General features: G+C 39.4%; 2 protein-coding genes and 1 long non-coding RNA gene across 8 annotated transcripts; 1 reads left to right on the top strand and 2 right to left on the bottom strand.

The window, feature by feature from the left end:
- Positions 1–23,405: 23,405 nt before the first annotated feature.
- Positions 23,406–162,575, bottom strand: RGS22 (regulator of G protein signaling 22). 6 transcript variants are annotated; one of them, XM_055546524.1, is made up of 27 exons: positions 162,443–162,568; positions 161,918–161,946; positions 144,308–144,370; positions 132,416–132,637; positions 125,261–125,346; positions 124,464–124,632; positions 121,149–121,278; positions 118,011–118,611; positions 116,438–116,599; positions 110,455–110,629; positions 100,294–100,427; positions 97,730–97,844; positions 96,102–96,224; positions 95,203–95,304; positions 70,200–70,394; positions 68,178–68,270; positions 66,230–66,402; positions 65,155–65,317; positions 59,697–59,855; positions 56,790–56,858; positions 53,883–54,044; positions 48,537–48,716; positions 43,833–43,991; positions 29,386–29,484; positions 24,830–24,923; positions 24,641–24,721; positions 23,406–23,506 (listed from the first exon to the last, which is right to left on the bottom strand). In XM_055546524.1, the coding sequence occupies exons 1-27, from the start codon at positions 162,465–162,467 to the stop codon at positions 23,496–23,498; spliced, it is 3,774 nt and encodes a 1,257-aa protein (XP_055402499.1). In that variant the 5' UTR covers positions 162,468–162,568; the 3' UTR covers positions 23,406–23,495. The 6 variants fall into 6 exon arrangements, with proteins under 6 accessions (XP_055402499.1, XP_055402501.1, XP_055402502.1 ...); XM_055546526.1 differs by lacking the exon at positions 43,833–43,991 and having other exon boundaries at positions 162,443–162,572; XM_055546527.1 differs by lacking the exon at positions 53,883–54,044 and having other exon boundaries at positions 162,443–162,569.
- Positions 84,724–87,865, top strand: LOC129627024 (uncharacterized). Its single transcript, XR_008702387.1, has 3 exons — positions 84,724–85,037; positions 87,244–87,301; positions 87,637–87,865. It is a non-coding gene; the product is annotated as an uncharacterized LOC129627024 (long non-coding RNA).
- Positions 162,576–181,649: 19,074 nt separating the features above from the next.
- On the bottom strand, positions 181,650–194,714 carry FBXO43 (F-box protein 43). Its single transcript, XM_055546530.1, has 5 exons — positions 194,506–194,714; positions 190,266–191,748; positions 187,501–187,603; positions 182,450–182,653; positions 181,650–182,344 (listed from the first exon to the last, which is right to left on the bottom strand). Exons 2-5 carry the CDS (start codon positions 191,729–191,731, stop codon positions 182,096–182,098), a joined length of 2,022 nt encoding a protein of 673 aa, XP_055402505.1. The 5' UTR covers positions 191,732–191,748; positions 194,506–194,714; the 3' UTR covers positions 181,650–182,095.
- Positions 194,715–203,968: the final 9,254 nt, after the last annotated feature.

Raw genomic sequence — 203,968 nt, 5'->3', positions numbered from 1 at the left:
ACACGCCCTTGGCAACCGTAAGTCTGTTCTGTGAATCTGTTTCTGTTTTGTAGATAGGTTCATTTGTGCCATATTTTCGATTCCACATAATATCATATGGTATTTGGCTTTCTCTTTCTGACATAGCCTGAAAGACTTTCTCTTTCTCTTTCTGACTATAGCCATATGGTATGGCTTTCTCATTCTGACTTACTTCACTTAGTATGATAATCTCTAGGTTCATCCATGTTGCTGCAAATGGCATTATTTCTTTCTTTCATATGGCTGAGTAGTATTCCACTGTGGGCTTCCCAGATGGCTCAGAGGTAAAGAATCCGCCTGCCAATACAGGAACCACAGGGAATGCAGGTTTGCTCTGAGTTGGGAAGATCCCCACAGGAGGAAATAGCAACCCACTCCACTATTCTTGCTGGGGTAGTCCCACAGACAGAGGAACCTGGTAGGCTACAGTCCATCGGGTCACAGAGTTGGACACAACTGAGCATGCAATGCATGCAGTGTTCTATTGTATTCATGCAGCACATTCTTTGAGGAGGACACAGGAACCCACTCCAGTATTCCTGCCTGGAGAATCCCATGGACAGAGGAGCAGGCTGCCATCCAGAGGTTGCAAAGAGTTGGACAAGACTGAAGTGACTTAGCACACACCTCATTTTCCATTCATCTGTTGATGGGCATTTAGGTTGTCTCCATGCTTTGGCTATTATGAACCGTGCTGCTGAGAACACAGGGGTGCATGTGTCTCTTTGAATTCTAGTTTTGTTTCAGTATATGCTCAGGAGTGGGATTGCTGGATCATATGGTAATTCTGTTTTTAGTTTTCTGAGGATCCTCCAACACTGTTTTTCTATAGTGGCTGCACCCACCTACATTCCCACAACCAGTATAGGAGGGTTCTCTTTTCTCCACAGCCTCTGTAGCATTTGTTCTTTGTAGACCTTTTATTGACAGCCATTCTGACTGGTATGAGGGCAGTACCTCACTGTAGTTTGGATTTGCATTTCTCTAATAATTAGCGATGTTGAGCATCTTTTCATGTGCCTGTATTTTTCATGGCTATCTGTATTCTTCGGAGAAATGTTTACTTAGATCTTCTGCCCACTTTTAGAATGTTGTTGTTGTTTTTTTTCTGTTGTTGTTGAGTTGTATGAATTGTTTGTATATTTTGCGAATTAATCCCTTGTCAGTCACTTCTTTTGCACATATTTTCTCCCATTCCAAAGGCTGTCTTTTTGTTTTATGGTTTCCTTTGGTATACAAAAGCTTTTCAGTTTGATTAGGCCCCATTTATTCTTGTTTTTATTTCTGTTGCTTTGGGAGAAAAACCGAAGAAAACATTGGTGAGATTTATATCAGAGAATGTTTTGCCCTTGATCTCTTCTAGGAGTTTGATGATGTCATGTCTTAGTTAAGTCTTTAAGCCATTTTGAGTTTATTTATGTGTATGGTATGAGGGCGTGTTCTAATGTCATTGATTTACATGTGACTGTCCAACTTTCCCAACTTCACTTTCTGAAGACATTCTTTTTTTCCTTGTATATTCTTGCCTCCTTTGTCAAAAAATAATTGACCATAGGTGTGGGTGTTTATTTCTGGGCTCTCTATACCACACCACTTTATTATTGTAGCTTTATAGCACTGTCTGAAGTCTGGGAAGGTTATGCCTCCTGCTTTGTTTTCTTCAGGATTGCTTTGGAAATTCTATTTGTTTGTTTATTGTTTCATATAAATTTTAGGTTTGCTCTAGTTCTGTGAAAAGTGTAATCTGATATGGATTGTATTAAATCTGTATATTGCTTTGGGTAATATGGCCATTATGATATTCATTTTTACAGTCCAAGAGAATAGGATATCTTTCCATTTCTTTGAATCATCTTCAGTTTCCTTTATTAATGTTTTATACTTTTCACTGTTTCACCTCTTTGGAGAGGTTTATTCCTAAGTATTTTATTTTGGGGGTTGTGATTTTAAAAGCTATTGCTTTTTAAAATTTCTGATATTTTCATTGTTGGTGTAAAGAAATGCAACAGATTTCTATAGGTTAATTTTGTAACCTGCTATCTTGCTGAATTCACTTATCAGTTCTAAGGGTTTTTGTGTGGGGTCTTTGGGGGTTTTTATATATCATTTATATATATGTATCGTATATATATCATGTTACCTGCATATAAGGATTTTACCTCTTCTCTTCCAATTTGGATACCTTTTTATTTCTTTCTCTTGTAGTATTGCTGTGGCTAGGACTTCTAATACTATGTTGAATAGAAGTGGTAAGAGTAGGCCTCTTAGCCATGTTTCAGGTTTTAGCAGGAAGCCTTTCATCTTTTCACAATTGATTATTATATTGGCTGAGGGTTTGTCATAAATAGTTTTTATTATTTTGAGATATGTTCCCTCAATACCCATTTTTATACTGAATGGATTTTTATAATGAATGAATGTTGTCAAATGCTTTTTCTGCATCTATTGAGATGATCATGTGATTTTTGTCTTTTATTGATGTGGTATATCACATTGATTTGCATATGTTGAATCATCCTTGTGAACTTGGAATGAATCCCACTTGGTCATGGTGTATCATCTTTTTATGTGCTGTTGGCTTCAGTTTGCTAATATTTTAGTTGAGAATTTTTATACTTATATTAATCAAAGATATTGGCCTGTAATTTTCTCTTTGGTTATATCTTTGGTTTTGGGAGCAGGATAATGATGGCTTCATAGCATTTGATCGTAAGTATTCTTGCTTGTAGACATTTTGGCGTCAAAAGTGTCACCACATACATAATTGGGCAATTTTGTTGTGAAAGATAAAATAATGAAAAATAAGAGAATCGTTAAAAAGGATATACTGAAATATGAGAAATGAATAACAGAATTAAAAAGTACTGTGAAGTACAAAATATTTGAATACCTTTAAAATGTATGTAGATTCATGGCAATACTGCTCAATTAACTGATTTTATTTTGTGAATTGTACCTAAGCACTTACCTTCCAGTTTTTCATAGTACTACACATTTTGCTTGTTTGTTGATTTGTCTCCTCTTTGGGCATCACACTTTTTCTTTTTCACTAAAGTTTCTTCCTTTGTCAAAAGAGGTATCAGTTTCCAAATCCTAGGATGCAAATCTGCAACTGAGCTTTGCATTGTGTTTTGAAAGCCTCCTACGCCATTATTTGTTGTTGGTGTATTGTCACATGTCTGTTAATAGACCTTCCAAAGTTTTATGAGAAATGCGGGTTCCATGATACATCTTCAAATCACTGAAGGACTTTCAAACTGATGTTATCATTGTCTAGTATAGATATATGCAGTCTGGCTTTACACTGTCTTACTTCACACTTCCAGGAGGTTTTATCACCATGTTATCTATTAAGTTGATATATGTCGTTATCATTCACTATTTTAAGACCACCACATCTACTCATCATTTTATAGACCATTACCAGGGCTAAGATTTATGTAATATAAAAATGGGAGTACTGCATCAATAGAGAAATTAAACTAAACTGCCACACCAAACTGTCAACCAGTTATTTTTTTATGTCAAAAGTGCCTTAAGGACAATTAGTTATATGGTAAAAACGTTTGTGGTGAAAATGCTTGCAGCCAAGATGCTTACAGCATCTGATAAGGATATGAATAAAACATATGTTGTAAACAAAAATGCAACACAATTGGTAGGTACTATAGCAAGAGATCATGGGTTTCCTCAGTAGCTCAGTGGTAAAGAATCCACCTGTAGTGCAGGAGACACAGGAGACGCAGGTTTGATCCCTGGATCAGGAAGATCCCCTGGAGAAGGAAATGACAATCCACTCCAGTATTCTTGCCTGGAGAATCCCCATGGACAGAGGAGCCTGGCAGGCTATAGTCCATAGGGTTGGACACCACTGAAGTGACTTAGCATGCATGTAGCAGATATGTGTAAGACAAAAGAGGTAAAGAGCAACTCAGATGGGGTAGAAAAGGATCAGGGAAAGCTCTGAGGAGAGAATGTTTGAATTGGGCATGTGAAATATGAATTGGGGCACTGCAGGTAGAAGAGAAAAGGGATTCCCAGGCAGAGGGAACAAATATGAAACAGTTACAACTTATATGTCAGCTGTAAGTAATTTGTTCAGTGGTCTCTTTCAGGAGGTCTGTGAGGTAAAGGCAATTTTCATAATAATGCTAAGATGTTATGTGCCTTTTCCACTGTGTTGATGTTTGTGCTGATAATGCTAATGTGATCGTAGGTAAAACTGTTGGCACCTTTATATGTATCAAGGCGGCGTGCTCAGTCACTTCAGTGAGTCAACTCTTTGCAACCCCATGGACTGCACCCCTCCAGGCTCCTCTGTCCATGGAATTTTCCTGGCAAGAATACTGGAATAGGTTGCCACACCCTCCTCCAGGGAATCTTCCTGACCCAGGGATCGAACCCATGTCTCCTGCACTGCAGGCAGATTCTTTACTGCTGAGACAGCAGGGAAGCCCTCAGTGGCACTGAAACAATTGAATTCATTTATAGGAAAAAAAGAAAGAGTTTTGCTTAAGAATGCCTAAAAGTATTAGCTTTATTAATGTTGATTGCTGAGCATACACCATTATAATATTCTAATTGATGAAATGGGAAGTAAACAGAACGCATGCCTGTCACATACCAAAGTATAATGGTTATCTCCAGAAAAAGCACTTGTGTAATTGTGTGAGTTGCTAGCTGACCCAGTCACTCTTCTCATAGAGCACCATTTCACTTGGTAAGACTGGCATACAAATTATAGTTATTCAGACTTGGGATTTAGAAAATGTATATTCAAAAATGTACAAAGTCTGTTACATCAAGGAAAACAACAGTATTTTTTCCATTGATGCTATTTCATCATATGCAAGTTCAACATTTTGTTATACACTCACCAGTCAATTGGTATTTGTATAGTATTCACACTTTGGCTACTACGAATAATGCTGCTATGAATGTTAGCACACAAATGTTTGTGTGGAAATGTCTTCATTTCTCTCGGGTAGATTCCTAGGAGTGGAATTGCTGAGTAGTATAGTAACCATTTGGCAGTTTTTCAGGAATTGCCAAATTTCTCCAAAGTGTCAGTTACATTCCCACCATCAATCTATATGTTTTGAGTTTCTCCACATCCTTGTAAACATTTGCTTGTTATTGTTCAGTCGCTAAGTTGTGTCCGACTCTTTGTGATCCCATGGACTGCAACATTCCAGGCTTCCCTTGTTCTTCACTATTTCCCAGAGTTTGCTCAATGTCATGTCCATTGAATCAGTGATGCCATCCAAGCATCTCATCCTCTGTCGTCTCCTTCTCCTCCCACTCTCAATCTTTCCCAGCATCAGGGTCTTTTCCCGTGTGTTAGCTCTTCACATCAGGTGGCCAAAGTACTGGAGCTTCAGCTTCAGCATCTGTCCTTCCAATGAATATTCAGGATTGATTGGTTTGATCTCCTTGCTGTCCAAAGGACTCTTAAAAGTCTTCTCTAGCACCACAACTCAAAAGCATCAATCCTTCAGCCCTCAGTCTTCTTTATGGTCCAACTCTTTGTCATTGTCTGTATTTCTGATAACAGACATTCTAGAGAGTATGAGTTGGTATCTTATTGTGGTTTTCATTTATTTCCCTAATGACTAATGATGTTAAACAACTTTCCATGTGTTTATTGGCTATTCATATATTTTTCTTTGCTGAACAGTTTATTCTAATATTTTGCTCATTTTAAAATTGGGTTATTACTGAAGTTTAGGAGTTCTTCATATGCTCTAAATATAAGTCCTTTGGCAGATATATAATTTGCAAATATTTTCTTCCAGTCCTTTGTTATCTTTCATTTTTTAATGGGATATTTTAAAAACTTTTATTTATTATTATTGATAATTTTATTTTATTTTTTGGTTGCCCTGGGTCTTGGTTGCTGCACATGGGCTCTCTCTAGTTGTGGCGAGAGAGAACTACTCTGCATTGTGTGGTATGGGCACCTCACTGTGGTGGCCTGTCTTGTTGCAGAGCACTGTCTCTAGGGCACATGGGCTTCAACAGTTGCTGAACATGGCTCAGTAGTTGCGGCTCACAGACTTAGGTTCCCTGTGGCATGTAGAATCTTCCCAGACCAAGGAGCAAATTCGTGTCCCCTGCACTGGCAGGCGAATTCTTTAAGCAATGGACCACCAGGTAAGTCCTGATGGCATCTTCTGAAGCACAAAGTTTTAAAATTTTATACACTGCCATTTATCTACTTTTTCTTTTATATAGCTATGCGGAAAAGTCTTTGACTAACTCAAGGTCATAAGGATATTTCTCCTGCCTCCTTTCAAGGGTTTCTGTTTTGTTGCTTAATACAGATCTATTATCAATTTTGAGGAAGATTTTGCATACAGTGTGAGATAATTTCTCACTGAATTGCCTTGACACCTTCACTGAAAATTAACTGATGATAAATATATGGATTTATTTCTGGATTCTCAATTCTATCACATTGATCTCTGTCTCAGTCAAACTGTGAGACTGACTTTCCTGGATGTTTTGCTCTTGTTCTTGGATTGTCCCATCATATTGACAAAACTCCTGGGAATGAGTTTTTTTCCCACATTCTAATTGAAATCAAATCAGCCCCCTTTGGCAGCAAGGTTACTGGTCCTTAGGGCTGTCTTACTTTGGTAGAACTACTCCACTATGGAACAGGATTGGGGGAATGGAAGCAGGCCTAGACCAAGATTCCATAAACTCCCAACTATTTCTATTAAGGTTCAGTAGTTTTTCCTGAATAAATGTTTCTCAATTTATTATATGTCTTTTTTCAATCTCTGGAATTCTAAAGTAGTTGTTTTGAGAATTCTGTCTAGTTTTATTGTTCCTTTTTGGTGATATGATTTGCTAAACTTCTCAGTCACTCTACAAGTCCCACCCTACTTAGCAATTTAGTATTTTTTTTAAGTTGCTAAAGGCACCACATTTGATATGTCAAAACTAAGCATATGCGTTCTAACACTTCTTTCTGAAAAACCTACAGATGTGATAGTAAAGAAGCTCAAAGAGAATAAATATATAACAGTATTGAAGATTGGTAAGGAATTCATCAGAGGATCAGAGGTTTTAACGATATTTGTAAGGGAGAAAGCTACTGGATCATATTGACATATAAACCAGGGTGGAGAAAAGAAACAATTATGATGGTTTGAAAGGACAAAACATAGTAGTCACATTTCATCTTCTTGGTTAGAACTGTGAAGATACCTTTTTACAATGGACTGGGTATTTCTGTCCCCCCAGAATTCATACTCTGAAATCCTAATTCCCAGTGTGATGTTACGGGATGTAGGGTCTTTAGGAGGTTATTAGGTCATGAGGGTAGAGTCCTAATGAATGGAATTAGTGCCTTTATCATATAGACCCCCAAGTTCCCTTCTCCTTTCTGCTATATGCACACTCACAGCAAGAAGACTGTCATCTATAAACCAAGAGGCTCCTCACCAGATACTGAAACTACAGACAACATGATCTTGGACTCTCAGCCTCCAGAACTGGGAGAAATAAGTTTGTTGTTTATAAGCTATCCAGTCAATAGTATTCTCTTATAGAACCTTGAACTAAGATACTTTGTTAGATTCTGGTGCTACTGTATGGGAGAAACTCCATTGTCCCTCATGCTCTGGGGCTCCTGACTTTACCTTCTGAGATGAGCTTCCTTATCTATTATCCTCTAAGCCACTTCTGAAGTTGGAATTGGAAAGTGGGCCTCTTTGGAGGTTGAATAATTTCACAGCCTGCTTTCTGATGATGATGTAAGTTTGGTAGCTGGTGGTTGTTTTATAGACTGAAAAATTACAGGCATTTTCAGGCCAGGTTTGTGGTTCGGTTGTGAATGTAACTGCATCAAAATTTAGTAAGTTTTCAATCTATTTCAATCTATTTATTGGTTCCATGTCAAAATTTCTTCTTGTCATGATTCTTAAGCCTGCCAACTCTTATGTATTCACTTCTGTGCTTGGCACATTTCACTCTCTGTTATTTTAATGGTGGCTATTTTATGGTCATCTAAAACAGTAGGCTGGATTTTGACCTTTGTAATAGGGAATAGGGCCACCACTGTCCACATGAAAACTCTTAATGAGCAAGTTTTGAAAAGGGCACTGAACAAAGGCTTTGTTTTATGAGGCATAGTTGCAGTTGACATTCCCAGCTTTACAGGCCCAAACTATTAGATTTTACCTCAGTTTTAATTGCAAGCCATGCTCACAGAATGTGACTCCCTTAGCTTTCCTTTTTAATTGAAAATGGGGGTAATTCTTGCCTGATATATCTCTCATGATACCTTGATAAAACTGTAACACATAAACAGCCACCAACACATAAACAAACACCAGTATTCTTTTGTGGGGAGACTACTTCCTTAAAAAGCTATGAGCAGATACCTCCCTGGCAGTCCAGTCGTTAAGAATCTGCATGCTAATGCTGGGGACGTGGGTTCAGTCCCTGGTCTGGGAAGATCTCACAATGCCTCAGAGAAACTAAGCCTGTGGGCCACAACTACTGAGCCCATGTTCTAGAGCCCTCGAGCCACAACTATTGGGCCCACATGTCACAACTACTGAAGCCCACGTGCCTAGAGCCCATGCTCTGCAACAAGAGAAACCACCACAGTGAGAAGCCCACATACTAGAGAGTAGACCCCACTCACCACAGCTAAAGAAAGCCATGTGCAGCAATGAAGACCCAGCACAGCCAAAAATAAAGAAATAAAATTTAAATTTTAAAAATTCATTTGATGAAAAAAAGAAAAGTATGGGCACAGCAAGCACTGTTCTGTCTTCTAAGTTGTCAGAACTAACAGGTTCACCAAATATTTTTCCATGACATTGCAAAGGTAACCACCTTTCTAACCTTCAAATACATGTTTCCTTGCTGCCCAATGACTGACTGATGAATGAATGTCACGTTTTCAGTTTTTGTTATGGCAAGTTTTTTTTTTATCAGTTAAGGTCAAGTATAAACTACAATAACAAAAAAGCACAGAAATAAAGTGACTCAAATAAGACTGAGATTTTTCTCTCACCTAAAAGTCCAGAGCAAGGCCTCGCTTCTTCATGAGGTCATCCCGAGACCAGGTTATGTAACTCCTTAGGAAAGTGCCCGTCTATCTGGTGGGACCTTGTCAGCCAGCACTACAACTGTGATTGTAGGAAGAGGGAAGAGAAAATAACTGGCAGCGTTTTCATTCTAAAAAGACTTGAATGGATATTTTACACTTTTGCTTCCATACCCTTGGCCTGACATTGGACATAACATATGCCCATATCTAGCTACAAGGAAGATTGGGAAATGATAGTTTATTTTAGTTATGTAGTCATGTGTGAGCTGTGTGTGTGCTAAGTCGCTTCAGTCATGTCTGACTCTTTGTGATCCCATGGACTGTAGCCCTCCAGGCTCCTCTGTCCATGGGATTCTCCAGGCAGGAATACTGGAATGGGCTACCATTTCCTTCTCCAAGGGCTCTTTCTGACCCAGGGATCGAACCCACGTCTCTTATGTCTCTTGGATTGGCAGGTGGGTTCTTTACCACTAGTGCTACCTGGGACGCTCAAGTAGTCATGGGCACAGCTAAACTTGGAGATTTCATTACTAAAAGGAATGCGTTGGATAGATGCTGGGAAACAGCAACCTCTATTGCAATAGGTTTGAGAAGGCTGATTATCTCTTAAAAGCAACATACTGTTGAATTGTTAAAAAACTAGTTTTATAATAATTACATTAAACAAGAAGTCTCTAAAATAACAACTATTTCAGGACAGGCCTATACACTAAGTATTTGACTCTGGAAAACAAAACTGTAGAATTTTTTAATCTTTTAAAAACTATATAAGAGTCAGATGTACAGAATTATAATTCAGAACTGATATATACTACAAAGTGATCACCATCACAAATCTAGTTGCCATCCATCACAATGCAGTTGATCCCCTCCACCCATGTTGCCCACCTCCCAATCCCCTTCCCATCTGGTAACTGCTAATTTGTTCTCTATATCTATGAGGGTTCTTTTGTTTGTTCATTGCTTTTAGATTCCACTTATGAGTGAAATCATATTGTATCTGTCTTTGCCTGACTTATTTCACTTAATATCTTCAAGGTCCTTTATGTTGTCTCAAATGGCAGGATTTCATTCATTTATGGTTGAACAGTATTGTTATCCCATTGTATGTCTCATATATATGTGTCAACATCTTATATACAGACCTATATATACGTGTGTGTGTGTGTGTGTGTGAGCATCTTTATCCATCCATTCCATTGATCGACACATAGGTTGTTTCCATATCTTGGCTATTGCAAATAATGCTGCAATGAACATAGGGAATGTATTTTTTCAAATTAGTGTGTTCATTTTCTTCAGATATATACCTGGAAGTGGAATAGTGGGATCACCCCACACCAGTACTCTTGCCTGGAAAATCCAATGGATGGAGGAGCCTGGTAGGCTGTAGTCCATGGGGTCGTTAAGAGTTGGACACAACTGAGCAACTTCCCTTTCACTTTTCACTTTCATGCACTGGAGAAGGAAATGGCAACCCACTCCAGTGTTCTTGCCTGGAGAATCCCAGGGACAGGGGAGCCTGGTGGGCTTCCGTCTATGGGGTCGCACAGAGTCGGACACGACTGAAGCGACTTAGCAGCAGCAGCATGGGAGTTATAGTCATAATCTTTTAAGGAATCTCCATGCTGTTTTCCATAAGCTGTACCAATTTACAGTCCCACCAACAGTGTATGAGAATTCCCTTTTCTGCACATTCTCACCAACATTTGCTATTTCTTGTCTTTTTAATATAGTTATTCTACTGGTATGGGGTGATATTTTATTACAGGTTTGATTTGCATTTCCCTAATAATTAGTAATGAACACTTTTCCATGTATCTGTTGGTCATCTGTATGTCTTCACTGGAAAAATGTCTATTCAGGTCCTCTGCCTATTTTAAAATCAGGATTTTTTTTTAATTGTATGAATTCTTTGTATATTTTTAATATTAACCTCTTGTCAAATATATGATTTGCAAATATTTTCTCTCATTAAGTTGGAAAAGGACATGGCAACCTACTCCACAATTCTTGCCTGGAGAATCCTATGGACAGAGGAGCCTTGCAGGCTACAGTCCATGGGGTCACAAAGAGTCACACATGCCTAAGTGACACACATGCTTTCTCTCGTTAAGTATCCACAAAAACATTGCTAAGACTGGTGTCAATGAAGATATTGCTTGTTTTCTTCCAGGAATTTTATGGTTTCAGGTCTTACATCAAGACTTTAATTCATTTTGAGTTAATTCTTGTATGTGGTGTAAGACAGTGATCTAGTTTTTCAACACCATTTATTGGAAGGCTGTCTTTTCTCCATTGTATATTTTTACTTTCTTGTTGTAAATTAATTGTTCATAGATGTGTGGGTTTATATCTGGATTTTCTATTCTGTTCCACTGATCTGTGTGTTTGTATTTGTGCCAGTACCATACTGTTTTGATTATTGTAGCTTTGTAGTATAGCTTGAAATTAGGGAGCATGATGCCTCCTGTTTTGTTCTTCATTCTTGGTTGTTTTGATTCTTTGGGTCTTTTTTGATTCCACACAAGTTTTAGAATTATTTGTTCTACTTCTGTGAAATATGCCATTGAAAGTTTGATACGGATTTCACTGAATCTGTAGATTGCTGTAGATACTGTTAGGACATTTCAACAATATTAATTCTTCCAATGCATGAACACAGAATACTTTTCCACTTATTCATGTCTTCTTCCATTCCTTTCATCAGTGTCTTTTAAGTTTTTAATGAACATGTTTTTACCTCCTTGATTAAATTTATTCCTGGTATTTTATTATTATTGATGCAATTTTAAGAGGAATTGTTTTCTTAATTTCTCTTTCTGAAAGTTCTTTATTAGTTTATAGAAAAGTCACAGATTTCTGTGTATTGATATTGTATCCTGTTACTAAATTCATTAGTTACAAAACTTTTTTTAGTGGACTGTTTAGGGTTTTCTGTATATAGATAGTATCATGCCATCAGCAAACAGTGATAATTTTACTTCTTTCTTCCCACTCTGATTCCTTTATTTCCTTCTCTTACCTAGCTGTTATCGCTAGAGGTTCCAATACCATGTTGAATAAAACTGGTGATAGTGGATATCCTTGTCTTGGTCCTGATCTTTGAGGAAATGCTTTCAGCTTTTCACAGTTGAGTATATTGGCTGTGGATTTGTCAGATATGGTCTTTATTATGCCAAGGAATGTTCCCTTTATACTCCCTTTGTTGAGTGTTTTTATTATAGATGACTGAACTCTTTTATTAGGTTTTGGGTTTTTGGTTTTTTGTGGGGTTTTTTTGGTCACACTGTGCAGCTTGTGGGATGCTAGTTTCCCAACCAGTTCCACAGTGGAAGCATGGAGTCCTAACCACTGGACCTCCAGGGAAGCCCCACTTTTAAGTTTTGATTGTAGAATTCTTTCTCTCTCTTTTAAATCTAAATGAAAACTTTGCTAGATATACTTTGCTATAGATTTTTTGCCTTTCACCACTTTAAATATCATGCATCTCCCTTATTGCCAGCAAACTTCTTGCTGAAAAGTCAGCTAAGAGTCTTGTGGGAGTTCCTTATTCATAACTAATTACATCTTTCCTTATTGTTAAAAAATTTTTTTTTCATTTTTGCCATTTTGACTACAATTTATCTTGGTTTGGATCTTTTTGGCCTCACTTTGAAACTTTTGGTGCTTCCTGAACCTAGATGTCTGTTTCCTTCCCCAGGTTAAGGAAGTTTTCCATTATTCTATCTTCATAAAAGTTCTCTACCCTTTTCTCTCTCTATTCTTTTTCTCTACCCTTATAATGCAAATGTTATTACTCTTGATTTTATCCCTGAGGTCTTTTAAACTATCCTCATTTTTAAAAATTCTTTTTTCCTTTCTTCTGTTCAGCTTGGTGATCTCCACTACTCTGTCTTCCAGCTTGATGATTCATTGTTCTGTATCATCTAATAGACCATTGATTTCTTCTACTGTATCTTTTCAGTTAGTGTATTTTTTGGTTTTGTCAGATTCTTCTCATTTCTGAAAAATCTCACTGTATTTCCCATTCTTTTTTTCAAGTTTGGTGGGCATATTTATGATTTTTACCTTGAACTCTATATTGGGTGGATTGCTTAGCATCACCTCATTTAGTTCTTCCTCTGAAGTTATATCTTCTTCCTTCTTTTAGAAGAGATTCCTCTGTCTCCTCACTTTGCCCAGTACTGTTTATTTCTAGACAGAGGTCAATCGGTTGTACTTACTGATGTTAGAGAATTATCTTATATGGGTGATGCCATATGAGGCTCAGCAGAATGCTCCCCTCTGGTCATCAGAGGTATTTGCTCTGGAGGTGCCCCTTATGCGGGCTGTGTATATTTCCTTAGGTTGTGGCAGGGCTGACTACACAGGGTGCCCTGACAGGCAGGTCTGGACCCTGAATTGGTTAAGCATATTCAAAAGCAGAGACATTACTTTGCCAACAAAGGTTCGTCTAGTCAAGGCTATGGTTTTTCCTGTGGTCATGTATGGATGTGAGAGTTGGACTGTGAAGAAGGCTGAGCGCCCAAGAATTGATGCTTTTGAACTGTGGTGTTGGAGAAGACTCTTGAGAGTCCTTTGGACTGCAAGGAGATCCAACCAGTCCATTCTGAAGGAGATCAGCCCTGGGATTTCTTTGGAAGGAATGATGCTAAAGCTGAAACTCCAGTACTTTGGCCACCTCATGCGAAGAGTTGACTCATTGGAAAAGACTCTGATGCTGGGAGGGATTGGGGACAGGAGAAGGGGACGACAGAGGATGAGATGGCTGGATGGCATCACTGACTCGATGGACGTGAGTCTCAGTGAACTCCGGGAGTTGGTGATGGACAGGGAGGCCTGGCGTGCTGCGATTCATGGGGTCGCAAAGAGTCAGACACGACGGGGCGACTGATCTGATCTGATCTGATCTGATGTCTTCTTCAGAGGCTGTCGCCTACAGAAGTCAGAACCTGGTCTTCATGCAGCTGCCTATATGACCTGAGGGAACTGGAGGCTGGCACTAGCCTACTGGTGGGTAGTGCTGGGTCCCTGTACGGCTGACTGCTTGACCTGGGGGGACCTGATGCTGGAGCCATCCTGCTGGTGGGCATATCAGCACCCAGTGCTAGTAGACTAGAGGGATTATTCCAAAGTGGCAGTTGCCATCACCATTTTTATTGCAGTAAAATGACTTCCCCAAATGGCTGCTGCCATGTCTTCATCCCTAAGGGAAGTCCCAGCTGACTCCTGCATCTCCAGGATGTTCTCCAAGATCAATAAACAGGTTGGACACTGGCTCCTTTCAAACTACTGCCTCTGTGGTGGAACTCAGACCATGTGAAATTTTGTGTGTACCATTAAGACTAGAGATCTCTTCAAGAAAATTAGAGATACCAAGGGAACACTTCATACAAAGATGGGCACAATAAAGGACAGAAACAGTATGGACCTAACAGAAGCAGAGGTTATTAAGAAAAGATGGCAAGAACACACAGAAGAACTGTACAAAAAAGATCTTCACGACCCAGATAACCACAATGGTGTGATCACTCACCTAGAGCCAGACATCCTGGAATGCAAAGTCAAGTGGGCCTTAGGAAGCATCACTATGAACAAAGCTAGTGGAGGTGATGGAATTCCAGTTGAGCTATTTCAAATCCTGAAAGATGATGCTGTGAAAGTGCTGCACTCAATATGCCAGCAAATTTGGAAAACTCAGCAGTGGCCACAGGACTGGAAAAGGTCCGTTTTCATTCCAATCCCAAAGAAAGGCAATGCCAAAGAATGCTCAAACTACTGCATAACTGCACTCATCTCACACGCTAGCAAAGTAATGCTCAAAATTGTCCAAGTGAGGCTTCAATAGTACATGAACTGAGAACTTTCAGATATTCAAGCTGGATTTAGAAAAGACAGAAAAACCAGAGGTCAAATTGCCAACATCTGTTGGATCATCGAAAAAGCAAAGAGAGTTCCAGAAAAACATCTACTTCTGCTTTATTGACTATGCCAAAGCTTTGACTGTGTGGATCACAACAAACTGTGGAAATCTTCAAGAGATGGGAATACCAGACCACCTGACCTGCCTCCTGAGAAATCTGTGTGCAGGTCAAGAAGCAACAGTTAGAACCGGACATGGAACAACAGACTGGTTCCAATTTGGGAAAGGAGTATGGCAAGGCTGTATATTGTCACCCTGCTTATTTAACTTATATGCAGAGCATATCATGAGAAACGCTGGGCTGGGTGAAGCACAAGCTGGAATCAGGATTCCCAGGAGAAATATCAATAACCTCAGATATGAAGATGACACCACCCTTATGGTATAAAGTGAAGAGGAACTAAAGAGCCCCTTGATAAAAGTGAAAGAGGAGAGTGAAAAAGCTGGTGTAAAACATTCAAAAAATGAAGATCATAGCATCCAGTCCCATCATTTCATGGCAAATAGATGGGGAAACAATGTGAACAGTGACAGACTTTATTTTTTTGGGCTCCAAAATCACTGCAGATGGTGACCGCAGCCATGAAATTAAAAGACGCTTGCTCCTAGGAAAAAAAACTATGACCAACCTAGACAGCATACTAAAAAGCAGACATTACTTTGCCAACAAAGGTCCATCTAGTCAAAGCTATGGTTTTTCCAATAGTCATGTATGGATGTAAAAGTTGGACCATAAAGAAAGCTGAGTGCCGAAGAATTGATGCTTTTGAAGTGTGGTGTTGGAGAAGACTCTTGAGAGTCCCTTGTACTGCAAGGAGACCCAACCAGTCAATCCTAAAGGAAATCAGTCCTGAATATTCAAAGGAAGGACTGATGCTGAAGCTGAAACTCTAATACTCTGGCCACCTAATGTGAAGAACTGACTCTTTGGAAAAGACCCTGATGCTGGGAAAGATTGAAGGCAGGAAGAGAAGGGGACAACAGAGAATAAGATGGTTGGATGACATCACTGACTCGATGGACATGAGTTTGAGCAAGCTCCAAGAGTTGGTGATGGACAGGGAAGCCTGGCGTGCTGCAGTCCATGGGGTCGCAAAGAGTTGGGACACAACTAAGCAATGAACTGAACTTAAGAATACAGTCCCTTCCTGAGAAAGAAAAATGGAGCTGGAGGAATCAGGCTCCCTGATTTCAGACTGCTGCTAAGTCACTTCAGTCGTGTCCGACTCTGTGCGACCCCATAGACATCAGCCCACCAAGCTGCCCCGTCCCTGGGATTCTCCAGGCAAGAACACTGGAGTGGGTTGCCATTTCCTTCTCCAGTGCATGAAAGTGAAAAAGTGAAAGTGAAAGTGAAGTCGTGTATGACTCTTAGCGACCCCATGGACTGCAGCCTACCAGGCTCCTCCATCCATGGGATTTTCCAGGCAAGAGTACTGCAGTGGGGTGCCATTGCCTTCTCCGTGATTTCAGACTATACTACAATAAATCGCAGCAGTATCTTTTTGGATCCACTTTCTAGAGGTGGTGCCCACCAGTACTGCCATTAGCCTCAGATTGCATGAGAGGTTCCTGCCTGTGACAGTCCTCAAGGAGTAACCCAACTGATTTTTGCCTCTCTAAAAAGATGCTTCAAGATTAGTACATGGGTCCCTTTTCCTATGGTTCATGAACTCTTCCAACTGGTGTTTTTGTGATGGTTTTCAGGTCAAGTGAGTCTATGCACAAGCTCTTTAAGAACAGGTTTCCCATTTCTTGGTTCTGTAATTCTCCTGTGCATATTCCCAATTGGGTTTTCAAAGCCAGGTATTTGGGTGCTTATCTCTCTTTTACAGTATCTAGAAGCTTGTGTACCTGATGTGGAGTTTGAATCCCTCATTCATCTAGAAGAAAGATCTGTGCCTTTGAGATCCCTCTCAATTGTGAATTACTACATCTGGAGTGTGGGTTTTTCCTTGGTGAGCCCGTATCACCACCTTTCCTACTGGTCTTGCTGGTGTTCTTTTAACCTTTTTTGTGGAAGCTTTATTCATCCAGTTTTCAGATTCCTTTCTCAGGGAATTATTTCATATGCAGTTGTAGATCTGTTGAGTGTCTGTGTGAGGAGCTGAGTTCAGGATCTTCCTGCACTGTCATCTTGAACCCTCCCTCACTTCATCTTTTGACCTAAATCTCTAATTTAAAATACAGAAATAACTGCTCATGGAGGAGTACGCCAAGACTCTATATACAGTTATAGATTAAAAAATCTCCAATATCATAAACTCACAGAATTACATATTAGTGCTAAAAAAGGACGCTTTGTTTCTTATACATAAGTAAATTGAGACCCAAAAAGGCAAAAATAAATGGCTCTATATCAGAAAGACAGTAACAGATCCAAGATTAGAACAAATTTCTACTGAATCTTTGGATATACACCAACTGAGATACTTTTTGAAGTAAAAAGTTTACTATAATTTTTAAAAAGGGTATGTCAATTAAGAAACAAATTATTCACAGATTCAGTTCAGTTCAGTTCAGTCACTCAGTTGTGTCTGACTCTGCAACCCCATGAACTGCAGCATGCCAGGCCTCCCTGTCCATCACCAACTCCTGGAGTTTACCCAAACTCATGTCCATTGAGTCAGTGATGCCATCGCTAAATACTATAATTTTCAATTATGTAATAAATGATAAACATACCCATTTAAAAAATGTAACATGAATTAGGTTATACCTTTAAAACTAAATTTTTTATGAAAAAAATAATATCCACAATCTGAATCTGACTCAACTGACCACATTACTGATAGATTACTGCACTATTGTATTTATTTCAAAATAGTTATTCACTGCAAACAATAATATAAAGAAAGTATAAGCTCAATTTTCTCATGTGTTGAAGGGTGTAAAGCTGACATAGTTTACAGAGTAATTTGTGTGTTTTTAAAATGTAAGACTTCTAAAAGTAAGTTGTTTTTTCTTTATGAGGACTTATAAAATCAAGAAGCATATCAGATGTAAACATGTAGCTCAGTTAGAATTTATTTATTTATGTGTACAAATCCAATGCAGATTTAAGGGCACTTTTAAGATTACCTAAAATATAGTGTATGTCACTGACATTATATCTAAGTAAGGAATTTATTTTATGTTCTATTAATTCAATAAACATTGGTTGAGCATCTCCTTTAGGCATTATACTTTCAAAGATGATATAAAAAAAGAAATAATTCAAGTGGATGTAAAACAGATACCACTAAAACAAATAAGCTGTCATTAGTTAGAAGGCACTCTTGGCAGTGTTACAGAGCTAGCAGGTGCGATACTTTAAAAAAAATCATATGCTAGATAAGTATAATTTGAAGATTCCATTGTAATTAGGGATTTCAAAAAGTAAAACATAAAAATGCTCCAAAGTCTAAAGTAATAGTTCTCAATTAGGGATGATTTGGCAATGTCTGGAGATATTCTGGGTCGTGATAACCGAGGAGGCGCTACGAGCGCACAGTGTGGAAGCCAGGTATATTTTTAAACATTCAACAGTGCATAGGAGAGTCCTTCACAACAGAGAGCTAGCTGGCCAAAAATGTCAACAGTGCCAAGACTGAGAAATCCAAGCCTAAAGTGATTTAAGTGATTCAATGTGATTTAATAAGTATTAATTTATTCTCTGAAAGACACAATGACACATAGATCTATTCTCATAAATATGAAAAAATGATGTAGTTACAACAAAGATTATTAAATATACTTTATATAAACAAGCCACTTTGCTGTGCATTTCTAATTACAAAAATACCAATGAAAACATTGTTTGAATAGCATTATACTGACTTTCTTCAATGAGCAGTGACTTTTTACTTTCCCGAGATTTTACAGTGCAGATATTTCTTTCATTTCAGCAAATCCTTAAAGAACATCTATATTACAGATGTTCTATGTAAGATACTGAAATTCAAACGACAGCTTTAACCAGGAAATTAAATTACAATCAATGTAACTAGTGCTATTATAGAGTAATGAACAAGCTACAGTGTTAGGACAGAAGAGTGAGTGATAACTCATGCAGCTGTTTAGAAATCTGCAGTGAGATAAGAATATCAAAGATAGAATCCCAGAGGAACAAATGTCTGATCTGAGGCACTGTTTACATCAGAAGACAGGAGGGCCTTACATGTCATGCTAAATAAAAAACTTCTATTTTATAGATACTAATTAAAACTCACATCCAAGGTGGTAAGAATCTGAAATAAGGCAGTCATCCACTGGGGGATGAGAGAAGGAGAAAACACACTGAAGGCATGTTAAGGGATCAGTAGAGCTAATGAGAAGCAATGGCACCCACTCCAGTACTCTTGCCTGGAAAATCCCATGGACGGAAGAGCCTGGTAGGCTGCAGTCCATGGGGTCGCTAAGAGTCGGACACGACTGAGCGACTTCACTTTCACTTTTCACTTTCATGCATTGGAGAAGGAAATGGCAACCCACTCCAGTGTTCTTGCCTGGAGAATCCCAGGGATGGGGGAGCCTGGTGGGCTGCCGTCTATGGGGTCGCACAGAGTCGGACACGACTGAAGCAACTTAGCAGCAGCAGCAGCAGAGCTAATGAGAAGATTCTTCCTGAGCACTAATGTAAGGAAACCGACTCTAGTGGCAAAAGTTGAGACTAATTCATGCTGTGAGATGCTTTCAGGGTAGCCCAAAAATGAACATGCAAATATTTATAATATAAAAATTTCCATCAGAGAAAACTCCCCTCCTGCTTCTCTTAGGGGGAAGGACAGAGTGACAATTTTGGAATATATCCATTTTTCCTAACAATGCCTGCCCTCAACAGAAACTATTCTGCCACAGCCTAACAGACTGTGGTTTTCACCAGAGTCTAACTGACATGGGAGGGGGGAAATACCCAACTCAGGCTCACTAAAGGAAAGAGATCTAATCAAGGGACTATATAACACCTCCTCCTCCCACATTCTATCACCACATCAACAGCACTCCTGTATAATGTCAGGGATTACAGATAAAAGAACTGCAAGCCTCAGACCCTATTAAGAGATCTCTAAGAAAACCCAAAAGCACAGGAAGAAAATAACAAGGACATGGAGGAAATTTCAGTCACTGACACCACAGATACAGCAAACATTAAATACAGCCTAACTCCTAGTCAGATAAATACAAAATCTCACACACTAAAGGTCCATAAACCTCAGTTCCTTTTACCTGATGCCTCATATCTTACTTTCAAAAAATACTACAAAGCATGTTAAAAGGCATAAAAACATATCTGAAGAGACAAAAAGCAAGCATCAAATCATAATCAGTATGACAGAGACTTCAGAATGATCAGACCAAAAACTTAAAATGACTATGATTCATGTGTTAAGAGATTTAATAGAAAGAAGTGTACAACATGCAAGAACATCTGAGTAACATAAGCAGAGAGACAGAAATCCAAACAAAGAATCAAAAGAAAATGCTAGTAACTGAAAGCACTGAAACAAAAATGAAGAATGTCTTGGATGAGTTTATCAATAGACTAAATACAGCTGAGGAAAGAATCAGTGGGCTTAAAGAGAAGGCAACAGAAAATTCCAAAACTGAAATGCAAAGAGGAAAAAAACAATGAAAAAGAAATGAATATCCAAGAACTATGGGACTATTACAAAAGGTGTGACATGTACATAATGAAATAGCAGGGAAAAAAGGAACAGAACACTTGAAGTAATAATGACGGAATTTTCAAAAATTAATGAAAGACACAAAACTACTGATCCAAAAAGCTCAGCAATCACAGCAGGACATATATACAAAAATCTACACCTATCATGTTTGAACTGCAGGAAGTCAAAGATGAAGAAAAAATCTTGAAGGATCTGAGAGTCAAGAAAAGAACTGCATTTGCCTTCTCTTCAGAAACCATGCAAAAAGAGAGTGAAGCATTTGAACTGTTGAAAGAGAAAAAGAAATACTTAGAATTTTATATCCAGTGAAATTACCCTTCAAAAGCAAAGGAGAAATAAAGATGTTTTAAGGCAAACAATAGACCTTCCTTAAGAGAAATATTAAAAGAAGTTCTTCAGAGAGAAGGGAAATGGTATAGGTCAGAAACTCAGATCTACACAAAGAATGAAAGAGCATTAGGGGAATAAATGGAAGTAAAATAATACCTTTTATTTCCTTATTCTGAGTTGACCTAGGAGAAAACAGTTGTTAAAAATAATAACATCAACAATGCATTCAGCAATTATAGCTTATGGATAAGTAAAATTAACTGACAGCAATATGATAAGAGATAGGAGGGAGGGAATTGGAAAATTCTGTTAAAAGGTATTATACTTGCATTACCCATGAAGCAGTCATGAAGCAGCAGAGTATTATTTGAATGTAGACTTTTATTAGCTGTAAATGTATATTGCAAATTCTAGGGCAACTAACTAGACAACTTTAAAAAGAAGTATAACTGATACACTAAGAGAGAAAAAAGAATCACAGAAAATGCTTGCTGCTGCTGCTAAGTCGCTTCAGTCGTGTCCAACTCTGTGCAACCCATAGATGGTAGCCCACCAGGCTCCCCCGTCCCTGGGATTCTCCAGGCAAGAACACTGGAGTGGGTTGCCATTTCCTTTTCCAATGCATGAAAGTGAAAAGTGAAAGCGAAGTTGCTCAGTCGTGTCCGACTCTTGGCGACCCCATGAACTGCAGCCTACCAGGCTCCTCCATCCATAGGATTTTCCAGGCAAGAGTACTGGAGTGGCTTAGTTAAAATCAAAAGGCAGAAAATGAATGGAATTTAAAAAAGGCAATGAATGGAAAACAGATACAAACTTCTTGACTAATATAGGGTATAGGGGAGTATGGGAACAGAGGAAACTATAGGGTTCTGATGCTTAAAAAAAAAAAAAAAGGTGTCCAAACCTACTGCTTTAGAAAACAAGTGGGATCTCTGAAGTCTTTCTCCTGATGCTCTCCCCTCTATACAATGCTTAACTCTTTAAAGAATGAGGAATGGTAGTTTCTACTTTGAATATACTTTCTGGGATGGTAGTAAAGTGGACGTCTAATGCTTCCAATCTGCTAACCCAGGTCACAGTCCTTGGAGTTTCTGAGTCCCAAGGCAAAAAGATGATGAAGGTTCATCCTCCCAGATAATTTCTTACAGATTCTCCTTTCCCTCTAGGAAAGAAGATACGTAGATGTATGTCTGGGTTTCCTCTGCTGCAAGCGTGTGTGTCAGTCACTCAGTCGTGTCCGACTCTTTGCAACCCCATGGTCTGTAGCCCACCAGGCTCCTCTGTCCATGGACTTCTCCAGGCAAGAACACTGGAGTGGGTTGCCATGCCCTTCTCCAGAGGATCTTCCCAACCCAGGGATTGAACTCAGGTCTCCCCTGTTGCAGGCAGGTTTGTTACTGTCTCTAGTTAATAAGGGGCCTTTTGCCTTTTAAAACTCTTCTCTTGCTACCCTAACAGTTTATCACACGGACAACTAGGATGTCCATTAAAGAGGGTGATTCCTGGGTTCTGTCCAAGAACTACTGAATCAAACTCTCAGAGAGTGAGCCCAGGAATCTGCATTGCTAGCAAATGTTACAGTGAGTCTCATGCACACTGAAGTCTGAGAGCCACACAGATTTAAAATACAGCTTCTTTAGAGTTGGGAATAGAGATAGGGACAAGATGAGGAAGGCTCTTCCCTCTATATTTTGGGTCAATTTATTGCTAGGAATATCCCTAACCACTTGCTGAATGTATCTGCCATCCAAATACAGCTGACCCTTGAACAACACAGAGGTTAGGGGCACCATAAAGTTGAAATTCTCTGTATAACTTATAGCAGGTCCCTGTATCCATGGCTCCTCCATATACGCAGTTCTGCATCTGTGGATTCAACCAGCCACAGATCCGGGAGTACTGTAACATTTACTATTGAAAAATATCTACATATAAGTGGAACTGTATAGTTCAAATCCATGTTGTGCAAGGGTCAACTGTATACTGAATGCTCAAGGAACATTTTTGTTAAAAGACTATTTAAGGAGCAAAACATGGTTACTTCAGGTCTGTGATAAAATATTTTGATTCTTCTGAGATAGAATTTGTTTTATTCTGAATGAGTTAAAGTTTTTTCTTAATAGTCTTATATGTTATGTGTCCCCTCCTAGCTCAGTAGGTAAAGAATCTGCCTGCAATGCAGGAGATCTGGGTTCGATTCCTGGGTCGGGAAGATCCCCTGGAGAAGGAAATGGCAACCCACTCCAGTTTTCTTGCCTGGAAAATCCCATGGACAAAGGAGCCTGGCGGGCTACAGTCCATGGAGTCGCAAGAGTTGGACACGACTTAGCAACTAAACCACCACCACCATGTTATGTGTACAGAAGAACTGTAATTTTTAAACTATAGAAGTGAAGCCAAACTTTATTTAGATGACAGGCTTGCTCTAAAGCAGACCATCAAAAAATCACTTGTGCTTCCATGTTAGTTACAACTTGGTTTAAAGAATTCCTGCAAAGAAAAAAGAAGAAATGACTGAAACATAATCAATGAGAGAAAATTTAAATCCAAAATAACAACAAAAGCTTAAGAGTTGTAAGAAGGATCAAAAAGTTAACAAATGAGTCAGCACACCCTAATGTTGGAGGCACTGCAATCTTGATCTAGGGGGTAAGGAAACTGACAGGAGCATAGTGGTTAAGGATAAATCTGAAAAGAAGAGAGATGAGCAGGCTAAGAGCATAAAGGCCTGATCATCATATGCTCCCAAGAACCAGAAAACTAAAGATTTTGAGAAACAAAAATCTAAGCTACAAAATAGAAGAGAAATGGGACTTTTACTGGGTCCTTTGAGTTTTAGTTCAATGGGTTGCACATATATTACATTACACTAGTAATACTACTTTCTAAGGGCATTGTTAAAAAGTCTAACATTAATATCTGATCAAAACTGTATAATCACATCAGTATCTATATGAGAGAAGGACCCCAGCTTGATTTTCAGTTATTAATTATCAGTTCCTTCTTGTATTCCTATCTTGGGAAAATGGAACTTAGAAAAACTCAGCTTGCAAAACCTTGGAAAACTGAGCCCATTCTTCTATAAATGTTCTTTGTGGAAGAGAAAACTAGATAAGGAGTAGATAGAAGCAATAAATGATCATTCCCCAGAGGCCTTCCTATGCAGGAGACTGTGCCGTTCAAAAGGGAGGCAAGTTACTCCTGCCTATTAATTTGTTAATGGAGAGCGTAAGTAGGGGTGTGTGTGTGTGCGCGCGCGCGCGCATTGTGCAGATGTCCACGTGCATTAGTGTGTGAGTCAGAGGGACATGGATGGGACTGATCAATTCAGTCTATGAACTCCGTTGTACCTAGCAGCAGGATATACACTCCCATGAGTGCTGTCTAGAAATGGTATGCAGTGCTGGGTATATGTCATAGTCTTTCCTCCTCAGCAAAAGAGAAGAAAACAGAGACAAAGAGATGGAACACCTACACTTTGAAATTCTCCTAACTTGGGGGTCAGAGCAGTTGGGAGGGAGTCAGTCCTCATCCCTTTCTGCCCTCTCCAGATGGCCAGGTGAGAGGTAGAGTTCTAACAATAAGGAAGAAAGAACTGAAATCAGGCTGTCACTTGACACTCACTCTGGATGTTGTGGGAGGACACAGTCTTTTTCAAAGACAGAGTGGAAGTAGTAGACTTGAAATTTGTAAAAGATGGTGTGGCTGCACGGAAACAAGAGAAACCGTGAAGGAATCATTAGCAAAACCCTCTAGAATTAACCTGTGATACAAGACAACAAAGCAGCCCTGAAAACAAAGAGCAAAACTTACCTGCAAACAACTTTCTTTCTAGTTCCTCTTGAATTTTAAGAAGAATCCTTTCCTGTTCTAAGGCTTCTATGTACTTTGAGTAGCACCAGGTTGGCTACAAAAACAATTTTGCAAAATTAATTTTAGAGATATTTGCCCCAGGAAATAAACTGAAGGTAAGACAGCTTATATCAGCCCCTTCATTTAAAGGCCTTTTAATGTCAAAGAACAGAATATAGAAAACATGCACATTTCATAAATTTATAATTATAGGAATTTTCACAGAGCTTACCGATTTAACCTGGGTACAACTAACTGTCATTGATCTACATTTATATAGATATATTTATTATAAAGTAAAGGTATTTCTCTTTAGCCTTGATCTAAATTTTAATAATTTCATTTTTCTTCTAGTTTTATTCAGATATAATCAACATATAGCACTGTTTAAGCTAAAGGTGTATAATAATAATGATTTGATATATACACATCATGAAAGGATCACAAGAAATTTAAAAAACACCTTTCATCACATATAGATGGAACATTAAAGAAATAGAAAAAATTATTCCTTATGATGAGAAGTCTCAGACTTACTCTCTTAACAGTTTTCAGTTGTAACATATTATTTATATTTATATATAATATATATTAAAAATTAACAAAATGATAAATGAAATATAAAGATCAGATCAGATCAGATCAGTCGCTCAGTCGTGTCCGACTCTTTGCGACCCCATGAATCACAGCATGCCAGGCCTCCCTGTCCATCACCAACTCCCGGAGTTCACCCAGACTCACGTCCATCGAGTCAGTGATGCCATCCAGCCATCTCATCCTCTGTCGTCCCCTTCTCCTCTTGCCCCCAATCCCTCCCAGCATCAGAGTCTTTTCCAATGAGTCAACTCTTCGCATGAGGTGGCCAAAGTACTGGAGTTTCACCTTTAGCATCATTCCTTCCAAAGAAATCCCAGGGCTGATCTCCTTCAGAATGGACTGGTTGGATCTCCTTGCAGTCCAAGGGACTCTCAAGAGTCTTCTCCAACACCGCAGTTCATATTTAAATATATATTAAAATGTTTATATTTTAATATATATTTAAAATATACATTTATCTGTCCCTTCTCCCCAACCTTCCCCCTAGCCACCATAAGCTCATTCTTGGAGTCTATAAGTCTGCTTCTGTTTTGCACATAAGTTCATTCGTATCATATCTTTTTAGATCCCACATATAAGGGGTGTCATATGGTATTTCACCTTCTCTGTCTGACTTCACTCAGTATGACACTCTCCAGTCCATCCATGTTGCTGCAAATGGCATTATTTCAATCTTTTTAATGGCTGAGTGATACTCCATTGTAAATATATACCACATCTTCTTTATCCATTCCTCTGCTGGTGGACATTTGGATTGCTTCCATGTCTTACTTATTGTAAACAGTGCTACAATGCACATTCAGATGCATGAATCATTTCAGACCATGTTTTTCTCCAGATATATGTCCAGCAGTGGGACTGTAGGACCATATGGCAGCTCTATTTTTAGTTTTTTAAGGAACCTTCCTACTTTTCTCCACAGTGGCTGTATCAATTTACATTCCCACAAACAGCGCAGGAAGGTTCACTTCTCTCCACACCCTCTCCAGCATTTATTGTTTGTGGACTTTTTGGTAATAGCTACTCTCACAGGTATGAGGTGATATCTTATTGTACTTTTGATTTGCATTTCATTATAATTAGCAATGTTGAACATCTTTTCATGTGCCTAATGGCCATCTGCATATCTTCTTTGGAGAAATGTCTACTTAGTTCTTCTGCCCATTTTTTTGAGTGGGCTGTTTGTTTTGATGCTGTTAAGCATCACGTGTTGTTGTTGTTCAGTCACTAAGTCATGTCTGACTCCTTCAACCCCGTGAACTGCAGCATGCCAGGCTTCCCTGTTCTTTACTATCTCCTGGAGTTTGCTCAAACTTATGTCCATTGAGCCGGTGATGCCATCCAACCATCTCATCCTCCATTGCCCCCTTCTCCTCCTGCCCTCAATCTTGCCCGGCAGCAGGGTCTTTTCCATGAGTCAGCTCTTCACATCAGGAGGCCAGAATACTGGAGCTTCAGCTTCAGCATCAGTCCTTCCAATGAACATTGAGAGTTGATTTCCTTTAGGATTGACTGGTTTGATCTCCTTGCAGTCCAAAGGACTCTCAAGAGTCTTCTCCAGCACAATTCAAAAGCGTCAGTTCTTCATCACTCAGGCTTTTTTGTATAGTTCTGTGTATTCTTGCCACCTCTTCTTAATCGCTTGTGCTTCTGTTTGGTTCTTGCCATTGCTGTCCTTTATCATGCCCATCCTCACATGAAATGTCCCCTTGATATCTCCAATTTTCTTGAAGAGATATCTAGTCTTTCCCATTCTATTATTTTTCCTCTATTTCTTTGCATTGTTCACTTAAGAAGGCTTTCTTATCTCTCCTTGCTATTCTCTTCTGCATTCAGTTGGGTATATCTGTCCCTTTCTCCTTTGCCTTTTGCTTCTCTTCTTTTCGCAGTTATTTGTAAGGCCTCCTCAGACAACCCTTTGTCTTCCTGCATTTCTTTTCTTGGGGATGGTTTTGGTCACCACCTCCTGTACAATGTTACAAACTTCTGCCCATAATTCTTCAGGCATTCGGTCTACCAGATCTAATCTCCTGAATCTATTTGTCACCTCCACTGTATAATCATAAGGGATTTGATATAGGTCACACCTGAATGATCTAGTGGTTTTCCTACTTTCTTCAACTTAAACTGGAATTTTGCATTAAGAAGCTCATGATCTAAGCCACAGTCAGCTCCAGATCTTGTTTTTCCTGACTGTATAGAGCTTCTCCATCTTCATCTGCAAAGAAAATAATTAATCTGATTTCTGTATTGACCATCTGGTGATGTCCATGTGTAGAGTCTTATCTTATGTTCTTGAAAAAGGGTGTTTGCTATGACCAAGGCGTTCTCTTGGCAAAACTCCGTTAGCCTTTCCCCTGCTTCATCTTGTACTCCAAGGCCAAACTTACCTGTTACTTCAGGTACCTCTTGACTTCCTATTTTGCATTCCAATTCCCTATGATGAAAAGGACATCTTTGGTGTGAGTTCTAGAAGGTCTTGTAGGTCTTCCTAGAACCGTTCAGCTTCTTTGGCATTTAGTGGTTGGGACATAGACTTGGATTACTGTGATACTGAGTGGTTCACAAGCTGTTTGTAAAATTTGGAGACTAATCCCTTATTGGGAGAAGGCGATGGCACCCCACTCCAGTACTCTTGCCTGGAGAATCCCAGGGATGGGGGAGCCTGGTGGGCTGCCGTCTATGGGGTCACACAGAGTCAGACACGACTGAAGCGACTTAGCAGCAGCAGCAGCAATCCCTTATCAGTCACATCATTTGCGCATATTTTCTCCCAATCTGTGGGTTGTCTTTTCATTTTGTTTACTGTTCCCTTTACTCTGCAAAAGCTTTGGAGTTTAAGCAGGTCCCATTTGTTTATTTTTGTTTTTATTTCCCTTATTCTGGGAGATAGACCAAAAAAGATATTGCTATGATTTATGCCAAGAGTTTTCTGCTTATGTTTTCCTCTAAGAATCCTATAGTGTCTGGTCTCACATTTAGGTCTTTAATCCATTTTGAGCTTATTTTTGTGTGTGGAGTTAAAGAATGATCTAATTTCTTTTTTTTTTTTTACTTGTAGCTATCCAGTTTGCGCAGCAACATTTGTGGAAGAGACTTCCTCTCTCCTTATTTTTACACTGTGTTTCTGAAACTTAATGCTAATCATTTGCTAATAAATGTTCTTCTAAATGGCATTAGGTATCACACACTTTCAAATATATATTTTTCAATATATGGCTTTACAAAATTGGACATTTATCTCAATAATAGCTTCATAATCTATCAGTTATCTTAGCTGGGAGGCTGAACACATTTGACATTTCAAGTACCAGAAACATTGTTTCTTAAGCTAGTATTAGCCTATGATATAAACACTTTTAATATCAGTCTTTAAAAATGTACATAAGTTAAACTTATAAAATTTCCGGGACACTAATGTATGTTATAAATATAAACATAAAAATTGTACATATATTAGTTGCTGATCATGTATTATCAAAAAGATATATTAGCTATTGATCATATATGTACATATATTAGTTTTTGATCAATTTTATGACCACTTCAAATAATTTTAAAAATTGATACTAGCATTTGACATTCTTCTTTCTTCTCTTGACCTAAGAATATATCAACCTACATATATTCTTATATATATGATTATCTCTTTTCCAATAAGAGAGTTATCTCAACTTCTGCCACTAAAATCTTCTTCATATGTATCCAGAAATTATTTTCTCTGATTATGTTGTTCAGGATCAGCCGAAATTGTAATGTTCTCTGAAGACTCAAGGAAACTCTATTCCAGTCTCTCCTCATGGAATTTTAGCCTCATTTTCAAACAAACATATATCTATTACTTTAAAAATAACTCAGCTACTGCATGACAGCATCCAATGCTCTAGAGAAGTGATATCTCTGGTACCTTCCCTGCTTACCTGTCGGCCATACGCTTGCATGCCTAACCCTGGGTCACTAGTTAGAGCAGCTGCTTTGATAACAGGTCCTGAAGTACTCGAATATTGTTTGATTCCATCCTGTAATTATATTAAATTAAATTATTCTAAAAAGGGGGTTATTAAGGACACTTACTACTACAATAAGATAATGATATCTTTATGACATGTAGTATGCTTCACATACTATATTTAATTCTACTCTATTATATAAGTTCTCTTACTATTTCCATCTCATAGGAAAAAAATGAGGTTTTGGGAAGTGTAGTGGTTTCCCTGAGGTATTAGAACTGATCAATGGTAAGGCCAGGATTCAAAACTAGGTAGGCTCACTCTAGAAACTGCACTCCTATCTACTATACTATACTGTCTTGGATCAATAATACCTTACAATTGTATAGTTGAATACCCTACAAGTTCTTTTATTCATATCATTTCAATTAATCCATTTCACATCATATGAGGTTAATATTATCACTATCAGTTGATAGATAAAATTGAGGTTAAGAGGGTTAAGAGTCATGCCTATGGTTACCTAGATAAACCCAATGCTTTTCATAGTAAGTGATTTTTTTCAGAAGATATCTTTTCATGTTACAAAAAAATCATGAGTTTCCCATATTCACTTTTTCCAACATTTTCTCATATGTCTTCATTGACAATAGCATCTTGGAACAAACTTATACTCTATTGGTCTTCTTTACCTTATACTTTCTGTGTTAAAATAAATGCATGTGAGAAATCTGTTGTTACTAGTTCAGTTCAGTCACTGAGTCGTGTCCAACTCTTTGTGACCCCATGAACCACAGCACACCAGGCCTCCCCTTCCATCACCAACTCCCGGAGTCCACCCAAACCCATGTCCATTGAGTCGGTGATGCCATCCAACCATCTCATCCTCTGTCGTCCCCTTCTCCTCCCACCTTCAATCTTTCCCAACATCAGGGCCTTTTCAAATGAGTCAACTCTTCACATCAGGTGGCCAAAGTATTGGAGTTTCAGCTTCAACATCAGTCCTCCCAATGAACACCCAGGACTGATCTCCTTTAGGATGGACTGGTTGGATTTCCTTGCAGTCCATGGGACTCTCAAGAGTCTTCTCCAACACCACAGTTCAAAAGCATCAATTCTTCGGCGCTCAGCTTTCTTTATAGTCCAACTCTCACATCCATACATGACCACTGGAAAAACCATAGCCTTGACTAGATGGACCTTTGCTGACAAAGTAATGTCTCTGCTTTTTAATATGCTGTCTAGGTTGGTCATAACTTTCCTTCCAAGGAGTCTTTTAATTTCATGGCTGCAATCACTAGTAAGTGATGGCAATACATTTACTGTATATAGTACAAATATTTAAATTAAAATTCCTATGTTTTCTTTAGGATTATTTACCCTACAAAATGATTGTCAATATTTATACCTAACCATGTTAGCAGAAGGTGAAGAGGAACTCAAAAGCCTCTTGATGAAAGTGAAAGAGGAGAGTGAAAAAGTTGGCTTAAAGCTCAACATTCAGAAAACGAAGATCATGGCATCCGGTCCCATCACTTCATGGGAAATAGATGGGGAAACAGTGGAAACAGTGTCAGACTTTATTTTTCTGGGCTCCAAAATCACTGCAGATGGTGACTGCAGCCATGAAATTAAAAGACGCTTACTCCTTGGAAGGAAAGTTATGACCAACCTAGATAGCATATTCAAAGGCAGAGACATTACTTTGCCAACAAAGGTTCATCTAGCCAAGGCTATGGTTTTTCCTGTGGTCATGTATGGATGTGTGAGGGTTGGACCGTGAAGAAGGCTGAGCGCTGAAGAATTGATGCCTTTGAACTGTGGTGTTGGAGAAGACTCTTGAGAGTCCCCTGGCCTGCAAGGAGATCCAACCAGTCCATTCTGAAGGAGATCAGCCCTGGGATTTCTTTGGAAGGAATGATGCTAAAGCTGAAACTCCAGTACTTTGGCCACCTCATGCGAAGAGTTGACTCATTGGAAAAGACTCTGATGCTGGGAGGGATTGGGGGCAGGAGGAGAAGGGGACGACAGAGGATGAGATGGCTGGATGGCATCACTGACTCGATGGACGTGAGTCTGGGTGAACTCCGGGAGTTGGTGATGGACAGGGAGGCCTGGCGTGCTGCGATTTATGGGGTCACAAAGAGTTGGACACGACAGAGACTGATCTGATCTGATGTTAGCATTTACTAGTTGACAGATATAGACAGATCAGAATATCACTTATGGACACTTGCATTTCCATAAATGAAATATAATATGGATGATACAAACACATTCTGGATTTTCTGGAGAGATAGTAATTTAAGATTTTCTCTACTCTCATTCATACTATATGTTCCAACTTTTGTTTCAGACAATATATTTACTAAAGCAAACTTTGGTAAAGAAAATACTTGGGATGACAGAGGGCTGTGACGTTCTTCCTAAGAATTTGAGATACCGTAAGAGATCTTCTTTATATCCTCCTTACTTCTATAACCTTTATTCAATAAGTGTACACTGAGATAACTTCCCAAGTGGTACGGTGGTAAAGAGTCTCCCTGCCAGCCAATGTAGCAAACACAGGAGATGTGGGTGCAGTCCCTGGGTGGGGAAAATTCCCTGGAAGAGGAAATGGCAACCCACTCCAGAATTCTTGCCTGGGAAATTCCATGGACAGAGGAGCTTGGTGGGCTACAGTCCTTAGGGTCGCAACAAGTCAGACACGACTGAGTAGGCATACATGCATACATTTAGAACTATTTGTTGAATAGTTGGTAAAGAATCCGCCTGTAATGCAGGAGACCCTGGTTCGATTCCTGGGTTGGGAAGATCTGCTGGAGAAGGGATAGGCTACCCACTCCAGTATTATTGGCCTTCCCTTGTGGCTCAGCTGGTAAAGAATCTGCCTTCAATGTGGGAGACCTGAATAGAGCTTACTATTTAAAACCAACTCAAATTAACCTTTTCTTTGAGATCCTTTACTTTCCCCCCACAAATAATTAATTACTAAATTTCTGGGATTTCAGTTTTTTTGTTTATATTCTTTTCAGTTAAGTATATGTGTGTGTTTTTCAATCCTTACACTATATGTAAATTTTATATTCATGTTCCTAGCATACATAAAAGGGATAAATAGATCATCAATAAAATTCTATGTAGTAGATAATCAATAAAAGTCTGGTGAAAGAAGGAAGAAAGGGATTAGGATAGGGAGCTCTTTTTGAGAGACTATTTAGGCCACATTAGTAAAAAATGCAGCAGGCCCACATAGGACTCATCTGATTGGTGAAGTTATTCACATGCCACAGACGTAATCAGAAAAAAGCTCCAAACGTACTTAAGTTAGACAACATTCTATTTTTTCCTCCCTAAATGAACCCTTCAAATATATTTTCTTCCTGAGCCTACCAAATTAGTATCACATTCATGTGGTTCAGTCAGACACGTACTTGCCTCAAGGGTCTGAAGACGGTAAATATGAGGGTTTTTATTTAGTGAACTCTGTTTCTTGTCAGATTATATAGATTGGGCTAGATGCATAGTTGGTTTGAGGGAGAAATCAGCTTTTGTATTATATGATCTATCACTTATTACCCAAACTACTGGAAGGGAAATAACTGCAGAAATTTTTAAAATAACTAATCCAAAACTAGTTATATTTAAGTGTAATAACATTTCATTTCCATACATGAGCTCTGTGCTCAGTCATTCAGTCGTGTCTGACTCTTTGTGACCCCATGGACTGTAGCCCACCAGGCTCCTCTGTCCATGGGATTTTCGAGGCAAGAATCCTGGAGTGGGGTGCCATTTCCTCTTCCAGGAGATCTTCCCGACACAGGGATTGAACCCGTGTCTCTTGAGTCTCCTGCATCGGCAGGCGGGTTCTTTACCACCAGTACCACCTGGGAAGACACAAGTCGCTCATAAGCTGTATATGAGTAAATATTTGCCCTATGATTAAAGAGCTTTTAATACATCGACAAAAATATGTGAAGTCATATTGTGAAGAACTGATTCAGTGGAAGCAAGATTTTACAGACACCTCTTCCTATTTTCTTGCTCTTAGGCCTTTCCCCATTCCCACTCTATACTGGAAATACCCTCGACCTCCTGATGATAGAAAACATCAACCAAAGAGAAGCCTTTGAAAATCTGGTAACTTTTTGCAGTATCATTCATATAAAAATGTTGTTATATATTGAATACTTATTAAAATATTTCTAACAATAGGATATGAATAATAACAATACCACCAAAGCTTAAGAGACGCCACGTTACCAGCACCTCTGCTCCCTTTCGTGTTGCCTGCCCAATCACATCATCTGTCTCCACCCAACCTACAAAGGTAACCACTGTACTGGACTTTGTGTTTATCATTCCTTTTTTTTTTTTATATTTTATCGCATTTGTATTGATTCGTTTTATGGGAATTTTAACTTTATATAAGCAGAGTTGACTGGTTATATTTTTGCAACTTTTCCAGTCAGCAGTATATTCCTGATGTATGTCTATGTTTATTATTGTAGTATAGTTTATTTGTTTTCCATCACAGCAGTGTTCTACTACATGAATTTATTTTTAACAATCTCCTGTTAATAGATATTTGGATAGCTTCTGACTTTTTGCTTTTGAAAACATGGGTGCTATAAACCATGTGCATATGACCTGATATCTGTGTCCATAAATTACTCTAGGATATATGTATTTACAAGTAGATTGGATAAATTGAAGGCTAAGTGCATCTTTTAATTTACCAGATAAAGTAAAATTGTTTTCTAAAGTTCAATCTATACTCTCATCCATAGTGTATTAGAATTCTGACTACTCCCTATTATTGGTGATTGAGAAAAATATAAGACATTTCAAAATGAGCAGAAAATAACAGGTGATATCCCATAAAACCATTGCAAGAATAAAACAAAGTGAGAAGTCCAATATTTTAGTTGATAACAGCACTCTCCAAGAAATCCAATCATGAATCATAAAACTCTAACATAGGAGCCCAAAATAGATAAAATATTCCTATACAAACATTTGCATATATGACATAAAACTCCAAATCCTAAATGCAGAAACTCAGAACAGAAACAGATCAAAACATTTTAAAAGGAAAATGTAAAATGACTGTTTACTGAGCTTAAAAAAGATTGAAAAAACCAAAAATCTCTCAGAAATGAAGTACCCAAGGTATCATGAATATGGATCCTAAAGAAAGTGTATCAGTTCAGTTCAGTTCAGTCGCTCAGTCGTGTCCGACTCTTTGTGACCCATATACACAAATATATGTAGCATTAATATAAATCCCCCTCTTCCAAACTTGGCAAAAGATATAAATATACAGAATCAAGAACCTGAGCAATCCTCAAACAGAAACAACCCAAAGAAATCTGCATAAGACATATCATATTCAAAATTCTGAAAACTAAACACAAAGAAAAGAATCTTGAAAGCAGTGAGAAATAATACCTTACATAAAGGAAAAAGAAAGAACAAAACAAATCTTGGAACATCAAAAAAGAAGAAAAATAGAGCAAAAGTAAGGGTAAATACAATAGACTTTTCACTTTGAGTTTCCTGATTTATGTTTAACAGTTGAAGCAAAAATTATAAAACTGTCTGATGGGATTCTCAATATATGTTGAGGAGTATTTAAGATAATTGTAAACAGGTGAGGGGAAAGAGACTTAAAGGGAGGTAGTTTTGAGACCCAAACTGGTAAAATGTCAACACCAATAAATTGAGAAGTTATGCTTGTATAAGGTGATATCTAAAGTAACTGCTGAAACATCTAAACAGAGAGACACCAAAACGAAATTCTAAGAGATGTTCAAGTAATACACAGGAGTGTAAGACAAGGAAATAGAAAAAAGAAGAGAGGGAATAAGCAAAACAGAAAGTACAATGACATTTAAAAACTAACATATCAATAATTATATTAAAGATGCATAGATTAAATATACCAATTAAAAGAAAGAGACTGGTAGATTAAAAACCAAACACTACCATGACCCAACTATATGCTATCTATAGGAAACTTAATTCAAATATAATGATATAGGTAGTAATGTAAGCAGATGGAAAAAGATACCACGTGAAAATCAAAATACCAAGATGATACTATAGCTTTAGAGATGTTTGACAATTCCTCAAAAGGAGCCAATAATTCAACTTCTAGGTCCCAAGAAAAATTAAAACATGTCTATCTATATAAGGCTGCATAAGAATGTTCATAGCAGCATTATTAATAAAAGCCAAAAAGTGGAAACAACCCAATACATCAACTGATGAACGGATAAGCAAAATGCATTTCAACCATACAGTGTAATACCAGTTAGTCATGAGAAGAATAAAGTACTGACACATGCTGCAAAATAGATGAACCTTGAGAATACCATGTTAAGTGAAAGGAGCCAGGCATAAGAACCACATACTGTATTATTTCTTTTATATGAAATGTCCAGATACAGAAAGTAGATTAGTGGTTTCCAGAGGCTAGGGAGGAAGGAGGAAAGGGGAGTGATTGCTAATGGGTATACAGTTTCTTTTTGGGGTGATGAAAATGTTCTACAGTTAGGTAGTGGTGGTAGTCACACAGCTCTGCAAATATACTAAAACCATAAAATTGTGCACTTTAACAGTGTAAATTTTATGGTATGAGAATTAAATTTCAATAAAGCTGTTATAAAATAAAAGCATTCATAATAACCCTGTGTACGAGACAGCAAAAGAGACACTGATGTATAGATCAGTCTTATGGACTCTGTGGGAGAGGGAGAGGGTGGGGAGATTTGGGAGAATGGCACTGAAACATGTATAATATCATGTATGAAACAAGTCGCCAGTCCAGGTTCGATGCACGATACTGGATGCTTGGGGCTGGTGCACTGGGATGACCCAGAGGGAGGGTATGGGGAGGGAGGAGGGAAGAGGGTTCAGGATGGGGAACACAGGTATACCTGTGGCGGATTCATTTCGATATTTGGCAAAACTAATACAATATTGTAAAGTTTAAAAATAAAATAAAATTTAAAAAATAAATAAAAGCATCCAAATGAGGAGGAGGAGGAGACAGCGGTGGGAGTGACTACATAACATTTTATTGTAATAGCCCCAAACAGGAACTAACCAAATGTCCTTTAATGAGTGAATGGCTGCACTGTGGTACAATGTACTACAGAACACTGCTGCTGCTGCTGCTGCTAAGTCGCCCAGTCGTGTCCGACTCTGTGTGACCCCACAGACGGCAGCCCACCAGGCTCCTCCGTCCCTGGGATTTTCCAGGCAAGAGTGCTACAGTGGTGTGCCATTGCCTTCTCCCTACAGAACACTGCTCAACAACAAAGAGGATGAACTGCAGATACACATGACAATGTGGATTCATCTCCAGGGTATTTATGTTGAGTGAAAAAATGCCAGTCTCAAGAAGTCACATATTGTTATGATTCCATTTATAAAACATTCTCAAAAATGACAAAATTATATAAATGGGGGAAAGATTCATGGCTAAAATATTAGGATAATTGGTTGGAGATGACTTACAGTCACAAGGAACATCTTTGTGGTGCATCTTGGATAGAGTGTTGGTTACTCGAATATACACATGTGACAAAATGGCATGACCTATACACACACCTTGTATCAATATCAGTTTCCTGATTTTACTATTGTAATAGCAAGGTGTAGCCACTGGGGGAAACTGGGGGAAGGTACATGAGACCTCTTTACTATTTTTGCTATTTCCTAATTGGAGAAGGCAATGGCACCCCACTCCAGTACTCTTGCCTGGAGAATCCCATGGATGGAGGAGCCTGGTGGGCTGCAGTCCATGGGGTCGCAAGAGTCAGACACGACTGAGCGACTTCACTTTTCACTTTCATGCATTGGAGAAGGAAATGGCAACCCACTCCAGTGTTCTTGGCTGGAGAATCCCAGGGACGGTGGAGCCTGATGGGCTGCCGTCTATGGGGTCATACAGAGTCAGACATGACTGAAGCGACTTAGCAGCATGAATGTTAATTATCTCAAGATAAAAATTTTTTCTAAAAAAATTAGAATTTGAAATTTAAAAAAATACCAATAACATTATCTTGAATATGAAATACTTTGGAATAAATTTCACAAAATATATTCAAGATGTCACAGAAAATGCAAAATCATTGATGAAAGAAATTAAAGAAGAACTAAACAGAAATAAACTGTGTTCATGGATTAGAAAACAAAATGTTTTCTAATTTATGACATAAATTCTCAAATTGAATTATAGGCTTACTACAATCCTGATACAATATCTCAATAGTTAACATGTGAAAAATTGTTCCATCTTATTAATAATTATGTCCAACTCTTTATGATCCCATCGACTGTAGCCCACCAGGTTCCTCTGTCCATGGGATTATCCCAGCAAGAATCCTGGAGAGGGTTGCCATTTTTTCCTTCAGGGGATCTTCCTGACCCAGGGATCCAACCCGAGTCTCCAGTGGCTCCGGTATTGGCAGGCAGATTCTTTACCACTGAGCCACCTGGGAAGCCCTTACTAATAATTAGGTGGATAGAAATGAATGCATTAGTATGATGACATACCATTTGTCATCAACAGATGGACAAAAATTTGCAAGTCTGAACATACCAGATGAGGAGAAATAGGAACATAAACTGACACACACTCATACTCTATTACTTAACCATTCCAAAAACATTTTAATCACGTGAATATGGAGGCATTTACAGCACTGTTGTTTGCAGTGCTATTTATAAATGTATAAATTGAAAAAATACAATAAAGAAAGTTAAATAAAATAGTATATTTATGCTTATGATGGGAATGCAGCAATTAAGCTGAATAAATGAGATCTATCTAAGAGCAGTGTGGGTAGAATTAAAAACAACACTAAATTTAAAATGCAAGATGTAGAAAGCACAATATGTGCTATAGAATGAACTATGTCTCTCCCAAATTTGTATGTTGATGTCCTAACTTTCACTGTGACTGTATCATGAGATAGGGTCTTTAAGAGGTGGCTGTTGTTGATTTCCTAAGTCAGGTCTGACTCTTTGTGACCCCATGGACTGCAGCTTGCCAGGCTCCCCTGTCCTGCACTATCTCCTGGAGTTCATTCAAATTCATGTCTGTTGAATCAGTAATCCTATCTAACCATCTTGTCCTCTGCAGCCCCCTTTTCCTTTTGCCTTCAATCTTTCCTAGCATCAGCAGGGTCTTTTCCATTGAATCAGCTCTTTGCATCAGGTGGCCAAAGTACTGGAGCTTCAGCCTCAGCATCAATCCTTCCAATAAATATTCAGGGTTGATTTCCTTTAGGATTAACTGGTTTGATCTTCTTGCAGCCCAAGGGACTCTCACGAGTCTTCTCTAAGCATCATAATTTGAAAGCATCAATTCTTTGGCACTCAGCCTTCTTTATGGACCAACTCTCACACGTGTACATGACTACTGGAAAAACCATAGTTTTGACTATCTGGACATTTGTTGGCAAGTAATGTCTGCTTTTTAATATGCTGTTTAGGTTTGTTGTAGCTTTTCTTCCAAGGAGCAAGCATCTTTTAATTTCATGACTGCAGTCACTGTCCTTAGTTACTCTGGAACCCAAGAAAATCTGTCACTGCTTCTACTTTTTCCCCTTCTATTTGCCATTAAGTGATGGGACCAGATGCCATGATCTAGTTTTTTGAATGTTGAGTTTCAAGCCAGTTTTTTCACTCTCCTCTTTCACTCTCCTCAAGAGGCTCTTTAGTTCCTCTTCACTTTCTGCCATTAAAGTGGTATCATTTGGGTATCTGAGGCTGTTGATATTTTTCCTGGAAATCTTGATTCCAGCTTGTGATCCATTCAGCCTGGCATTTTGCAGGATGTATTCTGCATATTTGGAGATGGAAATGGCAACCCACTCCAGTATTCTTGCCTGGGAAATCCTGTGATGAAGGAGCATGGCAGGCAATATAGTCCATAGGGTAGTAGAGTCAGACACAACTGAGCAACTAGACTTTTCATTCTGCATATAAATTAGATAAACAGGGTGACAATATACAGCGTTGTCATACTCCTTTCCCAATCTGGAACCAGTCTGTTGTTCCATGTCTGGTTCTAACTGTTGCTAAATACAAGTTTCTCAGGAGACAGGTAAGGTAGTCTGGTATTCCCATCTCTTTAAGAATTTTCCAGTTTGTTGTGGTCCACATAGGCTTCCTCATAGTCAGTGACGCAAAGTAGATATTTTTCTGGAATTCCCTTGCTTCTCTATGACCCACTGGATGTTGGCAATTTGATCTCTGGTTCCCCTGCCTTTCTAAACCCAGCTTATACCTCTGGAAGTTCTAGGTTCAAATACTGTTGAAGCCTAGTTTGAAGGATTTTGAGCATAACCTTACTAGCATGCAAAATAAGTGCAAATGTATGGTAGTTTGAACATTCTTTGGCATTGCCTTTCTTTGGGATTGGAATGAAAATTGACCTTTCCAGTCCTGTGGCCACTGCTGAGTTTTCCAAATTTGCTGACATATTGAGTGCAGCACTTTAACAGCATAACCTTTTAGGATTTTAAATAGCTCAGCTGGAATCCCATCACTTCTACTAGCTTTGTTCGTAGTAATGCTTCCTAAGGTTCACTTGCCTTCACACTCTAGGATGTCTGGCTCTAGGTGAGTGATCGCACCATCGTGGTTATCTGGGTCATTAAGACCTTTTTTACATAGTTCTTCTGTGTATTCTTGCCACCTCTTCTTAATCTCTTCTGCTCCTCTTAGGTCCTCACCGTTGCTGTCCTTTATTGTGCCCATATTTGCATGAAATATTCCTTTAATATCTCTAATTTTCTTGAAGAGATCGCTAGTCTTTCCCATTCTATTGTTTTCTCTATTTCTTTGCATTGGTCCTTTAAGAAGGCTTTCTTGTCTCTCCTTGCTATTTATTCTCTGGAACTCTGCATTCAATTGGGTATATTTTTCCCTTTCTCCCTTGCCTTTTGCTTCTCTTCTTTCCTCAGCTATTTGTAAAGCCTCCTGAGATAACCACTTTGTCTTCTTGCATTTCGTTTTCTTTGGGATGGTTTTGGTCACTGCCTCCTGTACAGTGTTACAAACTCTGTCCATAGTTCTTCAGGCACTCTGTCTACCAGATCTAATCTCTTGAATCTATTTGTCACCTCCACTGTATAATCATAAGGGATTTGATTCAGGTAATACCTGAATGGCCTTCTGGGGCTTCCCTGGTGGCTCAGATGTGGGAGATCTGGTTTCAATCCCTGTGTTGGTGAGAACCCCAGGTTTAATCCCTAGGTTGGGAAGATCACCTGGAGAAGAGAATGGTTATCCACTCCAATATTCTGCCTTGGAGAATTCTATGGACAGAGGAGTCTAGCAGGCCTCAGTCCATGGGGTCACAAAGAGTCAGACACGACTGAGCAACTTTCACTTTCACTCTGAATGGCCTATTGGTTTTTCCCTACTTTCTTCAATTTAAGTCTGAAATTTGCAATAAATAAGGAGCTGATGATCTGAGTCACAGTCAGCACCAGGTCTTGTTTTTTTCTGGCTGTATAGAGCTTCTCTCTGTCTTTGGCTCCTCTCCTTCCCTTTCATAGATCATAGTCTTGTCATGATGAAGGGGCTTGCATAACTCAGTGAAGCTATCAGCAAGGCCATGCAGGGTCACCCAAGACAGACCAGTCATAATGAAGAGTTCTGACAAAACACGGCCCACTGGAGGAGGAAACAGCAATACACTCCAGTATTCTTGCTGTAAGAACTTCATAAACAGTTTGAAAAGGCAAAAAGATATGACACCAGAAGATGAGCATCCCCAAGGGCAGAAGGTGTCCAGTACACTACTTGGGAAGAGCAGAAGGCAATTACTAATAGCTCCAGAAAGAATGAAGAGGTTGGGCCAAAGTGGAAAAGATGCTGAGTTGTGGATGTGTTTGGTGGTGAAAGTAAAGTCTGATGCTGTAAAGAACGATATTGCATAGGAACCTGGAATGTTAGGTCCATGAATCAGGGCAAATTGGATGTGATCAAGCAGGAGATGCAAGACTGAACATCGATATCTTAGGAATCAGTGAACTAAAATGGATAAGAATGGGAGACTTTAATTCAGATGACCATTATACCCACTACTGTGGGCAAGAATCCCTTATAAGAAATGGAGTAGCCCTCATAGTCAACAAGAGAGTCCGAAATACAGTACTTGGGTGCAACCTCAAAAATGACAAAATGATCTTGGTTCATTTCCAAGGCAAACCATTCAACATCACAGTAATCCAAGTCTGTGCCCCAACCACTGATGCCGAAGAAGCTGACATTGACCGATTCTATGAAGATCTACAAGACCTTCTAGAGCTAACACCAAATAAAGGTGTCCTTTAAGAGGTATTTAGGGTTAAATGGGAGAAGGAAATGGCAACCTACTCCAGTGTTCTTGCCTGGAGAATCCCAGGGACGGGGGAGCCTAGTGGGCTGCCGTCTATGGGGTCGCACAGAGTCGGACACAACTCAAGCAACTTAGCAGCAGCAGCAGTAGGGTTAAATGAGGTCATAAGGGTAGGGTCATAATCCAAAGGAATTGTGGCTTTACGAGAAGAGAAAGGATGAGAGCTCTCTTTCTCTCCCCAACTTGTGAGGACACAAATAGAAGGTGGCCTTGTACATGCCAGGAGAGGTCTCACCAAGAATCTTATTAGTTGGCACCTTGAGCTGGGACTTCTAGTCTCCTGAACTATGAGAAAGTTAATTTCTGTTGTTTAAGCCATCTAGTCTGTAATATTTTGGTATGGTAGCCTGAGCAGGCTAATAAAATATGGCACTATTTATGTAAGTTAAAGTACATACAAAATAGTCCTCTGTATCATTTATGAATCCATATACCCATATAAAACATTATCTTAAAAAGGAGTTGTTGAGAACATATCCAAAACTTAATGGTTGCTCTTGGAAGTGGGGAGGGTAATAGAACTCAGGGTTGGGGGCTTTCCTGGTGGCTCAGTGGTAAAGAATCCACCTGCCGTGCAGGTGACATGGGTTTGATTCCTGATCCAGGAAGGTCTGACATACTGCAGAGCAACGGAGCCCGTGCACCACAACTACTGAGCCTGTGCTCTAGAACCTGGGAGCCACAACGAGAGGAGCCGCCGCACCAGGACTAGAGGGAAGTCCATGCAGCAGCGAAGACCCAGCACGGCCAAATAAGTAAATAAATAAAATCAGGCATTAAAAATAAAAAAGAACTCAGGCCTGGGGTTAAGAGGGTACAGTGTTCTGCACTATTTCACTTACAAAGGAAAAATGAAAAACTAATGTAAAATATGTTAACAGTGTTTATGTTGACCTGGGGAAGCATGGGGGTTATAATTATATTACTTTTATATCTTTAGATATATTTTAAATTTCTTTTAAAAAAGAGAATGGGGTAAAGCTTATAAATAAGATGAAATATGTTATTTGTTACCCCTTCTCAAGTAAAAAAATAGATAAAGAGATAGATAAATTGATAATGGACAGACAAAGAGGCAGCCTGGGCAACTTACGACTCATAAGTTTCACAGTCAGTGTATCATTCTCTAATTTTAATATTGAAAATGCTGTCCCAAGTACGTAATACTATCTCATTCATTCCCAGATTTATTTGGTAAATAATGATTAATAATTGAACATGTGCTGGATAGTGGTGGAAGTATTTAATAAGACAGATGGTATCTTTGAGGATCTCAGTTCAGTGAGAAAGACAGATGCAAAAACTTACTCGTAAGACAAATATAAAGTGCTCTCCAGGAGAGGTACATAGATGAGATGATTTTTGAGAAAACTTTTTTAACTTCAAAACAAGTCTGAAACTTCTGACTGAAGGCTTAAAAGTCACTAAAATCCATACTTTATAACTTCTCTGTATTTTTGCTCATCCCAAATTCTACAAATGTACACACAGCATTTGCAGAGAAGAAACCAATTCTGAGTCCACATTGGAACCACTTCTTTGACTTGCTTTTCGTTGCTTTTGTTATTATAATCATACAGAATGGACTGCCTCAGAGAATCCTGCCCCTCTGCCTGACTGTTAAAGTGCTTTGGGTTCAGAACCCTGTCCACCTGTACGTGGCAGGAAAGAAGAAATTAACACATCCCCTGCCCGAGGCTTGCCACTGTAGGAGATGTTTGCAAGATTAATGGCCTTTTTTACTTTGCTTCCTCGTCTCCCCTCAGTCTCTGATCTATAAAAATCTGGCATCCAGACCTCAATAAGATGGTTATTTTGAGGCACTAGTCTGCCATCTTCTGGGTCAGCTGGCTCCCTGATTAATGTCTCTTCCTTGCCTCAACCCCTCAGATTCATTGGCCTTTCATGTGGCGAGCAGAGAGAGCTTGGACTCAATAACAATATCACATACCTTTTAAAAGTCTGATTAAACCCCAAATGATTCTTGTCTCACCTTTACAAATTTTTCATCTTCTATGACTGCCATTTTCTTTTTCTGCTTACTATATTCTTGTCTTCTCTCCAAAACACTCATAATTTTTTCATCAGTTAAGTTCTTCCTAAACTCACAGAACTGAGGCCAAAATTTAAACAGAACTCCAAAAATTGTCATCTGTATAAAAAACAAAGTATGTCTCAGATTACAATTTTATACAATTTAAACTCTAATTCACCATAATAATGGATTAACTATTCTATCTTTAATATACAGCATGTTTCCTCCAACTTATTGTCTCCAGACATCTTGGTATAGTTTAGCTTGGCACATGCTTATCATCAATGTTTTTTTACTACCAACGAGAAGTCTTTCTTTAAAAAAAACATACACTTAAATACAGTTAAAAGTCACTTTATACTTTATGTTTCCCTAACCAATTGATTGTATTAATAAAGAATCCATTAGGTCTTTTTAAATAAGAAATACATGTTTTCTTTTAAAACTTCTACCAGTTGATCTGCCACACACTCGGCTGTTTTATGCAAGTATTTCAAATATTCAGTTCATCAAGGGGGACTCCTCTCCACCCCTCCTTTCCCTTCTTTTAGAGAAAGGAAATACCATTTTGCCTCTGGAAAAGCTCTTAAACAAAGCTGCAGATCTAAGAATAAATCTTGAGTAACTTTTAAATGATACAATCTCTCTTTTATGTGAGAGCAAGAAAAGTAACATTTAAAAAGCAGAGTGGTATCCTGGACAAATGCTTTCTATGAGGATACTCTACATTAAGTGATTAATTGTGATATTTATAGAGATAAGAATTGTTGCTCAAATTTTCATGCCAAGTTTTTCCATTAGTTCCAGAGGCATACGTTACTTCCAAGAAGGTAGGACTTGCCACATCAGATCAAGTCCAACATCTTGTTGCTGGGAATGGACTTTACCTAATGCCCTGGAGAAAAATGAACCATCCCATTAGGCTCTAAGCCAACTTTTCAGCAGGAAAGTGGAGTTTTTAGAAAGTAAATGCTGCAGTGATCAACAGAGTCCTGAACATCATGATACATTTCATCACTCCTCCTTTCTGTACATGAATATCATTAGTAATTCTATAATTATTTACTCCCTTTACGATACCATCTTGTCACTGAATTCTATAGCCTCTGGGGATTGTGAACACAAAAGCTAAAGATACTTTATTTGACGAAGTGTAGGCTTTAAAAAAGTTTTCATTTCCATTTATCTACCATGGATTTTGGGGCTTTCCAGGTAGCATTAATGGTAAAGAACCCTCCTGCTAAAACAGGAGACGTAAGAGCCTCAGGTTCGATCCCTGGGTCTGGAAGATCCCCTAGAAGAGGAAATGGCAATCCATTCCAGTATTCTTGCCTGGAGAATTCCTTGGCAGGCTACGGTCCATAGGGTCACAAAGACTCGGATATGACTGAAGCAACATAGCATGCACGCCATGCTTTTAAGTAATCCCCTGCTCCAATGTTAAAGGATCACAGTAGTTTTTATATGAATTTCTTAAACTTAAACACTCCTCTTCCACCTCCATTTACCAACTATTGACCCTACTTCTCAGTTCTCTCTCCAAAACCTGAGTCATTTCCAGCTCTCAAATGTATTTGTCACCTAGAAGGCTTCCCAGTAAAAGTTACCCTATTAGGGCACAATATTTCGAGGCAGACATAAAATCTCTCTATTTCTGGGAATCCCTTGGAAGTTCAGTGGTTAGGGGTCCACACTTCCAGTGCAGGGGGTATGGGTTTGATCCCTGGTCGGGAAACTAAGATCCTGTGTGCAGAACAGGGTGGCTGAAAAACAAATGCTCTATTTCTAAAAGTTGCAGTTAATAACATTCATGTTATTCATGAAAATTGCCCTGTACCTCCAGAACCTTAAAAGACAACCAGACTGTTAGAAAATTTTTTAATAAATATGGAGCTATTTCCCACATTGCCAGTGGATGGGCAATGGCTGCAGCATGAGTGAAGAGTGTCAGTGAAAATATGGCTGAGTGACGAAAACTTCTAAGCTATTAGGAATGCAGGTGGGGGAAAGGCAGATGTTACAAGTGAAAGCAATACTAAAAGAGGCAACAGCTTTTTATTTACTCTTCAGTCCTTTTACGCAACGTTGCTCTATTGCCAATTTGAGCTATTTCTCTCATGTTTGATCTCACATCATTCATTCATGTTTTCAAAAATGATAGTGTCTAGTCTGTGCTAGGCATGCAGGCCACAGCAGCAAATAAGAAACAGTCCCTATTCTCAAAGACCTTACAGTCCAGTGGGAAAGTCAGGCATGAGAACAGCTATTTTCAAATTTGTATGATAAGTGTTCCGACAGGGACAAACACAGGATATCACAGAAGCATAAAGGAGAGAAGATGAGACTGTGAAAAGCTCTGGAGGGAAGAAAGTAAGGCTTCTCTGCTGCTGCTGCTGCTAAGTTGTGTCAGTCATGTCCAACTCTTAGCGACCCCATGGACTGTAGCCTACCAGGCTTCTCCGTCCACGGGATTCTCCTGGCAAGAGTACTGGAGTGGGGTGCCATTGCCTTCTCCGGTGAAATGCCTGCTGTTGCTACTGCTAAGTCGCTTCAGTCATGTTTGACTCTGTGCGACCCCATAGATGGCAGCCCATCAAGCTCCCCCATCCCTGGGATTCTCCAGGCAAGAACACTGGAGTGGGTTGCCATTTCCTTCTCCAGTGCATCAAAGTGAAAAGTGAAAGTGAAGTCGCTCAATCATGTCCCACCCTTAGCGACCCCATGGAATGCAGCCTACCAGGCTCCGTCATCCATGGGATTTTCCAGGCAAGAGTACTGGCGTGGGGTGCCATTGCCTTTCTATGGAAGTACAAGTATTTCAGTGGGCCTTCCCTGGTGTTCCATGATTAAGACACCACACTTCCACTGTAGGGGGCATGAATTTGATTGCTGACTGGGGAACTAAGATCCTGAATGCTGTGTGGCCAAAATAAAGCAAAAAAAAAAACAAAAAAAATTTAAAATCAATGCAGGGGTGCAAGTTCAATCCCTGGTCAGGGAATGAAGATCCCACATGCTGTGCAGCCAAAATAAACAAACAAATAAAAGTAAAAAATCTAATATTTCAGTAAGACAGAGATAGATGGCAGTGAGTGGAAAGGTATCTGCTTAGAGAGATATCGATGAAGGAATATGGTCTCCAGTCTGAGGACAATGGGAGTAGTCAAAATTGAGAGCAGAGAAGTGACATGATCAAATACACATTTTGAAAAAGATGGCTCCATCTGCAGTAAGTTAAACGGTTTCGAGAGAGTCTAGGGGCAGGGAATTTTGGTAATCAATGTGAGACACTGCAGACGTAAACTGAGGTAGTGGCATGGAGTTGGAGAAAAGTAGATAGAATAACAGATAAGGAGACAAATGGATACATGTTAGTGACTGAAGATCACCGAAGGTCAGGGAACAAAGGAGAGAGAAGACATGAAGGTGGCAACCAGATCTCTGGCTTGCACACCTGGGTCGGAGGTATGGCCTCCTCTAAGCTTCCTTAGGGAACACGGAAACAATAGATCTGGTGAGGTGAGGCCCCTAAATATTCTCTTATTCTCTGATACCCTTAAGATTATATTTAAGATATATCTGGGACTTTGTTTTGGGAAATGAGACAGAGGCATAAACTAAAGGACTCCAGTAAAGTTCCCTGGCTGCACTCCCTGGACAGTGTGGCGGAACCAACCAACATAAGCAGCTCGAGACGTTCACCATCAGCCTCGAGGCTGTGATCTGGATGGTTAAGCCTTGGCCTGGCTATCAGGAGACCCGGGCTAGGCTAAGTGATCTTTTCATTAACAGATGCTACAATTCTGACACCATGTTTTCTATTTCTCCCTAGCAGATCGTCAATCATTTGTCTATATTTTTCCCTATTTTAATGCATAATTTGGATGGTGAGTCTGCTTTCGGTTCCTTTTAGGACTTAGAACACAGCTGGCTTGCAAATGAAAATGTTCAGGAATAATGGTCTTTTTCCATGCTCAAGGGCATTCATACCCTAAATCTCTGTTTCATATCACTTAAATCATGACAGGGCCTTCCCTATTACCCCTATTATAATTTATTTTTCTTAATCATTTTTCGGGAACAACATCACTAAAAGGCTTTTCAAAATGCAAATAAACTATGTTCAGCAAATCACTGTTTTCTATTATTTATCTTAAAGAGAAGTAACTTGAGCAGGTTAACAGGCATGATTTTCCTTTCATGAGCTTGTGTACTTTATGTTGGTTGGGTACTTAAATCTCCTCTCACTTACTTTATGAGCTATGTGAATATTCCAACTTTTAAAAATACACAAATCTTGGGACACACATAATTTACACATTTTTTGTGGTAGCAGATATTTTAAAAGGAAATATGAATGGTGGGAAAGGAAGGAGAAATTAGTTGGGGATTTATAAATTAGAAATAAAATGATAACCATGCAAAGTCAAAGTATATAGAATTTTAAAAATTGTATTTGCTGTATATTACCATCAACAAAATAGCAAGTTACTAGTTTCTATGTTATATGGCATTGGCAACGTTTTTCTAATTAAATAGAATAAATCCCAGGATTAGGAGGATTCAAACCTTGCCAAATATGAATAATACAAAAACTTTAAAAGAATATCTAGACTACTAATCTATTTTAAAGTACGCTTACTACATGCCCTGATTTCTTACCTGTGCCTCTCTGAATACATATGGTCCCAACTCCTTCCTGTGTTCAATAATCTTCTGGGCTTGCTCTACTGGAATGTCAATTTGTAAAGCTGGGGGGATGCTGGAATTAATAAAGCAGTTGATAATAGTCATAATCTTCTTGTGTATGATAGACTCATCACAATGAGAATGGCACAAGTCCTAAACAAGGAGGAAAGATAGATCAATACATGATTAATGCATTAATAGAACACTTTATAGAATACATCAATATGTCTTTCAGTTAATATAATTGTAACTTCAGGTCAAGAGAGTACTGGGACATGTCAAGACTATCTTAAAAATCAGAGATTTTATTTTTCTTGGATTTGAAGAACCTAAGACTGTTTTTCTTTTTTGCTCCTAGCCTGTGTCTTCATGTCTGTGTGTGTCATGTTCTGCCACCCGTTCAGTCAAACTTTGCCTTTTAAAGGAACCTAAGACTTTGACACATATACCTTAAGTAAACAGAGATTTCATTTTAATCCTGGTTGCTTCTTCTCCTGGCAAAGAAGCAGCTTTAGTGTCTGCTTTGACTCATTTAACAAATTCGTATTAAGTACCTGCAGTATGCCAGACCTTGAGGTGAGCCCCAAGACACAGTACCTGTCCTTTAAAGGCTCAATATCTACAGGATGAGAAGCACGAAAACACATGATTCCAATCTGAGATAGCTAGTAAGTGGCACAATGGAGAACAAGCACCTAACTCAAGTTACAAGTGGATGCAAAAGCTTTTTCCACCATAACTGCTTCTATGCCAAGGTGATTTAGACTCAAAAATGCTAGCATATAAATGGGAATGCTGTATTTAATAGGTGTATTATTATGCATCTCAGTATCTATATTTTTTCAGATAACCTATTATATTATTATCTTTATAGCTAAAGAATTTAAATATAGTAATGATATATGTAATGATTAAAGACCCAGTTTTATGTCAGAGATGTAAGGCTATCACTTTTTAAGACAAAGAGGTAGCTGAGCTTGAATTATGACGTTTCTTTGCTAAAGATATTGTTCTCTAAATCAATAGAAAACACAAAAGTTTGGAAACTTGTAATTCTAGGCCAGAAATTAGCCAGCATTTATTAAGTGCTCACTGTATGACAGGCATTATAATAACGGTCTTAAGGACAGTTAAAGAAAATTTCTGGTGTTTGCCATATAAAACATTACATAAATAAGTTATAAGTTTGGCATAAATTATATGTGAAAAATCTTGATATAAATGTTACACTGAGACAACAGTTAGCATTTTTATGCAATTTAGGACTCCCTCAGAAAATGCCTATTTATAACACATGCTTGCTATGTTACCCCAAATTAAATTTTTTGCTGTTACTAGTGAAATTATCATATATTTGGTGAGCTGAGTTAGTTATTATTTTTGAAATTAATTTTTATTGGAGTATAGTTGCTTTACAATGATCCTGGTTTTTTATTATTATGGAAATATAAGGATTGTGAAATCAAAACAAATTTGTGAAATTATACAATGTTAATTTTGAGAGTGTAGAGTCAGAATTTAGACAGAATCCAACCTGGTATTTTTTATGGTTTTTATGCCCTACTCTACCATTAGTTGAGTTCACTTTTACTTATTGTTATCTCAGTTTAAGCACACAGTCGACCCTTGAACATGGGCGGGGCGCGGCGGGTGGTTAGGGGCACCAACCCCGCCCTTGCAATTGAAAATCCACGCATAACTTTACAGTTGGCCGTCTGTACCTGTGTTTCCACACCTGTGGATTCAAACAACAGTGGACTGTGAAGTACTGTAGTCTGAATTTGTTGAAAAAAACTCAGATATAAGTGGACCTTGCAGTTCAAACCCTTGCTGTTCAAGGGTCACCTGTACTGTCCTGTAATAAACGTTCTGTGTCTGCCTCGGTCTAGGTGATGGCCAGCTCAGGTACTTCACTGCACCCCGTGCGTCTCCCAGCCGTTGCACTGCTCACACTCGCATAACCACCCGCTCCGTCACTTGTCTGTCCCCCCTCTAACACTGCAAGCCCTGAGCGGAAAGGCTGGATCACAGCTGTAGCCTCAGGTTTTAGCCTGGCCCTTGGTAGATGCTCAACAAGTGTTTGCTGGATGTATATATCCTTCCAGTCTTTTCTCTTTGGGGACACACACACACACACACATACTTTATAAATCATACTGCTTTCTAGTAGCTAGGCTTTAAAAAATCAGTAAGATGAAGATATTTTTCCCATCACTGATTAATCTTCCAACAGCAAATTTGTAATGCCTTCAGAGTATTCTAATGCATAGATGTATTATAATTAAAGTAAGCAATGTTCTGCTGTTGAACATCATAGTTCTTTCCAGCTTTTCACAATTCAGAACTATCTCTGATTAAGATCATAGGAGCCACCCCTTTGCATATTATTACAATCATCCCTGGGAGGGAGTATAACTTAGTGGTTAAGGCCACAAGCTTTAGCAATAGAACGTCTTGGCTCAAATTCCAGCTCTACTACTTAGTTAGCTGTATGAGGCGCAGAAGTTTAACTTTTCTGTGCCTTAGTTTCTTCATCTGTAGAATGGTGAGAATTAACAGCTTTGACCTAGGATTCTTATAAAGGATAAGGTAGTTATCACGTGAAAAGCATTAAGATAATCTCTGACAGACATAAACACTTAGTATGAGTAAGTCATATAAAAATGAGCTCAGTTAAGACTTGCTAGGTTTCTTTCTGGCAAACTTCCTCAAGACCTAATTCAAGTATCATCACTTCTTTTTCTGAAAAACTTTTCTTGGGAGTAGAGTGATTTACAATGTTATGTTAGTTTCAGGAGTACAGCAAAGTGAATCAGTTATACATATACATATAACCACTTTTTTTTAAGATTCTTTTCCTACATAAGTCATTACAGAGGACTGAGTAGAGTTCTCTGTAAGAATCATCACTTCTGCTGAGACCTCCCTGACCTACCACCCTCCCTGAATCATCCCCTCCACTGTATCAAAATTATAACCAGTTAGAATATGGATTATAATCAACGTTATTTCATCATATTTTGTTTTCATGGATGACTCCCCTCCTCGAGGGAAGACAATATATTATATCCATTTTTTTTTTATTTCTGCAATCTAGCATTTAGTAAATACTTACTGAATAAACACACTTCAATAGCATGATTTTTAATAGCTATATAGGATTACATGTCCCCCATTCTACAGCACAGAAAAGATATTTAAATGAAGACCAAGGGCAGCTCTGGAGGAGTGACAGTCACAAAGGGTTAACTATGTATGAGTCTCTGTTTTTTTTTAAATGCTTATTTTGCACAGCTTATCTCCTTACCTTTTGTCGTAACAGGGTTGGACCTACTCGTATTCATTTTACCTTAAAGACCATAATAATTTCCTGTTGTGGAAAACAGATTCTACCCCCTTTTTAATTTTCAAAAAATTATTTTAATATTATTTATCTTGTGATAGATTTTGAAAGAACTTATATCTCAAAATACTTTTTTTTTTCCCTTGGAGAAATTTTTGTGTTGAGAAAGGTACAAAAACTGTGGATAACAGAAAAGAGTAGAAAACAGTTTCATGGAATGCTGGGGAAAGTCTGGAAGCAAAATGGTATTGAGCAACTAGTAACTGTATAGAATAAACATGATGCAGAATATTAGTTGGAGAAGGCAATGGCACCCCACTCCAGTACTCTTGCCTGGAAAATCCCATGGATGGAGGAGTCTGGCGGGCTGCAGACCATGGGGTTGTGAAGAGTCAGACACGACTGAGCGACTTCACTTTCGCTTTTCATTTTCATGCATTGGAGAAAGAAATGGCAACCCACTCCAGTGTTCTTGCCTGGAGAATCCCAGGGACGGGGGAGCCTGGTGGGCTGCCGTCTATGGGGTCACACAAAGTCGGACACGACTGAAGCGACTTAGCAGTAGCCGCAGAGTATTAGTGCCGCATAATCCCTGCCTGGAGAAGGGAATGGCAACCCACTCCAGTATTCTTGCCTGGAGAATCCCACGGCCAGAGGAGCCTGGTGGGCTACAGTCCACAGGGTTGCACAGAATCGGACACAACTAAAGCGACTTACCACACGCTGCAATCCGTGCTTAGATCATAGTTCAATTGAAAGCCTTATCCTCTTGAATTCCAGTTTTATTTTTACTCCCTACTTTTATAAAAATGGGATTAAACAGGCTGATTGCAAGGTAATGAGCCTGCTTACCTTGGGAGCAGGGATGTCTACTCTTATGTATTTTGAGACAACATTCCTGTTTTCAAGTCTAGGTTATATAACCTAGAGAGTCCTTTCCTCCTCTTCAATGCAGAGATTCCATCAAATAATTAAACCTGATAATAAACTGCTTTGATAGCTAACAGCTTGCTCTTTCACTTATTTTGTTAAGAATTTGGCCATTCTGATAGAGAAGCCTCTTTCATTTCTGATGGTTTATTCCTCTGTAATCCATTATCTTTGAACACTATTGCTGCAAATATGGTTAGGAGGAATTTTTGTAAAGAAGCCTTGGTTAAAGTGCTGAATATGAGTATCTTCAGGAAAAAAATGTACATTTATAGATAAGTAATATGCAAAAATATAGTTAAAACTTCTCAGGAAGATTCTCATTAGAACATAATATATGTGAAACCCTGAAAAATCTAATACCATCATTTCAAGGCTAACTCTTACTCTTCACTATACAATAATAAATATATCTAATACAGACAATAAATACCTCAGTATTTACATATTGAGACATTACTTTGTCAACAAAGGTTCATCTAGTCAAGGCTATGGTTTTTCCTGTGGTCATGTATGGATGTGTGAGGGTTGGACTGTGAAGAAGGCTGAGTGCTGAAGAATTGATGCTTTTGAACTGTGGTGTTGGAGAAGACTCTTGAGAGTCCCTTGGACTACAAGGGGATCCAACCAGTCCATTCTGAAGGAGATCAGCCCTGGGATTTCTTTGGAAGGAATGATGCTAAAGCTGAAACTCCAGTACTTTGGCCACCTCATGCGAAGAGTTGACTCACTGGAAAAGACTCTGATGCTGGGAGGGATTGGGGACAGGAGGAGAAGGGGACGACAGAGGATGAGATGGCTGGATGGTATCACTGACTCGATGGACGTGAGTCTGAGTGAACTCTGGGAGTTGGTGATGGACAGCGAGGCCTGGCGTGCTGCGATTCACGGGGTCACAAAGAGTCGGACACGACTGAACTGAACTGAACTGACTGATGAAGACATCAAGTCAGGATACAAATCTTGTCCATATAGTTAGGAATCTGATATGTTAATGCACTTCCTCCTTTAAAAGAGGTGGTTTTCTCCAGCTTCTAATACAATACCTTATATTTTTGTACTTCTTGCCAAAAGAGCACCCCATTTTCCAATAAATCTCCTTTTAGAGCCACAAAGCGTTGAAATTGTCTTGCAGTAACTGGATTCAATAAAGCTTTACGGAAAGCAATGATTTCACAAGACGAAGATATCCACTTACTCTCCACAGGCTGTCCAAATCAGAGAATACATAAAATTAACTGTGTTCTAAAAATTAATAATAAAGTCATTTATTAGGCTAAAAATTACCAACTTCTATCTCCTTTGTTTTGGGCTGTTGAAATTTATAGCATGGATAAAGAGAATTTGGCAACTTCCCCTCTCTTTTCTTCTCCCTTTTGTCTCCTTTATATTTTATGGCATCATTTTTTTAAGAGATGGGGAGAAAATGAAATGATTGGATGACTTAGAACATATGATTATATTACAGAGGACTGAGAATGTTAATAATCATTAGAGTTTGAGAGATGGTGAAAAACTACATTTGGGTATATAGTATGAATTCTGTGCTTAAACACAACAAAGTAATCACGATGTTATGATTATATATTATTTTATAATTATGTATACCAGATGTTATATATTAATATATATTTTTCTTGACTTTCAAAAAGTAAAAGCAGTTTAACATTTAAGATATTTTTTAAAAAACTGTAGGAAAAATTACCAATTAATCCTATTATAATTTAAATAGGAAATTTATTGTGGAGCTTCACTATAATTCTATCCTAGAAAGATAATGGGTTTTTTTTTGTCTTTGTTTTTGGCTTTGGATTCTGGCTGTGGGCTTGTGGGATCTTAGTTTCCTAACTAGGGATCGAACCTGGGGCAGAGCCATGAAAGCCCTGAGTCCTCACCACTGGACTACCAGGGAATTCCCAAAAGACCAAGTTTTTAGGTGGGGCATCTTTATATTATTTTAATAATAAATTACTATTAATAATTAATAACAAGAAGAAATGAAACTATTAATGCATATTTTTGATGATAAACTTTGTCTGACCCAGGATTCACTTTACACAACAGAAAAGACATACTATTTTACTATAAAGGCATTACTTTTATAAAGGCATTACTTATTTTATATCTTCTCAGTTTTGAAGTATATGATGTCTACTCTTCTTGATATACTTTTCTTTCTTTATTCCTTTCTGGCTGTGCTGGGTCTCAGTTGCTGTGAGCGGGGCTCCTCTCCAGTTACGGTGCGATGGCGTCTAACTGCGGTGGTTTCTCTTGTTGTGGAGCATGGGCTCCAGAGTGTGCAGGCTCAGCAGTCCTGGCACAGGGGGTTAGTCGCCCACAACATGTGTAATCTCTCCGGACCAGCGATCAAACCTGAGCCCTCTGTGTTGGCAGGTGGATACTTAACTGCTAGACCACCAGGGAACTCCTATTATGTCTACTTTTTTTACCTTGACCATTTTAGGTCACATATTCACCCCCCTTTAGCCTCTCAGATTAAAAAACATAATATATTTTATTCAATTTACTGAATAGATTTTTTTTTTACATTTGATAAATTTATTGACGTTCCCAAAATCTGAGGTTAGCCTACAACCATGCCAGGAAGCATCATTCTAAAGGCAATTTTTTGGATGAACTTAGGAATTATAGTAAAATCAATGACAAATATCCATTATACATAATAAATATCCGTTACTGACAATGTGTAAGCTAAGTTTCTTGAAACAAATCATATGTGACCAACGATAAAAGTGTTTAAGAGACCTATGTAAAAAGTCTATGGGAACACAAAGGAAGGAGTAACTAATTTTGCCTGGGGGAGTAGGGACTTTACAGAGAAAGACTTTGAGGGTGACTGCTGAGGTGGAAACTGCAAAGTGAACGCAGCTCCAGGGAGCCGAGATGAATGGTGGTGCCTTCATTGCAGATAAAGTGAGTAGACGTCTATCACAATTTTAGTGAGCCACATGTGGAGTTTCAAGGACAAAAAGTTAAGACCCTCACCAGATGGTCCATATTAAAATTATAGCCCTATAAGTAGGAACAACTATGTATTAGACTGGGATGTTTATTTAAAACCCACTCAACAAATAATGTTTTAAGACCTGCTTCTTAAGATACTAAAACTTAGTCATTTAACGAAAACCCATAATTTAACTAAATAGAAAATAACATAATATATAATGCACAATAATATGAAATATAAGCCCATTCTATTTAGCATTTTGAAAAATATATAAAAGGGACAAATATAAGACTATTTCCTTTTGAGAAGAAAACACAGAAAAAAAGCATCCTAACTGATACATATACTCCTCTAATAGTCTAACAGATTTTTATCTTTGCTAGATTGTAGAAGGTCTCTAGTTTGACATTTTATCAAGACCTACAGAAGGATGAATACAAATAAATCTGTAGGCTCAAAAAGAAGACTGTGTTTATCGTTCCTGTTAAGAAGAAAAATAGGCAATTTCTAAGAAGGTATCATATTATAGTGGTTTAAATAATCACCAAAATGACAGTTATCTTAATTCTTTTCAAGTTAAAATGTACTTCTAAATAAAGAGGATAATGTAAGATAATTTAAGTTACTGATTCCACGGCATACTCCTCGTTCTTTTTGTGTAATCTACTCCCAGTAATAAATAAGCTACCACATGCTGGAAAAACAGCCTGTCTCAATAAATCCATCACAAGCAAAATAACTAAAAATATATATTCAAAATCCAATCACACACTTCCAGAGTTGAACAGGTCAAGGAAATCTTTAAGAAGAGGGCTCCAGTAGAATTACACTTTCCCTGAGAGTCCTTCAGCCAGTTAAGAATAGTGTCAGCATCTGCTGGCTTAGAAAGCATTATCTACAATGAAGATCTTTGTATAGGAAGGGGAAGAAAAATACTTTGACAGTTGGAACTTAAAAAAGGAAGAATATAACCAATACTACTTGCCTTCCAGACTCCAATTTTCCTTTCACGCTTTTGTAGTAAAAGCTCTTCAGCTATGTCTTTTATCTGTACCTAGAAGCAAAACCAATGATTTTATCCAGTTATTCAGAATGTCCACAGTGTTGAAATCACTTACTGATTCAACAGCTTTAAAAAATGCAGTAAAGGTCAGTGTGGGGGACTTCTCTGGTGGTCCAATGGTTAAGAATCCGCCTTTGAATGCAGGGGACATGGCTTTGGTCCTTGGCTGGGGGACTAGGAGCCCACATGCCATGGGGCGATTAACCCCGCATGCTACTGTAACTAATGAGCCCATGCTACAACAAAAGGTTCTGCATGTCACAACTAAGACCTGATGCAGTCAAAAATATATGTTTTTTCAAAGGTCAGTGTGGATAAGAGAGAAAACAGGAGAAAGAGGATTAAGACTTAGAAATGGAAGCCCTGCCCAGGTCCTTGGGCAAGTCACTCAAATTCTCTGAAGTTTCCTCATCTGCAAAATGGAGATAATATACCTGAGTGTACTGCCCCAAAGGTAGACAACTTTGAGTCACATGGAAACTGAAGCTGGAAAGATAATTAAGACTTCCCAGATTTTTGTGCTATTCTCCAGCCACAACTAATGGATAGCTGGTGAGAATCTGGGGCTCTGTGATGACTGGGAGGGACAGGATGGCAGGAGGGGAGGGAGGCTAGGAAGGGAGGGCAGGTATGCATAATTCTGGCTGATCTGTGTTGTTGTATGGCAAAAATCAACACAACACTGTAAAAACTGTAATAGAAAGAATCAAGCTGGACTAAAAAAAAAAAAAAAGTACAAAAGTTACTCAATACAGGGAGGGAACACAGTAGACATTTCTTAAGGTTATTGCCGGTTCACAGTATTTTCCATTTGGGGGAACCACCCTTGCCAATCTGTGCCCGGCAACTCTCCTCAATAGCAGGTAGATCCAGGAGCTGACATAGAAAGACAGGGACTGGAATCACTGCTGCTGAGTCTCTTGGTAGCCACATGGTGGAGAAAAGATGTGAGAAGTCTTTTTGCTGAGTTCCCAGGGCTGTCCTGGCCCCTGGCCAGCTTTAGAAATAAAGCTTGGGTGTCAACTCTTCCCCTGAGCGTGTGAGATGCTCCAGCATAATTTTATTACAAATTCTTGATCTCCCTTCCCCTTTGTCTTTGCTTAAGGCTGCCAGAATCAGTGTATGCTGTTGGCCACCCAAAGAATTGCTAAATCAGGAAGGAGCTGTAAATTAGAATAAATATTACTCTGGTAATCATAGTGGGAAAACATGGTAAACAGGATTAGTAAGCCAAATATCTTTTTACTTGGCTTTGGATAGACAATTAGAGTTTGCTGAAGAAAGAAAATGAGGAAATCTGAATTGTCCCAAAGCTTATTTCCATGAACTTTCTGCTTAAAACAAGTCAGGTCTTCTCCCCCATACTGTCAGTTCAGTTCAGTGGCTCAGTTATGTCTGACTCTTTGTGATCCCATGAACCCCAGCACGCCAGGCCTCCCTGTCCATCACCAACTCCCAGAGTCCACACAAACCCATGTCCATTGAGTCATTGATGCCATCCAGCCATCTCATCCTCTGTCGTCCCCTTCTCCTCCTGCCCTCAATCTTTCCCAGCAGCGGGGTCTTTTCAAATGAGTCAGCTCTTCGCATCAGGTGGCCCAAGTATTGGAGTTTCAGCTTCAACATCAGTCCTTCCAATGAATACCCAGGACCCACTTCCCTTAAGATGGACTGGCTGGATCTCCTTGCAGTCCAAGGGACTCTCAAGAATCTTCTCCAACACCACAGTTCAAAAGCATCAATTCTTTGGCTCAGCTTTCTTCACAGTCCAACTCTCACATCCATCCATGACCACTGGAAAACCCATAGCCTTGACTAGACTGTAAGTTCCATGTTTCCAGCTGTACTGTGTTTTCCATAACTTAAAGTGCTCAGAAGACTAAGGATCTTTCCAGATAAGTAAGACTCAAAGTGTTTGATAAATTAAATATGGAAGGCAGGTTTTTAACATCCTTCCTGGTCAATACTAATAGCATGTACTTTGCACATTAAACTCCAGAATTACATGTTCTTTACTCCTTGTATTCATTTTGTAAAGATCAGGTTTGCCTGATTTTGGATGTGATAATGACATCTAAAATTATCAAAGCAATACCTGCTTTTTATAAAACACAAACTAAACAAAGTAAAGCAACAACAACAAAAACCCTACTTTCTCACTCCCCATACCCATTCCCAGGAGGTAGATCCTTTTTTGATCTTTGTTCATAAACATAAATAGAGATAGAGAGGAGAGAGAAATGCATAGACATATATAGAGATATAAGCATATATAATGGGACTGTCTTCTATGTTTGATTGCTCTGATCCTGCTTGTTTCACTCAGTAAATAACATGTTTCATCATCAATATTTGTAGAAATCTCATTTTTGTAATCTCATTTTATATGGAAATCTGCATAGTTTTCCACAGTATGGAATTATCATTATTCATTTGATTATTCCCATTTGTATACCCTTGTCCATTTATATGAAGATTCAATAATAATATAAAAAATAGCAACTATAGTAAGACAATGTGTGAGTGTTTGCTGTGTGCCAGGCACCATTCTAAGAAACTATACATATATCATTTCCTCTTCATAACAATCTTATGAAGCTATTACTCTTATTAACTCCATTTTTTCCCAAATGAGAAAACTGAGGTTTATAAAACGTAGTATTGTACAATTAATATGTGACAGTGTTGAGATTAAATCTTGAGAAGTGTGACTCTCAGCTCTTAACCACTATGCCACAGTAGTACAATAGCTGAGTCAACAGGGACGCACATTTAATGTTGTGAGAGGTGCTGTCAGTTGCTATCCCAAGTTTATATTAACTTATATACCTTTATCTTTTGACGCGCCGCAAACTGTTCACTTGCAAGAAACAACGGCAACCAAACATTTTCTAGTCTATTTAGGACATGCTTCTGAATTTCGATTAGAACGGCTGCATCAAGTTGCTCGTGGAGAATCTTTCCCCAGCCACCACTTAAATTCATTATCTAAGAAAGAAAAAATGAAACAAACTTCTGTATAAGCAAAGAAATACTAATGGTCATTCATTTATTCATGCACCCCAAAACCATATGCTGAGCCCATGATTTTCATTTTCTATAAAATAGCTCCTGGCTTTATTGTGTATAGTAAAGACAGATAACTCCCCTAATATCAAACAGAGAATTGTGGTGTATGTGATGGTTGTTTTAGAAGTATGATTTTGCTAATTTAGTCTTGTATCAAAGCACACAGGGCTCTGTATCCTCTGTGACAACTGCAGGGCCACTTTTTTCTCTATGGCTTCAATTTCCTCAACTGTGAAGCAAGGCCATTAGTCTTTTAGTTTTCTAAGTTCTCTTCTAGGTCAAATATTCTGTGAAGCTCTGATTCTACTCAAATGGACTTCTTTGAGAAGGCATTTTCTTTTGTTTGAGAAAAATAACGCATTACTTCATTAAGAGACGAACGACTCAGGTATTATAAATGTGCATATTACCAATAAACACTGGGTTGGAGGCAGTGGAATGATGGTGGTAGCAAGGTAGGGCTGTTCCAACAACTTCAAAGAAGAAAACAGAGATGATAGGAAGCAGAAAAAGGCCAGGTTGAACTGACAATAGTCGCTGACGTGCATCAGTAGCCCTTTCATAAGACACAATTTCTCTGTAGCCAAAATCATCTTCTACAAAATTACTGATTTCAGTAATACTAATGGCCATAAAATTAATAAATTAAAAAATACTAATGGCCATTTCCTACTAGAAATCATTGTGGTTTTTACCTGTTTCTGTGTACATATCACTCAAAATTGGTGAGTTGTTTGCACAGAGGAAGAAAAATTGGACTCCTCATTGGAAAAATTATCTCTTCTTAGCTCTCCTTTTATTAATAAGATTAAATCCTAGTAATAATATTATTTTATATAAAAACAAAAAAGAGAAACTCTCTTCACCATCTTTTAATAATATTTATCAAATACTATAAACAATAATATGGTTTCTGTATAAAAATAAGAAGAAAAGAGAATAAAAGACTACTTTGCTAATCAAACTGCACACTGGCCACACAACTAAAATTAGAACTAGCATGGTCTATATAAAACATAAAGTGATACAGGTATCCTTAAGTATAAAATAGGCAAATAAAATGAAAGACAAAGGTGAGGAAGAAGGCTCATTTGGAAAACTCTTCTGTAATAAGCCCAACCATTTGCTATGACAGCAATGGTGACTTTTTCCATTGCATTTTTAATTCTCAGCAAGTTTTACTATGGAAGGTTCACACAGTAGCATCAGATACCATGAAACCTCATGCAATGCAGCACAAGCCAAATAGAAAACAAACACTTTCCATGTGTTTATTTCATACTTATGCTTATTGAGATACTCCCAGCCATTTTTGCTAATACATCCCAGATTTGTATCTCAGGGAACCAAAGGCAAGACATTCTTCTTAAGGTTGCTTAATTCTAGAATTTCTTCTCTCACTTACTCCCAAGAACTTTTGTTTATTTTCCCCTCAAAGATCTAGATTTTAAACTTGGTATGCCCTACTTGTGAATACCTCTGAATTTTTCTTTAATTTACTGAATTAATCTGAGATTCTTTTTTTTTTTTTTTCCTTAACAAATGTATGCCATTAGGGTTGTGATCCACACAGTCAAAGGCTTTGGCATAGTCAGTAAAGCCAGAAGTAGATGTTTTTCTGGAACTCTCTTGCTTTTTCTGTGATCCAGTGGATGTTGGCAATTTGATCTCTGGTTCCTCAGCCTTTTCTAAATCCAGCTTGAACATCTGGAAGTTCACGGTTCACGTACTGTTGAAGCCTGGCTTAGAGAATTTTGAGCATAACTTTACTAGCGTGTGAGATGAGTGCAATTGTGCGGTAGTTTGAGCATTCTTTGGCACTGCCTTTTTTTGGGATTGGAATGAAAATGGACCTTTTCCAGTCCTGTGGCCACTGCTGAGTTTTCCAAATTTGCTGGCATATTGAGTGCAGCACTTTCACAGCATCATCTTTCAGGATTTGAAATAGCTCAACTGGACTTCCATCACCTCCACTAACTTTGTTCGTAGTGATGCTTTCTAAGGCCCACTTGACTTCACATTCCGGGATGTTTGGCTCTAGGTGAGTGATCACAGCATCATGATTATCTGGATCATGAAGATCTTTTTTGTATAGCTCTTTTGTGTATTCTTGCCACCTCTTCTTAGTATCTTCTGCTTCTGTTAGGTCCATACCATTTCTGTCCTTTATTGTGCACATTTTTGCATGAAATGTTCCCTTGGTATCTCTAATTTTCTTGAAGAGATCTCTAGTCTTTCCCATTCTATTGTTTTCCTCTATTTCTTTGCATTGATCACTGAGGAAGGCTTTCTTATCTCTCCTTGCTTTTCTTTGGAACTCTGCATTCAAATGGGTATATCTTTCCTTTTCTCCTTTACTTTTTGCTTCTCTTCTTTTCACAGCTATTTGTAAGGCCTCCTCAGACAACCATTTTGCCTTTTGGCATTTTTTTTCTTGAGGATGGTCTTGATCCCTGCCTCCTGTACAGTGTCACAAACCTCTGTCCATAGTTCTTTAGGCACTCTGTCTAACAGATTTAATCCCTTGAATCTATTTCTTACTTCTACTGTAAGGAATTTGATTTAGGTCATACCTGAATGGTCCAATGGTTTTCCCTACCTTCTTCAATTTAAGTCTGTATTTGGAAATAAGGAGTTCATGATCTGAGCCACAGTCAGCTCCCAGTCTTGTTTTTGCTGACTGTATAGAGCTTCTCCGTCTTTGGCTGCAAAGAATATAATCAATCTGATTTCGGTATTGACCATCTGATGCTGTCCATGTGTAGAGTCTTCTCTTGTGTTGTTGGAAAAGGGTGTTTGCTATGACCAGTGTGTTCTCTTGGCAAAATTCTATTAGCCTTTGCCCTGCTTCATTCTGTACTCCAAGGCCAAATTTGCCTGTTACTGCAGGTATTAACTTCCTACTTTTGCATTCCAGTCCCCTATAATGAAAAGGACATCTTTTTTGGGTGTTAGTTCTATAAGATCTTGTAGGTATTCATAGAACCATTCAATTTCAGTTTTTTCAGCATTACTGGTTGGGGCATAGACTTGGATTACTGTGATATTGAATGGTTTGCCTTGGAAACAAAGAGATCATTCTGTGGTTTTTGAGATTGCATCCAAGTACTGCATTTTTGACTACTTTGACTGTGTGGATCACAACAAACTGTGGAAAATTCTGAAAGAGATGGGAATACCAAACCACCTGACCTGCCTCTTGAGAAATCTGTATGCAGGTCAAGAAGCAACAGTTAGAACTGGACATGGAATAACAGACTGGTTCCAAAGTGGGAAAGGAGTACATCAAGGCTGTATATCATCACCCTGCTTATTTAACTTATATGCAGAATACACCATGAGAAACCCTGGGCTGGATGAAGCACAAGCTGGAATCAAGATTTCTGGGAGAAATATCAATAACCTCAGATAATGCAGATGATACCACCCTTATGGCAGAAATTGAAGAGGAACTAAAAAGCCTCTTGATGAAAATGAAAGAGGAGAGTGAAAGAATTGGCTTAAAACTCAACATTCAGAAAACTAAGATCATGGCATCTGGTCCCATAACTTCATGGCAAATAGAGGGGGAAACAGTGTAAACAGTGGCTGACTTTATTTTTGGGGGCTCCAAAATCACTGCAGATGGTGATTGCAGCCATGAAATAAAAAGACGCTTGCTCCTTGGAAGAAAAGTTATGACCAAACTAGACAGCATATTAAAAAGCAGAGACATTACTTTGCCAACAAAGGTCCGTCTAGTCAAAGCTATGGTTTTTCCAGTGGTCATGTATGGATGTAAGAATTGGACTATAAAGAAAGCTGAGCGCCGAAGAACTGATGCTTTTAATTGTGGTGTCGGAGAAGACTCTTGAGAGTCTCTTGGACTGCAAGGAGATCCAACCAGTCAATCCTAAAGGAAATCAGTCCTGAATATTCATTGGAAGGACTGATGCTGAAGCTGAAATTCCAATATTTTGGCCACCTGATGTGAAGAACTGACTCATGGGAAAAGACCCTGATGCTGGGAAACATTGAAGGCGTGAGGAAAAGGGGATTGACAGAGGATGAGATTGTTGGATAGCATCTCTGACTCAATGGACATGAGTTTGAGTAAACTTTGGGAGTTGGTGATAGACAGGGAAGCGTGGAGTACTACAGTCCATGGCATCACAAACAGTCCAACACAACTGAGCAACTGAACTGAACTGATGCCGTTATGATATAGGGCTTCCCTGATAGCTCAGTTGGTAAAGAATCCACCTGCAATGCAGGAGACCCTGGGTTATTCCTGGGTCAGGAAGTTCCGCTGGAGAAGGGATAGGCTACCCACTCCAGTATTCTTGGGCTTCCCTGGTGGCTCAGCTGGTAAAGAATCTGCCTGCAATACGGGAGACCTGGGTTGGATCCCTGGGAAGCCAGGATCTTAATTAATTATGAACAATGCATATGGTATGCATTGTTTTAAACTATGAAAATAAAGAAATCAAATGCTATACATTTGATCTAGCAAACTTCTAGTACTAGCAAACTTCAAGTTAAATAAATTATAACACTTAATTTTATATTTCAAAGTCATTAAAATTGAGCCATATCTCATGTATCAATTACATGAACACTCAAACCCACTGCTGAATCCCATTACATTTGTACACTTATTAATAAGTTGTGATTAAGGCCTTATGATTTTGGCTCAACAAAATGGCAAATCTATGTTCCTGGTCAATAGAAATAGTTTTGGAAGACAATTCAATGGCAAACAGGATTTTTCAAAGATTGATTATGTTTTGAGCAATATCAGTTAAGAGAAGAACAGAAAAGAGGTAGAGATGAGGCTTAACAGCTAATAATGGCTGTTTTTCTACCTACTGAAAGATGCAAGGACTTTGTTCATCTTGTTTGCCATTTGTTCTGGCACCTAGAACAGTGTCTGGCATTTTACAGGCACCCATATTTGCTGAATGAATGGGTGAGTAATGAATGATAGTTAATTTTATTCAATAAATCACCTTAATAAATAACAAAGTTTTAATAATATATAATACTTTAGTTTTAAAGTATCTCCCACATTGCAGACTTTTGTAGATTATTATGAATACCTAAAAAAAGATATCAGAAGTATCTAACTGATAAGTCATAAAAGCAAAAGAAAAAAGATGACTTTCAGGTTGTTAGCAAAAAGAAATAAATTACTAGTTTTCATACTTAAAATGTAGAAAATATGCTTCCATGTTAATACCTGGTCCTGTTGATACACAGAAGCTGGACTGTTGGGCCCCAAAAAATATTTTTTATTGAGGTATTTGTTTTTTATATATATAGATTTTGCCTCCCTTTGCTTTCGATCTCTGTAAGTTATTCTTCGGAACTGTTCAATGTCTGTCCAGCACATAAGGTCCATGCTAAAATGAAAACAAAGTACAGCCCATCTTATTTCTTTCTTTCAAACACCAAACAAGTAATTGATCTGACAGAACTTAGAAAGTGCTGTGTTGAGTAGTTAACACAACTGATTAGACCATGGAACTAATGAGTACAATACTGTGTCCCGTCTTGGCTAAATATATATATGAATACAAGGAAGAACCTACCACCATACTGGTAGGGTCTCAGAGTTCTTCCATTAATGATGGACTAGTATTATCAATTTCAAAGATGGAAAAATTCCCACCTATTGCATGTCTATTTGGCAACATGTTAAATTTAGAATAATTATCATCACAAAAAAGGGAAACTATATACGTGAAATTTGGCTCCCAGGTCTAGCCAGTTTTTCCTAACTTGGGAGAAAATTATTAGAGAAAAATATGATGACTACTTCACTTTATATTAGATAAATGTGTCATAAGGTACCAAGATTCTATGCAGAACTACAATGCTTCATGTGTGTATTAACTAACAAAAGCCACAAAACAGTACAGTAATTTTAACAGCTTAGTGAAATACAAAAGAGAAGCTTCTCAGAACTAGTAATCAGAGCACTTGTCTAGAAAAACACAAAAGAAAGAAAAATCAAAATAGGGAAAAATGAAATATACTGGTGTTTTAATTTAGCCAACGCTAAAAGTATCAACAAATACTGTTTGACCACTCAAAATAACATTCTGGAGGCTGCTATTATCAAAATGCAATTCCCAACAAAATGTTAACCATATAGGTTTCAGATAACTATGCTCATTAATTTTTACAGAAATGGGTAAAACCAAGAATCAAAACATTTTTATCATATGTTAAATCAAAACAAGCAGCTTAAAAAATAAGTAGCTTAGAAAATTGTTTTAAGCGAGAAATTTTAAAATGATTACGTTTCTCACCTTGAAGAATGAGCCTCAAGAAACTGACGGAAATGTTCAAACTCCAGTTTGTTGTTAAGCAGTTCATTAAAATTAAAATGCCTATATTCTTCAGGAACCATATTCCAGTATTCTGTTTTTTTAGAGACATGAGCAAGTGGTGAAATACCAGTTCCAATTTCACAAGTAGTGTCCTAGTGAAATAATACTTTTCATAAAAATCTCTTAAATACAACAAATTACTTTCCAAAGTTAAACAAATAAAAATTAATTATCAGGCCAATGGCATTTATCAATTCAATGGTAGAACTGGGTAAAGAATCTAGAATGTGATTCTAACACGTCAAATTCTGTTCTGGTCCTTTCCATTCCATTCCCTTCTTTTCAGGAACATTAGTAAACATTTAGTATATACTTGGTTATAAAATATTAATCTTACTATTTTTGTTGGTATAGAAGTCGTATGCCTTTTGTAATAAAAAGAAAACAAACAGCATACATAGTACCACCATTCGGAGATAACCACCACATTTTCATGTGTATCCATCTGGTCTTTTTTTACACATAACATAGTTTATTAAATATGGAAATAGGGCTATACAACTATGTGTGGTTTTGTAACTTGGTTCTTTTCCTTAATAACAGATCATGAATATAAAACATTATTTTACCTATAAAATTCTTTAAGTTATAGAGTAATACAAGATACTTTAGATGTAATCACCCTCATAGAACAGTCAATTGTAAGTTATTTTTAAGACCTCTGATGCTTCATGAACAGTTTATAAGCCCTTCATGGCAAAAAGCTAGCGAGGCTTATTCTTTAGAAATCCTTCCTATGTAACTTGCTGAATAATTAATTCACTTTCCTACTTGTTTTTGAAAAACATCAGACCATGAGATAAACTCCTATATTTAAAAAATTTTAATAGGTAGACGTATTATGAATAATATAAGTTAAAAAAAATTTTAAGATATAACTTTATAATATACTATCTTCATGAATTTTTATGTATCCTTTCCAGATATTAATTAGTGGAATTTCAAATAAAGAATTTCTATATGTATAAGGCAAAATCATGAATATACCTAAAAAATAACTTTACTATCTGTGTAAAAGTTTAAAAGAATAAAGATTTCAGATAGGTAGAAAGTAGAAAGTAAAAAATCATCTGAAATCTTGTCACTCAGAGCTAACTATCTTTAACATTTTGATGAACATTTTTCCAAATAGCTCTCTTTGCATATATGTATACAAGTAGAAATGCATGTATAATTTTATATGAATAGGATTACATCATACCAGTGTTTGTTCCCCACGTATTTATATAATAACATGTCCTCGGCATTTTCCATGTTAATAAATATGAATCTAAACTGTCATTTTTATGTAGCTACACACATTTAACCTTACAGCCTTATGGATCTATCATGGCTTACTTAGATAATCACAGATTTGTAAATTTATATATCAAAATAACACCTGACTATCATAGTCAATCCTATGATCTTTTTGTTGACTCCGTTAAAGCCTTTCCATATTTTTCTTTCTTGTTTTGCTTATTGCTGTCACACAACACTTCCTTTTCTGTTTGGAAAACTCAAGTTAATTCTTTTTGTAACTTGACAACAAGTAGAGTTGCTTCCATACAGAAAATAGCTAGTAACATCCAAAGGAATATAACGTGGCTTGAAGACTCTAAGGCAAATGAGTATCTTGGCTCCCCACACGACTTCATCTGCTTTCTTTTTCTGGCTTTGTTGTTAAATAACGTGTCAGTAAAATGTGATACCTGTCATACGCAGCATGTTAGGCAAAGCAGCAGCAGAAAATGGAACTGCCTGCCCCCTACTTTATCATACATGAGCTCCTCAGTCAATGATCCCTATTCCCACACACCACCAATACATGCAGTGAAAATCCTCTCCAGGTTGAAATGTTTGTTTTTCTAAGTAGAGAGTTTCTTACCTCAGCTTTCTTGAAAACTGTCTCTTTATGCAAAGCCTGTAGCTTTCTCAAGTATGTGGAATCTAGTTGTCGAGTTTCTTCCACCAGCTCCACCTATAATAAAACAATAACAAAGTTTGTAACATCAAAAGAATGTGCATTATGAAAAAGTGGGGAAAGAATGCACAATTTGCCAATAACAGTGGGCTAAAGAACAAATACACTTGCCAATAAAGTAAGTTAGTTTGGAGGCAAAAGCAGGAAGACCTACATAGTGAAAAACATTAGTTACAGCAAAGTCAGACTACAAATGCACATGATAAAACAAAAGATGCATACATTTCTATGTAATGATTCAATGCATACATTTCTGTGTAATGATATAATGCATACATGTCTGTGTAATGATATAATGCCACCAAAGACCATTCCTCCTTTCTGGATACCCCATGTGAAATAACAGACAATGCAAACACATTGGGTGGGTCACATTCCCAGCTTCTATTCATTATAATGGGATAACAGTCATGAAGTTTGGAGAAGGCAATGGCAGCCCACTCCAGTACTCTTGCCTGGAAAATCTCATGGACGGAGAAGCCTGGTGGGCTGCAGTCCATGGGGTCGCTAAAAGGCAGACACGACTGAGCGACCTGACATGAAGATAGGCACAGCTAGCTTTAGGGGACCAAATAATCCACAGTCAAAAAAATGATGGGACTGTACTCAATCATGAAATTAAACCTCACAGTAGGACCCAGCCTTCAGCCTGTGTGCTGCACTGCTTTACACCGTCAGGAGAACAAGATCATTTTCCATTTCTCTACTGCCGGCAAGAATCAGTTTGGCTGACGGAGAACTTCCTGTATTTAATATTTAATTTTGGTTAAATCTCGTTGCTCATCCTTTTTGGGAAAGGGTCCACATAATCCAGTCAGCCGAACTTTTACAGAGGTCCTTTGGGCTGAATTTAAGAAGCTTGTAGAATTAAGAGAAATTTACTTTTCCTTTAAAAAAAGAGCATATAATTTGTCCCAGGCATTTCATAAGAATCACGGCTAATGCCGAAACTTCTTGGTGTTAGGGAAGTTAGCTATAATTCTAAATTACTTTTAGTCATCGTGGGACCATATCTCAGATTCATTTTGCTCTATACCATATACTGTATTTAAATCATGACTGGAGAGAATTTTTCAAAAATTTCATATGATATCCCAATATTCCTAGTGTAAAACATGCACGTCTGTGGTAGAAAGGATGTGAATATTAATTTTTCAGGACAAAAAGAAATCAGGAATGAAATTTTCATTATTTTGGTCAATGAATTTAATAAGTCATTGTGTTGTATTGGTTATAATTCAATAAGGTAAGGGTACATGCAGTAACTTAATATCAAAAATACCCACAAATGGCTTTCATTTGTGATTCAAATTAATCTTCCACCCATCAATAAGAATAGTGAAAATACTCAAGCACCTAGACTTAAAATCAGCTCTTTTGGAATGAAAAAAGGTGTGTTGGCACTTTTCTCAAATCAAGCAGTCTGACCTGATGAACATCTGAGAGTGCTTTAAGTCACAGAATGTGTTTTCCACAATACATATGGAATATTTACATTTTCCATGGGTGTAGTATTTACTGTAACTCATCCAGAATAAAAATACACAGGCTCCATTAATCAAAATTATTTAAAGCCACTGCTGAGAAATGACAAGAAATGACAAAACTAGTATATTATCATGCCACATTTTACTGGTTCACAAGAATCCAAAACTCAGATTTTTCTCTGCTGACATATTTGTAGACAGAATTAAAAATGACATCAATTTTCGCCTTTTGTTAGGAGACAACAGGGAAATGGGGAAAAACTAAGTGAATCAGTACTTTCCCTGCCCCAAATTTGTGTCTGCCCAAATCTTAACTCTGAGTTCCTGGCCCATGTGAGACCTTTTCAGCTTTTCTCTCCTGCAAGTTAACAATGTTGCCTATCATCAATTTTGCAGTAAACCTGAATGGTTTACACACAGCTGATCAGTGCCACGATACCTTTCTGTAAGCAACTTGGTCTGATTTTATCATCTTTGTCCAAGGCTCAAGAAGGAGGAGGAGGATATATTCTTCTGCTGCATCAAAAAGGTCTTCAAATGGTGGTTGTATTTTCATATAAATTTCTCTTTTCTTTTCCTGTTGAAGTCCAATGTCAAGAGTGGCTGAAGGAGCAATGTATGTAGCAAAAAGATACTAAGGGAGAAGGGGGAGAAAGGAGAGAATATTGGAAGAAACCATATGGTTAGTAGATTCCTCAGCAAGGGCATTTTCAAAAGGTAAGAGAAGGCAAACTAGCTCAAGTAATTTCTTTCTTGAAAGGATGTGTAAAACTACTTAAGACAAAGCAAAGACTTTGCTTTTCATTTTCTTTTCCTATTTCTTTTTTGGCAAATAGTCAACCAGTCAGTGGATCTTGTGTAAGAGTACATGACTTGAATATTCCTTTTTTTTTCTCAGGTTACTACTATGTGTTATTATGATTGATTTCGGGTTACGCATCTCCTTTTCCCCTATGTTCATGACATTTCTAACACATTTGTGCTTACTTTACAAAGTAGTTTGAAATACCGTTTTGGAAAAAAGAGTCAAGAATACACCAGGGCTGAAAACTGGCTATCAGTGTTCTAGCTCTGGAGACTCAACAGACTACCTGCCTCACCAACCGAGCTGCACTCTCCATTAGGAGTCCAGTGCTGACGGACATATTGCTCTTTAAGTCTTATATATTTGCCCTAACCCATGCACCTTTTCTGCTTGATAAACTCTGAATTATTCTTTAAAAACTGATATGGATTTATCCTCTGCTAGGAACACATCACTCATATCCTTCTCTCAAGATCATACTTTCTACTAGGACACCTATCACACTACAATGTAATTATATATTTATGTGTCTTCTCTTCTAGAACAAGGTCCTTGAGCGCAAATATTGTAGCTTAGTTTTCTGTGATTCTCCAACTCCTAAAACTGTTCTTGGTAGAGAGTAGATGCTATAAATGTATTGATTCCACAGAAAAGACTAATCATTTTTGTCTTGGAATAGGGAAGGAAAAGGTTCAGAAACCCTTCCAAAAAAAAAAATAAGCTTCTTCCTTAATCTTTAATATGAATCTTTATGATGAGTTGGAGTAAGTCAGACAAGAGAAGGGAGTTGATGATGGATAATTCTAGAAGAAGAAAAACATGGCCCAAGGCATGGAGACCTGAGGAAGTTTTATAACCTATGGAGAGAATCTAGGCTTCAAGTAGATAACTGGCTAAAGGAAAGAGGAGGAGAAGGGGGCAACAGAGGATGAGATGGTTGGATGACATCACCGACTCAATGGACATGAGTTTGAACAAACTGTGAGAGTTAGTGAAGGACAGGGAAGGCTGGTGTGCTGCGGTCCATGGGGTCGCAAAGAGTTGGACATGACTTAGTGAATGAACTACAACAAAAAAAGAGGTAGAATAAGAGAGGATGCTATAAAGGGAGATAAGCTCCAGAGCATGGATATGATCTGTTATCTTTTGGTACTTTGAATTTTTACCTGAAGATATAAAATGAGGAATCTCTGAGGAGTGACATTATTAGGTATGAATTGTAGAAACAAATCATGGTGATATCATATGGATGAAATGGTTTGAGTAGATCAAACTTTAAGGCAGCTTGGAAGTTAAAAATTTTAATAGCCAGACAAAAAATTATAGGCCACCTTCATCTCTTACTTGCTTTTTTGCAAGAGCCTCCTAACTGGTCCTCTCAGGTTCTGCTTTGCTTCCTTATGGTCTTTTCTGACCACAGCAAACAGAGAAATTCTTTTGTGTATCACTCCTCCATTCAAACTCTCTAGTGACTGCCCATCTCACAAGTACAGCAGCCGAAGTCCTTATCAGTACCTATAATTAGAGTTTGGGGACGTTTCTCAGTGCTGAGAAGACAGGGATTATAGTTCAGGACCTGCCAGTGGAGAAGCCCCTGTAAATACCACAGGCTCTCAAAACATCCTAAGAGCAGGGGTGGGCCAGATACACACTCTGGCCTAGAGTCTTTAAAGTGCCAAGTGAAAATAACTGCTAACCTGTAATTCTATACCTAGGAAAAAGTTCCCCTCTAAAATGAAAAGAAAATAAAGATGTCATAAATCAGTAAACAAAACCAGAATTCATCACCAGCAGACACGCACTAAATAAATACAATAAATTAATTAAAGGAAGGCCCTGGACAAAAGCAGGATGGAACAGAGAACAGCAGAAAATATAAATATTTAGGGAAATACCAATGCATATTGATTGTAAAATATAATAATAATGAATAAGGTCAGAAGAAACAGTAAAAGAGCCTAAGAAAAAGAAGTCAGAATTGAAGGTTCAGAATTCAAGTGCAATTGAAATGACCAACCATGAAGCTCGCTATAGGCAGAAAAGCAAATGAGGTTAGAGTCTGGGTAGTAATACAGTAACAAGCAGGCAGGATATCAAAGAACTAGAAGCAAAAATAAAGGAAAAGCACATGTAAATGGTTAAAAGGGAGGACCACAAAGTTCAGTATATAATAGGCATTCAATAAATACTTGCCAAATAAATGAATGGAAGATAGTGGTCTCAACTGAAATTATAATCTGAAAGGGAAATTTCAGAGTTCAAAAATTTTAAGCTGGAGTACTTCCAAATTATCATGAATTTTGGTATATGGCAATCCCTATTGTAAGCTTAGAAGAAATGGAGATAAAAGACATTAATATTGGGTAAGTTAAGGGAACACTCTAGCATATACATTATAAGGATTATTTGTATGGATGTTGAAAAAGCTTCAAAATGAGAAAAGAGAAAAAGTAGGGAGAAATTTCATGAGTCATGTATTGAAATTTTCTAGGAAGATAAAGAGAACTTAAAAGATCTTTAGATAACATTAATGAGGTTAAGGAGAGGGGAAATGAGAAGACAATAGACTTCAAAATTCTTGGAAGTTATTAAAAGATGAGACCAGAACCATAGCAGAGAACATCTTTTTCTTCCTAAGTGTTGTGAAAGACAAGAGAAGAGGCATACTTAAGAGTCATGCTGGATATTCTATTTAGTTAGAAATAGTAAATTAAATCTGCAATCTGGAAAATCCCTTCCCTAAAACATAGGTTCCTAGCCTGCTGGATTTAATAGTTCAAAGTGAACCATACTCTTCCAAATGATTCTAAAATATTCAAAATGAAAATTTCTTCATACATACACGACAATTTTTTTCTAACCTTGGGAATTGTTTAGAAGAATGACCTAAATCTAACTTGTTTAATAAGCTAAGACTGTATCAGATTCAAATCTACTCTTAAACTTTTCTAAATTAGAAGTTTTAAAAAGTGTACTAATTAAAATAATGTCTATACTAAGGTTGGAGAAGGAAATGGCAACCCACTCCAGTATTCTTGCCTGGGAAATTCTATGGACAGAGGAGCCTGACAGGCTGTGTCCATGGGATCACAGTGAGACAGGACTGAGCAACTGAGCACATACTAAGGCAAGTTAAGAAACTAAGACTAACTTGATCAAATTAACAACATTGAAAATATCTCCAGAATTTGTTTCAGTAATTTCAGATTTACCCAAAGGAAAGTAACCTTGACTCCCCAAATTACATAAGTTAAAATCAGTTCTTGGGGACGTCCCTGGGCGGTCTAGTGGTTGAGAATCCACCTTCCAATGCAGGAGACACGGGTTCATCCCTGGTCAGGGAACCTGGGGACTGAGATCCCACATGCCCTGGGGCAGATAAGCCTGTGCACTGCATCTACTGACCCACGCACCTTGGAGCCCAAGCGCCGCGGCTAGAAATGCCTGTGCATCACAACTAAGATCTGATGCAGCCAAATAAATAAATATTAAAATAAAATAAAATCACTCCCTATTTAGCAAAAAAAGAAAAAAAAAGTTTTTATTATTGGCACAGGAATATCTTCTAATGACAAAATAAAGCAACTTCTTTGTCACTGGGTCAGCTACATTCAAAACTGTAGTTTAAGAAGACTGACATGCCACATACCAAACTCTTTGTATAGGCATCAGAGCGATCCCTTTGATTTAAAAGCATTAACGGTGAAGGGGATAAAGTACAAAAGCAGCTGAAATGGTGACTCCAGTAACAGTGATAGAAGTGGCTGTCAGCTTCTGGAAGACATCCAAATCACTTCCTTCCATTCCCAGTCTTGCCTTCACTCCTAGTGTCTTTTAAGATCTACTACTACCCACAGTCCTATAAGAGACTCTATATGCCGTTTATATACTCTATCATACCTTCTGGAATTTTGCCTTATGATTTTCTTCAGAATGACCTTCACTTCTCCTTGTTGTTCAGTTGTTAAGTCATGTCCATCCGACTCTTCATTACTCCATGGATGCTGGGCTCCTCTGTCTTCCACTATCTCCCAGAATTTACTCAAATTCATTTCCATTGAGTCAGTGATGCTATCTAATCATCTTATCTTCTGCCGCCCTCTTCTCCTTTTGCCTTCAGTCTTTCCCAGCATCAGGGTCTTTTCCAATAAATCAGCTCTTTGCATCAGGTGGCCAAAATACTGGAGCTTCAGCTTCAGTTTCAGTCCTGCCAATGAATATTCACGGTTGATTTCCTTTAGGATTGACTGGTTTGATCTCCTTTCTGTCCAAGGGACTCTAAAGAGTCTTCTCCAGCAACACAAAACAAAAGCATCAATTCTTAGGTGCTCAGCCTTCTTTATGGACCAGCACTCACATTCATACGTGACTAGGGGAAAAACCATAGTTTTGACTATATGGACTTTGTTGACAAAGTGATGTCTCTGCTTTTTAATATGCTGTCTAGGTTTGTCATAGCTTTCCTTACAATGAGCAAGTGTCTTTTAATATCATGGCTGCAGTCACTGTCTGCAGTGATTTTGGAGCCCAAGGAAATAAAATCTGTCACTGCTTTCACTTTTTCCCCTTCTATTTGCCATGAAGTGATGGGACTAGATGCCATGACCTTAGTTTTTTGAATGTTATGTTTCAAGCCAGTTTTTTCACTCTCCTCTTTCATCAAGAGACTCTTTAGTTCCTCTTCACTTTCTTCCATTAGAGTGGTATCACCTGCATATCTAAGGTTGTTGATATTTCTTTTCTCCTGGAAATCTTGATTCCAGGGCTTCCCTGGTGGCTCAACAGTAAAGAATCTGTCTGCAATGCCAGAGACATGGCAGGAGACGTGGCAGGAGCTGCAGGTTCAATCCCTGGGTTGGGAAGATCCCCTGGAGAAGGAATTGACAACCCATTCCAGTATTCCTGCCTGGAAAATCCCATGGACAGAGGAACCTGGCAGGCTACAGTCCACGGGTCGCAGAAGAATCAGACATGAGTCAGACACAACTTAACAACAATAACAAATAACACAAGATGTTATTTGTTATTGATTCCAGCTTGGGATTCATCCAGCCCAGCATTTCCCATGATGTACTCTGCATATAAGTTAAATAAGCAGAGTGACAATATATAGTCTTATTATACTCCTTTCCCAATTTGGACCCAGTCAGTTATTCCATGTCCAGTTCTAACTGCTGCTTCTTGATCCACATACAGGTTTCTCAGGAGACAGGTAAGGTGGTCTGGTACTTCTACCTCTTTAAGAATTTTCCACAGACTTGTGATCCACACAGTCAAAGGCTTTAGCATAGTCCATGAAACAGAAGTAGATATTTTTCTGGAATTCCCTTGCTTTTTCCATGATCCAATGAATGTTGGCAATTTGATCTCTGGTTCCTTTGCCTCTTCAAAACCCAGCTTGTACATCTGGAAGTTCTCTGTTCACATACTGCTGAAGCCTAGCTTGAAGAATTTTTAGCATAACCTTGCTAGCATGTGAAATGAGTGCAATCGTATGGTAGTCTGAACATTATTTGGCACTGTCCTTCTTTGGGATTGGAATGAAAACTGACCTTTTCCAGTTCTGAGGCCACTGCTGAGTTTTTCACTTGACCATTTACTATATCAACAGCACAGCTTCCCCTCTGACCATTATTCACCAAGCTTTGCTTTGCTCTTGCACAGTCTGCAGCTTCTTCTTGCCTCTAAACAAATTGTGCACCACTACTCTCTTACGTAGCTGGAACTGAAGGCTGGCCAGCATTTCACCCACACTCTTAAAATACCCTCAATTCCTCCCACCTCAATCTTCTGCTTTGCCAAGGCTCAATTCTGGGTCAGCCTAATAATTTATTCATTTTTCCAATTCTATCCTCAAGAACCCAATAAAATCTGTGATAATTGGTTCCATTATAAATAGACTTTAAAAAACAAAAGCAACAACAAAACCTCAACTGGGACTGCAGAGCTTGGCAGAATTTTGTTTATTTCTCAACTCTGCCATGCTCTTTAAAGCTCTCAACTGTACCCTTATGCTTCTCCATGTTCAGTGGACTTTATCTTCCACTTAACTGGGAAAACCACTGGTATGAATGTCCTCAACTTTCCTCTCAAGAGCTTTCTTCAAAATCTTTATCTTTCCTCTGATGTTTCAACAGACTTCTTTCCAAGGCTAAATTACTCATTTGTGCTCTTGACTCCACTTTCACAGAACACTGCAACACCAATTACACCCTTAACCTACCTTTTTATTGATATCATCTCTTTTCAAATGCTTCAAAGGTGTTCAAGCAAAGCATCGCTCCCCTTCTAAAATATTTTCCCTATTTTGTCCACCAATATCACCCCCTTTCTCTCTTTCCCTTTCCTACAAAACTTCATCCTTCCTTTTCTCTCATTCCTCCATCTATTGCAATCTGGTTCTCATGCCAATGAAACTGATGCCCAAGTCCTCAAAGAACTACATAACTGCCAGTTCAATAGTTTCCCTCCTTAATCTTCACCCTACTTGACTCCTTACACAGCTTTAACACTGTTGAATCTCCCCTGCCTTCAACACTTTCTCCAAATTCTCTGCCAATTTCCATTCTTAGGCTCCTGTGTTGATTCCTCTTTATCCATATCTCTGCCTCCTGCAAAGAAGTCATTCTTTAAAGTCCTATGTTCAACTTTTAATATATTTTCTTCTTAATTCACATTCTCTCAGTTTCTGACACCTGCCAGGCACTCTCTCAAAGGACTTGGGTGCTCGATGACTTCTCTGTACTCCACCCTCATCTTCTCTTCCCCTTTGCTGAGCTTCTATTAAAAATTTATCCTGAGGGACTGAGTCTTCCTTGACTCCTGAAGTCTGGCTTAGGTATGATTCTTATGTGTGCCCGTAGGACCTCTATCTGTATGTTTCTCCCACTGCACCATAAACTCTGTGAAGACATATTTGATCTCCTTTATTACTGTATCCCTACCAGCTACCATAATGCTAAATTTAGAATGAATGAATGAATGAAAGACTTCATCCATTCTCATAGACTTAACAATCAACTCTATGTGGAAGAGACCCAAATATATACAACTTTAGACCTGATTTCCTTCCTGAACTGAAAACCTTGGCTAAGAGCTGTCTACTTGTTATAACTACATGGATAGCCTATGGACCCTCAAACTCAATGACTGAGTAATAGAACTCACTATCTATTCTCCCAAGCCTCTCTGGGTTTCAAGTATTCATTACTTAACATATCATTACAGAACAGTCTTTGACCTTTTCCCACTTTCCTCTCCTCCCTCTCAAATGCCAATCCTATACATTTAATTCTCTACACTAAAACAATGAGAAACTGAGAAGTATAAAAATATAAGGAGGAAATAAGGGGCAGCAGTTCCATCCCACCGAAAACAATAAAATGCTGTCTTCTGGTCAAGCTCAATCAGACCGTTTTCAGGTCACTTCCTGCTTCCTGACCTCACACTCATACTGTGCTCTATAAAGCCACAGGCGTCCATGTACACTTGCTATTATTGTCTTTCGTCTGTTTTGTTCCAGTTTTACTGGGATATAATTGACCCATAGCACTGTAAAAATTTAAGCTGTACAGCATAATGATTTGAGTTACATATATCATGAAATAATTACTACAGTAACTATTAACAGTAAGTTAATATCCATCATCTCAGATAGAAACAAAAAGAAAATAAAAAGAATTTTTTCCTTGTGATGAGAACTATTAGTGTCTACTCTCTTAATTTTCATATATATTATATAGCAACATTAACTAGAGTCACCACGGTGCATATTACATCCCTAGAATTTATTTATCTCACAACTGGAAGTTTGTCCTTTTTGTCCACCCTCATCCAGTTTTCCCTCCCCATACCACCCACTTCCGATGACCACAGATCTGATCTTTCTGTGAGTCTCTTTTTTTCACAAATGATTTAACTGCATATCTTAGTGTCTCAAGGAGCTACAGTTAGGGTGCCATGTGACTTCATTCTAGTTTAAGCCTACTGTCCTGGTATAATTATTACTAGTTTCCTTTTTATTTTCAAAAGAATCCTGGTTTAGATGATAAATTATATGGTCTCTCCATATTTAACTGTCACCAGTTTTATAAAATTAAAGTTTCTCTGAAACAAGATTCCCAGAAGTGCTGAGCACTTATTTAAAGCTAAAAATAAAGAAAGGCAGAATATTCCTTTCTATGAAACATGCATCTGTCTAATTTACAATCATATGAACTGAATAGCTGAAGCTACTGAAGCTATGAATTGACTATCAAAAGCCAAAATCCCAAAACTGGAATATTTTATGTGAAAGTTGGATTGAAGCTTTACAGACTTCCCCCTATTAAGAATAAATGCTCTAAATGAAAATCTTAAAAGGAATTTTAAAACATTGCCCCTCTCTGATCATACCTAAACCTAGGTATTTGCCCTCCCACTTTTTGTTTTGTTTTCTTGCAGCTAGTTTATCAGAACATTGTTCATTATCACCTAAATAACTTTTCTTTGATAAAGTATCAACCCCTGCTATGATAATCCTAGCTAGCATAATGATATCTTCTAGCATATGATAATCCCCTGCTAGCATAATCCTGACGAGTAATACACTCCCCTCGCCTTCCAGATTCTTTACCAGTTTTATTATAAAATCACAGAACTCTAAGCCTTAGAAAGGGGTTGGAAGTCTACACTGTGCACTTTTATTGGCTTCCTTTGAGGCTTGGTCTCTGGTCTCTCCCTCTTCCTCACCTCCCAAGGTGGGTGGGGACAAAGATGGTTAAGGGGGTAAAGAGAAGAAAAGTGATCTGTCAATCCTTAATAAGGCCAAACAATAAGTCTATAGTACATTCAACTTAATTTTGCCATTAAAATCTGAGAATGTCTTTCTGTGTTTCTAATAATCCAGAGATAATCTTTAGGTGGATAACTGACCAACTGATAATATATAACAAACACAAGGGATACAATCATATATATGAAACAAAATTAAAAAGTTAACACCTTTTGTTGTTTAGTTGCAAAGTTGCTCCTCTGCCCATGGGATTCTCCAGACAAGGACACTGGAGTGGGTAGCCATTTCCTTCTCCAGGGGATCTTCCCCAACCAGGGATCGAACCTGTGTCTCCTGCATTCACAGGCAAAGTCTTTTCTGCTGAGCCACCAGGGAAGCCAACAACACCTTTAAAATCTCTATAAAGATGGTGCAAATCATTTTTAAGTTGATGTAAACTGACTTTAAAATGGAATATAAAGATTATGGTTTATTATACCTAATAAACAATATAGTCTAATTATGGGTTAGAAGCGGCTTCCCTGGTGGCTCAGATGGTAAGGAATCTTGCCTGCAATGCAAGAGACCTGGGTTTGATTGCTGCGTCAGGAAGATGCCCTGGAGAAAGGAACAGCAACCCACTCCAGTATTCTTGCCTAAAGGATTCCATGGACAGAGGAGCCTGGTGGGCTATAGCCCACGGGGTCGCAAAGAGTCCACCACAACTGAGTGACTAACACACACATATGGGTTAGAAACTCACTGTTTAAGAATCCTGGATCACTTGCTTTTTTATTGGCCACCCAGTTTGTCCTTTCTAGCCACTGAGGAAATAACAATGTAGCTAATGTTGGAGGAGAAAAAGCTCCCTTCATATCAGAGTCAGCTACTCTGACTCACATTAAAGCTGAGATTCACTCAAGGCACAGCTGTGGCCTACATGATTCCAATTTAAACACTAACCTGTGATGCTTTAACAACCCAGCAGGGAAGTTTTTGAGAAGGGATACAAGCACTGCCTGTCTGTGATCAGACTGCCTGGCACTGCACTCAGCATGGCTCTCTCTAGACCTCATCTCTCCTGGAGACACTCAAAGGTTATGTAATCAGGAAATGCACCACGGGCGGCTTGCCCGGCCCTGCTCTACACCTGTGTCTGTGACTCACTCTCTTGGCATCTGTATCGGATATGGGGGAAAAAAATCAACGCCTCCCCCTGAAACATGTCTTAGGATCTTGAAATTCTGGAAGTTAATTTTCTTGTTTAGCTAAACTCTCAAGCCTATGATGAAAAAAATAGATGGAGGATAGATACCTTGGAGACAGGAGGAAGAATGGAATTGGAGAGTGGAATGGTGAAACAAACTGGGAGAAAAGAAGAGAGAAAGAGAAAGGGAGGAAGGGGAGGGAGGGAAACGTTTTGATAAATGTTTGTCTTCTAAAGGATAGTGAGATGACAAACAGATTTACTCTGAATACACATTAGCTTGTTGGAATTATAGGGGAAAATACAAAAATGTTTCTGTTTGCCTCTTCAAGGAAATCTCAGATGCTTCATTACTTAGAGCTAATATCCTGAACACAACAACTGTATTGCACTACATAGGAGATGGCTCAAATTAAAATATGACATTTCCCGTTGCAATTTATATTTTTTCCAACGCTAAGATATTTTCTGTGCAAGATTTCAGAATTGCCACTTAAGAGTTTTCAAAATCAAGCGTGTTATGAGCATATTCTTGGATGACAGTGGACCCCAATCTCCTTTTAAATATATCACAATGCATTCCAGGCTTGATATTCCAATATTTTATTGATTCTCATGGACCCTGGAACATACTGATGCTTTCTTACTGCATCATAAAGTCTAGATGAACATACTTGAGGAAGGAGAATTTGGGGTTTATTGAGTTTATTCTTGTTTTTTACAGTGTTAAAAAAAAAAAAAAAAATGAAACAACTTCCAAAACTATCTGTGCTATTTGGATTTCTCTTTGTACCAAAGACTAAATGATGACAGGTCTGGGGTTAGATTCCAATTATCATGCTGTAGAAGCACCCAGCAAAGTACTCTCGCTGTGCCAAAGGTGAGCACAGTCTTTGGGAAAGCATCTTTTCCATAAGTAGGGGCCATTTGATGAGCTGCAGCTTGACACTCATCTGTGTTCCAATGAAAATAAGAACGATTTCTGTGTAGCCTTAAAAGGCAAAGTCAAGACTAACACCAAATGTTGTAGCACATGTGTTGATTTGCTATGTTACATTTCAGCTGTTAGTTATGTTAATGGAACAGTTTCACATAATTCGTCTTGATGTATTTATTTTAATGATCATATATATGTATCTTTCCCCGATTGCCTGGTAACACTGATTGCATGATGTTCTGCTGTCACCACCAGGCCAGGGCTGGAAGTAAGGAAAAAGAGAAATGTAAAATTTCAACTGCAGAACCGTGTGACGTAAAATGAGTCCCTCAGTACACTAGGTACAAGATGTGTAAAAACCTATATGCTGTGAGATCTTAACACCTGACTACAGGACAACAAGCAGAGCATACCATCAGGTTAATAAAACCAGGGACATCTAAAAAGTAGATTTTCAAAATAATCTATTAAAGTATTCCAAAAATTAGGAGAAAACATTCAGGCTTCAGCATTCAGTGTCATTAGCAAGTCCTTTTTTTTAGATCCATTACTCCACTGCAGTGGTAAAAGAAGGAAATCTAATCATGTAAGCTACACAAAGATATGTATCTTTCACTGTCTTCTATTAATAGTAATTGTCCAACTGCCCACCAAGAGAGTGGAGGAACTGTAAAGCTGTCTGCTGTTGCTATTTCCTTCGACTTACTGGGAGGTAGCATTAGGGTCCTGCCAGATGGACTAACAGGGTGGTATCAAAGACCTCGCTAGCCCCTGGGAAGAATAGCCCATAAAACCCACGGCACTATTTGATATACTCAAAAGACGAAAACAACTTTAGCTACTGAAATATACAAAGATTTTCCTTTCCCTCAGTTTATACTAAAGAAATTGTGCGGGCTCTGGAGAGTCTAGAGCAAAGACAATACTCTTTCTTTGGTAGGTGCAGGCGACGGGTTCATAGGCATTCTCTAACGGGTAGAGGAAATTATTTGACAGTGAAGGGTCAGGGTCTCCAGGAATAACATTACAGAAACATAAGGCTGAGAGGATCAGAGTGATTCTTTTCCCCGGTCATTCTCTCTTCCTCCACTGTGTGCTGCGGCCAACTCACAAAAGCTAATTCATGAATTTTCAGGTATTTGCTGAATGGGGTTGTTAAATTCAATCACTATCAAAAATTGTATAAACTTACAATTAAATAAATTACATTAAAAACAAAGATAACAAATACTCAAAACCCATTACTTCCTCATGATTTCACTGTCTTAGGACTGTCCACGCTCTTGAGGGTTATTTACCTCTACTCTGTCTGGTGAAAATACTACATACTGGTGGCTGCTGGGCCTCTCCTCCCAACTCTGGGCTCAGTAATGCCTCGTGGGAGCTTGAAATCATCCACAGGAACAGTATTTACACCCGGAGATCAGCAAATGCTACAAATCAGGGCTGCTTCGCTGCCACTCAGAGAGGTGGTTATTAAACATTTATCATCATACCACTGATTACAACGCAGATATTTGTCTTTTCCTGTCAGGATTACTAAAGAAAGAGAAATAAAGTTGGAAAAAAGCAAATGACACCAACTAATTCAAATGCTGGAGGCAAAGCCACATACCAGAATATACTAATTCAGGCCAGAATGTGCCAATTTATAACACAGTTTACTTCAGTAATGTTTAACTGGCGTCCATCTGTAAAAATAAGGCTACAGTAAAGTTCTTTTTCATAGTTAAAAGAAGTCAAACTACAAGAGCAGGACAAGTAAGTTTTTCTTTGAAATTGTTTACATTCTGAATAGTCTTTATTTAGAAAATGGCAAAGTTAAGCTTCAAATGTTAAATTTAACTTCAGTCTGATTAGTAACTCAGAATAGGTAAGAGTTTAGTTGGGAAGAGCTTGTTAATGTGTCCTCATGAGAAAGTACAAGGAGCAGCTACAAAGAAGAACCATTAAAACATAATGAGAAATAAAACTGGTACTAATGGATCTTGATGTAGTGTCTGGACCCCGAAGAGACCAAGATCACTTCACAGATAATCGCAGAACACAACAGAACAGATGTCCACTACATTGTAATAACAACAAAAAACCATATTACTGTACTTAAAGGCAAACAGCAAGTAACGTGGGATCTTCTCAACTGAGCTCGATAATTCCATCCTTGGAATTCATATAAAAAAATGAAATGAAACTGTGCTCCAAGAAGCTAAAGGCAAAGAGTCCCTGGAGGGGTTTATAAAAGGAATGTAAATGCCTTGATATGGGACACTTTCAGAAATCACAAAATATTTACTTCAACAAAAAGAAAAGTCTGTTTTCGTAACTTCACAGCTCTAGCAGCATAGAACATCATTACTCTGAGTTCATATGAGGCAGAAAAAAGAAAATAACGAGCAAGTTCAAGCAATCCAATTTTTTTTCTGTAAAAGGAGGAAAAAATGATGATTTTTAATGACCTCTCATATCCCACAAGAAACTCAAAAACATTACTGAGGAGCTATGCCGAGAGGGAATAAATTACAGATGGAGCTTTCCACAAATGGATTTTTATGTGAAGGACATTGGGGGTTTTCAATTAGGAATCTTAAAGATGAGATCTAGAGATTGCAACATCCTGATACTGAGGCAAACTACTGCAGAGATCAACATGAGATGGAGTTGCACAAAAATGATAATGTGATGACAATCAAACAGAGAATTTCTGGCAAGTACTCTGACTCTAGTAAGTAGAATTCAACGCAGAAGAGAACCTAAGAAAATGCCAATAGGATAAAAGTGTAAAACAAACTTGAATCATTTTGGACAGAAAGAAAAATCAAAAGGAAAAACAACATGTTAAGTAAAGCCAAAAACAAACCACAAGCTCAAGGGACAAAATAGACTAGGCTTAAGACTGATTTGGGCCATTGCTTAAGGTATTTTAAGCAAAACTGATTAAGTATATGATGGAATAAAATCACAAAAAGAATTATTACTAAGGCATTTAGGAAACCTAAGCAACAAATAAGGATTTTATTTTCTACAATTTTTTAATTCATTAAAAAAAATTTTTAACAGACAAAAGCAATATATATATATATATATATATATAAACTAATGGAATTATTTAGCCTTTAATAAAAATAATTCCTTGAAAAGTGAACAGAGAATACTTCAATGAGAAAAGTATGATATATTAACATTTTTGGCCTAAAAATCCTGCCTCACAGAGAAGCTAATCCATACCAACAAAGTATAAAAAACTGATACTAAAACCAGCATATTGAGGAATTACTTTACGGTGAGAAAATCAACCACCAAACAGGTGGGATATTGACATTCATCAGCACAGCACCTTGGAAAGCAAGCTCAAGTGTAGCAGGTTGCTTCGAGTCAGAGTAAGCGAAGTTAACTATGCTTCTATGAATTTCTTTCTTTCCGGAGCTATCAGGCTGACACTGTGCTCACAGGAGCAGCTGGTTGAGTTCAGCACTTCAAGTGCAAGGTCAAGGACTAGTCTGTGACACCTCCCTTTCTGGATGCTGCTGCTGACCAAAGCCTGTTCTTACCGGGGACTCTTCTCCTTTAGATGTACAGGTACATTCATTACAAGTCTTAAGACCTATGAAGCCAATCTGTCTCTAGACAACTGCTCATATCCCTTCTGAATTAGTACACACTGATTTAACAGTGTAAGTTTCAGAAAGCAACCTTGTTCCTGAGTTCAGTGAGGAGGGAAGAGACACAGGGATTTCACTGTTGCTCCAGTGAAGCTTGTAAAAAGCTCCTTATTAACAGCAATCTTAGACTATAAACATAGCATGTCTGGAAAGTCAGGATTTTGATCACTGTTGAAGCTGGGTGATGGTACATGGGGCTCATTAAGTTATTTTATCAACATTTTTTTTTTTAAATTAAAAACACCTGGCTGGTAGTCATTTATAAATAATCAATTATTATCTATAATTAGGTTCATACTAATAATATATTGCTAAGAATATAAGCCTGCCAATGACTTCATTCAGTCCTTCAAAAAATACTATAGCACCTTTTACATGCAGCTTCAATTCTGAATACACAAGGTAAAAAAAGCAAACTGTCTTCTTGGAACTTATAGTCCAGTGGTGGAAAATGTTAACGGTGAAATCTGATATTCAATATTGACAACATTTTAAGATATCAAAGTGAAAAGTTAAACACATAACCACTAGCGGTAAAGAATCTGCCTGCAATGTGGGAGACTCAGGTTTGATCCCTGGAGAAGGGAACGGCAACCCATTCCAGTATTCTTGCCCGGAGAATTCCAGAGGATCCTAGTGAGCTACAGTCCATGGGATCACAAAGAGTCGGACATGGCTTACCGACCAACACTTTCACTTTCACACTTTCAATAGATTTGTTCAATAAATTAACAGAGAGACTTCTTAGTATAGAGTCTGGAGTCAAACCTTGGTTCTAATTCCAAGTTCACTTAACCACCAAATGGAAAGTATTGCCGTAGGAAATTACTCAGCTTCTCTAACAAGTCTATAAAATGGATGAACACTAATATCTATCTCTTAGAAGTGTCCAAGAATTAAATAAAATTACCCATGTAAAGTGATTTCCATGGAACCCAACAGATAGTTAACATTAAATAAATAAAGGTCAGGTACACTGATAATTATGGTTTAGAGAAGTTCAGGTGTTGATTTTTCTGGAAACAAAAGGATTGAAAGAGGATGCTTTTTGGCCCATAATCCTATAATATTCAGACTCTTAGGACTGAACACAGGTAGCTGGCATAAACATCAGGAACAGGTGAAACGAATGAATAACTGTAAGTCAGAAAGCCGGCTGCCACACGTGTTCTTCCTGAGTCCTCTAGCGAGTGCCGCAAGATGGGAAGCAAGACGAGAACCCTGTGGATTCCGTGCTCAGTGACTCATAGTGCTCAAAGAGTCCAAGCCCGGCTGCTACTTGAGACACCATCTCTCTGGTAACAAAAACAAATAATGTAACACCGCCTGAATAACAACAGCCCTGACACTCACAAACAACCTAATTATAAAGACACTGAAATTTACCATGGAGCATTAAAGAGGTGCATGATTTTCCACATTTAATCATCACCCCAACCTTCCCCCTCACCCATGCCCATTCATCTTTCAAGAAACACGGCTTGATTCTTCATACTGCCGCTGTATGAAGAAATAATGATCTCTGTTAGTGCACCTGAAAATACACCATCAGGCGAGAGAAGGAGCACTTAGCTCATAGCACTTTAATGAAAATGTCAGGACCACCCTGAAGTCTTTAAGTCCTGCAAATGCCAGGCAAAGAGAGGAGCTAAACAATTAAGGTAATGGATGACAGCAAGCAAAGGAAAAACTAAGCTGATTATCAAAAAAAAAAATCTTCAACACTGCCTCTCTTATGCCATAAAATTTTTTTCAAAGGCATCTGTGGTAACACCCAAGGTTTCTGTTACCTAAAATTAGCTCAGGCTTCATTGGAAAACATTGTCAGGATAATGAAAATTTTATAGAGCAAAAGCTACAGTCTCTTCTTTCTCAATCTTTCTAGGACTCTCTGGAAAAACAGGCAAAAAAGAGCACATTCTTGAACTTCCACAGCATTTGGGTGATAGCACCTGTATGGGCTTTGTTTCCAAAGTGCTCCCAGCATGGATCAGAGCCTTGTGTATAGAACTGTTTGATAAATGCTTGTGGAAATATCTAGAATGTTTTTAGGCTAGAGCAAATGTGCCTGTAATTGCTGGTCTAAGTGCTATGCGGTTTACATTTATTTCTTGTTTCTACAGTAATTACGGAGCAGGAACAAAGGGGTCAAATACATGGACATTCCTATAGAATCCTGAGGTAGGGCACAACTTGGAATGAACTTCATTTGGATCCACACTGTGCCTAAGATCACCTAATGGAAAAGTTAAATGATTGGGGGCCAGAGAGGATGAGAAGGATAGCAGTAAATAATTGTTAAATGAGTATATTAATGAATGCTGCATTATTATTATATTGTAACTTATGGCTTCCTAAAAATATCAACAGGCAGTATGGGTCTGATGACATTAACTTAGTTTTTTGGTTTCCTTTCTCTAAACGTAAGAGCCAACCCTTATAGACCCTGGGCACGTAGGGGTAGTTACTCAGATGGACTTATTTGCCCTGGGACCAATCAGCTGATTGCTTTGTAGGGACACAGAGGCACAAGAGTCAAGCATCACTTACTACAAGCATTCGGCCAGAATATTCCCAAGCTGTCAAATTACTGGGTGGTGATGCCAGGAATAGAACTTGCAAATGTCAAGATTTCATGTAGCTATGATTAAAGATGATGGAAAGATATGAGATTTTGTCTAAAGTTATTGATATAAATAAAACTGGACAGTATAAGTTTTTTGTTTGAAGAGTTGTCACCCAAAAAACAGATTTATTTTGTATTGCTTCACAGGGTAGGAATATAACCAAAGGATAAGTTTTTGACTCAAAAATGAAAAAAAAAAAAAAAAGTAAATAGCTCCTTCCCTTCTTCAAGTATCTGAAAAGAAGTTGATTATTTTTTTCAAAATGATAACCAATATTTATCTGCTGGTAAAGAAAGAACTTATGTAATTTTCACTTAAGATGCCATTCCCTGGAGAAGGAAATAGCTACCCACTCCAGTATCTTGCCTGGAGAATTCCATGGACAGAGCCTGGCAGGCTACATTCCAGGGTGAGTCGCAAAGAGTCGGACACAGCTGAGTGACTTTCACCTCCCCTAAGATGCCACTATCTCGTTTTATTTTAAATCTGGCTGACGTACCTCCATTTGTAATTATCTCTCTCCCCCACTACAGAGTAAGCTCTTTAAGCTGAGAACTTTGTCCTAATCATATCTGTATTCACAGAACATTACTTGGCACATAGCAGGCTCTCTGCTAATTAATTAAGTAACAATATTATAAAATATAGTTTAAAAGGTTGTAGTTCTATGAAGAATGTTTTAAGTGATATTTTCAATCTCAGAAAAAATTATAATATTTAGTTGAATGAATAGCTATTGGTTTAGGAATTGCTGTTCTTCCATCTTATTTGCTTCAGTTTCTTCAAATTCCTATCTTCCTTCCCCATTAACCAGGTAATTGATAGAACTTTAAGTTCAGTTCAGTTCAGTCGCTCAGTTGTGTCCGACTCTTTGCAACCCCATGAACTGCAGCACGCCAGGCCTCCCTGTCCGTCACCAACTCCCGGAGTTTACCCAAACTCATGTCCATTGAGTCGGTGATGCCATCCAACCATATCATCCTCTGTCGTCCCCTTCTCCTGCCTTCAATCTTTCCCAACATCAGGGTCTCTTCAAATGAGTCAGCTTTCCGCATCAGGTGGCCAAAATATTGTAGTTTCAGCATCAACATCAGTCCTTCCAATGAACACCCAGGGCTGATCTCCTTTAGGATGGAGTGGTTGGATCTCCTTGCAGTCCAAGGGACTCTCAAGAGTCCTCTCCAACACCACAGTTCAAAAGCATCTATTCTTCGGTGCTCAGCTTTCTTTATAGTCCAACTCTCACATCCATACATGACCACTGGAAAAACCATAGCCTTGACTAGACGGACCTTTGTTGGCAAAGTAATGTCTCTGCTTTTCAATATGCTATCTAGGTTGGTCATAACTTTCGTTCCAAGGAGTAAGCGTCTTTTAATTTCCTGGCTGCAATCACCATCTGCAGTGATTTTGGAGCCCCCCAAAATAAAGTCAGCCACTGTTTCTACTGTTTCCCCATTTGTTTCCCATGAAGTGATGGGACCAGATGCCATGATCTTTGTTTTCTGAATGTTGAGCTTTAAGCCAACTTTTTCACTCTCCTCTTTCACTTTCATCAGGAGGCTCTTTAGTTGTTGTTCACTTTCTGCCATAAGGGTGGTGTCATCTGCACATCTGAGGTTAACATTAAGTAGTGACTCTAATAATACCTACTTACTTCAGAGTGCTCTGCATTAAACTACAAAATATTTTCACCTACATTATCTAATGCAGACCTTACCAAGTCCTCTGAGATAGACATGAGGTTTTATACATAGAGCAGGGAATGCAAAGTATAGCAATGAAGTAGGTTTTGCACCTCAAGTTTGAGCTTAATTTTGTTCCCAGCTATGAATACTAGCAAGGGTAATATTTCAGAGATCTAGATTCTTCTTTATCTATAAAAATAGGTTACAAATGCTTCACATCCTGGGCATTCCCTGATGGCTCAGATGGTAAAGAATCTGCCTGCAATGCAGGAGACCCGGCTTCATTCCTGGGTTAGGAAGATCCCTGGGAGAAGCGAATGGCTACCCACTCCAGTATTCTTGCCTGGAAAATTTCATGGACAGAGGAGCCTGGCTGGCTACAGTCTGCGGGGTCTCAAAGAGTTGGACACGACTGAGCAACTAACATTTTCACTTCACATTTTTACTATGGGTATTAAATTAGAAAATACATGACCACCTCTTGTAGAGACTCAAAACACATACCTTTTTTTGGTATGTTGCCAGGTTAGATTACTTGAAAATTTTTTCTCTATAAACTGCCTAGAAATATTGGTAAAGTATAACTCATATCCTAGTAAATGCATAGCTGGGGTAGTAAGGAAAATTACCATGGGTAAACATTAAGGAGTGTACTGAAAACCAGGGTGCTAAGCATGAGCTGATGATGAGACTACAGGGTGAGTTAAGGATGTGGGTGGTAAGAGCCACAGGGAACAGGAGGCAGAGCCGTGGGCCCCCACAAGTGAAAACGTGACACTGACACCCACAGACACACTGTGGTCCTGGGGGCACACCCAGTGAAGTGGGGACGGGAATGCACCTATATACACCTACCAAGCCTAAGAAACGAAAAAGAAGCTTGCTTGGCTTGGCTTATACTGTGTATATACATATTAAAAAAATGTATCTCCTGAGGATTCACTATCATGAGTTTATCATCATTTGGGTTTGGTTTTCAAGATTACCCTTGTCAAATGAAGAAACTCCAAGATGACAAATTGGCATTAAAAATGTGCCTAGCAGAAGTGCCACAGACAAAAATCTCACTATAAGAGCTCATCACTCAAAATTACAAAACACACAAAGAAAGAATCCACCATGTCAGCAGAAATAATAAATAGAAGAATCAGTTCTCCCATGAATTACAAATTGTGGAATTACTGGATACCGTAGCAGCCAGACTCTAGGGTGGCTCCCACAAACACAGTGTCGCCCAGTGTCATTCCCTCTCATAACTCTCTCCCCCGCAGTGTGGGCATAACATATGGCTTGCTTCTAACCAACAGAATAAAGCAAGAGTGATGAGATTTATGTGCTTACGAGTACATGATTACATTACATGCTGGTATGTTACTTAATACCAGTTTTACTAAGAAACTATCATCCTTGCTGTTTTTTGAGAAATGAGCTGCCACACTGTGATCTGCCATGTGGAGAGCACCACATGTCAGAGAGCTGAAGTGGCTGCTAGCTAACAGCCAGCAAAAACTGAGTTCTTATTCTGGTGACCTGCAAGGAACTGAATGGTACCAACCATGTGAATACCGAAGCAGACCTTTCTTCAGTTGAGCCCCAGATGAGCAACCGGTGCTGGTCAATATCCTGATTTACAGCCTTGTGGAGGACCCAGCAAAGCTGTGTCCAGATTCCCTACATGTATTAACTGCAAGGTAATAAATGTGTGCTATTTAAGCTACAATGTTATATTAATACTCTTACGCAGGAATAGATAACACAGCTACAGACTATGAAACATGTTTAAAATGCCTAGAGATATAAAAGGAGAAATAAACACATGAAGAAAAAGAAGATAAAAAGATAAAACAACAGGAAGGTTTAAAAACACAAGTAGAATGTCTAATAAAAAAAAAAAAAAAAAAGCAGTTCCTTAAATGATTTAACTCAATGGATGGGTTAAACAGCAAACTGAAATCTGCTGAAGAAATAATACATGAACCAGACAACAGATCAAAGAAAATTGATCTAGTTCGGTTTTTAACATATAACACAGATGTTACAAGATGAAAAGACTTGAGAGACTAAGAGAGATATAAGATAGGCTGAAAAACACCAAAATTGACCAAAGAATCCAGAGAACACATTGATCGGAGAATCCAGAAAAACTAATTAGAAAGACTGAGAGAAATAATGGCTGAGAATTTTCCAGAATTGATGAAAGATATGATTCCTCAGATTCTAGAAACAACTTAGACCCAAGAAAGATAATCGTAGTAAATATATTGAGGTAACATATAGAACCCCAAGGTCAAAGGGAAGATTATAAAAGCAATGATTAAAAAATCCTCCCTGAGAGGAGCAACAGCAAGCTCTTCAATAATAGCAATAGAAAAAGCGTAACACAGGATAATATCTGCAAAGTGCTAAGAGAAAACCTCCCACCTAGAATTCTATATTCAACTAAATCATCAACGAGAGAACAGACATTTTCAGACAAACAAAACCTGAGAGAGATTTTACCACTAGGAAATCCTAACGAAAAACCTACTAAAAGCTATTGTTCAGAAATCAAACCCAAACGAAGGAATGTGATGCAAAAAACAAGAGTAAGCAAGATATCTGTGCGTGAATAAATCTACACAGCATTGGCTGTAATCAAAAATATACTCAAGACTACTTGGTGGGTATAAGACAAATTAATATATAATATTCTGATCACTTTGCTATATACTTGAAATATCATAAATAAACTATACTCCAATAAAAAATGTGTTACCCTGATGTTCAGTTCAAGACAAAAATCTCACATTGCTGCAAGAATATCTTTATATTAAACAGTACTGTGTGGTAAAAGTGCTGTGGATTTACCTAGCAATCCTCTTATTCCTCACATCCATTTCATTCTTATCTACTCTCTCTACTCATTAGTTCCTACAATTTCCAAATAACTTTTCTCCTATGCTTTTATTTTTACTGTTTTTTCTCTCTTCATCCTTCCCATTGATTTTTAATTTTGAACATGTTTGTGTGTGTGTGTATGTGTAAACATTTATAATATTTCTGCACCATACAAGTTTACTAAATTTTTTTAAATCTCAATGTATATGCTATGGAAAGTGGTAATTTTTAAACGTGTAGTTTTTGTTAGGACACAGTTTCTTTTAAAGAGTTCTACAAAGATGGAAGAAGTTACAAAAGACAGTGGAACTGAGATCCACTCTATTCTATCGTAGTGCTCTGTCACTGAAGCACGTTGTTGTTTAGTCACTTACAGGTCATGTCTGACTCATTTGCGACCCCATGGATTGTAGCCTGCCAGGCTGCTCTGTCCACGGGATTTCCCAGGCAAGAATACTGGAATGGGTTGCCATTTCCTTCTCCAGGGTATGTTCCGGACCCAGGGATTGAACCCGAGTCTCCTGCGTTGCAGGTGGATTCTTTACTGCAGAGCCCCAGGGGAAGCCCTACTGAAGCAAGTATGCGACATTAAAGAAAGCTGTAGGACTACTGGTGGCTCCAAACCTTGGCAGTGACAGATGGTCCCCTGGCAAGCTGTTGCTGGGATCAAAGACTGTATCTCTGAATCCTGGTGGTGATTCCCACCCCTCGTGCCAAGACCATTTCATTCGGTTTCTAACTGAACTATGCTGTCTTGAAGCTGTGCTGCAAAGAAACCTTCAGGATGTGCCCAAGACTGTAGTTCAAACTCTTGGACCATAGTTCGTCATGCTAAGTCACTGTCACTGACCTCCCATCTAGTTTGCCTGCAGATATTTCTCCAATACTTCTTGACGTAATAAAATTTCAAGGTAAGTAATTTGCTGATCAGCAAACAGAAAAGCATGTAAGTCTTTTATAATCAACTCTTGGTCTCTTACTATACCGTTTTTCAGATGTACAAAAACCAAATTCACAGCAACTTTAATACAGTGCCAACTATTCTGCCATTGGCATGATCAATCCAAAGATCTGTATTGTAAATGTACCCCTGAAGGAAGTTATACAGCATTTCTATTTTTGAATCTAAAGAAACAAAAGGTGTTTCATATTGTGAAACAAATCTATATAGGGTTATGGTATTAGAAGCAATTCTTACATCTGGAGACACAGAAATCTCGGATAATTAAAACCTAAGCCAATTTAGACAGCTGCTCCACTAACAGAAAAATAAAATAGCCACAGATGCAAAAAGCAAGCAAGTCAAAAAGATCACATGATTTGCTCCTTTTATTTCTCCCAATTAAACTAAAACCAATGTCTCCAACACTCCCCTCCGCCCACTCTGTTTTGATTCCTCAAAAGAGAAGCTAGAGAAGGATAAAAAGTTTATGGGCCTTGATAATCCCCAAACAGAGTAATCCATCTCAGAATAACCAAAATTTGAGTGTATCTTGTTTCACAACCATTTATAGCTGGTTGGATGCCATCACAAAGAATTAACATCTACCAAACTCAAATAGAACTCCCACTTCTACAAGTACATGGAATACTGTGATTACAACAGCAACAGAAAACCTCCTTACTTGAGCAGCTGAAGACTTTTGCAAGAGCAAGTTTTGTAGTAGTGAAAACGTAATAAAAATAACAGGTGGCACTTTAACTGTCAGGGCAATAGGTTAGGGGAAGAAGGATAAGTAGAGAGTTACAGGTGAAGGATTAACAAGCAGAAGAGCCAACTGTGTGGTCTCAGAAAATGGTGCTGGCATATTAGAGATATAACTTCATGATGTCACGGGGCCAGATCTGGGCCGTGTAGGAACTGAAGCCCTTATTCTTGTGGTAAAAAAGCACAAAGCTCTGTCAGCTGATTTATAAAACATAGTTATTAATGCCAAAGTCAGGGTGGTGGCGGTAACAACAAATACCTAGCAGTACTCTCTGATGTTCTGAACAGGACTATGATAAGAGAATGAACAATATGATGAAGCTAATCTCCTCAGCAGTGTTCAGAGACAGTTCCTCTATAATGAGGTTATTTCAGAATTACAAGAATCACTTAAGTGGAAAAGGGACATAGAAGAGATTAGCAGTTTTCTAGGCTTGATGACCTCTCTCCATAAAGGATCAGGAGAGCCTAAGAATAAAAACTGACAAGACAAGTTAGCTTAGGTCATAATTTTATTCCCTTTCCTTTTCGCCTCAAAAAGTGGCTGTTGTTTCTCTCTCTCTGCAGAGAATCCTGCTCTTCATCCTCTGTTTTGCTTTCAAGAGGTCTAATGATGCTCTTTTCTCCAGCTCTGAGTATCTGTCTTGTATGGTGTGTAGCACAGAGACCCAGGTGATGACCCAGGGCCGTGATGACACAAGGAGTCAGTCGTCATCCTTTCCCCCTCATTAGACACGCCAACAGCCTAAGTGTCTCCAACAGCTGATTGCTGCAGGAAGCTCACAGAGTAGCCTTGGTTAACGCCCACGCTGCTCCCAATCACTTCAGTAATTCATTACAAGTCCCCCTCAGAGTTCTCTTTTAAGTCACTCACAACCAAAGCAAAAAGACATACTTTAGAAAAAAAAAAGATAACATGTTCTTTACTGGAAGAACAATTAATCGGCAGCAAAGAGAAAATAAGGCAAACCAAATAAAATATTGATAGATAAAACTGAGAGTCTACAAATCAGACTATAAAACAATACTCTGCTGATATTTAAATAAAGTAATTCAATGGAAACAATTTAACCACTGCCTTTTCGCCCTCACTCCTAGATTTCTCTTATTTGAGGCTGGACGAAACTTTTCATTTCTGTGTTCTGAGAATGTCACATTGAACCAACATTATTTACTACTTACTTGAGCTTGCTTGCATACTTTAAAAGGGTGAAGGGTTTCTTGGTAGAAAAGCTGATGATAAGCTTGTAGGTCAAACCAAAAGTACACACAGTTCTTCCACAACTGCAGATGGAAAAGGTACATAAATTATTACCACCATTATTAAAACTCTACAAAGCCCTAATTTCAAATACAAGTAATTGTTTAGCTCTTTGCTGTTGCTATAAATCAGGTTCAGTTTAAGATGGTTTTATCTTCTATCACAAACAGGCAACACACAAAATATGAGTACTGTCACTGAATTATATTTTTGCATATACGTTTCTCACATAATTGGTCATTTAAAAAGTTAAGTGTTCTAGTAAATAAAGAGTAATCACATATCTACGACATGAAACTAAAATCTGAAAGCATCTTGATATACATGGCAAATGTATATCATATCAGAAGTAAAAGCTACTCTAATAACTGAGCTAATGAAATACTTATCTGAACAAAATAAAGGCTGTTGTGATGACTAAGAAACAAACAAAACAAAAAGCCTTGAAATAAGTTTGTCACTATTCATTGCAATTGTAATTGCTAGAGTTATTAAAAATAAAAATTAAGGGACTGATAGAAATTAGCTCTAAAGTTAATATATATTACATTGAAATAAAGTTACATGAAAGAAATCAATTGTTAATAATGCAGGTCAATCCTTATCTATCTGTACTTTTCTTTGTAATTTTAGTAGGATAGTAAACCAAAGAGAATTATAGCTAAGATATTTACATTTTTACTAGATAATTTAGCATGAAATTTTTTACAAGAAGAAATGGGAATTTTAAAATGAAATATAATTACTTGAGCATTAAACTATTTCAATCTCTCATTTTAAATAAAAGTAGAAAATCAGATTTAAAATAACTATCTTCTACCTTGTTCCCTGAGTTCTCGCAGAATTTAGTAAAGAAGAATCCAGCTCTATTTTCTACATACAAAGATTGCAACAAATTCTCCATGTCAAATCCTCCCAAGGCACCATCACCCATGGTTTTAATCTAGATAACAAAACAGAAGTGAAATTATTCACCCAGAAACATTGTAATTTTTTTATGACATTGTACAACAACAGAGTTTCACAAATTCTGCCAGGCTGTCATTTCCCCATGGGACTATTTTATTTTATTTTTGTACCATATATGTAATTAATGCAGTATGTTGCATCTGACTGTCACACAAAATTTGTTTACGGAGCCAACTCTAGCTGCAGAGTTCATTCTATTATAAACCAATCTGATTTCAAACTTAATGTTAAACTGACTTCCCAACCTCAACTATTTTCATATTTCAGGCACAGTGATACCATTTTAGGAGTCTTCCAAATCTCCGTTGGTGGCCTCTTTCCTACATGTTTACTGTTATTTTAGCCTTGAGTTGCTGCTAAGAGAGTTATAAAAAGAAATATCTTCAAGGCCTCTCAGTGCTACTCATTAACTGTCCTTATGAGGTCCCTCTCTGGACAGTCTCACCCCATAAGGTCATGGCCTTCAAGTGGAAAGGCAGTATAAATTCTCATAAAACTTTGCTATTTATGGGCTTCTCTGCCAACAATGCTGGCAAGCCTAACACCGTTTTTGAAACATAGAAAACTGGCTATTTCTCCAAGCACAAGAGTAGCTCTAAAATAAGAAAGGGTATCCAGTATCCACATGAGCTCTTTGCTATTTGTTGTGCGAAACGCGCACTTCCCTGTAATAAGACAACTGTGGCCTGGGTGATTTAGGGTTTAGGTCGGGTTCTTGCTCTTGCTTTATAATCTCCCTTTATTCCCCTACATTACAAATTCTGAGGTAAAAATTTAATGTTTTTATGATGTTTAACCATTGGCATTCCAAAACTAAAAAGTCATTATTTGGGTAAGAAAAATACTAAATAGAAGAAAAGGAGACTTGTTTGCTTAGAATAAAATAAATAGTACAAAATTATATCTAAGTGTTCAGACAATATTAGGACTACCAAGGTTTCTACCTAAAGTGTAACTGTTAGAGAATGTAAAATTTTCATTTAGAACTGGTGTGTTAAATCCACATTATCAAGGCAACTATAGTCTGGAAATACTGAGCTTTATAAAAATTCTAAGTTTCTAAAACATAACAGGAAATATCCTAGAGGGTCTTATTTTGTGTCTGAGGTGTGATCATACCAAAACGAGAACATGGCTGTTTTTGAAAACAGTAATCAATGGAGTATATAGGAACATGGTGCTACAAAAGGAAATAGGAAGTTTTTGTATAAGAATGTGATGTTTGGAAGAAATCAATGCAATACTGTAAAGTAATTATCCTTCAATTAAAAATAAATAAAATTATTAATTAATAATAAATTATTTATTAATAAATAAATTTTTTAAAAGAAACTTTTTATAAAAATCCTTTTGGAAGTAAAAAATAAATTTTTGTTCAATAAAGAAAAAATTATTGTGGTAAATAAATAAAAATTTTCTAAAGTCAGGGGACATTGATTAGGTAAAATGAAAAGTCAGATTAGTCCTCCAATTACTTACCAAAGGTTCTTCTGTATAGGTATATCTTCTATCCAGCTGGGGCTTCAGACATTCAGAAATGTCAGTAAAAGATGTTAAACGAATAACTTTGCTGCTTTCTGACATGTGCCTTGACCTATTATAGGGATAAGAACTAATTAATCAATCAACAAATATTTTAAGCACCTTTGGTATACATGTATTAAATCTTAGGAGTGCTTCTAAGCATTGTGAGAACTAGTTAAAAAAAAAATATATATATATAAGCATCAAGTCCAGCCCTCAAGAGGAAGTTGAGAAAATGAGGTATAGTCATACAGAAAGATGACTCTCAATAAGATAAATGCTGGTTGAATGGATTTGTGAATGTATCACAGATGCCAAATGTCTGGGATGGATAATAAAACTATGGGCATGTAATAATGAGAAGTCCCTTGGAGCTATGTTAGTAATTAAAGAAATGAGATTTTTTTACCTGAATAATTGGTGGAAGATACATTCTCTCTGTGTGTAAAGGGGTTCTTCAGATGGGGAGAATAGTGAGCAATATATGAAGGTAAGCAGAGAAAGTCTCGTTTAAAATGCAGTTGACTAATTTTCTTAGGGCAAGAGGACACTAAAAGCTAAACTACATGCCAAACGCTGCGCCAGAAATAATTTATATGAATATATTTAATCCTCATAATGGGTGGGTCTCATAAGGGTTTATATGTGGTAGCTTGAGATGAGATAACAGAAGACTAATGACTTTGGACCTTATCTTTTTACATTTTCTCATCCAGTTCCCTCTCCCACAGGCCAATGCGATCATTCCAAACCTCACTTTCCAGTTCCATAAAACATGCTTCTTCCAACTCATCAATCTCCCTCAACTCTAACCCACCAGCAGTTATACTCTGCAGTTTCTTCTCAGACAAAATGTAGGTACAACATGCTTCAGTTTCCCCTCCCTCATGTAGCAGACACTATTAATCGACCAGCTAACTCAACACCCATGTCTGGCAACATGATTCTATCACCAGCACCATGAAATACTAAAAAAACTAAATATTCACTTAAAAAGACGCCAGGGAGGGACAAATGGTTGTGTAACGCAGCTGTGACTAATGAGATAAAAAATTAAGTCTGCTGGGGAGCTTCTATGAAAGCCTGCTTTCCCGACTACTGCTGCTGCTGCTGCTAAGTCGCTTCAGTCGTGTCCGACTCTGTGCGACCCCGTAGACGGCAGCCCACCAGGCTCCTGCGTCCATGGGATTCTCCAGGCAAGAGTACTGGAGTGGGTTGCCATTGCCTTCTCCAATGCATTAACGTGAAAAGTGAGGGAGAGAATTAATAGATACTGCCCCCTTCCTTCTTTATGATTTGAAAGCCTGATGTCAGGAGCTGTGACTCGACTGACTGCAAAGGAATGGCCAAGAGCATTACAAAGCTTTAAGCCTTAATACTCCTGATCTGGTGAATCGACACTGGCAGTTGCTTATACTCAGATTTCTCAAAAAAAAAATAAGTCAAATTTTTCTAAGCCACTGTTGATCAACTTTTCTGTTACTTGCAGCTGAAAGCATTTCGAATTTATCTATCAACAAATATATCCACCAATACCCACCCTTGACTTCCCTGGTAGCTCAGATGGTAAAAGCATCTGCCTACCATGTGGGAGACCTGGGTTCAATCCCTGGGTTGGGAAGATCCTCTGGAGAAGGAAAGGGCAACCCACTCCAGTACTCCGGCCTGGACAATCCTATGGATGGAGAAGTCTGGTAGGCTACAGTCCATGGGGTTGCAAAGAGTTGGACGCGACTGAGTGACGTCACTTTCACTTTCATATCCATCCTTATTTCCTTCCATTCTGACTCAGGAAGAACTGTCCTATTTCGCCGCCAAGGAAGCCTCACCGCCTTGGTATCTAAGCCCCTCTCTCTACTGGCCTTGGAAAAGAGGCACAGAGCATAGACGAGATTGCCCGGCGTTGGGGGAGGGGAGAATGAGGAGTGGCTGCTGGTGACACGGAGCTGCTTTTTCGGGTGATGAGTTGTTTTGGAATTACATAGTGATGATAGTTTTGTAACCATGTAAACATAACTAAAAACCACTGAATTTTATACCTGAACGTGATTAAAATGGTGAATTTTACAATAGGTAAATTTCATCTCAATAAAAAAGAGTAAATGTGAGGTAATAAATCACTAAACAAAGAACTATCCACCAGCAGACCCCACACCAAAGTTAATACCAAAGGGTATTTTTTCAGGCTGAAGGAAAAGAATTCCATTTGAAATAAAGAACAATGAAAAGGGCAAACAGATAGGCAACTCTAAATGAATTTTTAAAGTATACTACGTTAAATAAGCAGAATATTATTAGGAGTATTTTGAGTTCTCAGATTTGAGAAATATTACTAGTCTCAAGAGTTCTGCTCTTAATTTAGAGTATGCATGGGAGTATAACTCTAATATCTATCCCTGAAATATAAGAACCCATGTAAAAAAAGAAAAGTATTCATTTTCAATTTCTATTTAATCTTTAAATTTTTCAAACATCTTACCATTGCAGAAAAGCACTGGGACACAGAAAGCTGCACCTACCCTTTCTCAATCACATCATCCTTAGAAGACACTGGATTCAAAGACTCACTCTTCCAAGGTTTATAAACTGCTGTCTTTACTCTAGGTGATTTCTTGGGAGATTTAGGAAGTTGTAGTAAACTGGATTCTTCTTTCTAAAAAGTAGTAAGATGATGAACAAAGTGAAAAATGGGCCAAGTGGGGAAAAATGGACAGAGAATAAAGCACATTCTCCATAGATACCTCAAATTTATTCTGATCACTAGAGGATTTCTTCCCTCACTCTATCACCTACTATGCTATCTTTAAGAAGGAGAATAAAAATATTTTTATTTTTAATTCTTAACTATTAAATATTCTTATTCCTCTTCTCAAACTCCAACGTTAAAGCAGCCATCAGGCTGAAATCTCTAGACCTATTTAGAGCATTTTAAAAGGCCAAAGGTCCCCCACTATTGTGAAAGAAGACTCTTTCCTGGAGGAAGAATTTAGTGCTGTATGTATGTGTACATGTGTGTATATGAGTGTTTGTGTGTGTGTGTGAGTGAATGTACGTGTTGTGGAGTGGGGAATGCAGGTAGCGGGGTGGGAAAAGACTTGTGGAAACCATTGGTCCATAAGAGGCTCTATCTTAGACTATTTCCTTCCATTTTTGGACATTTTATTTTTATGGGTATCATTCCCATTCTTAAATGTTTTTTGTAGTAAAAGTTAATTATTTAAATCTAGAACATGAGATGCTACACACATGAATCAAAAAAGCAGAAACACCTAAATGTCCAGGGAGGAGAAAGAAACAATTATATACTTGCATATATGTATATTTATATATATATAAAAATGTAATATTATACAATATTTTAAAGTAAGGATTATCAAAATTACAACACCTGGAAAAATACTAATGAAGATGTTACATTACCAGAATCCAAAAATATAAATGTATTAAAATTAAAAATTCACAAAAAGCCTAAGAGAAAATAAGTTAACAGTTGTCTAGAAGTAGATGAGATCAGAGTGACTTGTCTCTTTCTTTCAAAACTTGTCTAAGTTTCCAAATTTACAGTTTTATTATTTTTAATATAATGCTTTTATTTATTTATTTAATATTTATTTATTTGACCACACTGGGTCCTAGTTGTGGCATGCAGGATTTTTGATCCTCATTGCAGTATGCAGGCTTTAGTTGCAACATGCAAATTCTTATTTGCAGCATGTGGGATCTAGTTCCATGACCAGGGACCAAACCTGTGTCCCCTGCATTGGGAGTGTGGAGTCTTAGCCACTGGACCACCAGGTAAATCCCAAGTTTTACTATTTTTATAATTTGAAAAACAAACCAAAAAAAAAAAAAACACTTCCTATATGTCAGCTTCAATTAGAATGTAATATATGCTGCTGGAGAGTAAGAAATATATTTGTGATGCTTTACTATCCAGAACAAACAATAAAATCTTATATGCATTCTAGCTAACAGCTACTAATAATTTTTTAAGAATTCTATAAACAAAATTAATTACTTATGTGCAGAATACATCATGCAAAATGCTGGGCTGGATGAAGCACAAGCTGGAATCAAGATTGCCGAGAGAAATATCAGTAACCTCAGATATACAGATGACACCACCCTTATGGCAGAACGTGAAGAGGAACTAAAAAGCCTCTTGATGAAAGTGAAAGAGGAGAGTGAAAAAGCTGGCTTAAAACTCAACATTCAAAAAACGAAGATCATGGCATCCGGTCACCATCCCTTCATGGCAAAGAGATGGGGAAATAGTGAGAGACTTTATTTTCGGGGGCTCCAAAATCACTGAAGACAGTGACTGCAGCCATGAAATTAAAAGACGCTTGCTCGTTGGAAGAAAAGCTATGACCAACCTAGACAGCATATTAAAAAGCAGAGACATTACTTTGCCAACAAAGGTCTGTCTAGTCAAAACTATGGTTTTTCCAGTCGTCATGTACGGATATTTGAGAGTTGGACTATAAAGAAAGCTGAGTACTGAAGAATTGGTGCTTTTTAACTGTGGGGTTGGATAAGACTCTTGATAGTCCCTTGGACTTCAAGGAGATCCAACCAGTCCATCCTAAAGGAAATCAGTCCTGAATATTCATTGGAAGGACTGATGCTGAAGCTGAAACTCCCTATACTTTGCCTACCTGATGCGAAGAATGGACTCATTGGAAAAGACCCTAATGCTGGGAAAGATTGAAGGTGGGAGGAGAAGGGGATGACAGATGAGATGGCTGGATGGCATCACCAACTCTATGGACATGAGTTTGAGTAAGCCCTGGGAGTTGGTGATGGACAGGGAAGCCTGGCATACTGGAGTCCATGGGGTGGCTAAGAGTCAGACACGACTGATCAACTGAACTGAGACTGATGTTTTGCATATAATGTCTTAGGTATCAGGGCTCACATCTGTTTTAGTAATTTGGAACACAGCATGACATTAAGCAACACTCTGTAAATAAGTGGCACCACAGAAGACTGGGCTTATTAAAAGTGTATCATACAAAAGTGGTCAAATTCATAGACACAAAGTAGAATGGTGGTTACCAGGGGATGCAAGAGGGATTGGTGAATGGTTATATAGTTTCAAATTTGCAAGGTAAAATAGTTCTGAAGATCTGTTACACAACAATGCAAATATATTACTACTGCAATGTACACTTGAAAATGGTTAAGATGATAAATTTTTTCATGTGCTTTTTGTTATTGTTGTTCAGTCCTTCAATTCTGTCCAACTCTTTGTGACCCCATGGACTGCAGCATGCTAGGGTTCCCTGTCCTTCACCAATTCTCAGAGCTTGTCAAACTCATGTCCCTTGAGTCAGTGATACCATCCAACCATCTCATCCTCTGTTGTCGCCTTCTCCTCTTGCCTTCAATCATTCCCAGCATCAGGGTCTTTTCAAATGAGTCAGCTCTTCACATCAGGTGGCCAAAGTATTGGAGTTTCGGCTTCAACATCAGTCCTACCAATGAACACCCAGGGCTGCTCTCCTTTAGGATGGACTGGTTGGATCTCCTTGCAGTCCAAAGGACCCTCAAGAGTCTTCTCCAACACTACAGTTCAAAAGGATAAATTCTTCAGTGCTCAGCTTTCTTTATGGTCCAACTCTCACATCCATACATGACTACTGGAAAAACCATAGCTTTGACTAGATGGATTTTTGTTAGCAAAGTTTTGCCATTCTACTCTGCTTATTAATACACTGTCTAGGTTTGTCTAGGTTTGTCACAGCTTTTCTTCCAAGGAGCAAGCATCTTTTAATGTCATGGCTGCAGTCACCATCTAAAGTGATTTTAGAGCCCCAAAAATAAAGTCTGTCACTGTCTCCATTGTTTCCCCATGGGACCAGATGCCATGATCTTCATTTTTTGAATGTTGAGTTTTAAGCCAGCTTTTTCACTCTCCTCTTTCACTTTTATCAAGAGGCTCTTTAGTTCCTCTTTGCTTACTGCCATTAGAGTGGTATCATCTGCATATCTGAGGTTACTGATATTTCTCCCGGCAATCTTGATTCCAGCTTGTGCTTCATCCAGCCTGGCATTTCACATGATGTAGTCTGCATGTAAGTCAAATAAGCAGGGTGACAATACACAGCCTCGATGTACTCCTTTCCCAATTTGGAAGGAGTCTGTTGTTCCACGTCTGGTTCTAATTGTTGTTTCTTGACTTGCATATAGATTTCTCAGGAGGCAGGTAAGGTGGTCTGGTGTTCCCATCTCTTTAAGAATTTTCCACAGTTTGTTGTGATCCACACAGTCAAAGGTTTTCACATAGTCAACAAAGCAGAAGTAGATGTTTTTCTGGAACTCTCTTGCTTTTTCGATGATCCATCGGATGTTGGCAATTTGATCTCTGGTTCCTCTGCCTTTTCTAAATCCAGCTTGAACATCTAGAAGTTCTCGGTTCATGTACTCTTGAAGCCTGGCTTGGAGAATTTTGAGCATTACGTTACTAGCGTTTCAGATGAGTGCAATTGTGCGGTAGTTTGAGCATTCTTTGGCATTGCCTTTCTTTGGGATTGGAATGAAAACTGACCTTTTCCAGTTCTGTGGCCACTGCTGAGTTTTTCAAACTTGTTGGCATATTGAGTGCAGCACTTTCACAGCATCATCTTTCAGGATTTGAAATAGCTCAACTGGAATTCCATCACCTCCACTAACATTGTTCGTAGTGTTGCTTCCTAAGCCCCACTTGACTTCACATTCCAGGATGCCTGGCTCTAGGTGAGTGATCACACCATTGTAGTTATCTGGGTCGTGAAGATCTTTTTTGTACAGTTCTTCTGTGCATTCTTGCCACCTCTTCTTAATATTGTCTGCTTCTGTTAGGTCCACACCGTTTCTGTCCTTTACTGTGCCCATCTTCACATGAAATGTTCCCTTGGTGTCTCTAATTTTCTTAAGGAGATCTCAAGTCTTTCCCATTCTATTGTTTTCCTCTATTTCTTTGCATCTCTATTTCACTTAGGAAGTCTTTCTTATCTCTCCTTGCTATTCTTTGGAACTCTGCATTTAAATGGGTATATCTTTCCTTTTCTCCTTTGCCTTCCACTTCTCTTTTCTCAGCTCTTTGTAAGGCCTCCTCAGACAACCATTTTGCCTTTTTGCATTTCTTTTTCTTGGGGATGGTTTTGGTCACAGTCTCCTGTACAATGTTAAGAACCTCTGTACACAATTCTTCAGGCACTCTGTCTATGTGATCTAAACCCTTGAATCTATTTGTCACTTCTACAGTACAATCGTAAGGGATTTGATTTAGGTCATACCTAATGGCCCACTGGTTTTCCCTACGTTCTTCAATTTAAGTCTGAATTTGGCAATAAGGAGTTCATGATCTGAGTCACAGTCAGCTCCCAGTCCTGTTTTTGCTGACTATATAGAGAGAGCTTCTACATCTAAGGCTGCAAAGAATATAATCAATCTGATTTTGGTATTGACCATCTGGTGATGTCCATGTGTAGAGTTGTTTCTTTTGTGGCTAGAAGAGGGTGTTTGCTATGACCAGTGTGTTCTCTTGGTAAAACTCTGTTCTTTTTGTATTTCAAGGTCAAACTTGCCTGTTACTCCAGGCATCTCTTGACTTCCTATTTTTGTATTCCAGTCCCCTTGATGAAAAGGACATCTTTTTGTGTGTTTTTTTTTGGTGTTAGTTCTAGAAAGTCTTGTAGGTCTTTATAGAACCTTTCAACTTCAGCTTCTCTGGCATTAGTTGTTGGGGCATAGAGTTGGATTACTGTGATTACTGAATGGTTTGCCTTGGAAGTGAACAGAGATCATTCTGTCGTTTTGAGATTGCACCCAAGTACTGCATTTTGGAATCTTTTGTTGACTATGAGAGCTACTCCATTTCTTCTAAGGGATTCTTGCCCATAGTAGTAGATATAAAGGTCATCTGAATTAAATTTGCCCATTCCCATCCATTTTAGTTCACTAATTCCTAAAACGTCAATATTCACTCTTGCCATCTCCTGTTTGACCACTTCCAATTTGCCTTGATTCACGGACCTAACATGCCAGGTTTCTATGCAATATTGCTCTTTACAGCATCAGACTTTACTTTCACCACCAGACACATCCACAACTGGGCATTGTTTCCACTTTGACTCAGCCTCTTCACTCCTTCTGGAACTATTTCTCCACTCTTCTCCAGTAGCATATCTGGGCACCTTCCAACCTGGGGAATTCATCTTTCAGTGTTTGATCATGGGGTTCTCAAGACAAGAATGCTGAAGTGGTTTGCCATTCCCTTCTGCAGTTGAGCATGTTTTATCAGAACTCTCCATCATGACCCATCCGTTTGGGGGGCCCTACACGGCATGCCTCATAGTTTCTTTGAGTTAGACAAGGCTGTGATCCGTGTGCTTTTACCACTATAAAAAGCTTTCTAAATATGAAAAAAAAACTTTAAGTGTATTATACGTAAAATTAAAGGATGGCCCAAGTTAGTATTTTTGAGCTTTCCAGCTTGGGAGAAAGCTAGAAAAGTAGCCCGAAAGAAAAAAAATCTTTTCTTTTGATAGAAAAAAAATACTGTCAAAAGGGCACAGTAGAACTGGGGGCGGGTAAAGGAGCTGTTCCATATAATGATTGAGATGGTAGATACACCATGTATATATCTGTCAAAAATTTCAGAACAAAAAGGTGAATTTTACTTTGTATAAAAGATATTTTAACTTTTAAAATAGGAAAAATAAAGAAAATAGAATCAAGTTCTATTGCTTACACTGTTTTCTGCCAAGGAGAAACAGAATGAGATCAAAATGCGTTACCCAACTAGAAGACACCGGTGATAACATGTGTGGTGATGGTACTCAGAAAGCCAAGTGTGCTCACGACACCACGTCTCTAAGATTTGTATTAACCTGGTGACTGAGTCACTAAGTCACATGGGCTAACAAGGAAGCTCAGTTGATCCGTTAAGTGGCGTACAAAAAGGCCCTGGGGGCAAAGGAGGTCAGCAAAGTGTCTACATAATGGCTAAGAAACCATTTGTTCACTATAATGACACTAACTCAAGGTGTGGTCCCCAGGCCAGCAGGAGGAGCATCAGCTGGGAGCAAGCTTGTTAGATATGCAAATCCCTGGGCCCCTTCCCAGACCTACTGAATCTTGATCTTTAGGAGGAGCCCTGAAGTCTCTAGTCTAACAAGCTGTGCAGGTGATTCACTGAAGCTTGAGAACCACCAGCTTGTAGTGGTGCTTTGCAGCAAATCACCCAGGAATTTTATTGAAATATAGGTTCTAAAATGTGACTCCAGGGACTTCCCTGGTGATCCAGTGGTTAAAAATCCACCTTCCAATGCAGGGGACATGGGTTAGCTCCCTTGTCAGGGAACTGAGATACCACATGCCACACGATGTGGCCAAAAATAATAATGCTCAGGCAGGATAAGAACCTCAATTTTAAGCCAAACTCCTGATTTTAGAGACTGACTCTCACCCGGTCTGGTGATGGACAGGGAATCCTGCTGTGCTGCAGCCCACGGGGTTGTAAAGAGTTGGACAAGACTTAGCGACTGAACTGAACTGAATGCACTCAGCCTGTATCAATTAAATCTGACTCTCTGAAGGTGGGACCCAGGCATCAGTAGGTCTAAAAGCTCTCTGTGATTCTAGAATGCATACAGGGTTAAGAAACCACCAACAGAAAAACTGTAAGGTATTTGCAGCTCTAAAGCACTACTTGTAGAAGCAGAATTTTAAAAGTCACATTATACATCTTCCTGACTTTAAAAAAAAAAAAGATATCTTAATCACAAAGTAATCATTTTTGAAGGGGTCGTGTGTGACTACAGTCAATAACACAACATTCTGTGACACCTTTAAAGGCTGGAAAGATTAATAAGGCTCTTTACTTCTGAAATGTATGTCTTAGCTACATTTATTACATCTCTGTGCCAAAGCACATAGGTTTATTTACTTCTTCTCTGTAAATTTGGTTAACTTTTCTTCTCTTTGTGGACTTTTCCTATTTTTTGTCCTATCTTATTCTTCCATGTTATGAAAATAATGCTCACTATTTCTAATTTTGCCATTGCTATTTTTCACTCGTTTGTTCAGTTTATACTTATTAAGCGCCAGGCACTATTCCAGGCACTGAGAGAGAGCAGTTAACAAAGAAAAGTCCCTTATATTCTGGTAGGAGGTGAAAGGCAATAAACATAAATCAGCATGGTCTTAAGTATGATGAGGCAAAATAAGGCAGAGCAGAGGGCTTGGATAGTGAGGGAGGGAATCTGTGCTGGCCCGCAGAGCGTGCTTACATGGAAGAATCAAGGACAGCCTCTCTGACTAAGTGATGCCAGGGCAGACACCGAGGTGTGTGAGGGGTGACCACACACTTATCTGGAGGAAGAGTGCTCCAATTGAAGGGAAACAGCAAGTGCAACACTCTCAGGTGTCTGGTGTGTTCCAGAAACAGCACTGGAGTGGTGTAAGCTAGAGTAGAATGCTAGGAAATAAGGCCAGGAAGCTAGCAGGGCCATGGACAGCTGCATAAAGACTCTAGCTTGTATTCTGACTGAAAGAGGAGGCCACTAGGGAGTTTTGAACAAGTAAGCGAATAGCTGTGAAGAGAAGAGAAGCAAAAAGCAAAGGAGAAAAGGAAAGATATAAGCATCTGAATGCAGAGTTCCAAAGAATAGCAAGAAGAGATAAGAAAGCCTTCTTCAGCGATCAATGCAAAGAAATAGATGAAAACAACAGAATGGGAAAGACTAGAGATCTCTTGAAGAAAATCAGAGATACCAAGGGAACAATTTCATGCAAAGATGGGCTCAATAAAGGACAAAAATGGTATGGACCTCACAGAAGCAGAAGATATTAAGAAGAGATGGCAAGAATACACAGAAGAACTGTACAAAAGAGATCTTCACGACCCAGATAATCATGATGGTGTGATCACTGACCTAGAGCCAGACATCCTGGAATGTGAAGTCAAGTGGGCCTTAGAAAGCATCATTACGAACAAAGCTAGTGGAGGTGATGGAATTCCACTTGAGCTATTTCAAATCCTGAAAGACGATGCTGTGAAAGTGCTGCACTCAATATGTCAGCAAATTTGGAAAACTCAGCAGTGGCCACAGGACTGGAAAAGGTCCGTTTTCATTCCAATCCCAAAGAAAGGCAATGCCAAAGAATGCTCAAACTACCGCACAATTGCACTCATCTGACACGCTAGTAACGTAATGCTCAAAATTCTCCAAGCCAGGCTTCAGCAATATGTGAACCGTGAACTTCCTGATGTTCAAGCTGGTTTTAGAAAAGGCAGAGGAACCAGAGATCAAATTGCCAACATCTGCTGGATCATGGAAAAAGCAAGAGAGTTCCAGAAAAACATCTATTTCTGCTTTATTGACTATGCCAAAGCCTTTGACTGTGTGGATCACAATAAACTGTGGAAAATTCTGAAAGAGATGGGAATACCAGACCACCTGATCTGCCTCTTGAGAAATCTGTATGCAGGTCAGGAAGCAACAGTTAGAACTGGACATGGAACAACAGACTGATTCCAAATAGGAAAAGGAGTTCGTCAAGGCTGTATATTGTCACCCTGCTTATTTAACTTATATGCAGAGTACATCATGAGAAACGCTGGACTGGAAGAAGCACAAGCTGGAATCAAGATTACTGGGAGAAATATCAATAACCTCAGATATGCGGATGACACTACCCTTATGGCAGAAAGTGAAGAGGAACTCAAAAGTCTCTTGATGAAAGTGAAAGAGGAGAGTGAAAAAGTTGGCTTAAAGCTCAACATTCAGAAAATGAAGATCATGGCATCTGGTCCCATCACTTCATGGCAAATAGATGGGGAAACAGTGGAAACAGTGTCAGACTTTATTTTTCTGGGCTCCAAAATCACTGCAGATGATGACAGCAGCCATGAAATTAAAAGCCGCTTACTCCTTGGAAGGAAAGTTATGACCAACCTAGATAGCATATTCAAAAGCAGAGACATTACTTTGCCAACAAAGGTCCGTCTAGTCAAGGCTATGGTTTTTCCTGTGGTCATGTATGGATGTGAGAGTTGGACTGTGAAGAAGGCTGAACGCCGAAGAATTGTTGCTTTTGAACTGTGGTGTTGGAGAAGACTCTTGAGAGTCCCTTGGACTGCAAGGAGATCCAGCCAGTCCATTCTGAAGGCGATCAGCCCTGGGATTTCTTTGGAAGGAATGATGCTAAAGCTGAAACTCCAGTACTTTGGCCACCTCATGCGAAGAGTTGACTCATTGGAAAAGACTCTGATGCTGGGAGGGATTGGGGGCAGGAGGAGAAGGGGACGACAGAGGATGAGATGGCTGGATGGCATCACTGACTCGATGGACGTGAGTCTGGGTGAACTCCGGGAGTTGGTGATGGACAGAGAGGCCTGGCGTGCTGCAATTCATGGGGTCACAAAGAGTCGGACATGACTGAGTGACTGAACTGAACTGAACTGAAGCGACATGATCGTGCATTTTCAAAAATCACATTGGCAGACTGGTGAAGAACAAACCATAGATTTTCTTATTTCTCAATTGGCTGCAGCATGCACATTAACAAAAACCAAAAAAAAAAAAAAAAATTTAAAAGCTTATGATAAAACTTCAGGGCTAGTGTACAAAATCCAAGCATCAACATTTTAGTACAAACTTAAGAGATCAAAGTATCGCTGGACAACCTACCTGCATCTCAGATAACTGTGGAATGCAAGATTTGGGTCTTAACGGCAAGAGGGTTGCCATTTGTGGGAAAGGGTCAACATCCTTCCTTGGCTGCTCCTGACGAAGGTGCCAGAATTTCAGTTCGGCACTAGCATGTTTTGTTGAGGATGTGTGAGTAACACAGAATCTTGGTGCCCTAGTTAGAGGGAAAACAGATTTAAGATTAATCTAGGCAATAAGCCTCAAAAATCAGGACATATAATATGTGTTCACAATTATCAGTCTTGCCACATCCCTTTTCTAATAATTTCTTCTTCTTTTCCTGCTCCCTATCCTCTCCCCCCAATGTTATGTGTGTGTACGTGTGTGTTATCTATCTATATCTATCCATCTATCTATGTATCTCTCAAAAGAAAAGTGGGCAAAGAAGATACACAGGGAACTTATGAAAGCTGAAATCCAAATGACCACTAAATATTGAAAAGTTATCAACATCAACAATAATCAGGGAAATGCAAATTAAAAACACCAAACGCCAATGACATACCAAATACATAGCCCAAAATTTAAGAATCTCACACTATCAAATGTTATCATGAATTTGTAGTAATAAATACTCTCATATTCTGTTGGTGGGAGTGCAGTTGGTACAACTATTTTGGAAAAGGGGATATGCATACAGCATTGCTTGTAATTGTAAAAAGAGAAAATGACACAAATTTTTTAAAACAATAAATAATCTGTCGTATGTTGATGCAATGGAATACTGTATACAACAGTGAAAATGGATAAAACTCTCAATACAGTTACAGTCAAATCAGTCGTGTCTGACTCTTTGTGATGCCATGGACTACAGCCCACCAGGCTCCTCTGTCCAAGGAATTTTCTAGGCAAGAATACTGGAGTGGGTAGCCATTTCCTTCTCCAGGGGATTTTCCTGACCCAGGGATCAAATCTAGGTCTCCCACATTGCAGGCAGATTCTTTACGGTCTGAGCCACCAGGGAAGCCATAATGTTGACAGAAGACACAAAAGAAGGCATGCGACATGATTCCATTTTTATAAAGCTGTAGAACAGGAAGATAAAAGTACATGTTTAGGGATATATTTGCATACATTGTTGGTAAAACTGCAATGAAAAGTAAGGTGGTAATCACAAGTCCAGAAAGTGGCTACCTCCAAGTGGATGGAGGACGGTGCAACCAGCAAGGCACCTTCAGGGCTCTTCGCAATGCTTTACTTCCCAACCAACATGGTGGGAAATACATGAGTGTTTGTTTGTACTTAGGTTTGAATTTTAAAGAATACACAGGATTTAGCTAGATCAAGAAAAAAGGTAAGAAAGGATTCTGGGAAAATGGCAATGTCAGCAATATTGTTTTTCTACATCTCCAAATCCCTTCATAAAAACAGACAGCATGACTAGATAGCAAAACCAAAAACTCATGGACAACGTTTAGAATAACACGTGTTAATGTGACGAGGTATCCCACAAACCCCAATGTACAGGCAGTGGGTACAAAAGATCAGCCACAAGACCTGCATGACATCAGTGTGGAGACCACCAGAGGAAGGAAGTGCCTGATGATGGCCCTGAGAATGGAGGAGCACCAGAAGAGCCAGGAGGTGCAGCAGGCCTGTTTGAGGTTAGCAGTTGAGATGGAAGGGCTTCTGCTCTCTCTCTCCAACCTGAGCTGAGTGCACACACATGTCAATCACATTTCTACTTACCAACAGTCAACAACTGGAAAGTCAAAATAACAAAACGGATGAACTACAATAGGTGCAACAATTTGGATGCATTATGCTTCAGTGGCAGGATGCTGACCAACAGAGGTCAGTCTCAAAAAGTTAATCCTGTATAATTACATGGCATTCTAAAAAAAGACAAAACTCTAGTGACAAACAACAGACCAGTGGTTGCCAGGGGTGAAGAGAGGAGGAAGAGTCTGATGACAAAACGGTGCTCTGAGGGTTTCCTAAGGGGATGTTTGTACACTGACTGCCATGGTGGTTACGTGAATCTATACAGTTTGCTTTTACTGTATGTTAATGTACAACATAGAAAAGAAGAGGAAAAACAGCCTTTTCAATAAATGAGGATGAGCAGCTGGATATCCATAAGCAAGAAACAAAACAAAACAAAACTGAACCTTGATCTAAACCTCACAGCCTATATAAAAATTAACTCAAAATAGGCCACGGATTTAAATTAAAACATAGAATTGTAAGATTTTTAAACAACAGCACAGGAGAAAATCTTCCGAATAGAGCACTGGGCAAAGAGTTCTCAGGCTTGACACCACAGGCATAATCCATGAAAGTGCAAGTGTTAGTCCCTCAGTTGCATCCGACTCTTTGTGACCCCATGGGCTGTAGTCCACCAGACTCCTCTGTCCATAGAATTCTCTAGGGAAGAATGCTGGAGTGGGCAGCCATGCCCTGGCTCCCCTAGTGGCTCAGACAGTAAAGAACCTGCCGGAAAGGCGGGAGACCCAGGTTTAATCCAGAGAAGGCAATGGCACCCCACTCCAGTACTCTTGCCTGGAAAATCCCATGGATGGAGGAGCCTGGTAGGCTGCATTCCATGGGGTCGCTAAGAGTCAGACACGACTGAGAGACTTCACTTTCACTTTTCACTTTCCTGCATTGGAGAAGGAAATGGCAACCCACTCCAGTGTTCTCCAAGAGCCTGGAGAATCCCAGGGACGGGGGAGCCTGGTGGGCTGCCATCTATGGGGTCGCACAGAGTCGGACACGACTGAAGCGACTTAGCAGCAGCAGGAGCAGTAGGTTTGATCCCTGGGTTGGGAAGATCCCCTGGAGAAGGGAATGGCAACCCACTCCAGGATTCTTGCCTGGAGAATTCCACGGACAGAGGAACCTGTCAGGCTATGGTCTTCGGGGTCATAAAGAGACATTCAGACAGGACTGAGCCACTAACACTATTGAAACTAAAAATAGATTATGCTGCTGCTAAGTCGCTTCAGTCGTGTCCGACTCTGTGCGACCCCATAAACGGCAGCCCACCAGGCTCCCCCATCCCTGGGATTCTCCAGGCAAGAACACCGGAGTGGGTTGCCATTTCCTTCTCCAATGCAGGAAAGTGAAAAGTGAAAGTGAAGTCACTCAGTCGTGTCCAACTCTTAGCGACCCCATGGACTGCAGCCTACCAGGCTCCTCCATCCATGGGATTTTCCAGGCAAGAGTACTGGAATGGGGTGCCACTGCCTTCTCCAAAAAAAAAAAAAAAAAAATAGATTATATGACCCACTAATCTCATTCCTGGACTTTAATTCCAGAGAAAGGAAGATTTATGTTCATGCAGAAATCTGTACATGAATGTTCACAGCAGCTTTATTAGTAATATCAAAAGACTGAAAAACAATCCTAATGTTCCTCAATGGGAGACTGAATGTGTAACATCCACACAACAGAATACTACTCAGTAATGAAGAACAAAACAACTTGGATGCATCTCAAAGGAATTATCCTGAATGAAAAAATAATCCCCCAAAATTACATATTACATTATTTCATTTATATAACAGATGAGTAGTTTTCCAGTAATTATGAGAAAGGGGGAAGGTAAGAGGCAGGAATGGTTATAAGAGAGCAATACAAAGGGATGCATGTGGTAATGTAACTGCTCTGTATCTTGACTGTAATGGCAAGAGCATGTCACAAAACTATTTTCAGAGAAATAAGCTATGAGAAACTGGCAAAATATGAAAAAAGATTGTTGAGCTTTATCAATGTCAATTCCATCACTGCAATATTGTACTACAGTTAAGCAAGATGTTACCACCGGGCCAGAGTGGTGGGGGTGGAGGGGTGGACTGGGTAATAGGTATACAGAAAGTGAAAGTGAAAGTTAAATAGCGCTCAGTCGTGTCCGACTCTTTGCGACCCCGTGGACTATAGCCCACCAGGCTCCTCCCTCCATGGGATTCTCCAGGCAAGAATACTGGAGTGGGTTGCCATTTCCTTCTCCAGGGGATCTTCCTGACCCACAGATCGAACCCGGGTCTCCAACATTGCAGGCAGACACTTTAACCTCTGAGCCACCCGGGAAGCCCAAGGTATACAGAATCTTTGTGTAATTTCTTACAACTTCATATGAATCTATCATTCTCTCAAAACAAAAAAGTTAAATTAAGAAAAGGAAAGCTTCTACTATATTTGTAATGTTTTTTAAGCTGGGTGGTGTGTATATAGGTGCATATTATAGTATAATTTATACCTTTCTGCCCTTCTTAAATATTTAAGAACAGAAATTTATACAGAGAAAAACAACATTCTCTCTATATATGCAAAAATTTAAAGTATACAAGTAATCTGAAATATCTAGATGGGAGATAATCGAGAGACAGAGGCAAGGGACAAATCATGATGACCTTATTTGTTAAAGGAATTTGAACTTTAAGGAATTAGGAATTCGAACCTTACACTTAAAGCTTGGGGGTAACTAGTGAAAGCCTTAAAGCAGAGAAGTGACATCATCGGATCGATCACGGCCACAGTGCACAGCTCACTGGTCCTCAGATAGCACACATTTCCTTCACGAGGCCCATTCTCTTCTCCATGCTTACAGAGTCCCTCGAGTCCCAGGTGAAATACTACCTCTTCTCTGTGTCCTGTGCATCCACCACACTTGCTTTTAGTACACTCGTTTCCCATGTAGGTTCCTCCCACTGGACTAGGATCCCTAGACTTGACTATGTTTTACCCTTGTACCCTTAACACAGCACTTGGCTCATAGGAAGTGTTCATGGAATGTTTATTGAGATGATAAATCTAACTTGAGCTATTGTACATGTATGCACATGCACACAAACACACACACATCAATTTGAAGAGATACTGAGCATAAGAGGTCAAGTGTAGAAGGATACATTCACAAAGTTAACATGGAGTTAAAATCCATCTTGTAACAGAGAAATATCAATAACCTCAGATATGCAGATGACACCACTCTTATGGCAGAAAGTGAAGAGGAGCTAAAGAGCCTCTTGATCAAAGTGAAAGAGGAGACTGAAAAAGTTGGCTTACAACTCAACATTCAGAAAACTAAGATCATGGCATCTGGTCACCATTACTTCGTGGCAAATAGATGGGGAAACAATGGAAACAGTGAGAGACTTTATTTTTGGGGTTCCAAAATCACTGCAGATGGTGACTGCAGCCATGAAATTAAAAGACACTTACTCCTTGGAAGAAAAGCTATGACCAACATAGACAGCATATTAAAAAGCAGAGACACTACCAACAAAGGTCCGTCTAGTCAAAGCTATGGTTTTTCCAGTAGTCATGTATGGATGTGAGAGTTGGACTATTAAGAAAGCTGAGCACCCAAGAATTGATGCTTTTGAAATACAGTGTTAGAGAAGACTTTTTTTTTTTATTTTTTTTATTTTTTAACTTTACAATATCGTATTGGTTTTGCCATATATCAAAATGAATCCGCCACAGGTATATGTGCTCCCCATCCTGATCCCTTGGACTGCAAGGAGATCCAACCAGTCCATCCTAAAGGAGATCATTCCTGAATATTCATTGGAAGGACTGATGCTGAAGCTGATACTCCAAAACTCTGGCCACCTGATGCAAAGAACCAACTCACTGGAAAAGACCCTGATGCTGAGAAAGATTGAGGGCGGGAGAAGGGGACAACAGAGGATGAGATGGTTGGATGGCATCACCAACTGGATGGACATGAGTTTAAGTAAGCTCCAGGAGTTGGTGATGGACAGGGAAGCCTGGTGAGCTGCAGTTCATGGGGTTGCAAAGAGTCGACACGACTGAGCAACTGAAATGAACTGCAAGTCCCTCAAACACCAACATTATCTAAAGGATAGGTACTTTAAAGAAGGCCAAAGATAATACAATAATCTTGTCATTTAAAATTCCCATAAGTCATATATCCTTAAGACAAAAAGTATAACCTGTAACTAGCTTAATAAATGTGAAAGCAAATAACTTTGATTCTCATTATTTTTCTTACCAATAAAGAAGTAAGGGCTTTAAAACCTCAGTCTGAATTTTTTTTAAGTGTTCTTCATTCCACTGAGATCCGTCTAGTAGTTTAAATTTTGATAAGACTTCTGCAGAAAGGTAGTAATCTCCACTGCTCACTAGAAAGCATTTTTTCATCTTCTCAATATGTCTGAAATAAAGCACATACACAAATAGGCACACACACACACGGTGACACAATGCTCAACTAGCCAAACATTTTCCCTTCCAAAATGTTTCAGGCAAGTGATGAAATCTCTTAGAACCAAAAGTGGGGTCACAAAGAGTAGGATCACGACCGAGCAACTGAACAAAGAACCAAAAGTGAGTTACAGGAGTACCAATGTGAAGATCAAAATAGTTCGCACAGGTATGGGAATGGGAAGGATAGTTTTGGTCAGCTGAACAATGGCCTTGCTAAGATGTCCACACCCTCATCTCCAGAACCTAAGAATGTGATCTTACATGACAGAAGGGACTCTGCAGAGGTGATTAGGCTTTTGAGGAGATTATCCTGGGCTATCTAGCTGGTGCTAATGTAATCATTAACAATCCTTCTAAGAAGGAGGCAGGAGGCTAACAGTCACAGAGAAAAGATGGGAGGACAGAAGCAGAGGTCAGAGAGGAGAAAAGATGTCATGGTGCTGGCTCTGAAGACAGAGGAAGGGGCCCTGAATCAAGGAAAGCAGATGGCCTCAGAAGCGGGAAAAGGCAAGGAAATGGATTCTCCCCTAGAGCGCCAGAAGGAATGCAGGCCTGCAGACCCATTTAGACTTCTGACCTTTTAATCGGAAGAAAATTAATTTATGTTGCTTCAAGCCACTGAGTCTGTGGCAATTAATGACAGCAACAACAGGAACTAATAAAGTATTAACTCTGAAGAACCTATGTAGGTTGACTGTATATCCTTTCCCTAACATGTCTTAGAAAGTGGTAGCAGCCTTCCATCCCAGGATCAATTAGGTCATGCTTCATAATCAACCATTTGGTAACCCCCGCTCTTGTAACTATGTACAAGAATGAGCTTTGTGATCTGAATGCCTCCGAGTAACTGGAATAGCCCAGTCTCCAGTGTTTACTCAGTCAAACCTTTAATGGGGATCACAGTCTACTTCAGAGTTCAGAGCAGATCAGGAGAACACAGACAAGAGAAGGACGTAAGGCGGGGTCCTCCAAGGTTCGTAAGACTTACAGTGACCTAACACATATGGAGCAGCTAAACAAAGGCCCGTGCCCCATGGGACCTAAGAGGCTCTCTGGAGAACATTCAGCATCGTATCCTGCAGATACTTCATTCAGATATGTCTAAGTGGCATCTGGCTAAAGACCATAGAATTTGTTAACTGAGCAGGCTGCCAGGAACAGCCAGCCCCTTACACTGGCATAAGGTACATTTTATGTAAATCAATTTTATTATAATAAAACAAATCTTATTATTAATTCTTCTAAAAGTATAAATTACATTTATATATTTATTCCAGGCCTTCTGTCTGTGCTTAGATGACCCAAACTAATATTTTATAATTTGGTTTTAAAGCTATTAAAAAAAAAAAAAGAAATACCTTTGATGTCTTCCAGGATTCTTAAGAACTTTTAACCTCTCAATATCCATCCATAGCCACCAATATTTCTCCCCTAAGGTACCTTTTAAAAATTTCTTAAATCTTTCAAACTCCTTTCTATTACCAATGTCATAAGTTCTGTGAGAAATACACCAATCAGCCCTGCTGTCGAGTCCAACGCTGTCAGGCTTTGAAACTGCTTGTTCTAACACGTCTCCCGACTTTTCCCTTAGCATTTCATTGAACAAAACATTCTTGCCAGAGGTAGGCCCCCCAATGTCATCAAATACCACTTCTGTTACGTTTCTGAAATTTACGTAATCTGGGCTTTCTCTAAGTGTTGCTCCAAGAATTTGATGAATTGCCACTCTCAAAATAAAGGAGACATAAGATCTTAAAAACTCATCACATGTTGAGAAGTGCAGTGTCAGACTTTCATCAACATTCTGTTGCTTTTCAAGGTATATCCTCAGAAGAGCTTGAGAAGGAGTGTCCTGTAGAGATACAGACCCATCTTCTTCAAATTCGGAGGTTAATCTACTGGTTTTTAATAGGCCTTTTTTTGTCCTGGGGTGAACTCCATCATCGAAGATAAAACTCTCTGTATTAAATCATAAAAGGCTATTAGATCAGATATGAATGTAAAAGTTTTCTTTTAATTGTTAACTAGATGTTATAAATCACTGCAGATGGTGATTGCAGCCATGAAATTAAAAGACGCTTACTCCTTGGAAGGAAAGTTATGACCAACCTAGACAGCATATTAAAAAGCAGAGACATTACTCTGTCAACAAAGGTCCGTCTAGTCAAGGCTATGGTTTTTCCAGTAGTCATGTATGGAGTGAGAGTTGGACTATAAAGAAAGCTGAGCACCAAAGAATTGATGCTTCTGAACTGTGGTGTTGGAGAAGACTTTTGAGAGTCCCTTGGACTGCAAGGAGATCCAACCAGTCCATCCTAAAGGAGATCAGTCCTGGGTGTTCATTGGAAGGACTGATGTGGAAACTGAAACTCCAATACTTTGGCCACCTGATGCAAAGAGCTGACTCATTTGAAAAGACCCTGATGCTGGGAAAGATTGAGGGCGGGAGAAGGGGATGACAGAGGATGAGATGGTTGGATGGCATCACCGACTCAATGGACATGAGTTTGGGTGGACTCCGGGAGTTGGTGATGGACAGGGAGGCCTGGCGTGCTGCGATTCATGGGGTAGCAAAGAGTCGGACACGAGTGAGTGACTGAACTGAACTGAGAGAAAAAAAGTGCCAACAGGGATTGGCCATATATTCCCTGGACCTGAAGAGGATATTGGTGGCAGATGAACTAAATATTTGCTATCCTCAATAAAGAGGATCTTCAAAAAGGCATGACACACTTTTAAAATGTAATATTTCAGGCTGATAATGTCAACATACAAAGGTCAAGTCTATTAAAGAATTAGAATGTGTATACCAAATGATTGTGTGTACTTTAATGTTTCATGTTGCATGGTAAAATAAAATTAGCTACCATAGATGATGAGATGATAGATGAACAGACAAGAATTGGAGTCATATTAGCAATTTAAAAAAAAACTATTTTATGAGAAAAATTCAATTACTACTACACTTACAACCTATCATTAAAATTACAAAATTGCATACAGTCCTTGTGAAGACTTACAAATACAACTGGACTACATTTACACTTTTTCTAAAGATATAGACTAGCTCTTATTTTTTTTTTAAGTCTTTCAGATATCAGTGAAATATTTGGTATCTGTGCTTCATTTCACAAGGCAAATCTACTGCTCACAAAGCCACGGATCAGGAAAACCCTGATCCATGTGTCCCAACCTCAATTTTCTCAGTAATAGATTTTAAATCTCAATAAACTGAAAATATTTCATAATTTTAATTGAAAATATGTATAATAAATTTCCCTAAAATTGAGATTAGACTTTTGTAGACCTGTGAAAGGATAGTGGGTATACACTCAACCCCACAAACACAGAGGGAGAGTACAAGCCTGGCATTTCCACTCACTGCCTTTCTGGTATCCTTTCTCTCTCTGTTCACTAACTTCATTCTCCAATTTTCTACTTCACTATTTGGAGGCAACAGTAAGAAATCTATATATTCCATAATTTCCAATTAGAAAGATGATTTCCCTCTTTACCTAGATTTAGGTTCAATTCTAGAGACTCCAGATTTATCACCCTCAGAGGTTTCTGGTACTTATCAAAGGAACTGTGCAATAACTTAGTGAATTGTGGAATTCTCTTCCTGAATCACATTGCTAGATTTTTTTTCCCTCTAGCAATATCATATATGTTAATTACTACCATTTCTGGAGGTAAGATAAGGTAAGGTGAAGTCGCTCAGTCATGTCCGACTCTTTCCAACCCCACGGACTGTAGCTTACCAGGCTCCTCCATTTGTGGGATTTTCCAGGCAAGAATACTGGAGTGGGTTGCCATTTCCTTCTCCAGAGGATCTTCCCAACCCAGGGATCGAACCCAGGTCTCCCGCATTGTAGGCAGACGCTTTACCGTCTGAGCCACCAGGGAAGTCCTTTCTGGACCATTTCTGGAAGGTCCCCTTTATTTATGAAAAGTTTCTGTCACCTACCAAAGTTCATCCACCCACAGTAGAAATTTATCTGCTTTTCAAGGTGAAAAATAGTCTGAACTTAGTAGGATAACTCAAGTTCCATAAATCACTATTTACTTTTGGGAGGAGAGAAAGGTTGTACCCACTTTATTTCAAATTCTTAATAATAAGAATTTGTAAACTGTAATAGGAAATAATGATAAAGCAAATATTTATTGACTGTCTATCAGGTACCAAGCACTAAACATTTTATATATTCAGTATGTATGCATCATTAGTTTAACTTTACAGATGACAAAAGCAAGGTTACCAGAAGTGGAATAATTTGCAGAAGTCACAAACTAATAAGTATCAGAGTTGGGTTCTAAACCCCTCTTCTTTTCACTATACGAGGTTGTCTCTTAGAAAAGAGTAGAAAGTGGAGTTGCAGGAGATACCGGTTTTTTCCCTATCCACTAAGTATTGTATTGTAAGTTTAGAATAACAACAACAAAAGACATAAAAAGGAGTTCTGGGGTCATTCTTATCCTTGTTCTTTACTGCTTACCAGAAACAGATGAAACAACTGGTGATTCAATTTTGTCGTGGAATACACAAGATGGTAGTGAAAAGGTTGGTACTATTTGCTGACATTGTTTTGCTAAGGCAAACCAATCTTTTGTTTGAGTATAGGAGGCCTAGGAAGAAAGGGGCACATTTGTTTAACCAAGGTTAGCAGTATTCTTCCAATCTGGATAAATCATTATGGTAATAACTCAATTTGTATAGTACAATACGTAAAGGAAAAATTATGCTGTGAAAGAAAAGAATATTGTACATAGAAAAATTCATTAGCTGAGAATAATGGTAAGGAAATTTCAATTCAGATTATTTTCATATTAGATGATCAAAAGAAAAAAAAGGAGCCCAATACCCATCAAATTCTTCACTCCTCCACCGGAAGTACGCAACCCTACTTCCTGGATTCACTACAAATTCCCACCATCTAAGTTAACTTGGCAGTCTCCATAGCTCATCAGTCTTTGGATGCATCTTATGCCAGCTGCTCCCATTTACAACTTTCTCAATGATTTCACGCCCCCAGTTCCATCTGGTCAGGCTCAGTGTTTTTAACAACTCCTCCTTAATATAACAAAAACTTAACTCTCAGTAGCACTGGAAACCTGTCCACGTTGAACTTCCCCTTTACCTTAGATTCTATTTTCGCAACTTTGCTTGGATGGGATGCTTCCTGAAGGATGATTTCTGACTCACCCGCCCCTGGATAGAGTCTTCAGTTTTTCCTTTCTTTATGTACTCCTGAGTCAGCTGATCCAGTTCTCAACCTGACATGCAGCTTCAAAAGCCCCAGTCCTAAGAAACTCCATCTCAGATGCCCTGGGAAGATTCTTCTTCCCACTTTGTCCTCACCTACTTTTCTAGGATAATCCAACTTGTTCAACAGAAGCAGAGAAGGGAGTGTCCAGAATTACTCTCACTTTTCCTTTTTCCAACTAAGTCATCTTAGCCTAAGGAACACTTACAGAGGAGGCAAGGCTCAAATGGAATTATGGAGAATTAGCGGGGCAAGTCAGGCCACACAACAAGACCAAAGGCGAGAGAGAGAAACACCAGGTGCCATTGGTGTGGTACTGCCCCTTTTAGAAGTAAGGTAGATGCCGCTGCTAAGTCACTTCAGTCGTGTCCGACTCTGTGCGACCCCAGTAGCTTTGAATCTAATTTCCTTTTGTTTCTTCTTTTTCTTTCTCTAAAACCAAATCATTTACTACTAATTATATTCATTCAAAATATTTATTAAATGACTACTCTGTTCCAAGTTCTATCCTAAGCACTGAGAGGAGACCAAAATAATTAGGGAACTATCAAGGAATTAAGACCAACATACAAGAATCATTAAATTAATTATACAAAAAGATAAGAGAGCAGAAGATAGAGGAGAAAGAAGTAGTTAGCTAAATATAAAAACAGTTAACTATTCTACTTTATATTCTTAAAAGATGGGTTAATTGTTTGTGTTTAGATGGTACAACTGAAGACAAAGAAATATTACTAATTATCATAAGGATTAATACCTATCTATAGTCATGGTTTAATGATTTAACAGCCCCAAAAATTGAACACTCAAGCTCAAAGGCTATTAAAAAGAAATATATAATTCAGGTATTACTCAAGTTGACAGAAATGAGTTTTTTTCCATCACAGAAAATGGTAAAAGTAAAGTAGCTTGGATTTTTATTTTCTTATATTTGATTCAATTTACATGTAAGGAATCAGAACTTATTCCCCTAGATTGATTCTTTCCTTTGCATGTTTATGGACCTCTACCATTAGTATGTTTTTGACATCCCTAACATTATTGGAACACATATGTTAATAGAAAAAATAAATACTGAAAAATAAATATAAGAGAAAAGAAAAATGTGACTTTAGTACATCCCTGAGCATTATTCAGAGGAAATAATGGGACTGGCATACATTTTTTTTAACATTTTTGCCAAATATTGCTGATAGAACTGTCAAACTACAAAATTATATAGGAGCTTACACATGAAAAAAAAAAATGTTCAAAAAGATAGTATAAGGATATCCATTCCAACAGAGATGTTTTCCTCTTGAATGACATCTTTGATCAATTGGAAGTGCCTGCCTAGGAGGCTGTGTTGAAAGGAACTTAGAGCCAAGTCCTAGCTCAGCAGGAAAACTGCCATGATTGATTAGCAATGTCTGTCATGAATGGAAACTGGGACAAAGCAACACATGGGTAACATATTTGCAGTTCCTGGTTTTGCAAAGAATTGTATATTGGAAACCTGTTCCCAGAGAAAAGATTTGATAATTAGAAGGTAAAGAGAAGCAAGATAGTGACCCCAAAATATGCCATGACCTGGATTATTGTGAGCCGAGGGAGACCTCGACCCAGTAGACTCAAGAGAAACATTTACCTCTCCTTTAACTACCTAAATTCACCTAAAAGAATTTAGTTACAGGGTCAGGCTCAGAGAGAGCCAGTACCAGAGATGACTTTTATGTGAATGACTACCTACCTCTATGGCAGGCAAACATCTAATTAGCAAACATCTGGTCTTCTTATAGTCCTGTGACTTACCCTATTCCCCTCTGAAGCCCCAGGCCCCTATCCCATTCCCAAGCTCAGGACAGCTCAACTGCCCAACTTGTTTCAGGTCTCATATTCTTAAAGGGCTCCTGTACATAACTAAATTACCTTTTTGGTTTTGGTTTTTTGTTTTTTTTTTGCCTATAACTATCTTATGTCAATATTTTTTAATTAGACCAGCCAAAGAACCTACAAGGGTAGAAGAAAAAGGTTCCCTCCCTGATAAAGCCAAAGATCTAACATCAATTTTCACTATACTATGGTTCTCCAAAAGGACATCTGATTCTGGGTTAGATTTCTTCATACGTACTTATACTACCCAACAATCTCCAATTGTGGAGGGTAAATTTATACTTGGTAACAGTTAAACACTAATGCATTTAATTACTAAAAAATAATCTTGACAATATGGAGGAGAAGATCCAATTTATCATTGCTTTGTACAAATATTATAGATTCTAAATAATAAAAAAAATTGGAATGAACAATGAAAGCCTTACTTCCCATGTGACAGTGGGCATGCTCTTCAATTTTCCATTTTCCTTTGTACACATGACAATAATAATTCTAATTACATTTCAGGTGAAAGGGTGTAAGGCAAATAAGTCAGCATAAATCCAAAATAATTTCTGCTAAATCTACTTTGGAAGTATTTGAAAACATTTTCTTATTCAAATGAACATCATGTCTCTAAAAAGACAAGTTTCACCAAAGTGCCAAGTCACAAAGAAATACTCAAACTTTTACCTCGCCCAGAGAAATGTAGAACTTTTTCATAATTATAACATCATCTTCTTCAACAGGAGGAGGTGGTGGACTGGGTGGTTTTTTCAGGACCCAGGGTGAAAACTCTGTACCTAATATGATATTCATGCCTGATTCACTCCATCTTACTTGTGAAATCAATTTGGCTAACCTGTATTTCAGAAATCATATAAATTGAAATAAATTTCAAATATGGTAGAATTCAGAATAAAAACTAAAATTTTATTTTATGTATTCAAATCAATCTTCCCTCCTAGCTTTGCAGGATGAGTCTCTTAGGAGCTGCTAAAATTAATGGCTTATTCATAGGATCACTAATTAATTAATAATTATTCTGTTTTATTGTATTTTAGAAAAGAGTTGTTCTAAGAAAGGGTCAAATTTTAGTAAAATTTCAGACTGTTTAGGAACTTAAACTTTAAAAGTCAGGGAACATAAAAGAAAAACTTGGCCCTGTGCTAGAACATTCTGTCTTTTTTATGCCATTCATATTCATTTTTTATCACCCTGAATACAAATACCTTTACAGAAGTAGAAAAAAATTTAAATATAATGATCAAAGAAGCAGAATTGAAGTACATTTATTAGGTACTGTTTCTACGAAATCTCTTTGGAAATGTTAAGCAATTTTTACCAGTGCTCTATATTATACTACATAGTAACCAAAATACAAACTCCGATGGGGTTAAAGTACACAATTTTATTAAGAAAGTAAAGAAAAATGATTTTTGGTGAAAAAAATCATTTAAAATATATGTATATTTATGAGATTACAATACCTGTATTCAAAGTAACAATCACTTTCCAGAAATGTTGGAAGTCTTTCTTTTTTGACCCAGTGAATACCTTGTTCACGATTCAGACACTGTTAGAAGACAAGTGAAAAAGAAAGTATCACAGAAAATCACCTGTTAGGACAATGATGGTCTAATCACTAGAGCAATGTTACCTCTAGCTCTTATAGGGAGCCTGTCTCTACCTTCTATTTGGACAGGAGAAAGAGCCCCGAGTCTCAAGTTTGAAGCCACTTTGTCTGCTGGTACACTTCATTAATTCTCTCAACAAACCTATATCCGCTATCATCTACATGTTACAGACTACCAAACTGAATCCAGGAAACTTAAGTAACTTACTGAAAGAGGAAAAATGACCAAAAAAAAATTAATCAGTCTCATTATTTTCACAGATATAAAACAGGTTAAAAATAATCACAAAGAGGGGACTTCCCTGGTGGTCTAATGGCTAAGACCCTGAGCTCCCAATGGAGGATGAGATGGTTGGATGGCATCATCAGCTCAATGGACATGAGTCTGAGCAAACTCGGGGAGATAGTGAAGAACAGGGAAGCCTGGCATGCTCTAGACCATGGGGTGGCAAAGAATCAGACATGACTTAGCAACTGAACAAGTGCCAGAAGTTCAGGACTCTGTAGGAGGCCCCATAGGCATGAAAACTAAGGTTTCCACAGAACATGATTGAGATGGGGATGGAGTCAAGATGGCAGAATAGAAGGATGTGGAGTTCACCTCTCCCCACAAGTACATCAAGAATACATCTACAAATGGAGCAATTCTCAGAGTGCCTGCTGTACACTAGCAGAGGACCTTGGACACCTAAAAGGACAGGAAAAATCTTCACACAACTGGGTAGGACTTAAGAAAGAAAAAAAGAAACAGAATGGTACCTGCACCCCTGGTGGGGAGCTGAAGGATAGAAGAGGCTCCTGCACTCAGGGAAGCCCCCTCACCATTGGGCAGATCAGCTGGGACGGAGGAGGAGCTTCAGGAGCTTGGAGGAAAGCACAGCAACTGGTCTGTGACAGGTAGGCCAGATTAAGACCTACATGGATGTTCCATTCTGCAGCCCTGCATGCTCCAGCCTGAGTTGTTGTCTGCTGATGCGGAGAGGGGCTGGGTGCTGGAACATGGGGTTTGGAGAGTGGACACAGGGAGGAGACAGTTGTTGGCTGTGAAGAGACAGCCCACAAGGATGGGAGTAAGGAGCTCCACAACTGGGAATGTTCATGGAAGAAGCCTGGGCCGCCAAAGAAGCAGGGCACCATTGCTGAGTGACCCACAGGAGGGGGACTACCGCAATTTCAGTCCCCTTCCCCACGCACCCCTGTCTCCATGGATACTAGGAAGGGCACCTCCCAGAGCAGGCTCGCATGCTCTGCCCATCATCACCTCTGCCCCTGCCTACCTGGGCAGGGCACATGTGCTCTAGGGCAGCCTTCGGAGGAACATGTGCAGAGGTGGGGCTGAAACCACAGCTGAGCCCCAGGGGCCATGCAACTAAAACAGAAGAGCTGAAATCTCTCCTCATGGCCACAGGAGCTGCAGATTCACATACACCCTCACTGTCAGTGCTGTGAACTCAGTGCCTGCAGAATGTCCAAATGGATGAGCACTCACACAGCTCAGATGGGTCTAGTTTCAGCCACTGTGGGCTTTGTGGGCACGTTCACACAGAGACTGGGCTAGGTCAGAATCTGAGCTGCCTCCATAGCTAGCTACCACAGATGGTCCAGGTACACGACTACTGCAATCCTGGGACCTGACTTCGGTGGATTCACACAGGTGGCCTGGTGAAAACACAGGAGAAACACCAGGGCCAATTGCTGGCAAACCAACAGGTAAGTTGGAGGGCAGGGCGCTAAGAGCAGTTCCAACAACAGTGTAATTTGTGAGCCAGCACGACAGGTGAAAAGTAACACAATATTCACAGGTGAACAATTGCAGAGGAGGAAAACTCAGAGGCTTCTCTCACAAAGGGAGTGCTCCAATCTCACCTACTATGCACCATAGTAGAAAAATGAAGCCTGAAGTTAGGACAAGAGAGAAAATAATAAATATCAAAGCAGAAATATATGAAATAGAGACTAAAAAAATCAGTAATGAAGAGCCAGTTCTTTGAAAAGATAAAACTGATAAAACTGCTTTATTCAAACTCATCAATAAATAAGAGGTTCCAAATAAAATCAGAAAAGAGAAGTTACAACCAATATCACAGAAATAGAATCATAAGAGACTAGTATGAACAATTATTTGTCAACAACTGGACAATCTAGAAAAGATGGATAAATCCCTAAAAACAAAAAATCTTCTAAGACTCAATCATGAAGAAAGATAAAATCAATTACAGTGATTTAAAAAAAAAAAAAAAAAAAACTCCCAAAAAACAAAAGTGCAAGATCAGAAGCCTTCACAGGGGAATTCTACCAAACATTTAAAAAAAGTTAACACCTATCCTTCTCAAACTGTTTCAGAAAATTGAAGAGAAACACTTCCAAACTCACCCTACAAGACCAGCATTACCCTGATACCAAAACCAAAAAGAAAGAAAGATAGATAATTACAGACCAATATACCTGATAACAAAAGATGCAAACAGATCCAATAAAACATAATGGCTGGGACTTCCATGGTGATACAATGGATAGAAATCCGCCTTCCAATGCAGTGGACCTAAGTTTGATCCCTGGTCTGAGAGGATTCCACATTTTGCAGAGCAACTAAGCCTGTGCCCCACAACTACTGAGCCTGCACTCTAGGGCCCACATGCCACAACCACTGAACTCACATGTTACAACCACCAAAGCCTACATGCCTAGAGCCTGTGCCCTGCAACAAGAGAAACCACCATATGAGAAGTCCACACATCTCAACGAAGAGTAACCCTGCTCCACAGCAAACAGAGAATGACCGCATGTAGCAACAAAGACCCAGTGCAGCCAGAAATAAATTAATAAATAAAAACATAACGGCTGAATTCAACACCACATTAAAAGAATAATAAATCAGATCAAGTGGGATTTATTCCAGAGATGCAAGGATGGTTCAATATTGACAAATCAATGTGATACATATTAAAAAATTAATAAAAATCATACGATCATCTCAATAGATACAGAAAAAGCATTTGACAAAATTCAACATCCATTTATGATTAAAGAAATTCTCAACAAAGTGGGCAGAGAGGGAACATATGTTAACATAATAAAGGCCAGGTGACAACCCACAGCTAACATCATAGTTGGTGGTGAAAAACTGAAAAATTTTCCTCTAAGATCAGGAACAAGAGAAGGATATCCACTCTTAACCACTTTTGTTCAACATGATGTTCAAACTCCTAGCCACAGCAATCAGGCAAGAAAAAAAAAGAAAGACATTCAAACTGGAAAAAAAGAAGTAAAACAGTCACTATTTGCAGATGACATGACACTATATATAGAAAACCCTAAAGACTACGAAACCTGGAGTAGGAAATGGCAACCCATTCCAGTATTCTTGCCTGGAAAGTTCCATGGATAGAAGAGCCTGGTAAGCTGCAGTCCATGGGGTCACAAAGAGTCAGACATGACTGAGTACAAAGACTACCAAAAATTATTAAAACAAATGAATCTGGTAAAGTTGCAGGATATAAAATTAATATACAGAAATATGTTGCATTTCTACACTCTAATAACGAACCACCAGAAAGAAAAATTAAGAAAACAATCACATTTATGACTGCATCAAAAAGAATAAAATACACAAGAATAAATTTAACTAAGGAGGTGAAAGACCTGTAGCCTGAAAACTATAAGATATTGATGAAAGAATTAAAGATAAACAAATAAATGGAAAGATACACCATGCTTGTGGCTGGGAAGAATTATTATTGTTAAAATGTACATTCTACAAATTATTCTAAAGATTCAATACAATCCCTAGCAAAACACTCATGGCATTTTCCCCAGAACTAGACTAATCCTACAATTTGTATGCCAATGCAGGAGATGTAAGTTTGATCCCTGGGGAGGGAAGATCCCCTGGAGTAGGAAATGGCAACCAGTTCCAGTATGCTTGCCTGGGAAACTCCACGGACAGAGGAGGCTAGCTAAAGACCATGGGGTCGCAGAGAGCCGGACATCACTGTGTGACTGAGCACAGACACACACGCACAAAGAGTTTATATAAAACCACAAAAGACCCCAAATATCCAAAGCAATCTTAAGAAAGAACAACAAAGCAGGAGGTATTATGTTCCCTGATTTCAAACCATACTGCTGCTGCTGCTAAGTCACTTCAGTCGTGTCCGACTCTGTGTAACCCCATGGACCGCAGCCCACCAGGCTCCTCCGTCCCTGGGATTCTCCAGGCAAGAACACTGGAGTGGGTTGCCATTTCCCTCTCCAACGCATGACAGTGAAAAGTAAACCTATATTAATTAAAGCAGGATGCTACTGCAAGCCCTGAGGGGCTCTCACTCCTGGCGCCTAGCACCCAGCCACATGCTGGCTGGGCGTGACCCTCTCCAGGGACAGTGCCAGATAGGGAGTGTGACTGGGGTGGTACACCTGTCAAACTGTAACACGGCTGTCCTAAGGCGAGCTCAGGGAGGACAGAAACCTCCCATGGAGCAGAAGGGTAAAGCTCGCTTAATCTTGATTTTTAATACGAATACAGACCATGAAAGCAGGGCCTCATGATCCTTTTGACCTTCAGGATTTTAAGCAGGAGCTCTCAGAAAAGTTACCACAGGGATAACTGGTTTGTGGCAGCCAAGCATTCATAGCGAGATCACTTTTTGATCCTTCAATGTCAGCTCTTCCTATCATTATCATTGTCAAAAAAAAAAAAAAACAGACATATAGAGCAATGGAACAGAATAGGGAGCCCAGAAATAAATCCACAGTTCTGTGGTCAATTAATCTATGACAAAAGAGACAAGACTATACAATGGGGGAAAGACAGTCTCTTCAATAAACAGTGCTTAAAAAACTGGACAGCTATAAGCAAAAGAATAAAACTAGACCACTTTCTTACAGCATATACGAAAATAAACTCAAATGGATTTAAAGACTTAAATGTAAGACCTGAATTCATAAAACTCCTAAAAGAAAACATAGGCAATATGCTCTCTGAAACTGATCTTAGCAACATTTTTATTTTGGATCTGTCCCCTCAGACAAGGGCAACAGGTAAGCAAACGGAACTACATCAAACTAAAAAGTCTTGTACAGTGAAAGAAACAGTCAACAAAACAAAAAGGCAACTTCCTGAATGAAAGAAGCCTTTTGCAAATGATACATCTGATAAGGGCTTAATATCCAAAATATATGAAGAACTCATACAACTTAACAGCAAAAAAAAAAAAAAATCCAATTTTAAAAATTGGTTAAGGAACTTAGGACACATTTTTCCAGATAAGACATACAGATGGCCAACAGGCACATGAAAAGATGCTTAAGATCACTAATTGTAAGGGAAATGCAAATCAAAACCACAATGAGATATCATCTCACACCTGTCAGAATGGCTATTTTCAAAAAGACAACAAAGTATTGGTGAGAATATGGCGAAAAGGGAACTCTTGTGCACTGTTGGTGGGAATGTAAACTGGTGCAACCAGCTATGAAAAAGAGCATGGAGTTTCCTCAAAAATTACAACTAGAACCACTATATGATCCAGCAATTCCACCTCTGGGTCTTTATCTGAAGAAAAGAAAAACTCAAATTAAAAAAGATATAGGAACCCCAAGTTCACTGTATCATTATTTACAGTAACCAAGATAGGAAAGCAACCTAAATATCCATTGATAGATGAATGGATAGAGAAGATGAGCCATTACTCAGCCACAAATAAGAATGAAATCTTGCCATTTGCAACAATCATGGATGGACCTAAAGGGTATATTATGCCAAGTGAAATTTAAACAGAGAAAGACAAATGTGATATGATTTCACTTATATGTGGAATCTAAAAACCAACAAACTAACAAACATAACACTACAGAAACAGAGTCATAGAGAACCAGTGGTTGCAGAGTGGCGGGGACGGGGGAATGGGCAAGATAGGTGAAGGGAATTAAGTGGTACAATCTTCTAGTTATAAAACAAGTCTCAGGGATGCAATGCACAGCGTAGGGAACTTAGTCAATAACACTGTGATAACTCTGTAATAGTGACAGATGATAAGTAGACTTACTGTGGTTCTCATTTCACAATGTGTAAAAATATCCAATCATTGTGCTATACACCTGAAACTAATATAATAATTAAAAAATAGAAATCTTAATTCCCAACTGCTCGACAGAACTCACTGAAATAAATTCACTGTACAGGCATAACTTATTCCATTGTGCTTTGCTTTATTGTGCCTCACAGATACTTTGTTCTTTACCAACTGAAGGTTAGGGGCATCCCAGTGGCAAGCAAGTCCAGCTGCACCATTTTTCCCACAGTATTTGCTCACTTCATGTCTCTGTGTCACATTTGGGTAACTACGATCTTTCAGTTTTTCATTATTACTACATCTGTTATGGTGATCTGTGATCAGTTATTTTTGATGTTACTACAAAGACTTGTTGAAAGCTCAGATGATGGTTAGTATTTTTTAGCAACAAAGTATTTTTTAATCAAAGTATGTACATTGTTTCCTAAGACACAATGCTATGGTACACTTAATAGGCTACAGTGTAGTGTAAACATAATTTTTATATGCACTGGGAAAACAAAATAATCGTGTGATTTGCTTTATCACAATATTCACTTTATTGTAGTGGTCTGGAGCCAACCTGCAATATATCCAAGATATGTCTATATACTCATACTTTCTAGAATACACCTAAACTATAAAGGATATATATATATATATATATATATATATATATATATATATATACTGCCCAAAATTAACTGTACTTTCTAAATATTCAAAGTAAATTACATGAACTTTCTCATACTGATAATAAAATATCAAGAAACTGCTAAACTGGTCATTTCATATGAATAAGATGATACCGTTACTGACAAATACTTTGTATGTAAGTACAATAAAATTTAATAAATACAGTTAAACTTTAGAAAGGGACGCCCAAGGAATCTGATGATAATTTCATTTAATGCTTTATTTATCCAGTAAGATGTAACTTAAATATACTTTCTTACCATGATATTGTAGTTGACATTAATGGTCTCATCTTCATGAGGGGTGTTCACTTGAACAGGTTTAACATCACTCTTTCCTTTCCTTACAACATCATAGATAGGATTTCGAGGTCGCTGGTTTAGTACAATTTTTTTCAACTGCTTTTCCAGAAGTTGTGGAGCATTGTTAACTACTTCAAAAACTCCATAGACCACATTAAATCTAACTGCCTCTGAAAAGGTCTGCAAAATAAATTTGTGGAAATGTCTTAAAAACTGGAAACTCACTGCTCCAAGACGACGTGATACTTACATGTATGCATATATACTTACACAAAGTTCTGTATTCTTAATAGTTACATCTTTCCTCTTAGGAGCTTGGAAATCTTTTGACTATAGGTAAGGGAACCCACTGAAGCCTTCCTTCCAAATGTACTTACGCCATAAGTGTCAGGATATATTATGGCAGAAATTTCCTTTGCATATACCTCTTATCTCTAGAAAAGATTGAGGGTAGGAGGAAAAGGGGCAACAGAGGATAAGATGGTTGGATGGTTATCATCGACTCAATGGACATGAGTTTCAGGAACTCCAGGAGATGGTGGAGGACAGGGAAGCCTGGCATGCTGCAGCCCATGGGGTCACATAGAGTCGGACACGACTGAACAACTGAACAACAACTTATCTCTGTGCTTCTTTGGAACTAGAAAGAAATACACCCTCGTCTCTGTGAAGCAATGCTATTCTCTTAGAAGGGGGGTGGATTACTAGGGAAGAATGAATCAGAGAAGATGTAACACTCCTGTTGTCTCTTTCATCCCCAGGAGCCATGAAAGCTAAGTCTCCCTCTCCCAAAAGGAGAAAATTAAATACAATGTGTTCTTCATTTAAGACTATTTCAACACCATTCCATTCACTGTGACAAAAAAAGAGAGAGAGAGAGTGAAAGACAACATTTCTGAGCTTTTCTCTGTAATTACTAAATGCTGCCAACTTTTATTTAAAGTCAGTCAGTTACAGTCAGGAGTCTTGAATTTTAATACCAGCTTGCCAATAAGTAGCTCTGTGACTTCGGGTAAATCACTCCATAGCAAGTATATGGTGGACTGTCTGTGTCTTTTCTCATTTTGCCCTCCAAAGGGACCTCTAGAATCAGATCCCTTTTTCATAACATTAATTTATTTTAGGACACCTTCAATGAACTGCATACTCATGTAGTAAGTGTACTGAGGAGAGCGTCAATTCTGCCAAGTTTTACTAGGAGATTGCTAGATACACTATTAGTTAAAATGTAGTAAATAGCAGGATGTTATAAAATTGGAGTTACAAATATATGTGTATATGTACAAATACTTATTATGTGTTTATATGTTTGTGTGTGTGTGTATATACACACACACACACATATATATATATATATGAGTAACTTTCCTGGTGGCTCAGAGCTAAAGAATCTGCCTGTAATGTATGAGATGCAGGTTCAATCCCTGGGTCAGGAAGATCCCCTGGAGAAGGAAATGGCAACTCACTCCAGTATTGTTGCCTGGGAAATCCCACGGACAGAAGAGCCTGGCAGGCTACTGCCCATGGGGTCGTGAAAGAGTCAGACACGACTGAGTGACTTAACAACAATATATATGTGTATGTATATGTGCCGTGCTGTATACTTAGTCAGTCGTGTCCAACTCTTTGCGACCCCATGGATTGTAGCCTGCCAGCTCCTCTGTCCAAGAGGATTCTCCAGACAAGAATATTGGAGTGGGTTGCCATGCCCTTCTCCAGGGGATCTTCCCAACCCAGGGATAGAACCCAGGCTTACCACACTGCAGGTGGATTCTTAACCACCTGAGCCGCCAGGGAAGCCCAAGCATAATGGAGTGGGTAGCCTATCCCTTCTCCAGGGGAATTCCCGACCCAGGAATCAAACTGGGATCTCCTGCATTGCAGGCGGATTCTTTACCAGCTGAGCTACCAGGGAAGCCTGTGTATGTATATACACAGACATATTTTTTAATGAAGACTCATCCTACAGCCAGATGGCATCTGAGGAAGATCCTGAAGATGCCTCCTCCGATGGACACAGCTACATATAGAAAAGGTTCTTTGTAAAGAAGCCTAAAAACAAAATAAAAAAAGCCTAAAAGCTGACTGAGTGGTGACTACACATTGGGCAAACAAGATGAAAATCACATCAAACAGGTAGGAGAAGCTGGGACACAAACTCACCATAAACCCCAGCCCTGGAGCAGCCACCCCTGTAACTCAAAACCCAAAGCAGCCCCCTGAGGAGCAGAGGGCTCAAACCCCACACCAGGCACCCCAACTTTTAAGACCTGCATCTGAGAAACGAGCCCCATTTTGAAAATCAAAGAGCTCACATCTCAACTGAAATGTGACACAAGAGAGAGGGGTCCTACAGTCAGTCCATAACATGAAATCATATTTAACTAAAGCTAGCCCTTGAAATCCTTGAAAACTGTCATAAAGTATAGTGTTGTTTTAACTTTCAAGTTAGCACTGGACACGGATTAACAGACTGGTTCCAAATAAGGAAAGGAGTACGTTAAGGCTGTATATTATCTCCCTTAAGCTTATTTACCTTATATGCAGAGTACATCATGAGAAATGCTGGGCTGGAGGAAGCACAAACTGGAATCAAGACTGCCAGGAGAAATACCAATAACCTCAGATATGCAGATGACACCACCCTTATGGCAGAAAGTGAAGAAGAACTAAAGAGCCTCTTGATGAAAGTGAAAGAGGAGAGTGAAAAAGTTGGCTTAAAGCTCAATATTCTGAAAACTAAGATCATGGCACCTGGTCCCATCACTTCATGGCAAATAGATGGGGAAACAGTGGAAACAGTGACAGATTTTATTTTGGGGGGCTCCAAAAATCACTGCAGATGGCGACTGCAGCCATGAAATTAAAAGATGCTTACTCCTTGGAAGAAAATTTATGACCACTCTAGACAGCATATTAAAAAGCAGAGATATTACTTTGCCAACAAAGGTCCATCTAGTCAAGGCTATGGTTTTTCCAGTGGTCATGTATAGATGTGAGTGCTGGACGGTGAAGAAAGCTGAGTGCTGAAGAATTGATGCTTTTGAACTGTGGTGTTGGAGAAGACTCTTGAGAGTCTCTTGGACTGCAAGGAGATCCAACCAGTCCATCCTAAAGGAGATCAGTCCTGAATATTCATTGGAAGGACTGATGCCGAAGCTGAAACTCCAGTACTTTGGCCACATGATGTGAAGAAATGACTCATTTGAAAAGACCCTAATGCTGGGAAAGATTTAAGGTGGGAAGAGAAGGGGACGACAGAGGATGGGAGGTTGGGATGGCATCACTGACTCGATGGGCATGAGTTTGAGTAAACTCCGGGAGTTGGTGATGGACAGGGAGGCCTGGTGTGCTGTAGTCCATGGGGTCGCAAAGAGTCGGACACGACTGAGCAACTGAACTGAACTGAACTTTCAAGGAAGTCATCATTGTGAATTTTTCCTCTGACATTAAAATGTGTCATTAATTCTTCAGTTAGGGACCAGATAAAGCAGTGGGCTTGTGTTTAAAGCTCACATTATACATGTATGTTCGACACTAGGGTCACCCTCAGTGTGAGACGACAGCTATGCTAAGAGGCAGGAAGCTCAGAGTCACCGAGCGAATGGTCGAGTCCCCTCCTCCGTCTCAGACCCCCTAGGGGATGTTCACAGACTAGTCTATGTGTGTTTGTAAATGGCTACACAGAGTCACCCTCACTCTTTAAATCACCCTCACTCACTCTGCAGAGCACAAATAATTCATTTTGAGTGACAACACCTGTGTAAGTCCATTTCAACACATAATTTAACTACAACAGAAGTATTTACAAAGTGGACTGATGGCACAGGGGGATTTGTCAAGAATCTTTAGGAAATTAAGGACATTGACCCTCCTGAGACCCCCAGAGTCCTTGAGGAGAGGCAGCCTGATGCTTTGGTTATCAGAGACCGCCTCAGACCAGGGCCCAAGGTTGGCCCCAAAAGGACACTGGGCTGGAGTGCCCACAGCTCAGTGTGGCCTCCTGCACCCTCTTGTCCTTCCCTGGTGGCTCAGACAAGAAAGAATTTGCCTGCAGTGCGGGAGACCTGGGTTGGGAAGATCTCTTGGAGGAGGACATGGCAACCCACTCCAGTATTCTTGCCTGGAGAATCCCATGGGCAGAGGAGCCTGGTGGGCTACAGTCCACGGGGTTGCAAAGAAATCAGACACAACTGAGCGACTAAGCACAGAAGCATCACATAAAGAAAGCTGAGTCTGGAAGAATAAACAGGCATTCATATCAGGCAGACAAGGGAGAGGAGGGAACTCAGCAAGAGAAACAGTGAGTGTATCAAGATATTTGCACAAACAATAGGCAAGGAGTGCCAGACAACAGGGTACCTTTGAGGACCTGCAAGCAGTTTGCCACTGCTGAAGCAGAATACCCAAGGGGAGAATAACAGGACGGAAACCTGGAGACAAAGGCAGAGGACGAGCTCACCAAGAACTTTCTATTTATGCCGTAACTCTCTACATCGTCTCTCAAATCGGTGATTCCTGGAGTGTGTCCCTGGACCAGCAGCAGCATCAGCATCACCTAGGAATCTGTTAGAAATGCAGATTCTAGGGTTCTCACCTCATAATCAGAAATTCTGGGGGTGGGTCCCAATATTCTGTGTTTAACCAGCTCACAGATGATTCTGATGCATGCTCAAGTGTGAGAACCATTGCTTTAGAATGATGGGGAGCCACTGGAGAGGTTTTAGCTGGGACAGGGGGCAGGGTGCAGGGTGAGACAGAATCCAGGTTAAGCAAACTTCAAAGCCCACGTGCTGGTTGCTGCTTCATGCTGACTTCCATGTGTGCTCACATGCATGGAGGGGCTGGCCATCGAGGATCTACATGTAGGAGAAAGAACCCTGGGCTGTAGTCCCCGAAGTCCTGTTGTCTGCTTAAAAGGAATCTTTCTCACATATCATGTCCTCTGTTGTTACCATTTCTAAGCTTATCTACAAAATTCCTCAAATTAGTTTAGCATGTGACAATAAAAGACATGCAAAGTGGGGGGGACAGAAATGAACGATGGAGGAAGACTCTCTCCCAGAAAGCTGAGTAGGCTGATTTAGAGAACACTCAGCTTTTAATCATATGATAGGAAAAAATCTTCAGTTTGAGCCTCAAACTCAATCCTCTGCAAGCTGTTACGGACTGCGCTTTTCCTTACTTAATTTTCTTATTTCAAGAGTATCATTTTCCAAATGTTCTAAAACGAATTGACCTGAAGGTGGTGAAAGCTAACTTTGTAGTACCAGTCATCCATGTGCGAAAAATATTTTCACAGAAAAAGCAAGTGCATGAAAATATTTTTACCACAATAAATTGCTGGTTCCACATTTCTTTGAAAAGAGGAGGGGGGAAAAAAAAACCTGTGAATAATTAGTGATGTGCTTAAACTGCCAGCCAAGCACCACTGAAACTTACCGGGTGCCAAATTATTTAGCTGAACAGTATTTAAATTAAAAACTAATGACTAGGTTAATTTAATACATGTTCATCTCTGCTCCAACTCTGTCTCTACTAATTGAGCTCCAAAGCTATATTTAAAACATGCATCTTAGTCAGTGAATGAGAAACATCTGACTGCTTGAATGTAACAAGTCAGTTACCAATAACAAGTTCTTTTAATCTAAGTTTTATTGTCATTTTAGATGTTTAACCATAAACTATTTACTGGACATATTCACCAGTGGGAGGGAACGAATCATGTGCCACATAAAATGCATAGAAAATATCCTTAGTTAATAAAATGAGTTACATTATGTAATTTCAGTGCTTTATGTTTGAGCTACAAGGCTTATCAAAACATCCATTGGAACAAATGCTGAACTAAGCAGTACTATCTAGGGCTCCATCAATACCTTGAAAAATCAGTCTCTGAGTATTTAAATTTTGGCAGAGGAAGACCCAAGTTATTCATCTCTCCTTCATCGCACTCATTTCCCAAATCCATTGTCTCTTTCTCTCTCTCCTTTTACTCAACCATCTAACATATAGCTCCTTCATAAAGCTGCAAGAAATTATAATAGCTTACAGATTTTAAAGAAGTGTGGAGAATCATTCCAAAAAAAGAAGTTATGGTAAAATTCCAAAGGCACATAGCTAAGCATGGTCTGGCAAACACATGACATACCTATCCTTGCAAGGAGGGTATAGAACAGGCCACCCCTTCAGCTTCTGCAAACCATAAATGTCACAAACATTCTAAACCACCCACAGAGGACCAACCTAAATCTGTATGTGGGCTCATCTACTCAATCCCACAACAGTCACTGAGCATAAAACACACAAAATAAAACCAAAAGGGGGGAAAAAAGTGTTTTCACACTATAGCATAGAAGAAAATTTAATAAGCAAACACTTGTCCATAAAGAGTTGACAGCAAAAAAAAAAACCTTCCCAGACACTAAATGAAAACAATATCTGAATGTAATCCTGGCACCAGAACAAACAGAATGAAGTTATGAAAGCTGGGATGTGGAAAGTGCCACACTCATTTATAATAGCAGCAACTGTCCTGGATTCCCCTCATCAAAAAATAACATGGAGGCAGGCCACCAGCCATCAATTTCTGGATCTTACAATGTGTCCCAAGGGTGTAATGATGTAATGGAAAGAAATGGTGTAGCAGACAGAGAGCCTCATCCCAAGGCCCATTTGTGCCACAACCCACTTATGGGACTGGGGGCATTTCACCACAGATGTGGAGAAGGTCTCAGAAATCTAGATGACCTAAGAGCTCTTTTAGATCGAGAACATTGTTACATGTATCTATACTGTCAGGCTTAGACTGTTGGGTTTTTCTTTTGGGTTTTGTTTTTTTTTTTTGGAGGGTGGAGGTGGTAGAGGAGGGGAAGCAGAAGAAGATTAGAAGGTTTATTTATTTAGTTCAAGGATTTTATGTGGAAGGTGTAAAAATTTAAAAAAAAATCATCCTCAAGAAGTTTCGGGAGATATAGAAGAAAGGGATCTATCCTGGCCCCAGAAAATTGACAGTGTAATTTCTAGGATTAAGAAAAAACAAAACGAAAAACAGAGTAGAAGAAATTAATCAAATTTTCTTTACCTGAAAAAGTCTAATCTCACACCCAATATGTATATCCCCTATAAAATATTTCCCCAAATGATTACCTATACCTGAATATCTTAATCACAGAGAGTTTAGTCCTTCACTAGCCAGCCCACTCTATGGTTAGAAAACCATCTTTAAACATCTTTCTTCTAGTGAGTGAAAATCAATTTCCTCATAAATGCTGGCCCTGGTTCTGCCCTCAAGCTTCACAGAAACTCTTAACCCTTCTTCCTCAGTCACATCTTCAACTATTTAGAAAGAGCTGCTTCATTACAACATTTCTACTCATTCCCAAACCAGGTCCAGTACTCACTCATCTTTCACCCCTCACTCATTTGACGTAGTTTCCATAGCATTCATTGACCAAGTCTTCCCGAGTCTGGTTTGGCAGAGCAACTCAACATATGGCACCAAGAATACAACACAATATTCCACATGCGGTCTGACAATTCAATCTGATGCAACAAAAAAACACAAACATTAATGAGTGCCTTCTAGGCTCCAGACTAGTATTGTTCTCGATCTCAACTCTATTTCTATTAATGCACCCTAAAAACACATTAGCTTTGCTTATTTTAGCCCATATTCTAGACTACCATGACAAAAATGAGACTAGACTCTGTTATCCAAACGGTGAGTCTACTCCTCTCCTGCCACTTCTACAGTCACTGCAGTGCAGGAGGACCAGTTTCTGAGCCATGTGGACCTGCGTGGACCCTGTCACTCACCAGCTGAGTAAGCTGGAAAAACACCAGTTCACTTGCAATGTTTCATCCAGGTCTCTGATAAATAATAATTTTTAAAAGTCAAAGCCAATGACAGATTTGTGTGGAACAGATTATTCTCTAGAATGACAATAATCCATCAAGCCAACTAAAGCGTGACTGTCCCTCATGTCGCAGGAACGGAAGATGAGATGGGCTGATTAGTGAAGGAAAAGGAGAGAGAAGCACTAAATCTGTGCCAGGTACTTAAGACATATGACCTCATTTCGTAACAGTCTTGCAAGACGGTTCTACTGTTTCCATAAAGAAAGGTATTGAGGAACTTAGTAATTAAGGAATATACCAGCGATCACATGGGCAATGAGTGAAGCAGCTGAGGTCACACAGTCCTGTCTCTCTGCTCTTCCAGCCATTAACCTGGGAGATGAGCACAGGAACAGTGCATGCGGCCAAGGTGGGCGAGGGCGGCTAGGGACGGGAGGACAGAGCGCACAGGATGACATGAGTATGAAGCTAGAGGTAAAGCTAGAAAGGTTATATTGAGGCCAAATTGCAAAGGGTCCATATTAAGGAGTTTGGACTTCCAAGTTGGACTATTAAGAGTCAACCCCTACTAGCTATGATTAGCGAAATATCTGAGAATGAATTTCACAGATGATGATAGGGCTCTGAAGACAAATACAGCAGCATAAGTGGAGCATGTATTGTTTAGACAGGGTTGGGAGGGAAGGCTTTCTGGACAGAGTGATTTAAATCCGAGAGAAAGTGATACAAATATCTCGGGGGAGAGCCCTCCAGGCTGAGAGGCCCTGAGTGCAGTTACCACAGTCACGTTTGAGAAACGTAAAAGGCCAAGTTTTCCAGCTAGCCTGGAAAAGGATTAACAAGCAAAAGAGGCATAGAAATAAAGCCCCAGAGATGGCAAGAGCCAGATTATACAGGGTTTTGTATTTTATTCTTAGTGTAACGAGGAGCCACTAGACAAAGTTTTGAGCAGGAAGTAAGATGGCTCAATTTATTATCATTATTGTCATTCACTGAAATCATAATACATTAAATTTACAGTTCCCTAAAGTACCGATTCATAACTATCCAAAAGAGAGAGGGGGAAAATAAAAAAGGCAGAGAGCGTGAGATTCGTTTGGCTCACTAATTCTCAGTAAGCCCATGCTGGCTTCTAATTCTTAGTTAAGTGCTCATAAACCAAACATTACTAATCTGTTCTAGAATCTTGCCAGTAACTTGGTCTGAGAATCCATTGTTCCTTCTCCTCCCTGCCCCCAGATGCTTTTTGAAAACCTGTGATATTTCCCCTTCTCCCATCTTGCAGCATGAAGCATGAGTAGTTAATAGGCAGACTGTATAGTACCAAATGTAAATGCAAAGGGACAAGATTCAGAGAGGGAGTGAGACAGAGAGACAGTGAATATAAAATAAAAGCAGAGGATTTGGAGAGACAGAAAAGAAGGAGAAGTGGCCCAGGTGGGCTGCATGGGATACAGCCCATGCAGGGGCGACCATGAAGGGATCAAACTACCTGAGGGATAAAAAACATTATTGCATAGAGTTCAAAAGAAACCACACGAAGTCATTTTCAACTAAAGCCTTGAAACAAGCGTACACGAAAAGGTTATGTCTGTTCTAACTGGATGGCAGGATTTGGGCTGAACTCTTCTTACATTTGAAGTTAATTTCCTATACTATTGTTATATTTCTTCTATAATTTAAGATAGATCTTTTTTTAATAAAGAAGAGAATTAGGTGGGGGGGGTTATTTTCTAGGCCAAGTAAAAGTCTATATAATCATAAATCTCAAGACAATGAAATGTACATTTTAATAAACTGAAATCAGACCCAACAGAAAGACTTTTCTTTCTAAAACTTCATTAAAATGTATTTTTTTGGTTTTTTTTGGAGGCAGAATGGAGAATGCAGAGCCTAGAGGAAAGACTGCATAATCCAGAAGAATAAAATTCTCACAATAATTTTGTGGCTCTGCTGGGTATTTTATAACACACAATTGGACGATGAAAGGTGAAGAGTCAGACCACAGAGGAAGCTGTCGGAGTGTCCTGTAACATGGCTCAAGCCTGTTGCCGGAAAGGGAGAGCGTGGCTTAGTGTCTCAGCCTGACCCCCACGATGGTTTCAGAGACCCAGCATGCCCCATGGAGGAGAAAACACAAATTCTTTTTGAAAAAAAGGAAACAAAACAAATAAACATGTGAGCATAGTACATACATATGCACAAAAATTAATCTAGGCAAAAAAAAAAAAAATACATCTAGTACTTTCCCTTCAAAATACATTTTCTGTAGTCAGGCTTTAAGACATTGCTCATTTTAGGGCCCAATCCCTTTAAAATTACCTGAGACTTTTTTATATTTCACATTTTCCCTAGTAAGTATTTGAATGAAACAGTTTCCATTAAGCATAATACAAATCTTTTTTTTTTTTTTTAACTTTACAATATTGTACTGGTTTTGCCATATATCAAAATGAATCTGCCACAGGTATACATGTGCTCCCCATCCTGAACCCTCCTCCCTCCTCCCTCCTCATACCATCCCTCTGGGTCGTCCCAGTGCACCAGCCCCAAGCATCCAGTATTGGGCATCGAACCTGGACTGGTGACTCGTTTCATATATGATATTATACATATTTCAATGCCATTCTCCCAAATCATCCCACCCTCTCCCTCTCCCACAGAGTCAAAAAGACTGTTCTATACATCAGTGTCTCTTTTGTTGTCTCGTATACAGGGTTATTGTTACCATCTTTCTAAATTCCATATATATGCGTTAGTATACTGGATTGGTGTTTTTCCTTCTGGCTTACTTCACTCTGTATAATAGGCTCCAGTTTCATCCACCTCATTAGAACTGATTCAAATGTATTCTTTTTAATGGCTGAGTAATATCTTTCCTTCATCTGACATCGCTGATGAACTCTGTTTCTACACAACAGTACCAGTGTTTTTATGCATGCCCATTTCACTTTTCCTAAACCGCTCAGTCCTTACTGTCACTGCTAAGACCACAAACCTCTTACCTGTATCCACTACGGTACAGCACCAGCAGTGTCCCACATCTTGTTTACTACTGATATAAAATGCTAGTTGCCTTAAACATAAATTTCACTTTAATATCTGTCCAAGAGGATACCAATAATTGCAGAGGCAAGAAATTTAGTTTCTTAAATGTTTTTATATTCTCTCATTGCCTCTGTTCAAAGACTAAAATAATACCCAAATACAACTGTACAAGATTTTGTACAGAATGCTTTTGATGAAATGACAGCTTTCCTTTTTTCTTTTATTTACTTTTATTGTAATATAACTGATCCAGCTTTCTTCAATAATAATAATTCCTAAATATGTTTCAAACCCAAATGATTAACTCCATAAAAAGACACAACTTTATCTTGTAAGAAAGATATGGTCTTTTCTATCAAAGGAGAAGTTGTAAGAAATAAAGAAGCAATTTAGAATAGTTGAACAGAAAGGTATATAGCTGCCTTGTGAATAAGATTTCCTAAAATGGTGGCTAATTACCAAACCTTTGTTCTTTACACCTTCTGATTCTCTTTCCTCATAAGGATATTTTGGTGGGCTTTATCCTGGACATGTTCAAAAAACTAAAAGGGTGGGGAAAATAGTTACCAATTGTCCAAGAAAAACTTAGGCGACATCCAGGAAAGACTGTAACTCTGTGATCCTCAACCTATGAGGAGCCAGAGGAGGGAACCTGCATCTTTGGGCTAAAAACCCAGCAAACTTCCCACTTGATGTGCTTGCTCCAAGACCTCTGTCTGTAAGGCACCCTTCTGGAGAAGTAAAGACTACCTTGCTGAGCCATTTTCAACTGTGTTTCATTCCTGAAGCTGACACCGTTTGAGAGCATTTCCAACAATCTAAATGCTTTAATAAGTATTTTTAAAAAATATTATCCCTGATAAATCTGTCTCACAAGATAACCCAGTGTGTACAATATTTTGCTTTGATAATATATTCCACAGAACATAATAATACACTCACTGGAAGGCTTAGGAATTCATTCAAGTAGTCCACAAGGAAATCATCTGTCGCCAAAGAATCTTCCTGCAAAAATATAAAAGCATAATATTAATAAGCTTATGCCAAAATGCTTTAAAACATGCAAATATTATTCTCTAATTCTAATCTAATCTATCAATAGATTATAATACAGAGCTTTCAATCTGTTTCAGTTAGTCAACAGTGAACCCTCCCTATAAATAGAACACAGTGTTACAATCTCTGGAAGGAAGAAATACAAAAACATCCTCTTAAAAGGCCTTGCTGCTATACTTGGCTGGAAAACAGAACACATGAGAAATATAGGATGACACATAACAAACACCGACAAGTATAAAACAGTACACATAGTAAATTTCCCATGGATTTATCAAAAAGTATTTATTTTACAAAAATAAAGGCAGAATCAATAAAGATAGAATCAGTGTTTGGGGTTAAGATGAAATTCAGAATGAAAACCTCAATAAATTGCCTAATGAAAGTAATAAACTAAGTGAAAAAAAATAACCCACTGACTCCTTAGAATGAGAGCTTTAATAATCTGGGTCACGCTTCACTTTTGCATGAAGCAACTTTGACAATGCATGTTTTCTAAGCATAAAGATTGTACACACTTTTTTCCATGACTGTCTAATCCACCAACACAGTTGCTTTCATAGTTGGCAAAATTGGAAAGCCACTGCCAATAACAAAGTCTCTCTTCCAAATAAAGCACCTTATTTTATTAGCAATTGTTTCCATTGTGTCAAAAGCAGATCATCACGTACCCTGTTGTATAGTATGTGTTTTTATTATTCATAATTATATTTCAGTTTCCCAAATCTAACATGAAAGTTGACACTATGACACAATGCTATTATTTCCATATGGCTGATTATTTTCTTCTTATACTGGCCAATTTTAAAAAACTGGTTGAAGTATAGTGTGAAAGTATAAGCAAGATATTACACTATATTAACACCTACTTCAGAAGTAGATTTTCAGGGTAATTTAAGTAATTGCAGTATCAGAATAGAATTATAAACAATCACCTATATGATTTATCTCAAAGAACTTAATAAATTCTGAACTGGCTAAGACAACAACTAAGGATTTAGTTTACTAAAAGTCTCAGTTGATTTAAACAACAAACTCAGGATCTCACAAATCTACTACCCTCACAGCAGTACTTTAGTAATACATGCTCAAACAAAATTCTCACTGGCAAAGGTCAAAGCAGAGCAAGGCAGATAACATTGGTGGAGGCTAAAAGGGTAACTTATATGCAGAGTACATCATCCAAATTGCAGGCTGGCTGAAGCACAAGCTGGAATCAAGATCGCCAGGAGAAATATCAATAACCTCAACTATGCAGATAACACCATGCTTACGGCAGAAAGTGAGAGGAAACAGAGGCTCTTAATGAAAGTGAGAGAGGAGAGTGAAAAAGCTGGCTTAAAACGCAACATTCAGAAAACTAAGATCATGGCATCTGGTCCCACCACTTCATGGCAAATAGATGGGGAAACAATGGAAACAGTGATAGACTTTATTTTCTTGGGCTCCAAAAATCACTGCAGATGGTGACTGCAGCCATGAAATTAAAAGATGCTTGTTCCTTGGAAGAAAAGCTATGACCAACCTAGACAGCATATTAAAAAGCAGAGACATTATTTTGCCAACAAAGGTCCTCCTAGTCAAGGCTATGGTTTCTCCAGTAGTCATGTATGGATGTGAGAGTTGGACCATAAAGAATGCTGATCGCTGAAGAATTGATGCTTTTGAACTGTGGTGTTGGAGAAGACTCTTGAGAGTCCCTTGGACTGCAAGGAGATCTAACCAGTCAATCCTAAAGGAAATCAGTCCTGAATATTCATTGGAATGACTGATGCTGAAGCTGAAACTCCAATACTTTGGCCACCTGATGTAAAGAAGTGGCTCATTGGAAAAGACCCTGGTGCTGGGAAAGATTGAAGGCAGGAGGAGAAGGGGACAACAGAGGATGAGATGATTGGAGATAGCATCACCAACGCGATGGACATGAGTTTGAGTAGTCTCCGGGAGTTGGTGATGGTAAGGGAAGCCTGGCATGTTGCAGTCCATGGGATCGCCAAGAGTCGGACACAACTGAGTGACTGAACTGTTACTGTTACTGCTACTGCTGCTACTGCTAAGTCGCTTCAGTCAAGATGGCAGCCTACCCGGCTCCTCTGTCCCTGGAATTCTCCAGGCAAGAACACTAGAGTGGGTTGCCATTTCCTTCTCCAATGCATGAGAGTAAAAAGTGAAAGTGAAGTCGCTCAGTCATGTCCAACTCTTCACGACCGCATGGACTGCAGCCCACCAGGCTCCTCCGTCCATGGGATTTTCCAGGCAAGAGTACTGGAGTGTGGTGCCAAAAAAAGGGTAATTATCTTTTGACTTTAACCTTTCAGAATTACTTCAACTTTCTGGACTTCATTTAGCAAACTAATAAACAATTCAATAAATATTTTTAGGATTTCCTGGGTAAATTTCCTAGGTAAAGGCATTATGCTACAACAAGGGTGGCCAAGTTTTACACTACTGGGCTCATGATCAAAAATCCACAGGTGGGAAGGGTGAGAATTTTAAATTAGTTAACTGTAATGGAGCATGGTTCCTATTTTGCTAACCTAGCCATTTTGTTTTTAACTTTTAGTTGTAAAACAAACAGTGTATTTCATAAATACCCATGGACCTAAATATCACCTAGTCAGTTAAATAACCAGAAATTTCTAGAGAATCCTCAAATTCATATAGTCATTTCAAGATGCCTCACAACTCTACGAGACTCTAACTCAATGCTTTCCAAACCACCTGTGATGAAACACCTGTTTTGTTTTTTCCCCCTAATCAATTTCAGACAGATTTTTTTTGGTAAAATACAGTAAGAATGAATTATTAGAAAGCAAAATAAAAATACACATAATACAAGCCCAACTATTTTATTAATTATTGGGCTTCCCAGGTGGCACAGTGCTAAAGAATCCGCCTGCCAATGCTGAAGATGCAAAATATGTAGGTTCACTCCCTGGGTTGAGAAGATCCCCTGGAGGAGGAAATGGCTACCCACTCCAGTATTCTTGCCTAGAAAATTCCATGGACAGAGGGGCCTGGCAGGCTACATTCCATGGGGTCACAAAGAGTCGGACATGACTGAGTACATACGCACATTTTATTATTAAAGTCAATACTCTCAGGACTTCCCTGGAGGTCCAGGAGTTAAGAATCTGCCTTGCAATGCAGGGGATGCAGGTTTGATCGCTGGTCAGAGAACTAAGATCTCACATGCTGCAGAGCAACTAAGCCTGCACATGGAAACGTCAGCCTATGCGCCACAACTTGAGAGTCCACGAGTTGTAACAAAAGATCCTGCATGACACGTCAAAGCTCCTGTGAGCCACAACTAAGACCCAAGGCAGTCAAATAAGTGAATAAATAAATAGGTTAAAGTAAATAAAAACTAAAATCGATACTCAGTCAGATTGCCATAAGGCTTCCAAAGGTTTTCTCTCAATTTCTGAACTCATCTCTGAATGGACAGACGGGAGTTCTCTGGCAGCACCAGTCCGCACACCCGAGTCCAGCAGCACAGCCCTGACCCTCGGGGAGCAGCGTGCTCTCCGTCCCTCAGGTCCCCTTGAGGGACCCCAGGAAAGGGCATTTCCTGGGCATTCAGTCACATCCTCCATTGCACTTAACAACCATGGACACTTAATGTATTATTCAAATACATCAAAATCTGTATTTCTTTTCTGAAGCTGTATCTTAATTTCTACCAATATTAAACATAAATGTTTCTGCTGGTTTCAGGGCAGTCAGCTGGTATCAGGGCAGTTAGCTCCAAAAGGGAAATAAGTGTGGCCTTCAAGTGCCATTCACTCTGTCCTCCCATCACACTTGAATGGAAAGGCCTGCGGGTCTCTCAATAAATGAACGTATTTTCCCATTGCAGTTTCTAGTTCAGTGTGTTCAAGTATCTTGTCACATCAGTAACAAAGTCCTGTGAACCTATGAGGATATGATAAACCCTTTACTCTCCAAACCCTTTAGTTTAAAAAAAAAATTTTTAAGGCCTTGATTTGGAGAAGCAATTCAGTTACTCTCAACAAATTTCCACAGTCCAGTCACTTGGCTGTAGTAAAATGAACTAAGTCTCCATTATCCAGGTTTAACATCTTCCAAATAACCAATAAACTGGCAATGGTTAGTGGTACAATCAAGAAGAAAATTGAGTTACAATCAATTCCTCCATTACATCATTCCATGAACCTGACTACAAAATTTGCAACACAGATTCTCTGCTGAATGATGCAATGGAAGGCAGGAACATTTTTTCAGAGTTGAATGCACCCTTGAAACCTGTTTTTTCATGTATTACAGGTGTGCCATCTGTGAAAGTGAAGTCAGCTTTTCCATTTTTAGTCCAAATTGCTCAAAACTTCTTCCTGAAAGAGGGTTACACAAAATAGTTTATATGTGTACGCTAATAGGTAAAATTTTTTATTGATTAAAAAATCATTTTGCTGGACCCTCAAATGACATAAACTACAACTTCTTCACAACTCTAAAAGATGCAAGATATACAAAGAAGGTCTTCTAATGAAGGGAAAACTAAATAAATACAAACAAAAAAATGTAGTCCAAAAAAGAATATAGTACCTGCCATAAGAAAATTACCACAAAAAATGTTTCCTCCAAAAGGAGGGAAAGATGTTATTTGGTAGGGGAAATCAGAAAAGACTCAAGAGGGGAAAATGGCATTTGAATTATATTTCAAATAACTTCAACGTCTGTATCTAGAAAGATACACAAGAGAGGCAATAATGCAGAGAAAAGACAGACATGCATGAGGAAAGCAATGGTGGAAAGCAACCCTTTGTAAAGGCCATCAGTTAGCTAACGGCACAAACAGAAAAATAGCCCAAGCTTCCAACTTCCCTTTAAGCCATCCACACACTAGCCAAAGCCATTCATCTAATTTCTAAGGCAGATTCCTAAACTGACACAGTTCAGACTGGGAATGCGATCAGCCATCAGGAGATAAGCATAAACCATATTTCCAGAATTATACTTATCAGGAGGAACCTATTTCGCTTCTTCTTCCTAAAATACATATAGATTCTTCCTCTCCTCCTTTCTAAACAAGCCAATCACTAGACTAGAGCCTGCAACCCAGGATGGCCATGACGCGCCACGGTGTGCAGACAATGGAATTCATGGTCAAGTGAGAGTAGACCTCTTCAGATCGCAGGACAACCAGGGACAGTCAGGGATGGTGGTGCTCCTGGGATGGTGATCTCTGGCTATGAGCAATCTTGTTTGGGACTCCTCATCCAAGTTGCTTCCCTGGAGACGGTGATTTACAAGCCATATCCCACACCCAGACAATGAGTATAGCCAAAGAGTTGCTCAAGCTGGTGGACATGGATTTGTTAGCCAGCTGTAGCACACACCACTACTCTATGAAGCTGCTGGAGGAGTTTCTGTTTGAGATGTCCAAAAAGACAGTTCACAGCCAAAGGTGCTGACAGCTTGAAGGAAAGAGGGAGGGGAGATCTTTGGAAGGAAAATGGCCCCAAGTCTTTGCCTTCACATACAACAGATATTTCTGTCTGCTGGCAACTGATGTATCCTTGTAGTAGTATACAAGGCAATCACCTGAAAAATATATGCATATACTGCTGTAGAGTTTCATCATTATTTTGAAATAATTGAAACTTTATTGACTTCTAAATTTGTTTATCCTAAGAATTTTTAACACTATATTTGTCATGAAAAGAGGGGGTTCTATTAAGTTTAAATTTCATTTTCAACTTCTGCAGTCTTGAATGGCTGTTTAAAAAGTCTAAAAAATTTTACTACCTATTGGGAGATAGTTTCTCACTAATTGAGACTATACAAGAATAGTAAAAGATCGAACATTAAAAGTCTTGATTAGAAATTACATATAGTTACTTCAAGCATAAGACCTAATATTAAAAAGTTACGTACATTCAAAAAGGAAATTAACAATTCCATTTACAATAGTAGGGAAAATAATGACAACCAAGAAGGCAAAGGTTTGTACACTGAACTAAAAAACTGCCGAAAGAAATTAGAGAAGATATAAATAAAAAGAAATACATGCCATGTTCAAGGATTGAAAGACCATATTGCTAAGATGACAATATTACCCAAAGCAATCTACAAATTTAAATACATTCTCCATCAAAATCCCAATGCCTTTTTTTTTGCAGAAATGAAAAACTCATCCTAAAATTCACAAGGAATTTCAACGGACCTGGAATAGCCAAAATAATATTGAAAAAGAACAAAAACTGAAGAATCCATATATCCTAATTTCAAAACTTATGACAAAATTACAATAATGAAAACAAAGTGGTGCTGGCGTAAAGACTGACATACAGACCACTGGAATAGAATAGAGTCCAGAAATAAATCCTCTCTTAAATGGTCAAATAATTTTCAACAAGGGTGCCAAGACAATTCAGCAGAGAAAGGACATTCTTTTCAACAAATGGTGCTAGGAAAACTGGATATCCACATGCCAAAAAATGAAGTTGGACCTTCTCTTTATAACATATACAAAAATTAACTCAAAATGGATCAAAGACCTAAAACATAAGCGCTAAAACATAAAATACTTAGAGAAGACATAGGATAAATCTTCATGACTTTGGATTGGCGATAGATTCTTAAATATGACATCTAAAGCATGAGCCAAAAAGAAAAAGAAATTATTTTTCATGAAAATTAAAAACTTGTGAATCAAAGGGCCCTACTAGGAAAGTGAAAGATAACCTACAGAACATGAGAAAATATTTGCAAAACATATATCTGATAAGCGTTTACCATTCAAAATATATATAAAGAATTCTAAAAACTCAGAAAGAAAAATATAAACAACCCCAAGTTTTTTAAACAGGCAAAAAACTTTAACATTTCTCCAGAGAAGATATACAAATGGTCAATAAGCACATGAAAAGATACTCAACATCAGCAGCAACAAGATATCACTTCACATCTACTAGGATGGCTACAATTTAAAAAAAAAAATGAAAAATAACAAGTGCTGGTGAGAATGCAGAGAAATTGGAATCCTTGTACATTGCTGGTAGCAATGTGAAATGGTACAGCCACCACTCCTCAAAAAGTTAAACATATATAATTACCATTATAATCCAGCAATACATTTCTGGGTATATAACCAAAAGAACAGAAAGCAGGACTCAAACAGGTATTTGTTGTACACCTGTGTGCATAGTACCATTATTCACAACTGCCAAAAGATGGAGACAAGTCAAATGCCTATTGATATATGAAAGGATAAACAAAATAAGGTATGTACATATAAGGGAATATTATTCAGCCTTGAAAAGGAATGAAATTCTGATACATGAAACAACATGATCCCTGAAAATGTCATGCTAAATGAAATAAGCCAAACACAAAAGGGCAAATACTGCATTATTCCACTTATATGAGTTACCTAGAATAGTCAAGGGCGTCCCAGGTGGCCCTAGTGGTAAAGAATCTGCCTGTTAATGTGGGAGGACATGAGACGTGGGTTCAATCCCTGGGCTGGGAAGATCCCCTAGAAGTGGACCTGGCAACTCACTCCAGTACTGCAGCCTGGAGAATCCCATGGACAGAGGAGCCTGATGGGCTACAGCCCATAGTGCACAGTCAGACATGACCGAAGCAACTTAGCCTGCACACACAGAATAGTCAAATTTATAAAGACAGGAAGTAGAACAACGGTAACTGAAGGCTGGAAGAGGGGTAACAGGAAGTCACTATTTAATGGGTTCAGTTCAGGTCAGTTCAGTCGCTGAGTCATGTCCAATTCTTTGTGATCCCATGAACTGAAGCACGCCAGGCTTCCCTGTCCATCACCAGCTCCGGGACCCTGCTCAAACTCATGTTCATTGGGTCAGTGATGCCATCCAACCATCTCATCCTCTGTCATCCCCTTCTCCTCCTGCCTTCAATCTTTCCCAGCATCAAGCTCTTTCCAAATGAGTCACTTCTTCACATCAGGTGGCCAAAGTACTGGAGTGTCAGCTTCAGCATCAGTAATTCCAATGAATATTCTGGACTGATTTCCTTTAGGATGGACTGGTTTCATCTTATTGCTGTCCAAGGGACTCTCAAGAGTCTTCTCCAACACCACAGTTCACAAGCATCAATTCTTCAGCACTCAGCTTTCTTTATAGTCCAACTCTCACATCCATACATGACTGCTCGAAAAAACCAAAGCTTTGACTTAGATGGACCTTTGTTGGCAAAGTAATGTCTCTGCTTTTTAATACGTGTCTAGGTTGGTCACAGCTTTCTTCCAAGGAGCAAACATCTTTTTATTTCATGGCTGCAGTCACCATCTGCAGTGATTTTGGAGCGCAAAAATATAAAGTCTCTCACTGTTTCCACTGTTTCCCCATCTATTTGCCATAAAGTGATGGGACCAAATGCCATGATCTTAGTTTTCTGAATGTTGAGTTTTAAGCCAATTATTTCACTCTCCTCTTTCACTTTCATCAAGAGGCTCTTTAGCTCCTCTTTGCCTTCTGCCACAAGGATGGTGTCATCTGCATATCTAATGTTATTGATTTTTCTCCCAGCAATCTTGATTCCAGCTTATGCTTCATCCAGCTCAGCATTTCACATGATGTACTCTGCATATAAGTTAAATAAGAAGGGTGACATATACAGCCTGGATGCACTCCTTTCCAGCTTTGGAACCAGTCTGTTGTTCCCTGTCCAGCCCTAACTGTTGCTTCTTGACCTGCATACAAATTTCTCAGGAGGCAGGTCAGATGGTCTGGTATTCCCACCTCTTTAAGAATTTTCCACAGTTTGTTGTGATCCACACAGTCAAAGGCTTTGGCATAGTCAATAAAGCAGATGTTTTTCTGGAACTCTCTTGCTTTTTCAATGATCCAATAGATATTGGCAATTTGATCTCTGGTTCCTCTGCCTTTTCAATTTGGGATGATGAAAAAGTTCTGGAGATGGATAGTGGTGATGGATGCACAAGGTGAATGTGCTTAATGCCACTGAAATCATACACTTAAATATGGTTAAAATGGTAAGTTTATGTGCATTTTCCACAATAAAAAAATTAGAAAGTGAAAGTGTTAGTTGCTCAGTTGTTTCCAACTCTTTGTGACCCCATGGACTGTAGCCCGCCAGGCTCCTCTATCCATGGAATTTTCCAAGCAATAGTACCAGAGTGGGTAGCCACTCCTTTCTCCAGGGGATCTTCCTAACCCAAGGATTGAACCCAGATCTCCTGCATTGGCAGGCAGATTCATTACCATCTGAGCCACCAGAGAAGCCAAAGTTAAATATATGCCAGAATCATGCAACAACATGAGAGAATCTCAAAATCATCATGCTGAGCAAACACAGTTTTACACAAGAGAAAACCAACTGTATGATTCCATTTACATGAATTTAAATCTATAATCTATGTTACTAATCCAAGGTGAAAACTAGGACAGTAGTCTTTGGGGAATGTAGGAAGAATCATCTGGAAAGAGACTTGAAACGGCTTTTTAAGATTATGGAAATGTTCTATATTTGATTGAGGTTTAGATTACACAAGTGTACACACATTAAAATTTTTCAAATGGGACTCAAGTTTTCCATTTCACCGTGCATAAATTTTACATACAAAAGAACCATAAACTAATATTGAACACTAATTTTAGGGGTGATACATATCTCATCAATGTCTACAGCTAATACTCTGAAATGTATAAAAATAAAATGGATTGATGGATGAATGGTGAGATGGACAGAAGAACAAGAAACATGAAAAAGCAAATGGAGCAAAATACTAATGACTGTGAAATCCTGGCGATGGGTATATATGTGTTTACCACAGTTTTTTTTTTTTCCCCTCTTGGCCACACAGTATGTGGAATCTCAGCTCCCTGATCAGGGATCAAACTCACATCCCCTGCCATCAGAAGCATGGAGTCTTAACCAATGGACTGCCAGGGAAGTCCCACCACACAGTTCTTTTAACTTTCCTATGTGTTTAAATGTATGCATTAAAAAATGCTATGATGGAGGGACTTATGTATAAGGAAATGATATCATGTTTCTCTGCATCTGTGGAGCTTTCCTAGCCTCCTGCGTACTAAAGGACAGATAACAAATCACTATCATCACATCTAGAATAAATCCCTGGTCATCTAATGATCTTTTGACCACTATCCTGAGATCCCATGCACTACCAGTCAGACCCCTCCGGGACCTCTGCTTCACCCTCCTGTCCAGAATGTGCTAAACCTCATCTTCCTACCTCTCCTTACCCCATTACAGTATGGATCAGTCTTCCTAGCAACACCACAATCAATACAAGAGTTCCACTTGTCTTCCAATCTCCCATCTTTTTCTAACATAAAAAAGGGTTTTGGATGAATGCAATTTGGTTCCTGCCCAGCTGTCCAGCCTCATCTCATATTACCATGCTCTAGGCATTGCAATGTTTTTTATATAGTTCTGCACCTTTGTGCATCGGAGAAGGCAATGGCACCCCACTCCAGTACTCTTGCCTGGAAAATCCCATGGATGGAGGAACCTGGTGGGCTGCAGTCCATGGGGTCGCAAAGAGTTGGACACGACTGAGCGACTTCACTTTCACTTTTCACTTTCATGCATTGGACAAGGAAATGCAACCCACTCCAGTGTTCTTGCCTGGAGAATCCCAGGGATGGGGGAGCCTGGTGGGCTGCCCTCTATGGCGTCGCAAAGTCAGACATGACTGAAGCGACTTAGCAGCAACAGCAGCAGCACCTCCGTGCATGCTGATTATTCGACTGTGAAAATCTTTTCTCCTCTTATCTATCTACCCACCCCTTTTCTTCTCCAAAAGTTACAGCTTTGTTTCCCCGATCATAGCTTTCAATACTTCAGATTCTAATTTTCTGTTTAGTCTCACACTCTGGGCTGTAAACTTCTGGAAGAAAAAGACTGCTTCTTATTCATTTAAAAAATTCCCAATGCTAAAAGAATCTGAAAAATTACACACACACACACACTCACACATCTATAAACATACATATACTGAGGCCCATGTGGCTCAGTGGTAAAGAATCCACCTGCCAATGCAGGAGAATGAATTTGATCTCTGGGTCAGGAAGATTTCCTAGAGGAGAAAATGACAACCCACTCCAGTACTCTTGCTTGAAAAACCCCATGAACAGAGGAGCCAGGCGGGGTACAGTCCATGAGGCTGCAAAGAGTCAGACACAACTGAGCAGCTGAGCATGCAGGCATACATATGTATAATCTGAATCATTTTGCTGTACTCCTAAAACTGACATAATATTTTGAATCAACCATACTTCAATTAAAAAACTTCCCAGTGCTTTATATAATAGATACTTACATTATTGTTAAGTAAATGTTGAATGATTATACCAAAGACATGAAACCTAAAGAGAAAAGACTAATAACCTAAGACTCTAATAAAACAACACTAGGGAGAGCCCCTGGAGAAGGAAACAGCAACCCACTTCAGTCTTCTTGCCTGGAAAATCCCATGGACAGAGGAGCTGATGGGCTACACTCCATGGGATCACAAGAGTCAGACATGACTTAGTGACTAAACCACCACCTCCAATAAAATAAAAAGGAAACATTGCCAAAAAAGGAAAACAGAAAAAGAGAACACAAAGGGAAACAAATGCCACAAAGTGGCTTGTTGCAAGTATATATTACACAGATCAAAGGCATTTCAGGAACTTAAGAGCTGAAAGTCCATTTATCAGATCCTCACTGGACTGCAAAACTGCATATGGTATTATTAATGTAGTGTATGAAGCAGGAAGCAAATAAGAGTGGCTCATGCAATGAAGAGCAAAAGTATGAATCTCCTTTCATTATGAAGAGTTATCATCACACATTACAATCAGCATCTACTGAGCAGTACTTTTCCATTTGGTTTCTATTCTCACTCTCTTTCCTGGAGGAAACTCTGAAAGGCCCGGGGAAGGTACAGGAAGCTGTCAATTCCCTTTTTATCCAATCACACAGTGCTCCATGCCGGGCTGGACGAAGCACAAGCTAGAATCAAGATTACTGGGAGAAAAATCAATAACCTCAGATACGCAGATGACCCCATGCTTATGGCAGAAAGCGAAGAGGAACTAAAGAGCCTCTTGATGAAAGTAAAGAGGAGAGTGAAAAAGTTGGCTTAAAACTCAACATTCAGAAAACTAAGATCATGGCATTCAGTCCCATTGCTTCATGGCAAATAGATGGGGAAACAATGGAAACAGTGATAGACTTTATTTTGGGGGGGCTCCAAAATCACTGCTGGAGAAGGCAATGGCACCCCACTCCAGCACTCTAGCCTGGAAAATCCCATGGATGGAGGAGCCTGGTGGGCTGCAGTCCATGGGGTCGCTAAGAGTCGGACACAACTGAGTGACTTCACTTTCACTTTTCACTTTCATGCATTGGAGAAGGAAATGGCAACCCACTCTAGTGTTCTTGCCTGGAGAATCCCAGGGACTGAGGAGCCTGGTGGGCTGCCGTCTATGGGGTCACACAGAGTCGGACACAACTGAAGCGACTTAGCAGCAGCAGCAGCAGCAAAATCACTGCAGATGGTGACTGCGGCCATGAAATTAAAAGATGCTTGTTCCTTGGAAGAAAAGCTATGACCAACCTAGACAGCATATTAAAAAGCAGAGACATTACTTTGCCAACAAAGGTCCATCTAGTCAAGGCTATGGTTTTTCCAGTAGTCATGTATGGATGTGAAAGTTGGACCATAAAGAATGCTGAGTGCCAAAGAATTGATGTTTTTGAACTGTGGTGTTGGAGAAGACTCTTGAGAGTCCCCTGGACAGCAATGAGATGAAACCAGTCCATCCTAAAGGAAATCAGTCCTGAATATTCATTGGAATGACTGATGCTAAAGCTGAAACTCCAATACTTTGGCCACCTGATGCAAAGAGGCAACTCATTGGAAAAGACCCTGATGCTGGGAAAGATTGAAGGTGGGAGGAGAAGGGGATGACAGAGGATGAGATGGTTGGATGGCATCACCCACTTGATCAACAGGAGGTTGAACAAGCTCCAGGAGTTGGTTGAGCAAGCTCCAGGAGTTGGTGATGGACAGGGAGGCCTGGCATGCTGCAGTCCATGGGGTCGCAGAGTTGGACACGACTGAGCAACTGAACTGAACTGTCTAAAAAGCCAAGTAGGACTTTTTCAGTGAATTCATTGGCTTGGGTTCAGTCAATTCATTTGGCCAAACACCTTATGTCTTTCCTCCTGTACTAAAGTCCTGGATACAACATGATACCCTAATGTAAAAAAGTGTATTTTATACTCTTTATCATCTTTCCTCCCATGCTACACCTTATGACTGAGTGGCTAAGTACAGTATACACCTTACCTATGATTAAAAGTTTCTCTTAATGCACTTTTTGTTCAAAATGCACACAAACATAAACTGCTTATCATTGTATTGTTTCATATTAAAGGTCACCTCTCCAACTAGAAGGTATACAATTTTGGGGAATAGTGATGGACAGTGTGTGTCCCCAGGAGTGCTTAATACAATGATAAGTGCAATTACTTGCTTAACAATATACTTGTTAACTAGTGTATTGATGGAACTTCTAAAGCAGTTTCTGTGGTTTCAAAAAGCATTAAAGAATTTGGTTCCAACCAGAGAACTGGACTCCGCAGAGACGGAAGAATTCCAAACAGCCTAACACTCTCCAAAGGACCTCCAGGACCGTCTGGGTTTCCAAATGACTTGTTGGAGACACTTCTGGCACCTCGCTTGGCACCCTGCATCCACCTGCTCCTGTCCTCCACCACCTCCGTGGACTGCCAACAGCGTGCCACCCAAGTGTGCTCTCACAGCTGCCCCAACCCACTGATGTGCAATCAACTCTATTCACAGTCTGAAAGGGTAAACACCATGTGGTCGCTAATGTTCATATAATTAGACACTCTTGCTCACAAGGACTGGAGCACATGCGTCTTTTTTGCATATTACATGAGAATAATGAGAATATTCTCGGGCTTGGGACATGCTCGTGTTTATAATAAACTCATTCACTCTATACAAATAACAGAAAATGAATCTGAACAGCCTAAAATTAGCTGAAAATCAATACTACTTTTAACAACTAAAATATAAAAAATACCACACGAAACTAGTGTCTGTTAATTTTATTCACTGTATGGAATGTGCAGGTGACTGAATCACAGTATGAGCTCTATAGGAGCTCACAAATTTGTTAAGAAATTGCAAAATTTACAAAGTTAAAATATATGCAAAGCAATGTCTGACAAGAAAAAAAAATTGTTCTAAATGTTATTCTCTTCACTGAAGACAGAGGCCTCATGTAAAGGTTAAAATATTTTGCAGACATACTTAACAGCATCATCGACTGAGAAAACGCAATAAGAATAAAGTTCCTGTAAATATGGTCCTCTTTATTTTAGTATAGGACTCTGCTGCCAATAATGGAAAACCAAAATAATACTATTTAAATAACATAGAGGTTTATGTCTCCCGTGTAATTATAAGCAGTGCAGAACTGGCACAGTGGCGTCCCAACCTATCAGGAGCCCAGGTCTCTTGGGTCTTGTGGCTCTGCCATTCTCACCATGCCACTTCTACCTCATGATCCAAGATGACTGCTTCAGCTCCAGGATCACACCCTCCTTCCAGCCAGCAAGAGAGAGAACAAAGGGCATGTTCTCCCCCTTAACATTTATCTGAGTGTCAGAGTCAGAATGACCCAGGTTCTAGCTGTGGTCTGACCGGTTTTACCAGCTGTGTGACCCAGGGGGTGGTTATTCCATCTCTGTAAACATCAGCTTTCCAGAAGCAGGACACAGTGCTTCTGCTTAAACTTCATTAATCAAAACTTGGTTATAAAACTTGGTTCTGGCAAAGGAAGCCAGAAAACGTTGCTAATTATTTTGGAGAGTAGTATGTCTTGTAGGTACTGTGGAAAATGGAATGGGAAACCAGAGATCTCAGTCACACAGTTCCTTTCTAAAAATATTAATGAGAAAAAATACTCTTACACTTTGGGGAAAGAGAGAGAAATATTATGTGCAAGACATACGGATTCTTTCATCTATAGATAATGCTTGGTGAGCCGATGAATTTGAGGATCTGGTTACAAACTGGTCATGACTGAAAGCTGCACAGGGCTCAGAGGCAATCTGGATGATTTTAGGCTGGCAAGGTTTCATGGAGATGAGCTGGACCTGGAAGAATGCCCAAGATTGTGAAATGGATGGGGGAGAGCAACTGAGACAAAACTCAACAGTAAAGCCAAGGAGGCAAGCAGCGCAGTTTGGCTGGAGCAGAGGGCATGTGGAAGCATTTTATAAACCAAAGACACTTTGAACATTGTCTTCATCACATAGACAGTATTGGGAGATAAGGTTAAAGAAGGTTGAAAAGTTGCAGAAAAGATTCTGCATGCTAAAGGGAGGCTTCTGACATTCCAGCTCTGCCAGTTACTACAAGTGTGGCCCCAAGCCAAGTCAGTGAGCCTCTGTGAACACCGACATCCTCATCTGTGAGAGGTGAGTGTTAGTCACTACCGAACAGGCTTGTTCTGAGGTTTAAATACCACCATGCAATCAGCATTCAGTAAACAGTAGGTTAAAAAGAAAGCTCTGAGCAATTGAGTAACATGGCAATTTCTTATAGAGTTAATAGCAATTTGATAGCCAAGGTAGCAGAGATGGGAGAAGGAAAAATCCTAAAGGTGGAGCAAAGTCATAGCAAGAAATTCAGGTTGCGCACAGGAGTTGGCTCTTTGTGCCTCAGGCAAAGAAAAACTGCAGTTGGCAAAGGGAACACTGGAGGCAGTGATATCAGCTAGGACTACTGCCAAAGTCTGTGCTCAGGGATGAGGGCCTGAATAAGACAGTAGCTGTGAGGATGGAGAAAAAGATTTGGCTATGAAAGGAATTTGGGAAATGACTACAGGTGGGAGGTGAAGAAAAGGGAAGAAAGGTTCTGACTTGAGTGTTTGAATGGCCAGTGGCACCATTACCTGAAATAAGAAGAGGAAAAAAGACAGAATAGGTGGTGATTAGTTCACTTCACACTACGGAAGTGATGCAGGGACATCTAGATGATGAAGTCACCCAGTAACCCAGTAGACATAGAGTTCTGACATCATAAGAGGAGTGTAGACGAGAGGTGTGTAGGTTTAGGAGTCCTGTGAAATAAGGGTGGTGGAAGCCATAGGAGAAGAGGAGTTCTCCCAGAGAATCCTGAAGAAAGTGTATACTTTGATGGGTAAGAAAAAAGAGAAGCCAGGAAGGGAGGACATGAGAGATGGGAGAACTGGGAGACAGTGGAATTAAAAAAAAAAAAAGTCAAGAGAAAGAGGAATGGCTAACAGAATTTTCAAGATGGCCTCATTAAACTGCCATAAGCTGGGGAAAGACGTGGAGAGGTCAGCAGGCAATTCAAATGTTGAGGGTAATGCCTGTGAGAGACTTTGTGCTGGAGTTATATGGGAAAAGGTTATTTCAAAAAAATGCTTACCTCTTGCCTGCGTGAAGAACAGTTCAGGAAGCAGCTTAAAGAAATCTGCTACTACCCAGAGTGATGCCAAGGCAACAGGAAGATTGTTGGAGTTTCTGGCACACTATTTGTGCCTCTGTTTTGGTCTCCCTCAGTGATGGACCAAAGATCTGGAAAGTGCTAGCAGACGCAAGGTAGCAGAGAGCCTCTACTCTCAGCCCCTACTAGACTATGAACTTTCTGAGACTTATCCTTAGCATCTAGCACCACACTTGAATATAGAGGCACTCATGTTTGCTGAGTAAAAAGCCAAAAGCAAATAAGAGAAGTGACCAACAAGAGAGTAAAGTGCTGTAGGACATAAGCAAATAATGTAGAGAAGTCATTAGAACTCTTGGAATCAAGCCTCTGTATGTAGAGAAGTCATTAGAACTCTTGGAATCAAGCCTCTGTACGAATGAGGCTTTGCTGCCTCCTATCTTAATGCATTACCTGGGACAAGTTCCTTAAATACACAGAGGGAATCACAGTAGAACCCACTAGTCTAGAAACAGCACTCACCTAAATGACAACAGATATAATGTACTTGGCCAAGTAGTTATTACCCCTCAACTCTCCAGAAGTCTGAGCTGAGACTATCTGGTACATTTTCAAAAGAACTATAACTGTAAATAGACCTTGTGTTAATCAATGCCACCTACTAAGGTTTACTGTAACCAGGAACTGCTCAGCCCCAACACAATAAAACCATGGAGATGAATCTACTCTCATGGAGTCATCAACAAACTTAGCAAAGTTGAATGAGGCCATTTATATAAAAGAACTTTTAACAATGAACAGCATCCACCATGAAAAATCAGTTGGTCCCGTCTTAAAATACCTGTTGAAGAATAAATTCTTGAATCTAGCACCATTGTTATGAAACCAAAGCTTATATTATAACTCATTTGGCAAAAATAAAGGAAAAGAAACATCATTTCAAAAAAGTGATCTATGATTTGCTATTTTTAAAAAGCCAAAAAAGAAGTAGCCCTCCAAATTCTACTTACAAATCCTTCTTCTGTAATAGTTGGTGGCTCTGAAACAAAATAAAATATTACATTATCTCACTCAAATCTGATTTCCTTTTAAAGTAAATGAAATAATTTGAGGCAGTACTCAGCCCTGCATTATACGTGGGCAAGCTCAGTAAAACTCTTGGCCCTCTGTTCGGTCTCTGCACATGGATTGAATTTGAAGTTGGAATTCAAGGTGGAAGTGGGGAGAAAAGGCCTCTGGAATCCAGCTTGGTCACTAATCGACTGCGACCCCCAGAGTCAACCTTAATAGATGGAGGCCTCCATGACTCCCGCTGCAAAACGGAGAATTAAGATAAAATAAGACGGTGCCAACGAGGCACTGGAAAAGGGGGGTGGCGGGTTAAATTCCTTACAAAATGCGGTTGAGAGGGCTCTTGGGTCTGTGCTACCAAGGTTAGGAAGAGGGGTCGCCCGGGGGGCAAAAGGAAGCCCAGAAGCGGTGCGCGGTGGAGCCGCCCCGCGCGCCCCGGCCCCGACCCCGGCCGCCCCACCTACCGACGGTGAGCCGCCTCTCGGGCATGCCGCCGCCCGCGCCCCGCGCCCCCGGCACCCGCGCGAGCCGTCAGGACGCCACGGGCGCGGGCCGTCGGGCTCCGGGAACGGCCGCCGACGCGGAGCGGCGCGCGCAGCCCCGGGCGGCCTGGCCGCTGTGGCCCTAGCGCGGCTCGAGTTGCTATGGAGCTGAGACAATGCAGGCGCCGAGCGGCGGCCTGTCACGCGCCTTTCGGGGGCTGGGGGGGTGCCCCCCGAGCCGAGGAAGGGACGCAGGCCACCCCGGTCCGTGGGCCAGGGCCCTGCGCCGCCGCCAACGGCTTACGGGACGACGCGCGCCCCGACCCCGCCACCCCGGGGCCCTGGAGACGCGTCGCCCTGCGAACTCAAACCTGCCGGGGCCTCGTTACTATAGCGACCGCGGCTCAGGCTGGTTCTCCCCGCTCGGTCTACAGTAAGACAAGACCCGCTTCGAGCGGGTGCCGGACGTGGAGGCCATACGGGCCGGTCCTGAAAAGAGGAGGAAGACGAGCTGTCTTGGTACTAAAGGAGCTCTTGAGCGCATTCACAGTTATATGAATGCCTGTGTAAAAAGTTAAGTGTTCCCGTACTTTTAGGAACCAGATCTCCCCCCAAGTTTTTGCTCCAATCGGTTAGGGCAGCCCAGTTCTCAAGATGGTTATTAAGATAAATTTTTACAATTACCAGAGGAGACATGAAAAGGAGACAGTAAACAGGGTGCCCAGACTGTGTGTGCCCGGAAAAGTTATGACAGAAGAGTTTAAGAGTGAAATTTGCAAAAAAGAACAGTATTTATAATTAGGGGGAAATGAGCATTTTTCACAATGTCGTGGCTCAAAGTTCCTTCCCAGACTTCTCCCCCTGGATGTGCCCAAATCAAAATGTCCAAAAGGAAATTCACATTATCCCCCACTTCTTGTTTTCAAATTCCATCTTCCTCCATAAATTCTATATTCAGTAAGTGGTACCTTCATCCACTAAGTGACTCAAAGCCAGAAACACCACATTCACTCAGGAACTCACTGGTTCCTGCCAAGTCTACCTTAAAGTGTTTCAGGAATCTGGAATCTTTTCTGTCTTGTAACAACCAGAGTCCTAGCACAGCCTGCCGTTTGGACTGTTGTGAAAACTTCCTAACTTGTTTCTCAGTCATTGCTTCCAGCGAAGTTCCCCTTAAATCCATTCTCTGAGATGAAAGCAAAATTATCCAAATGCAAATTTGACCTCCTTGAATCCTGTGGCTCCATTTTTGCCTCCTAGGGCCTGCAGGCACCCCACTCCAGTACTTTTACCTAGAAAATCCCATGGACGGAGGAGCCTGGTAGGCTGCAGTCCATGGGGTCGCTAAGAGTTGGACACGACTGAGCGACTTCACTTTCACTTTTCACTTTCATGCATTGGAGAAGGAAATGGCAACCCACTCCAGTGTTCTTGCCTGGAGAATCCCAGGGATGGGGAAGCCTGGTGGGCTGCCGTCTATGGGGTCACACAGAGTCAGACACGACTGAAGCGACTTAGCAGCAGCAGCAGCAGCAGCAGGACCTGCAGGTGTGTGAGTGCTTAAGCAAACAAGAGTGACAATGGGTGCTAGTCCTGCAAGAAACTATAACACCTGCTTAGTTATATTTATTGCCTTTTCAATAGGACAGGGAAAGGACCAAAAAAAAAAAAAAGGCAATAAATCACTAACTTGGCCAAACAAAATCAGCAGGCTAGATGAAGTCAAGGGAGTAAAGGAGAATGGAAAGGGGACATGTGAGGGACAAATCACCAAGGGCTTTCTTAGCCCTCGTAAGAACTCTAGTGTTCATTCTGAGTGAAATTCCAACTATAGGAGTTTTGAATAAAGAAGTACACAATTTTACTTTTATTTGAAAATGATCATTCTGAGTGCCGTGCAGAGAATGCGGATGGGCCAAGCAGTAGCAGGCAAGAGCAGGTGGCTCAGAGCAGGACCACAGCAGTAACAGGTTTGAGATGGACTCAGATTCGGTATATATTTTAACAGTAGGGCTAAGAGGATTCCCTGACAAAGTGGATGTGGGAATGAAAATAGCTGAGAATAACTTGAAGGTTTTTGCCATGAGCAGCCAAGAGGATGGAGCTGCTGTGCGTGGACGACAGGTGGGAGAGAGGTTAAGAAGCCTATTAACCATCCAAGCAAAGATTTTGAGTTTGCAGTTGATATAGAAGCCTGGAATTTGGGAGATGTAAGTTGGAAAGTTGACATACAAACAGGCTTGTCAGGCATTTGCTTGCACTGATTGTTTTGTCACCAGGGAAGTCCTTCTCTTTATCAGGCTCAATTTTCTCATTCTTTAATACCTTCCTGTGAGTTCCTTTCATTGGCCTCTCCTCTCCTGTATATTTAGTACAGAGTCATGTCTTAAACTTGGAGAAGGCAATGGCAACCCACTCCGGTACTCTTGCCTGGAAAATCCCATGGAGGGAGGAGTCTGGTATGCTGTAGTCCATGAGGTCGCTAAGAGTCAGACACGACTGAGAGACTTCACTTTCACTTTTCACTTTCATGCATTGGAGAAGGAAATGGCATCCCACTCCAGTGTTCATGCCTGGAGAATCCCAGGGACAGAGGAGCCTGGTGGGCTGCCATCTATGGGGTCGCACAGTGACTTAGCAGCAGCAGCAGCATGCCTTAAAGGGACACAGGCTACTCTCAGTGCCACTCACCAGACAGTGAACTCCTGGGGATGAAGGCGATTCGTGTCCTTATAACAACCTCCCCACCCAGCACCCACTACTGAGTGCTGCTGTGCTCGGTACATATTTGTTGAAATAGCTTCTCTTTACTGCAGTTATTCTTCACTGTGCCCTACTCATAGACAGGATTTGTTAATTCCTGTTTTAGACAGCTATACTGATGAGAAGCCAATAATTTGTTTTCATATTAAGTGTGACTAACACAGTGCACACACTGTGAGTCTTTAACAATAACCATAAGAGATTGATATTATCCTCAACAATTTAAGAAACTGGGACTTAGAGAGACATAAAATTTGCTCAAAGACAAAGCTTCGAAGTGTTGAATCCACCAGCTGATCCAGGTCTGTCTAATTCAAAGCCTCTACCAGATTTTGCAGCTTCTCTAAAAATAATTGTCAGAGATTTTAAAAACAGCATAAGAATCATAAAAATAGTAACTTGAACCCAAATGCTTAGGTTATAAGCTATTTTAACATTTTGATGATTTTTTCTGATAACAATTTTGAGATGTAATTCACAAATAATATTCACCTATTAAACTGTATGATTCAGTGGTTTTTAGGATCTTCAGTTGTGCAACTGAAGAGGGAATTCATAGGGCCTGGACTCCATCTTAGGCCTGTTCATGCTGATCATGCTTGGCTACCTCTCCAATGGACTCTGAACTCTGTGTTTAGTGCCTATGGAAACAACAACAGAAGGATAAGATCCCCTCCAGACAGGCCATAAATTTTTCTGTACCTATTGGAGTGTAACCTCAGGCTTATTGATTATTGGCCAATTGTTTAACTGTTTGAGCACATAACACGTGAATGATGGGGTTATCGGGATTGTATTTACCCTTCCTTTGTTTATGTAAGTCTCAAGGAATTTGGAGTGGTGGGTTCAGACACGTACACATGGGGTATAAAAGATTCTCACAAATGCTGGTCGGGGTCCTTGGCTAAGAGGAGACTCTGCCTTGGGCCCGCTGGTGTAATAAACTGCACTTCACTATCTGCGTTGTCCTTCTGAGTGAGTTTCCCGGAAAGCGTGGCTACAACACAGCCATCACCACAGTCAATTTTAGAACATTTTCACCACCTCATATCCTCTACCTCATACCCATATTATCCCATCCCCACCCAAACCCTATGTACCGACTACCTTCTGTCTCTATGTATTAATAATTGTATCTTCTGGACATTTCATATAAATGGAATCACAGAACACACCACATGCTGGTCTTTTATGACTGGTTCCTTTCACTTAGCATAATCATGTTTCTAAGATACATCGATGTTGTGGCATGAACCAGTTCTTCATTCCTTTGTGTTGCTGAATAATATTCAGTTGTATGGATGTACCGCAATTTGTCCATTCCATCAGTTGATAGACATTTGGATTGTTTGCTTTTTAGCTATTATAAATAATGCTGCTTATGTGCATTTGTGTACAAGTTTTTGTGTGGACATATGTCTTCATTTCTCTTGGATATATACCTAGGAGTGGAATTGCTGGTAATGTGGTAATTCTGTTTATTTGGCAACTCTAATTTTCAAGGAACTACAAGTCTTCCAAACTGACTGTACCATCTTATATTACCACCAGCAATGGAGATTTCTGATTTACCACATCTTAGCACTAACATTGTTATCATCTGTCTTTTTGAGTCTAGCCATCCTACTGGGTGGGCTTCCCGGTGGCTCAGTAGTAAAGAATCTGCCTGCCAATGCAGGAGACATAGGCTCGATCCCTGGATCAGGAAGATCTCCTGGAGAAGAAATGCCATTCTTAGGCTACAATCCATGGGGTCCCGAGAGAGTCGGACACAGTTTGGCAACTAAATAACAATCCTATAAAAACTTGAAAAAAGCAAAAAAAAACAAAACAAAACAAAACAAAAAAAAACAATCCTACTGGGTTTGAAGTGGTATCTCATTGTGGTTTTGATTTGTATTTCTCTGATTATTATATTTTACCTACTCTTAACACATTTTATTATGTTTCTGCCCTCCCCCCTCAACTAGCTAGATTTTCCAAAAAGGGCTTTTTCAATGACTGCTGCTGCTGCTAAGTCGCTTCAGTCTTGTCCGACTCTGTGTGACCCCAAAGACGGCAGCCCACCAGGCTCCTCTGTCCCTGGGATTCTCCAGGCAAGAACACTGGAGTGGGTTGCCATTTCCTTCTCCAATGCAGGAAAGTGAAAAGTGAAAGTGAAAAGTGAAAGTGAAGTAGCTCAGTCGTGTTCAACTCTTAGGGACCTCATGGACTGCAGCCTACCAGGCTCCTCCATCCACGGGATTTTCCAGGCAAGAGTACTGGAGTGGGGTGCCATTGCCGTCTATATGATTGTTGAAAACCAAAGCAGTTCAAAGTCACAAGTTTATAATAACTGTATCTACATAAATGGATTGTTTTTATTCTCTTCTGATTCTGAACATATTCTAAGAGAATTAGAAGGGTGCGTTTGAGATAAATTTACTAAAATTGACTCTGTAGTACACCTAAAGGCAGTTTGGGGAAACCTCGGAGAGCATCTCAGATAGTCTCCCTGCAAAACAGCTAAAACTGTGATTCAACTGTGGAACAGGACAGAAGTGATATCATGTTAAAGTGCTGTAGACCAAAAAAAAATAAAAATGATGAGCTTTCCAAATATGAAGCCCAAACCAAATGTCATGAGGGCTGATCTGAACTGCAAGGATTCATTTGCTCAGAGTGAGAAATGACAGGGATTTACCCAGTGATTTTCACATGTACTGCTGGAGATCCTGGAGTATATGTGTGTGCGTACACATCTCCTTGACAACCAACAGCAGATTTTTCAGGTATCCTACCTGTTTGGTGCCTGTTTACATGTATTGATCCTACCTTGGGTTTGGTGTGGTAGGGTCAAACTTAAGCCTAGTTCCAGATCTTTCTAAATGTGAACAGGAATAGCATCAAAGAATGAAATTCATATTATTATTGTGATTTTAATTTTTGATAGTAATGAAATATTTCATAGAGAGTCTGAATGTAACAAATGGACCATGGCCAGATCATATATGACAACAGAACTCTTAAAACCTCTGAAGTAACCAGCCTGGGAAGCAAAGCTGCAACTTCTGCAGCAATAGGTCCCACATGGTCAGGACTTCGTGGGTAATGGCCAATTTCTTTTATTTTTACCCCCACTTCCAACTCAGAACCAACCAGGGAAAACCAAATATGCTTCCCTAACTAGTAACATAGTGTGCCTGCTGGATCCTAGATGGCCCGCTTCCAGCTCCCCCTGCCAACAACCTCCGATCGGCGCGTACCTGAAGTCTTCCCCTTCTTTCACTACGCCGCTTTCCCAATCCCTTGCCTGCCTTTGAGCCACTGCCACATGCAAGTGATGGTGGCTGACTCCTTGGCTGTAACAAGCTCTGAATGAACAGCCTTTGTTCTCATTTGGGTTGTTTTCATGTATTTCTGCATAGCGAAACTATATCCTTAATTTTTACATGAATCATTTTTATTCCTAAATAAATGAACCAGAATGACAGGATAATGCAAGTAGGATTGTTTTCCTAGGAGCTGGATGGCAACTCAACACCCAATGATATGTGACAGCAGCTCCAATCCCGGAAGTAACTGCGGTTGTGGCAAAGAGATCAGAAACACAGGTTATAAAATTTACATAGTCTCTTTCCATTCTCTTTGATAATCACTGACTCTTTCCCTTTTGTGAAATTACATATCTTGTCTGTATTGGCTAACAACCCACTCCATATCACATTTAACTAGAAAACAGCGCTCTTTTTTTCTATTTCTTCACTTAACAGTTCATAATTTTTTGAAGAAGGAACATATTTAGTTTAATACAGTCATTAGGCAATTTCTTAACTTATCCAAGATAACTACCATCTGGACCTGCTGGTTTAGATTTATTCTAATTGTCAATATATTCCATTACATGACTTTGTTTCTGTCACAAACTGATGAGATAATTCAATTTTTTAACCCTCTCCTAAAGTTTGAAAACTCTAATATTGCTCTAGGATTTTGTAATTTTTACAGATAAAGAATACATTACTTTTACTTTTTCTCCTCATTTTTTTCTCCCCTACTCTACTTTTCTTTAAAAATGAATTTGTTTGAGCTCCAAGGGATTTTTTGACCTATGTGAGCCTCTCCTGTAGGCCCAGAACCTAGAACAAAGCCTGCCACGATACAGTAAATACTCAATAAATATGTGTTAGATTAGCAAATTACATTTAATGAAGAAGTAAAGATTATATTATTGGAAGTTATAAAAAATGAGATACCACCACATCTCATCAAAAGGTCAAAATCCAAACACAGACAACACCAAATGCTGGAGAGGATGTGGAGCAACAGGAACTAACCACAAAATTGCTGGTGAGGTAGCAAAATGTTATAGCCACTTTGGGAGACTGTTTGGTGGTTTCTTATAACACTAAACATACTCTTACCATATGACCCCAACAACTGTGCTCCCTGGTATTTACCCAAAAGAGGTGAAAACTTGTATCCACACAAAAACCTTCACATGGATGTTTATAGCAGCATTATTCATAACTGGAAAAACTTGGAACCAACTAAGATGCCCTTCAGTAGCTAAACAGATGAATTCTGGTGCATCCAGACAGTGGAATATTATTGAGTGTTAAAAAGAAATGCAAATTGCAAAAAATTGCAAAGAGTCAGACACAATTGAGCAACTAACACTACTACTAAAAAGAAATGAGCTATCAAGCCACAAAGACATGTTACTAAGTAAAAAGCCAATCTGAAAAAGGTTACAGACCGTATGATTGCAATCACAGGATGTTCTAGAAAAGTCGAAACTATGTAGACAGTAAAAAGATTGGTGGCTGCTAGAGATCAGTGGCGAGAGAGATGAATAGGCAGAGCACAGAGGACCTTTAGGGCAGTGACAATACTCTGCATGATATTATAATGGTGGATACAAGTCATTATGGAGAAGGCAATGGCATCCCACTCTAGCACTCTTGCCTGGAAAATCCCATGGATGGAGGAGCCTGGTGGGCTGCAGTCCACGGGGTCACTAAGAGTCGGGCACGACTGAGCGATTCACTTTCACTTTTCACTTACATGCATTGGAGAAGGAAATGGCAACCCACTCCAGTATTCTTGTCTGGAGAATCCCAGGGACAGAGGAGCCTAGTGGGCTGCCATCTATGGGGTGGCACAGAGTTAGACACAACTGAAGCAACTTAGCAGCAGCAGCAGCACAAGTCATTATACATTTGTCCAAATGCACAGAATATACAATACCAACAGAGAACCCTAAGATACACTATTGACTTTGGGTGATCATAAAGTGTATATGTAGGTTCATCAGTTACAACAAATGAACCACGCTGGTGGGGATGTGGATAAATGGGGTGGCTATGAAGGTGTAGGGACAGGGAGTCTATGGGAAATCTCTGTACTTCCTCTTAATTTTGCTGTAAATCTAAAACTGCTCTTTAAAAAAGTCTGTTAAAAACAGTTGTAAAGAACTTTGGTCAAAATAAAAGATCTCTTCATTTTTTTTAAATTGAAGTATACTTAATTGACAATATCAATACTATACTTGGCTTCCTGGGTGGCTCAGATGGTAAAGAATCCTCCTGCAATGCGGGAGACCTGGGTTCTATGCCTGGGTTGAGAAAATCCCCTGGAGGGCGTGGCAACCCACTCCAGTATTCTTGCCTGGAGAATCCCCATGGACAGAGGAGCCTGGCAGGCTACAGTGCATGGGGTCACAAAGAGTTGGACACGACTGAGCAACTAAGCACAAGCACAGTTAATTTACAATATCATATTAGTTTCAGGTACACAGCAAAGTGATTCAGTCATACATATATATGTGTATGTGCACAGCTGCTGCAAATGGCATTATTGCATTCTTTTTTATGGCTGCGTAATATTCCATTTGGAGAAGGCAATGGCAACCCACTCCAGTATTCTTGCCAAGAGAATCCCATGGACAGAGGAGTCTGGCAGACTACAGTCCATAAGGTTGCAAGAGTTGGACATGACTTAGTGATTAAACCACCAATATTTCATTATATAGTGTGTGTGTGTGTACATATATTACTTCGTACTGCCGACAAAGGTCCATCTAGTCAAATGGATGGTTTTTCCAGTAGTCTTGTATGGATGTGAGAGTTGAACCATAAAAAAAACTAAGCACTGAAGAGTTGATGCTTTTGAACTGTGGTGTTGGAGAAGACTCTTAAGAGTCCCTTGAACTGCAAGGAGATCCAACCAGTCCATCCTAAAGGAAACCAACCCTGAATATTCATTGGAAGGACTGATGCTGAGGCTGAAGTTCCAATACTTCAGCCACTTGATGAGAAGAGTTGACTCATTAGAAAAGACCCTGATGCTGGGAAAGATTGAAGACAGGAGGAGAAGGGGACAACAGAGGACAAGATGGTTGGCTGGCATCACTGACTCAATGACATGAGTTTGACCAAACTCTGGAAGATAGTGAAGGACAGGGAAGCCTGGCGTGCTGCAGTCCATGGGGTCGCAGAGTGGAGACGACTGAGAGACAACAACTATAAACACGCACACACACCACACCTTTCCACATTCTTCTCTCGATGATGCCTTGGCTTCCATGATGATGTTTGCTTCCATGCCTTGGCTATTGTAAATAGTGCCACTATGAACACCGGGGTGCATTATTTTTCAAGTTAGAGCTTCCATCTTTTTAGGATATGTGCTCAGGAGTAGGATTATTGGCAGATCTTAATTTTTAATCTGCCAATCAGGTATTGGGCTTCCCTGGTGGCTCAGTGGTAAAGAATCGCCTTCCAATGCAGGAGACACGTTTTCAATCCCTGGGTCGGGAAGACCCCTGGAGAAGGAAATGGCAAACCACTCCAGTATTCTTGACTGGGAAATTCCATGAACAGAGGAGCCTGGTGGGCTGCAGTCCATGGGGTCGTGAAAGAGTTGACACACTTGGCGACTAAATAACAAAATAATCAGTGATCAGGGAAAATAAAAAGTCCATTAGCTTGAATTTCATATCTCCTTACCTTAAGCAAAAACCAACAGCAAGAGATTCTCTAATAATCAGGGAGCAGGAGAACCAAAGTTTTGCTGCCATGGGAGAGAGCTACTACTCAGGTTAGTATGAGCAGGCAGAAAGCCTGCAGTCAAACAGCCACCATTTTAGCCTCAGCCCTAAATTCACTAGTGGGGATGAACACAATTTTAAACTCCTCTAAGCCTTAGCTGAAAGAGGGGGAAAAAAGAAAGTGTAATCGTACCACTCTCATAGCTTTGCTCTTAATATAATGAGATAATGTCCGTAAGATACATGGTTCACTTCCTGGCCAAATTAAAAATTAGCCACCAACAATAAAGATCTATAAATATTTTAAATTGAGGTCACTGTCTCAGGAGTCCAGAGCCCATTTAGTCAACATTTACTGTGTCTCTGATTATACTAGTGGACACTAGAGCACTAGAGAGTGCTAAGAAAGAACAGCCCCTGCCCTTGGGATATTTACCCTCCTCATGAAACAATTCAAAAGCACTTACAAAGTAACTTGAAAATGAGTGCAGATTATCCTCTGTATCAGCACAAAAAGAGAGGCAGCAGTGGACATTTTCCTGGCAGCTGTGAATAAGGGAAAGGAGGCCTCTCATGAGGGCAGCCTTGACAGCGCCTTATTTTCAACAGTGACATGGAATGCCCTCTCTCAGCACCCCAGGGCAGCCCGTGTATATACCTCACACAGGGTGGGCACGGGAGAGGTGGAGGGAAGCCTTCTGGCAAACAGTGATCTTCTATTCAGTGCTTCGGTACTAGACTGAGTACTGGGGACTCAGACATGGGTCAGAGGACTTCACTGTCTAATGAGGAAAGCATAGACCTTCTAATAAATGCTGTGAGAACACAAATGGTCTCTGGAGACTGACATAACCAGCCTGGGGGTCGGGGAAGGTGATCAGCTCTGGTGTCCACTGAGCAGAGGTTTAAAAAGCAAATAGGAGTGAGGAGGAGGGGAAGGGAGAGAACGACAATTGGAAGGAGAAAGCAACGCAGGCAAACTCTCAGTGATGGGAGGGTCGGAGCAAAGGGAGCATTCATCCTCCATTCAGGCAGTGACTCGATTTTAGCTCTTTCAAAAGCAAACAACTATATTTGAAGTTCCCTAGGATATCAGCTGAAAAATAAAGAAAACTGAGTTGGACAACATTTATCTCATATTATGAATTGCTCAATTATTAATTCAGCAATTAAGATTTTAAACAAATGAAAGACTGATATTTCTACTTCAATAAGATCAAATTTCTACTCAAACCAGATCATAACTGTTTTGTTCTTAACCCATGACTGTATTATTATGAGTTATTTTAAATATTTAAGGTTATTCAGCTTTTTTCAGGTGACACCCAAACTTATTCAAGTCATTAATATTTACCAAAATGCATGAAAACATCCAAGAGATAAAATAACATTCAGTTATCAGCTTAACCAGTTCTGGGGTTTTAATGTACCGCATGGTGATTGTAGCTAATCACCATGTATTATGTACTTGAAGATGCTAAGAGAGTAAATCAAATGTTCCCATCATACACACAAGAAGAAACAGTAATTACGTGATGGGATGGAAATTGTAGCTAATACAAGAATGGAAATCATTTTGCAATAATATATGTGCATCGAGTCAACATGTACACAGTAAACTTATATCAGTTCTACCTCAGTAAAGCTAGGGGAAAAATAAAATACTTTTCCTTTAATACAAGTACTAAGTTTTGAACATGTATTTCCCTCTTTTGAATACCAACACACAAAAAAATTAAGTACCTTTGCCACCCTAGCACATAAAAATTTGAATGTTGTTTACTTTCTGCATGTAGTTCTATGCCACTTAAAGTGATGCATATTTCACCTCTAAAGGCCAAAATCCTCTGCCCTGAAACTCTTAACATATATGTATGTATATACACATGCTGCTACTGCTGCTAAGTCACTTCAGTCGTGTCCGACTCTGTGTGACCCCACGGACGGCAGCCCACCAGGCTCCCCTGTCCCTGGGATTCTCCAGGCAAGAACACTGGAGTATGCATATCTTAATTTTCATTCATAAGAGTATATTTTATATCATATTATATCATATGATAATCATTATTTATTCAGCAATTAATACTTGCTGCACCATCTATCAGGCACAAGATGTCCTGCTCTAAGAGAGAGGTGGGTAAAACAATTCTGCTCTTAAGGAACTTGCTAACAGCAGAAGAATTTGTATTGATACAAATAAGACATGCCAGAATTACCACAAGAAAGGTATAAATGAACAGCAGATTCAAAGAGGTGAGAATTTCATCTTGTTGGAGAGATCAGAAAATGATTCATAGAAGGAAACTAAGGGTTAGCTGGATTTGATGGGATTTAGTGTGGCAAGGGAGAGAGGAAGCGGGAGAAAGCACTGGGGAAGTTTAGAAAACAGTGAGGAGTCTGGTTTGGCTGGAACAACGTGTGCAGAGTGGAATGGTGGGAGAGATTGCTAGAAAGTTAGGACCATTAGGAGATCCTAAATTCTGCTACATCTTTAATAGGAAGCAACATAATTGGAGCCACATTTTAGTACAAATAACCTGGCAATGGACACTGAGGACAGAGTCAGATGGGGAGAAAGTAGAAGCAGAGAGACCCATGAGGAGGCACTGAGCAGAATCTAGGCAGGATGGGATTAGGGCCTGAACCAGCACCTCCTTTCTGCAGAAATGAGAATTTCCAAAGGAAAAAATCGGCAGCACGCCACCACCATTCATAATTAGCACTCACCTCCATGTTTCTACTGCTCCTTCCATTCTTCTGGCCCCACAGTCTGTGATGAGGGAGCCAGGATGGCAATCCACTGGGCAAGGGGGAAAAAGATGGCCCAGCTACAGACACAACTGCCAACAAGGTAGTCTGTTGAAAGTCATTCCGGAAAACAGTACACTCTTGCAAGCCAGCTAAAATATTTTAATTATCAACTCTTAGTAATAACCACTACCAACATTTATTCTATATACATTTTAAAAGTTAAGTCAAAGAATATTTCCCCTATCTGGCAATGTCACATCACATTGATGTCAAGTATATAAAAGCTAAATTTACTTTCTTGAAGCAAAGCCAAAATTACTATAAGTGAGTCTTTGGCACCCTCTTGTGGAATGTTTAGTGTGAACTTTGAAATATTTACTCTCCTCCACAGCACAGGGCTTCCCTTATGGTTCAGCTGGTAAATAATCCACCCGCAATGCCGGGGAAACCTGAGTTCGATCCCTGGGTTGGGAAGATCCCCTGAAGAAGGGAATGGCTACCCACTCCAGTATTCTGGCCTGGAGAATTCCATGGACTGTATAGTCCATGGGGTCACAAAGAGTAGGACATGACTGAGTGACTTTGACTTCCACAGCACAACATATATAAGAAACAATAATGGGTATTTCCATCTTTAATATATTACATTATTTTTAAGAGATGCAATTTAAAATAAATCCACATGAATAACTTAATGCAAACCAGGAACATAAGAGATCAGATGTAAAAAATGTTCAGTAAATTTTTGTGTCGTAAGTTTATGACTGTTTTGCTTTGTGTCATAAATTAAGCAAAGATAAGTCAAAAAACTTAGCTTTGTATGGTGCTACGTACATATAAAAATTTTTTTCTCAATAATACTTCTACCTTTAAATTATTACTAAGAATTCTTTAAGACTTTATTAAGTCTTTAAATAGCTGGAATAAATTTTAACATATATTATTTTGCTCATAGAAATGCCAGAATAAAATGATCAGATAGCTCTTAAGTGTCACTTTCCTTTATATGACTTATGGCAAGTTTATCACCATTTTTTCCAAATTAGAGTGTCAGGAAATCTCTATCCTTCCTGGAATCAAGTTGAGGTCAAATAGAATATTACTGCCCATTAGCGAGCAATGCTCGCTAGGAGGGGCACACCTTAGGGGGAAGAGAGAGATTGCTTCCTAAATCAGTAGAAGGTAAAATATTTATTGGTTGTTCCCAGAATTAATACTATTTTTTTCTAATGTCTTCATTAAGAAGTGAAACAAAATAGAAGAATATAAAGTGCCAAATTTAATCACCCCTCAATAAATGATTGGTGAGCTTTTTTCTTTCTCCCACCTAGTAGTCAGGACCTGTAAGAATGTAGTCATTACTAGAATGTGGTAATACTTATTTTTGTCTTCATGCAAAGAAGATCCAAAGACCTTGGGTTGGAAGCAGTGGCCTTTCTTTGGAACTGAACTCTCAAGATAATTGTATTCATGCAATTCATTTAACTTGTCAAATGAGAATTGTTTAAGCCACTGACGCACTAAGGAGCTACTCTATTCAGGCAGAATTATTCTAAATTAGAAATTTTTTTCCTGGTATACCAATAGGTTTTTCTTAAATGGCAAAACAATCTTCCATTTAAGACATGGTAATCATATGCATCTTGAATTTATCAGCAAGAGTTGTGCAAAGAGTTTTGTCATATACAAGCGGCTGACTACCTCTGCTAAGACCCCACACTTGCTATCTGTGTGATCTTAGATTATTTAACCTGATTCCTGGTTTCCTGATATAAAACAGGAATGATAATAACTGCATTAAAGAGTCATGTAGAGTCCCTCTGAGTCATGTAAAGGACTTAGGACAGTGTCTGTACATAGCAAATGCTCAATTAACGCTTTGCTGAAAAATTTTTTCAGCCAGACATTTTTCACAAGCAGGCTAGAGGTTGACTTCACAGTTTAATTCAGCATAGTGCTAATAATATCAAGATCATATGTTGTTTAGCCATAACTGTTGTTTCATTTTATTGTATTCATATATACCCAAATGTGTAGTTACACTGGTATCATAAATTAAGAGTAATTTCACAATACAACATTTCATTTAATTTCCCTTATTTAAAAAAACATACTTGGAATCAGTAAGTGACTTGTGCAAGGGCACAGTTAGTAAAGTTCAGGATACCAACCCTGGCTTTTTGATTTGTGGCCTAGTGTTCTTTCCAAAAAACCAAGATCATGGCATCTGGTCCCATCACTTCATGGCAAATAGATGGGGAAACAGTGGAAACAGTGACAGACTTTATTTTTCTGGGCTCCAAAATGACTGCAGATGGTGACTGCAGCCATGAAATTAAAACATGCTTACTCCTAGGAAGAAAAGTTATGACCAACCTAGACAGCATATTAAAAAGCAGACACATTGCTTTGCCAACAAAGGTCCATCTACTGAAAGCTTTGGTTTTTTCCAGTAGTCATGTATGGCTGTGAGAGTTGGACTATAAAGAAAGTTGAGCGCCGAAGAATTGATACTTTTGAACTGTGGTGTTGGAGAAGACTCTTGAGAGTCCCTTGGACTGCAAGGAGATCCAACCAGTCCATCCTAAAGAAAGTCAGTCCTGAATATTCATTGGAAGGACTGATGCTGAAGCTGAAACTCTAATACTTTGGCCACCTGTTGCAATGAATTGACTCATTTGAAAAGACCCTGATGCTGGGAAAGATTGAAGGTAGGAGGAGAAGGGGATGATGGAGGATGAGACGGTTGGATGGCATCACCAACTCAAAGAACACGAATTTAAGTAAACTCTGGGAGTTGGTGATGGACAGGGAGGCCTGGAATGCTTCAGTCCATGAGGTCACAAAGAGTCATACACGACTGAGCAACTCAACTGAACTGAACTGTTTATTCCATTACACCCTAACTAGTTATAAGAAAATCAGCTAAGAGAATGAGTAGGCCAAAAAATTTATTGATTACATATTTTAAGGCAGTTTAAGAAATCATTTATTATTAAGAAAGTATTCTTAGTATTACTATTTATTAAGAGACTATTTTAAAGCAATTTAAGAAATTTAAGAAATCTGACTGTGGCTCAGATCATGAACTCCTTATTGCAAAATTCAGACTTAAATTGAAGAAAGTAGGGGAAACCACTAGACCATTCAGGTATGACCTAAATCAAATCCTTTATGATTATAGAGTGGAAATCACAAATAGATTCAAGGGATTAGATCTGACAGATAGAGTGCCTAAAGAACTTTGGCGGAGGTTCATAACATTGTACAAAAGGCGGTGATCAAAACCATCCATAAGAAGAAGTGCCAAAAGGCAAAATGGTTGTCTGAGGAGGCCTTATAAATAGCTAAGAAAAGAAGAGAAGCAAAAGGCAAAGGAGAAAAGGAAAGATATATCCCCTTTGAATTCAGAATTCCAAAGAATAGCAAGGAGAGATTATTAATAAAGTCTTCCTAAGTGAACAATGCAAAGAAATAGAGGAAAACAATAGAATAGGAAAGACTAGAGATCTCTTTAAGAAAATTAGAGATACCAAGGGAACATTTCAGGCAAAAATGGGCACAAAAAAGAACAGAAATGGTATGGATCTAGCAGAAGCAGAGGATATTAAGAAGAGGTGGCAAGAATACACTGAAGAACTGTACAAAAAAAAATCTTAATGACCCAGATAACCATGATGGTACGATCACTCACCTAGAGCCAGACATGTTGGAGTGCAAAGTCAAGCAGGCCTTTGGAAGCATCACTACGAACAAAGCTAGTGGAGGTGATGGAATTCCAGCTGAGCTATTTCAAATTCTAAAACATGATGCTGTGAAAGTGCTGCACTCAATATGTCAGCAAATTTGAAAAACTCAACAGTGACCATAGGACTGGGAAACGTCAGTTTTCATTCCAATCCCAAAGAAAGGCAACGCCAAAGAATGCTCAAACTACTGCACAATTGCACTCATCTCACATGCTAGCAAAGTAATGCTCAAAATTCTCCAAGCCAGGCTTCAGGAATATGTGAACCGTGAACTTCTGATGTGCAAGCTGGATTTAGAAAAGGCAGAGGAACCAGAGATCAAATCACCAACATCCGCTGGATCAAAGAAAAAGCAAGGGAATTCCATAAAAACATCTACTTCTGCTTCACTGACTACACTCAAGCCTTTTGACTCTGTGGATAACAACAAACTGTGGAAAATTCTTAATGAGATGGGAATACCAGACTACCTTACCTACCTCCTGAGAAATCTGTATTCAGGTCAAGAAGCAACAGTTAGAACTGGACATGGAACAACAGACTGGTCCCAATAATGGGAAAGGAGTGCGTCAAGGCTGTATATTGTCATCCTGCTTATTTAACTTATATGCAGAGTACATCATGCAAAACGCTGGGCTGGAAGAAGCACAAGCTGGAATCAAGATTTCTGGGAGAAATATCAATAACCTCAGACATGCAGATGACACCACCCTTATGGCAGAAAGTGAAGAAGAACTAAAGAGCCTCTTGATGAAAGTGAAAGAGGAGACTGATAAAGCCAGCTGAAAACTCAACATTCGAAAAATGAAGATCATGGCATCTGGTCCCATCACCTTATGGCAAATAGATGGAGAAACAATGGAAACAGTGACAAACTTTATCTTCTTGGGCTCCAAAATCACTGCAGATGATGACTGCAGCCATGAAATTAAAAGACACTTTCTCCTTGGAAGAAAAGCTATGACCAACCTAGACAGCATATTAAAAAGCAGAGATGTTACTTTACCGACAAAGGTCCATCTAGTCAAAGCTATGCTTTTTCCAGTAGTCATGTATGGTTGTGAGAGTTGGACTATGAAGAAAGCTGAGCACTGATGAATTGATGCTTTTGAACTGTGGTGTTGGAGAAGATTCTTGAGAATCCCTTGGACTGCAAGGAGATCTAATCAGTCCATCCTAAAGGATATCAGTCCTGAATATTCATTGGAAGGACTGATGCTGAAGCTGAATCTCCAGTACTTTGGTCACCTGATGCAAAGAACTGACTCACTGAAAAAGACCATGATGCTGGGAAAGAAAGAAGGCAAGAGGAGAAGGGGATGACAGAGGATGAGATGGTTGGATGGCATCACCGACTCAATGAACATGAGTTTGAGTAAGCTCCGGGAGTTAGTGATGGACAGGGAAGCCTGATGTGCTGCAGTCCAAGGGGGTCACAGAGTCGGACACAACTGAGCAACTGAACTGAACTGAAGAAATCATTTAGATTCTACATTTTTGTATAATCAAGCATTAAAAATTAACAAATTATTAGGACGGCATCATAATGGTTTACCTGGATATAAAGTAACACTGGTAGCACTAAAAACAAATAATCTACTCATTCAATGAGTATTTACTGAGTCTCTGCTACTTGCCTGGCACCAGGCTAGGTACTAGGGATACAATGGTATTTAAATCAAATATGACAGAGTCCAGGCCTTCACAGAACTTAGTCTCACAGTGAGAGAAAATTAAAGACATAAATAAAAGCACAGGATGCTGCTGGAGCTGTTGCCAGCCAGTTGCAATAATACATCAATAATTTACAATAATTAGGATAATGATTATTTTCTGGATATCTGGAGACTTTGTTTAATAAAGTTATTCATGAGTACCATGTGATCCTCTTCCTACCATGTGATCCTAACCTACCAACCCCTTGACCTCACTGCAACTGTAAAACCTACCAATAAGAAGCTTGGAATTAGCTTCATTCATTAACTTTTTAATTCCTACTCTGATCTTTTGTCTTCACAAAGTTTTACTTTTATTATAAATTCATTTAAATACATAGCATTAAGTCCTTACACTCTTTCACTCATATCAATTTAAATACTCATCCCAATTTAAAGCCAGAAATTTTTTTTTTAATTAAATTTCCATTGTTTAACAGTTCCTTAAGTAGAGAATAACACATGGAGATTATTTATCTCAAAACTAAACATGGTAAAATCTACTTTTTCACCACCAGAGTGAAATAAAATATTATATTCTAGTGAACGGAGTAACCACAAAATGCCAAATGTGACATACTGAGAGGGCAGTGTGATTGCAGAACATGGAACAATAACAAAGTGCCTCTGGATGGATTAGAGGGAGGATTCCAGATTCCTACACTGCAATGCTGACAATTTCATATGTAACAAGGTAAAAGATGGAGAAGGCAATGGCACCCACTCCAGTACTCTTGCCTGGAAAATCCCATGGGCAGAGGAGCCTGGTGGGCTACAGTCCATGGAGTCGCAAAGAGTCAGACACGACTGAGCAACTTCACTTTCACTTTTCACTTTCATGCATTGGAGAAGGAAATGGCAACCCACTCCAGTGTTCTTGCCTGGAGAATCCCAGGGACGGGGGAGCCTGGTGGGCTGCCATCTCTTGGACCGCACAGAGTCAGACATGACTGAAGTGACTTAGCAACTTAGCAAAGGTAAAAGAAACTTGTGTGTGACTTATGGGGATTTATTAACTCACTAAGACTCTCACTGGAATAACCACATATATCTAATAATTTACTTTTTACATCTTCTTAGTTATCAATATTAAGTAAATTATATTTAACCAGAAGTCTGCCCAAATATGACACTTGCTAAATTAAGAGAAAGATTGAGATTATAGAGTAAACTCAACAGAATTCTGAAAACATTTTATTTCATTTTCAGTCAAATATTCAAGGATTTTGAAATCTATAAGGCCATCTGTCTCAAGTTCAAAAATTTTAATATTATCTGGAAAACTACTTTTGAAAACTGATTAGTGAAGAACGTTTCAACACATAGTGATGAAATGCAGTTTTTAAATTTTGCATGAAACAGTTAAATACATATAACACTGAAAATTCTTTATTTAAAAACACTAAGTTATTAAAATGAGTAAAAACGACATAGTAAAATTAGATTTTTCCAAAACTCACTACTTCAAAGAAAACATACAATGACATGGATCATAATATATACAAAACAGGAAATAAATCATCATCTGTCATTGATGGGGAGATGTGCATGCTTTCAAAATACTCATAATTTTAAGTCACACAAAATGTTGCTCAGAGGGAATGCTTCTTTTATATTTAAAGTCTCTTTAGAGGCGTTTTAAATTCCGCTTACTCTGGGCACTTCCTGGAAGAACATCTTTTCTATTTCTTGGCTTTGCTGCTCCTCTACTACATTCTTCAGACCCATGATAAGCACACAAACATAGCACACAAAAGTCAAAGCCACAGGCTGTGCGGCTACATAGCCCCCTTTTCTTATAAGGCTGGTACTTAGCAGGGGACTGGCACCTTGGGCAAGGTTTTAACGCTTCATCAATAAAAAGTGTTTTGGCAACCTGCAGTAAAAGCACACACACTAAATCTTCCATTTTCGCATAGAGGACAGCTTTATTTCAAACTCTGTAAATATTTACTCCTAATAATTTATGATAAATACTCACCTTGACATATTCTTCCTGTTTACTACTTAAGTGAGTAACAGAAGAGCTTGCTATAGGTGTCAAAACTTCTCCCCAAGGAGAAAATGTTGAAGCTTGTTCTTTCTGAAAACCTGGTGTCCTAGCCTGTGCTTGCACAGACCTTAGAGCTGATCGGTTTAACAGATGGAGCCGAGTGGCAGCATCCTCAACATCTAATATAGCCCCCTGTGGTAAAAGACAAGAGGGGTAACACTGTCATATCAGAAGTTCCAGGACAGCTTTCAGATGCACATGTAACATGTTTGGAAGTGGTTTCTGCACCATTGGAATTTTCTCCCTAAACCATTCCTTTTTAGAGGAAAAAAAAAAATTCTCTTATCTAGCATTTAAAAGTCAAAGAAAAATACAAAGTTGAAACAATAAATGCTAGCTTTAAGTCTGTTTAAGGCATCAGTTTGCAAATTTTTCCTGGAAAGGACCAGATAGTTGCAAGCTAGTCAACTGTCATTTTAGCAAACACAGCTACAGAGATATGTAATGATGGGGCAGGGCTGTTCCAATAAAACTTATTATAAAAACACAGGTGATGGACAGGATTTGGCCCACAGATCAGAGTTTATCAAGTCCCCTTTCAAGCCAAGGTGAAAGAGGAGGTAAATTTTTTCAAAATTTGCTATGGGATATCATGGAATTCTGTGAAGATTTCTTACTTCAGCCACATGTCAGAAAATTAATGGGCCTGGTTAGACCATGAAACCCAATTTGTTTGGCTGGCTTTTACAAATACCAAATACTCGTAAAACTTGATTCATTTTTACACTTGAGTTTAAACAGCTTTGATATTTTTAAAGGAGAAAAAAATATCTCTTATTTGAACTGGATTTCCACATTACTCAAATAGTTGCTGCTAAGTTGAGTCAGTTGTGTCCGACTCTGTGCGACCCCATAGACAGCAGCCACCAGGCTCCCCTGTCCCTGGGATTCTCCAGGCAAGAACACTGGAGTGGGTTGCCATTTCCTTCTCCAACTCAAATAGTTAGCCAAGAAATATTTTCAGCGAATAATCCTTATAGCCTTCTATTTTGTTAAGGATGGAAATGAGAAAAAACATTGTAGGTTTTTTTTTAAACAAACTGGCATTCTTAACTAATTATTAAAATGAAATGTACTATAGGTGAATTTCCTGAGTGTCCAACTATTATTGTGTTTTCTCTCCCTTGACAGCCTCCCTTTGCAGAATTGTTTCCTAAAGGGGGAAGAGGTAGAACACGAGAAATGATAGAAGGGTAAGTATAGGAATGAAGCTAGCTGGCCATGAAAAATTATGCAGTTGACATAGGCATATGTGTAATCGATGACTACTGGTTTTTAGAAATTAGGATGAATACAGTTGAACTTACTCAAGGATTCAATATGTTACATCCTATAAATGATTTGCTGCCTACACTAGAAGCATATGACACAAGAGTACTCTAAAAGAAAACACCCATTGGATTTTCCATGCAGTTAGCAAACACAGTGATGATGCATGCACCAAAAAAATGAATAGAGATATATTGTTAAAGCGAATTTCAGCCATAGAAGAACATTCACTCATTTAACAAAGATTTCACCTAATAGGTGCCAAGTGAATAAAACAGTCTAACCCCTATCCTCCCAGAGCTTAAAATGTGGGCTACTATCTCTGAACAGTGTAAGGTCTAGTAGTCAACGAAGGCAAATATTCGTTGAGTATCAACATTTTTCAAAATATAGGCACTATCACCATACCAGAATTTATTTAAATGTGAGAGGGGAAGCTCTTATTGTTGTTCATTTCTATGATTATAAGTAAAGACTACAGTAAATTAAGAAATTTGATGGAAATAGTGTAATATTCCAATTTTATGGTCATTCTCACTGCTGCAAGGCAAACAGATAAAATGAGATCCTATTACACGTAACTGGTTCGTATGCCTTTTATTTTTCACACATAAGGATCTTTCAGTGACACTATACACATGTGAAGAAAACCATCAAACAACTTTGTTTTATAATTTTTCTGTTTTGGTTAATGATATACATTAGGAAAGCAGCCAGTTCATTCAGGAACAAGAGGGCAAAGGTCATCTGGAATGATGTCTCTGAAGAAAAGAAGGAACAGGTAGAATACCTGGTTTATTCAGACTTACACAGAGGAGAATTCCAGTTCTGGTGGATGGTGAGTCAGGCATCTGTATAGAGAAACACTAAAAAGAAAGAAAGAGTAAGAGAGAGAGAAGGAGAAGGAGAGAGAAAGGGAAAGAGAGGAAAAAGAAAGAAACTGGGCAATTATTAACTTATTAACTGTGAGGGGAAAAGTTATATAAGAAAAAAGGTGTAATAGGTATAATCATACTGTACCATACGTTACGGCTGTCAAAAAGCCATAATAATCTCAACGCAGTCTTAATAATGTCAGCACCTAATCCTGATTCACTAGTGATGGTGTAATTACATTCATAAACTAGGAGAAAAGACTTCAGAGGAAGAGCTGGGTAGACAAGTAGTAGTGAGAGGTTAGAGAACTAACCTAGTTCCTCTACAGAAAAAACTAAACAAGCAATAGCAGTGAAGACACGCCACTCAGAAAAATGTAGGTGAATATCAAAAGGAAAAGAACAACTAGAGAGTTGAAACTGATTGCCTTGATGAGGCAAGAATTAAGAGCAGGAAGGGCAGGAAAATACGTATTTTGTTATAAGCGTCAAAGTCCAATTTGATGTTTTAAACCACGTACTTGTTTTTAGTTTTTAAAAAATTTAAAGTAAATCAAAATAAGGGGGAAAACTCAAGTAAGGAAAAAAATAGAGTTCTTTAGGAAACCAAGTTTTTTTAAAAAGTAGGATATAAGGTAGAATACTTTATCTAGAATTACCCAAAGGCTTGCCAATGTTTCTTTTACATAGGATGTAAGGAATGCATGGAGCTAAAAGCTTAATATGAACAGGTACTTGCTTAAAAATTTGTTTTTTGGTCTGTCCTTAGCAGTAGGGTGCCACTCTAAAAAGGTATGTTAAGAAGGCAATTAATATCTTCAATATTATAAGTTCCCAGAGCCAGCAGCTGCAGCAGTAAGCAGCTTGTGAAGGATTATCATAGGTGAGAAGATAAAACTTGTCTTCAAATAAAATAAAAGTCAATACTTTAGTTAACAGCAGTCCCTAATATTTCCTTGGAATGAGAAAACCCTCAATCTGTATCTGGGTGTTCATATTTGTTTATACTATGATTCATTTCCCTGGAGGCTCAGGTGGTAAAGAATCCGCCTGCACTGTGGGAGACCTGGGTTCCCTCCCTGGGTTCAGAAGATCCTCTGGAGGAGGGCATGGCAACCCACTCCAATATTCTTGCCTGGAGAATCCCCATGGACAGAGGAGCCTGGCAGGCTACAGTCTGTGGGGTCGCAAAGAGTCAGACACGACTGAGCGACTAAGCACAACACAACATGCTTCATTTCAATTATATTTAGCCAAATTATAAGTTTACTTGTATTTTTACATACTTTTTACTAGAATAAGAATAAGGAAGTTAATTCTGAGTTTCTCTTGGCATTTATGCCTAAGTAAAGTCTAAAAGTTGAATACATAGTAAATATGGGTAGTAGAGTCATCAGATACCTATTACACAAAATAGTGTCCCCATGAAGAATTAATCGGCTTCTATAAAAATTTGCTTATAACTTCAGGGCTGGACCTCAAATCTTTAAGAAAGTGCAGGTTCATGATGCTTTACAAGTACTAAGCTGCCATGCTCACTCACCTCCAGGCCTTCATGTATGCTATTCCCTCTGCTGAAACAACTTTCCTGTCTAACTCATTATTCAAGTCTCAGCTGAGATGCATTTTTTCCTTCTCTTGATCCCCAAGTATCAAACACTTCTTTTAAATGTCCTAATAGAGCTAACTCTGAGCTTCCTCTAACACACCTGTATTGTAATCACCTGTTTATATTAGGTATACGAGCTCCAAGAGAGCAGGGATCATGTCAAAAATGTTCACCACTGTAATGTGAGCAACTGGCATATACTATCTACTCAAGATTATACTTGAGTAGAGTATACTACAAGTATACTACATCAAGACTGGACAATTTAGTCACTAAGTCATGTCCGACTCTTGCAACCCCATAGACTGAAGCCCTCCAGGCTCCTCTGTTCCTGGGATTTTCCAGGCAAGGATACTCAAGCGGGTTGCCATTTCCATCTCCAGGGGAGCTTCCCAATCCTGGGGTCAAACAGGCGTCTCCTGCGTTGGCAGGCGGTCTTCTGCATTGCAAGCAGATTCTTTACAGCTGAGCCACTAGGGAAGCACATAAAAGACTGAAAAGATATTGCTATGCTGCTGCTGCTGCTGCTAAGTCACTTCAGTCGTGTCCGACTCTGTGTGACCCAATGGACAGCAGCCCACCAGGCTCCCCCGTCCCTGGGATTCTCCAGGCAAGAACGCTGGAGTGGGTTGCCATTTCCTTCTCCAATGCATCAAAGTGAAAAGTGAAAGTGAAGTCGCTCAGTTGTGTCCAACTCTTAGCGACCTCATGGACTGCAGCCTACCAGGCTCCTCTGTCAATGGGATTTTCCAGGCAAGAGTACTGGAGTGGGGTGCCATTGCCTTCTCCAGATAATGCTATAACAATATCTAATTATGAACAGGATCTGGCATATCCTATTAAAATAGTATCAAATACCGATAACAGCATATATACTTAAACAACAAAACCCAGCAAGATGTTCTTCATTTCAGTTAGTCCACTCCATTTATGGACTTGGTAGAGTGGAGTTTGGGGGCAGGGGGGAATGAGTTTATGAATGTGGGAGTTCCCTGGCGGCCTAGTAGTTAGGATTTTGGGCTTTCACTGCCATTCAATCCCTGGTGGGGGAACTGAGATTCTGCAAGAGTGTGGTGTGGCCAAAGGATTAAAAAAGGACTTAACGAGTGAATGTTGATAAAGAGAGAGATTAAAGAATAGCAGGAAAACTAAATTAGGTTGTCCAGACATATGTGATTATCAGATAATCATACAAATACGTTTTAGAATAGCATTATATACATTACCTCAGAATTTGTTTTCAGTTGTGTGATATGTAATTTCCTCCTTCGATTTGCTTTTTTATCTTGAACAATAATTTCGCGCCAATTTCTGCTCACTTTCCAAACACTGTAACAAAAAGATCAGTCCTTATATTGCATATATGCCACAGAATTAGCTTTTTTTACATATGGCAATCAGAGAAACTTGTTTTTAAAGATTTTGGATAGCTAATTTAAAGCTAAAATTTCACATTAAAAATATGACTTGATTTGCATAGCTGTGAAAGAAGACCTATTAAAATACGTCAGCATCATATTGATAGGTTACTATCTTATAAATGGTTAAGGAAATAAAACAAAGTTTCATATAAACCCAAGTGAGTCCACTGGGAGACTGATTAAGAGGATTTAACTTACATGTAACACTAATATTTAAAACTTGGAACATGACATGCCACAAATGATTATCCGCTACAGTGCAACAGATTATATAAATTTCTCCTATTATTGTATTTAACAAATATCTGTCATTTTGAGTAAACAAACACAAAAACAATCAATCCTGTATTGGAACTACTAAATGCCAGATACAGCTGACCCCTGAACAACATCAGTATTCTTGCATGGAAAATCCCATGAACAGAGGAGTGTAGTGGGCTACAGTTCACTGGGTTGCAAAGAGTCAGACACGACTGAGTGACTAAGCACATACCTGAACAACATGGCTTTGAACTCTGTGGGTCCACTTACATGTGGATTTTTTTCCACGGTAAATACTACACAGTCCCTGGTCAGTTGAATCCAGGGATGCCGAACCATGGATGTGGAGAGCTGACTATAAATTATACAAAAATTTTAGGCTGCACACCAGAGGGTCAGCACCCCTATTTTCTGGTTGTCCAAGGGTCAGCTATAATAAATATTATTATGAGCAGCACTACAAAGTTTCTATTTTGTAAACCAAAGTTTATGAGAACAAAGCAGCTAAAGAAAAAAACATAATTTACGTCCAGTGAGTGCTTATTTATCAATAAAAGTGAATGAGGTTAGGAGAAGGTTATGGAGGGCCCCAGGTTACACCTGAGTTGTCCACACTACTATCCTTCCATCTACCTCAGTTGCCATTGCCTCTCGCAAAGAGTCAGACACGACTGAGCAACTGAACTGAACTGAAGCTGACACAGGTGCCTTGAATCAGATGGAGAGGAACTGGCAGAAAGTCACTTAATGGAGAAGAAATGAACCATCAATACATAGTTGGGTGTTTGCCTCAGCTATTTCAACTGAGTCCAGTCTCTCACATTTCCAAGAATAAGCACTGACAAGTTACACATGCACTCAGCAGTGCAAATACTAGAAATTTTGAGGGATGAGCAGGGAAGGCAATTATTGCAATGTGAACTTTCACTTACATTGCAATATGACTGAATACCATTTGTCCCACAAGCGAGCACCTAAAAGGGTCAGCCAAGTTTTAACTAGTCTGTATCCAAATATTCCATCGTGTAAAAACAAAATCCCTATATCATAGCCATATTCCTGATTTTTTAAACAAATAATTTATCTCATTTGAACATTTTTTAAGGCATAGACATATAGGCCATTAATCTTTCTTATTATCCTATTTGGGTTACACCAAAGACATTCCTGATCAAATTCTATTTCACTATTTTTAAAGGACTGAAACCTTAACAAGAGTTTGTGGGGAAATATGGGCTTAGAAATCAGAGGGCTCAGTTATAGATCTGCTGCTGCTGCTGCTAAGTCGCTTCAGTCGTGTCCAACTCTGTGCGACCCCATAGATGGCAGCCCACCAGGCTCCCCCGTCCCTGGGACTCTCCAGGCAAGAACACTGGAGTGGGTTGCCATTTCCTTCTCCAATGCATGAAAGTGAAAAGTGAAAGCGAAGTCGCTCAGTCATGTCCGACTCTTCCGACCCCATGGACTGCAGTCCACCAGGCTCCTCCGTCCATGGGATTTTCCAGGCAAGAGTACTGGAGTGAGGTGCCATTGCCTTCTCCATATAGATCTGCATCCATTCCTATCTCCTTGAGTGACTGTTGGCAGGTCGCTTAACTTCTCTAGAGCTCAGTTTTCTCATCTGCAAATACGTGATAGGACTAGACATTTCAGAAGACTTCTAGCAATGAAATTCTACAATTCTGTACAATAACCGACACTTAGTTTATGACGGCAGAGCCTGGTGGGCTGCCGTGTATGAGGTCGCACAGAGTCAGACACGACTGAAGCAACTTAGCAACAGCAGCAGTTTATGGGGGAAAGGTGAAGAAGGGTTTCAATAGAAGTAGGAGTCAGAAAAGAATAAGGATTCAATGAAACAAACTCCTGACATATACCTATGGAAAAAGAGACTGACTAACTCTCTCACTTGTCCTGCCTCAACCATGACCTTGCAGAAATCCTGTTTCACATGGCTTCTCTCCTTCCTGGCCCTGGCATACCAATGGGGCTTATCTTGATAGTCCTGCACTTTGCAAAACTGCCAATATAAACAAAGTCTCAATTTAGTCTTGTAACTAGTTCCTATCCTCAATACTTCTATATATGTGACTCAGTTTCTGTTTACTTATGAAGCAGCATTCAAGATACCGAAATTTCTGACACTGAAGAATTTCACTTAACCATTTTGATAAAATATAAAGTAACCAAGACAGAGATAATAAAACAAAATTTTAAAAAGCTATTCAACTAACAGAAAAGTTTTCCACCTTAAAAAAAAGAAAGTGATAAAAGGCAGTTTTATTTCAGGGGGAAAAAAAAAATCTTACCTACATAGGCTTTCTGCAGTCAAGGAATCTAAAACCATAGCAAGAACATGCTTTAGATTTCTGTACTTTAATTCTGTTAAGATGTCCAGTTTTTCTATACCCATTTTCTTGCCAATCAGTCCTGCAAGTACACGCTGTAGTACAGCTATTTTCCCCCCGTCCCTTTCTTCTAACAATTCATGTGCACTGTTTTGCTGGAATCTTTTCCTTTTGCTTTTCATAAAAAGCTCATGAACTAATTGCAAGGCTGGGGTCTTCGATAAATTCTTAAAGCTTAAATCCTCACTCTTACTGTCACTGCTCGGCTGGCTCTCTGAAACGTCTGAAGCGGTCGCTGGTGTTGATTCAGAGCTAGAGAGGTAGGTCTGGTTTTCTTCTTCTGTCTCAGATTGTGAGCCTTGCTCCCGAAGGGTGGACAGTCTTCTCAATCTTCCAAGACGCCTTGACTTTTTTATGGTGTCCCTGACTTTGAGAGTTCCCTTATGTTTCTGAAGTAGTTCTTGGAAAGAGCCCTCTTGCTCAGATAGGGAATCTTCTGATTTATCCAAGCAAAGTGAGTTGAAACCGCTGTCTTCAGGGGTCGAAATATTGCGTCTCACTCCAGCTGAAGGAGAGAATCTTCGACTTGCATTAAATTTAACACTTGGTACAAGATTACTGATTGGAGTCACAAATATGTCCTCATCTGTTCTACAGCTTGTTCCACCAACAGAAGAGCCCAGAAGTTCAGGATATGTATTCTCATTATTAATACATAGACTGCTGTCACTAAAGTCATGTGTGATAGAGTCTTTAAAATTACTGCCCTGAATCGGAGATATACATTCAACTTCAAATAGGCCACAGTCATCTTTGGAATCATCCACTGTGGAAGTCTTCTGTTGAGAAAAATTAAGTCTCAATTTTTGACTGCTGGAAGTTACTTCTCCTGTTCTCAAAGTGCTACTAACTGAAGAACTAAAATTACCTTGCCTTGGAAAACCTGAAGCACTGCTTGGAATATTTTTTTCTAAATTGGGAACTTGGCTTGTACTACTTTCGAGGGAACTGCTGTGTGATTCAACGTCCCTGTCTAGAAGAGAGAAAGATATGTCCAATCTTCTGCGTGGCAAATGTTTTTTTCCACTGACTTTAGGAGTTTCGCAAAGTTCTGGGGTTTTATCATTTTCCTTCCTGAGGAAGACAAATCTCTTTCTTTGAGTGGGAGACTCTAAACTATGGGTTAAGGCCAAACTTGAAGTTTCAGGATATTCGTGGATCAATGTTGAGCCTCTTTCTTTCTTTCCAAAGAATTCTTTATCTGTATTATCAAAGCTGCATGATTTTAACAGCTCACTGTAGCCACTATCTTGAAAAGAAGATGTGGAACAAAGGTCTCCAAAGCTGGAGGACTTGACTCTGACAATAGGAGAGTCCACCTCATTTCCTGCTCCAGTGCCGGCTTCACCTGAATGCCTTTCTGACATCTTCAGAATCTCTGTTTCTACAAAGTGAAAACAAATTTTATTCTTCCTTTGAAATTAATAGCCTGGCAGCTAATACCAAAATACTTGTTATGAGCACAGATGATTATGGAAAATTGTACGGCAATAAAAAAAAAGTTACTTTAAAAAAACAAATCTCCTCTGCAATATACTCATGTGTATCTTACTTACGACAGTGTTTCAACATCATAAAAACCAAAATTTCCGGGATATAAATATTCACAGATTACCTGACTAAGCATAGTCTAGGCACTGTGCACAGATATTTTCATTAACTACACTTGAGGGAAAAAAACTTCAGGGCATAATTTTTAGATGATTGTATTACCTTATAATTTTTACAGTGCTAAAGTACATTATTGTAGTTCTAACATTCTAGCTTATTTGTGCTGGCCTATATTTAGTCAAGTGGATATTTCCTTTCAGATTTCTGCAATGTAAATAAAGATGCTTAAAAAAACCGATATGCTTATTTTGACTACTGGTCAAGTGAGTCAGCCACTAGGATAAACAGCAATTCAGCAAAGCAACTCTAGGATAATGTTACTCATACTTGTAACATGGGCTTGTCTCAGAAACCTGGTCTTTCTGACCATTCACAAGGTCTGAATTCCAAGGCTTTCACCTTTGCAAAGGCTCTTTGGCTCACCGATAAATTAGTAACATATTCTTGAGCTAATCAAAATGAACCAAAGCCCCACAGGCCATCTCAAACCTGGCAGGTTATACTCATTCGTGTCTCATCTGGTAAATATTTTCTATGTGGGAACCCACCCTTTATAATATTCTTAAATTGAAAATAAAGAATTTAAGTACATTACTTAGAGAAGAAATGTGATTCAGTATTATATTTGTAAGGAAGGACACTAGGAAACATTTCACTTTTTTTAAGGAAATACTTGACTCTTTAACCTTTTCAACCGTATTACTGCATTCCTTTTTAGGAACTTGAATTAAATCTTAAACTTTTTAGAAACTTGAATTAAATCTTAAAATATAAGAAAGTTATTTCTCCAGATTATTCAAAGGACACTAAGAAAACTGTCCTTCTTTTAAAGTTTTCTCCAGTCCGAATACATGATTCTTTTCTAAAAGATCCTGGGAAGATATATTGTTAGTTGAGTATACTGGGAAAGTTATTTATGCCTAAGTTCTATCAGTTAAACATGTAAGTGAATACGTTTTTTTAAAAATTTGCTATTCTAACCAAAAAACCAAATTGTTTCTTTGTGGTGCAATGATCATTATTACTGGGCAAAGTAAGTGTTTTTCAACTTTTAAAACCTATATTCTATTTTGGTAAATCTCACACACGTTCTCTTCTGATTTAGATTCCCTCAGATTGTGACTGATCTCTTCTGTACCTGCTTACCAGCCAAGATGATCAAATTTTGCTTTCTGTATTTCATATTTTAAAACAATTTTTGTTTTCAAATTACACCTCCACACACGAATGTTTCCTACTCTCCGAAAATCACTTTATTAAGTAATAGTTTTCTCTCATGTCATTTGGTAAAGTTAGGTCCGAGCTTTTTTAAAACGTTTAAAAATTAAAACAAATGTAACTATTCTTCTACTTCACCACTAGGTGTCTCACCATGCTCGAATTTGGGAACCTGAGAGGCAAATTGATGGAAACAAAAGCAGGGATGCAAATAAAATCCTCTCCCCGCTAAAAACCATAGACCACTTGCTTTAAACATACAAAAAACTTCCGATTTTCATTTTGTTCATCTACCCATTTGAAATTGCTTCCACCGTGCTTTCTCTGGTGTCATCTTTTTTTTTTTTTTTTTTTTTTATCATTTTCAACCCAAGACACTGGTCTCAAAACGTGGTTTTTCAAACTTCAAAAGTATTTATGCAAAATCGTGGAATGCCGGTTGACTTGCTCAGTTTCACTGATTCAACAGTTCACTGATGAAACAAACAAGCCTCTTCAATATTCATGTTTTTAAAATCAAGCTCCTGATAAGGATTAAGAACACACATCTCTATAGTGCTCTTTGAAAAAGAAAAAAACAAACACTGGTTAACTCAATGAAGTACTTAAAGTAATTCAAACCGAATTTCCTTCATTTGTTAAAGTACAACATCTTACCATCAGTAAATCTCGAGTTCTTAGACGCCAACGTTACGTAGGCTTCCGATAAAGGAAATTTCTCACTTTGCCTTTAAAATTCACGCCAAAGTAATACCACTTAAAGAGACAACTAAATAATTTTGAACAATTAATGGAAACGTGCAGTAGCGGCACGATGCCGGCTAAGATTTGAGGGATACCTCAAGTACGTGCTATCGGGATTATTTTCTAACGCTTTAAAAGACCTAAATCACTTTGAATTCCCCCCAGCTTTCCAGACAACAGAAATTGTCATATCTCTGTGTGCTCCAGCTAGTCTTGGGACGGAGGAAAACGGCCCCAATTCGGCTCTCTGACCACGCAGGGTCAGCTGCTGCGCGGTCGTCTCCTGCCCGAGGTGCCGTCGGCGGGTGGCTGGTTAACGGTCTCCCCGGGGGCGTCAACCAGGTCGCTCGTCGGTCCGCGGACCCTCCCCAGGCCGGGCTGGCTGAGGGAGGCCGGGCCGGCCCCAGGGCCCCAGGAAGCCGCCGACGGGCCGAGGACGGGCGGGCGTCGCCTGGAACCAGAGCGAGAGGAAGGCGAACCGTGTCGGGGCGCCTCTCTCGTCGCGGCCCCTGGGAAGCTGAGCGGGCGCCAGGCTGGGGACGCCCAGAGGCCGGCCGCCCTCACACACCTGGTGTCCCCGCTCCTGCCCACCTGGGGGCCTCGGGGCGGCCGCGCCCACCGCGCCGACGCGCCGGGCGGGGATGTGTGGGCGGCAGCTGCCCGAGCGCCGCCGAGGAGCCGCGGCCTCGTCCCCAGGGATGCTCGGCTATGGCAACCTCCACGCCGGGTCCGCGTGGGGCCGCCGCCTTTTCCCTCCTTCGGTTTGAACTGCCCGCCCTGAGTAACTGCCCCGCCCCGCGCCGCGCCGCCCCGCCCCTTCCTCCCGCCGGCCGCCGCCCCGCGACCCCGCAGACCCTCGGCCCCGCCTGCGCCCGGGAGTTCCGTCTCTGCTTTCCCGCCCTCCGCGCCCCCACCGCACCGAGGCACCCGCGTGCGTGCTAAACCGCTTCAGTTGTGTCAGACTCACTGTGACCCCGCGGACTGTAGCCCGCCAGGCTCCCCCGTACATGGGATTCTCCAGAGGAGAACACTGGAGTGGTTTCCCATTTCCTCCTCCAGGGGATCTTCCCGACCCAGGGATCGAACCTGCGTCTCCTAAGTCTCCTACATTGGCAGGCGGGTTCTTTACCACTGAGTGAGTGGAAATCGCTCAGTTGTGTCCGACTCTTTGCAACCCCATGGACTTTACAGACCATGGAATTCTCCAGGCCAGAATACTGGAATGGGTAGCCTTTCCCTTCGCCAGGGGATCTTCCCAAGCCAGGGATCGAACCCAGGTCTCCGCATTGAGGGCGGATTCATTACCACCTGAGCCACAAGGGAAGCCCTCTTTACCACTAGCTCCACCTGGAAAGCCCCTCTGAGGCACCTAAGGGCTTTCTAATTTGATAGGCTCTTTCTCACGCCCCCCCCCCCAACCTCCCGCCCCTCATCCCACCCCCCAATCTCCGCCCCCCACCCCGCACCACCCCCACCTCCGTTTTAACTTCGGGCAACACTGTATAGAAAGGTTAACAGGTCCTAGGCGCCATGCGTGCTAGGTTGCTTTAGTTGTGCCCGACTCTTTGCCACCCTACGGACTGACTGTAGCCCGCCGGGCTCCTCTGTCCATGGGGATTCCTCACCCAGGGATCGAACTGGTATCTCATGTCTCCTGCACTGGCAGGCGGATTCTTTACCGCTAGCGCCGTCTGGGAAATCCAATAGGTCCTATTGAGGGATGCTATTAAAAATAATGTAGGAGAACGTTCACTTCAAGATGTTTCCGGAGATGAATTGAAGCGTGAAAAGCAGGTTACAAACCGAATGCCATCCTTTAGAAGTACAGCTATACACAGGATAAGATCTGAAAGGTATGACTAACTTGGTTACAGCATCTGTAGACTAGATTATGCTTGGTTGGTTTTTTTTTTGTTTTTTTTTTTTTTTTTTCAAGACATCTAAAAAGAGATATTTTATGTGCCAGGCTCCATTCTCTGCTCTTGGCAGTTTCTTCCTAATCTCTCTCTCTCTCTCTTTTCTGTCTTCTTTTCCTCTGTTTATTCCCTAAATGGGGCGTCTTACACATTTTTCTTTACCATTCTGTGCTTACATAATTCGGATTAGGAGTTTAAAGCATTACTTTAAAGTCAGTTTCAGCCACTGCTACCACTCTCCAGATGGACAGAACTTCTCCATCTGGATGCCCCTTAGATATTCTAAATGCCATATATCAAAAAATCAGACTCACTAACAATTATTAAGCTTTGACTATGTGCCAAATGAGGGCTTCCCTCACAGCTCAGTTGGTAAAGAATCCGTCTGCAATGCAGAAGACCCTGGTTCAATTCCTGGGTTGGGAAGATCCGCTGGAGAAGGTATAGGTTACCCACTCCAGTATTCTTGAGCTTCCCTCCTGGCTCAGCTGGTAAAGAATCCGCCTGCAATGTGGGAGATCAATGTGGGAGATCTGGGTTCAATCCCTGGGCTGGGAAGATCCCCTGGAGAAGGGAAAGGCTACCCACTCCAGTATTCTGGCCTGGAGAATTCCATGGACTGTTTAGTCCATGGGTTCACAAAGAGTCAGACACGACTGAGTGACTTTGACTTTCACTTTCTTTCAGTGTGCCAATTACTGGGCTGCTGCTGCTAAGTCGCTTCAGTCGTGTCCTACTCTGTGCAACCCCATAGATGGCAGCCCACCAGGCTCCTCTGTCCCTGGGATTCTCCAGGCAAGAATACTGGAGTGGGTTACCATTTCGTTCTCCAAATTACTGGGCTAGGTACTGGGAAAACAAAGATGGAAAGACGCAGTTACTGCTAGCTGGTATAAGTGCTATAGTAGAGGAATGGCACTAACACAAAAAGAAAGAGATCAACTAACGCTATAGAAGAAGAGCAGGCAGAGCTAACTATACAAAGACTGTGATATGCTTTTATGTATTTATCTTTTGGCTTCACCCGCTCAGCATGGGGGATCTTATTTCTGAAACCAGAGATCAAACCCGTGCCCTTTGAAATGGAAGCACAGAGTCTTAAACACTCTGATAGATGAGGTGGAATTTGAAGGACAAGTGACATCTTTAAAGACAGCAGGTGATTCTAAACTCAAAACAAAATGTGCAAGAGCAGGAGAATTGAAACAGTAGGGCACATTACAGAAACTGTAAATAACTTGTTATAGCTGAAAACTGACTCGTTCCAGGAAAGGGCAAAGAAAATTCTTGACAAGGGGAAGAAGCCAAGCCATGGAGAGTTTTGGATGCATGTTAAGAGTCTGAAGTTTATCCTCTCAGCAATGCAGAGCATTTTAGAAGGGCCACTCTGGTGGCAGAGTGGAGGACAGAAAGAAGAGAGGTGAGAGTGGCATAGGAAGTGACTGTATTACTCTGGAACATAGAAGGAGTGGAGAAGAACCTAGACCCGATTCAGTCAGCAGAACCAGCTTCCTGGAGCAGGGGAATGAGGAGCAGAGTACAAGTTTGGGAGAAAATAAGATGAATTTAGTTCAAGGTTGTTAAGTTTGAGGTACCAGTAGGACTTACGGTAAGGAACTGGTAAATTACAGTGGCTTAAATTTGGGCTATATGAGTAAAGCTAGAAGGTGCCATTTTCAAGATGGCACCTTCCTGAAGCCTCAGTCACACATTCAGGTAGAGGGAGTAGTGTCCTTTCTAGGTCCTCAAACAAGTCTCTGTTACAATCCAGTCTCTATTTTGCCACTCCCCGCCCAGCACTTGCTATCTTCCTCTGCTGAATTTTCTCCATATCATGTATCACCTCCTATAATACCATATTATTGGAACTTCCCTAGGATGGTCCCATGGTTAAGAATCTACCTGTCAATGCAGGGGACCCCGGTTTGATCCCTGGTCCAAGAAGATCCCAAATACTACAGGGCAACTAAGCTCAGGCACCACAACTACTGAGCATGCATGCAGCAACTACTGAAGGCTGTGCACCCTAGAGCCTGTGCTCCACAAGAGAAACCACCGCACTGAGAAACCCACATGCCCCGAAAGGGTAGCCCCACTTGCTACAACTAGAAAAAGCCCTTGCAAAGCAATGAAGACCCAGAGCAGTCAAAAAGAAAGAAATACCTTATTCGTTACCTATTTTAAGGTCTGCGTCCCACTCCACTGTAATGTAAACAGGGAAGGGAATTTGTTCTATGGTTAAAATCCACACACCCCCAAACACCATTTAAACATTGCCCTTTTCTCTTTCTTTAGTTAATTTTTCTCTTGTTCCAACTGAAGAATAAAAGAGTACACCATAACTCCTTTAGATACTCAAGGACTATTTTTTTATACCACTTCTCACCCAAAAAAAAGGGGGCAAAAGACACCTGGTTACATGTTAGCTTGCCCTAGCTTTACTCATATAGCCCAAATTTAAGCCACTGAGCTATATTTTCCTATTATTTACCCATCACAGTCTTTGGTCTCTTCCCTTCCCTTTCTGGATTGGGTGTAATCTCATTACTGACCTCAGAACTCTAAAACCCAAATGTTTTCCACTGATCTAATGCTTCTTTTGGGAACTATCCAGGAATACATAATGAAAGGTTTTCCATCACCATGATATTCAAGCTATGCAGTATACTTAAATGAATATGATCAAGGAAAAGGAAAACAGATATTCAGGGGAGAAAAATAGCAACATGCATCTCCATAACCGCACTATAAAGATGTAAAAGCACTAGTATTCAAGATCACAAGACAAATATGTTCATGCAGTTCAGTTCAGTTCAGTTGCTCAGTCGTGTCTGACTCTTTGCAACATCATGAACTGCAGCACGCCAGGTCTCCCTGTCCATCACCAACTCCCGGAGTTTCCCCAAACTCATGTCCATTGAGTCGGTGATGCCGTCTAACTGGCTCATCCTCTGTTGTCCCCTTCTCCTCCTGCCTTCAATCTTTCCCAACATCAGGGTTTTTTCAAATGAGTCAGCTCTTCGCATCAGGTGGCCAAAATACTGGAGTTTCAGCTTTAACATTAGTCCTTCCAATGAACACCCAGGACCGATTTCCCTTTTGATGGACTGTCTAGATCTTCTTGCAGTCCAAGGGACTCTCAAGAGTCTTCTCCAACACCGTAGTTCAAAAGCATCAATTCTGTGCTCAGCCCTCTTTGTAGTCCAACTCTCACATCATACATGACCACTGGAAAAACCATAGCCTTGACTAGACAGACCTTTGTTGACAAAGTAACATCTCTGCTTTTTAATATGCTGTCTGCTGCTGCTGCTAAGTCGCTTCAGTCGTGTCCGACTCTGTGCGACCCCATAGACGGCAGCCCACCAGGCTCCCCCGTCCCTGGGATTCTCCAGGCAAGAACACTGGAGTGGGTTGCCATTTCCTTCTCCAACACATGGTCATAACTTTCCTTCCAAGGAGTAAGGGTCTTTTACTTTCATGGCTGCAGTCACCATCTGCAGTGATTTTGGAGCCCAGAAAAATAGTCAGCCACTGTTTCCCCATCTATTTGCCATGAAGTGATGGGACCAGATGCCATGATCTTAGTTTTCTGAATGTCGAGCTTTAAGCCAACTTTTTCACTCTCCTCTTTCACTTTCATCAAGAGGCTCTTTAGTTCTTCTTCACTTTCTGCCATAAGGGTGGTGTCATCTGCATATCTGAGGTTATTGATATTTCTCCCGGCAATCTTGATTCCAGCTAGTGCTTCTTCCAGCCCAGCGTTTCTCATGATGTACTCTGCATATAAGTTAAATAAGCAGGGTGATGATATACAGCCTTGATGTACTCCTTTTCCTATTTGGAACCAGTTTGTTCTTCCATGTCCAGTTCTAACTGTTGCTTCCTGACCTGCATACAGGTTTCTCAAAAGGCAGGTCAGGTGGTCTGGTAGTCCCATCTCTTTCAGAATTTTCCACAGTTTATTGTGATCCACACAGTCAAAGGCTTTGGCATAGTCAATAAAGCACAAATATATGTTTTCCTGGAACTCTCTTGCTTTTTTTGATGATCCAACGGATGTTGGCAATTTGATCTCTGATTCCTCTGTCTTTTCTAAAACCAGCTTAAACATCAGGAAGTTCACGATTCACATACTGCTGAAGCCTGGCTTGGAGAATTTTGAGCATTACTTTACTGGCGTGTGAGATGAGTACAATTGTGTGGTAGTTTGAGCATTCTTTGGCATTGCCTTTTTTTGGGATTGGAATGAAAACTGACCTTTTCCAGTCCTGTGGCCACTGCTGAGTTTTCCAAATTTGCTGACATATTGACTGCAGCACTTTCACTAATATGTTCATTAGGATAGGGCAATGCAGTAATGTCTGGCACACAGTAAAGGCTCAATAAAAGTTAGCTGTAACAGCATCTACTGACCATGGTTCAGAATGATCCTAAAATTACTGATTCTTGCAGATAGGAAAGATAATGTTGGGCTGGGAACTGGCCTTGACACGAATTCTTTATCCTACCCCTCTGTAGGGTCCCAGGAATCATTTCTATTCTGCATGTGTTGATCCATTTTTGTCCATTATCTTAATACCTCAAGCTGCAGAATCAGAATCCAAGTCAGTTTGCAATGACTAAAGTTACACTTTTCCAGGCAGTCCGGTTATTAAGAATTGGTGCTTCTAATGCAGCAGACACATTTTGGATCCCTGGTTAGGGAACTAAGATCCTACATGCTGTGTGATGTGGGCCATGCCTCTCAAAAAAACAAACAAAAAAAGGCACAAAGATACACTTTCTGGATCACTCCATAACCTTTCTCTTATGATGACAATAGTTTTACCTAACATTTCTTGTCAGTTCAGTCGATCAGTCATGTCTGACTTTTTGCTACCCCCATAGACTCCAGCATGCCAGGCTTCCCTGAGCTTGCTCAAACTCGTGTCCATAGCATTGGTGACACCATACAACCATCTCATCCTCTGTCATCCCCTTCTCCTCCCAATTACAATCTTTCCCAGCATCAGGGTCTTTTCAAACTAGTCAATTCTTTCCATCAGGTGGTGAAAGTATTGGAGCTTCAACTTCAGCATCAGTCCTTCCAATGAACATTCAGGACTGATTTCCTTTAGGATGGACTGGTTGGATCTCCTTGCTGTCCAAGGGACTCTCAAGAGTCTTCTCCAACACCACAGTTCAAAAGCATCAATTCTTCAGCACTCTATTGAATAACCTCTTCCCTTTGGCTAAGAGGGGAGGTACTTTGTGAGACAGCTGCTGATAAAAAATATTTATGTTCTATCTTAGCCTGTCTGTGGAGGAAGAAACTGTATAGTTTCATCTTGCTTATTTACCTTATATGCAGAGTACATCAGGTGAAATGCTGATGCACAAGCTGGAATCAAGATTGCAGGGAGAAATATCAATAACCCCAGCTATGCAAATGATGCCACCTTTATGGCAGAAAGCAAAAAGGAACTAAAGAGTCTCTTGATGAAAGTGAAAAAGGAGAGTGAAAAAACTGGCTTAAAACTCAACATTCAAGAAACTAAGATTATGGCATCTGGTCCCGTCACTTCATGGCAAATAGATGGGGAAACAATGGAAACAGTGACAAACTTTTATTTCTTGGGCTCCAAAGTCACTGCAGATGGTGAATGCAGCCATGAAATTAAGACACTTGCTCCTTGGAAGAAAAGCTGTGGCTAACCTAGACAGTGTATTAATAAGCAGAGACATTGCTTTGCCAACAAAGGTCCGTCTAGTCAAGGCTATGGCTTTTCCAGTGGTCATGTATGGATGTGAGAGTTGGACTATAAAGAAAGCTGAGCACCGAAGAACTGATGCTTTTGAACTGTGGTGTCAGAGAAACCTCTTGAGAATCTCTTGGACTGGAAGGAGATCAAACCAGTCCATCCTAAAGGAAATCAGTCTGAATATTCATTGGAGGACTGATACCCTGATGCTGGGAAACACTGAAGGCAGGAGGAGAAGGAGATGACAGAGGATGAGATGGTTGGATGGCATTACCAACTCAATAACATGAGTTTGAGCAAGCTCTAGGAGTTGGTGAAGGCCAGGGAAGCCTGGTGTGCTGCAGTTCATGGGGTCGCAAAGAGTTGGACATGACTGAGCGACTGAACTGAACAATGAAGAAGCAGGATACTCCACTGTGTTTCCTGGATATTTAAATATTGGCCTCTAGAAAAACCCGGAAAGTCAAGTCCCAAGTTGGTCTGTGGAGGTGCAACCAATTAACTCCTTCTGGAAATAAAAGGTCAGGCTCAATGTTCCCAGGTTGCTGGATGAGAGAGAGAAAAGCAATAGAGCCTGCTTAATAAGAAACCAATAAAGGCTTCCCCTCATAGCTCAGTTGGTAAAGAATCTGCCTGCAATGCAGGAGATCCTGGTTCATTTCCTGGGTCAGGAAGATCCGCTGGAGAAGGGATAGGGTACCCACTCCAGTATTCTTGGGCTTCCCCTGTGGCTCAGCTGGTAAAGAATCCACCTGCAATATGGGAGACTTGGGTTCGATCCTTGGGTTGGGAAGATCCTCTGGAGAAGGGAAACACTACCCACTACAGTATTCTGGCCTGGAGAATTCGATGGACTGTATAGTATAGTCCATGGCGTTGCAGAGTCGGACACAACTGAGTGACTTTCACTTTCAATAAGAAACCGAAGTAGTAGATATTGGGGAGAAAGAAACCTGCTTTTCAGATTGATTACAATAGTTATTAACAACTGTTTATTTTCTAAATTTTAATAACTTCATTTTCTTCTTCCCCTTTCTGATATAAATACTTGCTGTTGAGAGCGCTAATTCTTAGGTAGGTTGATTCAGGAGGAGGAGGGGGAGGAGGAGAGGGGGAAGGAGGAGAGGGAAGAGAAAGGGGTCTGGGGCTCTCAAGGAAAAGAAAAGGACAAACGTTTCTTTCCTACATTCCTTCAACATAGTCACATAAAATGTTTTTTTCTTTAAGCCCAGAGCTAATAATTACACAACAAACGACTCATCTTGCTCAAGGTATGTTTTTCCTTAAACTCTTTACCAATGATTATAAAACAACAATGTATCCTGTTGGAGGACATGTTCCTCCTTAAGAACCTTCTGACTATCCTGTCATCTTAAAATGTATGTTGTGGGAGTGGGTCTGGTAAGATCTTTCTAGTGAAAGTGAAAGTTGCTCAGTCCTGTCAGGACTCTTTGCTACCCCATGGCCTGAATTCTCCAGGCCAGAATACTGGAATGTGTAGCTTTCCCTTCTCCAGGGGATCTATCCAACACAGGGATCGAACTCAGGTCTCCCACATTGCAGGAGAATTCTTTACTGTCTGAGCCACAAAGGAAGCCCATTATTTTAAAAATGTTATTTTAAAATGTTATCCCATTATTTTAAAATTTAAGTTGTGGGAATGGATCTGGTAAGACCTTTACAGCCTTGAGACATTCTTTTGATTTACTGTAACAACCAACTGAAAAAGTATATAGCTCCCTTGCTAAGACTACGAGGGGGCACTCTCCATCCCCTCTTCTGATGTCTGCGTTACAAGCTTTCTGTCCTTTTTCACTGTAATGAAACTTCTGCCACACAAAGTTCTGAACGTCCGAAGCCTGGTTCCTGATGCCCATGCTAAATCTTCTTCGGAGACCACAAATCCGACATGGTTCACCGTAAGCTATTACTGTGAAAGAAGCAAACGTTGTGAATCCAACTGTTCAATTTCATTAAATTTTTGACCTTTGAAAGAACACGGCCTCACTGGTCAAGTCTTCTTGTTCTTCTAAGGAGGAATGAATACAGGGGACAAAAGGAGGGTCAGTGGACAGCTGCTGCTGCTGCTGCTAAGTCGCTTCAGTCGTGTCCGACTCTGTGCGACCCCATAGACGGAAGCCCACCAGGCTCCCCCGTCCCTGGGATTCTCCAGGCAAGAACACTGGAGTGGGTTGCCATTTCCTTCTCCAATGCACGAAAGTGAAAAGTGAAAGTGAAGTCGCTCAGTCGTGTCGGACTCTTAGCGACCCCATGGACTGCAGCCCACCAGGCTCCTCCGTCCATGGGATTTTCCAGGCAAGAGTACTGGAGTGGGGTGCCATTGCCTTCTCCGACTGGAGTGACTACCACT

The sequence above is a fragment of the Bubalus kerabau genome, chromosome 14 (assembly GCF_029407905.1).
Source record: "Bubalus kerabau isolate K-KA32 ecotype Philippines breed swamp buffalo chromosome 14, PCC_UOA_SB_1v2, whole genome shotgun sequence".
NCBI lineage: Eukaryota > Metazoa > Chordata > Mammalia > Artiodactyla > Bovidae > Bubalus > Bubalus kerabau.
This window is presented reverse-complemented; position numbering and strand designations above follow the sequence as displayed.

Excerpts from the sequence above, each read along its gene's own strand:
- RGS22 (XM_055546524.1), bottom strand. The coding sequence starts at position 162,467 with ATGCCCGAGAGGCGGCTCACCGTCG. Across the intron at positions 70,395-95,202 it reads AAGTATGCAAGCAAGCTCAA|TATCTTTTTGCTACATACAT; the intron begins GTAAGTAGTAAA and ends CTTCTCCCTTAG. Across the intron at positions 56,859-59,696 it reads CGGCGCGTCAAAAGATAAAG|GTACAGATAAAAGACATAGC; the intron begins GTATATAAGTTA and ends TTTTGCTTCTAG.
- FBXO43 (XM_055546530.1), bottom strand. The coding sequence starts at position 191,731 with ATGTCAGAAAGGCATTCAGGTGAAGCCGGCACTGGAGCAGGAAATGAG. Across the intron at positions 187,604-190,265 it reads ACTGCAGAAAGCCTATGTAG|TGTTTGGAAAGTGAGCAGAA; the intron begins GTAAGATTTTTT and ends TTTTTGTTACAG. Across the intron at positions 182,654-187,500 it reads AACTGAAAACAAATTCTGAG|GGGGCTATATTAGATGTTGA; the intron begins GTAATGTATATA and ends CTTTTACCACAG.